The following is a 288,358-nucleotide window of genomic DNA, read 5'->3' as shown; positions in this document are numbered from 1 at the left end:
TATACATTTGGGCAGCAGATTAAAAATTCTGAAAGTATTTCCCCAGGATCCTCCTTATTTCTGCCTTTTAGAGGAAATCTCGAGGGCTTGCATTTTCATTCTTATGGTCTATCATGATCGTATGAGTATACTGTTCTAGTGTAAAAGAAGATTATTATAAAAAGAAAAGTAATGGGAAATCTCACCAAAATATTTGAAGTTTCATCCTCAGGAAATGTCCAGATTAAATCTGATTACCCAAGACAAGCAGTGTTCACCTTGAGCTGTATCTCTAAGTATTCCTTCCGTCTTTTATCTCTCTAAAGAAGTAATTTAAAGGGTTGAGTAATGAAAAGATTTGCTATCTGAACCTCTTTTCCTAGCCTGTTATCTGATTTGGTTTTCAAATCTTTTTATAATGTCTCCACCAAGAAATAATTTTGTTTATAAGTAAATAACTATTTATACTTGTTATTCAGGAAGAGAATATAGGTGTTTATTTTGCTAGACAAATATCTATTTCTGCACTATTCAAGTGTCTTCTTTCTCACTCACCTAACAACCCAGCTCTCGCTTAAGTGAGTTTCAGATAACTTTTGGTTGCTGGTAAGGTAGTCAACCCAAAACTTGTTTGTTTTATTGATTAATAATTTGCATGCTTTCAACAAATATAGGACACTTCTTTATTCTATATTAAGCCCCATCTTGGATATTTGGAGATAAAATGGTAAAAGGAAAAAAAAGCATCCATGATCCATGATGTCAAAGAACAGAAGAATGGCAACATTAAAGGGATAATCACACAAATACACAGATGATTACATGCTGTCATGACAGTTGTTCATGAAGAAAAATCCAAGATGTTCTAATAGTGAGATTTGGGTGTGAAGAAAAAGGGAATTGGCAGGGAGAAAGATAAAGGAAGTGGTGATTTCAAGAACAATATTTTTTAAATCTTCATTTTTAAATTTCACATAGTAATTGTACATATTTGTGGAACAAAGTGTGTCATTTCAGTACAGGAATACAATGTATAGTGTCAAATCAGGATAACTGGCATGTCTATCACTTCAGATATTTATCATTTCTTTGTGTTGGGAACATTCAAAATCCTCTCTGCTAGCTATTTGAAATATTCAGTCAATTATTGTCAACTATAATTATTCTACAACACTACAGACCCTTAGAAGTTATTCTTCCTATCCAACTGCACCCTTGTGTCAAGAGAAATTTTTAAAAAAAGATTTACTTACTTATTTATTCAGTCAAAAAGGCAGAGTGATGGAGAGGGCAGGAAGGAGGGGAATGAAAGAGAGAGACAGAAATATTGATTGATAGATCTTCTATCTGTGTTTTACTCTCGAAATACCTGCAACAGCCAGGGCTGCACAAGGCTGAAGCTAGGCACTCTATCCAGATCTCCCATGTGGATGGCAGGCACGCAAGAATTTGGTCCATCATCCTGTGTTTCCCAGGTGCATTAGCAGGAAAATGGATCAGAAGTGAAGCAGTCAGGACTCCAACTGGCAATAAAGGCAGCCACTTACCCTACTATGCCACAATGCCAGCCCCAAGGGCAATTTTTAAGGACAGGAAATAATAAAACCCTAAAGAAGAGTCATTGAAAAAGATCTAGAGTGTGTTCTGAGAAGAAACAAAAACCATGTCCATGATGGGGGTTCAAACACATCTGGATCCATCTGGCAAACCAATGGCAAAGTTCCATCAAACTATTGAACTCTACTATCTCATAAGTCAGGTGGGTCTAGAAAACAAAACAAAGTCTCAATCACTACAGATAAGCATAATCCTTAGTGTAGCGGTGCTTATCCAACGCACACTAGATTTAGGGGACCTTGCTGTCACACAGAGATGAGGAGGGATTGACTGAAAATAAAAACTAAGTCTGGAAACATGGAGGTAGAAGGCAGACCCTTTCAACAGAATGCAACGTAGGAGAATTCATTTTAACTCCACCTATCTCCTCAAATGACTGCCACATATCACTGGAACTTTGAACCCCAGAGGGCTCAGAGCCTTTCTGGGGCAATTGTGCAACAGTAGCAGCTGATGCCATAGCCAGCATACAGGTGCCCAGCAGAGGAATTTTGACTACTGGCTGGGAGTTGCTCTGCCTCATGTACATAAAAATACTGGGAAGAGAAGCCAAGGCAAATTTGACTATGAACTTGAAAAGACCCCAAGGCACTTCTAAAATATCTGAGGACAGAGGTAGCTGGGGAGAAGGAAGGTTTTGACAGCAAGCTGGAGAGCCTGAGGAATAAACCATTAAAATCCGAGTTGTTAATATTAACAATTCAAATTTCAATATATATGTGTCTGTATGTTTATATATATATATATATATATATACACACATGTCTAAGAATTATATAGGGCTGGCACTGTGGTGTAGTGGGTTAAGCCACCACCTGCAGTGCCGGCATCCCATGTGGGTGCCAGTTCGAGACCCGCTTGCTTCATTTCTGATCCAGCTCTCTGCTATGGCCTGGGAAAGCAGTAGAAGATGGCCCAGTTCCTTGGGCCCCTGCACCCGCATGGGAGACCTGGAGGAAGCTCCTGACTCCTGGCTTAGGATCAGCTCAGCTCTGGCTGTTGCGGCCAACTGGGGAGTGAACTGGCAGATGGAAGACCTCTCTCTTTCTGCCTCTCCTTCTCTCTGTGTGTGATTCTGACTTTCAAATAAATAAATCTTAAAAAAATTATGCTAAATATATATTGTATAATAAATGGGTTGAAAAGCCCCCTAAAATTCAGACAACTGTTTTTCTTGATCAGAGTTTCTCCTATCTGTGGAATAGAAAATTATACAATTTCCCATAAAAGCACCTTCCAGGAACCCACAATGGAAAGTCAGGAATTTTTCCTAATATTCAACTCAAATATATACTCTGTAACTAAGAACTCATTTCTTCTAATCTCTGAAATATAGGAGATGACAGCTCTGTGGCTCAGACTTTAGAATTCCCTCTGTGCTTTCCTTTTCTCAACTCCTTTTTAACCTTCGGCCTCATTCATCAAGCTGCCCAAAATGTCCACAGCACATTACAGGTCTCAGATGTCTTTAGGTACATTCATCTTCCTTTTGGATTCCTCAACTATATTTTCCTCTATATGCTCATAAAAACGTGTCATCTTCGATTGCCTGGGACACAGTAGTTCCTCAAGAAACACTGGCTCAATTAAACCAATTATTGTTTTTCAAGCTTAGCTCTGCCAAATTCAATATTTGGCATGCCCTAACTGGAAAAATGGCTTAAGTGATCACTTGCTTACTCCAGTGAATTTCCAATTCCCTTGATTCTTCATCATTTGGACTATTATTGCTGGCTGGATAACCACAGTGTGAGTGTCCTGATTAGCTAACAACAGATCTTTCAAGAATCTAGGTAGCTAATAGGGTCTACTCCAGTCGGGTTCATTGGGTTTACAATTCCTGAAGGGGCTTAAAAAGGGGGAACAGTGATTTTGGAAAAGGTAATACAAGTACATGGAAAGCAGTTCAAACAGCACACTGAAAATGCCCATCAATCTTTCCAGTTCAGTTCCCCATTTCTCTTACCAAAAAAATCAAGATAAAGAATATCCAGTTTTTCATTATCTTCCCATGTACTATGTCCACTCTTTAGCATAAAGGCCTTTCACAACAACAAGTGGTCTTTAAAAAGTTCATCATGTGACAGGACATTCAGCTTAGCACATCCTAAGATGCTACTTGGGATACCCTCCATCCCATGTTGGAGTGCCTGGGTTCAAGTTTCAGCTCCACTCCTGATTCCAGCTTCCTGCTAATGTGTACTCTTGAAGGTAGCAGGTGATGGCTCAAGTAGTTGTGTCCCTGCCACCCTAACAGGAGCCCTGAGCTGAGTTTCCAGATAACAACGGCCACCAGCTATGGCAGGTATTTGGGGAGTGACCTGCATATGAGATCTCTCTTTCTCTCTCTCTTATTTACATAAATACAAATAAATAATTTTAAAAGTTCATGGGAAGTGCACATTATAAAAACAAAACACATGGATTTCAAACATTTTATATCAGAATAGACTTATGTTTTACTTCAATTTATCCATGATTTTTTTAAGTCCCCTCCTACACTTAAACTAGAGTTCAGCAAACTATTGCCCACAAGTCAAAGTTGGCCCGCTTCCTGTTTTGTGCAGACTACTAGCTTAGAATAGTCTTACATTTTTAAATGGTTGAAAAAAGTCAAAAGAAGAATATTTCATGACACATGAAAATTATATGAAATTTAAATTTCAAAGTCCTTAACTGAAGTTTTCTTGGCACACAGTCTCGCCCATTTGTCTGTGGAATGTTTACAGGTGCTTTCTCCCTGTAACTTCATAGTTAAGCAGTTAAAACACAGGACTGGATGGCCCACTGAGCCAAAATATTCACTATTTAGCCCTTTATATAAAAGTATGTTAATATCTTCCTTAAATGAACAATAGAAGGGATTCAATTGAAGGCAAGTAAATTTAAGCTGTGATTTAATGTAATAATTACTTTGGAAATATAAACCCACTAGATTGTGTTTTCCTTTTTAAAAAGTATTTATTTATTTGAAGAGAAAGAGAGATAGCGACATAGTCAGAGGCAGAGACAGAGAGCTCTCATCCACTGGTTACTCCCCATATGGCCACAATGACCAGAGCTAGGCTAGGCTGCAGCTGAGAGTTGGGAATTCAGTACAGGTCTCCCACATGGGTAGAGGGAGCCCAATTACTCTGGCCATCACTGCTGCCTCCCAAGGTCTGAATCAGCCACAAACTGGATCCAAAACAGAGAAGCTAGGATTTGAACAAGGTACTCTTATGTCCTAAGTGGGCATCTTACCAACTGTGTCAAATGTCTACTCTAAACAGTTTTGCTTATTGACCCCCTAACAGGAGTTTGAAAACAAATATGCTGGGGCCGGCACTGTGGCATAGCAGGTAAAGCCACCACCTGCAGTGCCAGCATCCCATATGGGCGTCGGTTGAGTCCCGGCTGCTCCACTTCCAATCCATCTCTCTGCTATGGCCTGAGAAAGCAGTAGAAAATGGCCAAAGTGGGAGATCTGGAAGAAGCTCCTAGCTCCTGGCTTCAGATTGGCACAGCTCCAGCCGTTATGGCCAGTTGAGGAGTGAACCAGTGGATGGAAGACCTCTCTCTCTTTGCCTCTCTTTCTCTCTCTATGTAACTCTGCCTTTCAAATAAATAAATACTTTAAAAAAGAAAATAAATACGCCCATATGTTCCTTCAACATATTCTTTCGGTTGATGCTGAAAGTTTTTTGGTTTTTTGTTTGTTTGTTTTTACTAAGAAATAAAATTGGGGCAGACATTTGGACTAGAAGTTAAGATGTTCACATCTTATATGGGAATGCCTGGGTTGGATGCCTGCCTTCTCTCTTGACTTCAGATTCCTGCCATAGGAGTCAGCAATGATGGCTCGAATAATTGGGTTCCTGAAACCCACAGGGAGACCTGAATTGAGTTCCTGGCCCCCAGCTCTGGGTCCCACTGAGAGCTGTTGTGGGTTTTGGAGACAATCAGCAGATAGGTGTTCTCATTCTCTCTCTCTCTCAAACTTCACTCTCAAGTAGATGAAAACATTTAAAAAAAAATTTTTTTTTGACAGGCAGAGTGGACAGTGAGAGAGAGAGACAGAGAGAAAGGTCTTCCTTTACTGTTGGTTCACCCTCCAATGGCCGCCGCAGCCGGCGCGCTGCGGTCCGCACCGCACTGATCCGATGGCAGGAGCCAGGTGCTTATCCTGGTCTCCCATGCGGGTGCAGGGCCCAAGCACTTGGGCCATCCTCCACTGCACTCCCTGGCCACAGCAGAGAGCTGGCCTGGAAGAGGGGCAACCGGGACAGAATCCGGCGCCCCGACCGGGACTAGAACCCGGTGTGCCGGCGCCACAAGGCGGAGGATTAGCCTAGTGAGCCGCGGCACCGGCCAAAAATTATTTTAAAAATAAATAAAATTGTTGTAATAAATGTATTTTGAAATAATGTGAAAAATGAAATTTTAACATGCTGCTTCATTCTTCTTAAACCTATTCAGTTAAATTTAAATACCACAACAACTTAGTATCCTCTCTCACCATTTTAAGACATATATGTGGGTGAGCATTTGACCTAATAGTTCACATGCCTATTGGGCTGCCCACAACCCATTTGGAATTCCTTGGTTCAGGTTCCAGCTCCATTCCCCATTCCAGCTTCCTGCTAATGTATACCCTAGAACGCAGCAGGTGATGGCTTAAATAGGTGGGCTCCTGCCACTCATGTGGGAGACCTGGATTGAATACCTTGCTCCTGGTTTCAGTCCCAGCCCAGCTCTGGCCACTGTGGGTATTTGAGGAGTGAGTGAACCAGCAGAAGGGAGATAACTTTCTCTCTGACTTCAGATAAAGAAAATAAGAATAATTTTTAAAAATCAATATGTAATAAATATATTTTTAAAAAAGAAATATATAAAGATATTTTGTAATAGTTGGAAACTTTACCATTCTTGCTCTTCCCATAGAATTTTATCGAAATGTAGCATATCTATATTTGCGAGTCTACTGTTGAGCATTCAATGATTATTTTTCTACCCCTGAATTGTGTATATAAATTTGAATTTACTTTTTAAAATTTTCTAGTCAATTTAAGATTGCAAATATTTTAAAAATTTAGATTGAGTTTATTTCTAGTTATTCATGTTGATTTGATCAAATCTACATCATGTCCCTTAGACTGTCACTACAATTAGAATTGCTCATTCTCCTCTGTGGCACAAAGCACAAAGAGAGAGAGCTGTCTGCTGTGCAAGAGGCACAGGCACATGAGAAAGAAGACACCAGTGTTAGACACCAGCCACAGCCTGCAGTGGGCAGAGCAGTGGTAGAGGAAGCAAATCTCCTTAAAGGTGTACACATATTACATGTTAATCAAAAATGTAAAAATATAAAATTTAAAGGTTTAAATATAAAATTTAAAGGCATGACTTAAAGGTTCTGTTTAAATAGTGAACTTTGAGCAACTGTAGACAGAGCCTAAAAATTCTGTGGAGTTAATAATGAAAGCCCAGAAAATAGGAAGGTGCCATTTCCATTCAGATGAATTCCACATATGTATTAATACAGGAAGGATTAAGCATAAGATCAGAGGAGATAAAAAAGACTATCTGAACTTGCACCACCCACCTCACTACCTCCTCCTCACTCCTCCACCCTCCACCTTTACCCTAGAGATGGGGATAGGGTGGGTATGGGATGGGTTGACCAGCTGCCCCTTTGGTGTTACCTACATCACTTTCAATAAATAATTGTTAACTCCTTAAAGCCTCAACTTTAAGAATTCCTCCACATACTGTTTTCCTGAAGAGTTACTAAAATTTATCTTCTAATATGTTTATTAGAGAGAGAGAGAGAGAGAGAGAGAGAGAAAACAAACAAGCTACTAGTCTAGTCTCCAAATGCCCAGATAGCTGGGGCTGGGCCAGGCCAAAGCCCTGAGCTGGAACATAACCCAGGTCTCTCACAGGAATCCAACTGCCTGTGCTATCATCTGCTGCCTCCCAGAAGGAAGCTGGAGTCTGGAGCGGAGTCGGGACTCAAACCCAGGTACTCTGATGTAGGACATAGACATCTTAATTGCTAGGCCAAATGCTGGCCCCACTAAACGTATTTTTAGGATGAAAGAATCATTTCAAAAAATGTTTTTCCTGATCAGGGATAATTAATAGAGTGCCTAAAATGTGATGTAATGGAATGAAATGGACATTTTGTGATTCAATTGTTGTTTACAGCCCTGGTCTCTTCTGTTAAGAAACAGTGTTTTTTTCCCTTCATACTAATTGTTGAACTCTTTTACTTAGTATAGGGTTAACCCTATGATCATTAAGTAAACTGAAAGTAGATCTTTGGAAAAATTAAGAGTGGGAATGGGAGAGGGAAGAGGAAGAAGGATTAGCACATGGCCGGGAGGGAGGGAAGTATCATTGTGTTCCTAAATCTGTATATATGAAATACATGAAACTTGTATAACAAACAAAATTTTTTTAAAAACTTTAGGAAATAAAGGGGTTTGTATGTAGATTCATGATATTCTGGTTTATAAATAAATACTAATAATGACTTTATGGAAATCTAGTATAGATTTGAGAAATAGAAATAATTAAAATAAAAGTTTATCACTCAGCAAAGTAAGGAGGCAACTGACAGAATGGGAGAAATTATTTGCAAACTATGCAACTGATAAAGGATTAATAACCAGAATATATAAAGACATCAAGAAACGCCACAACAACAAAACAAACAGTCCAGTTAAGACATAGGCAAAGGACTTAAACTGGCATTTTTCAAAAGAGGAAGTCCAAATAGCCAACAGACACATGAAAAAATGCTCAGGATCACTAGTCATCAGGGAAATGCAAATCAAAACCACGATGAGGTTTTATCTTCCCTCCATTAGAATGGCTTTCATACAGTAAAGCCACTATGGAAGACAGTATGGAGATACTTCAGAAATCTGAATATAGACCTCCCATATGACCCAGCCATGCCACCTCTGAGAATTTACCCAAGGGAAATGAAAATAGCATATGAAAGAGTTACCTGTACCCCCATGTTTACCGCAGCTCAATTCACAAGAGCTAAGATATGGAATTGATCTCAATGCCCAAGAACTGAAGACTATACTACACAGCAGTGAAAAAAATGAAATCCAGTCACTTGCAACAAAATTGATGAAACTGAAAAATATCATACTTAGTGAAATTAGCCAGTCTCAAAAGGACAAATACCATATATTCTCCCTGACCTGGGATAACTAATAGCACACCTAAAAGGCAATCCATAGAAGTAAAATTGACGCTTTGAGAGCAATGACTTCGAACAGTACTTGCTTGACTGTTGAGGAACAGTTTTTCTTCTTCATACTATTTATTGAAAAATAATAATGGCAGTAGGAGAAGGAGGAGGAAGACAGGTGGGAGGGCAGGTATGATGGAAAGAATCACCATGATCCTTAAGTTGCAATTATGAAATGTATGAAGTCTGTATTCCTTAAATAAAAGGTTTCTGGGGAATAATTAATTAATTAGTCAAATGTTTATAATTCCCCAAGTGCTTGTAACTAATTAATAATCAGGAATATGGAGGAGAGTTTCTGCAAAATTTGATCATTGTGATGCTAATAAAATTTATTGAATTAAATATATTGAATTCTAAAAAATTTAAAGCAATACAAAAAAACATATAAAAATTCCAAAATACAAAAAAACATATAAAAATTCCAAACTTCATTCTAAATTTTTTTAATTTGCATTCCCACCCACAGGGAATGAGTGTCCTTCTCATCACACCTTTATCGTCACTACCAGCTCTTATTTTTGAACAACCTTCTCTAATGTCCCATTTCTTTGATTAGTAGCTACGTCAAATGTTTTTTGGCATCATAATGGCTATAGGTGGTAGTTTATTTCTATTTTCTGATTGCATTCTTTGCTATTTTTCTAATGAAGTGTTTATCTTTTTATTGACTTGGGAGAATTCTTTGTATATGGACTGCATCAGCACTGTGATATATTTATTAAATGCAGAATACCTGCAGTAGAGGAAGAAAACCTCTACTAAATCATCTTCACCTGAAGAGTTTTGAAATGTGTGTAGTTGGAATCCATGTATATGAGGAGTCATCAAAAGTTCATGAAGATGTGTATTATGTAAAAACCCTGTGGGGCCAGCGTTGTGGCTCACTTGGTTAATCCTCCGCCTGTGGCACTGGCATCTCATATGAGTGCCAGGTTCTAGTCCCGGTTGCTCCTCTTCCAGTCCAGCTCTCTGCTGTGGCCCGGGAGTGCAGTGGAGGATGGCCCAGGTGCTTGGACCCCTGCACCCGCATGGGAGACCAGGAAGAAGCACCTGGTTCATGGCTTCGGATTGGTGTAGCTCCACCTGTAGCGGCCATTTGAGGGGTGAACCAATGGAAGGAAGACCTTTCTCTCTGTCTCTCTCTCTCTCACTGTCTAACTCTATCTGTCAAATAAATAAATAAATACCCTGCATGGATTTCAAAATGATTGCACCAAAATGAGTTTATGTATTTTAATTCCATTTTCTATAAACATTTTGGAGTACTCTCAGATTAGATTTTTAGAAGCTTACTTTTTTCTTGCTTTTTATTTTTAGTTTATGGTACAAGGTGAATTTTCTCAGAATCGCATATTGGAATCTTTCATTTTCCATTGATTTATGATGCTTCTAGTGTTAAGGCTCAGCTTAGTTTTGCATTGATCATAGTTACATTTTGAACCAACATCAGCCTTTCTTATTACTGTTTATTGTTCTTCAGCCTTTCCTATGATTGTCTCATTATTCATCTTCTGTGCTAAATTATCACATCTTGCATCACAGACTTAAAGAGTTTTTCTTCAAAGGATTGAGATGATTCCAAACTTAAATATTTAAGGAGAAAGATTTATACCTTTCTAATATTCAGTGCTGCCTTTCAGGGGCATGATGCATATCCATTTACTCAAATGTACTCCAGTAACTCTTAGTTTAATAGAATTTTTCCCATGTGTTCCCTAGTGTTCTGACAGATGCTTCCTTTGTTATCTATTTTCCCTCCTTCCATAAATCTGGAATCAGTTTATATTTCTGCTATATTTTCCTATCACAGCCAGTAGTGTTATACATATGCAGAAATAATCATGGTGGTCCAGTGGAAATACAAGGGATGAGATAGGAAAAGATTTGGGGTAGGGAACTAGTTCTGACCTTTCAGAACTTCATGAATGACCTGAAACTATTCAATCAATTTCTCATCCCCACACTAACATGCTGAGCCTCACTTGAATAGGGGTTTACAATCCAAATAATAAGGCTGCTATAAAGATTAAAAGGTGAACCTTTTGTAGGTTTTCATAGATATACATAGTGACATATATGAAAATATTTTCTGCACTTCTGATAGTAAAAATAAGTGTAAACGACATAAATATCCAACAAGAGATGGATATAGAATCCTATACAGCAGTTAAAATGACTATAAAATCAATTCGTAATAGAATAGTGATATCCAAATGCTTTGAATGGAGAAAGGGAGGGAAGGATAGAAGACGGTTAACAGGTGCAGAAGAGCAACTGGATAAGAGAAGTAATTTCTAATGTTCTACTGCACACTAGGATAACTATTGTTGGCAATAATTAATCAATCATTTCAAAAATAGCTAGTAAAGAGGATTTTTTAATGTCCCCAACACAAAGAAATGATAAATGTTTGAGGTGATAGATATGTCATACCACGATCTAATCATTATACATTGTACACATGCATTAAAATGACACATGGTATCTCATAAATATATATACTACATATCACTTCAAAATAAAATATATTTAATAAAAGTGAACTAGGATTATATGCATTCATGTAGATAAATTGAAAAACATCATATTGAGCAAAACAATCAGGGAGTAGAATAATACATGTACTTTGATACAATTTACATTGTTTAAAGATATATAAAACAGTGTTATCTGTTATCACAGTTAATCTACTGCATGGGTCAGCAAACTATGACTCATAGGTCAAACCCAGCCTGCCAAGGACCAAATTTGCCCTTTTGTTTATTTCTTGTCTGTGCTGCTTGTCTATGGCTGCTTTTGAGTTATGATGGCAGAATTAAGCAGTCTCAACACAGCCCACATGATCTGCAAGCCTAAAATATTCACTCCCTGTCCTTTGTAAACAAAGCCTATGATTCCTGCTGTCACTATAAAGACATGAATGAAAGTGATGAATGCCATGTTCAGAACGTTGGTATAGAATGTGAGTGGGTACATAGGGAGTTTTCATAAAATCAGTAACACTCGTCTTCTTACAGTGGGTAATAAATAAAAGGGAATTATTGATATCTCTGTATTTGATTTTGCATGATGGAAATATTTCATAAAAGATCAAATGAAACTATATATGTGGAAAATTTCCTTATATATAAAGGTGTGAAAGTTCTTTTTCTCACACATACTCCTTAAAACATGGAGGAGAATAATTCCTTCCCAAAAATAGTTTGGGAAATCTAATTGTGGTCAATAGGAACATGTTGGAAATTTTGAGTGCTGCAATGATACCTGTATTGATGAGGTTCATTTTGATGAAAAGGTATGATGAGAAGGAGAAGCATAACAGGAAAAAATTTAGGAACTCTTGCTGAGGTGTGATGCTTAGGGTGTATCCAAGGGAGGCATCTGTAGAAATAGAAAGGAAGGGAACCAGAGTGCAGTACAAAAAAGGAGGAAGGAGCTGTTGATACAAAGTTTATGCCTTGGATACCCGAGGAAAGAGGGACAAAATGTTTATTTTACTTTGTGTTTAGTTGAATGACGCTGTAACCTAAGTCCTTAATTGGAGGATGTAGGGATAACTTCAGAAATGGTATGTACTGTTTGTTTTTATTGTGATAAGGCGTATGGTTACTGGTAGCTTGGGTTGTCACTTCCTGGTTATCAATATTTACTTGTTCAGATACTGTGTGTCACAGGAAGGTCATGTTGTATGGAGCAGAATTTGTCAATGAGACCTTAGAATGATACTGTTCCAATTAAATGGCCTTGACTGTGATTTAGAGGATTCAGCTCTTAGAAGATGAGATAAAAACCAATTACATGTGCTGACTCATGAATTCTTCATACATGAAGATTTCATTGTTCGTGACATTGTCTATGAAGAACAGACTGTTGATGGCTAAGAACATATTTTGTTGTATATCTACATAATCTAATTCTAAAGGACAGAGAAAATGTGAAGCTTTTCTACCCATCACCATTTCATGCTCAGCAGGAGTCCTGGATTCAGCCTAAAGACTGGAAATATGTTCTTCAGGAAAAAAAGAGAAAAGAACACTAGAAAAAGAAATAAAAGCTCTAGGAGACCTTACATTGGATTTCTGATGCCTAGCACACTTCAGGTATATATTATATGCACAAAAAACCCTTAATTGATTTAATGAATATATGAATGGATGAATAAGTAACTAAGTCACCTAACTAAATAACTAAATAATTAATGAATAATAGGTCGCCACTTTTAAAATCAGTCTTGTTTAAGCCATAGATGGAGATTAGTGGAGAGGTATACAAGAACAATACACTTAAGAACTGAAGTGTTTTTTAGTAACATAAAAAAAAAAAAAAAAAAAAAACTTGCCACCTCACTATGTTTCCTCCCCACAACCTAGCCTAGTTAGTGAACTGCAGCTACTTTTATTGTAAATCTCTTAAGCAGTGAACTTCCATGTCTCTCCATAGGAACCATTTCACACATGAACTGACCACCCCAGAAAATGGTCTCAATAACCCTCCCAAATCTTCTTTCATTGATTTCTCATCCATTAGAACTACTAGGAAAAGTGTTGTTTCCTTAATTTTCACTCTTTACAGTCAGGAAAGTTATTTATTTTTTTCTTTTTCCCCATTATCTGTTTCAGTCAAAATGTCCAAGAAGCCATTTTCTTATGCTCTCTCCATGACTGACCTGTCATCTTTTTTCAAATACTTCATTAGATCATCTGAAAAGTTATGCCCATCATTTGCACAAATTGTTGCAAAGGTGACTACAACAATTCCTTCCTTTCCACACACTATTTTGCAATGTTAGTCTGCCATACCTCATCAATATGTGACATCTGCATACTTCCTTGAACCTGAGCTGGTTGAGTGGACATGAGGCTGCGGAACTTCTGAGCCAGGCCTTAAGAGGTCTTGCAGCTTTTGTTTTCCTACCTAAGAATCCTGCCCCAAGAATAATGCATTATTTGTAGATGACTCATATTCAACAGTCTCAGGGAGAGGAAGTATGACTGTCCCAATTTTCCCAGTTAAAAGCTACACCAAGACCCCAGACAGGTATGAGTCCATCTTGGTCCTGCCACTCCAGTTGGCCTAATATCTAAATGATCCACATGAGTGAATCAAGTACAGGAATACTAAGTTGATACAAAGAAATATGAGTTAATGAATCATTACTATTTTAAATCATCATGCTTTGAAGTGGTTAATACAAATAATAATTGATATAGAAATCAGTACCAAAAAGGGAGATGATTTTTCAAAAATATTGCTAAAACATATGGCCTTTGCTTTGGGACTGGAAGACAGACAAAGTCTAGAAAGGCAGCAAGGAGGCCATTACTAGAAATTGGAAGCGCAGAAAAAAATTACTATGAGAAACAAAAATGGAGTTGCTCATGTTGGTAAAATTATCATCTGTGGTAACTTGGAAGACAGAAATGAAAGTGTATATCTAAAATTTCAAGAGAGTATGGGGAATGTCAGTTGACCTTTTAGCTGTCCATGATAAGGTACACAAACTCTTTGTGAAATGAACTAAAGAAAGAACTATAAGCAGAATTCTGTGAGAACTCAGGGTAAGCATGAAGGATCCAGGTTGTGCTGGGTTGGAAAATAACACTGTTTGGCATTTTTGGTCTCTCCATCCAGCAGAAGTCCTCAAAGTAAAAATGACCCAGCATAAACATCAAATCATGGATGTGGCAATAAGATCCTTTGCTAAGAGGTCAAAAAATTAAAAAGGGTGCCTGGTAGACATTTGAATCTAGTAACAGGGATTCTAAAAATGTGGAGGCACTATCATACAGCTTTGTACTACATTGATATCTTGATGTATAAAGGAATAAAGGAATTTGATGTATAAAATATAAAGCAATTTTCTTTTAAAAATTATGGATGTGAGCTTTTAGGCATAAAATAAACCCTAAAAAGATTCATAATAAATCTACAGTGTTTAAGTAAATTGCATTAGTGAAAGCAATGTCATCTTGTACCAGAAGCTAACTTCGAACTCCTTCCCATAAATAAGTGAAATCTATTTCCCCACCCATTGAGTGACTTACTTTGATGAATATAATTGCTAGAATTGTACTGCTAAAGTCAGGCCCCAATATGTCTTGGACTTCTGGTTTGGCCCTTTTGAGTAAGACCACCATGCTAAGAAGAAACTAGGGATGAAACACTATTGGAGAAAGAAATCTAGCTATTCCAAGTGTCCCAGCTAGCAGCCAGCATCAAGATCCCAGATATGAGTGAAGCCTAGCTGACCCTCCAGTTGAAATAAGTTATATGATTAAGACTAGGAAAAACCAGCAGAAGAAATTCCTCACAGGCCCAGAAATAATACAACAATTGTTGTCTTAAGCCATATTGTGTTGAGGTGGCTTGTTACATAGTGTTAGATTGCCAGTTGAACAATATGTCACATTGGCTATTGTTTTATGGTTGTCTAAAGTGAACATTTCCTTAAAAGTAATATAAAAATAGTATCTCAATGTCATTTTTCTATTTGTTCTTTGTTTATTCAGTCAATATACACTCACTGACTATGTCAGGCCCTGAACATATAAAGACAATAAAAACAAAAAAAAATCGTGGTCCTTCAAGGAGCATTGTGTAAAAGTTATGCAAGGAAATCTCAGTCTAAATAGTGTGAGGATTGCCACAACGAAAGTAAGCAGAGCTCCCTTCAAGAGCACAAGACGGGACATTCGTTCATCCAACATTAGCTAATGCACTACTATAGCCCAGGCTACTGGTCTCGGAAATCTGATAGTGGATAAGACAGACCTATTACATTCTGGTAGAAGATATGGATAATATACACGTAAATGTAGGACTTCTAATGGTGATAACTAGGAAGCAAAGGGGATAATGCATTGAGTGCTATAGTTGGACATTATTTTGGAGAAGGCTATCAGGAAAGTACTCGCTGTAAAGCAGACATTTGAACTCAGATATGAGGCACAAAAAAGGGGTAAACCAAGTCCAACATGTGACAAAACAGGTTAAGCCACTGACTGCAATGCCAGCATCCCATATGAATGCCATTTCAAATCCTGGCTACTCCTCTTCTGATCCTTGTACCCACATGGGAGACAAGGATGGAGCTCCTGGATCCTGGCTTCACCCTGACCCAGCCCCAGCTGTTGTGGCCATTTGGGGAGTGAACCAGCAGATGGAAGATCTCTCTCTCCTTGTGCCCCTCTCCATCTCTTTCCCTCTCCCTATAACTCTGCCTTTCAAATAAATAAAATAAATCTAAAAAAAAAAAAAAATGAGTAAGCCATGAAAGTGGAAATAAGTCTAGGCAGAGAGGTCAACAAGCACTCAAGGCCTGAGCTTGGAGCCATGTGAGAGCAGCACAAGCCCAGTGAGGCTGGAGATGAATACGCAAGAGCAAGTGTAGGTGATGATCATGGTCCCAGAATGGACGGCTTTCCCATAGCCTGGTTGGTCATGATCTAGAGTTTGGATTTTACTCTAGATGGAAATCAATGGTGGGTTTGTTTGTTTGTTTGTTTTGTTTTGTTTTTTTGACAGGCAGAGTTAGACAGTGAGAGAGAGAGAGAGAGAGAGAGAGAGAGAGAGAGAAAGGTCTTCCTTCCTTTGGTTCACCCCCCAGATGGCCACCAGGCGCTTCCTCCTGGTCTCCCATGCGGGTGCAGGGCCCAAGCACCTGGGCCATCCTCCCATGCCTTCCCAGGCCACAGCAGAGAGCTGGACTGGAAGAGGAGCAATCGGGACAGAATCTGGCACCTTGACCGGGACTAGAACCTGGGGTGCCGGCGCTGCAGGCGGTGGATTAGCCTAGTGAGCCACAGCGCTGGCCAAGGAAATCATTGGTGGGTTTTAAGCAAGGTCATGACTGGGAAAATGAGGGAAGTCTTTCTGAGGCTGGAGGGTAGATTCTTGACCCTAGTCTGGGGGAGTAGACATTAGACTGGGGAAATGGCATGTAGTGGGCATGAGTTATAGGAAGGGGGAACAACTGTATCCCGAGCAACCTGTGCTCTAGCTGGTGGAATCAGCTCCAACTGGTGAGAGGAGGATGGGCCTGTCCACGAAATCATGTGAGGAAAACTGGCAGTTCCTTTGCACGTAAAAGTGGAGATTTCTATGTTGCATCATTCTTGAAAGTAAGTCTCAGATGGATTAAAGAGTTTTTTTTTTTTTTTTTTTTTTTTTTTTTTGACAGGCAGAGTGGACAGTGAGAGAGAGACAGAGAGAGAAAGGTCTTCCTTTTGCCGTTGGTTCACCCTCCAATGGCCGCCGCTGCAGCCGGCGCACCGCGCTGATCCTGGCAGGAGCCAGGAGCCAGGTGCTTTTCCTGGTCTCCCATGGGGTGCAGGGCCCAAGCACCTGGGCCATCCTCCACTGCACTCCCTGGCCATAGCAGAGAGCTGGCCTGGAAGAGGGGCTACCGGGACAGAATCCGGTGCCCCGACCGGGACTAGAACCCGGTGTGCCGGCGCCGCAAGGTGGAGGATTAGCCTATTGAGCCACGGCGCCGGCTAAGAGTTTTAAATTATGCAGTTATTGTATGAAAATTTAGCCAAATATATTTGTGATGTTAATATTGAAAAGATTTAAGGACCTGATAAACAAGAAATAATTAGGAAAAGAATGTGATAACATTAAAATGTAAGACAAATCAAGGCATCATAAACAAAGCTAAAAATGTGAAACAGAAAGAAAATATTTACAATGTAAATAAGAGCCAACATATTAGCACAAACAAGACATAAATAATTCCTAAAAATAAAGACAGAAAAGGCTAAACAATTCAAAGGAAAAATTGGTGAAGGATGTATAAAGAAAATTCACCAAGGTGGAAATACAAGTGGCCGATAAACAACTGAAACATCTGAAACTAATAATTACAAAAAAGCAAAGTAATGTAACTAGATGCAATTTCCGCCTATCAGAGTATGAAAAATTAAGTTTGAAAATATTCAAAGTTGGGAAAGCATATGGGAATCTATATTATTGTACAATGCTGGTGGGGATATGGTGTTTAGACATTCTAGAGGGCTCTTTGATAGAATATATTAAAATGAAATGAAATTCTTATTCCCAGAGGTTTTTTTTTTCCTTAAAGAAAACATTGCTCCGCTGCATAAGGACCTTTGTTGCAGGCTTGTTTCTACTGGTGAAAACATAGAAAACACCTAACTGACCACAAGCAATGGAATGGATAAATAACCTGCTCAGTGCAGGAGTAGTGGTTTTATTTGTATTAACAGACAGGCCTAGTGGCTTAGCTGCCGTTTGGGTTCCTACATCCCTTACGAGGGTGCATAGGTTCAAGCCAGCTCCAGTCCCAATTCTTGCTTACTGCTAATGCACACGCTGGGAGGCAGCATTGATGACTCATGTTGTTGAACCCCTGCCACCCATGTGGGGCACCTGGATCAAGTTTATGGCTTCTGGCTGTGGCTTGTTTAGTCCCAGCAGCTGTGGACATTTAGGGAGTGAATCCGTGGATGGGAGATCTCTTTCCGTATGACTGGCTTTCTCTCTCTCTTTCTGACTCTCAAATAAATAAGAAAAAGATGTGTATTAACACTTAAAGATGGAAGTAGAGAATAAAAGGGTTAAGGAAATGTCAAATGAGATTTTTGACTTTGTTACAACATTATAACTTTTTATAAGATGAGCGTTTTGATGTATATCAATTTCCTAAAATATTTTCTTTCCTCTATGCTGCTAATTCTATAGTTGGACGCTTTAAGCAGGCATATTTAAATTATTTGAGAGGGTGTTAAAATATATATATATATATATATATTTAGGATTATGCAGCACTTTTTGAGCATCAGTGAAAATTATATACCTTTCTATAGGAAAATACATTTAAAATGCACTTTTAAATGAACTTTTTAAAGAGAAGTAGAAGTTTTAGCTCCACAGAAAAACTGAACAAGTATAGAGCTTCTATATATTCCACCCTCACACATTCACAGGCTCCTCTCAACTTTCAGTGTTTGGCACCACAGTGGTACATTTTGTACAATCCGTGAACTTACGTTGGCACATTATCACCTGCAGACGACAATTTACATTAGGATTCACTCTTGATGTTGTATATTCTGTGGGTTTTAACAAACATATGATAAAATGTATCCACCATTATAGCACCATAAAGAATACTATAAATGCAAACCGTATAAAATGCAAACATTTTGAAACATAATCTCAAAGGATCCCTGCCTCCCTGAAATCCAGTCATGGCCTCAGATTCAGTCTTGATTCCAGGAGAACAGGAATCTTCCACACAATCACTTGGGAAAGACACTACTGCACTCTGTCCCTGTCTTCCCATGCTGGACCAGGGTCTATATGTTCTTTAAGCCCCACGCGGTGTAGACTCAGCATCCATCCTGAGAGCTTCCCCAGCTTTTCTGGAGGAAACGGCAGCATGTAGGTCCGGGACAATCTCAGCTCCACAGTGACATGTTTTTTTTTTTTTTTAATTAGCAACATACCTCAGCAGGAGAACTATCTCCCCCATGGACAAGTGAATTACTTACCACACCTTCTAAATACCCATGGTAAATGAATCTGCAGACTTAAAAATGCAAAATCATGCTGTTTCTCTTTTTCTTTGATTTAATGACATTAATTAAAATATAAGGGAACCAAGTCATCCCAGGCTTATTGCAGGAAAACATCATCTTAATTTTTGTAAAATAGAAATCAAAATCTCTAAGTTGGATTAGGGTTTTATCTTGAAGATGAAAATTAATAAAATTGATTTTATATTCAGACATATAATTTTTTTCATTTTCAATTACCTTTATATACAGAAGATTGATTTAGTATATATTAAGTAAAGATTTCATCAGTTTGCACCCACACAGAAACACAAAGTGTAAAATACTGTTTGAGTACTAGTTATAGTATTACTTCACATTGGACAACACATTAAGGACAGATCCCATGTGAGAAGTAAGTACACAGTGACTCCTGTTGTTGACTTAACAATTTGACACTCTTGTTTATGGCGTCAGTAATCTCCCTAGGCTTAGTCATGAGTTGCCAAGGCTATGGAAGCCTTTTGAGTTCACCAACTTCGATCTTATTCTGATAGGGTCATAGTCAAAGTGGAAGTTCTCTCCTCCCTTCAGAGAAAGGTACCTCCTTCTTTGATGGCCCTGTTCTTTCTACTGGGATCTCACTCGCAGAGATCTTTCATTTAGGTCTTCTTCTTCTTCTTTTTTTTTTTTTCCAGAGTGTCTTGGCTTTCCATGCCTGAAATACTCTCATGGGCTCTTCAGCCATATCCGAATGCCTTAAGGACTGATTCTGAGGCCAGAGTGCTATTTAGGACATCTGCCATTCTATGAGTCTGCTGTGTATCCCACTCCCCATGATGGATCATTCTCTCCCTTTTTGATTCTATCAGTTAGTATTAGCAGACACTAGTCTTGTTTGTGTGATCCCTTTGACTCTTAGACCTATCAGTGTGATCAATTGTGAACTGAAATTGATCACTTGGACTAGTGAGATGGCATTGGTACATGCCACCTTGAGACATATAATTTTAATCACCAGGACCCCATTATATGTCTTTGCTCTGGCAAAGAAAAACCATGTCTTCTTTTTCTGTGCAATATTTGCAATTTAACTTTGTAATCAAATTGAATTGCATTAACATTGCATTGGTACTTATTTACAAAGAGGAGGAAGAAAGGAAGAATAACATATATTCCTTTATGAGCAAAATCAGCAAGGAGAAAAATGAGGAAGAAAATAACTTCCTTTGCATTCTCAGAGCTAAGGAATTCCACAGTGAGGGGAGAGAAGTGGGAAAGAAGAGAGGAGGATGCATATTTTTATGTAATGATGACTTTTGCCTTTTCCTGTAGCTTGGTAACTAAGGACACAGTCATGCCTCTTAGCTACAGCTATAATGGTAGAAACTAAAAGAGCTCTTGAAAGAAAGTTCATGGAAACTGAAATTAAAGATAGCTTATTTTGGTAAAAAAATTTGAAATCCATGGATTTTTATAATATACATTTTATGAATTTTTAATGAAAATGTTATACATGGATTTTTAAATTTGGGGATATCAAAATAAATTTCTTTTTAACTCTGTTTTCCATGACTTTTTTGATGTACCCTTACACAGGGGTAACTTCAGCCCCTTCATGATCTATGTTGCTAGGATTTAAGAGAAAAATGAGACTGGGAGAGAATTAAAGGAAAAATTCTCCTTAGCAGGAAAAGAAACATCTTTCTTTTCTTTATGCACCCACCTAGTAAAATTGTAAGCCTTTGAAAATTCTATCATGTTGTGATTTTCATTCTCAAGACATTCACAATCCACAGCATCAGTGACCCACAGTTTTGAGTCCTCCAGGACATCCTTAACCATACCACCATAGCAGATTTCTTCCAGTCTTTAATCACAATGCTAATAACTGTAGTGTCCAATCAGCTCTTCAAAGTTGGCCTTTGGGTTAAAACAAACAGTGCTGCAAACTTTCCACTGCCCCTGCCAATGGCACAGTCATCAGACAATGCCCCACACACAAGCTTTTAGGAATCTTCAAAGCAGTTCCACAGCTTCACAAATCAGGCAAGCTGGAGTGCTAGCTGACTGCTCCTCCTACTTGTCTGTCATTCCAGATTTCATGTCTGCCCAACCTCCAACAACATTGGTGCAGAGAGGTAATTGAAGGGGCTTTAGAGTCACAAAGACCTATGCTCAAATGCAGGTCCTACTACCCCTGTCTGCCTGTGGACACTCTACTCATCCTCTTTGAGCTTCAGTTTCCTCAACTGCAGAACACATGTAAAACAGTCTTTCACACAGAGCTGTTGTTACAAGGAAACACGCGACTTAGGCAAAGCCTGGGACATGTGAGTGGACATTGAATGCAAGTTAGCTCCACCATATTCACACGCCCACACGCAGTCATTTCTTTCCTTTTCCTTACAAGATGCTCAAGGCCTCATGACCATGGGATATTCCGTTTCCATGTAGCCTGAGCTTGGAGGTGAGGAAGTCAGAAGAAAGACAAGGACTGTGTTACTCTCCTTCTCCAGGATCAGGGAAAGTGCAGAGGTACACAATACAAACAGTGCTGCACACACTGAGGAAGGGTCTCAGGACAAGAGAGCTTTGTCCCTGACCAGTACTTTATTAGTTAACTAGGAGTTGCATCAGTCATGTTGCAACATCTCAGCAAAACAGGAAAGTCCATGGTACAAATGGCACAGGTTCATATCTCAAGTATTGGGAGGTGGAAGAGTGACACAAAGTTGAAAATGTACATCATTTTATAAAATCAGAGCCAGAAACAGTATGATGGCTCCCCAGGCGTCTTTCCCTACCCCTACCCTTTATAGGGTCAGGAAATACATATATTTATTTAAATCAATTTATTGAGATTTGATTTACATTTTTTAAAAAGCTGTGCATACAAGTATGAGAGTAAAAGTTCATGGGAAAATGGAATTAAAAGGTAAGTTTATTTGGTACAAAAAAGTTAACATCCATGAATACTTTTTCAGAATATATATTTCCATAGGTTTTTTTTAACTCTCTCATATTTAATGTAAATACCTTGACGAGTTATAGCAAAGTATACACCCCCCCAATCATGACTACAACTATACCATAAACCAACCCATAATCTCCAAAAGTTTTCTCCTACTTTCTTATTAATCATCAATATTATTTTAAGTGTCCCTATGCCTTTTGTCAATACTGCTGAACCAAGTGGTCCTAAGGCAACACCAGATTTCTTTTAAGCCCAAAGTTTGGGTGTAAGTCTTTCAGAGAAAGAATCCAAGGTGAGTCATTTGTCATTCCCCTCCTGCCCCTCCCTTCTAAATAAAAATCCAATTAAGAGAAGTGATCCAAATTCCACAGTTGCCTAATCTACTATGTCAGTAAACAGAGAGGAAGATGCCTTATCTATATATTGAATCCTTGGACAACTTTAATAATAAAGTCCTTCCTTACATTTTCCATATTTTTAATATTTCCATGTGATACTTCCATCTGATATTAATATTAGAAATAGAAAGCAGTAGAAGAACTTACACCTGAAGTCAAAGAGAAAACTTTTTAAACCTATTCTTGTCCCAGGGAAAATTTTCATTTCAATAAAGCACAGCTTAAAGGTCCTACTCTTTCTTCTCAAGTCATCTGATATTAGCAATATTGCCAAACTCACATCAAGATTAAACAAATCACCAGAAAATAGGACACCACACAGGTCAAATTATGTTAACAGAGCAGAGATATTTCTGAAAGCTACTGTGTCCCATAGTTCTTCTTGGGGTACCACCATGTTAAAAGGACATTCCTAAATAACTTTTCAATAGTCTAAAAAACTGTTAGACCCATTAAGTTCCACTTATTTTTGTTTTCAGAATTTTTTTCTTTAATCTTCAGGATTTTACATCAAATCCTAGTAACTTAGAACTCACTCATCAACAAAAATCGCTGATACCAAAGAGAAACCTTTAAGTGACTATTTGTCCTCTGTGGTCTTGAGACACACACTCCCACTGCCAGAGGAGTTAGGTACTTACTTGTATTATTTTAGGTCAGAGATGAACGTCCAAGGCCTGGGAGAATTCTGAGTCCAACCCTGCTCTCCAAACCCCAGCAAGTTTGCTACAAATGCCTGGAATCGGATTTCACATTGGGGTGAGTCAGGGAGACAGTGAGGTGAGGAGGAGGAGGAGAGAATTCTAGTAGAAGCTGTGGATGATCACAGGCGGCCTTCCGGCCCCACAGCAGCATCTCCTCCTTGGCCCTGTGCCTCATGGACACAGATTAGTCATTAACAATCCTTCCCTGCTAAATGATATAAACACAGAAAGGAAATTTGGGAGGGCCTCGAGACTCCCAGGACAAACCCCCAGGGCGCCACGATAGGGCATGAGATGAAACCAAGAAGCCCCACAGCCTTTTAAACACTTCTCTGGCTCTTTGTAGGCTCCTGGGTACCTGGAATTCTATACACGTCATCTAAAACTGCCATCTTCCCTCCCTAGCTTTCCAATTTCTTTGAATAGTTCTAGATCTTCCCAGGACCAAAGCTAGAAACTTGGCCTTCTCGACCTTTCCTCTCCCCAGCCTCCCATAGCAGTAATAACAGATTTGTGTTGATTCTATCTTTGGAATGTCTCTAATTTTCAACCCATCCCATTGCTCAGCTAATTTGGGCCTCCATAGCTTCCTTCTGAAGAAAAACATTGGTCTCATGACTCCTTTCTCTTCTCTGCTCTTCCTTTTTTGTTTTCCAAATTGCAGAGCAATATAAAGCATGGGCTCTGGTCAGAAGCCCTCTCATTAGTCTCAACCCTAAGCAAGGATCTATGAGTCTTCATTTTCTTATCTATAGAATGTATATAGATGGGGCTGGCACTGTGGTGTAGCTGGTAAAGCTGCCGACTGCAGTACTGGCAATCCATATGGTCACTGGTTCGAGTCCAGGCGGCTCCACTTTCAGTCCAGCTCTCTGCTGTGGCCTGGGAAAGCAGTAGATGGCCCAAGTCCCTGGGACCCTGTATCCACATGGGAGACCAAGAAGAATTTCCTGGCTCCTGGCTTTGGACACACTCTCTCTCTCTCTCTCTCTCCCCTTCTGTCTCTGTATAACTCTGGATTTCAAATAAATAAATAAATCTTTAAAAAAAAAAAGAATGTATTATAGGAAAGCTGTCCCATGGGCTGTGGTGAGTATAACATGAGTAGTTAAAATGTTTAGAAAAGTTCCTGTCATATAGCAAGAATTCAATACAATTTAGCTATTATTATTTCTTTCCTCTTTTAGTAGAACCAGCATTGATTGATTGTCTGCTTACTATACCCAACAAATCACTAGTGCTCTCCTAATCAAAAATCACCAAAAGAATCTCATTGCCTTAAAATGAACATGGAATGCCTGACATTTAGAACTCTACCTCCACCCTGACACCTAGCCCCAATATATTTTTCTAGAATTTTCTCAATTCCTGTCTCTCCATAGACCCCCAGACTCTGCCCACATGTAACAAGTTATCTAGCCTCCATGCCTTCACACAATATCTTTTTCCAGGTCATTCTATATGAATTACCTTTCTTTAAAACCCACATGTCTTCCAGGATGGAACAGAGGTCAAAGTCTCCCTGAAACCAGCCTGATGTCTCATCTGCCCCCTACTCTGCTCAACAAACTCCCCTGTTCCCTGTAGTTCCCTTAACTCTTCTGACCTTATATACTGTAGTCTTCTACTTACATCCTTTTATGAGAACACCATTTCCTACAGACAGTACAGTAGCAAATTTGCCTTGGTGTCCATCCCTTGGCTTACCACAGTGCCTCTCATAGAAAAAGTATTGCATAACTATTTGTTAACTCAGTCAATGAAGTTGCTAAGAAATGAACGACTTTCCAAAATAGTATGCTGCGTGTGTGTGTGTGTGTGTGTGTGTGTGTTTTCCTTCATAAAATCAGTTAGTGGAAGGCCTACATTCAAATATGTTGGGAATGTAAATTTTGCTTCCCGTGTTAAGCAGCATATGTAGAGCCTACGGTCCCACTCCCTACTACGGAGCATCTCCTGGCCCCTTTTGCATAAGGAAGAGGGGGAATCCTGCTTTGCACATCTAAAGAGACTTCATGCTGACAGTTGCTGTGCTCTGCTGCACTGGGTTACCCCCCAAAGACTCCTATGTAACCCTGAACCCAGTTAGAAAATCCATTAGAAAATCCTTGAATTTCCCCTTCAAAACATATGAATTGACTCTTATACCTGCTCACCACCTCCACTACCATCTCTCTGGTCTAAGCCAGGTCGATCTTACTGGATTCATGCCATAGGCTCCTAACCAGCCTCCCTAATTCTATGGTAGCACCCTGTAGTTCACTCCTGGCACTTCAGTCAGGGATCCTATTAAAACAAAAGGATGGTGCCCCCACTGAAAGACTGAAGGATTCTCCCATTCGGTCCTTACAATTAGGAGCTAGGCAGTAGCATCCCATTTTTACAATGGAGGAAATCAAGCCTGAGAGATTCGGTGGCTCATCAAAGTACAAAGCAAGTCTTAAAATTCAGACTTGTTTTCTTTAAAGCTGAGACGCTTTCTGTTATACTTCACTCTGCTACCAATCCAAGAAAGTGAGATCAAAATATTTATTCTGTGACATGCTTATCGGCACTAGGATATTTTAATTAATGGCTGACTAGAATAGAGATGAAAGAAGTCATTAACATATTGTTGGTGATTAACTCTGGTACAATATTAGAAAGCCATCTTGCCAAAAAAGATCTCCACCCAAAGAAATTATTTTTTTAATTAATGCTTTGACTTCTTTACCTTCTCCAAGATTCTTTCTTTTTAACTGAAAATTCCCCACCTACCCTCATGAATTAGTTCACAGCAGGTTTCTCTGAGCATCAGTGTATCGAGGGTGCTCAGCTTCACCTGGGAGGGAGGTAACTGCAAGGGGGACACTGAGGTGGACAAAGAGGCAAGGGGACAGACCATGGAGAACTGAGCTGGCCTCTTTCCTCACTGGCTCAGGCCTGGCTGTGAGTGTGAGTCTGTCTGAACACTGCATGTGTGTACTGTAAAGTATTTGGTATCTGCAGCCTTGATTAACTTCTCTCTCCTTGTTAGATGCCACAGCCCTCAAGAGCTGTGTTCTTAGAACAAGACAAAATTCCCAAGACCCTGAGGAAATGTGATAGGGGCCGTGCTGGAAGCCCAGGTGTTAAGAGAGGCTGGGTTTGAGTCCAGACCTTGGTCTTATCATGTGACCTTGTGCAAGTAAATCTCTGGATCTTAGCTTCCTCATCCAAAAAAATAACATAATGAGAAAGATATGCACACGTCATAGGGTTACTGTGAAGATAAACAGGAAACAGCACATGAAAATGTGTGTTTAAAAACAATCAAAATGAAGCAACTGGCAGGCTCCACCAGATGAAGTCTTTTCTTTTACTATTTTATGATTATCATCTTTCACTTTATGTATTTTGGGGGTAAAAATGGAATTTTCCAGAAAGTAGTGTCTGTATTGAAGTCCACCCACCTCTGCAATCAGCTCTGGTAAGGGAGTTTTTGAAGTCTCTAGTGCACACTGTGATCACAACCTTTTAAAAAGAAAATATTCACAAACTGCTTTATGGGACATATAATCATGAGAGAAAACACTGCTCTCTGGTACTTACGAAGGCCCAAGTGAGAAAGACTCATCCTATGTCAAATACACACTGCTTACTCTATCTTCCTGTACCCTCTTCTTTTTGGAGGAACCCTTTGTTTACTTATACAAGTTAAATTAATCAGTAGTCATTATAGAAAAATTACAAAATTCAGATAATCAAGGGCTGGCATTGTGGCACAGCAGATGAAGTCGCTCCCTGCAACACTGGCATCCCATATGGGAACCAGTTCATGTCCCAGCTGCTCTACTTCCAATCCAGCTCCCTCCTAATGACCTGGGAAAAGCAGACGGCCCAGGTGCTTAAGCCCCTGCCACCTACATGGGAGACCTGTATGAAGCTCCTGGCTTCCTCTTGGCCCAACCCTGGCCATTACAGCCATCTAGGGAGTGAATCAGTAGGTAGAAGAGCTCTCTTCCTCTCTCTGTAACTCTAATTTTCAAATAAATAAATCTTTTCAAAAATTCAGATAATCAAAGAGGGAAACAAAATCCACCTATAATCCTATAAATCATAGGCTGTAGATTCAATCATGTCTCCTCAAAATTCAAAAGTTGAAGCCCTAACCCTAAAGATGACTATGTGAAGATAGGACTTTTAATAAGATGATTAAGGTTAAATGAGGTCACAGGGTAGGACCCTCATGTGATAGGACTGGTGTCCTCATAATAAGAAAAAGATAAAAAAGAGGAAGAGCCATCAGGAGTGTGTGAGCACAGACATGGCCAGGTGAGGAAGCAGGCAGAAGAAGGCCTCCTGCAAGCTAAGGAGAGAAGCCTCAGGGGAAAATAAACCTGCTAATACCTTGATCTTGGACTTCCAGCCTCCAGAACTGTGAGAAATAAATTTCTGTTGTTTAAGCCACCCAATTTATGCTAAAAGCCACTTTTTAATGGTTGCTATGTTTTTTACTAAACATGTAAAAGCAACATGATATATCCATGTTTTTCTCTTATAAAAAATGGCATCATAGGCCGGTGCCGTGGCTCAATAGGTTAATCCTCCACCTGCGGTGCCGGCACACCAGGTTCTAGTCCTGGTCGGGGCGCCAGATTCTGTCCCGGTTGCCCCTCTTCCAGGTCAGCTCTCTGCTGTGGCCCGGGAGTGCAGTGGAGGATGGCCCAAGTGCTTGGGCCCTGCACCCCACGAGAGACCAGGATAAGAACCTGGCTCCTGCCTTCAGATCAGCGCGGTGCGCCGGCCACAGCGCACTGGCCGTGGCGGTCATTGGAGGGTGAACCAACTGCAAAGGAAGACCTTTCTCTCTGTCTCTCTCACTGTCCACTCTGCCTGTCAAAAAAAAAAATGGCATCATAAAGTACATACTGTACTGTATCTGAACATTACAGAAATATTTTAGTATGTAACACTAAGTATTACTAATCATGTTTAAAAATAGAGGATCTTTAAATGTCCTGTTGACAAAATTTAATGGCAGTATATCCAATTCATTGGTACATGCCTTCACTTGGCCAGTTCCCTACTATTGAACATTTAGCTTGTCTCCAATTTCCCTCCATTATAAATGATATTGCATTGATCATCCTTTGTGGCTAAGTCTTTGCCTAATAATCAATGGTTATTTCCCATATCTGATTTTCAGAGATAGAACTGCTGAGTCAGAGTGGACAAACATTTTTAAGACACTACAGTTAAGTTAGTAAACTGCTTTCAGAAAAGTTGTGCCAACTTATAAATGCCCCAGTGGGGTCCAAGTGTGTCTATTTCCTACCTTTAAATCAGTACATCAGGGAATTGGCTCTTTTTTCCAGAAGAATTTTCCTGAGAGATAGTCCTAGTCATTATCAACCCACCCAACAAAGATGTTCCATGGACATTCAAGAAGTATTTTTTTAACCAAGTGATATGACCCATTAGTGGGTCATAAAATCTATTTATGGGTTCATGATTGATGTCCACTGGTATTTCATGAATAGCATTGCAAATACTTACATTGTGGTAACAAGGACAAATATCAATTACTGGAGCTTTTGATTCATTGGTATATATGTGTGTGTTTGTGTATGTTGATATGACCCAGATTTAAATGTAACACAGTTATAAAGTTTAGAAAAGATTGACAGGTTCTGAAAATTCACTGAATTAAGGCCCAGAAGACTTGGATTCTGGGCATAATTTGGAGGGGAAGGAGACCAAGGGAACAAAGAAAGGATATGCTGCCCATTTTCCTTCCTTATCCAAAAAATCATGTTGATTGAAATATGAGAGAGCTCTTCAAAAGTATAGAAAATTAACTACTAAAAAATTATAGCATTTGTCATGGTTTTATATAAAAGAAGAAGTTATAAATTTCAGGGTGTGGAAATAACTTGTTTCACCACTTATTTTAGTCAAATTATTTTTGTCTAGTTTTCCTTCTCACTACCAATATTTAATATTCTGTGGTCATTGCTTTGAAATTCCTATAACTTTTTCATCAACTGGCCCATATTTTTATTTTGAATTGAAATCCATAAATTATGTCTCATCCATTAACTCCTACAGAATACAGTCTTCCTGATCAAAAAGTGGATTTTTTTTTTTTTTTTTTTGCACTACTGAGAGCTAAAGCAAGAACTTTCAGCCTTGGTGGACAAGGTATGAGCTGCTTTGAAGGTTTACCGCATAGACGGACCATTTCAAAGAATCAGCTGTGCACTAGAACCACCATAAGAGAATCTCTAGCTGTTTAGAACTTTTGTTTTGCCCAAGTCATGTGCCAAATTGTTCCAGCCCCAGCTGGAGTAGATTGTTCAAACTGTATTCAACTCTTGTGAAAAAATAGTCTTAAAACAGGCTGACCCACTTAATGCCATGCACTATTACATGGGTTAATTGGATGTGAAACATTCATAGCAGGTTTTCAATAAAAGATATAGTGGAAAGATGAGGGTCATTGTTGGGTATAAGTGCTATATTACATCTCACTTGCATTTAAAACCCACACATGATTAAAAGATAATTAATAAGTGGAACAAATGACCAAATTTGAGAATACAGCCAGTTTTATGTTAGTAGAGATTTTCATCTATTTGGAAAATGTAGCTGAAAACAGAGATAAAGCTATTGTAATCAGAAAGGCCAAGGTTTAGAACTTTGCAGTGGTGGTAATGATGTGTTTACACTATATCTTTTGTGTTTCAGGGCCTGGGAATAGGCCATGACCATGGAGCTGAATCAGATATGATGAAAATCATGATATTGGTCACCTTAATAATGAGTCCGAAACAGAAGAGCCAACCAGGCACCAGAGAAATCAATCTGTTTTCACACAGAGAACAAGCATTTATGAAGCATGTACTACTCAAAGGTTTTGAATACCCCTTAGAGAATCTCCTGATTAGACATGGTACACATGATTGTTATCTCTCTTGCATGCTCTCAAAGTACCCTTGCTCATTCTGTGGGTAAGTACTGTGTGGTTTTTGTTTTTAATTTCTGTATCCCTAATCTCAGAATTGCACCAAGCCTCTATAGTTCTGTGAAAGAATTAATGGTGGGGCTGGCATTGTGACATAGTAGGTAAAGACATTGTCTTCAATGCCAACATCACATATGGGTGCCAGTTCCTGTCCCAGCTGCTCCACTTCTGATTCAGCTCCTCGCTAATAGCTTGGGGAAAAGCAGCAGCAGATGGCCCAATGACCTGGAAGAAGCTCCTGGCTCTGGCCTGGTCCACTGCTGGCCATTGCAGCCATCTGGGGAGTGAACCAGTAAATGAAAGATCAATTGACTGATCTCTGTCTCTCCCCAACCCTACCCCACAATTCTGACTTTCAAATAAATTAATAAATATTTTTTAAAAAGAATGAATGGCATGATAAATGAGATGCTCACATGAATCAATAAGAAGACCAACAACACAAAAGAAAAGAGGGTAAAGTATATGAAAAGACAGTATGCCATTAGGGAAGTATAAATGACTATGAAACACACATAATGACATTCAAACTCAATCATAATAAGAACCATAATAAAAGACAAAAAGAGAAGCCTACCCCAGAGCCCTTATCCACTGCTTCATGATTTTCTGCAGTCTCTTGGCAAAAATGCACTGATAATGCTGTTCTGAAGAGACTGGAAAAGAAGGTGGGTGCAAAGACAGATCAAATCATGGAACACTGAGTCCCGTAAGTTAGGTAGATGGTCCTGTCCATTAATTCCTACAAATGCAGTCTTCTGACAGAAAGCAGCCAGTTGTTCTTCTCAAGAGGAAAACAATTTTGCAGGCAACTTTGAGAGTAAAGAAGAAATTTTGAGTGGAAAATGCAAAACTGAAGAACTGAAAAAAGAGACAATTGACACAGAAATTGCAAGTGGAGTAGAGCAAACACCATTCCCATCTGGAACTGCTCTGAAAACCAATTCTACAGTTTCTGAAAATGTGATGCTGTCAACTCCAATAACAACTGCATCTTCTGATGCCAAAGAACAGATAAAGGAAGAAGAAAAAAAGATTAAAGAAAAAAATTGAAAGGAGAGAAGAAGAAAACCAGCAATCAATAGCAGGCACTGTGAACTCCTAGCCTACAGATGTTTCCATTTAGGTCTTCAAATGGGTTGTGTCATTACTGCCAGAAAACACTGATTCAGATTCTTTGTATGTGGAAAAAGATTTGGTGAAACAGTCCCAGTAACAGTTGTCAGTGGCCTGGTCAATCCTGTTCCTTTTGAACAGATGCAAAATCAGATTTACTTGGAAGCATGAAATCTGTATAGATGAGGGGAACACAATCTCAGGCAATGGTGATATTTTCTAGTTCAACAGAGAAAGTTGAAATCTTGGCTTCTCCTCATGTGTCTGTATCTGGAGACAGAATGACTTTTGATGCCTTCCTGGGAAAACGTGGTAAGGAGCAAAATGCTAAGAATACTTGGGAGCAGATCTGGTTTGATTTTACACCAATGATGCATGTATAGCCACATGCAAAGGAGCTCCCTTGGAGGTGAAATATAGGGGAATGTGTAGGGCTCACACTGTGACCAACAGTGGAACACAAAAAAATCTTCTGCTATTGAAATACATTGAAGAAAACAATAAAAAGAAAAATGTTTTTCACTTATACCTTAAAAAGATAAAAAAGAGGAAGTATAAAGGGGTATTAAACACATTAAAGAAAACATTGAAACTCAATCATAAGAGAAATGGACATTAAAATTGCACTAAAATATTTTTCACCTATCAAGGGGCAAGGATAAAAAGAAGTTTACTAATGTTTCTTGCTGGGAAAACTGAAGAAATGGGTACTCTAGATATTGCTGGTGGGGGTGCAAACTGGCACAATCTCAAAGGACAAATTGCAAGTGTGCAAACTTAACCTAGCAATTCCACTTCCAGGCATTTATCCTAAAATATATATGCTAAATGATGTTTGAACACAGAGCTGACTTCACCTGGTATTCTCCAGAACTCCTTGTTGAAATATTGAATGCTTACTTATTAGTAAATAGTACTATCCTAAGCCTACTCAGTAGACCACAGCTGCTCAGCCCTTTAGCCCCTCCCCTAGATTCTCAAGACTAGCTGCAACCAGCAACTCAAGAGGTAAACATCTGCCCTGACAGTACAGGGGGCTTCTGGGACCACATTTCAGCACTATGGCCAGCGTCATCCTGATAATGACTAAGCTGTAATGGTTGTTAAATATTTGAGTATCATTCCTATGTTCAAAGTCATTCACTACAACACAGAACCCAACAGCAAAACTTGGAAAATCACTTTATCAATAGCCACATTTAAGTGGAACTTACTATGTGCTTTACACTAGCTTAAATAGATGAAATGGATTAGCTTATTTAATCCTCAGAACAACCCTAAGAATAAATCCTATTATAACTCCCATTTTATAGATGAGAAAACTGAGGCACAGAAAAGTTAATTTGCACAAGTCTTATAGCTAATAAGTGATAGAGTCAGAATTCTATCAAGGTAATCTTATTCCAAAGTCTATGCTTTTAAAATCAAATATCTTTTCATGGTTATTAATGAAATAAATCAGGGTATATCATTGGAATTAAATACTATGCAGCCATAAAGAAGCTCTATAACAAATCAGAATGAGGGCCCGGTGCTGTGGCATAGCAGGTAAAGTCACTGCCTGCAGTGCTGGCATCCCATATGGGCACCAGTTCTAGTCCCTGCTGCTCTACTTCCAATCCAGCTCTCTGCTATGACATGGGAAAGCGGTAGGAGATGGCTCAAGTCCTTGGGTCCCTGCACCCATGTGGGAAAACCTGGAGGAAGCTTCTGGCTCCTGGCTTTGGATCAGCACAGCTCCGGCTGTTGTGGTCAATTGGGGAGTGAAGCACAGATGAAAGACCTCTCTCTCTCCCTGTCTCTCCTTCTCCTTCTGTGTAACTCTGACTTTCAAATAATTAAATCTTTTTTTATTTAGTAAATATAAATTTCCAAAGTACAGTTTATGGATTACAATGGCTTTCCCCCCCCCCATAATTTCCCTCCCACTCGCACCCCTCCCATCTCCCACTCCCTCTCCCATTCCATTCACATCAAGATTCATTTTCAATTATCTTTATATACAGAAGATCGATTTAGTATATATTAAGTAAAGATTTCATCAGTTTGCACCCACACAGAAATAAATAAATCTTTAAAAAATAAGTAAAATCAGAATGAAATACTACCTGAGGGATATCACTAATTGAACAGAAAGTACAGAAAAATGTGTGTTATAGTTATCCAGTCTGTGGATAACACATATATATACATGAAAATACTTCAAAAATTTCATGGAAAATAGAATTAAAAGATAAGTCTATTTTCGAGCAAACAAAATTGTTGAAATCCATGCATAGTTTTTTTCATAATATGCACTTTCCATTGACTTTTTTGAAGAACCCTGGTGTAAGAAACTGGTAGCACTAGCCAGATGCTTCTGGGAGGCAAGTATTAGGAAAAACATTTATGCATGTGCTTTTTTGTACCTTCTGAATTTTATGCCATGTACGTGTATTGCCATTTTAAAAATTAAACTACAAATTAATAATTTAAAAATGTGACATATATATAAAAATATGAGGCAGAAAGCAAACAATTTAAAAATAGAAAAGGAACGCAGCTGGTCAGATGCAGGTATGAGTCCAAACTTCTGGTCATCACAAATAACTGAGCATTCAAGCAGGACCCTTAAAGTTGGGGAAGTTGTAAGAATATTTGGAGAGTGGGGGAGGGGCTTCCCAAAGGAAGAAGCAGAGTCAAGGAGGCTCTGACAATGTTAACAATAGCAAGCCACAAATGTGATGATGGCCACTGGAGGCACATGTGCCCTGTGCGGCGTGAGTGGATGTGTGGCCGCTGAGATCTGTCCCTGGAAAGATCCAGGAGAGGCTCTCAGGGCACCTTCTGAAGGCTGAGTGCAGACTGGAAGTCAGCCCAATGGCACCCATCATAGGCAAATTCAGAGGAATATAAACTAGAAGTGCCCAAATCTCTTCCTGGCCCCCACACCCTGTGCTGATAAGGAGTTAAGCTGTGTATCCTCAAGAGACTGCGCAAGGAACAAAAGACTAATTGAAGGGTTGGGAGAAAATAGGGCCGAGGAAAACTGGTTCAAGGAGCTGAGATTGTTGATTCTGAAGGAGGACAATTACTGTCCCCTACTCGACAGCACATCATTGTCAATAGGATGGTGACCAGCTGTTCTTTGCTGCCACAAAAGAGACAAAGAGGAAAAGGGCCTGGACTGCAGCACAAGCAATTTAAACTGGATTCAGAGAAAAGCTTTGCCAGGGGGAAAAAACTTAAACATCAAGGGAACAGATTCCAATGGCAGATACAGTATCACTATACCTGCCTAGGGATCAGATTTAATGATGCAGAAATCTACTTGGGTTTAAATTCCCCTTCTGCTAGGCAATTCAGTCACCTTTTCTGTATGCCAGTGTCTTTATCTTAAACTGAGGGGGAATAATACCAACTTTATAAAGTTGCCATAAGGATTACAAGAGATTCTGTGAATGAAGCATTTAGAAGAATGCTTAACATGCAGAAAATCCTCAACAAATAGCCGAGCTATTTGCCCTTTAGGATAAAAGAGACAGTGTCCATTAACCACAAAAAGCCTTAAGTGATTTAGACTCCCTAATTGGCCACAACGGCCAGAGCTGCACCAATCCAAAGCCAGGAGCCAGGAGCTTCCTCCGGGTCTCCCATGCAGGTATAGGGGCCCAAGGACTTGGGCCATCTTCTACTGCTTTCCCAGGCCACAGCAGAGAGCTGGATTGAAAGTGGAGCAGCCGGGACCTGAACCAGCACCCATATGGGATGCTGGCATCGCAGGCAGCAGCTTTACCCACTATGCCACAGCTCTGGACACAGGAGTTTGTTTATTAATGAAGTTTCAACTTCTCTGGAATAAAAGTTAGACCATTGATCTCATCTGCTTTGGTTCAAGGAGTTTTGCTGTCAATCATTTTTCCCAAAATCATACTTTTTACAACCTCACTCTGGACAAGTGTGTAAAGAGCAGCATTTTTCAAAATTCTTGGACTGTGATCCATGGTTACAAGTAAATTTCATAGTACCACACATCACATATACACATTCATACACATGTAACCAAAACAAAAGCTTGCAAGAAAGACTTTCTAGTTGACATCATCAGTTTCATATTTTCTGTTTCATTTTACTCTACTCCAGTAAAAAAAAAAAAAAAAAAAAAAAAAAAAACACACACACACACACACTTACCCTGACCCACTAAGGTTGATTTTCTGACACACCAATAGATTGTGACCCATAGTTTGAAAAATGTGTGTGAAGTTTAAAAACTGTGATTCTTACAGTATTGGTCAGGTTTCTTAACTGCTCTGAGGCTTCACATGCTCATATTAGAAAGACGATTAAATTATCTCTATCTTAATGTCTTGTGAAATATAGTTTAGGATACCAAGTGCACTGTGCCCAACATTTATCTAATAGACTCTCCTCAATTAAAGGTGATTATGGGGTCAGTGCTGTGGCATAGCAGGTAAAGCTGCTGCCTGCAGTGCTGGCATCCCATATGGATGCCAGTTTGAGTCCTGGCTGCTCCACTTCTGATCCAGTTCCTTGCTAATGTGCCTGGGAAAGCAGCAGGAGATGTTCCAAGCCCTTGAGCCCCTGCATCCATGTGGGAGACCTGAAAGAAGCTCCTGGCTCCTGGCTTCTAGCTATGAATCGGCCCAGCTCTGGCCATTGTGACTATCTGGGGAGTGAACCAACAGATAGAAGACCTCTCTGCCTCTGTCTCTGCCTCTCAAATAATTAATATTCAAAAAAAAATAAAAGTTGATTATGTCAATCAATGGCTGCCACAAAACTCTGACACTAATGGTGACCTTAGGTTCCAGCCCAGAGCCTTATTAACTGATGTTTGGAAGGTATCCTTACCAGTGCTGGTGCTTAGGTTCTGCATCAATAACATATGCTCCTTAGCAAACCAAGGGAAGAGACCAAAGCACCCCAAAACCACTCAGGGACTGTACTTAGTATTAAAGCCAGGAGAGAATAAGGGTTCAAGAGCTGCAGTGAAAAAAAGGGAATGATGTCCCGGATCTTCCATTTTAAAGGCAGAGTAGAACAGGATGTGTTTAGAAGAAAAAAGAAACTCCATTCCAAGCAGAAAAATCTCAAAAAAATGGTTAGATATTTTGTTTCTTAAAGAATTACAGCTTGGATGTACTGAAAAAATTAATGTGAAAGAGCTCTTTCTCCAACAAGGACAAATGAAAGAATTATCACTGGAGTTTGAAATATACTTCCATAGCAAATTGCAATGTTTGGGGAATTTTAGCCATAAATATGCATCCTATGCCCCTTTAAGCTGATCTCAGATGAACTAAATAAAAACAATTTTCAAATTTTGCTCCTAGTCATGTCCATAACTCAGCCAAGACCAGCTGATATGGGTAAGGAGGCAGCTAGCAAGGACAAGCTAAGGTCACCAGATTCTCCCTGAAGCCCCACCTGCACTGCTGCCCCACATGTATTGCCCAACCCCTCCTTTTTTTGTGCAGTAGAAAACCCCAGCTTCTGAGGTTTCACCACTTAGAAACAGTGCCAGCCAAAATAACCAACTTGGCTGCCAGCTGTGTCTCCTCAATGATCTTTTGATCATTATAAGCTCGTTATGATAAAATTACCATGGTTGACACACCTTCTGCCATCATGCAACTGACACAATAACACTCTCAGGTTTTCAAACAAAGGCAAGAAATGGGTGGTACTCAAGCCCTACCACGAACTCTGCCCCTTATGAGTACTCAATTAAACCCCACTGCAGACACCCTATGTCTCTAGTTCATATAAAGGGATGGCTCCAGACCTACGGAGTATAGCTCTCCCTTAAGCATGCCTACACTGCTTCTTGAGTGTGTACTTTTGTTTCGCATGTAAATAAATCTTACTTCTCTGCTGACCTTTACCTTCATCTCATCCTTGAATTCTTTTTTGTGTTGGAGACAAGAAACTGAACCCAGACACCTCAGGACACAGTAAAGAAGGATATTAACGGAACAATCATTGTGCTTACTCCTTCGTCCCCCTCCAAAAAGCCTAAGATACATCTTGTATATTTCCTTTTCTCACATGCATATACACACCAACTGGGAAGAAAGCAGAAGCTACCATAAGACAGTATTTTTTAACAAGATTGTGCTTTGGCGGGGATTGGGGGTTGGTGGTGTGGTGAGGCAGGTTAAGCTGTCTGCAATGCCAGTATCCCATATGGGTACCAGCTCTGTTCTGCTTCCAATTCAGCTCCATGCTAATGCACCTGGGAAAGCAGTGGAAGATGGTCCAAGTGTTTGGGCCCCTGCACTGATGTGAGAGACTTGGAAGAAGCTCCTGGCTCTGGCTCCTGACTTCAGCCCGTCCCAGTCCTGGTCATTGTAGCCATCTGGGAAGTGAACCAGGGGATGGAAGAGAGCTCTCTCTTGCTCTCTCTCTCTTGTTCTCTCTCTTTATATCTTCTTCTCTCTCCCCCTCTTTCTCTCTTTGTCTCTCCCTCTCTCTCTCTAAGTCTGCCTTTCAAATAAATACATTTTTTTCTTCAGGACCCTGTGGTTTCTGGTGAGAAATCAACAGTGATTCAAACATATTCCTATATGCAGTTTGTTGGTTTTTCCTATCTGCTTTCAAGATGTTTTTTCTTTATCCTGGTTTTCAGAAGTTCAATGGTAATCTGTCTAAATATGGTGACCTCTAGTTCCTTCCAATTTCACTGTACTTCTTTAATCTGTAATTTTATGTCTCTCATCAAATCTGGGACTTTTTAAAATTTCATTTTCTGATTTTTATTTCTTGTCTCTATTTACTGTGGATTTAATTTGTTCTTCTTTCTTTTAAGATTTATTTATTTATTTGAGAAGTAGAGTTATAGACAGAGAGTGAGAAAGACAGAGAGAAAGTCCTTCCATCTGCTGCTTCACTCTCCAAATGGCCACAGTGGCCAGACTGAGCTGATCCGAAGCCAGGAGCCAGGAGCTTCTTTCAGGTCTCCCAAGTGGGTACAGGGGCCCAAGCCATTGGGCCATCTTCTGCTGCTTTCCCAGGCCATAAGTAGAGAACTGGATGGGAAGAGGAGCAGCTGGGGACACGAACCCATAAGGGATGATGGCGCCGCAGGCAGAGGCTTAGCCTATTATGTCACAGTGCTGGCCTCTTGCTCTTCTTTTTCTAGCTTCCTGTGGTGAAAATTTTGATGACTGATTTTAATTCTTCTTTTTTTTTTTTCCTTTTAAGGTTTATTTTTTCCAAAGTCAGAGTTACAGACAGAGGGGAAGAGACAGAGAGAGATCTTCTGACTCATTACCCAAATGACCACAATGGTCTCCCACGTGGGTGCAGGATCTCAAGCATTTGGGCCATCTTCCTCTCCCTTCCTAGGTGAATTAATAGGGAGCTGGACAGGAAGCAGAGCAGCCAGGTCTCGAACTGACAGCCATATGGGATGCATATGCTGCAGACGGTGGCCTTACCTGCTAGGCCACAACCCCAGCCCAGTAAAATAATTTTTAAATGCTGATTTAAAAATAGACTGTTGTGGGAATCTGAGTGTGGAGCGAGAAGTGCCTTCTGGATGAGATCAAGCCCTCTGAGAGATGGTACTGAGAGAAATGTGGTGCCATCACCATCATCCTATAGACATAACTGAAAACAGAAACAATGCTAACATCAATAGAAGGAAATCCAATGAAATTTAGACTTCTCTTTTCGGTAGATAAAATGATTTTTGTAGTGGGCCAGTGCTGTGGCACAGTGGGTTAACGCCGTGGCCTGAAGCGCCGGCACCCCATATGGACTCCGGTTCGAGACCTGGCTGCTCTACTTCCAATCCAGCTCTCTACTATGGCCTGGGAAAGCAGTAGAGGATGGCCCAAGTCCTTGGGTCCCTGAACCCGCATGGGAGACCCAGAAGAAGCTCCTGGCTCTTGGCTTCTGATTGGCGCAGCTCCAACCGTTGTGGCCGATTGGGGAGTGAACCAGCAGATGGAAGACCTCTCTCTCTCTCTCTCTCTCTCTCTCTCCTCTCTCCATGTAACTCTTTCAAATAAATAAATAAATCTAAAAAAATGATTTTTGTAGAAAAGTTGTAAGATTTTCTGTGTGAGTTTATGTCATGTGTGTGCCCCAGCATTCCTAGTGTCCTGAGTTTTTATTCTGCCTTTGTGTTCCTCCAGCACTTAATATTGAGAGGGAAAACATTCCTAAAACTGAAAAGTAGAAAAAAGCCAGTGAGCATGTATGGCCCACCCTGCCTTGGGTAATGGGGGAACTTCTTAGGGCATAGCTAAAAGAAGGTTGTAGAAAGTTTGGGCTCTAGGACCAGGGACTCCAAGATTTGCCAAAGAATTGAGGACCTTAAGTGTGGCAGAGAAACCGCGGAGCTGCAGGGCTCCAGATGGGCTGGCACAACAGCTTGTCTAATGGCAAACACTATGGGTGGTGTGCCATGGTGGGCAAAGCTTCCACTATGGGTAAGATCTTGAAGCAACACTGGAGCAGATCCTAATAACGACCAAGATTTATGTTCTTGGCAGTTTGATGGAATTGAAAATAGGATTATTTTTCACAGACTTGAGCTTCTGGACTGAAATTTAAATCTTCTCACTTCTAGACCTGACATCCTGGTGGTGCTTCTGCAGTTGTCACTGAGGTCTTCCCTTCCTGGACCATGCAGGTGTGGCCTTGGAGAGCATTGCTTCTGCCATGTCAGGCAAATGTCCCTTCCAGCACAGCCCAGCCAACCAGACTCTACCCGTTGGGTATATGCTCTCTGGCTGAGGTCTTAACAATCAAGACTGGGACAATAGGCAAATTATTAGCTGAATATCCACAGCAATCTTCTGGATTTTATGTTTCAGAAACATAGTCATATTCCTATAACAATGATTCATCATCAACATCATTTATGGAGGATAGAAGACACGATGACACTTTGGGGAAACACAGCACACTGTAGAATTATTCATTATTTCAGACATAAAACATTATCAATCCTGCCCTCTCTTTCTTGTCTCTAGGCACAGGAAGTGAGCATGTCTGTATCAGGTTTGGGGATCAGATATGATAGATGAAGCTGAAAAAAGTGAATTCTTCATTATTTCATCAAATCCCAATTCCCTGTCACTGTAGTTATCAGAAAGAATTGGATCATCATCAGAACAAGGCCCAGTATTATTTTATAAAAAAATTTAGAAGATTTCTCATTGGGTTTTTTTTTTTTTTTTTTTTTTTTGACATGCAGAGTAGACAGTGAGAGAGAGAGACAGAGAGAAAGGTCTTCCTTTGCCGTTGGTTCACCCTCCAATGGCCGCTGCGGCCGGCACACCGCGCTGATCTGATGACAGGAGCCAGGTACTTATCGTGATCTCCCATGGGGTACAGGGCCCAAGCACTTGGGCCATCCTCCACTGCACTCCCGGGCCACAGCAGAGAGCTGGCCTGGAAGAGGGGCAACTGGGACAGAATCCGGCGCCCCAACCAGGACTAGAACCCGGTGTGCCAGCGCCGCAAGGTGGAGGATTAGCCTAGTGAGCTGCGGCGCCGGCCTTCTCATTGGGTTTTAATTACTAGGTTGAATTTTGTTGATGCCTCCTCTAATTTTCTTCCTCTGAAGAAAAGTCTTGGATTTTTTCCCATCCTTTCTGATTTTGTTGTTACCTATCAATGGTATTAAACACTTGACTTAACAACATTTTTTCATAATTGATTTTTAAATTTCAGTTCTAAACATCATTCTTTACTGATCATTTTGGTAATATTTTCTCTATGAATCCATAGTCAATGATGAAATATAATTAATCAAGGACTTTTTAAATTAGTAGCCAATTAAGGGGCTGGTGTTGTGACACAGCAGGTTAAAACTCTGGCCTGAAGCGCCAGCATCCCATATGGGTGCTCATTATGGCCTGGGAAAGCAGTAGAAGATGGCCCAAGGCCTTGGGCCCCTGCAGCCACGTGGGAGACCTGAAAGAAGCTCCTGGCTCCTGGTTTCGGATGGGCTCAGCTCCAGCCATTGTGGCCATCTAGGGAGTGAACCAGCAGGTGGAAGACCTCTCTCTCTGTTTCTCTCTGTCATTCAAATAATAAAATAATAAATAAATCTTTTAAAAATAATATCTAATTAAAATACTGTTCTTATTGCATGATATTAAATCATCTATCAGCAAATGTGGGCTTCCTTGGATTTAATTGCTGACTGCACTACAATGAGAAAACAATGCTGCTATCTACATGATAAAATAAGCAAATGTATCAATAATACCCCCATACAAAGTTTAAGTTATAATCAGAGCCAGAGTCCATCCTAAAGTGTAAAAGAAAGTAGGATGAAGAATGGAATCACAAAATTCAAACAAATCTTCAGCAATAGCAAAAAAGGTGGAGTGGGGAAGGCTCAGGCTCCTTAGTCCATTCAAAAATAAAAGATATCTTCAGGTACAGTGTAACATTAGAAGGACCAGACTTTCCAAATCGAAACTTGAACACCTGGTGTGATCAGGATGAGTGTAGCTATGAGTACAAACCCTCCTCACTTCACACTACTTCATTCAATGCATGCATTCATTCATTCAGTATGTATTTACCAAGCCCTGCTCTGAGTCAGCCACTGGTTGTTCCATGGTGTACAAGATGACGCATTTCTAATCTTTCTGAAGCATATAAGCCCTAAACCTATGTCACGTAAGCAAAAATAAAGAAATCTGTCGCTCCCCCTCTTCACGGAGGAACGACACTAAACCCTGCGCTGTTCTTTTGTCTGCTCGGCCCTTCCCGGGTTTGCTGCTGGTCCTTCCCGGGTTGGCTGGCAACCCCTCCACCTCCGTGGAAGGGCGGTTCCCCCTGCCACTTTCCCCACTTCCGCGGGGGAGCGGCACACCGCTGGCCGGCTCTCTCAGGGGCTGCTCAGATGTTATCTGGATGTTCCTGGTGCATGTTGTCTCTCTCCTCCTTTATAGTCCTCTTCCACCAATCCCAACTCTGCTACCCACATGCCGAGCATGCTGCTCTCCTCCAATCAGGAGCAAGATCAGCTCCTGCAGCTCATCAGTCAAACTGGCGAGAGGCAGCTGTGTAGAAGTTGTTTACTCCTCTCCCAGCGCCATATTGTGGGAGAGCAGATGCATAGAATAAGTCTTAATTCCAGTAACTTAGTCTAGTCCGAGTTGCTCCCCACAAAACCAACCACAAAAGTTAAAGGCAACTGAAGAGAATTTAGTTAAATCTTAATTTAAAACCTTCATGTCTGAAAAAAAGAGAAATCAAAGAAAACTAGATAATCACCACATTGCCATGTATTGGTCTGCCATTTTTCGTATAATTACTGTAATACTTTAATAAGCTTTCCAAAGCACATCCTGTTCACTTCTTAGGAGACAAAAGCCAACTAAGGGGCTCACCTAAAACCAAGGGCTATCAAGTCCAAATAGTGGGGTTTGAACCAAAGCCTACCATTTCCAACATTACACTCCTTCTCTATACAGAGAAATGTCTAAGCAGAGGATTTTTCCTCCACTGAGAATCAGAGGAACCTGGGGTTGTTTGCTGGACAAGGGAGCATGACTATTCTTCTAGCAAAACCCACAACAAATACATATGAGACAATGCCCCTCACCATGCACTGATCCCACTATCTATGATAGTCCTATTTATCTACCCAAAGTCATCCATGAGCTGCATACCTAAGTGGGGCCCATCTCATTCTCTCTGCTTATACTTCTAGAAGTAGTAGCTGGGTTGTGGGAATTTAGGGATATTTCTTTCCCTATTGGGAAGCAGTAAAGAATTTAAGTGCAAAAGGCCATCCTTACTGATTTTGGTTTGTGTCCTGGGTTTACCATCAGGTTTTGCACACAGCCCAGTTGCTCAATAAATGAGTGTGGTAGAATGAGAAGGCCATGCCAACTTGGCCACTGGCAATGGAGCCTGCCTGGTAACAGGCTGTGATTGGATGGCTTTGGAAACCACATGGCAAAGGAGCCTGCCTGGCAACAGGCTGTGATTGGTTCAGGCATAAACTGCCCCTTGACCAGATTGGCTGCCTCAGCTATATAAGCTGCTGTACCAACTGAAATAAATGAGTCTGCAGGCTGCTCGCCTCTGGCCTGCTTTCACCTGACTCCCAGTGTCTGTGTGGTGACTGCGCACCTCTTGCCCCTACTGCGCTCCTCCTCTCAGAACGAATCCACAGCAACAAACAAAAAGGTGAAAGAAGGAAAGAGCAGAGGCAAATGGCAGTGGGGATGGGTCTGGACCGTGGTCACCCAGCCCTGGTTCACCAAGTCTATCACAGCTGGCCCCATCACAGTATGCCTGGTCTCTGAGAGTCCTTGTATTCTATCAAATCCCATCTTACAATTCTACAGTCTCTGGGCTCAATTATTTCAGCAATTAACACAACAAACAGAGACATACCTAAAATAAGTTGGCTTAGCTTCTAATAGAAATGTTGCATAAGGATTTGCCACTTGTTTTTCAAAGACAACTAGAAAAATTTAATTTAAAACTGTTTCCTGGCCAGCACCGCGGCTCAGTAGGCTAATCCTCCACCTGCGGCACCGGCACACCGGGTTCTAGACCCGGTCTGGACACCGGATTCTGTCCCGGTCACTCCTCTTCCTGTCCAGCTCTCTGCTGTGGCCAGGGAGTGCAGTGGAGGATGGCCCAGGTGCTTGGGCCATGCACCCTCATGGGAAACCAGGAGAAGCACCTGGCTCCTGGCTTCAGATCAGCACGGTGCACCGGCCGCAGAGCGCCAGCCTTGGCGGCCATTGGAGGGTGAACCAACGGCAAAGGAAGACCTTTCTCTCTGTCTCTCTCACTGTCCACTCTGCCTGTCAAAAATAAATAAATAAATAAAACTGTTTCCTGGGGCCAGTGCTGTGGCACAGTACATTAAAGCCCTGGCCTGAAGTGCCAGCATCCCATATAGGCACCAGTTCTAGTCCGGCTGCTCCTCTTCCAACCCAGCTCTCTGCTATGGCCTGGGAAAGCAGTGGAAGACGGCCCAAGTCCTTGGGCCCCTGCACTCATGTAGAAGACCCAGAAGAAGCTCCTGGCTCCTGGCTTTGGATTGGTGCAGCTCTAGCTATTGCAGCCATCTGGGGAGTGAACCAGTGGATGGAAGACCTCTCTGTCTGCCTCTACCTCTCTCTATAACTTTGTCTTTCAAATAAATAAAAAATAAATCTTTAAAAAAAAACTGTTTCCTTTTGGTTCCCTCCAAAATTTTTGGTCATATTCCATCACCCCTTCTGGTTGAGCCCTCTCATCTAACTATAAACTACATCCTGGCTTGTTAACAGGAAAGATTTTTCTCAGGCCCCATTCTGTAAACATTCCAAGAGAAATCACAGATGCTTGGAGACTGGGAGGGCTCTCCCATTTTGCAGTGTTTTTCCTTTTTCTTTTTTTTTTTATCTTAAAGACCCTGCAAACAGCTCTGATTTTAAAATAAGCACAGTACATTATCCATTTCTGTTCTATAATTGTCTTATTTTATCTGCTTCCATCTTTGCCTTATCTTCTGTAAACTCCTTGAGAATTAAGAGTATTTCTCATTCCCCATCCAACCCCTTCCTTAGCTCAGATTCAGGCACAAAGTAGGTGCCCAGTAAATACTTGTTATGTCAATAAATGAACCAGTGAAATAATAAAAAGCTACATGAAGGTAAGGACCATGTCAATGCACTGTGTATCTCTCATAGCATTTGTCATGATGAATGAACGAATGAATGGACAAAGGAATATAAAGCTGAGCCTGCTTGAAGTGCAAAGAACTTTTAAAATAATAAATGTAATCTTTTTACCTTAAGCCACAAAACAGTAATATTTTAAAATCTCAAAGTCAATTTTCAGAGGCAATCTAAAGCTACGCCCAGCAGTTGAGAGATTGACTTTTCTTCTTGCCTGTTTTCCTGATTATATTTGCCAGAATTTTCAAGCATTACTATTCATACACACAGCATTCTAGTGTGGTGTCTTGATGTTACATTTTATTTAAAAAATATTTATTTATTTTATATGAAAGTTGAGGTTAGATAGAACTTCCATCTGCTGATTCACTCCTCAAATGTCCACAAAAGCCAGGACTGGTCAAAGACAGGAGCCTGGAACCTCATCAGAGTCTCCCACATGGGTGGCAGGGACCTACGCACTTGGGTCATCTGCTGCTGTTTTCCCTGCCACATTATTAGGGAGCAGCCAGAACTTGAACCAGTGCTCATACAGGATGCTGGTACCACAGGCAGTGGCTTAACCCACGGTGCCCCAACACAGGCCCTTTCCCATTAGTGTAGGGGAAGCTTGGGCATTGAGAAGTGAATTGAGTTTACAAGGCCTACAGCTGGATTCTGGGTTGTGTTCTTTCTAGGACTGAAGCACAGCTGGAAGACTGACGAAGCAGAGTACTCAACAGGAAAATCACTAAGATTCGTGGGGAATAACTTCCAAAATTGGGTTCAAATGCAGTAAGCCAGTGTCAAGCTGAAGACTGGTTCTGAGTAAAGTTGCCATCTTTATCTGCAGAGAATTGGTTCTAGGATCCCCCATGGATTCCAGAATCTAAGGATGCTCAAGTTCCTTATAGAAAAATGGCACAACAGTCAGATGCAATCTTCAATCTTCTTTAAGTACATCCTCCCATGTACTTTGAACCACCTCTAGATTACTTATAATACCTGATGCAATATAAACACTTACTGTGCTGTTGTTTTCTGGTCAAGGGGCTTGTCCACCACTTTCTCTTTACTTCCTTCCTAGAGAATAAAACATTCACCTGGTGGTGAAAGCTGCAGCTGCCATCTTGGACCATGAATCACATGGTGAATTGAGAACAACAGAGCAAGCAAATAGAAGGAACCTGGGTCCCTGGCACTGGAAATCTGGCGTTTCAGTCTACTTAGACTATTGCATGAGAGAAAAATGAGTTTTCCCTTGTTTATTTTGGTTCCTGATGACAGCAAGTAAAACCATACCCTTCTGACACACTCTTCCTACAAATACTGGCAAACATCAGCAGCATCAATAGAGGTGTGTGGCAGGCGTTCTAATCACATTATCCATTAGAATAAACTCTGCTCATTTCCTTTTTCTATTTCTTTTCTTCTTCCATGTGGAATCATTCTGCAGACTCTTATTAAGTCAACCAGCCTCTATTTTTTAAGTTACAAATTGAAATTTTACCATTTAAGTGTAATAGGATGCTTTTAACCAATTCTAATTTATACAGCATGCTTCTGAATTTAACTGTAGTTTGCATTTAAATTCAATTTAAATTCTCTATTTCAACTTCATTAAGCTTATTATTTTTACCTATCCACATTTTCTTTTACAAAAAAATGTTATTAGTTCGATGTCTTTAAATTTAAAAAATTATAGAGTATTTTTCAAGAATGGCTGTCTTTTTTTTTTTTCTCTAACTTTTGAGAAGAAGAAGGAGATAGGGATTTTGTGCACCACTCCTGAGCTGCTCATCCTCACATTCACCCCAGCCTTGGCCACCTGCCTTTCTTCTCAGGCTGGAGCAATCCCAGAGATGGCTCACATCCCAGCCACTGCTACCGTTGCCTCATATCCTAATGTCTCCAATTTTCTTAGCCTCATCAGTAACAAGGACCGAGCCTAGGCACGGAGTTGAGGTGGATCCAGCATGCAGGCCCAACCTGACTGAGCCCCAGGGAACCTCTGCTTTTCCTAGCAAATGGTTGTTGCCCAAAGGCACTGCTAATAGGAGTATATTCAGTAATTGAATAAGACAACACCCTGAAGGATCAGCTTTCACCAATGAAGCAAAAAACTGGAATGAGCTTGCAGATCAATTTCATGACCCTTCGTCCACAGTGGACTGCTGTGAGAAGCAGAGATTCCACAGGACCACTCTGGAGGTGTCCCACGATAGCTAGCAATGTTTTCTTGAGGTGTGCCTAAGCTTGGTAACACAACAGCCGGTTATACTTTTTCTCCTTTTCTGTTTTATTCCCCCTCTTCCCTCCATCTTCATTGTGCAGAACTGAATTCCCCTCCCCAGTAAGCCCTGGCAAATAAGTTTTGCTTCATACACTCTCTTCTAGGGATTCCAGACTAAGAGAATTTGCTTAATTTAAAAAAAAAAAAAAATGTTATCCATCAGTAACTAAAGTTCAAAATTCTTATTAAAAGTAGAAAGCATAGGCCGGCACCGTGGCTCACTAGGCTAATCCTCCATCTTGCGGCGCCGGCACACCGGGTTCTAGTCCCGGTAGGGGCGCCGGATTCTGTCACAGTTGCCCCTCTTCCAGGCCAGCTCTCTGCTGTGGCCCGGGAGTGCAGTGGTGGATGGCCCAAGTGCTTGGGCCCTGCACCCCATGGGAGACCAGGAGAAGCACCTGGCTCCTGCCATCGGATCAGCGCGGTGCGCCGGCCATGGCAGCCATTGGCAATGGCAAAAGGAAGGCCTTTCTCTCTGTCTCTCTCACTGTCCACTCTGCCTGTCAAAAAAAAAAAAAAAAAAAAAAGGAGAAAGCAGTTCTATTAAAGATATTAAAGCTATAATCAGTAAATTTTGCAAATATTATACAAATGAGTTAGTTCATCAGCAAATCAGTCATTTGGCACATCAGTTTGCTTCTGAGAAAGGGAAGATAGAGAAGTAGAAAGACCTGAGTTATATTTAGAAGATACTTTGGGTAAGATTTATTTGTATTGACTAAATGTGAAGACTCACGGAGAGAGGAGGTTAGGATTACACTTAGGTTTCTGTTTGGGGCAACTGGATGGATGCAATGCCATTTATCTCATCAAAGCAGGAGGAAGTTTGTGTTTGTGACAGACCCAGGATTTCAGCAGGATTCTCAGAAAACATGAGTTCATGAAATCTGAAGAGTCTGAGGTATTTCATGAGTATTTGCATAAGTGGGTCCAAATTTCACATGGTAGATCTGAGTTGAAGGCATTGATATTTCTGAGTGTTGTGATTGACACCATAGATTGACCACCCAACAACCATTCTTCCCATCTCCCTTGCTAACAGAACCACAATTTTATTCAGGCAGTGATACACTCGGTTCATGTTATGAATAAAAGTTGGTTAAGTCAACCATGGTAAACCCATTTCTCTTTGCCAGGGATTAGTTGAGGATGAATACTAATATTTGATCCATTTCTAAAATGAGGGAAGCCCACTGGGGAACTTCTAAGAAATATTTTTCTCCCTGATAAAACAGAGTAGCTTTAAAGAAATGCTCTTCTTCCTTCAAAATGACCTTCTTTCCCATTTTAAATACATGATGTGAGAATCTGAGGCTTGGAGCTTCAGCCACCATTTTGAAACTGAGAGATGGTGGATCTGCAAGGCAGAGTGTGGGTGCCTAATTACAACTCTGAACCCCTGATCTACCCTGGGAATAGACTATCTCCAGACTTCGGGTTCTCTGCAATACTTATATATCATTGTAATGCCAGTACTGGGGCCATTTATAACCAAATTCTCCTTAGATAAGACAGACATCTTTGCAATCCCTTGGTCTCTATAGTCATATGAGTAAATGACATCAGTAGAGCTCAGAAAAAATATCAATGTTAAAAAGCCAAACAAGGGTCCAGCATTGTGGTGCACTGGATTAACCCAACACTTGTGATGCCAGCATCCCATATGGGCACTGAATCATGCCCTAGCTGCTCCATTTCCCATACACCTTCCTGCTTATGTGCCTCGGAAAGCAGCAGAAAATGGATCAAGTACTTGGATCCTTGCCACCCAGGATGAAGTTCCTGGTTCCTGGCTTCTGCCTGGCCCAGCCCTGGATACTGCAGGCATTTGGGGAGTGAACCAGTGAAGAGTTTTTTGTGTCTCTCCTTCTCTGTAACTCTCCATTTTAAGTAAATAAATGAGATTTTAAAAAAAATAGCAATCTGCTAAGGAGTCTGAGAGGGACTAGCCCAAGAGATGTTAAATCACGAAAATGACAGTAGTCATAATTTACTAGAAGGAAATAAAATAAACACAGCTCTGAAAATACTGTATGAGAATGCAATGGCAGATACAGATAAATTTCATCCTCCAGGTATCCAAACTTAGAGTGTACATGTCAAGTATGAACTACAGGTAAACCATGAACTTTTTATGATAATGACTTGTTTGTGCATGTCCATCAACTGTAAAACATCTGGAAGGAGAGGTGGATAATGGGGCAACTGTGCCAATGAGAGAAAATAGGACATATGGGAAACCTCTCTACTTTCCTCTCAATATTGCCATGAATCTAAAACTGCCCTAAAACGTTTTATTAAAAAAAAAAAGAATGTACCTCAAAACTGTCAATTTAGTTCTTCAATTGCAAATATATTCAAATATTTAGCCAAAGACAATATGAAAAACAAGATTTATGGGTCATTTTCTAAATATTTTTAAATTGCTGAGACTCAATTCTTTTTTTGTTGTTGTTGTTCCATTATCCTAATCAAGAATTAGATTGAAGTCATCCATTGACAGATAAAGTGAATATCTTCAAATTCCATGTTTGAGAGTTTCCATGCTTCTGTGGGTTTGGGTCATGAAATTCACTTGGCCCCAGAGAAATAATTGCTTGTCAGCTTGAAGCTAAGCCTGATGAATAATTTTGACAACACCATGCACCAAATTAATGAACTAGCCAACTTCAAATTTCCCTACTAGGTACTAGTTTTGCCAAGTGTTTAATTGTGACTGGATGTGATAAGTTATCCCTTTCCCTTCACTTAGAATAAATATTTATGACTGACTGACATTACATTATCCATATAATATATTTACTCTTTCATTGTGGTCCTGGTGAATTAAGGGCACAATATTACTCTGGACCATAACAGAGAAGACAGGGTCAGGGGACACTCTGTCAGATAGCAATGTAATTTCAGAAATGCTCAAGGTAAACCAACTGAGCACAAGGAAGAGGAAAGGGCATGGGAAAGAGCTCTAAAGTCCAGCAGAACTGGTATTGAATTTTGGCCCCACCATTCAGAAACAGCAAAATTAAGCAAGTTTCTCACAGTTTCTCAGTCTCTGTTTTCCATGTGCCAAACGGGGATATCATCATCAACTCCATAGAGTTGTGAGAACTAAATCATGTCTACAAAGAACTGTCATAGCACCTGGTTCATAATACATTGTTGATAAAAGCTAAAAGTTCTAAATTGATACATGTATAGGTTTTTTTTCATACTTTTTAAAGATTTATTTATTTATTCAAAAGTCAGAGTTACACAGAGAGGAGAGGGATGGTTCAGTCCCCATTTAGCCACAACGGCCGGAGCCACACCGATCTGAAGCCGGGAGCCAGGTGTTTCTTCCGGGTCTCCCATGCAGGTGGAGGGGTCCAAGGACTTGGGCCATCTTCTACTGTTTTCCCAGGCTACAGCAGAGAACTGGATCAGAAGTGGAGCAACTAGGTTATGAACTGGCGCTCATGTGGGATGCCGGCGCTTCAGACCAGGGCGTTAACCCATTGTACCACAGCGCCGGCCCCAGTGTTTTTCAATATTGGAAAGGGGTATTGAGGTTAAATATCTGTTAACTATGTTGCAAAAACATTCTCTCCAATCAATCACACTTTTCTTAAGTTTGGATATAGTTTCTTTCTTTGAGAAAAATGTTATTTTATGCTGTTCATGGGATTTTTTTCAGTCATTTATTGAAATTATAGCAAAATTATGGGGACAAACCTACATTTTCCTTGGTGTGTGTGCTCTCTGCCAGTTATTAACTTATTGGGCCCCTTTTATATTTTCATTTGTGATTTCAGGGTTGGAACTCTACATAGTGCATTTCAGACTTGTCAGGTAGCTTGTCAGTCTGGCTAACACAGGAGACTACAAAGCCAGAAAGAACTGCTCCTCCCTGACATCTTGCTATCATCTTTCTACCTGCTCCTGTTTCCTGTGTGGGATAACCCCGCAGTGCTTCACCATTCATGCAGTAGCATTTTCCCAGAGCAACAATGGAAGGCGGTTTGTAGTTTTCCCATCACTTGTGGCACAAGCTTTATCGTGCTCCTTCCCCCTCTGAGACACCAGTCCGGGGGAGCAGCAGTCCTCCTCAAACACTTGAGTTTCGTCCCATGGGCCTCCTCCTCAAAACATCAATATTTTAATAAATCCAACTTCCCTTTATTTCTGCCACCCTAGGGCGGAAGTTGCTTTCTGAAGCTGCTATAATCGTAATCACCTTTTCTTTCTTGTTTTTAAATTCTTTTTAAGGTTTATTTATTTAGTTGAAAGGCAGAGTGGGAGAGAAAGAGAGAGAATCAGATCAATCAATCCTCCATCTTCTGGTTTACTCCCCAGATGACCACAAAAACCACTGGGACTGGTCCAGGCCAAAGCCAGGAGCCTGGAATTCCAGCTATGTCTGGACCACTAACTGCTGCCTCCCCAGATGCATTAGCAGAAAGCCGGATCGAGAGTGGAGTAGTTGGGACTCAAATCAGCACTCCTATATGGGATACTGGTATTTCAAGACACAGCTTAATAATGGGCTGCACAATGCCGGCCCCTACAGTTCTCTGTCAATACTCTCAGTTATGTGGGTAACAACTATATATCTCATTATCTGTCTTTTCCATTATTTTGTCATTTCTTTAAACTGGCAAGGTTTCTTCCCTGGTCCCCTATCCTTATCTGGCTCTGGTAGCACAGTCAAGAAGCCTCTTTGAATGAGTTAGAAACTTTCTGTATTTTTTCATCTGCTCTTTCAGTAAAAACCTTCTATTGAAACTTCTGGGCCTGATGCCCTCTTAACAGGTAAATATTGGTAATAAATTTTAATTTATTTAATAAGTACAAGTCTATTAAATTTTTCTGTTATCTTCAAGTCAATTTTGATATATCAATTTTCTGAGAAAATAATTTTATTTTCAAATTTGTTGCTATTAAGTTGTTTCATTATCCTGATTTGCCTGGATATAGAACCTTAGGTTCCAAATCAAATTCTTGCAGGCCTTTGAAAATTTGGCCTGTTAGCATTCCACCAGAGGGAAGTCTGTTATTACTCAGCTTCTTTTTCTTTTTTAGAGAAAACTCCCATTTCTCTTTCCTTTCTTCTCCCTCTATAGAAGTTCCCTGGCTGTTTTCTTTTTTCTCCTTAGAATTAAGAATTTGTATCACATGGATTTTGTTATATTCACTCTGCCTGGAATTCTCTGAGCACTTTCAATCTAAGCACATATATCAGGTATTCAACCTAGTGGTTAAGACACCCAAGTCCCATGTGAGAGCGCCTGGGTTTGACATCCAGCTCCAGCACCTGACTCCAGCTTCCTGCTAATGCAGACTTGGGGAGGCAGAGGTGCTGGCCCAGGTAACTTGATTCCTGCCACTCCTGTGGGAAACCTGGATTGTATTCCTGGCTCTTACAGGCATTTAAGGAATGAACCAGTAGAAGGGAGCACTTTTTCTCCCTCTATGCCTCTTGAATGAATGAATAAATAAATAAAAGCTTTTTAAAAAGTTTATAGAACTAAAATTAAAAGGTAAATTTATTTTAGTATAAAAAATTTTGAAATTTATGGTTTTTTCATAATATACATTTTCTTTTTTCTGTTCAAAACAAATGTTTGCTATTCTAATTGTCTTACAAGAAAGAAATTTAAATAATATATAATGACTTGTACTGTTGACTTATTTTACAAAAGTGACAAAAATACTGAAATAAATGAAAAGTATAACATTGGAAATTGTCTTCAGTTTTCCACTTTAATGGCAGATGATACCACGCACACTTGTGCAATGTCATCATATTCATATGTTCTCTTTAAGAATGTATCTGTTAGTCTTAAGCCAGACACACTTTGTATTCCCTGTTCTGAAGACAACAGAGTAAGGGCAAGGCAGAGAGAGGAACTTGGGTGTAGCTTCCCAAGCTGTCTTCCTGAAATACCACACCAGTGGATGGAATTGGTATTGCACATTTCCAAAATCAGATCCACAGTCCTTTCACTGCTGCAGTTTGTTATTTTACAGGTAATGTGAAAAGGTTCATCAAGGTTCACAGTATCTGGGATCGCCTCCAAAGACAACCGAACATCTCCGTAACCGGGAGCCATTCTCTGAAGTTGGCTGGTCTGTAACCCTCCCTGCTCACCTTGATTTGATTTCCATACTATATCCAATTTTCCAATTTCTCTTACTCCCTTAATGATGCCTATTTTTTCTGCAAACTCCTTTTTGGGCGTTAGGCAGTATAAGTAGTGGCATGTATCCATTGGCTGCAAATACGCTCTTGATCCAAATGTAGATACACATTCTCCAGCTTCGCAGATTGAATTCGGTTCTGTTACACTGTACATCATAGATGGCTCCAATGAAACTTTCTCCATAAACACGGGTGAGGTTGTAATATTCTGAACCTGAGCTTCCAGAAATACTTCATCAGTCTCTGTGTCATAAAATTTGGTTTTCACATCCAATGGTTTCAGAACCTGAAATTTGAAGAATTTCCTAAAATACATTTTTTCTCTGCCCTGAGTTCCATAATTCACAGCACATACCAAGAGAGGTGTTCCAATTTCTTTTACTTCATGGTGTATGACATCATCAATCCAACAATCAAGTTTAAGTTCACTTACTGCCACATTCAAGGTTGACAGACTTGAACACTGAGAACTTGTTTGAAGATCAGCTTTTACCAATCTTTCTTTTACGCTTTGACTGCTATCAGTATGAATGCTGATATAACCGGAAAAAGGTCTCTCCCAGGAATATATTCTGGAAATTTTGTGGTATAGTCAACATTTCTCGCAACATTAAAATTTCCATACCATTTACAGTGCAAGGATCATCTCATCATTTGGTTAAAGAGATCTCCAGGTAAGCTTTCTCTTCACATGTTACTGGACTATATTGGTGAATAAAGTAGGCTTAGTCAGTGTTGTCACTTTTAGCACCAGCAGGTGTTCCTATTTGGGAGAATTCACTTCCATCTTGATGGGCACTTCTGACTCACAGCCTGTGGAAGCTGAAGAGGTTCAGCTTGGCCCAGGACAAAGCAAAATGAGCACGTTTGGAAAGAACAGGAGTCAAACGTCCTCAAACTGCTTGTCTTCTTTTTGCTGGTACCTTAAATTTTCCTTTTACCATGTTCTCTATGGGCCCAACGGATTCTTTTCACCAGAGCCATCCTTTGTCTCTTGGCAATCTATACCTAAAATACTCTAGCCATCTACAATCACACATCCCTACTTGAAGCAACTGGTCATGGTAACAATACCCATAATATGCATCTTCTACTACCTTTGTGAAGAGTCCTCATATGCACAGATTTCTAAAGAGAAATTTTATAACAAGAGAAACTTATTTTTTAATTCTATTTTCAATGAACTCTTTGAAGTATCCTTGATCAATTTAGCTCTACATTTTCCCCTATTGCTTTGTTCATCTTTGATTATTTCTTCTATCTTATTGGAAATCTTATCAGATGAATGCTGAATAAAATTCCACTTCTAACCATAATTAACAGGGATTAGATTTATGCTCTTGCCTTAAATAATTGGAAGACTATACAAATTTATGATCATTAGGCATAGGGTAATAGGACCAGGTAATAGGACCCAATTAGACATAGGGTATCATCCCCAAGAAGAGTGAAAGAAATGAGGTAAATCTTATGATTGCTCTGGGAGTTTCTAGACTACCGTGCAGGCAAGAGGGATTGTTCAAACAGAACTCACTGGGCCATCTTGCTGAACTGAAGTCACAATTTGGGGAGCTGCTGTTTCTCAGTTACCAGATTGACAAAAATTAAAATATAATCATATTTTCTTTTGACAAGACTGTGGAAACAGGCATTCTCACACATTACTGGTCTGGATGGATACTGGTAAAACTCTTTTGGAAAGAAATTTGTCTACATACAAGACTAGTTTGCACTTATCTTTATGATCCCACTGAAGATATACCACCACCAATAATGTATACATACACACACACACACACACAAACACAGAGGACTTCAAAAAGTTCATGGGAAAATGGAATTAATAGATAATCTTATTTTGACGCTAAAAATTAAAATATATGCATACTTAAATATACGCATTATTCACTGCATCATCTGTAACTGCAAAATATTGAACAACCTAACACCTATGTGTGGGAGATTGAATGGACAAACCACAACTGACAATGGTTGGACTCAGGAATTTTTGATTTTAAGGTGATGTGAGAAAGTGATATGCATTCTATAATACTTCTGGGGCCAGTGTCTTGGCACAGCAGGTTAAGCCTCTGACTGCAATGCCAGCATCCCATATGGGCATCTGCTTAAATCCCAGCTGCTCCACTTGTAATCCAGTTCCCTGCTAATGCACCTGAGAAAGCAATGGAAAATGGCTCAAGCACTTGGGCTCTTCCATCCATGTGGGAGATCCAGAAAAAGTTCCAGGCTCCTGGCTTCAGCCTGACCCAGCCTTCGCTGTTGCTGCCATTTGGAGAGTGAACCAGCAAATGGAAGATACTCTCCTCTCTCTCCCCACTCCCCACCGTCTCTCCTCCTCTCTCTGTAACTCTGCCTTTCAAATAAATTAAAAAAGAAACCATACTTCAAATTCTGAGTTTTGATCTGTTCACAGGCCAGCAATGCTCCCTGAGATAGTCTTTCACCATGCTGGGCATCTCCCAACCAGTCTTGCAGTCAGCAGGGTAAATAACCCAGATTCTACAGTGTGCTGTGCTGCTAGTAGGTTAGGGGCAGTAAATGCATTTTTAACTTACTGTGGGTTTATCAGGATCAGAGCATCTGTGTCTACATAATGAGTACTATATTGCTGAAAAAAAATTAAAAGAATGAGATTTCTATGAGTTGGCAGGCAGTCCTTTCCAGCAAATATGGCCAACTGGCCAACTGCAAAGTGCAAAAGGGTGTATATAATATTCCATCCTTCAGGGAAAAGTGAAAGAAAGAAAGCTATGTATGAAAATATACCTGGGGCCAGCGCTGTAGCATAGCTGGTAAGGCCACCATCTACAGTGCCAGCATCGCATATAGGCGCCGGTTTGAGTCCTGGCTGCTCCACTTTCAATTCAGCTCTCTGCTATGGCCTGGGAAAGCAGTAGAAGATGGCCCAAGTCCTTGGGCCCCTGCACCCACATGGGAGAACCAAAAGATCTTGGCTCCTGGCTCTGGCTTCCAATTGACCCAGCTCTGGCTGTTGTGGCCAATTGGGGAATGAACCAGCAGATGGAAGACCTCTCTGTCTCTGCCTCTCCTTCTCTCTCTATGTAACTCTGACTTTCAAATAGATAAATAAATAAATCTTTTTAAAATATATATATATATACAGCCAGCGTCGCGGCTCACTAGGCTAATCCTCCGCCTAGTGGCGCCGGCACACCAGGTTCTAGTCCCGGTCGGGGTGCCGGATTCTGTCCCGGTTGCCCCTCTTCCAGGCCAGCTCTCTGCTGTGGCCAGGGAGTGCAGTGGAGGATGGCCCAGGTGCTTGGGCCCTGCACCCCATGGGAGACCAGGAAAAGCACCTGGCTCCTGGCTCCTGCCATCGGATCAGCGCGGTGCACCGGCCGCAGCGCGCTGGCCACGGCGGCCATTGGAGGGTGAACCAACGGCAAAGAAAGACCTTCCTCTCTGTCTCTCTCTCTCACTGTCCACTCTGCCTGTCAAAAAATAAAAATATGAGCCATTCTAATCGGGGTGAGGTGAAACCTCATTGTGGTTTTGATTTGCATTTCCCTGATTTCTAATGACCTTGAACATTTTTTCATGTGCCTGTTGGCCATTTGGATTTCCTCTTTTGAGAAATGTCTATTGAGGTCCTTGGCCCATCTCTTAATTGGGTTGTTTGTTTTGTTTTTGTGGAGTTTCTTGATCTCTTTGTAGATTCTGGTTATTAACCCTTTATCTGTTGCATAGTTTGCAAATATTTTTTCCCATTCTGTCGGTTGTCTCTTCACTCTCCTGACTGTTCCTTTTGCAGTACAGAAACTTCTCAATTTGATGCAATCCCAATAGTTAATTTTGTAAATAGCCCATAATTTTACTGCTGAGGAACAGTATCTTTTTTCCATACTATTTTTGAATGCTTACTTAACAGAGTTAACCATATGTGTCTAAAGTTAACTGAAAACAGATCTTAGTAAAAAAAAAAAAATAAGAATGGAAATAGGAGAGGGAGGAAGAAGAGGGATGAGAAAGAGTGGGAGTGCAGGTGCTATGGGAAGAATCACTATGTTCCTAAAGTTGTAATTATGAAATGTAAGAAGTCTGTATTCCTTAAATAACAGTTTTCTGGGGAAAAAAAGAAAATAGGTCAGTTCCCCCAGATTGTTCTATAGATTCAACACAATTTCCATCAAAATTTACACATTTTGTGGAAGTGAACAAAAGTATTATAATATTAACATATAAAAGAATCAAGAGAATATTGAAGAGATGGGAAGAGACACACCATCAGATAACTGTGGCAATTAAGATAGTGTGGTATTGGCACAAAGGTAAATGCACAAACCAATGGCAACTAAAATATAAAATAGACCTACACACACACACACACACACACACAGATGCTCTACTGAGCAGTAGAGAAACAAAGGACTTTTTAATAAGTTGTGCAGGTTCAAATGAATATCAATGCTGGCGAGGATGTGGGGAAAAAGGGACACTAACCCACTGTTGGTGGGAATGCAAACTGGTCAAGCCACTATGGAAGTCAGTCTGGAGATTCCTCAGAAACCTGAAGATAACCCTACCGTTCGACCCAGCCATCCCACTCCTTGGAATTTACCCAAAGGAATTTAAATTGGCAAACAAAAAAGAGGTCTGCACCCTAATGTTTATTGCAGCTCAATTCACAATAGCTAAGACCTGGAACCAACCTAAATGCCCATCAACGATAGACTGGATAAAGAAATCATGGGATATGTACTCTTTAGAATACTATACCGCAGTAAGAAACAACGAAATCCAGTCATTTGCAACAAAATGGAGGAATCTGGAACACATCATGCTGAGTGAAATAAGCCAGTCCCAAAGGGACAAATACCATATGTTCTCCCTGATCGGTGACGACTGACTGAACACCAAGAGGGAAACCTGTTGGAGTGAGGTGGACACTATGGGAAATGGTGGCTTGATCAGCATAGCCCTGGACTGTTAATGAACAACTTAATACATTATCCCTCTTAGTAGCTTTTTTATCTGTTCTACTTAATATGACTGGTTTAGATCTGTAATTGATGCACAGTTATTCTTAAGTGTTGAAAATTAACTGAAATGTGATCCCTGTTGAACATGGTGGTGGGAATGGAAGAGGGAAGAGATGTATAATTTGGGACATGCTCAGGCTGACTTGCCCCAAGTGGTGGAGTTGGAAGCATACCAGGGGATTCCAATTCAATCCCATCGAGGTGGCATGTACCAATGCCATCTCACTGTTCCAGGTGATCAGTTTCAGTTCACAGTTGGTCATGGTGAAGGGACTGGGAGTCAAAGGGAGCACATAGACAAGTCTAGTACCTGCTAACACTAACTGATGGAGTAAATAAAGGGGAGAGTGATCCAACATGGGAAGTGAGATACTCAGCAGACTCATAGAATGGCAGATGTCCTAAATAGCACTCTGGCCTCAGAATCAGCCCTAAAGGCATTCGGAGCTGGCTGAAAAGCTCATGAGAGTATTTCAGGCATGGAAAGCCAAGACACTGGCAAAAGATCTCTGCGAGTGAGATCCCAGTGGAAAGAACAGGTCTTCAAAGAAGGAGGTACCTTTCTCTGAAGGGAGGAGAGAACCTCCACTTTGACTATGACCTTGTCTAAACAAGATAAGAATCGGAGAACTCAGAGGGCTTCCATGGCCTTGGAAACTCATGACTGGAGCATAGGGAGATTGCTGATGCCATAGACAGGAGTGTCAATTGGTAAAGTCAACAACACGAGTCACTGTGCACTTACTCCTCATGTAGGATCTCTATCCTTAATGTGCTGTACATTGAGATTTAATGCTATGACGAGTACTCAAACAATATATTTCACTTTGTGTTTCTATGGGGGTGCAAACTGTTGAAATCCTTACTTAATGCATACTAAACTGATCCTCTGTAAAAAAAAAAAAAAAAAAAAAAAGAAAGAAATTATCAACTCCCAACTTGACTCTCACTGGGATTAAACATGACAATAGGTCTGATCTGATTTCATCATCATTTTAAAAAAATCATCTATTATTTTTCACTTTATGTTTCTGTGTGGGAGCAAACTGTTGAAATCCATACTTAATGTATACTAAGCTGATCTTCTGTATATTAAGATAATCGAAAATGAATCTTGATGTGAATGGAAGGGGAGAGGGAGTGGGAAAGGGGAGGGTTGTGGGTGGGAGGGACGGTATGGGGGGGAAGCCATTGTAATCCATAAGTCGTACTTTGGAAATTTATATGCATTAAATAAAAGTTTAAAAAAAATAAAATAAAATAAAAATAAAAATAAAAAAATAAAAAGAAAAGCACAATCTTTCAAAAATATATATATATATACCCATTTTTCCTCATTTGTGCAAAAGAAATGCAGGAAGGTTAACCCAGAAGTAATGAGATTGTTACCACAAGAGTGGCCAGGGAAAGGGAACTGGGGTCCAAGGGATGAGATGGGTTGTGGCACTTTGGATAGACCTTTTAGATAATCTTGGCTCTTCAAATTGATATGATGCTTCACATGCCAAAAAATAAACAGTTAACACCAACTAAGATGAATGTGTGCCTGGGGATAGGAAGGAAGCAAGACCCAAAAAGGAACAAAACAGTAACAAATGAACCTAACTCTACTACATGTGAATAATATATTACTCTTTGTGCACCCCTGCAAAGCCAAATCAGAGACTAAACAAAACAGCAGGAGCCTTACAAGCCTAAGACTTCCTCCTGGCTGGAGATTTATCCCTGTTCTCCTGTGTTTCCATGACTGCACTGCTGGGTTCCCCCTCCCCAAGATGTTTTATGGGTTTCAGTTATTTATCGTCCTAAGTGATATCCTTACTTGGCAGTTCTGGGAAGCTGTAACTTTAGAAAAATGTTCATGATTTTTAGATACGGCTTTTACTTTTGGAAATTGTTTAACACTGGACTCAGAACCATGCCCTGCCAATAAAGGACACAGAGGAAAAGAGATTGGCACAGAGTAGGAAGAAAAAGAAATGCTCAATGAAGTAAGGGGCCCTGTGTTGAGTGAGATACAGTAATCAGCAGTTCTGCATGACTTTCAAATGTTCTTCATGCTCATTAACACAGATTAATAATAGTTAGCTTTTTCAGTTAAATCAAAGTTGGAAGAGAAATTGAGAGAGGTTTTAAAACCTTGATGAGAAACTGAGTGAGTGATGCTTAAATGATCACTGTTAGGGACATTAAACTCTTAGCTTCTCTCGGCATCATGTGGTAGTATGATGCTGAGAAATAATCAATAATCAAGAAGTCATCTTTTTTAAAATAGTGACCTGTTGGCTTCAAATTGAACAATTTCTTAGGAGGAAACCACCAGAGACATACGCAAATATTTATGTGCAAGGATACAAGTATTATCTTTAATAGCACAAAAATGGGAAGTACCTAAATGTCCAACAACATAGAAATAGCTCCAGGCATGATGTTATCACTAGACTCTGGTATATAATGCATCTATTAAAATTATCTTCTCTTGGCACTGCGGCTCACTAGGCTAATCCTCCACCTGTGGCACCTAAACTCCGGGTTCTAGTCCCGGTAGGGCCGCTGGATTCTGTCCCAGTTGCTCCTCTTCCAGTCCAGCTCTCTGCTGTGGCCCCCCAGGAAGGCAGTGGAGGATGGTCCAAGTGCTTGGGCCCCTGAACCCACGTAGGAGACCAGGAGGAAGCGCCTGGCTCCTGGCTTCGGATCGGCGCAGCACGCCAGCCATGGCAACCATTTGGGGGGTGAACCAACGGAAGGAAGACCTTTCTCTCTGTCTCTCTCTCTCACTGTCCAACTCTGCCTGTCAAAAAAAATTATCTTTTCTATAACCTTTTAATGATATGAGAAAAAAAGTCAGAATATTAGAAAATAATATTACGGGGAAGTTCGTCAGTTTTATGCTGCCTGCTAACAGAAAAAATGGGTGACAACAGCTCAGAGCTATTTTCATTATGTTAAGTTTCTTTTTAAAGCAATGTAAGTATGTATGTTTTACATACAAAATATACAAATTTCATATACATAAAAAATCATTGAACAATTAACAAGGAAGAGAAAAATGATCAGACTGAAACACACCAAAATGTTAACATTGATTATCTTTAGTTTATAGGAATTGTGGGCAATTACTGTTTTCTAACTCATATTTTAGGTATTTTCCAGATGTTCTGCATTAAGCATGAGCTGCTTTTACTAATTCTATCCTTCCTGCTGCTCAGGCCAGAAACCTTAGAGATATCCTTGACCTTCTTTCTTTATGTAAACCCACATCCAATGCATCAGCAAACCTGTCAATTCTACCTCCAAAGAGATTCTGGGGTCGGGCACTTGGCATAGCAGTTTAGATACCACTCGGGATGGCTGCATTCCATATTAGAGTATCTAGGTTTGAGTCCTGCCTCAAATTTCAATTCCAGTTTCCTTCTAATGCCCAATCTGGGAGGCAGCAGATTATGGTTCAAGTTATTGGGTCCCTGCTATCCATGAGGGAGACCCAGATAGAGTTCCAGGGTCCTGGATTTGGTCTGCCCAGTCCTGGCTGATTCAGACATTTAGGGAATGAACCAGCAGATGCAAAATCAATTTCTTTCTCTCTCTCTCTCTCTCTCTCTCTCTCTCTCTCTCTCTCTCTCTCTTCATTTCAAATAAGTAACAATAAAATTTTAATTTAAAAGGGTAGAAGACAAATGAAGAGCAGGAAAGAAGCTGGAGGATGAAATGACCAACAGGAGTCCTCGGAAAACTCAAGGTATGGCACTGGGTTCCTCACAGTAAGTATAACAGAGCTTGAGACACTATTTCAAGATGAAGAGAAAAGGGGAACTTAAGGACACCACTAAAGCACTTATGTTACATAAATACAATGTCGGGAAAAAGAAGGGTTGGACAGATGCCATTTCCACATTGTTTTCTAATCAGTTTCACGTGACTGTCTCATCCACCTCTATATCCCCTACATATACCACAGTGCCTGTACAAAGCAGGTGTCAGGTAGGGCACTGGCCTATTGGTTAAGATGCTGCTTAAGACACCCACATCCCACACCAGTAGATCTGTATTTGAAACTCAGCGGCAGCAACTGGCTCCAGCTTCCTGCTAACACAGAGCCTGAGACACAGCAGTGATACTCAGATGATTGGGTTTCTCCCACATAGGAGACCTAGACTGAGTTCCTGGCTCCCAGCTTTGGCCCAGCCTGGTCCTGGCTATTGTAGTTGTGAGTATTTAACGAGTGAACCAATAAGTAGGTTCTCTCTCTCTCTCTCTCTCTCTCTATATATATATATATATATCTTTCTCTTTCTCTCTCTCTCTCTCTCTCTCCCCTTACCTCCCTTCTGTCTCCCCTCCCCTAATAAATAAAGGTAATTTTTTTACAACTAAAAAATATCAAACATAAGTAAATATTTACAACACGAATGGATTGTGAAGGAAGGAAGGAAGGTTAGAAGGGAAGGAAGGAATTACAGTAATAAGAATGGCAGGTGCTTCTTGAACATTCGCTATAGTCAAGCAGTGTTCTCTGTGCTTTTGTAGATTACGTCATGGGCTGGCTGGAATGCACCTCCGCCTGGCTGTGTATGTTCACTGCTGGCTTCCCCAGTGATCATGTTCAGGGTGCAAAGAAACTCTCTAATGAGATGGATAAAAACAGCAGATGTTCTTAATTTTTAAAAGGGTGCTTATTCTTATATAAGCTGCCCAGGTGCTGTTGGCATATGAAAATGTGTGTGCACACCAGAGGCTAGAAACTGAGGGGTTTTCCTCATTATTCCATTATATGAGCAGCTAGAAATGACAGACTAAGTCAAAGCAAAGTAATTATCCTGAGAATTCAGGCCTCCCTTAAAGCTGCTTGTCTCAGAGGTTGTCTAAGTTTGCTAATAATTAACCTAACATAGATTTATGAGTTTTTCCCATAGGCCTTTGAGTACAGTCTCTTTGATTTGTCATTCAATGACCATTTATAGAGAAATTGCTATGGGCCAGGCACTTTTCAAAGTACCTGGGTACAGGGGCCTGCGCTGTGGCATAGCAGGTAAAGCCGCCACTTGCAGTGACGGCATCCCGTATAGGTGCTGGTTCGAGTCCTGGCTGCTTCACCTCCAATCCAGCTCTCTGCTATGGCCTGGGAAAGCAGTAGAAGATGGCTCCAGTCCTTGGGCCTCTGCACCCAAGTAGGAGACCCGAAAAAAGCCCCTGGCTCCCAGCTTTGGATCGGCTCAGCTCTTGCTGTTGCGGCCCTTCGGGGAGTGAACCAGCGGATGGAAACCACCACCCCCGCCCCGTCTCTACTTCTCTGTAACTCTGCCTTCCTATTAAATAAATAAATAGATAGATAGATAAATCATTTTTAAAAAAAAAGTACCTGGCTACAACAGTAATCAAAACAAATTAACTGCTCAAATAGAGATCACATTACCTCACATTTGAGGAATAATAATAATAATGCCATTTTACAGAAAAAGAAAGTGAGATTGGGGCCGGCATTGTGGCATAGCGGGTGAAGCCTCCGTCTGTGGCAACAGCATCCCATATGGGTGCCGGTTCGTGTCCAGCTGCTCTTCTTCTGATCCAGCTCCCTGCTAATGACCTGGGAAAGCAGTGCAAGATGGATCAAGTCCTTGGGCCCCTGCACGCATGTGGAAGACCCAGAAGAAGCTCCGGGCTCCTGGCTTCTGACTGGCCCAGCTCTGGCCGTTGCAGCCATTTGAGAGTGAACCAGCAGATGGAAGACCTCTCCACCCTCTCCCTCTTTCACTCTCTCTCTCTCTCTGTCTCCCCCTCTCTGTCTGTAGCTCTGCCTTTCAAATAAATAAATATATCTTAAAAAAAAAAAAAAAAAGGAAGGAAGGAAGGAAGTGTGGCCTAGAGAAGCGGTCTGCAGAGAGAGAACAGTACTGGAGTCTGACTCTGGCTACTCAGAATTTGAAACACTGTGACTTATATAGACTGACTGGTAAAATGTCCCAGAGGATTGGGCTTTCTTCTCAGACGAAAGCACTTTGCCACGTGTCACACACATTGTGAAGGTTCTTGAACTGACCTCATAGCACTGTTTCTTTCTTTTTTTTTTTTTTTTAAGATTCATTTACTTGAAAGTCAGAGTTACACAGAGAGAGAAGGAGAGGCAGAGAGAGAGAGAGAGAGAGAGAGAGAGGTCTTCCATCTGCTGGTTCACTCCCCAGATGGCCACAATTGCTGGAGATGCGCCGATCCGTAGCCGGGAGCCAAGAGCTTCTTCCAGGTCTCTCACGCAGGTGCAGGGCCCCAAGGACTTGGGCCATCTTCCACTGCTTTCTCAGGCCATAGCAGAGAGCTGGATCAGAAGCAGAGCAGCTGGGACTCAAAACGGCACCCATATGGGATGCGGCACTGCAGGCAGCAGCTTTACCTGCACTACACCACAGCGCCAGCCCCAGCATTGTTTCTTGGAGAAACAATGGGGAGAGAAAGGTAGATTCCTGATGGAAAAGTGGTAGATATCCATAATTCCTCTCCTTACTTCAAATCTCTCAAAAAACCTTATCTGGATCGGAGTCGGCGAACTCAAAAGGCTTCCATAGCCTTGGCAACTCATGACAAGAGCCTAGGGTGATCACTGACGCCATAAACAAGAATGTCAATTTGTTAAGTCAACAACAGGAGTCACTGTGTACTTACTCCTCATGTAGGATCTCTGTCCTTAATGTGTTCTTCAATGTGAATTAATGCTATAACTAGTACTCAAACAGTATTTTACACTTTGTGTTTCTGTGTGTGTGCAAACTGTTGAAATCTTTACTTAACATATGCTAAATTGATCTTCTGTATATAAAGATAATTGAAAATGAATCTCGATGTGAATGGAATAGGAAAGGGAGCGGGAGAGGGGAGGGGTGCGGGTGGGAGGGAAGTTATGGGGGGGAAAAGCCATTGTAATCCATAAGCTGTACTTTGAAAATTTATATTTACTAAATAAAAGTTAAAAAAGAAAAACCTTATCTGGAACTGAGTCACTACTTCCATTGCCTCTGGCCTGGTCTCAGCCATCATCATCCCTGATCTAGATTACTAAAATAGCTTTCTATATGGTCTTGCCCTTCTTGTCGTCCTGAACATCCCTCAGCACAGCCAAAAAGTTCCTTTCAACGTGTAAGCCGGGTGCTGTCTCCTGTGCCCAATGCCTCACAAAGACTCCCTCACTTCATTGAGGGTAAGAGCTCACAGCTCCACAGTGGCCTACAAGACCCCACACAAGCCAGCCCCCTTTCACCTCACTTCATCTTCCACCACTCTGCTTTTCCTATCAGCCCTCGAGCCATATTAGTCTTCTCCACGCTCCCCAAACCCACAGTGCGTGCTTCTACTTCGGGGCTTTTGCACTAACTCTTCTTTGTCCCAAGTGTTTCACCCCAGAGAGCTGCACTTTCACCTCGAGTCTTTGCTCCAATATTACCTTCTTGGTGATGGCTTCCCTGACTGCCCACTGAACTCCCCACACTCTAGGAGACTCCCAGTCTTCTTTTCCCTGCTGTTTTCATTTTCCTTATTGCACTTTTCACCTTCAGAAAAAAAAACATAAACTGCTTATGTATTAGGTTCATTATCTTTATTCCCTACAAGGACAGTAATTTTTCTTTCTGCTATTCACTTATATATTCCCAGAACTAGACTTATGCCTACTAATATATGGGTATCCAGGAAATGTATGTTATTATTATTATTACTATCATCATCATTATTGTGTGTAGATGTCAAAGGACAGAACTTATGAGACATTTAGAGAAAGTGGTTTTCCCACTTGGAGACACTGTAAGTCATAGAAAGAGATCATAGATTTTCAAAGTCAAAGATAATCAGATTTGAATCCCAACTTTCACATTTACTTGGGGCCTTGGAAAAGTTACTTAGTCTCTGTGAATCTCAGGTCTCTTGAATATAAAATGGGACAAATAGCACCTATCTCACAAAGTTGTGTGGTTGATGAGGGATATAATGTATGGAAAGTGCTGATTGAATCAGAGTGCAATTAATAGGAGGTCTTTCGCATTAGTTTTGTTTTACTTTGGCGAGATTCTTATTTAATGATGTTGATTGAGCACATCCTTTCTCCTCTGTGGCCATCAGTTCACACAGTTTAAAGGAACCCTTGTTCCTTGAGATGTTCTCTTCAATAGGAGCCCATGACCCTGACCGACTTGAAAGTTTCCAAAGGGGCCTCCCAAGACATTGCTTCACTCTTACCAATGGGTTAGCTAATCCGCTGCTGTTCATTGCTGAGCCCTTTAAAAGTCAACAGATAATAACATGAGATAAATAAAACCTTTGTCACTGCTACCTCAATTTTACACAAGTGCTGCCAAAACAGATTGCAACAGGAACCTTTGAACAGACTGCTCAAATGATATGTGCTGATAAACATTTATTCAACACGCAGCTTCCCCCTCACCCACGAAATTTCTCTGTAATTAATCTGCTGTTTCCACTAAGCCCATCTTCAACAGTGCTTTAGAGAAGCTGTCCCCAAAGTCCTTGCTGCCAGGGGCCAATTTTCCCCATGTGAATCGCAGGCTTCCAAAGTTTTTTCAACCAAGTAAATTGCATGTATCAAATGATTATTCCCATATTTTAAACATTCGTCAGATGACTGGGCATAGTCAAAGACACATGCTTGTTAGAACTTCTGATCTGCATGAGTTACATTTTCAAGTTGTATGGCTATACTTCCAGCCAAAAGCAAAGAACTGTAATGTTTGACATCCCCTGAGCAGCCTGATTTGAGGCATGTTCATTCATTCTTTGATGTATTTTTGACATGTATTTAATAAAATCTAGTATCCACCAGGCACTAGGTGCTGAGAATATAACAGTGAACAAAACACAGAAAAATTTCTGCCTCTGCCAAAATACAATTAGATAGGAAGAGTAAGTTCCAATGTTCTACAGCATAATTCAAAGGTTCCTAACACAAAGAAATGCTAAATGTTTAAGGAGATGGCTATACTAATTAGTCTGATTTGATCATGACACATTGTGTACGTGTATAGAATGATCACATCATATGATACATGTTAAAAATGATAAACATTTTGAATGAAAAAAAAAATCAAAAATTGAGAAATTCCTACCCTCCTGGAGTTTGCATTCCAGTGGAGAAGACGTTAGAAAGATAAGTAAACTATGTGAATAGAATATGTTCTAAAAGAAACGTAAAGCAGGAAGAGAGATGGAAGATGCAAAGCACAGTGGGATGCGAGGGCAGAAACTGAGACTGAGAAGGTGACAGTTGAGCAAGACCTAAAGGTGGTAACAAATCATCCATTGAGATCCCTTGGGGAAGAGGAAGAAAGCAAGGAGAGCAAAACCCTGAGGAGGGAACATGCACAGGTGCTTGAGGACCAAGGGGAAGCCCAGAACAGCCAAGACATAAGACAAGACCAGGACACAGGAAAACCAATTGAATAGAGTCTTGGAGTTTGTGTCTGGGGTCCCAACTCTGAAAAGGGAGTCAAGGAGAGACTTCAGGAAAAGGGACTGCATGGTCGGAATTCCACTTAATAGCATCACTCTGACAATTTTGTGAGCCAGTGAGATGCTTCTTTAGTGTTCTTAAAATATTGAAAATTGGGATCAACACTGTGGTGTAGTGCGTAAAGCTAGTTCTACCTGCTCCGCTTCCAATCCAGCTCTCTTCTATGGCCTGGGAAAGCAGTAGAAGATGGCCCAAATGCTTGGGCCCCTGCACCCACGTGGGAGACCCAGAAGAAGAAGCTCCTGGCTCCTGGCTTCAGATAGGCCCAACTCTGGCCATTGCAGCCATTTGGGGAGTGAACCAGCAGATGAAAGACCTCTCTCTCTCTCTCTCTCTCTCTCTGTGTGTAATTCTACCTTTCAAATAAATAAATAATGCTTTTAAAAACATTGAAAATGGCTCGTATATTAATTGTAAAGGCCATCTCAAAGATGCAAGGCTTAAGCATTATTCCTAACAGCCAAATACTGGACACCTCTCAAAGGTCTGTCAACTGACAAATAGATAAACAATTCAGGTGCTGGCTTGTAGTGCAGTGGGTTCAGCTGCCCCTGCAATTCAAGCATCTCGTGTGAGCACAGGTTGGAGCCCTGGCTGCTCTGCTCCTGGTCCAGCTCGCTGCTAAGGCACCTGGGAAAGCAGCAACAGATGAGCCAAGTACCTGGGACCCCGTCACCCATGTGGGAGACCCAGGTGGAGTGCCAGGCTCCTGGCTTCAGCCTGGCCCAGTTCTAGCTGTTGCAGCCATTTGAGGAGTAAACTAGCAGATGGGAGATTCTCTGTCTTTCCCCCTCTCTGTCAAGCTGCCTGTCAAACAAATAAATAAATCTTTTTAAAAAATTATGGTGTATCCACACAACGGAATACCATCTAGCCATAAACCAGAATAAAGTAGCATACATACTAAAACATGGATGAACCTTGAAAAGATTATGCTAACTATAGGATTTATAGATGACTCCATTTATATTAAATTTTCACAATAGGCAAATCCATAAAGACAGAAAGATCAGTGGTTGCCAAGAGATGGGGCTAAGGAGACTGGGGAGTGACTATGGGTACTGGATTTGTTTTTAGAGTGATAAAAATGTTCTGACTGGACAGTGATGGTGTCTGAACAACCTTGTGAATATACTTAAAACTACTTTTTGTGAAAATACTGAAAGCTATACTTTTTGAAAAAGAATTATTTAAAAGTAAACTTTTGGTATGTGAATTATCTCTCTTTTTTTTTTAAAGACGTATTTAGATTTTTGGAGATTGGTGCCGGGATAATGGCCCTCTCCATCTACTCTTTGTCCTGTCCTTCTTTCTCCCTTCAGGTAACACCAGCAGGGGAAATGTTAAACTGACCACTGTTAACGCTCCCTCATAGCAATCTAACCCAGAAGAGTCAGGCCAGCCTTCTTAAATAGGTGTGTCACTACCTCATCATCACCACGGATGGTGACTTGATTCTTTCTTCCAAATGCCTCTCGCACCTACCCTTGACTTTAAGATCCCATCTACATGACCCTTATCTACTTTCTCTAGATAAATACCCAATCCTGTCTGGGATGCCTATCTCCCTTTCCTGTCTCCAATCTCCAATCGAGTCTAATGGATCAATAACCTTCATTATATCTATACTACAGTAAGAATCTAGTGTAACTTCCCTGAGGCATGTCCCATATTGGAGAATACATAATTTTTAAAAGATTTAATTTATTTGAGAGGTAGAGTCACAGACAAAGAGAGGGAGAGACAGAGAGAAAGGTCTTCCATCTGTTGGTTCACTCCCAATTGGCCCCAACGGCTGGGGCTGCACCAATCTGAAGCCAGTAGCCAGGAGCTTCTTCCCAGTCTCCCACCATAGGGGCAGGGGCCCAAGCATTTGGGCCATCTTCTGCTGCTCTCCCAGGCCATTAGCAGGGAGCTGGATCAGAAGAGGAGCAGCTGGGACATGAACTGGTGCCCCATGGGATGCCAGTGCCACAGGTGGAAGCTTAGCCTACTATACAACATAGCCGGCCCTTGGAGAATACACTTTAAAGAAAAAAATTCATTATGTAATTATAGTTTTTGTGCTGCTTTTGCCTTAGAAATGGAGTCTGGGGAGCCAGCACTGTGGCATAGTAGGTTAAACCTCCACCTGTGGCACCATCATCCCATATGGGCATCAGTTCAAGTCCTGGCTGGTCTACTTCCCACCCAGCTCCCTGCTGATGGTCTGGGAGAGCAGCAGAAGACAGCCCAAGTGCATGGGCCCCTGAACCCATGTTGGGGACCCAAAGGAAGTCCCTTGCTCCTGGCTTGGGTTTGGCCCAGCTCTGGCCATTGCAGCCATTTGGGGAATGAACCAGTGGATGGAAGACCCCTCTCTCTGCCTCTCTAAATAAATAAATATTTTTACAAAAAGAAATATAGTTTGGTTGCTGAAATGTCAAAAGATATTTTGTTGGGTTTAAGTGGAAAATGGAATCAAATATTTCAAATCAGAGCTAGCTTTGGAAATTAAGGAAGTAATAACAGTCAATGTACCAGCTGCTTACTGAGTCAAGTTTATAGGCCTGTTCTTGGCATTGCTCATCCTGCAACATCCACGTCCTTCCCTCCTTGCTCATCTTACGTCTGCACTGATAGGGAGGCCTTCTCTCCCCTACCTCTTCAAATCTTACCCTTTCTAAGACTCAGCACTGGTTCCATCTCCTCTGCGAAGTTTCTAGGCTAGGTCAGTTGATTTTAACCTTGGATGTTCTTAGGATCACACAGCACCACATTGTCTGGAGCACAGCCCAGCACAGGGATCACTCCACTTTCCATTATTATACTATTAACAAGGCCGGCACCGTGGCTCACTTGGCTAATCCTCCGCCTGCGGCACCAGCTCTCTGGGTTCTAGTCCCGGTTGGGGCGCCAGTTCTGTCCCGGTTGCTCCTCTTCTAGTCCAACTCTCTGCTGTGGTCTGGGAAGGCAGTGGAGGATGGCCCAGGTGCTTGGGCCCTGCACCCACATGGGAGACCAGGAGAAAGCACCTGGCTCCTGTCTTCGGATCCACGCAGGGCGCCAGCCATGGCAACCATTTGTGGGGTGAACCAACGGAAGGAAGACCTTTCTCTCTGTCTCTCTCTGTCTAACTCTGCCTGTCAAAAAAAAATCTATAATATTAAGAATAATTATTGCAGGACTTTTTTAATCCTTGTGTGTATTTAAGAAGCAAAACAAATCCCTAACACTCATAGAACTTTTATCCCAATGGGAAATCAAGCCATGAGCATAGTTTTAAACATAAGGTAATGTCAGAGAGTGACAAGTAGATAAAGGTATATACCATAATAGAGTAGTTAAGAAAGCAGAGGAGACAATGTTGAACATTCTGAGGATGTGATATTTAAAGCTGAGACCTGAATAGGGAGAAAGCGCACATCAGAGAGAGGAAGCATCAAGAAAGATACGTTTGAGCAATAGAAAGGAGGCCAGTGAACAGAAGTGAAGGTGGAACAGCACCAGACCGAAAAGGAAGGAAAGCAGTATCAGACGGTGGAGGGCTTTGGAGGCCACGGTAAAATCTTGGTTTTGTTCTCATTATGATGAGATGCTATGATAGATTGTTTTTTAAGACTGATCATACTTATTAGAGAGAGAGAGAGAGAGAGAGAATTTTGCCCTGTCTGCTGGCTCACTCCCCAAATGTTGCAATAGATGGTGCTGGGCCAAGCGGCAGCCAGGAGCCAGAAATTCCATCCACCTCTCCAAGTTGGTGGCATGGAACCAACTTTTTACCCAGGATGTATTATTATAGAGAGGACTCTATTCAAGACACTCTGATGTGGTATGTGGGCAATCAAAACAGTAGCTTAACCCACTGCACCACAACACCTACCTCCCTATTGTAGAGTGTTTGCAAAGATGAGCACCACAATCCTTGTGCTCCTTTGTAATATAACTTCATACCCCTGTCATCAAGAGAGGAAATCTATTTTACCTCTCCTCTAACTGGGCCCAGCCCTGTGACCAAGAGCATGTAGAAGTAGTGACATTGTGGGATAGCTGAGATTCAACCCCTAGAGATTTGGGAGCTCCCATTCTCTCCTTCTGATAATGCTTCTCTGAGTCTACCATGTAAAGAAGTCCAGTCTAGCCAACTGGAGTATAAGAAATCACATGGGGTAGGACCACAGTCACAGCTAGCATCAACAGCCAGTGAGGCCGCCTCGGCCCTCCAAACGCAGCTAAGCCCAAGATAGCAATAGATACAGGACTGGCACCAGGGATACAAACAGAAGAACCAACTGGCTGATCAAAAGGCTAACTGTCAACCCAAAGAACGGTGAACAAATAAGTACTGTGTTCTAGAAACATAAAAACTTACTGGCTGCTTGTAATGCAGGGATAGATAAATAACACGGAAGTCATTAAAGTTTTAAATAAGAGACAAACATCATTATTGTGTTTAAAAACCAATTTTGTCCCAAACATATTGAGCCATCCATAAGAACCGTGGTCTTCAATATTTCTTACAAAGATAAAAATATTACGGCTTTTGAGGGAAAGAGAGAAGCTCAAAAGGCTGTGTTGAATGATTGGAGCCTTAAGCCCTTCTCTTGGAAATGAAATATTGTCCTCAAGAATATTGAAACCATGTGAAATCATAAACACCAGACCAAAGAGAGCCAAAAGTCATTTGACTCTTTACCCCATTTCAGTTAAGAATAGAATTTTTAAAATTCTGATGAAAACCAGGATCACATCTCAGGCCAGAACTCATTATAAAATGTATCCTGAAAGAAGATTAAAAAGGAAGTGTCTGTGAACTCTAAACTGTGGTGTTTCAATTCTATGTTATGTTGAAATAATCAAGGAAGTATTACATCACTCTCAAAAATGCAAAAGCTTGAAAGATGATCTTTGAACATGCAACTTGGGAAGAAATTTAAAACGGCCAAGGCTCCAAACATAGAAAGCTTTTTTTTTGTAATAAATAAATATCTGTAATTAGTAAAATCCAAGATCCTTGCTCTTGCTTGTGTAATTATTTGATCTGCAGAGAAATGGAACTTCCTCACATTTTTCAATGGCTCTTCACGTAATAATATTTAACCAGACTTTATGACTGTATGTTCAGAGAGTCTCATGGTATTTTCCATTAATTTCTCAAGGATGTTAACATTATCTTCATCATCCTGGTTTATTACATATTATAGTCAGATCATATATGGCTTAATAGGAAACTATGCAAGTACTTTCAAAATGAGTTTATCTGGTTAACTGCAATATTTTATAGCTATTACTTGAAATGGTGGGAAAAAAGGTGAAGAAATATGTCAGAGTTGTTCTCACCTACCTGAATACCCCACCTCAATAAGCCACACTCCCCTATTATATTAGAGAAAGAAGAAGTGAGGTGTGGAGAAAGGTGAGAAAGAGAAGAACCAGATGAAGGAAGGAGGCAGAGGAAATATGAAAGAGAATGAGGGGCTGGCACGATGGCATAGCGGGTTAAAGTCCTAGCCTGAAGTGCTGGCATCCCATATGGTCACCAGTTCTAGTCCTGCCTGCTCCTCTTCCGATCCAGCTCTCTGCTATGGCCTGGGAGAGCAATGGGAGATGGCCCAAGTCTTTGGGCCCCTGCACCCATGTAGAAGACCTGGAAGAAGCTCCTGGCTCCTGGCTTCAGATGGGCTCAGCTTCAGCCATTGTGGCCATCTGGGGAATGAACCGGAGGATGGAAGACCTCTCTCTCTCTGGCTTGACCTCTCTCTGTAACTCTTTCAAATAAATAAAGGAAGGAAGGAAGGAAGGAAGGAAGGAAGGAAGGAAGGAAGGAAGGAAAGAAAGAAAGAAAGAAAGAAAGAAAGAAAGAAAGAAAGAAAGAAAGAAAGAAAGAAAGAAAGAAAGAAAGAAAGAAAGAAAGAAAGAAAATGAACAAAGGGAGCTGGGTGAGGAAGAAGGTAAGGAGAAAAAGGCAATCAGGTTCCACAAAAGATATTTTAGGCAGAGACTGCAAAGCAGCCACAAAATTTTTGGGTTTCCTTCCACTTAGCAACCTATCTGTAGCCCATTTTGAGAAGATCTTAGCCTCTTTTAGCCCATGGACAGATTGGAGAATGAGAATGTGATAACAACTAGAAATGAGATAGACTGTCTTCCCAAGAAGGACTGAGCAGATACCTGACATGTTGTCCACGTTTTTGGAGGAGTTCTGTTGCCTCCCCCACCTGCGTGCCCTGCCACAGACTCCACATGGAGGTCTCACCTCAAGGCACTCGGGTGGCCACTCCCACACCAACACTACCAAGAACAAGCGGCTCAGCCAGCTTCACGCTCTAGTGGCTCCTTCTTGCTCATGGCGTTCTCCCCACGTGAAATGCAAGGTGAAGTGGGCACTTCACCAGAAAGCTCTGCCTCCTCTCCCAGCTTTGACAACGGAGGTTGGTTATGCTCTAAGGAGCCCCAGCTGGAAGCTGCTGCCATCCATCCCTATTAGGGAAAGCGGAGGAGGAAAGGGAAGTGGATTCAACTGGCAGCTGCTGCCACAGTTTCACACAATGGTTGAAGGGGGTGCAGTTTTTTCTAGTTAGTGGTATGCCCTAATTATTTGGCTTAACTCTTCAATTCAGAATCCATACAGTATGAGTAGACAAATGTATGTGGAAGGAATAAAAGAGGAAGTGAGGGAAGGAAGAGGGAAGTGAGGGAAGAAAGAGAGAGGGAAGGAGAGGGAGGGAAGCACTGTATCCCTGATGTCCCTGTGTTTGAAGTGCCTTCTAGCCCTGGAGTTCCCATCACCAATACACTTCCAATGTAACTCTGAAAGCAAAGCATTTCAAAGCCACCTGAAGTTTGTATTCAGACAGCTGCATTCTGCACTATCTGTTCTGTTACTACTGCTAATGAATGCAATCAGCTACTTACTGAATGATAATATAGAAATGGAAAGTCTCTTGAAAATAGCTCTTACAAATGAGTCAAGGATTTGTAGTCAAAGATTTGATCACTATTACTATAATAGTGAAAATTTAGAAACTGCCTAAAATGTCTAACATCTGACAACATGTAACAGCCTCTCTAGGGGTGTAATATGAACTATACCCTTCAGCCATTAAAAATCACGTCCTCACTGGTGACTTTGAAATGCTTTTTTTTATATCCTGAACTTACATTCGTAAATGGTAAGAAAGTAAAATTGTACAACCACAATGGAAAATTGTCTGGCAGTTTCTTACAAAGTTAAAGATATACCTACTGTATGACCCAGAAATTCTGTTCCTCAAGAAATAAAAGCATATATCTACAAAATAGACAAGAATATGCATAGCAGCTTTGTTCATAATAACTCCCCTAAACAAAACTAGAAGCAACCCAAATGGCTATCAATTAGAAGAATGGATAAACACATTTTGGTATATCCATAAAAAGTAACATGCATATCAATAAAAGTTATCTACTGATAAATACAATAACACAAATTGATTTTTTAAATATACTGAGGGAGGGGCCAGCACTGTAGCATAGTGGGTAAAGCCACCACCTGCAGTGCTGGCATCCCATATGGGCACTGCTTCAAGTCCAGGCTGCTCCACTCCTGATTCAACTCTTTGCTATGGCTTAGGAAGGCAATAAAAGATGGCCCAAGTCCTTGGTCTCCTGCACCTGCGTGGAAGACCTGGAAGAAGCTCCTGGCTCCCAGCTTCAGTTGGGTGTAGCTCAGGCCATTGCAGCCATTTGGGGAGTTAACCAGCGGTGGAAGACCTCTCTCTTTCTCAGTCTCTGCCTCTGTCTCTCTATAACTCTGACTTTCAAATAAATAAATAAATCTTAAAAAAAAATACTGAGGGAAAGAATTGGGATTCAAAATGGTTGCTTTTGTATTATTCAATTTATATGAAGCTCAAGAACAGGCAAAACTAATCCACAATGATGCAAATCAGAATAGTGGGTACCACAGGTGTACATATATATAAGGGAAAACCAATTAAGCTGTAAACCTAAGATCTGTAAATTTTACTGGTTGTAAATTATCTCAGTGAATTTTTAAAATTATAATTCTGGAGAATATTTAAAAACATAGAAATTTATTGTATTATTGTATATTAGAAAGTGCAAAAGGATATAAAAAACTGCATATACATATTATCCAAAATTTATTAAAAATACATATATGTAAAGACTGGAGGCATATATGCTTGAATGTTAAGAGTAATTAAATCTGCTGCAATAATAGGGGAGTTTTCATTCTCTTCATTGAATTTTTTGTATTTTGAAATTTTTCTACAAGGAGAATTTATTATTTTTCTAGAAAAAGATTGTTTTAAAGATTTCTGTAACTGATTTCCGGCAAGATGGCGGAATAGGAAGGGAGCACAATGATAGTCTGGGGAGAGATAGTTTAATAAAAGTGGAGATACTGCAGGTTCAAGGAAGAGTAGGGGAGGAAACAGCAGAAGAAACTCTTCCGGAACGCGTGACTCACAGCGGACCTGCGTGGAGAGCGTGGGAGCCCACAGTTCGGGACATCAGCGGCAGACTCAACACACCAGCGCTGGAACGCGAGGTGAGCCGAACCTCAATAGCCCGAGACACCGGCAGGCAAGCGGAAAGAGGAGACTAGAGGGAACGACCCCCGGGGCGGGGAAGTTCACAAGGCTAACTGGAAGAGAGAGAGAGAGAGAAAAAAGGGTGACTAGTACGGACACGGGTTTCTCTCTCTCCGCTCACCTCTCAAGGGCGAGCAAGACAAAGAGCAGGCGCCATCTTGGACATACGTCATAAGCAGAGCGACCTCAGGTCTGCACCGGCCCTGAGCCTAGCAGAAAAACCTGACTCTGGGCGGGGCGAATTAACAGGAGATTAGGAGCTAGTAAATTTGTGGTGCTACTGAACTGAGACTGTGAAAAAAGAGATGGTGGGGGAGAGAACTCACGGAATTCACGTGAGCACTCTCCAGAGACGCTACAATTCCGTAACTTTGGCAACCCAGTGGGAGGCTGAAGGAGAATTTGAGCCCACTCTGAGGGCCGAACAGATTCCCTGTGGGGATCTTGGGAAAGAGCTTCCGATCTCTGGCTCCTGTGGGTATATCATTTGCCTGCTAACTACCTCCAACTTCGTTCAGCTGTGCGGAATTACTTCCCTTTTGAATCAAAAAAAAAAAAAGAGAGAGAGAGAGATTTACCACGCCTAACCTTGGAGTGTCACCTTTGGCACACCAAACAGAGCTCTCAGGCCACACCCATCTCAAGCCCTAAGGCTCCATCAAAAACAGATAGTCCACTTAATCTAGAGTCATAGTATAACAAGAAAAAGCACCACAGTGAAGAAACCAAATATCTCCAATATGCCAAATAACAAACGCAAAAACCGAGGTAATAAAAACAAGGAAGTCACTATGACGCCCTCAAATGAAAAAGACACCCCAATTCAAGATTATGAAGATGATGACATAGAAGAAATGCAAGAAGCAGATCTCAAAAAATTGATAAGAACATTAAGAAGTTCTCAAAAACAAATTCTGGAACTACACAAATCCTTAATGGACAAGATAGAAAATCTCTCTCGTGAAAATGAAATATTAAGGAGGAATCAAAATGAAACGAAACAACTAGTACAACAGGAAACTGTGATAGTGACTGAAGTGAAGAATTCAATAGATCAAATGAAAAACACAATAGAGAGCCTTAAAAACAGAATGGGTGAAGCAGAAGAGAGAATATCGGACTTAGAAGACAGAGAACAGGAAAGGATACAGTCAGACCAAAGAAAAGAAGAGGAAATTAGAAATCTAAAGCATATTGTCGGGAATCTTCAGGATACTATTAAAAAACCCAACATTCGGGTTCTAGGAGTTCCTGAAGGCATGGAGAGGGAGAAAGGATTAGAAGGCCTTTTTAGTGAGATATTAGCAGAAAATTTCCCAGGTTTGGAGAAGGACAGAGAAATCCTAGTACAGGAAGCCCACAGAACCCCTAATAAACACGACCAAAAGAGATCCTCACCACGACACGTTGTAATTAAACTCTCCACAGTGAAACATAAAGAAAAGATCCTAAAATGTGCAAGAGAGAAACGTCAGATTACTCTCAGAGGATCTCCAATCAGACTCACAGCTGACTTCTCATCAGAAACTCTAAAAGCTAGGAGGGAATGGCGAGATATAGCCCAGGTACTAAGAGAGAACAACTGCCAGCCCAGAATATTATATCCTGCAAAGCTATCATTTGTGAATGAAGGTGAAATAAAGACTTTTCATTGCAAACAGAAATTGAAAGAATTTGTTGCCACTCGTCCAGCCCTGCAAAAGATGCTTAAAGATGTGTTACACACAGAAACACAGAAACACGGTCATCAATATGAAAGAAGGTAAAGGAAGGAAACCAAGGAGGGAAACCTCACAGCAAAAGATCACAGGGAATTCAAAGCATATATTAGAACTTATCTTTGGCAAATGGCAGGGCAAAGTTACCACTTATCATTAGTCACTTTGAACGTGAATGGCCTGAACTGTCCAGTTAAAAGACACCGATTGGCTGATTGGGTTAAGGAACAAAACCCATCTATTTGCTGCTTACAAGAAACACATCTTTCCAACAAAGATCCATACAGACTGAAAGTGAAAGGCTGGAAAAAGATATACCATGCCAACAGAAATGAAAAAAGAGCAGGCGTAGCCATCTTAATATCGGACAACATAAACTTTACCACAAAAACTGTTAAGAGAGACAAAGAGGGACACTATATCATGATTAAGGGATCACTTCAACAGGAAGATATAACAATTATCAATGTATATGCACCTAACTACAGGGCACCAGTTTATCTAAAAGATTTATTAACGGACTTAAAGGGAGACTTAGACCCCAATACAGTAGTACTGGGGGACTTCAATACTCCACTCTCAGAAATAGACAGATCATCCGGTCAGAAGATCAACAAGGATACAGATTTAAACGACACTATAGCCCAAATGGATCTAACAGATATATACAGAACTTTCAATCCTACAGCTAAAGATTTTACATTCTTCTCAGCAGTACATGGAAGCTTCTCTAGGATTGACCACATACTAGGCCATAAAGCGAGTCTCAGCAAATTCAAAAGAATTAGAATCATACCATGCAGCTTCTCAGACCATAAAGGAATGAAGTTGGAAATTACCAACTCAGGAATCCCTAGAGCATACGCAAACACATGGAGATTGAACAACATGCTCCTGAATCAACAATGGGTCATAGAAGAAATCAAAAGAGAAATCAAAAACTTTCTGGAAGTAAATGAGGATAACAGCACAACATACCAAAACTTATGGGACACAGCAAAAGCAGTGTTAAGAGGAAAGTTTATATCAATAGGTGCCTACATCAAGAAATTGGAAAGACACCAAATAGATGAGCTTTCAATTCACCTCAAGGATCTAGAAAACCTACAGCAAATCAGACCCAAATCTAGTAGGAGAAGAGAAATAATTAAAATCAGAGAAGAAATCAACAGGATTGAATCAAGAAAAACATTACAAAAAATCAGCCAAACGAAGAGCTGGTTTTTTGAAAAAATAAACAAAATTGACACCCCATTGGCCCAACTAACTAAAAAAAGAAGAGAAAAGACCCAAATCAATAAAATCAGAGATGAAAAAGGAAATGTAACAACAGACACCACAGAAATAAAAAGAATCATCAGAAATTACTACAAGGACTTGTATGCCAGCAAACAGGGAAACCTATCAGAAATGGATAGATTCCTGGACACATGCAACCTGCCTAAATTGAACCAGGAAGACATCGAAAACCTAAACAGACCCATAACTGAGACAGAAATTGAAACAGTAATAAAGGCCCTCCCAACAAAGAAAAGCCCAGGACCAGATGGATTCACTGCTGAATTCTACCAGACGTTTAAAGAAGAACTAACTCCAATTCTTCTCAAACTATTCAGAACAATCGAAGAAGAGGGAGTCCTCCCAAATTCTTTCTATGAAGCCAGCATCACCTTAATTCCTAAGCCGGAAAAAGATGCAGCACTGAAAGAGAATTACAGACCAATATCCCTGATGAACATAGATGCAAAAATCCTCAATAAAATTCTCGCCAATAGAATGCAACAACACATCAGAAAGATCATCCACCCAGACCAAGTGGGATTCATCCCTGGTATGCAGGGATGGTTTAATGTGCGCAAGACAATCAATGTGATACACCACATTAATAGACTGCAGAAGAAAAACCATATGATTATCTCAATAGATGCCGAGAAAGCATTTGATAAAATACAACACCCGTTCATGATGAAAACTCTAAGCAAACTGGGTTTGGAAGGAACATTCCTCAATACAATCAAAGCAATCTATGAAAAACCCACAGCTAACATCCTATTGAATGGGGAAAAGTTGGAAGCATTTCCACTGAGATCTGGAACCAGACAGGGATGCCCACTCTCACCACTGCTATTCAATATAGTTCTGGAGGTTCTAGCCAGAGCTATTAGGCAAGAAAAAGAAATCAAAGGGATACAAATTGGGAAGGAAGAGCTCAAACTATCCCTCTTTGCAGATGACATGATTCTTTATTTAGAGGACCCAAAGAACTCTACTAAGAGACTATTGGAACTCATAGAAGAGTTTGGCAAAGTAGCAGGGTATAAAATCAATGCACAAAAATCAACAGCCTTTGTATACACAGACAATGCCATGGCTGAGGAAGAACTTCTAAGATCAATCCCATTCACAATAGCTACAAAAACAATCAAATACTTTGGAATAAACTTAACCAAAGACGTTAAAGATCTCTACGATGAAAATTACAAAACCTTAAAGAAAGAAATAGAAGAGGATACCAAGAAATGGAAAAATCTTCCATGCTCATGGATTGGAAGAATCAATATCATCAAAATGTCCATTCTCCCAAAAGCAATTTACAGATTCAATGCAATACCAATCAAGATACCGAAGACCTTCTTCTCAGATCTGGAAAAAATGATGCTGAAATTTATATGGAGGCACAAGAGACCTCGAATAGCTAAAGCAATCTTGTACAACAAAAACAAAGCCGGAGGCATCACAATACCAGATTTCAGGACATACTACAGGGCAGTTGTAATTAAAACAGCATGGTACTGGTACAGAAACAGATGGATAGACCAATGGAACAGAATTGAAACACCAGAAATCAACCCAAACATCTACAGCCAACTTATATTTGATCAAGGATCTAAAACTAATTCCTGGAGCAAGGACAGTCTATTTAATAAATGGTGCTGGGAAAATTGGATTTCCACGTGCAGAATCATGAAGCAAGACCCCTACCTTACACCTTACACAAAAATCCACTCCACATGGATTAAAGACCTAAATCTACGACCTGACACCATCAAGTTACTAGAGAACATTGGAGAAACCCTTCAAGATATTGGCACAGGCAAAGAATTTCTGGAAAAGACCCGGGAGGCACAGGCAGTCAAAGCCAAAATCAACTATTGGGATTGCATCAAATTGAGAAGTTTCTGTACTGCAAAAGAAACAGTGAGGAGAGTGAAAAGACAACCGACAGAATGGGAAAAAATATTTGCAAACTATGCAACAGACAAAGGGTTAATAACCAGAATCTACAAAGAGATCAAGAAACTCCACAAAAACAAAACCAACAACCCACTTAAGAGATGGGCCAAGGACCTCAATAGACATTTCTCAAAAGAGGAAATCCAAATGGCCAACAGGCACATGAAAAAATGTTCAAGGTCATTAGCAATCAGGGAAATGCAAATCAAAACCACAATGAGGTTTCACCTCACCCCGGTTAGAATGGCTCACATGCAGAAATCTACCAACAACAGATGCTGGAGAGGATGTGGGGAAAAAGGGACACTAACCCACTGTTGGTGGGAATGCAAACTGGTCAAGCCACTATGGAAGTCAGTCTGGAGATTCCTCAGAAACCTGAAGATAACCCTACCGTTCGACCCAGCCATCCCACTCCTTGGAATTTACCCAAAGGAATTTAAATTGGCAAACAAAAAAGAGGTCTGCACCCTAATGTTTATTGCAGCTCAATTCACAATAGCTAAGACCTGGAACCAACCTAAATGCCCATCAACGATAGACTGGATAAAGAAATTATGGGATATGTACTCTTTAGAATACTATACCGCAGTAAGAAACAACGAAATCCAGTCATTTGCAACAAAATGGAGGAATCTGGAACACATCATGCTGAGTGAAATAAGCCAGTCCCAAAGGGACAAATACCATATGTTCTCCCTGATCGGTGACGACTGACTGAACACCAAGAGGGAAACCTGTTGGAGTGAGGTGGACACTATGGGAAATGGTGGCTTGATCAGCATAGCCCTGACTGTTAATGAACAACTAAATACATTATCCCTCTTAGTAGTTTTTTTATCTGTTCTACTTAATATGACTGGTTTAGATCTGTAATTGATGCACAGTTATTCTTAAGTGTTGAAAATTAACTGAAATGTGATCCCTGTTGAACATGGTGGTGGGAATGGGAGAGGGAAGAGATGTATAATTTGGGACATGCTCAGGCTGACTTGCCCCAAGTGGTGGAGTTGGAAGCATACCAGGGGATTCCAATTCAATCCCATCGAGGTGGCATGTACCAATGCCATCTCACTGTTCCAGGTGATCAGTTTCAGTTCACAGTTGGTCATGGTGAAGGGACTGGGAGTCAAAGGGAGCACATAGACAAGTCTAGTACCTGCTAACGCTAACTGATGGAGTAAATAAAGGGGAGAGTGATCCAACATGGGAAGTGAGAATCTCAGCAGACTCATAGAATGGCAGATGTCCTAAATAGCACTCTGGCCTCAGAATCAGCCCTAAAGGCATTCGGAGCTGGCTGAAAAGCTCATGAGAGTATTTCAGGCATGGAAAGCCAAGACACTCTGGCAAAAGATCTCTGCGAGTGAGATCCCAGTGGAAAGAACAGGCCATCAAAGAAGGAGGTACCTTTCTCTGAAGGGAGGAGAGAACCTCCACTTTGACTATGAGCTTGTCTAAACAAGATAAGAATCGGAGAACTCAGAGGGCTTCCATAGCCTTGGAAACTCATGACTGGAGCATAGGGAGATTACTGATGCCATAGACAGGAGTGTCAATTGGTAAAGTCAACAACAGGAGTCACTGTGCACTTACTCCTCATGTAGGATCTCTATCCTTAATGTGCTGTACATTGAGATTTAATGCTATAACGAGTACTCAAACAATATATTTCACTTTGTGTTTCTATGGGGGTGCAAACTGTTGAAATCCTTACTTAATGCATACTAAACTGATCCTCTGTTAAAAAAAAAAAAAAAAAAAGAAATTATCAATTCCCAACTTGACTCTCACTGGGATTAAACATGACAATAGGTCTGCTCTGATTTCATCATCATTTTAAAAAATCATCTATTATTTTTCACTTTATGTTTCTGTGTGGGAGCAAACTGTTGAAATCCATACTTAATGTATACTAAGCTGATCTTCTGTATATTAAGATAATCGAAAATGAATCTTGATGTGAATGGAAGGGGAGAGGGAGTGGGAAAGGGGAGGGTTGTGGGTGGGAGGGACGGTATGGGGGGAAAGCCATTGTAATCCATAAGTCGTACTTTGGAAATTTATATGCATTAAATAAAAGTTTAAAAAAAAAAAAAAAGGCTTCCATAGCCTTGGCAACTCATGACAAGAGCCTAGGGTGATTACTGATGCCATAAACAAGAGTGTCAATTTGTAAAGTCAACAACAGGAGTCACTGTGCACTAACCCTTAATGTAGGATCTCTGTCCTTAATGTGCTGTACATTGAGATTTAATGCTATAACTAGTGCTCGAACAGTATTTTTCACTTTGTGTTTCTATGTGGGTGCAAACTGTTGAAATCTTTACTTAATATATGCTAAACTGATCTTCTGTATATAAAGAGAATTGAAAATGAATCTTGATGTGAATGGAAGGGGAGAGGGAGAGGGAAAGGGGAGGGTTGCGGGTGGGAGGGACGTTATGGGGGGGAAGCCATTGTAATCTATAAGCTGTACTTTGGAAATTTATATTCATTAAATAAAAGTTAAAAAAAAGAATAAAAAAAAAAAAAAGAACAGAAAAAAAAAAAAAAAGATTTCTGTAACTATGGCTTCTTTCCCTTTCCATTGCCCCTGAATCCTGGTCCAGGCCCTCATTTGTACATTATCATGAAGACTCCTAACTGACCTCTCAGATTTAAAAATCTCTCCATCTAGCCCCATTTTCTCCTGGGGACAATTCTTCCCTTTACCAAAGGAGAACTCTATTGTTATAGTGTATGCACTATCTCCTCTTCTAAATTAAAGTTCATTCTCTTCCCTGTGGTGCCTGGCCTCCTGCAAATACCTTTCTTCCTGTTTGTGTGGGGCTCTGCCTTTTGTGATGGAAATTTTGCTGAACTGTCTGGAGATCCCTGCAATTTGTGCCTAGGTGAGAAGACACTCCCATCCCTGAGCACAGTCCATTCAGGGTTCTGTGGTTATAGTTACATTGACACTACTCCGACCAAGGTCGACAAGATCTCCCTGTTGCTGAATCCAATGGTCCACTCTCCGTCCTCGTCATATTTAAACCAGCGGAAGCTTGGACACAGGCGATCATGTCCCCTCTGTGCCATGCTGGCTGCACTTAGCCACAGGACGCCTCTCTCTCTGGGTCCCCCCACCCATCCTCCACCTCCCTCTTCCTGAGGGCCCTCAGAGAGCAGTCCTTTTCTCCACACTGAAATCTTGATGATCTCATCTGGTCTCATGGCTTTAAATACCAACTATGTGATGTGTGCATGGCTCGCAAATCGGCAACTCCAGCTGACTAAAAACCACTGCCCAGCAACACCATCACTTAGATATCAACAGGCAAGTAGAATACCCAAACAAATCCAAAATTCCTGATTCCATCCCCCACCTGCACACTTCAGCCTCTCCACGGATCTTTCTTCTTTCAAACCATGTCCAGAACCTGACCACTTTATGGGAGCTGGTGTTCTTTCAATATGACAAGCATGTCCCTACTTTGTTCTTGTTTTTTCCTCTACCTGAAATGAAACCTTCCCATATAGATATTTGCTCCCTACAACAAACCTCAGCTCTCCCAGATGCCACATACCTGGGTCACATCATTTATGACACTGAGCTTAGGAGACTATCTTAGCATGCTAAGTGAGAGTTCTTAAGACCCTACATGAAGGAGAGAGCTGGCTGGCGGGTATCATCAGTGCTTAGCTGGTGATACACAAACTCCCCTTTATTCTCTAGCCACCCTTGAGGTTTTGTTGGGGCTATGTGGTTAGTGTAGATCCAGGGCCTGAGACTACAAACAATTAAGTGAGGCAATGAAAACACAGAGACTTCCTTCTCTGTTACCCTTTCATGGTGCTGTCAGAGTTTATATATTCTAAATAGCAAACTTCAAGATAGTGAGTGGATGGCCAGCACCGCAGCTCACTAGGCTAATCCTCTGCCTTGCGGCGCTGGCACCCTCGGTTCTAGTCCCGGTTGGGGCACTGGATTCTGTCCCGGTTGCTCCTCTTCCAGTCCAGCTCTCTGCTGTGGCCCGGGAGTGCAGTGGAGGATGGCCCAAGTGCTTGGGCCCTGCACCCACATGGGAGACCAGGAGGAAGCACCTGGCTCCTGGCTTCGAATTGGTATAGCGGCCATTTGGGGGGTGGACCAATGGATGGAAGACCTTTCTCTCTGTCTCTCTCTCTCTCACTGTCTAACTCTGCCTGTCAAAAAAAAAAAAAAAAAAAAAAGATAGTGAGTGGAGAAAAATAAATCCTGACACTTGAGTGACTATCCGAAACAAGCCTGCATGCCACTTCGACCTAATCCACACTGAATTTTTAACAGAAGATGAATTAGGCAGATGTACCCTAGTAGGCCAGACCTTTGAGATGAGCCCCTGGAAAATCCAGATGCTGAATGGTTTACTGATGGCAGCAGCTATCTGAAGGAAGGAGTTAAAAAGGCAGACGATAGAAGCCCAAGCATTACCACACAATACTTTAGCCCAAAAGACAGAGCTTATTGCATTGACTAGGGCTTTACAACTGGGAAAAGGCCAGTGAGTTTATATATATATAGATAGATAGATAGATAGATAGATAGATAGATAGATATTATATGCAGATAGATAGATAGATAGATAGATAGATAGATAGATAGATAGATTCCAGATATGCTTTCCTTGTGTTGCATGCACACACAGCAATCTGGAAAGAGAGGGGCTTAGTGACTGTAAAGAGTTACCCTGTTAAATATGGAAAAGAGATACTGCCTCTACTTCAGGCAGTACTGGAGCCTTTAGAAGTGGCCGTCATCCACTGCAAGGGATATCAGAAGGGAGATAATTATATTAACCAGGGAAATGCGTTAGCAGATAGAGCAGCTACACAGGAAAGTTTGGAAATGGCCCTTATACATCAATCTGTGGAAGTAGCTAAGGAATCTCACTATATGGAGCCTGAAAATGAATGGGCTCAACAGCGAGGCTATACTAAAAAGCAAATGGATAGTGGATGCTAAATCACAGAATTATGCTACCAATGGCCACTTAATGGAAAATTACACAGCACTACCCACTTGGGAAGACATGCCTTAGTACAGCTGGTCTCCCGAGCTTTTGGAGGAAAGGGACCAAATATGGTCATAAAGGAAATGACTCGCTCTTGGCCTCTATGTTTACAGAATAACCCTCACCATGTAAGGCCACCTCCCCTGTTGACTCCTGTGCAATGGAGGGGAACATAAATAGCTGAAGATTGGCAGGTTGATTTTACCAATATGCTCCCTACAAGCAATTGTAGGTACCTTCTAGTCTTTGTTACTTTTACAGGATGGATAGAGGCCTTTTTGACCCGAACGGAGAAAGCACACGAGGTGTTTAAAGCCTTGTTGAAAGACATCGTGCCACGCTTTGGACTCCCACGGTCACTCCAGAGTGACAATGGACCTTCATTTATATCTAAAAGAACCCAGTAGAACCCAGCAGCTTCTGAGAATAATGATGACCATGCAGGAGACACTGAGAATGCCGGAGACTGAAAGAGATCCAGCTCATGAAGTGAACTCATTAGATGAGATAGGCAGAGACTTCCAGACCGAGAACAGGCAGGGTCTGCGCCCGCATTCAGCAGGAAGTAGCTACAGAAGATGGTGACTCGACGCCCATCAACATCCCCTTAAGATTAAGGTCTGGAGTCTCTGAGGGGGGAATGAAGTAGGCAGGCATACAGGTTAAAATTGGTCAGATTTGTGAACTGGAAGACCACGCCCCTGTGTGACCTCATGCTCCTACCTGATGCTTTTGCCACGCCCCTGTGTGGCCTCACTCCCCTACCTGGCCACACCAGGGTGCCCACCAGCCAATCAGGTTAATTAACCACTCCCCTTTGGAGTGGGTTAAAAGCCTGGGGCACAGTGTGCTCGGGGCTTTTGCGCTGCTCTTCTTCCCTGGCCTCTTGTCAGGACAGGGCTTGCAGTAGCCCTGCCCCTCCTGAAGGCCATGTGCTCTAGGCTTCCTGGCCTAGATACTCATCCATGTGGCTGGTTCCTGGTGCTTGGTATGAACCCCTATTCACCTCTCTCCCCTAAATAAAGCTCTCACTCTCTTATGCACTTTTTTTACTAAATAAAAGCTTAAAACGTACCATGCTGCCTCGTTTATCTGTGCTGGTATTTAGAATTCTTCTCTAAATATTAGGCAAGAACCCTCTCAGGCTTACTAATATTAGGGATTTAGTAATAAGCCCGTGGTGAAATCGTAAGCCACCCCAAATTCCGGTAGCGCATGTGGCACCCCGGATAGCATTTCTAGGGAACTTTAAGGGGCCACATTTCAGGGTAAATTTTAGGGGGTCTTTTCCGATTTCAAAGAGATAACTAAACATTTGCTGTACTTAACCAAATTTATAAGGATTTGGCATTTAGGTGTTAGCACGTTATGAAATAGATAAGTTTAGGAGAAATTGTAAAGATGGAATAAAAATATTTCAGTATCCATTAAGGTAGACTAGGTAATTCAGACCAAACTTCCCACTAAGAAAGTTGAACAAGACATTTTTAAAGAAAATTCCGCTCAAAAGCATTGGAAAGCCAATATGGTAGTGAAAAATTGCAGGCTACCTGCTGACCATCCGAGAGAAGATGAAAACCTAGAGACATGAGCTTGACAACTGGGGTCACTTTTCTCCTGGGAGCATCTGTTAACCCTGACAAATTCAGTGTTTAGTGGGTGAGCAGTATGTCTTATGGCCTGGTACAGGGAAAAAATCTGTAGTAAAATCGTAGTCGTGTGGGTTGGGATCCTGAAGTGCTGCACTCTAGCAGTAAGGGGAACCTGGAAGTAAAAGGATCTTCATACAGCCTGGAGCCCAGCCTCAAGCCATCTGGTGGTCCAGAATACCCTGGCCCTGCACCTGGGCTCAGATAATCCCAGATTGCTCTTGTCCTTTGGTTCCTGGAGAGGCACACAAAAACCTCCCTGGAGAAATAAAGAAAAGAGCATTATTTTGATCCTAGAATTATTTCTAGAGACAATAAAGGAAACCTACCACAGACCCAAATAAGAGAATATGAATAAGAACCAACAAAACCAACAGAAGATAGAAATAGAATCACATGATCTACAGCTACTGGCACTGATCAAACTTTGAAACAACTAACTTACTATGTTCCAGGAAATAAAACACAGGATTGAAATGTCATGGGAGAACTGTAAATATTTTTAAGGATATAGCAGGAATAAAAAAGAACCATTAAAACATATAGAACTGGAAAAACAGTAATTGAAATTGAGAGTACAGTGGTTGGATTTCCATCATAGAAATAAATAAAAAAAGTCAGATGACAGTAACTATAATTATACATAAAATGTTAAGAGTTGAAAAATGCAAAAGACATGGTCAGAGATCTTCATACGCGAATGTATCATTCATTTAACTGGACCCCTAGAAACAGAGTAGAGAGAGAATGCAGTAAAATATCTTAGGAAGTAAGGCTGAGAATTTTTCCAAAGTTGATGTGAGTCATGGATCTACATATTTGAAACTAAATTAAATTAATTTGGCCTGGAAAAAAAAGAAGGAAATTTTAAGCCAAAGATATCCACAAGTTATAGCTTGAGCAAAAGGGTGATGTGAGTAACTGAGGTAAGAAACAGAAAGGGAAGACCAGATTTGTTGGGGTTGCAAGGAGGGAGTGTGAAATAGAAGCAGTACATTCCACTTTTAACCTCATAAATTTAACATTCATGCAGGGGCAAAAAATGAATCATTATTTCTTGAATAATAATTAATATTGTTGTCCTATTCAGGAGTCTCTCCAAAATTTTCATTGTTTACCATCAGATCTTTCTTAAGAATCCAGCATCCTCAGGCCTCTTTCCCTTCCTACCAGAAACCGTGCTTTGCCTCCAACAGTTGCTCTTCACACGGACATTTGCAGCAAAATGTACAATGACTTGTGCACTGCATCTGTCTTATGTTCAGCTGTAATTATCTGTCTAATGCAACCTATAGAGAGAACAATCCATCACAAGAAATAAATGTCTTCTAGCTCTCAGCACCATGATCCTGGGCTCTATTTGTAAAAAATACAATAAGGAAAAGTAACAGGCAAAATTTCTACAAATCATATCAACATTAAATGTGTAATAAATACAACTTTGTGTAACAAAATAAAATTACCTTAAAGATTATCATGGAGTTTTTAAATACTGTTATTTGACTTTATTAACACAACAAAAATAAAATACAGCCAGCCAACGTGAACTTCTTTTTTTTTTTTTTTACTTAGAAAACAGCACGACTTTCACAGTAAATTCTGTAGCTAATGGATGGAAAAGGCATAGCATGCTTTCTTTTAAACTGAAAAATGCCCCCAAATTGTTCAAATATATTGATTATGAGCTATTAATGAACACTTTCTACATGCCAGAAACTATTCTAAGGGACTTACATGGATTCATTCATTAAAGAGACCTAAAGATGTCTTATGATATAAATTATATGCTAAATATTGTTTCATAGTCAAGAAATTCTTTTTTCTTAAGATTATCCTTTTTATAAAATATGCCACAACTTCACTGTCACAACAGGTACCAGAAACATATAAATGGAAGAAATTAGAAAAAGCACTTTACAATGATAAAACTATAAGTTTATAATTTTTCTACAATATTTAATTTTTCTTTTAAATGTAGAAATAAAAATTTTAAAACAAATTAACAAGAAAATAACTTTATTTTCAAATAATATTTTACATGCCAACATTATATTTTGAAATATTTCTAGAGAGTATCCATATTATTGCCTTTACAAAGATGAATTTTCCAGTGCAATGGATCTAGTTGTCCCAGATATTTCCTTTCTAATATTTCTCTACAAAACTATTGCTGTATTATTGCAACTTCCCTGAATATCATCCCAAATAGAGTCATTAAGAATACCTCAGTCATAGTTTTGAATAATTTGATCATAATTTCTAGTATAATCATCAGCAGAAAGAGCAGACATGTTTTAACAGAAAACTTGAAAATTTTACCTAATGAAACACAGGAACCTACTTCTTAAATTATTAAATGTCATTGCTATGAGTAATTATGAGTAATTTGGGATGATAATTAACCTTAACATTGTTGACTAACTATAGAGAGTTGAAATTTAGTAGCTAATTCCTTGTTTACTTCTTTTCTGCCATTCTGATCATCAGATTTCAAGAAATTTGGCTATCTTGTTTCACATTTTTAAACCAATTCGAATAAGATAATGACTCTTATTATCTAAAAAAAACTATGAACTCATGAAATCATGTGACTTTTCAGATAATGCTTAAGACCCTAGAGGTCTTTGAGTCCAGCCCTCTAGACAATGTTTAAATAATAATCTTCTCCATATCAATCTCATTTTTTTCATCCTCTATACCTGACAAAAATAGAAGATTATCCACAAGACAACTCATTTCAGTTTCAATTTTCTTTATTAAAATTATCTTTCCTACTGAGCTGAAATCTTCATCTCTAAAACTACTTTTTTTCTGGGGCTACAGCATTGGCCCTGGTGCAATAACCCTAGACAAGTTAATCTCTTATTGGTTTAGTTCCCTTAGTTGTAAAATAGGGATAAGAAATAGATGTCATAGGGTAATGGAGATCAAATAATAATGTTTATAAAGCACCTGGCACAACACAGGGCCTCCAAGAGCAGCAGAGTTTTTAGGAATAGGGAGCCCCCTCTATACCTCTACAGTTACGATGGGATAGCAAATATTGTTTACTCTCCTGCAGGACAAATATTCCCACTTCCTTCAGTGTCTCTTTGATCAACATAGTATTTTCTTCCTTACTCTTTCTGAACAAGTTTTCTTCTTTGGGAGATGAATCAATTACAAGTCCAAAAAAAATGTAATCAGCTATTTTACCAACTGAACACAAGCTCCACCCCCATGAGTATCATTACAAGATGACATTCTGCTCTATTGTTGATTCGACCTCGTCCCCTCACCCTCCTACCTCCAGTGTGCCCATACTCTGGCAAGAGCAGCTAAGGGGAAGGCAATAGGCATGGATACTTTCTGGTCCTAAGGTGAGCACAAGGTGGAAGTGTCCCTCCGACATTAGGATGTATCTGAGAAGTCTCGTCCTTCGTTCTGGTAGGAGGTCAACTCTTCTTCATCAAGGGTCACTCCTCTCTGACCCCTCCATTCCTTCCTCTGAATTTCACAATTCTGGGTGGTGGCTCCATAGGATGTCTTCTTTCCAGGACTCACAAAAGTCTCGTGGTTGAGTTCTGTCTCCTCAGCTAATTCATCTTGGTCGATGATCCCACATTTCTCCTCAGAGAGATTCTCAGGGTCAGCCCACTCCTGTTTCTCCCCAGAAGCAAAGACTCCGTAGAAGATGACACCACTGTAGTGCACCAGGGCAGCTATGAGGAACACGTTCTGCCATTCCTCACGAGTCTAAACAAGAAAACAAAGTGTCAGGTAACGTTTTCACAAAAACCAGTGAATAACAATATGTTCTGGAGGCTTCCACTAGGACAAAGGCACATGCCCACCCCAAAGGTAAGGCTGGATTTAATAGGCGTGTTACCAGCCGTATTATCTCATGAACAAAATGAAAAAAAATGAGTCTCCTTTCTGTAGAATCCCTAAATCCCATCTTCCTTTTCTGTCAGAAAGTAAGAAATATTACTTAGTGCTTTCTTTCCTAAGAAGCCAGAATAATTTCTAAAGCTATATTTATAAAAGAAAATTCATCTAAGAAAATGGTTGGGGGAAAAAAATCTATGGTGTTCAAAAACTTTTATTTGCAGAAACCAACATCCTGAAATTTTGTCAGTGACAGTGATAAAGGAAGCTTGTGGCCTGTACTTGAACTCGATGGATCACGGGATCCTCCTCTTCCACCCACCCTAGTCTAAATACACAAAGGTGCAGTGAAGATTGAGCGCCACTCCCTTGTGGGTTCTTAGACAGGGTCATTAATGCTTTGCTTTCTTCTTAACAAGGAAGTATAACAGCAGTAATATTTTTATGCTAGTATATACTAAGCAATAGATGAAATAGGCTATAAAATTAATCACTTGAAATTATAAAACAATCTTTAGTAATTCATTGATCCTGAGTTGACTGCCTCAGCTTCTTCTTTGTGTCTCAACACAGAGCCTTCACCTCTCTCCCCTGAACTTTCATGTCTCAGTTGAGAAAATGTGGAACAACCAACCAATTAGCTCCGGTTCCATCAATAAGCAATGACTTAAAAAACAGAAGGAAGAGAAGAAAGGGAGGAAGAAAAAAGGAAGGGAGAGAGGGAAGAAGGGGAGGAAAATAGTTCATGTGACCTAGTCAAGGTCAAGGACACACACATTTAAGGGCTGGGGTAGGGTCTCAAGATCTCAAGTTTGTGTAATGCTTCAATCTCCTGAAAATGTACCCATAGCCACACAGGAAATCATTACCTTGTGCTTGGTCATCGCACCAACAATGAGGGGACAGACCATTCCAGACAGGGTCCCTACTCCATTTGAGATACCCATAAGAATGCTGGCATAGCGGGGGGCAATGTCCAGGTGGTTGACATTAAAACCTACAGGGAAGCCAAAACCTCAACATCAGAGCAAAGAATAGAATTTCAAACACACTTTGGAAAATATTTAGCTCTCATTAATTTATTTGGTTTCTTCTAGTATATGACTAATGGTAACTCTACCAAGATGACTGGGTTGAAGATCAATGCTTTATATCTGCACAAGTAGGAAAAGGTCTTAAGATTATCTAGCAATATCCACTATGGGTTCTTTATGGGGAGAATTATGGCACCTGTGCCTTGTAAATTTGGCACTCCAAATGATGGTGTTTGGGAATACTGAAAAGCCAAAAGCCTGGTCATATTTATTCAGAGTAAACAATCACACAAAACTGTAATCACAACCAAACCCTGCCTCATAATATCCCCCCTCCAAGCCCTCAATTCCTTAAAGAAGGGCTGTCATAAACAGACCTGCTTTGGTGGTCACACAACATGATGGAAAGGGTGTTTTAATAATGAACATTTCACAAACACTGGCAGATCCTCTATAATTTACAACCACTTTCATTCATATACCTGGTTGATTTGAAGATTATAAATTTGGACCTGAATCTCACCTCCACTAGATAGACAAGTCAATGTTTTGGTCTTTGTTGTCTCTCACTCTCTAAAGTGGGAATAATATTACTGCTTAACTCATAAATGTACTGTGATTTGAGACTCTGGGAAAATAGGTGTGTGGGATACCTTGGCAAATAGCTAAGCTCTAGTAACTACCACCACTACTAATCACTATCACTACTAACTACCACCACTCCTACCATTTATTCTACTCTTACTATCTCTTGCCACTTTCAAAAGTGGCAAATTGACAAAGACAATAAGTCACAAAGAGCTCACTGAATCCATTCATCAGGAGAAGGACATGTGGAACATGGGAGAGGAGTGAAGGTCAGGCATGGACGAGGCTGTGAAAGAGAAAGATGAAGGCCCTGGAGAGCAATTTTGCCAATGTTACCCATGGGTGCATTTTAGTGTCAGAGCGACCTCAGCTCTGGCAGCTTAATTGAGATGCAAATCTGGACTCTGATCTAAACTTTCTGAACCTCAGTTTCTTATCTATAAACTGGGGTAATTCTTGGAAAACTGTTATAAAAATCAAGTTAAATAATTGTGTGGAACATGGAGATGAAAGTCAATGTATAAACTCTTTACAGGTAGCTATCATCTTATCTTGCTTACCACTGTCTTAACCAGCAAAGTGTCTGGCATATAGTAGTTGCTCAATAGTTAAGGGGCTGGGGCTGTGGTTTAGCAGGTAAAACTGTCTCCTGCAGTGCCGGCATCCCATATGGGCGCTGGTTCAAGTCCCAGCTGCTCCACTTCCAATCCAGCTCTTTCCTATGGCCTGGGAAAGTGGTAGAGAATGCCCCGAGTCCTTGGACCCCTGCACCTGCATGGGAGACCTGGAAGAAGCTCCTGGCTCCTGGCTTCGGAACAATGCAGCTCCTGCCATTGCTGCCAATTGGAGAGTGAACCAGAGGGTGGAAGACCTCTCACTCTCTCTCTCTGCCTCTCCTTCTCTCTCTGTGTAACTCTTGATTTTCAAGTAAGTAAATAAATCTTTAAAAAATAGTTGTTTAATTATAGCACAGGGTTATAAATTCTGTTCACTCATATTATGCTTCCCTTTGTTCTATGCAAGGACATGAAAATAGGATTTAATTTTTTTTTCTAATCTGGCATACTAGATGGTTATATTTCTTACTTCCATTCAGGGAGAAAAAAAATTTTCTAATAAACATACCTTCTCTTTCAAATCAAAGTGCCAGACAATCAGAACATAAAGCAGCTGCAAGATAAATTAATTTTACTGTTGATTTGAATGAGATAAACACTTTATTAGAAAAGAACCCAGAGATAAGAAGAAATTAATATGATTGTCAAGTATTATATCCTTGTACAAAGCCTAGGCATCTGCTTCAGCTAAAGATAATGTGAGAATTGCCATTTTGTTTCTAACTTCATAATTCTGGCATTCCAGGGGTGGGGGGAATTTCAAAAAAACTGATAGATTTTTGTAACAGATGAGAAATCGTTGTACACAGACTGGGAGGGTCTGCCTTCTGTACACAGGACATTTTCCAAAGCAGACACCTCTCATCCCTTGCATCTTTCTAACCTCACCTGTGCTAAGCCTCTTATCTACAGTCAGCTTCTACCTTGCATCAGTCTTCTCTAGTATTCTTACATATTCCTGAGAATGCTGACAGACAGGAAGTCCTGAGGAATTATCACTCCCATGGCCACAGTCCCACCCATAGTGTCATTAATGGGTCAGACAGACTTTTAGTCCAATCCAATCCATTTGATTTACTTGGCCAAGTCATCTTTCTCTATTTCTACACAGTAAAACTCATATAGCAGCGCCCTTCTCCTAAGCTTCTGACAAGGAATAAATGATACCGCATCTTAAAAATGACAAGCATGGAATAAGTGCCTTTAATTAAAAAAAAAAAAAAAAAACAGCTGCTGCAATTGGGGTACTGGGCATCTCTCCCAGTGATGGTGACTCAATTGGCAATCTAGGGGAAAGGAAGACATCTGACCCTGAGCATTTCATTATCTCTGGAGGCAGGATATGAATCGCTTTTGCATCACACAGTTATCAAGGGAAAGTATCCTTCTGGAAGCAAGTCATAATTGCTCTCTCCTTGCTACTCAAAGTGTGGGTAGCCAATAAGCATCACCTCAGAGCTAAAGCAAACTGTATTCTGCAAGACTGCAGGGTGATTTCCAAGCACATTAAAGCTTGAGAGGCACTGGGCCAAAGCGCATCACAGAGCAATAATATCAGTAAATGCGTAACAACTTTGTTATGCATCTGATACTGTGCTGAAGGCTTTAAGTGCTTTATTTCCACCAGAATGTAAACTTTATCTGAATCTTTGATTTGTTCATTGTAGTAGTATCAGTCAAGAACAGTGCCTACCTCACAAGAAGTATGAGTAAAGGCATAATGATCGCAGCGTGTCCTCAACCACCCTATGAGGTTACTCTTACAGCTGTTCAATATCTGAATGAGATAACTGAGATGTGAGAATTTAAATAATTAAGCAATTTTGCTTTCATAGTAATAAAGAGCAGCCTTTAACCAGGTCTACACACCTCCAAATCCAAATTCTTATCTGTAACCTACTTTGAAAGTAGATTCTTTTTTCTAGTTTAACTATGCACCAGCACTATTTATTTTGATAGACATATCATGCCCCTACTTTAGGGTGATCTAGAAAAGAATTTCCACACTCTCTGTTCTGGGACATTACTACTCTGTTGGATATTTAAGGTAGTCTAAACCAATGGAAAGAACATAAGCTTGGAGCCAGGCTGAACTGTGCTTTGTCTTTGCTTTGCCACCAACTACTAAGTAACATCTACTACTTGCTTCGCAATGCTGTCAGATACATGTGCTTTATGTAAGCTCTTCTGTAAGTGACAATTTTGGTTTTTACAATGTTCTAGAGATAGAAGCACAACTGGATTTTTCTTTTTCATCCAGTTGTGCCCAGGGAGTCACTGGGGTCTGTGTGATATGACTTCCCTCTGTCCTCTCCCATAAAGTAGGCCAGTTCCTGCTCTGTAAAATGAGGATTTTGATAGCAGTGATACTCCCTAGGAGAGCTGTCAAGGAGACGGAGCTCAGTACACACACAGGGCTTTGAAAAGTGCCCAGCACTGAGTCTGGGCTTGGTCCATGTGGCTTACATCACTACTGTTTTTATTTCTACCTGATCTGTCCTGTTCAGAAAGGCATGGTGCCTCTCTGAACCTTCATTTTCTTGTCTGGAAAATGAGGCCGACACAGTAGACAAAATCTGAAGATTTCTACTCTGAGCAACTTCTGATCCTATGACTCTGTGTCAAATGACATGGTCATGTGAGCTAGCAGTAGCAGTTTGCTGGCAGGGGTGAGGACTGAAAAGGTCACAAGAGCCTCTGCTAGGTAGGGTGACCTGGTGCAGCCACATGCCCGGATCCCTGCTGGTGCCTCAGGGGCTCACCTGCCTTTGTGTCTTTTCCCATGACAGAGAAAGTAGGGACAACCCAATTCCAGATTGAATGGACTCCTAAACCCAGTCCTGGGTGATCCTACAAAGTTACCCTCACCAGATGGAATTCTCTGAGCAGTGGCCCTGCAGCTCAGGACTGACTGGGCTCCTGAAGAAAGGTGCCACACATCCCTGTCCTGACTTCCTTGCAAGACTCGCTCAATCAACAGACAAGACCTGGAAGCCCAAAGGCACTTTACCTGAAATAGCAAAGCCACTAAATCCTACAGCAAGCACCAGAAAGGAGATAGCCACCCCCTTGGTGTGGGAAAAGCCAACCACCAGGAGTAAGGTCGCCTCCATGCCAAAGCCTGCAAATGAAAACAGCAGGGGGAAATGTCACTTTCATGTCAGTCCAAGTTTGTGAATTTATTAAATAAGAATTAATCTGTATTCCCATGGAACTGAGTTTTTAGTATATACATTCTGACACAGGGCTTACAACATGACTTGGGTGTTTCAGTACTGTGACTATGCTAATATTATCTGGGTGTTATGTGAACGTTCTAACATTTTCCTGGTAAACCTTGAATACTAAATTGTCCGAGTAAGTTCCAATGCTTCAGGCCTAGTTGCCCCTGCCATTTCTAAATAAGAAAATTCTCCTATATACTGCCAATGGTACAGTGGCTTAAATCTCTGCTTAAAAGATTTGTATCCCATATTGGAATGCCTGGTTCAAGACTTGGCTACTCCACTTCCCATCCAGTTCCCTGCTAATAACCTGGGAGGCAGCAGATGATGGCTCATGTGCCTGGGCCCCTGCCACCCACATGGGAAACCTGATGGAATTTCTGGCTCCTAGCTGTAGCGTGCCTGAGGCTTGCATGTTGTATTTGGGGAGTAAACCAGGAAGTGGAAGATTTCTTTCTCTCCTTGTATGTGTGTGTGATTGCCTTTCAAATAAAATGGAAAAATAAGTAAATAAATGAAATTTTAAAAGAATATCTGAAACCAAATGTAAAGTCTCACTCCTTGTAAAGCATAAGGCAACATTCTTTCAGAAATTCATCAAAGCTCTCGGGCATCTTTAATAAAAATAAATAAATATTTTCATAGAAGATACTTGTCCAACAGTACAAAAGTACTTTCTGTCCCTTTCATTTACAATAAGTGAGTCTGCGGCCGGCGCCGCGGCTCACTAGGCTAATCCTCCGCCTTGCGGCGCTGGCACCCTCGGTTCTAGTCCCAGTCGGGGCACCGGATTCTGTCCCGGTTGCCCCTCTTCCAGGCCAGCTCTCTGCTGTGGCCAGGGAGTGCAGTGGAGGATGGCCCGGGTGCTTGGGCCCTGCACCCGATGGGAGACCAGGAAAAGCACCTGGCTCCTGGCTCCTGCCATCGGATCAGCACGGTGTGCCGGCCGCGGCGGCCATTGGAGGGTGAACCAACGGCAAGGGAAGAACTTTCTCTCTCTCTCTCTCTCTCACTGTCCACTCTGCCTGTCAAAAAATTAAAAATAAATAAATAAAATAAATTAGAAAAAAAAAAAAAAAGAAGAAACGAAATGTGGCACATGAGCGCAGCTCAGCAAGTGGTGGCCCCAAGTCCAGGGCACGGACCTCAGAATTGTCTCGATGGCTCTTTCTCCCTCAGCTTTCACATAAAAATTTGAGGGTTTGGCTTCAGAAATTTCATCAAATCTGACCCATGTCACCCTCCTCTGCCTGTGCCTTATTTCGGGGGCCCACCACTGCTCACCTGAACAACAGGAGGCTCCTGAGTGGTCTTCCCACCCTCCCCTGATCCACACACCACTCCGCTGCCTTTCTGAACCACGTGCCTGCTCAGCCACGCCTTTGCTTAGCAGTTCTGTAAGGCTTCCACAGCAGGGGTCTTGCATTACACAGTAAATCCCTCTTCCTGTTCCCACTTTATCTCTGGCCAGCCCTCACTTCTCTTTCCCCCATCCCCATCCCATATTCAGCCCTCTCTTTGTGCAGGACAGACGGGGAGAGGGAGGTCTTCAAAAAGTTCATGGAAAATGTATATTATGAACAAATATGCATGGATTTCAAAAAAAACTTTGCATCAAAATAAGCTTATATTTTACTGCCATTTTTCCACATGGGTTTTCAAGCTTCCTCTTACAGCTCCAGTAGTTGTTTCCTAGTCATACAACATTGTCTAGTGCCTGTGTGGATTTTCATCAAAGATATACTTCTCTCCATCTTCCCTTTTCCTAGAGAAATTGTACTTTGTCTTTTCGTCTTTTTTAAAGGTTTATTCTATTTATTTGAAAGGTAGAGTGACAGAGGGAGAAGGAAAAACAGGGAGAGAGAGGTATTCTGACTGTTGGTTCACTCCCCAAATGGCCCCTATGGGCAAAGCTGTGCCAGCCAAACCTGGAACTCCATCTGGGTTTCCCGCATGGGTGGCAGGGGCCCAAATATTTGGGCTACCTTCTGCTGCCTTCCCAGGTGCATTAGCAGGGAGCTAGATCGGAAGCAGAGCATCTGGGAATCAAACTGGCACTGATATGGGGCACCAGCATTGCAGGCGCTGGCTTAACCCACTGCACCACTATGCCAGCCTTACTTCCTTTAAATTCCAGTCAAATACAGCTCCCTCTGTGAAGTTTCCCTGCCAACTCTCCCCCACCCCCACTCAGTGATGCTGACATCTCCTTCTTATTTTATGAAGCTTTTCCGTATGGCTTTGTAATTTTTCATTTGTGCCTCTGCCTCACACACACACAAAAGATGTATCTTTGACCGAGTGTGGCTACCATGTAATGGGCATTCCACTAACTAATATTTAATGAATGAGTATCATGAAAAGAACATGTGATCAAGATTGATTGAGACTAAAATACAAACTAACGCACTACTCTAGACCTTGGTTATGTTACCACCTTTCTGAGCCCATTTCTTCAAAACTGCCACAGAGAAGAGCAAGCATTAATAGCTGTTTTAGAGGGACACCTAAAGAGGGTCATAAGACATTAAGAGAGCAACAATGGCTTCCGTGTTGTGCACAGTTGCTATATGTTTGTATTTTTTAACAACATTTTAAATCATACATAGGGCAAAACTGCTAGGTGTTTTGTGTCCTAACTACATGTGTTTTTTTTGAAGTGGCCTATCTTAAACAACAAATCATCTGGGTGAACCTCTTTCATTTTGCCACTTTCAACAAAGGTTGTGCCAGAAAGTTAACTCTTGTGAAGAATTAGAATGTGGACAATGTGTGAAGAATGAAACTTACAAATGTTACATTGGTTCACTGATAAGGAAAAAAATGTGATCTTAGCCAAATTTCCAAAAGAAGGAAAAGCAGTAAGAGGGGTTGATGCTGTGGCATAGTAGGCTAAGCCTCCGCCTGCAGCACCAGCATCCCTTATGGGCACCATTTCAAGTCCTGGCTGCTCTTCTTCTGATCCAGCCCTCTGCTTATGGCCTGGCACAGCAGTGGAAAATGGCCCAAGTGCTCATGCCCCTGCATTCACATGGGAGACATAGAAGAAGCTCCTGGCTCCTGGCTTCGGACTGGTAAAGCTCCAGCCATTGTGACCATTTGGGCAATGAACCAGTGGATGGAAGTCCTCTCTCTCTCTCTCCCCCTCTCTAGCTCTGCCTCTCAAATAAATAAAAAAATCTTAAAAAAAAAAAAAAGCATATAAGAGTCTAAATGGCTCATGCTATTGGTTAAAACACTACAGATAGGACTTTATGTTTCAGAGGCTTAAGGTTAAAATTCAAACTTCGGAAGTAATCCAGAGATCCGTGAACACGAAGCTATTCGGAATTCACAAGAGAAATGGCACTAGAACTTTAAAGCCTAAGAAAAGTTTCATTTCCTATTGAGACAGACTGAAGTTCACACAGGCAACTGAGGCAGGCTGGATTTTTTTACTTCAATCACATTTTACATGGTCTGTAGAGGGAAGTATGAGAATTTGACACTTGTCTGAGAACCTTGGAAATGTGCCAGGATTCAGAATGGCCTAGAACAGAACATTATGCCTACAGGTGATGTTTGTTTTAAATGATTGTAACATATTCCTTGTCTATGAGACAAAGAGAAAGATGTGACAGGCTGCAAGGGATATGATCCTTCTCAGTTGAAAAATGGTCTCTTATTTCTTTTTTAGGAAACATGAAAGCAGCTAAAATTTTTTAGAAGACTGTTCCAAGTGCTTCATCATAGCAAAAAAAAATCTATATTATTCAGTGATGGCACAAGCCTCTGTTTTCATGTAGTGACCTCCTGTCTTACATCTCTACACTAAGTTTTAATGTTTTTACTTTTAATGGACACATAGCAATTGTACCTAGTAAGGGGGTGGAGTGTGACACTTCAATACATGCATATAGTATGTAGTGACCAGATCAGGGTGATGGCATATCTAATACCTCAGATATTTATCATTTCTTTGAGTTAGGAACATTCAAATGCCTCTTCACTAGCTATTATGCAGTGTTCAATGAATTGTTGCCAACCATAGTAACCCTAGTGTGCTATATATCATTAGAAGTTGTTCCTCCCATCCAACTGCACCCCTGGACTTAACCATCTGCTCTCCATCCCTCCTTTCCCCACACCTTTCCCAGCCTCTGATAACCCCTCTGCTATTCTCTATGTCATCTGAGATCAACTTCTTAGCTTCTGTATATAAATGAGAACGTATGACATTTATCTTCCTGTGTCTGACTTCTTTCGCTAGTACTGCCTTCCAGTCCCATTCATGATACTGCAGATGACAGAACTGCATTATTTCATGACTCAATGGTATTCCATTGTGTATAGATATTACGTTTTTCTTTATCCATCCATTTGTCGAGGGGCACCTAGATAGATGCTGTGTCTTGGTTATTCTGAATGCATCTCTGTACCTAAGCAAAATGGGCCAACTGTGGCCTTTGTTTCTTAGTTTTCAGTGTAGAACTCACTGGTGGCACTATGTCAAAATATAAAACAGCATGAACACACACGTGAAGTGTATTTTTAAAAGATGGCAGAGGGGCCAGGAAAATTTCACACATGTATTCTAGTTGATACAGAAAAACAAAATTTTCTTCACAGTCACTTTATTAAGCACTTTAAAATCTGCGAATTCTCTTCACCACCACCCAACACTATCTCCACCAATTATAGAGAAACAACAGCAGTGGTATTGGGGCCCAAATAAATATAAATAGAACTTTCCCACAAAATATATTCAAGAATCTTTATGGCATCTGGGTTTACAAGAGATTGGGTACATTGTTCTGAAATCCAAAATTTTCTTTCAAGTTTCTAGCTTAGAAGTGTATGTTTTTGGCCAAGAGAAATACAGCACAATAGCAGATATTTGCTGGATAGCTTCTTTGGAAAACCTATTTTTCTGTTGTCATGAACACAGAAGAACATTTACTAAGGACTTGCTATAGATTGGACACTATGCTAGGTGTATTTACATATTGCTCTGAACTGAATATTATTATTCAGACTTTAAAGAAGAGGAAAATTGGCCCAGAGAATTTAGAACTCTGTCCATTGCACTCCAACTACATTGCTACCACTTCCATTCAAGCCATCAGCTCCTCTTGACAAGTCAACTGGACTTATTTCGCCTGTCCCAGCTACCTTGGAGAGGTCCCAGAATGCAATGCCCCAGTACATTCCCTCTTGCCTACATCTGCCAATCTTCAGACTCCTACTCAAAAGTTGAAGCTGAGAACAGGTTCTAATATCTTTGCCTGGGACAGCAGTCAGGCTGCTGGGAGACTGGGTGTTGATATGCCTCACTGATCAGACCTTATTCCTAAGATGCTGTAGGATCAGTTCAGGCCTGCTCCCATGTGTCTCCATATGCTCTTTGCTTTGGAATGGCCCTAACCAATCTATTCAGCAGTCAGAGCCCAGCTAGTCTCTGTTTCAATTTAATATCCCAGTTGTGACCTGTTGCCCCTAGATGCACAATCCTCTCCCTCCGACCAGCTCAAGCTGACCCCAGTTCCCTGTAGAGACAGCCCCAGAGTGACTCAGGGTATTGGCAATGGGCTCAGACCTGATATCCTGCCCAGGATCTGCCACTCAAGCAAGTCACTTTATTTTACCTCTGTTTTCTCCCAGGAAATTTCCTAGTGTCTGAAATAGAAAGAATTCCATAAATGCTCATTTAAAAATAAAATTAAAAAGGGTGAGAAAATAGAGGGTTCAAAAAGGTGAGCAACCATGAATATTGTACGGATCAAGATGACTTTCACCTACCTGTTGTGGGAAATCACCTAACTTTGTTGTCTTTGCAAAATCAAAACATAAAGCAGGGAATAAATCAACCAGGAAAGAGGATGGTGTATGTGTACCCATGTACATGTGTGTACCCATGCACACAAATACACATAAGCCAGGCATAAGGCTAAGTTGGGAGGAAAGATGATTATCCAGAGAAAATACTTCTCTCCTGTTTGTTACCAAAACATATGTACATGCAGAAAGGGAATAAAGTAGATAAGCAAAGAATAAGTGTGGAAGGATATGTGGAAAAGATAGACCTTAAACAGAAACATAAAGAGAAACCACATTGCTTTGGCACTGCAGTAGGTGAAAGCAGTGTTTCTGCAAGTTGTGTGTCCGCATTTATTGTCCATCAACTAAGACGTCCTATCTCAGGTTGCACAAGCCTGGGCTGGAGGACCACATGGTAGCAGTGGGATGAGCAACACAGGGGATGGGCTTTCATATCCATTCCAAGAACTCTACAGCCCTCTAAAATACGCTCTGACATTCTGTTTACTCCAGTTCCACAAACGCTGCTATGAAAGCTACAGTACCTCCGCAGTTCATGATTTTTCTGACAGCTGTTGTGGTCAAAATTTTTCTGCTTCTTAAATAATCAGCCAATTGTCCTCCGATAGGTACAACAATCGTCATCACCATGTGTGGGACTGCTGACAAGAGACCCACCTGGGAAGAAAAGAAAGAGTGAGCTATTTTTCACTGATGCTGAAAGATGGACCCTTAATTGCCTGCCCAGCCCCAGTGCTAGGATCCAGCCATGCTCGGATTTCTCAATAAATACACAGTGAAGGCGTAAGTGATTTTGAGTATAGACCTGTCTCTTCCACCAAACAGGACGATTCTGAAAGGTAGAGATGCCTTTTATCCCTCACCGAGACCCCAGCAGCCAGCACTGGAAAAGCGCTTGGCATGGACCGAGTGCTCACTAATGGCAGCCACCATCCGTGACTCTGCTGGTTTTTCCAGTCTCCTCTGACAACGCCTGTAGCTGTGTAGACATCTACCTCTGCTGGGCTGCTATTCTTTCCCTTGTAAGAATGAGGCTTAATTATTTTATGATGATGGCTTATGTTTCACCATACAAACCCTTCCTCCCTGAAACACAGACAACCTAATGACAGTGGCTTGAAGCCACTGAACGAAATTATTGCTAAACTATCACAAGCAGTAGTTGCTACATGGATAACCACTGTTAGGAAGAGAGGAGCCACCTGCAAAACAAGCTTTAAGGTTCTCTCTGCTGCTGAGTAGTTTATAGAAAAAAGAAACCCCGTACCCTCAAATCTTCTTATCCTTGCCTAATATGCAGTGCTTGAGAAAGCTTCAAACACACTTTGATATTGAACAGAACATAAATATTTAAAAGCAGCTTAATACAGCTCTGATCCTTACTAAGGAGAAATTAAACAGCTGTGTACACTCTGCACAGAATGTACAACTTGTCTGACCTGCAGGCTACTAGATGTTACAGATCTGTTCCAAACCATGATCGGCAAATTTAATTATTTTATCATCTAAGGATATGCTCAGTAGAATCAAGAAATTCAAAGTTCAAGAACACCTGAAGCATGTATGTGTTTACCTTACTTATTGCAAATCCAAAGACCTCTTCAAAATAAGCAGGCTGACTTATTAAAAGCAAATAAAAGGTCCAGCTTCTGCAAAAATTTGCCACAATGATTGCATAAACCGGCAATGACGTGAAAAATCTTTTCCATGGTGTATTAAATTTCTAAAGAGTAAAAATATCATGAGATTATTAGTGAAAATATTGACATCTTATTTTTTAAGAAGACAACACAATGACTAAGAGAAATACTTATATAAAAGAGGCAAATCTTCATCTGTCCATTTGTACTTACACTTAGACTAACCAAGTTGGCTCCTTCTCCTATACTTGTCTCTATATACGTCCTCTCCTCACTGGATATTGTTGGGTGAGCTGCTGGGCACTCATAGGCCTGCAGCAGCCAGAACATGTACCAAATGATCCCAAACATCCCTGCAGTCAAAACACAAAAGGCTTGAGGATATGGTCTCATTTTTTCCTGCCTCTAATTTTTTTAATTTTTAAAATCCTCCCAGATAGCAATATGTTCAACTAGGAGGAAGGACTTTGTTGATTTTCCTGTTATTGTTTACTGGTGTATAAAGAAAGCTGATGCTTTGCCTGTTTAAAAAAAAATCCACTTTACCATAGATAATCTTAGGTAGACAAGTATCCCATTTACCCAATAACTATGAATCACCCTGTGAAGTCACAAAGTCAAATCACTCACCATAAATATAAAAGACGGAGGACCATCCAATGTACTGCACTAGCACCCCTGCCAGGGGCATAGCAACCACTGCCCCTGCGTAGGAACCTGAAACAAGAAAAGATAGAGGGAGATCGACCCATTTTCATGCAAGCCTTGTCAGCCCATTGTCCATGTGGTAAAGTTGAGAATGAATCAAACAAACAGGAGTCAGACTGCCTTCCTGCAGAGACTGGCAGCCTCCCAGTATGCCTAACAACAGAGCTTTTAGGAAGGGAAGGTCATCAGCATGCCCTTTCACTATCCAGAGACCATCCAGGAATTAGACAGAGATTGCTCAGGGACCATAATTTAAAACAACATGAGAGAAGAGAATCACAAAATGGGGGAAATATAAGAGAAGTTAAATTCAACCAGACACATTACTGCATGCTAAAGAAAGCAAACAAAGGAACATATGGAATCTGCCCTTCAGAGCTCACAGTTCAAGGTGCTCACTTGAAGTCTTTAAACAGAAAACATCAGTGGCCCGGCGCTGTGGCGCAGTAGGTTAATCCTCCACCTGCAGTACCAGCATACCATGTGAGTCCCGGTTCTAGTCCCAGCTGCTCCTCTTTCCATCCAGCTCTCTGCTATGGCCTGGGAAGCCAGAAGATGGCCCAAGTCCTTGGGCCCCTGCACCCAAGTGGGAGGCCCGGAGGAGTCTCCTAGCTCCTGGCTTCAGATCAGCAAGCTCCGGCCGTTGCAGCCATTTGGGGAGTGAACCAGCAGACGGAAGACCTTTCTCTCTTTCTCTCCCTCTCACAGTCTGTAACTCTACCTCTCAAATAACTAAATAAAATAAATAAAATCTAAAAAAAAAAAAAAAAAAAAAAAAAAACAGAAAACATCAAAGTAGGAAAAAGATCGTGCTTTTATAGTTTCAATTTTTAAAAAATCAGAATATAATTGAATTCCAGGATGGCAAAACTGCCATCTCCATCTGTCTCTCTCATGGTACGTTTTCAAGTTTATTTCTGTTAATAAAAATTACAGAAGGCCATTGTTTTGAACTAGGTGCTGCACTAGGCAACACAGACCAGACTAAAAATCAAGATGGAGTCCCCTGTGCTAACGTTCCACATAACCAAATTGAAACTAATCCACTTATCTGACCTTCCAAGAAACCGGATAATTGCAAGATAACAGCCTAATTTCCCAGAAAGTTGAGTTTCAACTGACAATAATAAGGTTCCCCCTGCCTTACCCCTTTCACAGAAAAGGCAACTGATGTTAACCAGTTAGTAATTTTTATATTTTTGTCTTCCTATCCATTTTTTAAAAGTAAAGTAACATCAAAATGTACTTTTTGTTCTTTATTTCTGCTTTCCTCAGCCCTTCTCTGTCTATAAAAACAACCTCTGCTGCTCAGCCCATCAGAACACTAATTTCATTTTGTTAATGAAGAATTGGTTGATTCTAGAATGGAAAATAAAGACAAGTGAAATTAGTAGGGCCAGAGCTGTGCTGCAGTGGTTAAAAGCCCTGGCCTACAGCACTGGCATCCCACATGGGCACTGGTTTGAGTCCAGGCTGCTCCACTTCCAATCCAGTTCCCAGCTAATACACCTGGGAAAGCAGTGGAGGATGGCCCAAGTTCTTGGCCACTGTACCCACATGGGAGACCCAGAAGAAGCTCCTGGCTCCTGGCTTCAGTTTGGCTCAGCTGCAGCCATTGCACTCCCAGCTGGGGAGTGACCAGCAGATGGAAGACTTTCTCTGTCTCTAGCTCTCTCTGTAACTCTGCCTTTCAAAAATAATAAAATAAAATAAAATAAAATAAAAAGGTCTCAATAGAGACACTGTCCCCTCCTCCCCTCCTCAGATCGGGGTGAATTCTAAAAAAAAAAAAAAAAAAAAAAAAAAAAAAGAAAGAAAGAAAAGAAAAGAAAAAATTAGTATAGGGATTCTAGAGACTGGGAGGGGTTAAGGAAGAGGGGTAGAGAGAAACTAGATAAAGGGCACCAAAACATAGTTCAAAGTAATATGTTCTAGGGTTCCATAGCACCATAGGGTGATTATAGATCACAATCATGTTTTATATCCTTTATAGAGAACTGGAATAGAGGAGCTGATAGGCTCTAAACATGGAGGAAGGGGGTAATGGGAGAGATGGGGATACTGGTTAGCTGATTTGATCAGTTTATACTGGATGCACCTGTTGACATATTGCCTTTTGTCCCATAAAGCTGGATAAATATTACATGATCTTTAAATTGTCATGATGTTGCTCTTTGACATTTCTTATTTTGTAAATACTTAATATTGCAAATACTTACTTAAGTGTGTATGTTTATCTTGTCTAGACAAGATAGCGAGGGCTAGAGGCAGTGATGGGCCTCCACTATCTCCCACAATTCCAGGATATCTGGTGAGAAAACATGAGCCTTGCAAACTCCCAATACATATTAACTGAATTGAAAAGTTACTATCTGAAATTGACCCCTGGGCTGGGAATCAAAAAAGTTACTGCAGAAAAACTAATGAACTCAAAGGGCAATCCTTTATTCCAGAAGTCAATGCTCAGGAAAAGAGAAATTGGGGAGCTTGCAGGGATACAGGTTACGACACATCTTTCCAAACTGGGTCTGACTCTCTATGAAAGGCTAAAAGACTGAACCTGGGACCTGAAGTCTGAACATCACAACACCTGCGAAAGTCTCTAGACTCATTCTCCCCCGAGATAAGATAGGAATGAAATGTCTAACTCCTGTGTCTGTTTGAGGGGCAACTACACAATGTCATTGAAGACACTTTGTAAGCTCTAAAGGATTACACAAATGCCAGCTATTATTGCTATTATCACAGAATGACAACCATTTTTATTTCTTTATACAAACTTTAAAATTTCTCAAACCAGTAAGGCAAGTTCACCAGGGCAAACATTCAAAGAAGGCTGCAGGTCTGACTCTGCCTTGGTGTGGAGCAGGTGATCTTCCCTAGGCCAAATACGTCAGGAATGCAGATGAGGGTGGGGTCTCATAGATATGATGCCTATTGAATTGCAATATGAGAATCAACTGCAAATTCTCTCCCCAAACTGTACTCTATATATTGTGTGTGGGCGTGGAGGCAAATTGTTGAATTCTATGATTAGTATAGAGATGGTCCTCTATATATAAAGTCATACTAAAAATGATCCATAAGAAGAAGGAGATGGGAGAGGGAATGGAAGGTGGGAAGGGAGCGGGGTGGGGGGCATGAGGGAAAGAACCACTGTATTCCTAAAGTTGTATCTATGTAAAAATGCATTCATTAAATTAAAAAAAATTATGCAAAGAGACATGGAGACATGGAGAGTCCAGGAATAAACAACAACAACCAAGATTCATTGTGTGTGCTTTTGTTGTGGGGATAGGGACCCTAAATTATGCTGTGGAGATCCAGAGCCCTTGCTAGGTTGGAAAGACCTCCCAGCTAGACTTAGTCCAGGTTCTTGTCTTCCTGCAAATAAATACAACCAGGAGACGTAGAGAGAGGTGAGAGAAAAAAAAAAAAAAAAAAAAAGGCGGGATTTATTGAAAGGCAAAAAAAAAAAAAAAAGCAGGATTTATTGAAAGGCAAAGGGATAGCACACACTCAAAGGTGAGTGTGGGCAACCTCAAGAGAATTAGTGGAACTCAGACTGGGGTCCTGCTTTTATAGGATACAGGGTGGGGCTGTGGCACATGTGGTGAACTCCAAGGTGTTGTGGTACATAGTGGATAGTGAGGCTCAGCTGCAGGATGAGGAGTGGGTGTGCTAAGTCTTCAAGTGTGTTGAATCAGCACAAAAGAGTGATGGGATTTGAGTGGAGCACATGACCGTCCTGCTGGCAGTCCTTAGCTCTGGGTCCTCTGACTCCCTGCCTGGCCCATGTCACTTTCTGTGTGCTAAGCATTCTATTCCTGTGATGTTATTCTACCCTCTGCAACTTAATGAAGTCAGTCTCAATATTATCTCCATTTTACAAGGAAGCAAACAGTCCTGGGGGAGGGGAAGTAAATTGCCTGAGGTCACACAGGTGTGACAGAGTTCAGAATGCAGGTTCTTGGGACCTGTATTTAATAACTCAGCTCTGCCTCCTTCACACAAAAACATCCAATAATTCTCCATAGTAAGGAGCATTCTTTATGGGGCTGGCATTGTGGTGTAACAGGTTAAGTCACTGCCTGCAATGCTGACATCCCATATGGGCACACCACTTCCGATCCAGGTTCCTGCTAAGACATCTGAGAAGGCAGCAGAAAATGGTTCAAGTCCTTGGGCCCCAGCATTCAAATGAGAGACCTGAAGAAGCTCCTGGCTCCTGGCTTCAGCTTGGCCCAGCCCTGGCTGTTGCTGCCATCTAGGGAGTGAACCAGCAGATGGAAGACCTTTTTCTCTCTCTTTCCCTCTCCTTCCTTCTTCCTCTCTCATTGTAACTCTGCCCTTCAAATAAGTTTATATATATATATATATATATATATATATATATATATATATATATGAAAAAACAACATTCTTTGGGAAAATGCTACGACTTGACCTCAATGGCCTTCTTCTCTATCTGAAAAAACTCTTCCTCATCCTTCCAAATGGGCTTCAATGTCATCTCCCTTCACCCACAACCTTCGGGCATATACAACAAAGTGCTCTGCCCTGGGAGAAGGCTGCCCCTCTGGCCCTCGTGTGCTCACCATGACCATGAAGGAAACACGTAGCCCTTGAGTGATCACTGGATAGCACAGGGAGGGGCAGCAGCAGAATCAGGCGTAGGAAAGAGTCCCCAGATCTGCCTTTATGAGCCATGAGAATGTAAATCCTTTTTTCCTCCCTGAACCTAAGTTTCCTCAAGTACTAGACATGGGGGTGTAACGGGATGTTTTCTAGAATCTCTTCTCACTCTGAAATCTTTTGAGATCAAGAATCAATCAACCTCCTGGTCTGGGTTTCCTTGTAAGGACATTTTCCCTTGACTGTTTATTGAAATCAAGGCCACACCTTCACTGGGGAATGTAATAGGACCTGTGACCTTGACCAGGTAACTTTCCTTGGGAGTCAAACTACCTCTTAAATCAGCCCTTTTAGGGCTGTAAAGACGCACTAAGACTGGGGGGGGAGTGGCTGCGAGTCACTCTCATTTTGCTGGCAAATCAAAATGAAAAGCCTTACAAATAAGCCATCCAAAGAAGTCAAGACCAAGGATCCAGTAAACCACAAGATGAGTTGGGCAGAAGCTTATAAGCTCAGTAGTAGGGTCAGAGGTGCTCTTGAAATGCAAATGAGAAGCCAGATATGGTTTCTAAAGACATTTCAGCTGCACACGCATATCCAAACAAGGCAGAAAACAAATACATTGGCGGATGTTTCACACCAAATTCCCAGAAATATTTGATCACTATTACTAATGTAAGAATTGTTATTTGGCAGGTAAGTGGAAAATCAAGAGAAAAAAATAAAAACATTCACAAAAATGAAAAGGAAGTTTTATTTCTCTTCTTAGCAAAGAAGTACAGGTTAGCTTATCTTAGGAAATTCAGGCTAGCTTGAAAAATCAGACCTAAATTCTAACGCTAACTCTTTGGGTCCCATCATGACTTTTGTGGTCCAAGGTACTTTTGCCTACATGGGCACCTTCCCCCATAAACAATACTTTAAAATACATTTATAACTTTGTTGCTGCAGTTTTTCTATTGTGGATTGGTATCTAAGTAAACCCTTCAGAACCCTGCATCCTTCCAGCAATACATAGAGGGACCAGTCCCAAAAGGATGCTTATGGTGAGGAGCCTTAGCAAGACTGGGGGTCCTGTACTACTTGAGGATGCCTAAATCTACTTTCTGGTGAGATGGATGGTCTCTACTTCACTTTTATCTGGAATATAATGGCAAAAATAATTGAAATGTCTCTGATAAAATACACATTTGCTATGGTTTGAATGCAGTTTAAGTGTGTCCCTCACAGGTTTTTGTATTGAAAACATTGTCCTCACTGTGGCAGTGGGAGTTGGTGGGCCTTTAAGAGATGGGGCCTAGTAAAGGTTTTCAGGTCATTGAGGGTGTGTCTCTCTTGCTTCCTGCGCAATCTGTGGCTCTTGCCTGTGTTCACTCCTTCCATCATGATGCCATTCGCCATGAGGTCCTCATCAGAGCTGAGCCATGCTAGCACCACATTGCCATCTATCTTTAGAACTGTGAGCTCAATAAACCTCTTTTCTTTATAAAGTTAATCTGTCATTACAATAAGCAAAAATGGTCTAATGCAGTGTTAGCAGTGTGTAGTACGGAAAGTTCCAGAGCAAGAATCGGGTGGTTCTGCTCTGGCTCCATGACTTTGTATATGTGTGACCTTGAGTAATGGCCGTGTGACCTTGGGCAAATCATTGGACTTCAGTTTCAATGTAAAAAGAGAAGTGGGAGGTTTGATTATCCCATTTCTTCCACATTTACCCTTGGCAAATGTCATTTGTTGGCTATCCAACAGCCACTTCCAACCCTTTCTCCCTTCTTTTTTCCTGGAGAGGCTGTAGAAGGTAGGCAACTGCTTTCCTATCCTCCCCTGAGTAAGTAAAGTGTGTGACATAGTTACAGGAGTTGGAAGTCCGGTAGGGACTTTGGGAAAGTATTTGCTTTCCCTGCATGGATTGTTGAGCAGCACAAATAACAGCAACAGTCACTCACCTTTGTGATTCTGTTAGGTAGCAAGACTCTGCTTAAGACCCTTAATGGGGCTTTCAGTTACTTAAAGCCAAAATTCTAATACACCTACCACAAAAAGAGGTTGTGGCCAACCGGCTTCTCTCCAATGGTGGTGCCCACTTACTCCACATCCCGTGGCAGGCGGGGTAGGTCACACCCTGGCAGAAGGATTGGAAATAGATTAATTTCCTGCAGTTTCTATATGTTTAAAACATGGATGCTGCTTCTTTACACCAGCTACAGTTTAAAAGGCCAATTCATAGACACTGCTAGAGACTGAATGCCTGTTTCCCCCACCAGATTCTTATGTTGAAACCTAATCCTCCATATGATGGTGTTTGGAGATGGACCTCTGGGTGACTATGTTATGAGGATGGCAACCCCAGGAAGGGCCCTTGCCCCTTCAGCCATATGAAGACCCAGAGAAGATAATGGTGTGTGAGTCAGGAAGAAGCCCACACCAGATACCAAGTCTGCTGGTACCTTGATCTCACCGTTCCCAGCCTCCAGAACTGGGAGAAATGAATTTTTGTTGCTTATTAACCACTGGTTTATGGTATTCTGTTACAGTAGCCCCAAAAGCTAAGACACCATGATTCAGATTTTTGACTCACAGCACATATGCTAAAATTCAAATAAAGTGCAAATGTGAATATGATAGGGAAAGGGGAAGGAAGTTTTTACATTTCCTGTATTGCAGAATATCAGTATAAGAAGGGAATTCCATGATCTCTCGGTCCATTCTCTCATTTCAAGATACAGGAGCTGAGTGAGGCTCAGACTCGTAAGGTGACTAGAACTTAATCTTCATGACTGCTAATATCACATTCTTCCCACCACACCAGTGTTTCCCAAAGTGTGCTAGTAGGACTAGAGTTGGATTTGAGGGGCTACAACAACTTACCCTCTTAATTATAAATGCTACATAAACATTCTAATCCATTTTAGGAAAAAATGTAATTAGCACATTACTTTGGGTTGAGTAGGATTTGTCTCTCCAAAACTCATGTAAGGGGTTTAAACTTTGATGCTGTAATGTTAATGATTGATGGATTGGAGTGGGGTGGGGGGGCTTGATCTAATTATGGCATTTGTAAAGTATGTCTGGTGGGATGTCTTTGGGTCAGTGAGGCTGTGTCCTCAGAGATTGGTTCTTACAACAGGATAGATTATTATTTGAGTTCAAGTTCTACCTAGGCTCGCTCACTCGTGTTCTCTCTCTCTCTGTTTCCTGACTCACTGTGTGATTGTTACTCCACAAATGCATGACAAGCCTCCACCAGTTATGGGCCACTAATCCTAAACCATAACCTCCAAACTGTAAGCTAACATAAACCTTTTCCATCCCAAGAAACTCCTTGAGAGTTCTAATTAAGGTCAGGAAAGCAGACTAATATATACATCAAAGCTATGATTTCAAAGATATTGTTATCTGGAACAAGGGATTTTGGGGTTTCTTTTTTATTTTAAGTGAGTTGATCTAGGTGAAAACAACAGTCAAGTAACTGTACAAGTTGTACATGGTTATAACAAAGTGAGGACAACTAGCACTGAGTGACTGAGTTTGAATAATGTTGCTGTACTTAAGAAGTTGGCAAGGTAGAGCCCAGTTTGGCCCACCACCTGTTTTTGTACAGCCCACAAGCTGATAATGATTTTTAAAAAAGAGTTATTTTATTTATTTGAAAAGCAGAGTTAGAGAAAGAGAGAGAGAGACAGACAGAAAGAGATTGTCCATCTGCTGGTTCACACCCAAAATGTCCACAACAGCCAGGACTGGGCCAGGCTGAAGTCAAGAACCAGGAGCTTCTTCTAGGTCTCATACATGGGTGGCAGGGGCCCAATCACTTGGGCCATTTTCTGCTGCTTTCCCCAGGCCATTAGAAGGGAGCTAGATTGGAAGTGGAGCAGCTAAGACACAAACCAGTGCCCAGATGGGCTTAACCAACTATGCTGCAACACCAGCCCCTAAAAATGATTTTTATGTTTTTAAGTGGTAAGGAAAAAAATCAAAGGGAGAATTATATTTTATGGCAACCTATATGCCACATTGGCTTCACATTTTAGGGTCTAAAAAGCTTTACTGGAATACAGCCATGTCCATGTGTCTCCATATTGTCTGTGATTGTTTTTGTACTATAAGAGCAGAGTTCAGTAGTTGCAACAAAGTTGGCATGGCCATTAGAGCCCTAAATATTTACCCTTGGCACTGCATCAAGTTGCCATTTTCGTGGAGTTAAATTTTGGCATCAGACTACACCCTTGGAAACTTGCACATTATTAATACATTGACTTAAATTGCTGTGGTTGAAAGAGCCCTTGCTATGTCAGCTCTAAGTTTTAGTTTCATCTTCTATTAACATAAAGTAGTTTATTAGATTATCTCTAAAGTCATTATGGAAATCTATTAGATATAAATGTGGAATAAGACAAGCCATTTTAAGTAAAATATTTGTAATTGTAGCCATCATCAGAGAGCTGAGATAGCAGGACAAGGTAGAAAATTGGAAAACTAAGAAAAGGGGATTTTGGGCGCAGTGTTGTGGCGCAACAGGTTGAACCACAACCCACAATGCTGGTATCCCATATGAATGCCAGTTCAAGTTCCAACTGCTCCACTTCTAATCTTTGCTAGTGCACCTGGGAAAGCAGTGGAAGATGACCAAAGTACTTGGGCCGCTGCTACTCAAACAGGAGGCCCGGATGCAGTTTCTGGCTCCTGGCTCTGGCCCAGTCCAGCCCCAGTCATTGTGGCCATTTGGGAAGTAGATCATAGATGGATGATCTCTTACTTGCTCTGTAACTCTGTCTTTCAGACAAATAAGTAAGTCTTTTTTAATTTATTTTGTTTGTTTTTAATAAATCTTCAAAATGTAATGCAGCTTTAAAAAGGAAGACAGGAAGGAATGGGGATGGTTTTCTTGAGCTGAATTTTCTAAAAGATTACATTGTCTCTGGCAATATAAAAAACCATGAGGAAAGCCTTTCCTACCTCCACTAGACCTTGCAAAATTCTGACACACATGACGCATCCATAATGCACTCTGGCCGCAGAAGGAATGAACATGTTCAAAGTTGATGTTAAGAAGATGGCAGCTCCAAAGACCCTGAGGGACCAAAGCACTATGTTACTGGAAGACCAGGTGATAGTTGATGCACTTCAGTTAAACATCTAAAAAGAACCTAACAGTTTATATAAGATCCCTGTGAAAATGAAGACAAATTAATTCAGAGAAATAAGTGTATTAGGGTCTCCTGTGCCCCCAAGCTAGACTGTGGCTGCTTTGATTCCCAAGGTCCAGTCTCGACCAAATATAGACACATTTTTGGAAGCACAGGTGTCTTCTTGGATGGTGTCCTAGAAAGCTGCAGAATGAGCAGCTTGAAGGGAGCTTGCTGGAGACCCACCCATATGAGAAATACAATTGGAAAGGAACTGGAAATATTTTCTATTCTTTTTCTCGTGCATGTTATACTCTGCCCGGGGCCACCAAACTGAACCTTCTTGACTATTCCTTTCTAACGCTCCCATGTTTGAGGCTGTGTCTCCTGCTTCCCAGGGCTGTACTCTAGTTTCCCAGTTTTCTTTTGCCTTGGAACCAACCAAGCACAAGAGAGGTGGCCCTTCAATCACAACTCAGTGTCCCTGCCCTCTCCACCCTGCTCAGCTCACAAGAAAAAAAGCACCATTTTTTCTCTTCCCCCTCAGGTTAATGATGCTTCAACCTTTTTTCCCATACAATACAATCATATTATTGTGATTTCTTTATAGGACAGAGGTGTAGGCAGTAACCTAGGAAATCAAAACTGCCAATATTAGTATTTGTATCACTTTATAAGAAGAATAGATTCTCTACATTTCCACTAAACTAGGGTCTTTTTGCTTTTTACTTGATGAACTCTTTAATACTGGCATGTTAAGCACTTGATACAATGGAAATTAAAGATATGTTATCTCAAAAGAGAAGGGGAAAGGGAGAGGGAGGGAGGGGGAGAGAGAGAAAGGGAGAGAGTATGGGAGAAAGGGACTATCATTATATCCTCAGAACTGTATCTATTAACTATATTGAACCTGTTAAAGACTAAAAAAATGAAAATTAAAAAATAAAGTTAGAAAATAAGATATAAACAAGAAGATGAGTAAAAACAATCATGTTTGCACGTTTTTGGATCTCACAGTAAAGGTTTTTTTAAGTTTTACCCATAAAGAAAATATATTTTATATTACAACACCATCTATGCTCATACACACAAATGTAACTGAAATAAGTTTCAAAAACCAATCATTGTTCTTATGCGCAATGCACTTAGTATTTACTATTCTGCTTTATTCAATTTATTCTGTTTCTCTCTCATCTCTCTCAAATATTTGTTAAATTGCTATAGCAGTATCACAACCATTTAATAAGTTGTTTTAGAGTCTGAAAAACACAGCTTTATAAAATGCAATATACTTCATAAAATCCATTGATATAGTCATATGAGAAATACAATTGGAAAGGAACTGGAAATATTTTCTATTCTTTTTCTCATGCACGTTATACTCTCTATCTCCCCCAAGTGGTCATCCTCTTCTGCTTGACTACCTCTAGTGACAGAGAACTCATTGCAAATTGACATAGCTCCTTCTGTTCTGAGACACTTTTAATTGCTCAAGCACCCACTATAAAGTCTCAAGGGCATCAAAGGCACATTGTGCAGTCTAAAGGCAAGCCCTTACTACTGACATGACAAAACCTTATGAGTGCCTAGGATGGCAGAATGTCAGTGGTGAAAGAGAACTGAAATGCAATGTGGTTGAATGGTTTCACTTTACAGATGAGAAAACTGAGGCCCAGTGAGAGAGGGAAAGTAACTCAGTAGAGGTTACCAGTGAGCCATTAAGGAGCCAGGATCTATTCCTCCTGACTCATAGTTAAATGTTCTCTTTTATCACGTAATCGCTTAAACAGTTACAAGGTAAATTATATTGGTCAAAAATGTAAGTATAGGGGCCTGCGTCGTGGCGCTGTAGGTTAATCCTCTGCCTGCGGCGCTGGCATCCCATATGGGCACTGGTTCTAATCCTGGCTGTTCCATTTCCAGTCCAGCTCTCTGCTATGGCCTGGGAAAGCAGTAGAAGATAGTCTAAGTGCTTGGGCCCCTGCACCCACGTGGGAGACCAGGAAGAAATGCCTGGCCCCTGGCTTCAGATAGGCGCAGCTCTGGCTGTGTGGCCATCTGGGGAGTGAACCAGCAGTTGGAAGACCCTTCTCTCTGTCTCTCACTCTCACTGTCTGTAACTCTAACTCTCAAATAGAAATAAATAAAATCTTTAAAAAAAATCTTTACACACAAACACAATTGAAAAAAAAAAGTATGTATATAGACTCTGAAGAACAGGACTGGGGTGAGCATTTAGCCTAGCGGTTAAGACATAAATTAAAATGCCCACTTCTCACATCAAGATTTGATATTCAGCTCTAGCTCCTGACTCTGGTTCCTGCTAATGCAGACCCACAAGGCAGCAGTGATGGCTCATGTAATTACTGGGTTCCTGCTTCCCATATGGGAGACTTGGATTGAGTTCCCAACTTCCAGCTTCAGCCCGCACAGTTCTAACCTTTATGGGCATTTGGGAAATGAACCAGTGAAAGGGAGCACACATATTCTCTCTCTCTCTCCTCCCCGCATTCTTTCATTTTCTTTCTCCCATAATAATTTACTACAGAATAGACTATTTGAGATCAAGATCTGCAAATTGTATGTATGAGGATGGCTCTCATTTTTCATTTTGCACCCTCAAAATGAGCATTGACCCTGCAGATTTTACAAAGGTAGAAAGCCACTTTATAACCTGTACAGCACTGCCGTTGGATCCATTTATCTTACCTGTTAGCAGCAAACTTGTTTGAAATGAAACCGCCTGGAATTTGTGTCACAATATAGCCCCAGAAGAAAGATCCGTGGATCAGGCCCACTGTCTCTGGATCCCAGTTAAACTGTGCCGTCTGGAGATGAGGAATCAGATACAGTTAGGGTTGTAAGGAAACACTTCACCAGCATTGCATTTCTCACCAAGAATCCTGCCTAATAACACCATGAGGCTTCTCTTTCCTTCCTTTATTGAACGAGTGTTTCTGGAGGTTGCCTCGCGTCCTTGAGATACGGCAGTGAGCAAAACAAAGTCCCTCCTCTCTTGGAGCTCACCTTCAAAGGAGAAAGAGGCACATATTTAAACATCTGTATGTTGAGAAAATAGTGATGAGGGCTAGGAGTAAAAAAAGAAAACAGCTTATGAAGAAAACAACAGTGTTTAGTGTTACCAGGTTATTTACTAGTTGATTCAGATACCAGCTTAGAGCACAAAGAGAGTCCATCTTGGGTCTCTCATTTCTTAAAGAAGATAATAAGAACTATTCTAGGTGCCCATAGAAAGTGTGGGGCTAAATGGCATGACTGTTTGCAGTAGATTATGAAAGAGTCTTCCTGCATCAGATGAGGATAGTGCCTCAAGCACAGTGAAGTCTCAGTTAGCAGTCACTATTGTTACTCTAATGGGACAGAGGCCACCGCCTGCCCTCCCCCAACTCTCAGGCCACTGAGAATGTCCTTTGCCAGGGCTAGAGTCCCTCTTCTCACTTCCTTCTCCATGCTGAACAGTTCCTTGCTTTCAGACTCATGGCACGTGTCTTTTCCTCTACGGAAGCTTCCTGACCATCTCACTCCACATTGACTTGGTCTCTGCTTCCTGGGTTTGTCCCACAGAGCTGTGATCCTGCAGCCCTGGTGTTCCCTTGTGCTGCCCTCAGAGTAGCTGTGCACATGTCCATGTCCCACCCTGGGGGATGAGAAGCTCTAGGAAGGCACCCCCGTCCTGTTCAGAAGGTGCAAGGAAACATTTGCTGAGTGGGTGAATACATGAGTGGCTCTGGGAATCATTGACACAAAAATGCCAGAATGGAGTGAGGGCTCCTCATTATCAATAAACTATGTTTTGTAAACTTTCATCACAGTTTATTTTCTTCTCACAAGTTATTACACATTTATTTGATAATTTATTCAACGTTCACCTACTGTTTCCGTATACTAGGTCAGGTGCTGGACAATACAAATACAAATTCAAACAGGAACTGCCTTGGCCTTCAAACCACAGCCTAAGTGACATCATTCTGTATTTTCTCTATTATACTGAACACTGTGCCAATTAGGAAGATGAAACTCAAGAGTAAAAAGGAACTAATAACCATTCATTCGGATCAGATCACCAAATTTTCATTTGGTGCCTATTTTTGTGTCACATATCATTTTAAGCATTCGGGTTACACCAGTGAATAACAGTAATGCCTGCCTTTATAAAGAAGCAAATGTGAGCCGGCGCCGCGGCTCACTAGGCTAATCCTCCACCTAGCGGCACCGGCACATCGGGTTCTAGTCCCGGTCAGGCGGGACGCCGGATTCTGTCCGGTTGCCCCTCTTCCAGGCCAGCTCTCTGCTGTGGCCCGGGAGTGCAGTGGAGGATGGCCCAAGTCCTTGGGCCCTGCACCCCATGGGAGACCAGGATAAGTACCTGGCTCCGCCATCGGGTCAGCACGGTGTGCCGGCCGCAGCGCGCTGGCCGCGGCGGCCATTGGAGGGTGAACCAACGGCAAAGGAAGACCTTTCTCTCTGTCTCTCTCTCTCACTGTCCACTCTGCCTGTCAAAAAATAAAAAATAAATAAACTAAAAAAAATAAAGAAAGAAAGAAGCAAATGTGGATAGCAGGTAATAAACAACTATATAGTGAGTTAGATGGTAACCAACAATGAGAAGTGGAAAAAATTCAAGGAATTGGGATATGAAGTGTTGGGTGGGGTGAGAGGGACTGAACTTTTAGATACAAGGACCAGGACAGACGTCACTGAGATGATTTTTGAGTAAAGACCTAAAGGAAAGAACAGAGCCAGTCATGCTGTCATCTGAAAGGCGAGTTTCCAAGCAGAAAACAGCAAGGTGAGTGAGGGTCCCGAGGTGCAGGTCCATGTAGCTTGAGGGTCATGACGAGGAGGGGAAGAAGAGCGGGTATTGGAGTAAGAGAGGCTGAAATGGTGAAGAGCTCTTAAGGACCTTGGCCTTGACACAGAGATAAAGACCATTGCAAGATTTAAGCAGGGGAGGGATGTGATCTTGCTGAGGCACTTTCCATTATTTCCTCCTTTAATCCTTGGAACACTGAGGGGTAATTATTATTACGCATTCTTCGAAAGTGAGGAAACAGAGGCCTAATGAAATGAATTCACTTGCCCAGGGTCACACAGCTAGTTGTAGGAGAGAGGTCACAACCTCTCATCTGCCTGATCATCATCCCCGCCCCCTGGCAAAAGCTACCTTCTCTCCAGCGTTGTTTTTTTTTTGTTTGTTTGTTTTTTGTTTTTTGTTTGTTTTTTTTTTTTTGACAGGCAAAGTGGACAGTGAGAGAGAGAGACAGAGAGAAAGGTCTTCCTTTTGCCCTTGGTTCACCTCCAATGGCCGCCGCACAGCGCTGATCCGATGGCAGGAGCCAGGTAGTGCAGGGCCCAAGGACTTGGGCCATCCTCCACTGCACTCCCTGGCCACAGCAGAGAGCTGGCCTGGAAGAGGGGCAACCGGGACAGAATCCAGCGCCCCGACTGGGACTAGAACCCGGTGTGCCGGCGCCGCAAGGTGGAGGATTAGTCTAGTGAGCCACTGCACCTGCCCCTCTCCAGCTTTTATACAGACTTGATTTTCTCACTCTGGAGAGATGAGACTTCTTTGTCCTGAGGTGCTGAATGACCCAAAGATCCAAGGCAGAGGAATAACTGAAGCCTTTTTCAGTCTCACTTCATCCTGCTGCTAATTACCAGTCCCATCATCCTTTTGTCTTGCCTTCCTCCCTGAGGAAATGGGGTTTCTATTGTCCTCTGAAAGAAATGACACAAAACACTTAGGCCTGCTGAGAACTGACCTGCATCATCTTCTGAGCCCTAGGTAAACCATCACAGTGGACAAAGGATTTATACATTTCTCCAAGAAAGTCACAGAAATGGTCAATTGCTGTAAGAAAATATAGTCAGTGTCACTAACTGTTAAAGAAATGCAAATCAACACCTCAGTGAGATATCACTTTCTTATCAAAAAATGAGAACAGAGATATAAGGATATGGAGAAATTGGAAGCATTACGTACTGTTGGTTGGAAGGTAGAACAGTAAAGCCACTTTGGAAAACAGCATGGGGGACACTCAAAAAATTAAAAGTAGAACTATTATTATATAATTCACCAATTCCAAATATTTAGCAAAATATTTACAGTCATTTTTGAGGGGCTTCAAAAATTTGTGGAAAATTTGAATTAAAAATTTTATTTTAGTCCAAATTTTTTAAAATTCTTGCATAGTTTTCATGATATGCATTTTCCATGAACTTTTTGAAGACCCCACATATTGTACACTTAAAAATTTATTTAAGAAGATAGCTGTCAGGTTAAGCATTGTTAACACAATGAAATATTTTAAAATAAAAAATAAAGCAGGGTAGACATTGTAGCACAGTGAGTAAAGCTGCTGCTTGCAGTGCCCACATCACTTACTGGAATGCCAGTTCAAGTCTCAGATAGTCCACTTCCAGTCCAGCTCCCAGATAATACACTTGGGAAGTAGCAGACAATGGCCCAAGTACTTGAGTCCCTGCTACTGACATGGGAGACCCGGAGGGAATTCGTAGCTCTTGGCTTCAGCCTGGCCCAGCTCAGCTGTTGTAGTCATTTGGGAAGTGAACCAGTAGATGGAAGTTCTCTCTCTCTCTCTGTCTCTCTTTCTCTCTCAGTGTGTATGTGTGCCACTCTGCTTTTCAAACAAGTAAATGAACAAATCTTTTTGTAAAAATAAAATAAAGTGGGGGCTGGCACTGGTGGGTTAAGCCACTGCCTGTAGCATTGGCAGCCCATATGGGCAACAGTTCAATTTCCAACTGCTCCACTTTTGATCCAGCTCCCTGCTAATGTGCCTGGCTGGGAAAGCATCAGAAAATAGCCCAAGTGCTTGGGCCCCTAAACTCATATAAGGGACCCAGAAGCAGCTCTTGGCTCCTGGCTTTGGTCTGACCCCACTCCAGCCATTGTGGCCATTTGCGGAGTGAACCAGCAGATGAAAGATCTCTCTCTCTCTCTCTCTCTCTCTCTCTCTCTCTTTCTCTCTATAACTCTGCCTTTCAAATAAAAAATAAATCTTTTAAAATTAAAAATTAAATAAAGCAAAGAAAATCATAACAGCCCATGAACGAACGATTACTAATATCCCCCCAAAAGACATCCTTATCAAATCCCTGGAAACAGGTTTTTGTGGATGTGAACAAGTCACAAATCTTGAGGTGGCATATTCTAGATTATATAGCAGGGCCATAAGTACAACAGCAAGTGCCCTTGTAAGAGAAAGGCAGAGGGAGATTTGAGACACACAGAAAGCAGAAGGCTATGTGAGGAGTGGGCAGAGATTGGAGCTATGTAGGCACAATCCAAGGAACTCCTGGAAGAATCAGGCAAGGATTTTCCCCGAGAGCCTTCACAGGGAGGGAGGCTCTGCTCACACCTTAACTTCAGACTTCTGGTTTCCACAACTGTTAGAGAATAAATTTCTGTTGTTTTAAGCCACCACGTTCGTGGTCATTTGTTACGGCAATCTTAGAAAAATAATATAGGTACTTCATACAAGCTATTTCGTTTGTTCTCAAAGTGCCTTTTCATTCCCATTTTACAATAATAGCAGTGAGAGTTAACAAAGAATTACCAGAGGGGCCGGTGCTGTGGTGTAGCGAGTAAAGCCGCCACCTGCAGTGCCGGCATCCCATATGGGTGCTGGTTCGAGTCCTAGCTGCTCCACTTCCCATCCAGCTCTCTGTTATGGCCTGGGAAAGCAGTAGAAAACGGCTCAAGCCCTTGGGCCCCTGTACCCATGTGGGAGACCCGGAAGCAACTCCTGGCTCCTGGCTTCAGATTGACACAGCTCTGGCCATTGCAGCCAGTTGGGGAGTGGATCAGCAGATGGAAGACCTCTTTCTCTCTCTCTCTCTGCCTCTCCTTCTCTCTGTGTAACTCTGACTTTCAAGTAAATAAGTAAATCTCAAAAAAAAAAAAAAAAAAAAAAAAAAAAAAAAAAAAAGAAAGAAAGAATTACCAGAAATGCCAGTTCCTGTATCCCTGTTCACACTTCCTTCCAAAAGGGTCCTGCCTCTCTCTCCATGAGATTCTTTCATATTCTTGGGACACCCAGTAGAGAGGGTCAAGCTGTGGACTTGATTCAGCCAATGGCTCGCTCTCTCTCGCTCTCTCTCTTTCACACACACACACACACTCTCACACACACACTCTCATACACACACACAGCAACCTGAACCCAGAGATTCTAGTTAGACAACAGTGGACACTTGAAGTGAGATGTCGCCATTTAGTCAGGGTCAAGGAAATCATCCCAAGGTAGTTGTGCTTTGGAGAGCAGTGAAAAGCATGGAACGGGCCTTCCATGGAAAGACCTGGGAAAGTGAAGTTGACTCAGAAGCAGACAGGAGACCCTGAGGGGTGAGCAAAAGACCTTAGCAAAGTATTTTCCAGCTCCCACGAGAAAGAATTTTCCAGCTCCCACCTGAAAAAGAATTACAGAAAGACTCCTTCTCCTCCATAGTGGAGCACAGCCTGGATTTCAGGGCCATCTCAGGCAGGGTCCCCTTGCCAGGGCCTAGAATACACAAACATCCACCTGCTTGGTGTATTTTACCTTTACTGGAACCCCTACAGCCCTACAATAATCCCCTTCTTAACCTGGGCTGATTTCCCTGCCCTTCTATTCTTTGCAACCAGCAACCCTGACCAGGACACAAGGAACTTGGTCAAGGTCCTAGAGGGAATACACGGAGATGCAAGTTTAAAACCAGGTCTAGCCAGTTCCAAAGCTTGTCCTTACCCTACAGGGCTTGTGATCCATGGGAAGGACTTTGAACTTCTCCTGAGGGTAATGAGAAACAATCATTAGATTTCTTAACCTTCAGTCGTTTTTTGCTATTGTGTGCCCTACAGTGTTCTAGGTGCCTCACACTTTTCAACTCATAATGATTAAAGAAAAAAATGATTATTCACACATTAGCTAAAATCACCCATTATAGCACTTACAGAATATATGCCACATATTTCAAAGATCTATCTGTTCATACTGCTTACTTCCCTCCCTCTTTTGAAAATGAAGACTTACAAATATCTCAGTGCAAACACCTAGTTTTTTCCCATACAACAACAACCAAAAAAAAAAAAAAAAAAAAAAAAAAAAAACCAAAAACCCAAATCCCAGGCATTCAGAGCCCTTTGTCACACAGTTGAACATGCTTAGCTGATATATAAGTTTCCTCGGTTTGGACAAAAGAAAAATGACCTGCTACAAATTGGAGTTGTGCTAGATCTTCTAAAATACTACTAAACTGCTACTCTTGATATCAGATAAAATGTGTATTTTTTAAAAATATATTTTAGGTCTTAATCAGTTTCTCTAAGACTCCAGAGGGCAAAACCATAGAAACTAGAATGCACACACTAGAAATGTTCCTTGGGTATATCAAACTGTCTTTTCCATACGCCTCAAAGCAGGCTCTATTGACCTAAGCCTGTCTTTTCAAGCAACAAATAAATGCAAAGCAACATCTCATTTTGATCTGGGGCAGAGCAGACAAGTTTTAATTAGCTGGCCATGTTCACAAAAGGCTGAGAGAATGCATGTGATACATATCTGAACCTTGCTAATAATATATATCATTCTCTATTTAAATAACGCATGATATGCCCCTCCAGGTCTATCCCACCCCTCACCTCTCAATAAAGGCAGAATGTCCTTTCAGGACACATGTAGCTGGGCCTCAGAGACAGATTTGTTGGAAGAATCTCCACGGTGTTATTTTCCTCTGGCAGAATAATCTTAGTTTTAAAAAAAAAAAAAAACTGCCTGCAGGCCAGCTAAAGGCTTCTTTTTCATGTATTGAAATCAAATTTTCCCAAACCAGTGCTTGGCAGCAGACTGTTCCAGGTGATGCCAATGGAAGTGGCATGAAAGAGAGCAGTCGCCATCAAGTCAGTCCAGGAAATATTATGGCCCTCTCTTGAAAGTCTCATAGCACACCGTACACACAGGCTCCGCACCATACACGTTCTCCACAGCACAACCTACAGAGCAATAATTTCCAAACACCATTTGGGAAACTCGATCTTCCTAAACAGGTGGGGACCAGAGAACTATCAGATACCTCTCTGCAAATGGGCAGGTTTCCGCGGGAGTCATTCCAGCGCATATGCTCAAGTCGGTGAAATACTTATTCATTTGGCTGTCCCGGGCAGGTATTTTCATTTGTTTTCTCCTCCCATGACCTCAGTATTTCTCTGGGCCTACCACTTATCAAACAAAGCTAATTTTATGTTTTCGGTGACTCACTAAACATCCTATTTGAATCACAAAAGAGTGTGCTTCCCTAAGACAACAGTCGCTGATGGGGTCTCAGCCTCCCCTCTCATCTCACTGAAGCCAGCCTCTTCCCCTTGGGCAGTTAGCATTCTGGACTTGGTCGCCTCTCTGCTGAGAGCACACCCATGCCTCCCCTCGTGGTTTATGAGAACTGGCCTATTTACTTGGTTGTCTCCATCTCGCGATGCTCAGCCTTCTTAGTAGGGAGTTCTTAACCTGAAGGCTGTGGATCTGTGAACTTGGCTGGGTAGAAGTGAACTTTATTTTCACTAACTGCTGAGATTCATTTCTGCAATTACAGATAAAGACAACAAACCGCAGCGCTATTACCAATACCCTGTGACTCTGTCACTAGAAATCCTAAACGTACTTGATCCTGTCACAGTTGCTGCCACTGTCACAAACTATCACGTATGCGTCCACTGCAAAATCCCATGAATTCATTTTGCCTTCTGATACGTTAACAAAGAAGCCCATATGTGTGGGGAGCAACTCGGACTAGACTAAGTTACTGGAATTAAGACTTATTCTATGCATCTGCTCTCCCACAAAATGGCGCTGGGAGAGGAGGAAACAGTTTCTACGCAGCTGTCTCTTGCCAACTTGAGTGATGACGTGCAGGAGCTGATCCTGCTCCTGATTGGAGGAGAGCAGCGTACTCGGCGTGTGGGTAGCAGAGTTGGGATTGGTGGAAGAGGACTATAAAGGAGGAGAGAGACAACATGCACCAGGAACATCTAAGGGGAACACCTGAGCAGCCCTCGAGAGAGCCGGCCGGCGGTGTGCCGCTCCCCCGCGGAAGTGGGGAAAGTGGCCAGGGGGAACCGCCCTTCCACGGAGGTGGAAGGGTCGGTAGCCAACCCGGGAAGAACCAGCAGCAAACCCAGGAAGGGCCGAGCAGACAAAAGAACAGCGCAGGGTCCTGTGTCGTTCCTCTGCGAAGAGGGGGAGCGACATAATGGTGCCGTGATTCGGATAGGAAACCTAGGCAGGGTTTAGTGTCGTTCCTCCACGAAGAGGGGGAGCGACACATATGTTCTGTCACAGATTTGATTTTTAAACATTTTGATATGTGCATTTAATTGACTTCTGGGGCCCGCACTGTGGTGCAGCAGGTAAAGCTGCCACCTGCAGTGCCAGCATCCCATATGGGCGCCAGTTCTAGTCGTGGATGCTCCACTTCTGATCCAGCTCTCTGCTATGGCCTGGGAAATCAGTGGAAGATGGCCCAAGTGCTTGGGCCCCTGCACCCACATGGGAGACCCAAAGGAAGCTCCTGGCTCCTGGCTTCAGATCGGCGCAGCTCTGGCTGTTGCGGCCAATTGAGGAGTGAACCAACTGATGGAGGATCTCAACCTCTCTCTCACTCTCTGCCTCTGCCTCTCTGTAACTCTGCCTTTCAAATAAATAAATAAATCTTTAAAATATATATATATAATTGACTTCTATTATAATCCTATATATTTTATTCCAAGAGTTTAGAACACTATTTTAACTAAAGGCTCCTAAGTTTTCACCAGATTGCCAAAGATTGCATGGCACAAAGGAGCCCTTGGTCCCTCTCTTCTCCCTCTCTTCTCTCTTTCACATGCAAAGGGCCTTCCTCTTCAAGCAGTTTTCTTCCCTCCTCACCAAAACCTTCCTCGTCCTTCAGGGCAATCTATCACTTTCTCTGGGAATTCTTCCATAACCTCAAAGTCTGGATAGGACCTCTTATCTATGATCCCAAGCATCTCCCACACTCCAGCATACCCCAAAGTCCCATCACTCACTTGTTTCCATGTGGGCAGAGGCCCACCATTCTGTCTGCATCACCTTGCACAGTGCCCAGCTTCCATGGTCATCTTTCTCTGTTTTCGTCATTTCAATGAATGACTGCAGTGCTTTCTTTTAGGCGGCAATGTGTTTATAAGCTGCAGCCATAAAAACTCCTACCGTGGAATGATACTGACCTGAATTTCTGGTTTTCCGTTGACATATACAGTGCTGTTGTTGACCATTTCCACAATGGCTACTCCAAGATTGCACCGAATCCCAAAGGAAATGCAGAAGCCCAGCCCACTCATGATGGCAATGATGTAACGCTTGGGGATGCCACAGCAGCGGCAGTCACAGAATGGGGGACTTGGCCTTGATGCCTGCACAGGCCGTCCGTCTTCATTCAGCTCAATGTTGTCTTCTTCCTCATTAGTCCCATCAAGTTTTCTACATAGGAAAAAGAACAGGCAGAGGGGGAAAAAAAAAAAAACAGTATTAGGGGGAAGCGTATGGAACAAAAAAGGAAAAATATGCCAAGAAAATTAAAAGGAAAACACAACGTAAGATATAATAGGATGGGGCCGGCGCTGTGGCTCAGCAGGTTAATGCCCTGGCCTGAAGTGCCAGCATCCCATATGGGCGCTGGTTCTAGTCCCCGTTGCTCCTCTTCTGATCCAGCTCTCTGCTATGGCCTGGGAAAGCAGTACAAGATGGCCCAAGTCCTTGGGCCCCTGCCCCCATGTGGGAGACCCAGAAGAAGATCCTGCCTTCAGATCAGCTCAGCTCTGGTCATTTCGGCCATCTGGGGAGTGAACCAGCAGATGGAAGATATCTGTTTCCCTCCCCCTCTTCCTCTCCCTTGCTCCTTCTCTCCCATTTTCCCTCTCTCCCTCTCTTTCCTCTCTCTCTGCCTCTCGGTAACTCTGCCTTTCAAATAAAAATAAATTTAAAAAATTAAAAAAAAAAGACCTGGCTGCCACTTCTGATCCAGCTCCCTGCTAATGTTCCTGGGCAGGTAACAGAAGATGGCTCTAGTGCTTGGAGCTTGGACTCCTGTACCCATGTGGGAGACCTGGCTCCTGACTTCAGCCTTGACCTGCCTGAGCCATAGTGTGTTAGTAAAATGGTACAGTCTTATCTATGGCACAATCTACACCCCGGACACCATCCTAGGCTCTAGCCCCCATTGCTATGGCTGGAAGCCAGGTGATGCCATGGCCCAACCACCAGTGTCAGCTCCACCCCCACCCTAATGGGATTCACTGCTCCTACTTCCCTGCCTGCCCCCCAGCAAAGGTTTAAGAGGAACTGTTCCTGAACATGTGGCTCGCTCTCTCTCTCTCTCTCTCGATCTCTCTCTCTCTCTCTCTTTTACGCTCTCCTTCTCTCTCTTTTCCTTCTTTGCCCCTTCCCTCCAGTCTGTCGGGTTTCCCCCAATAAACCTTTTCCCTGACCCCGGTGTTTGGTGTGTTTTGTGGCAGCCTTACCTCGTGGCCATTTGAGGAGAGAACTAACAGATGAAGATTCTCTCTCTCTAACTCTGCCTTTCAAATAAGTAAAAGACATTTTTATTTTTTTTAAAGATTAACTGCTAACCTGGATTTAATCACCAGTTCTGTCACTTATATGCTAGCTATGTGACTTTGAACAAATAACTTAGCCTTTCTGGGTCTCATGCTTGCTCCTCTGTACAATAAATATATGTATTTCACAGTAGTTAAGTTAAATGAGCCTACACTAAAGACAAAAATGTTACCCCCAATAAACGAATAGGCATTGACTGAACGTTCAGATCTACACCATCCCTGGTGTTGCCTTAGCATTTTATACATTGCTCTGTTAGTGTTGAGTCACTGTGTGCTGATTCACACACATGAATGAATGAAGGCCTCCCTGGTCAGTTGTGAGAAAGCTAAGGGCAGAAGCTGCTTCTTAGTCATCTCTACCAAGGTGCTGAGCATGGAGCCTGGACTCAGTGATCCTTGTTCCACTGAATGGAATTGGTGAATCATTTGCAGATACCACTCCTGCCTTGAAGCACTTAGAAAAGGTGGGGGTGGGGTGGGGGGAGGATTGTTTTAAGGATCTGTTCACTCTGGCCCAGAAACGAATTTTTTAAAAAGAGTGGGGGAGGGAAAAGTTCTTGATGGATAAATAAGGAAACAAACAAATACCCTGCTTTCTTAGGAAGTGGAGATTTTAATTACTTGTAATAGCCACTGAACCTGTTTGGTTTTCTTCCCGTGTTGGCTACAATTGGTCTTGTAGATCAGGGTGACATCTGTCTTTGTTGTTTCCCAAAAATGGATACTACAATCTGGGGCTGCTGGGGCTTTACATCCTGGGGAAGTGTGTGCCACTGTCCACCTTCACAGCTGCCCAGGAAACTTCCAAACCCCAGGGTGCTGACTGCTTTTGAGATATGCTAAGTAGCCTTTAGGCACTTGTAGAACTATTTACTTACAGAGCAGATGTTCCCACTAATTGTGGAGAAGGCAGAAGGTGTGGCTCTGTTCTGTAGGTAACCAGGTCAACATCTGGAGCACAAAGTGGGCATAACCTGCAGCTCATTTTCTGAGTTTTTAAAATCTACTCCCTTGCATATCACGGTGAGTACGAGCGTACTTCAAACAGTTTGTAGAAAATGGAATTAAAAGATAAGTTTATTTTGGTGCAAAATGTATTTGAAATTTTTGAATTATTCATATTTTATTATGGGCTCCAGAGCTGTAAAATGGGGATAAATCGTACTTCTCAAGACTGCTTTGAGGATTAAGGAAAATTATCTATGTAGCTAAAGCCCACCCCGTGGAGTGTGCAGAGTGTAGGAGGTAGTCAGTAATCTCTATTTCCTTACTCCTTCCATCAGGATAGCAAATCAATGTGTAAATTGGCTCTCAAGTTATTATGGTACCCATCACTCCCTATTGTTACCCCTACAAGATCTCAGTCACATGTAACATTACACTTACGCTGCTGTTTTTCTTATGGTTAAAACTGAACAGAAAGAAAAATGTTTTGCACTCATGTCTCTATCAAAAGTGGAAAAATAAAAAGACTAAGAGCAAGCATGTAGTAGACAACCATCATTTATGGCTATCTAATGTCTTCAACTTCTCTTGATTTTTCAAGTCTCACCCGTAGAGCAGAGAAAGATACTTTTCCTTGACTCTCTTGCAGCTACAGTGCAGTATGAGAGGTGGACTCTACTAAATCAGGGGCACCTGGGTGAGAGGTTAATGCTGCAAGAAGGGACAAGAAGAGGATGCAGTCTGCAGGGAAAATGGCAATGCAAAAAGTAGCAGAAGTAAAAGTAATGGCAGAGGCAACTGGTGCCTCTGTGACTACTGGGGCAAATTTCTGAAACAAATCATAAGATTGTCAGAACACCGCAGTCATGGCAGTGGTGTTTTGTCCTAAACAGTCTAATCATATGATACAATACGTTCTCTGATGCATTTTTCAAAGATGTTGAACACCCAGACCAAACATGCTATTCTAAATTTCATTCCATTTTAGCTAAAGTACATTTTTTTATTGTGACCAAGAATTTTGATTGTAGCATATTTCTTTGTGGAAATGGAGACTATTTCTGTGTATTAATATGTAAAGTGTGTCTACATCCAAAAATAAAATATGGACTGCTTCATCTTGTATTTATTGGGCATATGGCCCATGCCTAAGCTTTAAAGAGCACTTAGGAAATTCGGGAAGCCAGGAAAGACAGAAAATAAAAACTCAGCTATGAAAATATAAAGTATCCTTCAAATAGCTTGTAGAAAAATGGAATTTAAATATACTTTATTTTAGTGCAAAGAGTGCTTGAAATCTGTACAAATTCTTTCATAATACATATTTTCCATGAACTTTTTGAAGGTCTCCCATACACATGGATCTCAATTTTTTTTGAATCAAAATAAACTAATCTTTTAAGCCCATCTTCAATTAACCTGTTGGAATACCCCCTTGTACTTCCAGGCTAGGAAAAGGCAAGAAATGGTTAGAAGAGATCAGTTGACATTCTAAAAATCTCAGGGATCCTGAAACTCATTTCTTTGGCAGAACTCTGAGGTAGGAGAGCCATAGGAGATAGTTTTTAAAAGTAGACCCTAAAGATTAGATCCTGGTGTTTGATTACTTACTAGTTGGCTAGCAAGGAGGACCCCTTCAATGCGGGGCAGATGGAGTCTTCAGAGTGTTGAACCCTTATCAGGAGCTGCTCTCATTTTCCCTTTTGGCCATGAGATCAATAACTAGAATTGAATCTCAGCATGCATCAGGTTGGGAAAGTGCTGAGCCTGCCAGTGGAGAGTAGGGTTGTACACCAAGGGAGCAGGACCTGGATAACCTGGGAATGGATTCTGAGTGTTCTGGATTCACAGGAGGGTGGGACAATAGGGTGGGCTAAGAAGAGTTTGTCAGTATGGAATGACTTGATTTGTACCCTCCAAAAAGATAGGCTGAAGTCCCAATCCCCAACACCTATAAATGTGACCTTAATTGGAAATGGGGTCTATTTAAATGTAATCAAGTTAAAAAAAGATCATATTGGATTGGGATGAGCCTAATCTAATGCCTTCCTTTTAGGAAGAAGGGAACGTAGACTTGTAGACACAGAGATAGGGAGGACAGGGGAGAAGGCTATGTGGCAACATGCGGAGAAATTAGAGTGCATCAACAAAGAAAAGAATGCTAAGAATTACCACAACCACCACCAGAGCCAGAAGAGACAGAAGGAATCTTCCTTCAGAGACTTCTAAGAGAGCAAGACCCTGCCAACACCTTGACTTTGAACTTCTAGTTTCATTAATTGTGACTGGATACATTCCCATTGTTTTAAGCCACCAGGATGATCATGTTTCATTATAGCAATCCTGGGGAAGTAATAAAAAGGGCATTGTCTCATGACGCAGATTTTAACATCTAGCAAAGGTGTAGGGAAAGTGGTTCTAATAAGCTGCTAACTTGGCTGTTGCAAGCTTAAATAAAAGAGTTGTCAAGAAGAGCTTGATGATACCTTTTAATGTAATTGTGTATTGATTTTTAGTCATTTTTCATTGTGCTCAGAGATATGATTATAACTTTTTTAAAAAAACAAAAACTGACTTCAGCATTCACCAGATGAGAAGAAGACATCTTTCAAGCAGATCTGACTATCAGTAACATCTGCCTTTCAAATTGACCATAAATGATTTCCCTCTTTGAATAAACACCTGAAGTAGGGGCACAGTTAAGTCAGGGCATGTTGCAATAATCATATTCAACATGGTTCTAATTGCTCCTGTTCATCCCAAGAGAGAACACCCAAGGCCACAGGAACATCTTTTCTTGGTACAAGTCCATGTCCTCTCTTTTCCATTATTGTTTAGTGAACCTTATTTATAGATCTATTTCATTTTTAATGCCTAGTTTAAAGAATTCTCAATCTGATCTAAGTATAGAAATAAATTAGTAAGAATTAAATTGGATTGCTTCTATTCCTTTAACTGAAGTTTGATCTCTGTCACTAGGAATTTAAAAATTCATGATTGTTTTATCTTCAATGTTAATCATACTCTTGATCAATTAAAAGTTTTCTCTTTAATTGAGCTTTTATAAAGAGCATTGGTGGAGCCAGCGCTGTGGTGTAGTGGGCTAAGCATCCACCTGCTGCACCGGTTCATGTCCTGGCTGCTCTTCTTCTGATCCAGCTCTGTACTATGGCCTGGAAAAGCAGTGTAAGATGACCCAAGTGCCTGGGCCCCTGCACCCACATGAAAGACCCAGAAGAAGCTCTTGGCTCCTGACTTCAGCCTGACCCAGCTCCAGGTGTTGCAGCCATTTGGAGAGTGAACCAGCAAATGGAAGACATCTCTCTCTCTCTCTCTCTCTCTCTCTCTCTCTCTCTCTCTAACTCTGCCTCTCAAACAAATACAATCTTTTAAAAAAGAGCATTGCTAAAACAATTATAACAGATTATAGAGAAAGGGATCAGAAGGCTCAAAGGGATGGACATGCAGTAATTGATTTACTATATAAAACTAGAAAAATCCAAAAACTAACTGTATTTCTCAGGAGGCCAAGGGAATACTCCCTCTAGTAAGCCAATAAGGAAGTCAGTGATGATGGCGTCACTAGCACTGTTGAGAAACTCAGAAGCCGCAGGCTGGGTCTCACAACAGGAAGTGCTATCCCAGAACTAAGACAATTGGGATGATAGAATTATGGAATAGTAGGGACCAGAGGCAGCACTTAACCTTGATTAATTAGTTTAATGACAGTGTGTGATCTTGCTATCAGAGATGAGTGATAGAACATGGTGCCACTAGGTCAAAATAAAAAGGTACCCTAGGGGCGGTGCTGTGGCATAGTGGGTAAAGCTGCCACCTGCAGTGCCAGCATCCCAGCTGCTCCACTTCTGATCCAACTCTCTGCTATGGCCTGGGAAGGCGGTAGAAAATGGCCCCCAAGTCCTTGGGCCCCTGCACCCACGTGGGAGACCCTGAAGAAGCTCCTGACTCCTGGCTTTGTATCAGCCCAGCTCTGGCCGTCGTGGCCAACTGGGAAATGAACCAGTGGATGAAGCCCTGTCTCTCTCTCTTCCTCTCCTTCTCTCTCTGTGTAACTCTAACTTTCAAATAAATAAATAAATAAATCTTTTTTTAAAAAAAGTTATCCCAATTTAATATTACATAATATTCATAATCAGAAAAGATGAAGAATATGAGCCATAAGCTAAGTTGGCCATCCCAATAAAGAAACATATTCTCTTGCTCAGTTTCTAGACCAGAATTCAGTGACTGAAAGAGATGTTGGGTCTCCATGGCAAAGGAATCTGGAATACATGAGGGGAATGTTGTCTTGATTCCTCCAGTCCTTTTCCAAAGAAATCGACAGCCATTTATTTGAGGAAATACACACTAAATAAAGAAGAATACCCTGACATTTTGAAGACTGTTGGATAAAGGGGCAAGTTGATGTTTATATTTACAGAAGTATCATATGTTTCATGTTACAGTAGAACTTAGGATGGTTAGGCAATCATTGAAGTCTTGGCACAAGTCCATTGTATGGTGGCTTCACTTTATCCATAGATCAACTCATTGGTCATTTCCCCATGTCTAATCCCCACATGCATAGTTGGAATGGAGACATCTAGCATTTAATAAAATCATTACACTGGTTCCTTGATTTGTAGAACAAGAACTACTCTAGTAGAAAAGACCAAATAAAGGTCCTTGAAACTGCCATCCCTAGGTAAGATAATAAATCAATACCCTTGAAACTACCATTCCTGAGTAGGATGATAAATCAAAAATAGTATTACATCATACAGAATGATAGAGATTAGTTTCACCTTCAGAGATTTGAAGGATGCAGGAATGGTAATCCCCTTTATATCACCATTTAATTCAACAGCCTGGCCCCTCCCAAAAAAAAAAACAAAAACAAAAAAAGAATGGATAATTGTGGGTAATAGTAAACTACCACAAGATTAACCCAGGTCCCTGGTTTGCCTCTCTTGATCTGATGCATTCTTTCCATGTCCGTTAGGAAAGGTGATCAGAAGAAGTTTTCACTGACAGAAGATGAGATGGATGACAGTGTATATTCATGGTTAGGTCTTCCGGACCTTCTGCCGAACATCACATTGATCTGTTAGGACCCATAGATAACATGATGTCAACTGCAGCTCCTGAGCAAGAAGTGACAAGTATTTTGGATGTTTCAGTGAAACGCATATGCTCAAGAGTAAGAGATAATTACTAACAAATTTCATAGGCCCATATTATAGTGAATTTCATACAAATCTAGTAGTTTGAGATTACAGAAAATTCCTTATGGAGTATAGGGAGAGTAGAAAAAACTTTGTACCACTAAGAAATACAATGCTTGGTAGATCTCTTAGGATTGGAGAGAAGTATATTCCAAACCTAAGAACCTGTTCTAACCCACTTATTCCATAATATAAAAAGCTGTTGGGGCCAGCATTGTGGTGCAGTAGGCTAATCCTCTGCCTGCCATGCCAGCATCCCATATGGGCGCTTGTTCTAGTCCCAGCTACTCCTCTTCTGATCCAGCTCTCTGCTATGGCCTGGGAGAGCAGCAGAAAATGGTCCAAGTGATTGGGCCTCAGCAACCATGTGGGAGACCTGGAAGAAGCTCTTGGCTCCTGACTTCAGATTGGCCCAGATTCAGCCATTGTGACCATTTGGGGAATAAACCAACAGATGGAAGACATTTCTCTGTGTGTCTCCTTCTCGCTGTCTGTAACTCTACCTCTCAAATAAATAAATAAAATCTTTTCTTAAAAAAAGTGTTGGCTTTAAAAAGATCCAAAATCTAAAAGATGTTCAGCAGCAAATCTGAGCCACAATAAGAACAATCTTGCCATTAGAGTCATGTTATCCTGCATATCCCTGGTACTAAGGGAATTTGGGTTTGGAAAATATGCCATAAGGGGTTTCTATCAAAACCCAAGGTGGGGTCGGGGGCAGTGCCATGGCGCAGTAGGTTAATTCTCCACCTGTGGCGCTGGTTCTAGTCCTGGCTGCTCCTCTTCCAATCCAGCTCTCTGCTGTGCCCCAGGAGGACAGTGGAGGATGGCCCAAGTACTTGGGCCCCTGCACCCGTATGGGAGACCGGGAAGAAGAACCTAGCTCCTGGCTGTGGATCAGCAGGGTTCCTGCTGTTGTGGCCATTTGGGGAGTGAACTAACAGAGAGAGGACCTTTCTCTCTGTCTCTCTCTCTCTCTCTCATGGTCTGTAACTCTACCTCTCAAATAAATAAATAAAATCTTTTAAAAAATTAAAAAAAAAAACCAATGGGGAAATAAAGTTAAGACTCTCATGATACTGGAACAATGTCTCATTTTCTATAGCAAAAAATATATATACAACATATGTTAGGCCATCACAAAACACACCAAACACTGAAGTAAGGGAAAGGGTTTATTGGGGAAACCAGCAGACCGGAGGAAAGGGGTGAGGAAGGAGAAAAGGGGGGCCGCGTGTCTGGGAAGCAGATCTAATATCCCTTTTCCAGGGGGTGGGAAGGGAAGTAGGAATAGCCAATCCCATTAGGTCGGGGGTGGAGCTTGACACCGGTGGTTGGGCCATGTGGCTACCTAGCTTTCAGCAATGGCAGCAGGGGCCAGGGCCTAGGATGTAAATCAGGGTGTAGATCACATCATAGATAAAACTGTGCCATTTTCCTAATAACATACATAAAACTACTACTAACATGTTACTCAGGGATAATGGAGAATCTGACCACGGACTATCAAGCAATCATGTATCCAAGATCCCTCCATCATGAGCTGAGTACTGTCAGACCTACCAAGTCATGATGTCCATCAGAAGATGGAAGTGGTATACCTGGGAACAAATACCAGCAGGACCAAGGGGCACAAGTAAACCCATATCAGAGATCCAGACTCCCATGTCATCTTTAACTGCTTCACCAATGCCTCACTTATGAGCAAATTATAGGAGGAAGAAAAAAACTGAGCTTTGTTCACAGGTAGTCAGTCTGGCAAGTTAGGACAAGTGAAAAATGGCCTCTTGCTGCCCAACGGCACTATCAGGGTGGCCCTGAAGAGCAGTGATGAAGAGAAATCTTCCTGATAGTGCTTTGAGCATTACCTGGTCATTCATTTTGTACATAAAGAGGAACATTGCAAGGTAAGGTGTGTGTGTGTGTGTGTGTGTATACACTCACAGGCAGTGAAGAATGAGTTTGTCAGAGCAATATTGGAAGATTCGGAAGAACAAAGTTTTGGGGAGAGATATTTGGATTCACTTATGAGAGTGGACACAAAGTGAGATTTTTAGTTTGCAAGGAACATATGGTGGAGAGCTTCTACTTGGAAGACATGCTAAACAGCCAATAGACAGGCTGACTTGGCCAGCTGATGTAAACCAGCTTTTGTCTTTAGCCACCCAGTGCCAGGACAGTAGATTTGTGTAGAAAGAAGCCATGGTATCAGTGATGGAGGCTATACATAGGCTCCCATTCATCAAGACTGATTTAGTGACTGCTAAGTCCTTGATATGGCATACTCCCTCAGAAGACAACCAGCAAGATGCTGGAAAGTGGTCTATCTCAGACCCCTTCCATCCCGAAAAGAGTAGCAACTCAGTGTGGTTGGGGATGACACATATTCCACATGTAAGTTTGCCTAGTTAGCCTGTAAGTCTCAGCCAGCATCATACTCTAAGGACCTGTGGAAGGTCTGGTTTGGACTCAAACCAACATGCTCGCTTGATGGCAAAAGTAATACAGAAATGGGCACAGGACAGGAGGACCGCACTTCCAGAAGCTGGAATCCTGGCAGAGCTGAGGAAGCCTCTTAAAAATGTAACTGGAGGGGGCCAGCACTGTGGCTCAATAGATTAAGCCTCTGCCTGCAGCACCAACATCCCATATGGGCACCGGTTGTGTCCCAGCTGCTCCTCTTCCAATCCAGCTCTCTGCTATGGCCTGGGAAAGCAGTAGAAGATGGCCCAAGCACTTGGGCCCCTGCACCCATGTGGGAGACCTGGAAGAAACTCCTGGTTCCTGGCTTCAGACCAGCACAGCTCTGGCCATTGCAACCATTTGGGGAGTGAGCCAGCAAATGGAACATCTTTCTGTTTCTCCCTCTCTCTGTATGTAACTGTATCTCTCAAATAAATAAATAAAATCTTTTTAAAAAATGCAACTGAAGCATCAGCTTGGAGACAAAGCCCTGTAAGGTAGCTATGCTGGGGCCAGAGCTGTGGCGTAGTGGGTAAGGCCGCCGCCTGCAGTGCTGGCATCCCATATGGGTGCCAGTTCAAGTCCCGGCTGCTCCTCTTCCGATCCAGCTCTCTGCTTTGGCCTGGGAAAGCAGTGGGAAGTGGCCCAAGTCCTTGAAACCCTGCACCCACAAGGGAGACCCAGAAGACGCTCCTGGCTCCTGGCTTCAAATCAGTGCAGTTCCGCCCATTGCAGCCAATTGGGGAGTGAACCAGCAGATGGAAAAACTCTCTCTGCCTCTCCATCTCTCTCCATGTAACTCTTTCAAATAAATAAATAAATCTTAAAAAAAAGGATGCTGTGCTGCAGGATACAGTATGTTCCATAAGCCAACAATTAGCACAGATGCTGTCTTCCATGGACAGAAGGCATAGGTCTGCGAAACAAAGGGTGAAAAGAGTGCTCCCACTCAACATTATTCCCAGTTACCCACTTGACAAACGTCTCATCTCTTCATCTTCAGGCTCTGTGAGTCTAGAAGTGGTGATCCACAAGAAAAAACCTCTTCTGGTTGGAAACACAATGGAAACCTCATTAAATACGAAGAATGAGAACAGATATTTAACACAGTGGTTAAGACACTCACGAGTCCCAGCTGCTTCACTTCAACCCCGCTCCCTGCTAATGGCCTGAGAAAAACAGCAGAAGATGGCTCAAGGGTTTGTGCCCCTGCCATCATGTGGGAGACCTGGAAGAAGCTCCTGGCCCTGGCTTTGGACCAGCCCAATACTGGCCATTGAGGGCACCTGGAGAGTGAACCAGCAGATGGAAGAGCTCTCTCTGTCTCTCCCTCTCTCTCTGTAATTCTACCTCTCAATCAATAAATTTTTACATAAATTTCAAAAAGATACTCAAAACCCACATCAGAGTACCTGGATTTGATTGCTGGTTCCTGACTCCAGCTTCCTGCTTCCCCAGAGAGGCAGCAGTGTTGGCCAATCACATGGGAGACCTGGATTAAGTTCCCATCTGCCAGTTGCAGCCTACCCAAGCCCAATCCTTGCCATTGCAGGCACTTAATGAATCAGCAAGTAAGAGCATATCTCTCTTTCTTTCTCTCTCTGCCTCTCAAAATTAAGATTAAATAGATAAAGAGCACTTCAAAACGTTCATAGAACAAGTGAATTAAAAAATAAGTATGAGGTGGGCATTTAGTCCAGTAAAGACGTCCATTTCCCATACTGGAGTGCCAGGGTTCAATATCTAGCTCTAGCTTCTAACTTTAGCTTCCTGCCAGTGTAGACCCTGGAGGTGGTACTGATGACTCAAGTAATTGAGCTCCTGCCACCCATCTGGTACACCTGGATTAGAGTTCCTGGTTCCTGGCTTCAGCCTGCTCAGTCCTAATCATTGAAGGCATTTGGGGAATGAACTTCTCTAGCTCTGGTTCTAGCTCTATCTGTTGATCGAATAAATTTCAAAAATATTTAAAGATAAGTTTATTTTGGTACAAAGATGTGAAGTCCATATTAACAAGGACTGTGACTGCTATTCAATCTCTTTGAGATTTTCATGCCAAGACTGGAGGACAACGCCAGGAGTCATCATGGGAGCTGGGAGAAATATGTTTAGGACCCAAGAGATCCACTAAAACACTTCCTTGTCTAGCTTTAACTGTAAATGCATAAATACAGCCAACGTGACCTGATAAGGGTCAGGCCCTCAGCAACAAAGGCCTGGGTCAACACAACAAGCAAACCAGCAGAAGCAAGGGGGATTGAGAAGGAGTAGAAAGCTTTTTGAGGAATTATGACCCTGAACAGAGTCCTGGAAAAGTTGTACCTGGATGGAGTGAACTGCCTATGAGGAGCAAGTGGATCCAAATGGTGTGATGGGTGGACTGAAATAGACACTGTGCACACCTGCAGATCCCTTTATCAGGCCAGCCACACACCTGGAGCTGCTGTACACTCTAACAGCTTACAACTGCTTCCTTTTCAGAACTGCACACTGCTCACTGGCCTATAGATAAATTCCCCATCCCTGCTGGGATAGCCCATGGCCAAGGACTGACCAGTGCAGAGATACTAAAGCCTGACCCCACTTGCCTCAAAGGACCACTGTAAGTTAGTTTCACTTATATTGCAGAGCCTCCCCTATGGATATGGCCCTTGTGCCATTGTATGCTGGGCTTCTGGAAGGGTGCTTTGCTCATAAAGGATGCAAGCTCAATTCTTGCCTGATTCTTTCTCCTCTCCTATCATGCTTGAATCCCTCCAACTGTATTTTTTTCAGAAAGAGCTCTTCTTTATAAATCACATTCCAGGCTCACCCAAATCCTTCTCTCGGGCTCTGCTTTTCAGATAACCCTACCTAAAACAGAGATGCAGCAAAACAAAACTATAAAGTAAAATAAAGCAGTGAGGAGGGTCAGGGAAATGGGTGGGAGGAGGGAAGGTGAGCTTTGTCTTTAAACAAGACAGCCAAGAAACTCCTCATGGCAGGTGAACTTGGAGCAGAGACTGAAAGGAACTGAAGGAATGAGCCATCAGACTCTTCAGGAGAAAAACGTTTAGGCAAAGGGACCAGATGGTGCAAAAGCCAGGACAGGAGTGGATATGGGGGTTCCTGTGAGAGTGAGGAGGGCCCTAAGTCCTGAGGAGAATGGAGCGAGAAAAGAATGTCTGAGATGTACTCAGAGACTTCTCGAAGTCCTACAGACCATAAGTGCCTTGAAGCGCCTTCAAAGGAGACTGACTTTATTTCTGGGGGAGGTGGGATACCATGGGAAGGTTCTGAGCATGGGTCTGTGCCCACGGGCCCTATAAGGTTCACAAAATCATTTGGTCTGGCAACCAGAGGTGGGATGCAAAATTCAATAAATCTATATAGTAGGTTGACTTTTAAGTTGATAATTTTGCACAGCCTGTGGATGATGTTAGAAGTATTCAAATAGCCCATAGCAGAAAAAAGGTTCTCCCCTACCCTGGAGAGATTCACCCCTTGCAGCCAAGTGGCCTGAAGACATGTAGGTAGGGCAACTGAAATCCAGGGTTGCTTGGTCTTGGAGCATGCCATAAACATGCCTGCCTTTGTCAATGGAGCAGGAAGTGCTCATCTGGTACATATGTTTAACACACAACCATTGGCACTTTCTAAAGTGCCCTCAAAGAATTAAATGAGTTTAAAGAACCTAGAACATACTAAGTGTTTGCCATTTTTTATTCCTAAGCCATTGGAGTAACACCACACCATTTAAGATGAACAAATTGACATGTCAATTTCTGGACATTCATTTCTAAGTCTAATGTTCTCTATGTCATCTATATAGTCCAGTGCTGGACTATAAATAAATGCATCTTTATTTCTACACTTCCAAAATATTGTTGTACAGTGCTCACTTTGGCAGCACATATACTAAAATTGGAACAAAATATTGTTGTACATTTAGCTGATTAATTGCTCAGCTGCTTCTTATCAATGACTGTTTTCCAGGAAGGCTAATAATGCCTGACTGTAATCAACCCCATGTGTGAACTCTCAAATGCTTCTCTGTGCATTTGGCACTCCCTGGAGCAGGAGGAACACTGATTAAAAAGCATCTCAAGAATCCCATTTAGATGATGATCTCAGCCTCAAACATTATTAGACATCTATGATTTACACTGCCTGCTAAGTAGAAAGTAGGGGTTTCTAAGTTCCAAATGCCCTTTATAAAAAAAATGTCCTTTGAGTTTTTTTTTTTTTTTTACATTGGATTCTGTCAACTGATTTTATGTGAAAATCAATGGGGCAATAAGTAATTGCACATTATATGCCAAGCTCTGGGCAAGATGCTTTACATATAATTATCTTACAGACTTATGGCTAATACCAAATACATGGCAGAGCTGGACTTAATTATTCTGCAGCTCTGCTTAGACCATGGGAACTGAGGATCAACTTGGGTGTCTGGTTAACTAATGTTTATTTTTCCTTCCTCTGCCAATAGTTTATCTCTGGAGATAACTGAAAGAAGGAGTTAGAGTTTGGCTTCATTTTTCTAAGGCCATCTATAAGTAAGACAGCCATAATAATATCAAGCATTCAGTTAGAGCACTCTCTATCTCAAGTATTGTGCTAGCCATTTTTCTATTGTCCTGTGATGCCATTTTGAGGAAACTGTTCAAAGAGTCCTAGACATATGGCTCAATTTTTGGTTGAGGTTGCCCAACTTGGAAATTACTAATTTTTTAAGATTCCTAAGCAAACCAATTTTTGTAAACAAAATGATCTTAATGTGATCATCCAATCAAACATGGCAAAGCCAGCTCTTAAGGTAAGTCTTCTACTGAAAAAAAAGTAATTAAATTTCAAAAAATCAATTAAATTGAAAAAAGAATTCCAAAGTCGTTTTTCAAGTATTTTATAAACTAAGGTAAAGTTGGTGATTATAATGGTGACCATTACCCTAAGTCATGAATTTTGTTCCTAACTTTGCCAAATTCCTGTCATCACTTGAATAAGCCAATTAAGCCATTGTGCCATTTTTTTTTTGTAATTCTAATCAAATGAACACTACCACAATAAGATGCTCCCTGGGGAGCGTGCAACAAAAGGATTAAACACTCTGCTTTAAATATTATTATAACCATTTCCCATATTTGGTTGGTTTATGCTGCTGTCACTGGGCTAGGTTTTCATCTAAACATGAAAATTTAGCAGAGGTCTGATTGAAGCCTTTTTTAATTTTAATTACTAAATTAATAAGGTCTCCAACCTGTTCTTTTATTACAAAAACTCATCAAGAGTGGCACAGTGGAAATTTTAACACTGATGGGAGCACATATGCTATTAAAACACAAGGAATGGGAAAAAATCCCAGAAATAGTCTCAGATTGCCTAGAAAGGGTACTTTAAATACAAAAGATTTTAAATTTAAGGGATAACATAGAGAAGTTACAAAGGCGATGCTAGGTGACATTTTCACTCACCAGGATTAAAAATAATTATTCAAACACATAAAAAGCTTATCAGGAGTATTTTCACATTTATTTATGTCAAGGAGATAAAGGAGTCCTACCTTGCACATAAGGACCACGGATTAATTCATATATCAAAACTGATATATATCAAAGGGGGCATATAAAAATTTACAAATTAAAATGTCACATAAATTCATCTATTTTTGGCACACTCTCCTTCCCATGATAATGTGTTTTACTTTAAAAAGGTTTTTTGGTTTGGACTAAAATCTCATTCAATTCAGTGATGGTACTTAATGTTTTCCCCTTCATAATCATGTGAGATTTTGTGCTTTAAAGAATACTAATTTTTTAACTCTTCCAACTATTACGCCATTATCTGTGCTTTTGGGGAAAACTATTCAATCAGGGACCACTTTAGGTATATCATATAACAAACAAAAAATTTTCAAATATTTAATTTTCAGCTCAAAACACAACTACATTTGTCACTGAGTTAGCATGAAATATTATCTCCTCACTCTTTGCTAATTTAATGCCAAACACATCATATGCATTACCCCAAGTCCAATAAGTGCTCATCCTGCTGCATAAACAGCACACTTGTCTTGATGTTTCCTTAATTAAACCCAACACTTTTTGATGCATATTTTTTCCCTCCCAACAGAGACTGTTAGTGCTGCAAGAGGCTCCAGAAACCATGTAATCTGACCCACCCCTCCTTGTTAAAATGTGTTTTATAAACATGACACAAAGTCGTTCATACATTGCCAACATGAGGCTACTCAAGAAATAAACCTCAAATTTGCCTCCCAACTTTACCTTTGTAAAATCCCCAACGAATCTCCCACGGCGTTCTTCACTCCTTCCTTCCCAGGTTTCAGAAATTTTTCCTTGAAGGTCTCAAAGGCTTTAAAAGGCATTTTGAATGAGGGGCACCTGAGAGCCGTTACCACCCAGTCTCAGCAACTGTCATCTTTTCTCCTGTCCAGCGTGGGGACCGCTCTGTTTTCTGGGAACACCTGGAAGTCAGTTCTCATAGAGGTAACTGCTTAGAATCAGAAAGGAGAGGAAACTCAGCCCAGATCTTCCAAGATGAGACCACTCTCTCCTCTCTCAAAACCCCTCCCTAACAAAAATGCCAAGAGTTGTCTGGCTGGGAATTCAGCCCCTTGAAAAAGCTACAAGTCAGCAGCAGCCGCCCGTGGCTGTTGCCTCGGACAGCCACTCTCAGACTGAGCGCTGCCTCTCTCCCTCCCTGGCTGCAGCTGGAGAAGCTAAAGTGGGTTCCAGCCCATGAGGATCCCCGAGACCTGCAGCAGCATCTGCGGCCTAGCCCAGCCCCTCCCACCTCCCCACAGGCAGCCTGTGGCTCTCCCTGAGTGCTCTTTTCCATGGAGTGCTATAGTAACCTGCAGGATACCTGCCCCTTAGCCGCTGGGGCTCAGTCATGGGCGCTGGGCCAGAGCAGGCGTCCAGAGGGAAGGTTGTGTTTATGAAACATTTACGAGTCCTCTGCTTTCTGAGGCCTGGGCCTGCTGAGCGGCTCTCAGCCACCACTTCATGCCCTTTGTGTCCCCTGTGGGAGCCATGAAGCAGTTTTTTGTTTGGATGCTAGCATGGATGTGATCCCTGGAGGAACATTTGCACTTGAGTGGGCTAAATGCAAAACCCAGGCCTTGAACATGCAGGATGGCATCTATTTGTTTCTCGTCGACAGAGCAGGTTCTCTGAAGGTATGGGATGCAGACACCATTAGGGCAATTAACTGAAGATATCTGAGCCAGTCCTAGCACCTGCTTACAATCTTCACAGGCTCCTCATTGTCTCCAGGAAAAAAATACCTTATCCTGGCGCCCAAAGTGCCTCCATGGGACCCTGAGCCCTGTTGCTTGTCCCTCTGCTTTCCATAACACTGAGGCCACTGAACTGTGGCCTCTGGAGTTCACTCAAGTCGTACCCCTGCCTGGGCAATGAACCTGACCCTTCACCGTGGTCACTTCTGGGGTCCTGAAGTCTCACCCAGACATCAGATCCACTAGAAAGCCTTGCAGATGAGGCGGAGGGTCCCTCCAAATCCTCTGTACTTAGGTGTAACCTAAGTACTAGTTCCGCTGGGGATGAAATATTGCATTGCACCTGCATTCCAGGCTGCAGGATGCTGCCTCCTGGTGGTGAAGACACAGCCTTCATCTGTGATGCTTCAGGGCTCCCTACCCCCCCGAGGGACGGCCAGGGACTGACCAATGTGCTGTGGGCGATGCTCTGATTTCCCCGGAGTCATTGTCACAGAACCAGTCATTGCCCTCTGCAGCTGTAGTCCAAATCTTTCTGAATTTGAATGAAATTAAACCAAATCAGAATTGGATCTTGGGTAGGTTAAATATTGCTAATATTTACTGAGCTTTTCCTATGGTCCAAGCTCTGTGTTAGGCACTCTATTTATATAGTATCACAATCTTCCCAACACTGCTCTGTAGTTAATAACTTATTTTCTCCAATTTTACTGATGGGAAACAGGCAAAGACAGGTTAGACTTTCCTGAGATCATTTAACTAGTTAGTAGCAGAGCCCAATTTCAGATCCAAATGGCCTGACTCTGGCCCTTGTTTCTCTCTCTCTCTCTCTCTCTCTCTCTCTCTCTCTCTCTCTCTCTCTCTCTCCCTCTGTTCTACCCTCCCTCTCTTAAGCTTTACATTTCATATAATTCATTCATTTCAAGTGGACAATCCAATGATTCTTAGTAAATTTGCCTAGTTGTGCAATTATCACCATAAAACAACTTGAGAATATTTCCATCATCCCAGTAATGTCCCTCGTACTCACTGATAATCCCTATCTCCCAACCCCAACCATGTTCTATTCAACCACCAGTCTACTTCCTACTGACACAGATTTATACACCTGTTCTGGACACTTTATGTAGATAAATCATAGGGTAACTTGTGGTTGGCTTCTTTAGCTTTGTATAAATTTGAGGTCTATACAGCTCACACAGAAGCTTATTCTTCTTGTTCTTTATTAATGAACAGTATTTCATTATATAGATTTACTACATACTGCCTGTCCACTGACCTTCTAATTTCCAATTCCCAGATATTATGAATAAGACTGTTAGGAGTATTTGCATACAAGTCCCTGTGTGGACATATATTTTCATTTTTCTTGGATAAAAACCCAGGAGTGAAATTGTTGGATCATATGGTGTGTTTTTAAGAAACTCTTCAATTATTTTCATAAGTGGATGCACTATTTTACAATTCTACCAGCATGTATGAGGGTTCCAGTTTTTTTCACATCCTTGCCAAACTGTTGTTTGCTTTTTTAGAATAAACCATTCTAGTGAGTGTAAAATGGTGTCTTATTGTGGTTTTAATTTGCATTTCCCTGATGACTAAGGACATTAACCATCTTTCCATGTGCTTATTGACATTCATATATCTTTTTTTGGTGAAATTTATTTTCAAATATTTTACATAGGTTTTTGTCTGCTTATGACTAAAGCATATGGGTATATATTTTGGGTACATGTTCTTTATCAGCTATGTGTTCTGCAAATATTTTCTTGCAGTCTGCTGTTTATTTTTCATTTTCTTCCTTCTATATTTTTAAGTCTAAAAATTTTGAATTTTGTTGAGATCTGATTTATTCACTTTTTTTTTTCTGAACTGTGTTTTTGCTGTTTAGGTTAAGAAATTTTTGCCTAACCTGAGGTCTCAAAGATTTTCTCCTCACCTGGATTGAGTTCCATTTTCCATGAACCTTTTCAGGTGTCCTCATGTAATTCAGTTGTTGTAGAACAGCATTCAAATATCTGCTTCCCATCCCCAAATATCAAATATAGCAAAAATAGAAGAAAGTATGTATAGTGAAGAATTCCCTGAGGGCTGTGAAACAAAATGCTGGGCATATGTAGAGTGCATAAATATTAGAAAAAGTTCTAGTTTATGGCTGGTGCCGTGGCTCAACAGGCTAACCCTCTGCCTGTAGCGCTGGCACAGTGGGTTCTAGTCCCGGTCGGGGTGCCGGATTCTGTCCTGGTTGCCCCTCTTCCAGGCCAGCTCTCTGCTGTGGCCCAGGAGTGCAGTGGAGGATGGCCCAAGTGCTTGGGCCCTGCACCCCATGGGAGACCAGGAGAAGCACCTGGCTCCTGGCTCCTGCCATCAGATCAGCGCGTTGTGCCGGCTGCAGCGCGCTGGCCACGGCGGCCATTGGAGTGAACCAACGGCAAAAGGAAGCCCTTTCTCTCTGTCACTCTCTCTCACTGTCCACTATGCCTGTCAAAAAGAAAAGAAAAGAAAAGAAAAGAAAAGAAAAGAAAAGAAAAGAAAAGAAAAGAAAAGAAAAGAAAAGAAAAGAAAAGAAAAGAAAAAGAAAAAGAAAAAGTTCTAGTTTATATTTGATGCCTTCCCATCATCTTATACCAAAAAAGTCTCCTCATAGTCAGTTAAGCCACCACATAGGACACCCACATCCCATATTGGAGTCCCTGGTTCGAGTGCTGTCTACTTCATGATTTCAATTCAGCTTTTTGCTAATGTGCCCTGGGAGGCAGCAAATGATGGCCCAAATTTTGGGGTTTCTGTAGCTCAGATAGGAGACTCAGATTGAGTTCCTGGTTCCTGGCTTCAGCCTGGGTCAGCCCTTACTGTTGCAGGCATTTGGGAAGTAACCCAAAATATGGAAGATCTCTCTCTCTCCCCCTCTCTCTCCTCCTCTCTCTTTCTCTCCCTTTTTTTTTCTTTCTCCCTCCCTCCCTCTCTCTCTTTCAAATAAATAAATCTGTAAAAAAGTTAAAAAGCTCTTTCATTTAGAGAAAAAAATATTAACTAAGACATCTTTAGGGGTCCTTGCCCAGATTACAACAAATCTTCATTTTCAGGAAACTTGCCGTGTCCTGAAGCCCTCCTCTTTTATGATGACAAGCTTCCAAAAGTCCTATGTATACTGTAACGTTCCCCATTCCTCTGGCTACTGTTGAACAGATCAGGAGTAGACATCTGCACTACGCTCAGCTGATCTGGTGCCAGATTCTCCTAATATTTTAACTTTGGAGAAGAAAGACTGTTACTGCATATTGAAGGATCCAGGAACAACAACTACATGTCCTCTATGGGGTAGAGAGGTGAAGAACACCTGACAAAGAGAGGAAATGCAGAGGGGCATGTATTCCTAATGCTCTTCCAGTCCCTGTCCATCTAGACTCAGATGCCTTTTCACCCTGGGCTTTCAAGTAATACCCGCATCCTTATGACGAATTGCCCTGTTTTGGATTAGCTAAGATGGTTTCTGTTCCTCTCAAAGAATCTTGGCTACTGTAATTATTTAAATCCCAAGCCCTGTACTATCAAGTAAGTCTCCACTGAGTACTGTGTGGGTGAGCCTGACTGTCCAGTTCAGTGACAGAAGAAGACTCATGAGCAAAAATGTAACAAGCAGGGCTCATAGGTTCATCACCAGCCAAGTCCACCCAGTCTGCCAAGACCGAAAAAGCAAACCGACTAAGTCCCAAATAAACAATCCAAAGGCATTAATCTTATCAAATCCAACCAAAGAGTTGGATGGAGAATTTTAACTAGGTCAGGACTAAAGATAAAATTATTTACTTTTTTATATAAGAGATTTTACAAGGAAACAAAAGTGATGAAGAGAAGTTATGGTCTTGGGATTCCTTCTCCCCAAATTCTGTGCCAGTTTTTCCAGAAAATCCCTTACCCTTCCCCAACTCCAGATTCCTTCAACTCACCCCATAACATCCTGAGATCAACATAAAATTTTTTTCAACATAAAATCAACATAAGATCAACATAAAATCTTTTTTCCAAAACTTTTCTCATTCCTTTAATATTTGTAGGTTGTTGATAACTATCATTAGTACTAGTCAAAATGTATGAGAATAAAACTAGATTTTTTTGCACTGAACTCCTCCTATTTGACATTAGGTATTCTATAATAGTCAAATTTATTATACAAAGCACTTTCAAGTATCTCATTTGATTCTCACAACAACCCTATGAAACAAACAGATAAGGAAATCAAGACTCAAATTTCCTCAATATAACCTGACCAGCAGACTTCACATATCTGACTGGGTCCTAAAGCACATTTTCTAAGCTCGTACCACCAGGGTACACAGCACATTATGAGCCCCAAATTTTACTATGGGAGGTAAAGCATCCATGCAACATACTTCAGAAAAGATGGACTCCGAATCCTTGGGCCTTTAAACATTTTATTGAGGAGGTGAGTAATTGGCATAGCTGTTAGAACACTGCTTGAGATGCCACTCCCATAACAGAAAGCTTTGGTTTGAGTCCACGCTCCATTCCCAATCCTACCTTTCTGCTAATGCACACCTTGGGAGATAGCAGATGAAGACCCAAGAGCTTGGGTTCCTGCTATCCTCATGGGAGACCCAGATAGAGTTCCTGGCTTCTGTCTGGTCCAGTGTAGACCTTTGCAGACATTTTAAGTGTGAATCAGTGGATGGAGTATTTCTCTCCCTCTCTGTCATTCTAAAAAAAATAAATAAATAAACCAAAATACAGAAAGGTAGGCTGTCTTAAACCAGCATGGATGGAATCCCTCCTGTTACATATTTCACACTTATCACAGAAGTCAAGCATTTACTTAGAACACGACCTTCTTTCATTTATGAAGAACCTTTCACTTCATTCTCCACTGCCTCTTTGAGCCTTATAACCACATACAGAACTCTACTTTACTGTTGAAGCCAAGGGCATGGAGAAGACATAACAAGAAATCATACCCACGTACTCATCTGCTTGCTGCCTTTGGTTGCATGTAACAAATTATGTATCATTTCAACTTGGAGGATACAGCCGCCCACAGCCTCAACATAAGATACTCAAGTAATAATGTTTGAGTCTGTTTTCTTTTTTCTAGATCTTTATCTATTTTCATTTTATTTGAAAGGCAGCAAGAGAGGGAGAGACAGAGAGACAGACAGAGATCTATCACTGGTTCACTCTCTACATGCCCACAACAGCCAGGGTTAGGCCAGGTTGAAACCAGGAGACTGGAACTCAATCCGGGTCTCTATGTGGGATTGAGGGACCTATGTACTTGTGCCACGTGCTGCCTTCCGGGATGTACTTTAGCAGGAAACTGGATCAGAAGCCAAGGAGCCAGGATTCGAACCAGGCACACTGATTCGGGATGGGAGTGTCCCAAGCAGCATCTTAACCACTGTGCCAAATGCCTGCCCCATGAATATTTCTTTACCATATGTTACTACTTGTGCACTCTAAGAGGATACTCCAAGAAGTTCATGGAAATGTGTAACATGAAAAATCCTGCATGGATTTCAAAAGTATTTTGCACCCTCCCCCAAATTTATGTTTTATTTTTATTTTTCCATGCACTATATATTTTATGTCCCCATATTGGTTCCGATTTAGTCTGAAGTTCCCCTCTTAAACTATTTACTCCTTTCGTCCACCCTATTGACTGTATAGAAACATTTTAGTTTTGCTTTGCATATCATGCATTGTGACTTGACAAAAAGGGGCCGGCATTGTGGTGTAGTGGGTAAAACCACAGCCTGCAGTGCCAGCATCCCAAATGGGCTCTGGTTCGAGTCCTAGCTGCTCCACCTCCAATCCAGCTCCTCTGCTGTGGCCTGGGAAAGCAGTGGAAGATGTCTCAAGTCCCTGGGCCCCTGCACTCGTGTGGGAGACCAGGAGGAGGCTCCTGGCTCCTGGCTTTGCATCGGCCCAGCTCCAGTCATTGCAGCCAACTGGGGAGTAAACCAGGGGATGGAAGTTCTCCCTCTCTCTGTCTCTCCTTCTCTCTGTGTAACTCTTTCAAATAAATAAATAAATAAATCTTTATATATAAAAAAAGGACTCCATAATACTTAGCTTGTGTCGAAAACCAAAATATTCTAGCAAATATGGTAATTTAGTACATGCAGTTATATCATAGTAATGCCAACTGAAACTGTAGAGGACTCCACAGCAAAGAGAATACTTGGGGGGATTTTTTTAACACCATTTTTCTTGAAGGTGCAGAAGGAACCCTGAGGTATCAAGATAATTTCAACTTATAGAGCAGTGAACAGGGTTAGTATTTAGTGTTGAGAATCAAGATTGGAACAAACTCACATACCTTCCACAAGTATGTCTCTTGAAGTCCTTCTTTGAAATTAAATAGCACAAGGCAGGTCATTTTATCAATATTTTCCCCAACCTATTCATGTTAAATAATGCAATGGTAAAAGGATTAATGTAATGGATGATTACTTGGAAGACAGTGACATCTTCTGGTAGTTTTTAAGTCTAAGTATGTGTATACCAGACATTCTACCCTTAGAACCAATGATTGTGTTAAAAGATTTTTTTATTCTGTTTATTACTGAGCCTGGAAGTGTGAATTCTTAAAGTTTGAAAATACTAAATAATATGTAAATTATTAGTTAAAAAATCACTTTATTTTGCCCTTCCCTTGTTGTCATCCATGGTACTAATAGAAAGTATTTTTTAAAAAATCAGGTAAAGCCAGAAGGAACACACTGAAAACTGTATATTAACATCCTATACCTTTATTATAGATGGGCTGAAAATTTGGCTGAACCTCATATCAGTCAACAATAGATATGTCAAATTATGATACTTTAAAAGATAAGGGAAATTCAGTTATTTTGAAGCATCTACTCATTAACTGAAACTTGAAATTTCTCCTGGGTCCTCAAGGAAGCTGTTGTATGTCAGAGCGACTTCATATCAACCCTGGTATGAGGATAAGTTCATGACATATTCCAAAGCTAAGTGTGGTAAAGGAAACAAGGCAATGCAGGCTTCAACAGTGGGCTTCATTCAGAATTTCTAGAGAAATGAATGAGTTGCTCAATTTTTGAATGAATTGCCTCCTCCATAAACATTTCTCAAACATGAAATTTTGAATTTTGGGCAATAGAGGTAAATGTTCTCTCTGCCAAGAGCCAGCAGTACACGTATTATTGCTAAAGAAGGCAGATGCACACAATCACTGAAGCTGTGGACAGAAACGATGTCTTCTTAGGAAATTCGAGCAATCTAATGAGGATAGCTGCATAGATGAAAGACCTTTCCATCTCTCCACAAAATAACTTTTAGAAAGAAAAATTTTAAAACAAGTGGGTACTTCAAAACATTCAGGGAAAAATAGAATGAAAAGGTGTTTATTTTGATGCAAATTTTAAATAATTTTTATTTACTTATTTACTTGAAAGGCAGAGACAGAAAGCTAGAGATCTCCCATTTGCTTGTTCCCTTCCATTTTTTGCTTTTAATTATTATTTGAAATACTTATTTATTTAAATATTTATTTATCATATAGGCAGCTCTTTCATCCATTGGCTCACTGCCCAAATGGCTCCAACAGCCAGGTCTGGGCCAGGCTAAAGCCAGGAGCCAGGAAATCCATCTTGGTCTCTCACATGGGTGGCAGGCCCCCAAGCATCTGCACTATCATCTGCTGCCTTCCCAGGCACATTAGCAGGGAGATGGATGGGAAACTGAGCAGCTGGGACTTGAACGGACACTTCAATATGGGATGCTGGCATCCCAAAAAGTAGATTAATCTGCTACAACACAACGACAGCCCCTGGTTAGTGAACCTAAATGCCTCCAACAGCCAGGGCTGGTCTGGGCCAGGCTGAAGTCAGTAACTGGGCACTCAACCTGGGTCTTCTTATGTAAGTGGCAGGGGCCCAATTACTTGAGCCATCCTCTGTTTTCTCCCAGGGTGTGCATAAGCAGGAAGCTGGAATTGGGAGCAGGGGTGGGACTTCAACCCACCGTCTCCCACTCTGGCCCAGGCCCTCTGACAAATGTCACCACCAGCTGTTCTGTGGATACTGCTTCCCCTCCAAAGATGTCAGACTCAGCTGAGGAGGGCCGGGGGGTAGGACAGCCTCTTCTGCTCTTCCATTTCTTTATTTTTCCACCTTCCCTCAGAGGCAATAGTTCATTTTTGCCACTTTTTCATTCTTTCAAGTTCTCTTTGACCCTGTTAAATACTTCCCTAGCTTCTAGTGGTTAACACTTGTATTAAATGTTCCCCATTCAAATATCTGGTGTGGTTCTGTCTCATGAGTGCCTTCACTGCTGCCAGCAGCCATAAGGAATGGTGTATATCTAGCCTAGGAAGGCACTTCAGAAATCCACAGAAAAATACGTATCATGAAAAGCAGTGCACGTGGCAGGTGTACTAAGATGTCACCGGAGGTGCCCACATCCCATAATTGGAGTGCCTGGTTTGAGTCCTGGCTGCCGTTTTGATCCAGCTACTTGGTAATATGTACCTTGGGAATGCAGGGCATGATGCCTATACTAGTTGGGTCCTTGTTACCACGTTGGAGATTTGGATTGGGTTCTGGGCTCCTGGCTTCAGCCTGGCCTAGCCCTGGCAGGTGGAGGCATCTAGGAGGTGAACCAGTGGATGGAAGATCTCTGTGTGTCATTCTGCCTTTCAAGTAGGTGAAAATACATTTTTAAAAAACACGGTGAGGGGCTGGGTCTGTGGCACAGTGGTTAAGCCTCCGCCTGCAGCACCAGCATCACATATGGGCACCGGTTTGATTCCTGGCTGCTCTACTCCCAATCCAGCTCCCTGCTAATGGCTTGGAAAAGCAGTGGAGAATGGCCCAAGTGCTTGGGCCCCTGCATCCATGTGGGAGACTTGGAGGAAGCTCCTGGCGCTGGGCTTCAGATTGGCCCAGCTCCAACTGTTGAAGCCATCTGGGGAGTGAACCAGCGAACGGAAGATCTCTCCCTTTGCTTCTCAAATAAATAAATCTTTAAGCACACACACACACACACACACAAATGGGGGCCAGCCTTGTGGTGCAGTGGGCTGTCTCTGCTTGTAAAGCCAACATCCTGTTTCAGAATGCCAGTTCAAGTCCCAGCTGCTCTGCTTCTGATTCAGTTCCCTGCCATTATACCTGGAAAGGCAGCAGACGATGTTCAAGTGCTTGGGCCCTGCCACCCACACATGAGACCCAGGTGGAGTTCCTGGATTTGGATTTCAGCTTGGGTCCACCTGGAGAGTGGACCAGCAAGTGGAAGATCTCTCCGCTGCTTTCGCAGGTACATTAGCAGTGAGAAGGATCAGAAGTCTAACAGCCGGGAATGGGCGCCCAGGTGGCAGCCTCAACCTGCTATGCCACAGCACCAGCTCCAAATAAATCTTTTAAAAATAAAAATACAGTGAAGACCTAGTACCAAAAAAATGTAAAATATCTCATTTTTACATCAATTCCATGAAGAAATGGAATGTTTGGTATATTAAGTTCAAATATATTAAAATCAATCTTACCTAATTTTAACAGGATTACTAGAAAATTTACGTATTTGTGGCTTGTACCCTAGTTAGCTAAATCCTCCCTGCAAGGCTGGAACAACTTGGCTGCTTTGCGTAGACAAGTTTTCTAATATCCAACAAGCTCCACCACTTTGGTGAAATGGCTCTTCAACTGTGCTTCCTCAAATTTATTAGCTTTTTATTTATTTGAAAGTCAGAATTATGGAGAGGAAGGGAGAGAGAGAGAGAGACATGTTCCATCTGCTGGCTCATCCTCAAGATGGCAATAGCCAGGACTAGGCCAGGCCGAAGCCAGAATTTCCTCCAGGTCTCCCACATGGGTGGCAGGGGCTCAAAGACTTGGACCATCTTCTGCTTTTCTCTGACCATTAGCAGCAGAGCAGGCAGGACACAACCTGCACCTATGTGGGAAGCCAGCGTTGCAGGCCGCAGCTTAACCCACTAAGCCACAATGCCAGCCCAAGTTTATCAGCTATAATTCTGGTATGTATTCAGGGATTGCAAACACTGTTAATCCGCATTCCCCAACCCTCCTCAGCCACAGTGCAAGGCAGCAGCTCGGAGGCTGATTTTGGCTATATAAATTTCTCTTCTGTCATTTCCCTCACTTCCCCCTCTTTAACACATTTTTTTCTCAGTATAAATTACATTTATGAACACATACACTACATAAATCAATCTCGGAAAGTACCTCCAGAAGAATTCATAAAGTAAGGGATGCAGTACAGCAAGGAGCACTGGACTGCACATTAGGAAAAAATCCAGCTTATACTCCCAGCTCTGATCTCTTTGGGTCATCTAAGTCTCAGGCCCTTTGTTTCTACATTTGCTCAGAGAGAGGTAGGGCTGAGATCAGTTTCATTCAAACTGTCATGAAATCCTTCATGGATTAAAAATCAACTTTCTTTCTTAAAATACTAGAATGGAAAATGGAACAATACACTCATTAAATACATTTTCTAAAACTTTTGCTTCAAGTACATTATTTATATGGTGGTTGCAATGCCAAATATTTCTTACTTCAATAGTTAGTTTGAAAGCCACTGATGTAGATAATTTCCACAAAATCCTATATAGTTTGGATTCTAACAGATTCTAAAATTATTCCAATACCAGTAAATCGTAAGATATAAAATCACAACTTAATATGGAAAGTTTTAGCAAAGCTAAAATTTATTTTGGTTCAATACTCTGCTTGCTATCAGGCATTTTCACATTTACTTTTGCCTTTAAAATATAAAAGCAAACATGTGAGGTATTTTACAGTGTTTTTAAAAAATTACTTCCTTAATTTATTCGGTGAAAAGGAGGGGTATAAGTATTCCAAGAGAAAAATCAAAAACCATACTTACACTATTTCCAATTGCTTGTATACATCCTCTACATGTATCACATACTTTAGCATAAAGAGAACAGAAAACCAATTCAAATGACAGGGAACCTTTTTTGTAATTTTTGTCTACAGGTGCTCTTTAACCTATCAATTGTCCACTCTACGCACAAGGTTTAATTGCTTTCAAAATCTGAAATAATTTTAAGGTGATCTAGTACTCTGGAAATTGTCCTCACATAGGCACACTGAAGTCTACTAATAGCACAAATTTTCAGAGACAATTTCACAACAGAAAAAGGCAATGACAACAGTTCAGTTGCCCTTGAGGAAGTAGAAAAAAAGGTATAGGAACAGTTTTGTGAAAATGTAGCACCACTACCTCAATTAAGAGTTAATTTTAACATGTCAAAATTATCTCTGAATTACATGTATTTTTTCAAATAATCCGATCTCATATTTAGAAGTTCAAGTTATATAAACTGTTATATTGTTTTCCTTTTAATTAGTTCAACACTGACATCAAGTTATTTTTTTACAAAACAAAAAACATTTCTTGATAAACAGTGAATACTGACCACATTGTGAAAAAGGAAAGTATTTTTCAACATTAAGCGAATTTATTCCATATGTAAACTTTCCTCAAAAGAAATATTACAATTGTGCTAAAAACAATCTTGTCAAGTTGTGAGTGTATTTGATAAAAACATTTTGATCTTCCCAGTGTTTTTCACTTGAGTAAATTTCTTTAGCAATCCTATCAGTTCTCTAAAGCTGTGCAACAAATCTACAGAACACAGCTTACAGACACCAGATAGAAAGCACCCTTCTACCTGTATGCTAGCAATAATCATATCATCAAATTATTTTTTATAATCAAGTACTGAATTTTAAATATATATTGAGTGTATGTATGTATGTATTTTCAATGAATATTCATATTCAATGAATAAGCTTAGGACCAGCACATTGAATTTCATACGGTTTATTTAAATGATTGCTGGTTCCAGATAATTAAAAACCACAAATTATATGGCAGCAACTGTAAGACACATTTAGTTCTTTAAAAGATAGTTTTAAAGTTATCACATAATGGTGGAATATAACTTTAAAAAATACAAATGACATTTATAGCGTAAGGCTATGTGGTTGAATAATCAGCAAATTAAAGAAAAAAGCATCAGAGAAAGATTTGAAAAGCGAAGCATGTTTCCTGTTAAGAGAATGTATTCTTTCCTTTCTAAAAATAGGTAATTAAAATACATTAAAATGCCTGAACAAAATGTTCCTGAAATTCCTAGAAAAGAAAGAATTAAATTTCCATAGCAGTAATTGATTTCAGACTATCACAGCAAGCCAAAAATTAATTTGTTGGTAGCCAGAAGATGTAACTGCTCATTTTTAGAGAAATTTATTACATTTGAAACAATACAGTAGAATTCTCAAAAGTTTACTCATTAAATATAGTTTACTTCTTACAAATCTCCTTTTGAAAATGTAATTTGTATATGGCGCAACCTCAGAAGTTTGAATTCAAAATGAAATCTGAAGGCAATAGCCAGGGAAATTACATCAGAGTGCTTTGTCAAATATCTGTACAAATAAGTACATACTTCTGTGATACAGTAGGAAAAAGGTGATTCTAAATATATCCAAGTAAATGCAGAAAAATACATTACAATTTGAGGCAGATCATGCTAAAATATAATTTACAATGATTAGTTTGCATTTAAGATGGTTAATGATGCTTCTTAAACCAATGAAATCAAGGAAGCTAAGTTTTGCAGTACTTGCTCAGTCTTTCATACTTAACATTAGTTCATCTGATGAAAAGCAAATAAAATTGGAAAAAGTCAAAGACCTGATCCTTCTCTTTATGCTTATTATTTTCTTACTCGGTCATACTAAATGCAAACAAATAAGTACAGCATCAAGATTTTTCACATGTTAAAATGAAGACCAATGACTTGTGAAGGCAGACTGTGTACCATGTAGTACATACATAACAGATACGCTTGCAGTTACAATCAACTCAATTTTTTAAATAACATCAAGATTTACAAGCCAAAATAAACATTTGATTTAAAAATTCTGCTATTCAAGATAACTTAGTTGATCTTTTTTTCTCTTTGAGATTGGTAGGAGTTGAGTCTTTAAAAACCTGAAGAGGAACTGGTAAGAGGAAATAAATCCTCAATGCTTTAAAAAACTCAACTAGGTAGGAGTCCATACAGTTACTATGCTGGCTGGCATGGAAAAAGGTGTTCTCTGCCACAGAACCATTCACTTTCCCTCAGATGTACTTCCTTCAAGCCATCTATACAATGATGTAAATCAGCTCACCCATGATTAAAACTGAAGTAACCCTTCAAAAATAGAAGCAAGACACCTCACCCAAAAAGATCTTTTAAATCATTGCTACCTGAACTGCTATTAGTCATAGTAGTTGGTGGCTGTGCAAAGTTCTGTGGATTAAAAAAAGGATTACCCTGCACACCAAAGGCAGATTGTCCTAGCATGTTCATCTGCGTCCCCATTACTGAGCTGCCCATACCTGCAGAAACTTGAGAAGGAACAAACTGATTAAGCCACTGATTTGGTTTCTGTTGTGATAGTTGGTTCATGCTAACTTTGGGTTGCTGAGGACCAAAGAGATTATTAAGGGCAGACATATCTGTAGGTCTTTGTTGGATTTGTTGGGTCTGCTTCACACCAGCAGCAAGAGGAACACTCAAATCACTGAGGCTTGGAAAAGTGGGAGCCATCTTGGTCACGCCACATGTGCTTGGATTGCTGAAGAAGTTCTGGTTTGTATTGACCGGCATGCTGAATCCTGAAGTCTGAAAGCCCATGTTGGCATTTAGGCCATTTGTCAAATTTCTTTTTGTATTATCAATTGGTGTAGAAAACTTCATCCTTCCCGTGTAAGGAACAGAAGTGAAAGTACTTGAAGCAGACACTTTAGGGGTACCAATAGAAAGGCTGGTCAAAGATGACATATTATCCATCAAAGTATCTGTCAAGTCCTTAGTCTGAAAAATATGAGAGAATTACTTTATCTCTAAGAAATCCAAATTATTTTAAAAAACATTTGACAGATTATATTATAAAGGAAAAATTTAAAATTGAGCTAAACAGTCTACCCCAAATCAACCATCTAGTCTACAGGGCAAATAAAGCTTGCAACCTATTTTTGTATAGCTTTTACAAATGAACATTTCCAACTAATTTCATGATAGGGAACACTAACTTCAAATTCCAGTCAAACAAAATGTTATTTCCTCCAAAACAGAATTGCTTTCTTCTCATTAGTATTTTTATTATAAAAGATGATTTTAGAATTTTATCAGAATTTTATGGGAATTTTTTTCTCTATTCTTTCATGAGGGTTCTTCAGAAAGTTCAAGGAATACATGCATTATGAATAAACTGCATGGTTTTCAAAACTTTTTGCACCAAAATAAACATCTTTCAACTCTATTTTCTCTCACTTTTTTTTTTTTTTTTGGCAGTTAGACAGTGAGAGAGACAGAGAGAAAGGTCTTCCTTTTTCCGTTGGTTCACCCCACAATGGCCGCTACAGCCGGCGTGTTGCAGCCGGTGCGCTGCGCTGATCCGAAGCCAGGAGCCAGGTGCTTCCTCCTGGTCTCCCATGTGGGTGCAGGGCCCAAGCACTTGGGCCATCCTCCACTGCACTCCCGGGCCACAGTAGAGAGCTGGACTGGAAGAGGAGCAACTGGGACAGGACCAGCGCCCCAACCAGCACTAGAACCCGGGGTGCAAGCCGCAGGCGGAGGATTAGCCTAGTGAGCTGCAGCGCCGGCCTCTCACAAACATTTTAAGGTTCCTTCATATTAAGTACTTATAAAATATTCTTGATTTTGCCTCTTGGCCTGCAAAGACTGCACACCCCGCACCCCCACCCAGAGGATGAGTTTATTAAATGGTAACAAAAAATAATTTAAAAATTTTAAGATAAAAATATTTCTGAAATCAATAAGAATGTAAACTTTCTGAAGGAGGGCCTTAACCTACTGTAATAACATCAGGGCCTAAACTAGGACTTGGAACACAATAGGAAATAAATTCATGTACATACACCTTCCTAAATCAAGGTCATGCATATACCCCTTCCTAAAACAAGCTACAAATCTATCTGTAATTGGAAAAACAAAAATAGAAAATTATTTCTAGATCAAAACCACTTAAGAGCATGAATATAATATTCCTTATCCCTTCTAAGTGAACAAAGTTTAATTAGTGCCCAATCTTTAAAAAAAAAAAAGCCCTCTTATGCATCCAGCTTCCTCTTCATTGGTAACAAGCACTATTATGAAACATTATATACGTTAGGCAGGTTATGGAGGAGCTGTTAAAAAAATCCTTCATGCCCATGCTTCTTAGAAATTATAAATTATTTATTTATTTTTAAAACTGAAATGATGGCCGGAGCCGTGGCTCACTTGGTTGGTCCTCCACCTGCGGCGCCAGCATCCCATATGGGCACCAGGTTCTAGTCCCAGTTGCTCCTCTTCCAGACCAGCTCTCTGCTATGGCCTGGGAGGGCAGTGGAGGATGGCCCAAGTGCTTGGGCCCTGCACCCACATGAAAGACCAGGAGGAAGCACCTGGCTCCTGGCTTCAGATTGGCACAGCACCGGCCGTATCAGCCATTTGGGGAGTGAACCAACGGAGGGAAGACCTTTCTCTCTGTCTCTCTCTCTCACTGTCTATAACTCTACCTGTCAAATAAATTAAAAAAAAAAAAAAAAACTGAAATGACATTAACATTCTTTTTTTTTTTTTTTTTAATTTATTTGAAAGTCAGAGTTACTCAGAGAGAGGAGAGGCAGAGAGAGAACCAGAGTGAGAGCGAGAGCGAGAGTCTTCCATCCGCTGGATCACTCCCCAATTGGCCGCAACGGACGGAGCTGCGCCGATCGGAAGCCAGGAGCCAGGAGCTTCTTCCAGGTCTCCCACGTGGGTGCAGGGACCCAAGGACTTGGGCCATCTTCTGCTGCTTTCCCAGGCCACAGCAGAGAGCTGGATTGGAAGTGGAGTACCCGGGTCCCGAACCGGCGCCCATATGGGATGTGGGCTCCCCAGGCCAGGGCATTAACACACTGTGCCACAGCACCAGCCCCACAAATGATTTTTTGAAATATATTTTTATGTAAACTAGTAGTAGACTAAGTTCCACACTACCTAATCGCTTAACAGTTCTATACGTGAAATTATGCAAAAGAAATCAACTCTGACCTGTTTAACTGGAGCAATAGGTGTGTGCACTTGGGGTTTAAGAGGCTGCTGGCTTTTCAACTTCTGTGCTTGCTCTTGTTCTTTTGCTAATTTTTGTTTTTCTTCAAGCGTAAGTGATACCTTTAAACAAAAAAAGCAAAATAATCAATTTTATAATTCCACTGTAAAACAAAAATATGTTCTTGGGTAAAATATATCTTGCTATTTTAGTGATACTACTTCAATGTAAAACAAACTATGCCTGCCATAAATCAAGTTACATCACAAATTACTATAAGGTTTAACTTAAGGTAAAAACTCACAGGAACTGTGCTAAAACATTTCCAGTATGAAAACTATTATTATTTTAAAATCATTCATTAGAATAATTTTTCCAGATAATATGATTAAGTGATTTCATTCTATTAAATTGGAAAATCTAATTCAACTTTAATTTCACTCAAAAATTATATTAAAAATTCATATACATCTAAAAATAATTAAACATTGTTTCATACCTTAATGTCTGCATCAAATTCACTATTTGTCTTTAGTTTTATCAGTTTTGCTAAACTATAAACTCACAATATATTCTCTTAGAATTCTGGAAAATATTATGTCCAGTAGTCCCTTGGCCTCATATTTCTAAATGAGTAGGAGAATGTCCTCAGCAGATGCTGAAAATTGACTTAAATACTTTTTATATTAAATGTTAACCAAGGTTAAGCCACTGCCTGCAACACAAGCATCCCATATGGGTGCTGGTTCAACTCTCGGCTACTACATTTCTGGTCCACCTCCCTGCTAGTGTGAATTGGAAAGCCGCAGAAGATGGCCCAAGTACTTGGTACCTGTATCCATGTGGGAGACCTGGATGAGGCTCTTGGGTTTGGCCTGGCCCAGCCCTGGCTGTTGTGACTATTTGGGGAATGAACCAGGGGATAGAAGATCCCTCTCTTTCTCTCTTTCCTTTCTCCCTCTCTCTGTAACTGCCTTTCAAAAAACAAAATAAATCTTTAAATGCTAACCAAAAGTCCAACAGGAAAATATCATTGTATAGTTTATTATTCAAAATCAGAGGGAGAGCAAAATATTAACAAGAAATAAAGAAAAAAATGTGTTCAGATTTTTCATCTTCCAGTGAGATGAAATCAAATGTATTTTGAAAATCCTCTTTAAAGCATTGTTGGGTCTATCAGTAGTTAGTGATCAATATCACATATCTCACATAAACCAAGCAGGGTACATCATTAGTTCTATAGTATTCCCCCTCAAGACACAGAAACTTAATCTGATTATGTGAAAACCTCAGACAAATTCAATTTGAAGGACATGCTGCCAAATTCTTTGGAAATAGGCCGGCGCCGCGGCTCACTAGGCTAATCCTCCGCCTAGCGGCGCCGGCACACCGGGTTCTAGTCCCGGTCGGGGCGCCGGATTCTGTCCCGGCTGCCCCTCTTCCAGGCCAGCTCTCTGCTGTGGCCAGGGAGTGCAGTGGAGGATGGCCCAGGTGCTTAGGCCCTGCACCCCATGGGAGACCAGGAAAAGCACCTGGCTCCTGGCTCCTGCCATCGGATCAGTGCGGTGTGCCGGCCGCAGCGCGCCAGCCGCGGCGGCCATTGGAGGGTGAACCAACAGCAAAAGGAAGACGTTTCTCTCTGTCTCTCTCTCTCACTGTCCACTCTGCCTGTCAAAAAAAAAAAAAAAAAATTCTTTGGAAATAAAGAGGTTAAAATTTATGGCTGACCATAAAATTTAAAATTGCTGACCATGGAAACGAAAGGAAAGAGACATGAGGTTGTTAGTCTCAAAAACAATAGAAAAAGTTTGGAACTCAAACCATTGGGAATATAGTTGAGTAAGTAGGACAGAAATCAAAATACTGAAGAGCCAGCAATAACTGGGGAGTACCCAAGGTAGATGGACTGCATAAACCTACATTGGAAACCATCCATACAGGAACTGAGGCAGAGATGGACACAGAAGAATTTTTCATGGGGTGTGACAAATACAAGAGAAAAGACGAGAGAGTCAGACAATCTAGAAGTATTATGCCATGGAAGGATACGTAATAAGGAAGCTAAAATTCTTAAAAATGCTTATTCTCAATATGAGATATGTTTCATGGATAAGAATTTCATAATTTTAGAATGTTTCTTAAGACACTAAATAGTACTTACCAACAAAAAATGTGGATTATAAGTAATCCTACAATATAAATGAAGAGTACTAAAAGAAGAATAAACAAACTCACTTTTTTATGTTTATTCTGTAGTGCATCCTCTTTATTTTCTGATTCACCACCAGTCAGAAAGTCTGCTCCAATGTTGTTAAAAACCTTGTCGATCTGCTGAAATAGAAAAAAAATCAATTGTTTCAATAGATTTCATGAAATTGTGATTTTATTGCTTAAAATGAAAATATCTCCAAATAAAATACATTCTCACTTTCTACAAAAATTAAATATCTTACCTGATTCCCAATATTTGTAATATTTGTTACTTTTGATTCCTCAGAAGCATTCATTTGATTTCCTATGTCCAAAGATCTGCAAGAAAATTGAATTATGACAAAAATAAATGTATTTTTTTTTAATTTGTTTTAAAAATTGTTTATCTACATAGAAATTACTCGAACCCAAATAAACTGAGACCTCCTTCTTTAAGGACAGTCATCCTTTCCATTATTTTCTATTATTAATGTGCTCGCTCAAAAGATAACATTTTTTTTTTTTTTTTTTTTTTTTTTTTTTTTTTTTGACAGGCAGAGTGGACAGTGAGAGAGAGAGACAGAGAGAAAGGTCTTCCTTTTGCCGCTGGTTCACCCTCCAATGGCCGCCGCTGCAGCCGGCGCACCGCGCTGATCCTGGCAGGAGCCAGGAGCCAGGTGCTTTTCCTGGTCTCCCATGGGGTGCAGGGCCCAAGCACCTGGGCCATCCTCCACTGCACTCCCTGGCCATAGCAGAGAGCTGGCCTGGAAGAGGGGCAACCGGGACAGAATCCGGCGCCCCAACCGGGACTAGAACCCGGTGTGCCGGCGCCGCAAGGTGGAGGATTAGCCTATTGAGCCACGGCGCCGGCTCAACATTTTTAAGACCATTTTATAATTCTGTATTTGAGATTCACTGGAGAATTTTCTCAGGGTATCATAAAACCAAGCAGACATGGCTCTTGTTGTCAAATAGCTTACTATCTCACTGAGAGTGAGATTTTATATGAGGAAGCTAAGTGATTAGGTTCAGAATCTTTGATATTAACAATAAATGCTAAAATCACTGTGAAGTATGCCAGATCTGCCTTGAAAAATAGGTAGGATTTAGATAAAGCAAAAGGTAAGTTCCATTTCCCCCATCAAAATTTTGTTTCAGCCTTTAATAGACATTTAAAACTATTTTTTCTGGGCTCTTATGTTAAGACAGTCAAACTATTAAGCATCACATTCATATATACCACAGAATAACTTAGAGCATACAAAGGACTATTTCACCTGCTTCTTCAGTATGTGTTTTTATTTCCATAAAGTCTTCATGTTACCCTGGGTATAAGCATAAGCTTGTATTGAGGACTTTGCTCACGATCGATAGCAATTTACTGATTTTAGACATCTCTGGTTCAAGATTAAATGTCAGCTGGTAACCTAAATTCATGTGTCTGCTCTGGGGCAAAAACTAAAACGGAGTTCAGATTCCAATAAACTAGCACTATCCAGTGCATAATTTCTACATTTTCTGGTGTTTTGTTCTGGTGTTTTGCAAATAATTAAATTCTCCCTAAAAATAAAGAGGTGACTTCTGTGGCAGTGTATATGAAATTAATGCTCTGACAGTGTTTCTGGAGTTAGACAAAGGAAAAGGGAAAAAAAATCAAAACACAATGGGTTCATAGATTTGAAAATATTTACAAGTGGTACTTTTGGTGTTCAGCAACTACAGTGGCAGTGGCTAAGGTTGATGAGGAATTTTTCTCAGAAACTGAATTTTCCTTAGCAGAGAAAATGTGAAGATTCTATCATATTTTACTTTTATACTCAGAAGTTAAATTAGATTTTCATTAATAATCTATTTTTACTTAAAATTATTCACATGTTTTACAGATGGAAAAATTAAAGCCCGGTGATTTTTTATTCCATTTTCTAGAAAATCAGTTATGATAGAATTTTAATCTCACTCTGACATTGTGCAACTCATTTATAATCGACTTACTTCTGCTGTTCTTGCATTATATGAAGTTGCTCCAGTTTAGTCTTATGTTCAGATTCCAATCTATTAAGCATTTCTTTTATGACAGAAATGAAAGAATTGAACTGTAGAATAAGAAATTAATATGATTATGACATTTCATGTTATCAGTAAATGTAACCAAGTAAGAGACTTCAGTGAGTTATCATAATAATCTTTACCAACAGAACAGGATTCTCTCAGAGTCAATGTCTCAAAAAAGACCGTATAAACTCAGCATATCATAGCAAGCTTTCACAATGCCTTTGTATAGTGGTGATGGAATAATTACGGTTTTTAAGTTCCAGAAAACAGGTCTCCATGAGGTTTATACCCTGAGTTGTGTAACAGTTTTATTCAGGAGTTCTATATAAGCTTACCCTCAGAAGGTACATACTGATTTTTCTAGGATAATCCAAAACTGAACACCTGAATTTATGCCCACCTAGAAACAATCCATTTAATAATGCATAAGAAATTCCTTTTTATTTGTTATAAAAATTACATGTTCAGCTAAAGTAAATCTTGTTTCCTGAAAAGTTGGTAGAAATATTAGATGTACAAAATCTATTTTTTAAATAATTAAATTTTAGAAGTATATATAACTTTACATTGCAACATAATTTAAAGTCTGGTTAAACTTTGGTTAAATGCTGATGATTCTTATAGTATTTCAGGATCATTGTAAACAATTTATTTCAATAACACCAGATAGTATAGTGAAGACTCTAGAAAACCGCTTTCCTCCTTTCCTCAAATCTTCTAACTACATCTTTATGCCACCTACCCATACACACATACTATTTTACTAATCCTTACAACTCTTCAAAGTAGGCTTATTACTTTTATTTTTCAAATGAGGAAACTTGGGCTCAGCAAGAGGCAAAGCAAGATCCTCGGGGATACTAACTAGTACAGAAGCACTAACAGCCACAGAAGTTAAGTGTGTCCCTACATCCTGTGCTCTCTTTGGCTACATTACACTGAAGCTTCTTCATCTTATCATGAGAATGACAAATGATAGAGTTCCTTAGTCATTTACCATGATCTTCTGTTAAGTAGGCTTTTAAATTTTTTTATTAGTGTGTAACATAGTAACAGGAAAGTAAACATACAAGGGCATAGCTCAAAAAATTCACACACTGAATATACCCAATGTAACTAGCAACGAGATGGAGAAACAGAACTTTATCTGTACCCCAAAAGCTTCCTTCTGTCCCCTCATCCAGTTGTTATTTCACAGCCTCATACCCTATAGATAAACACTATTTTACTAGGCAGCATGGATTAGTTTAGACTGTTTTTGTACTTTATATAAGTAGAATCATTTAGTAGATCCTCTTCTATGCCTGGCTTCATGTGCTCAACATTTTGACTGCGAGATTCACCTATATGTTGCATGTAGTTTATACAGAAAAGTTAACATGATAGGCTTGAACTGCTATCCTTGGAAAAAACTGTTTACCAAGGTTGGCCTTTGGCTGGTGTCTGGGAACCTGGATTTCAGGGAAGTTCCCATTATTAACTGGTAACACTAGCTCACTGTGCCTAAACTGTACAAAGAGTGCATTCTATGCTGAACACCTGCTTTCCTTCTGTGAGTCTGGAATTTGAGCACATGCCAGACAGAAAGTGCTACTTGATCAGCCTTCAATAAAAACTTCGAGTACTGAGTCTCTAATGAGTTTCCCTGGTTAGCAATACTTCACACTTACTGTCATAACTCACTGCTGGGGAAAGTAAGCACAACCTGTGTGATTCCACTGCAAGTCCTCTCCGGAAGCCTGTTTTTAGCTTCCCCTAGATTTTGTCCTATGAACCTTTTCCCTTTCCCAATTTTGTTTTTTCTAAGATTTGTCTATTTGATTTTTTAAAAAAGATTTATTTATCTGAAACAGTTACAGAAAGAGAGGGTTACACATACATGGCCAGGTCTGGGCCATGCTGAAGCCAGGAGCTGGGAACTCCATCCTGCTTTCTCATATGGATGGCAGTGGCCCAAGTCCTTGGGTCATCTTCTGCTGCATTTTCCAGGCACAGCAGCAGGAAGCTCTATGGGAAACCCAGTAGCTGGGACTCACACCAGCACTCCGATATGGGATGCACTGTAAGTGGCAGCTTAACATACTGCACCACAATGCCGGCCGCAAGATTCTTTCACCTAAGAAATCAACGCCATGGGTATGACTATATGCTGAGTCCTGTGAGTCCTTCTACAGAATCATTCTATCTGGGAGTGATCTTAGGAAGCCCACAAACACAAGTTATAGATAATTCAGTGTGATCGCTACATAGTATTGGCTAGTTTTTTAATCAAATGCTAAAATCACATTTCCCTAAGTTATTTTATCTTTTTATCTAATGCATACTACACTTAATTTATTTTAAATGAGAGCTGACAGAAGAGGAAATTCTTGAATTAGGAACTTTGACCATGAAATAAACAGGAAAGCAGAACATACCCATGCTAAACTACCGTCAAATAGAAGACAGGAATTAAAGTATTTCTGTTGACAGAAATAGGTCCTAAAAAACAAATCATAGGGGCCGGTGCTGTGGCGTACTGGGTAAAGCCACCATCTGCAAGTGCCAGCATCCCATATGGGCACCGGTTTGAGTCCTGGCTGCTCCATTTCTGATCCAGCTCTCTGCTATGGCCTGGGAAAGCAATAGAAGATGGCCCAACTCCTTGGGCCCCTGCACCCATGTGGGAGACCTGGAAGACGCTCCAGGCTCCTGGCTTCGGATTAGCGCAGCTCCAGCCATTGCAGCCATTTGGGGAGTGAACCAGCAGATGGAAGACCTCTCTCTCTCTCTGCCTCTTCTTCTCTCTCTGTGTAACTCTGACTTTCAAATAAAAAAATAAATCTTTTTAAAAAACAAATCATAAAGCTGGAGGAAAAAACCCACAAGATTGTAAGTGGCCTTATGTATCCTAAAGTATACATTTGGGAATATTAAAAAACATCTTAAATCAGAAATAGGAGAACTAAGAACAGAAATAACAAAAAGTTCAAGGGTGCTCTAGACCTATTATCCTATTCCTTTCTAATATTCACTCTCTGTCATCCCATCCTTGCCATCCAAGAAACTTTTCCAGAGACTTACCCTCCAACTTCAAATGAAATGTTGGATCTGATCAATTTTACCAATTTCTCTACCTCCAAAACTTCACTCACTTAGCACTCTCCCCAATGCCAAAAGCTCTCCTTCTAAACTTCAAGTTTGTGAACAAAAACAGCTTGCTATTAATCTGTTATTAAGCACTGCCTAAAATAGTCCCTAACAACATGGCACCTGGCGGATGTTCGGGGGGGCATGTCTGCGGCCGCTGCAGTTAAGCCACGTGAAATCGGATCACCTGCAGGGATAGGTCCGCTTTAGTTCCAGACACGTGGACAGTGCATGATCCCTATATGCCCCCTGTGCGTGGTCCACCCATGGCTGCATGAACTTTTCGCTGATTGGCTCCTCTACTGAGCATGTCTTTTGTAAGCTTTTTTTTTTTTTTTTTTTTTTTGACAGAGTGGACAGTGAGAGAGAGAGAGACAGAGAGAAAGGTCTTCCTTTGCCGTTGGTTCACCCTCCAACGGCCGCTGCGGCCGGTGCACCGGCTGATCCGAAGGCAGGAGCCAGGTGCTTCCTCCTGGTCTCCCATGCGGGTGCAGGGCCCAAGCACTTGGGCCATCCTCCACTGCATTCCCGGGCCACAGCAGAGAGCTGGCCTGGAAGAGGGGCAACCGGGACAGAATCCGGTGCCCCGATCGGGACTAGAACCCGGTGTGCCAGCGCCGCAAGGCAGAGGATTAGCCTATTGAGCCGCGGCGCCGGCCTTTTGTAAGCTTTATAAGCCTGTATACTTCCTCAATGAAGTAGTTCCTGCTTCGATAGAACTCACGGGTGCTTGCTGCGGTGTGCTTGACCCGTCGACCTTACCTCTCCCGTTTGCCTTGTCAGGGAGTGCTTGTATTGTCCCTTGCTGGACAGGGGCCAGGCTAAGGCTTAAGACCCCAACACTCTGTGACTCAAATTTTCTCTCAATTCAGTGAATATTTTTGTTTCTGGCACTACATTAAAGACTGAAGTTATAATGAAAATAAACTATAATAACCTGCCCTTCAGAAGTTTATAACCTTCAGGACATTACGTTCATAGCTACTACAACTACAACAAAAGGGTATACAAAGAGAGAATGCTGTAACAATTATTGAACATATAAACCTTTTGCTCAAACATTTAGCGTATCTTGAAAGTTCAAATAACTAAAGCAGACAAAGCACTTAAAGTCTACCTGTTCTAGTCTCAATTTATCCTTCTCCCATTATTCCTCTATTGTGTTATATATTTATCTCCCAAACTAAATTATCCCTTGCTTATGGCAGGTAAACTTAAAATGGTCCCCAATTATTTTCTCCTTCTTCTTGTCATCCTATGAAAGATAAGAATTAACTATCTTTAAGGGTGGGTGGGACCTGTCACTTAGTTCTAACATAAGCAATAGAAAATGGCAAAGAAAATATAGTATCATTTCCTTGATTATATTACAATGTTGGCATTCAGTTAACAGACAGCTAAGAAACTAGGCCCTCAGTCCAACAGCCCAAAAAGAAGAACTAAGGCCCTGAAATCCAGTAGGCCAAAAGGAACTGAATCCTGCTGACAACTAGGTAAGTGAGCTCAGAAGCAATCATTCCTCTACTGAGCCTTCAGATGAGTCCACAGGTCCTGGTGCAGCATTGCAGGAAGACCTAAGCAGAGAATACAACTAAACTGTGTCCTGGCTTGCCTAACCTACAGATAGCACATGATAATAAACACATATTGCTTTAAAACACTAAATTTGTGTAGTAATAAATAATGAATATACTCCCAAAACACATTCTGTAACTTTGTTGTCTGTTCCCAGCCACAAATTTAAAGTGATCCCAAATACTATACATATTTGAACCTCCTGCTCATTATTGTGTCTCCATTAGGTCTTTAATAATCTACCCTTCTACACCACACACTTTCTTCATTTAACTCTGTGGCATATATTTCTTTGTTTTAATACTCTTTATATGTAATATATTTGTATATTTAATGCCAAGAAAACAGCAAGCTAAATAAATTGAATAAATATAAAAAAATATTCTTACCTGATTAAGATTAAGATTATTTTCAATGCTTAGGGGAATCAGATGAGGCAATACTTTTCCAGCAAGCTGCTCTTTGGTGATTCCCAGCTTCTTATGAGTAAAAGTACATTTGTAAATCCCTGATAGGAAAGAATGTGACAAATTTTAAAAGTTGATAGAAATCATGAAAACAGGGTATCTATATGAAATCTGTGAATAATCAATGTAGTACAATTTTTTCTGAGTGCCTAGAATAAGGATGTTCTTATTTACAGATCAGAATGATGTCAGCGTTATAGTCTAGTTTTACATACTATGACATATATTCTATATTGGGTTTATGGTACATTAACTGATAAATACAACATTAAAAAACTTACTAGAACCAGATTCAGTTCTTAAGAGTGACAACATAGGTTATGGAAATGTTCCTCTATCCTAAATACATCAAAATATGTATTTCAGATCTCATAGTCAAACTTGATGAATCTATTCCCAAGTGTGTAAGTACAAGTACATGGAAAGCATAGGCCCCACACCTATATTCACTTCTTCAGTATATCAAACTTGACATTGTAACTTAATTTAATATCCATCTTTTCCTAAGTCTATTTACTTGCATGTTACATATATTTCCCAAGGCCTTCATTTGCTAAATTAAGCACATTTGCTCCCATTCTCTGAATATATTTGTGTTTTGTATATATTTTTTGTATATAAGTTTTAGAACACACTAACACCTATTATTCTGATAATGTAGATAAGGATTATTTACCCAGAGAGTAACTTTATTGAGCATCTACTAAATGGCTATTTTCTGGGCATTCTGCTCAATACTTTCCCTTCATTTGTTTCACTGAATTCTCAAAATAATCTCATAATGATGTTACTTTCACCCTCATTTAATAAATTAAGAAACTTTGAAAAGTTACCCCAGGAACTGAGAGAGTCAAAAGTTGAGCCAGGGCTGTTTCTACACCAAACTTTTACTTCCCTGAGCACAAAAGAGTCATATCATACCCTAAAAGTTCTATGTCTACAGAGGTCCACAATAAGTACTTGCTAACCATTTCTACAAATATTTACGGAGAGCTTTCAATATAGGCTGTGCACTAGAGATGTCATAAATATATGGATGAGGGCCGGCACTGTGGCGCAGTGGGTTAATCTTCTGCCTACAGTGCTGGCATCCCTTATGGGTGCCAGTTCTAGTCCCAGCTGCTTCTCTTCCAATCCAGCTCTCTGCCATGGCCTGGAAAGCAGTGGAAGATGGTCTAAGTACTTGGGCCATGCACCCACATGGGAGACACAGAGGAGGCTCCTGGCTTCAGATCAGCTCAGCTCCGGCAGCTGCGGTCATTTTGAGAGTGAACCAGCAGATGGAGGACCTTTCTCTCTCTTCCTCTCACTGTCTGTGACTCTACCTCTCAAATAAATAAATAAAACAAAACAAAATAAAATAAAGAATACATGGATGAGTAATATAGTTTCTCTTAAAAATTAACAAAGAATTTCAAATTTAATAAAAATGAACTTGCTAATGCTTTTGTAATTCTACAGATGTCTGTTTCAACACTGTGACAGAAGCCTGACATTTCTAGATCAGATTCCAATAAGATTAAGAATATAGAACAATTGCGAAGTTTTTTGACAGGGTAATTTATAATTACAGTAACAAAACAGAGTATGCCGCAAGGATATAAGCACATCACTTAGCAGTGGCACATACTGGTTAAGATTTATACATATCTAAAATTAAAAACTGGCTCTTCCTATTATCAGTTGTATGATTGTAAATAACTTCTCTGACTCTCAGCTTCCTTGTTATAAACAGAAATAATAGTATCTACACCTCATTGAATTTGGAGGACAAAGTAAGATACAGAAAAAATACTTTGCTTTTTATACATAGAATACCAAACCAAACCAAACCAAACCTAAAAAAAAAAAGGGTTTACTACCAGACTAGAATCAGCATTTCAAATAGCTCTGTCTGCTTCTCTTGCTTTGTACCATTTTAGGGGGAAAACTATTGCAATATTTGTGAAACTAAGATTCCCAAATATCTATTGCTTTGGAAATGTCAAGACTCCACTGCTTTTGCTAAAACTAACACAAAGAGAAAAGCTGTATTTATAGCACTTATCCCATCAATCTTCAATTACTGAACGCTACATACATGAAAGGAGAGTACAAAGGTTCTATAGTTTGGAAAATTCATTTGCATGACTGTAAAATGATAGAGTAGCATCAAATGACATTAAGTTTTCAGCTACCTAAAATTCCCATGAGGACCGCAGGTTCCTTGGATGGAATTTGTTGTAAGAAGGGTAGAATATCATCAAGTACAAACCACTTATCCAAGTATTCCAAAATCTTTCCTAAGCACACTAATGAATTTACACGAACCTATTAAAAGAGGTAAATTGTATTAGTCATTAAGTCTTTGTAATCTAGAACAAAATATTTAAATGTAAACCTAATCTTCATATAGTTTTGAAGCTCTCATCTTTTATTAATATAGGAAATGCATTTATTTACTAACTTCCCTTACTTGTTTCAGAAAGAATTTATGATTGCTTCCCCAGGACATACACAGTTAGGTAAACATAAGGAATGGCTTCAGTTTTGAAGCATTTTAGATAAAGTAATTAGAATCTGAAAAGCTTTTACTATATATATGTGTGTGTTTAGTAAGAACACTTTTAGGGGAACACTTGAACAATAAAGAGGACACTATTACCCCCATCAAGTAATCAGTTTCACTGGGATTCCTATTTTACTCTAACTTGTGTTCAATTCATTCTTAAACTAAATATTTTAACAAGTAGAATACATTTATATTTGTCTTTATACAGTTTCTATTTCTAAATATATATTTAACAGTTATTGAGACCTAACATTTAGAAGCTATTATCAAAATTATTCATTCAACTGTTTTGATAAATATGTCACACCTTAGTTTTATAGATGAATTTTGCTAAAACAGAGTATCTTTAAGTCAGAATCATAACAACAATAAAACTAACTTCAGTATTCAAAAAAATAAGAAAAGCAGAAATAATTTTTTTGGTTAAAAGTGCCATCTTTCTATAGGAAGAATTTTTCCATTTCCGAAAAATAAAGTACAACTGTTTCTGAAATTCAACAGAAGTGATTTTATAAATTTTAAAAGGTATCTGAATGTCTAACTTATTCTCAGAATCAGTTATATAAAAGGAACTACTGTGTTCTACTGAAATATATAAAGGAAACTGAAAATACCAGTATCATTTTATTTTATGATACATAAAGTACTATTCATAGAAGTCATGAATAAATATAGTTCTTGGAAAATTTTACCTCTTTGTAGAATTTATTTTTCTTTATGTTCAAGGAATAGTATTAAGATGCAATTCTAACTCAGGATTCATGTTTCAGGAATTTCCTAGTTAGAATTTTTAACCTTAGAGATATAGGTCTATATATGTAATTCAGGAATTCACATTGGCCACTCTCAAAGTAGGTAGGAGCACAGAAACACTATAAAAAATATACCTACAAAGTGATACATAAAACACAAATTCATTCTGAGTTACTACCCTACACACTTTTAGTACAACTCCTTGTAAACATAAATTTAAGTGCCAGTTAGCATCTTAAAAAGAGACATAAACATCACCAGGCATTAATTCAGATCATTTGGGTATTTATGCTTCTCAACTCTACATACCCCTGCAATTAGAACATGTACTTTGAGAACATATGCTAAAATGTTTATGCTTCTAAAAAATAAAGTATGATTATAAGATTTTATACAGGGCATTGTGAAACCTGAATTTTCAGCTGTATGTTAACTACTACCATTTCCATCAAAAATTACACAGAATTTTAGAGAAAATGACTGCATTTCAGATCTTTTTAACAATGATGAGGACAGAGACTAGGGGAGGTACAGTGCCCAAGACCACAGCACATCTAAGTAACAAAGTCAGAGTAAGAATTCAAGGTGAGGCCAGCATTGTGGCATAGTCAGTAAGCTGCCTGCCGCCGGCGATAACGATACCACATGGGGCACCAGTTTGTTTCCCGGCTGTTCCACTTTTTTTTTTACTCATTTTCCATGAACATTTTTCTTTATTATTTATTTGAAAGGCAGAGTTACAGAGAGGCAGAGGCAGAGAGGGAGTGAGAGGTCTTCCATCTGCTGGTTCACTCCCCAGATGGCTACAACAGCTGAGGCTGTGTGGATCCGAAGCCAGGAGCCAGAAGCTTCTTCTAGGTCTCCCACGCGGGTGCAGGGGCCCACAGACTTGGGTATCCTCTACTGCTTTCCCAGGACATAGCAAGAGTGCTGGATAGGAAGTGGAGCTGCCAGGATTCAAACTGGTGCCCAAATAGGATGCTGGCACTGTAGGCAGCAGCTTTTCCCACCAACCATAGCGCTGGCCCTACAAGTGCTCCAGTTCTGATACAGCACCCTCTTAATGGCCTGGGAAAAGCAGCAGAAGATGGCTCAAGGGCTTAGGCCACTGCCAACCATGTGGGAGACCCGGATGGAGTTCCAGGCTCCTGACTGTAGCTTGGCCCAGCCCCAGCTGTTGTGGCCATCTGGGGAGTGAACCAGCAGATGGAAGATCTCTCTCTGTCTCTCCTTCTCTCTTTGTAATTCTGACTTAAAAAAATTAGTAAGTCTTTAACAAAAAAGAATTCAAGGTTCTTGACTTCATTTCATGCTTCATATCATTTCAATAATACTTTTTTTCTATTTTAGAGTTATGTTTTCCATCTCAGAGTCTGTCTACCAATAAACATGAATTAAAATAGATTAGATGGCTATAAGGTAAAACTGTACCGTTTAGGTTAATTCCATTAAATTATTAATATTAATTTTTATTTAAGTTCACATTCTACCATATAAAGACAGATGGGATCTCCAAAAGAACCAGAATCATAAAATGCAACTTTAATGACAATTTTTCAAACATCAATATAAAGAACTGAATAGCAAGGGAAAACATTTCTCTCTCTTTTCTAAAGCTGCATTTGATGGGAATAGTCAATGTTACTTCCATATGTAACATTCACATGTTACTTCAATATGATATATCCTTAATGATAGAGAAAAGGCTGGTGCATAATTATTGCTCTTAATGTCAGAAAATAAAAACTATGTCATTTATATATTTTACCTTTCTTGACTAACAAGTAATTTAGTGTAAAAATCTTATATTCAAAGAAGGCAACTATCCTTTGTCTATTTTTTTTTTTTTAGTACAACTGTTTCCTTCCACTTGTATTCACATTACTTTATGTTTTACTGTATTCTTTACTTCTTTTAAGAGTGAGCAAGGAGGTAGGGGATAAGAAATTTAGAAACAGATGGCCAAAAATAATAGCAGTTTATAAAAGGAAGCCATTCCTTTTACACCATGTTAAACTCTCATAATTTTTTAAAACAACAAAATAAATTCTGAGTTAACACAAAAAGGATTAGGACAAAAAAATACTCATCTTTTCTATTAAAACAATCAAAGGATAGGAAAACTATAGCTCATTTTTATATTCAGGTTACCTACAGCCAAGACAAAATACATAAACAAACTATAAAAGGGTTATTAAATAGTAAGAACATGACTTACTGAGATGTAAAAAAGCACAGAAATCAACATGTAATTACTTACAGCAAGGGAAGATGTTTGCAGACAGGCATTTTTAATTCTTGGTATCAAAGCATTTTTCATGGAGGGGTAGTCTATGAGATTTGCAAAGGTCGGAATGATGTTTAGACAGAGCTCCTATTAAGAAAATAGATCAATTATTAGAGAAAGATCATCTCATCTTTTTCCTTACATATTAAAAAACATTTCACATTTGCATGACTAATTTGTCATACAGTTTGAAATACTTTCACATATATTATTTGATCCTTTAAACAACTTGTTGAAGAAAGAATAGTTATGATTACTTTCCAATTTTATAGATGAGAAAATGGCTCAGAAGATCTTACTCAAGGTTTTACTAGGTTGTTATAACTAGCATATGGTATTCAAAACTCTGGTCACATTCCTCATTTCTTTGCCTGCTAACACAAATCCTCATTTAGTTTAAAAAATAGGAACACATAAATTCTGTTATCTTTCACATGAGAGAAAAGTTAAGTATGAAATCAAGTAAAAACAGACCTCTTAAAGAAAGGATTTCTTAGCTGGTTACTACCCATACCATGGAATACAAACTTTTTTTTTTTTTTAAAGTACTTTAAAAGAGTAAAAAATGTAAAAAGTAGCATTATATAATCTCAGTTTTTAAAATGTGTGTACACATCTGTCTACATGCTTCAGAAAAAAGTCTAGGCTATATCTGGAAATGCTAACTATGGCTATCTCTGAGAAAGGTTTCTCATTTTCTCTGCATTTTTAAGTATAGTCAGTCCTCTATATCCATTTTCATATCCATGGATTCAACTAACAATACATGTACACGTTTATCTGTAATTACTCCTAGTATGTAAGAGGATATGATACACATAGAATATATACAAATACAATGCTTTTCTATAAGGCATAAGAGTTTTATTCATGCTTACATGGGGTCTTCAAAAAGTTCACAGAAAATGAGCATTACAAAATCAATGCACAGATTTCAAAAAAATTTCTGTACCAAAACAAACTTCTTTATTCTTTGAAAATTTTAAAGTTTTACTCAAAAGGCTTAGAAAGAAAGAAACAGACAGACTGAGATTCTCCCATCTGCTGGTTCATTCCCCAAATGCCCACAACAGCCAGGACCAGGCCAGGTCAAAGCCGGAGCCAGGAACTCTATCCAGGTCTCCCACGTGGATAGCAGAGACCTGCTACAGAAGCTATCACCTCTTGCCTCTTAGGGTCCATATTAGCAGGAAGCTGGAAACAGGAGCAGAAATAGGACTTGAACCCAGGCACTCTGGTGTCCTAATTGCTAGGCCAAATACCCAGCACAAGTTAGCTTTCAATTCCATTTGTCATAAACTGTTTGAAGTACCCTCTTATAAGGGACTTGAGCATCCACAGATGTTGTTATCTATGTAGGTTCTGGAACCAATCCCTAATGGATACAGAGGGAGAATCATATTTCTACATTTTGAAATTAAAGTAAATTAACTCATAGAAAACATGTATTTAAAACATTTTTGTTAATTAATGGTGACACACTACAAATGATTTTAACTGGGGACTCTGAATGGGAACAATATAAGGAAAGGGGGGGATGACTACAGAATGGAGAATCAAATAAGATAAAGAAAAGAAATGGCAGGGCTGGTGTTGCAGCATAGTGGGTAAAGCTGCCACCTGCAACATCAGCATCACATATGGGCTATATTCATCTGCTCTCCCAGGTGCATTAGCAGGGAGCTGGATCACATTTAAAGGACAGACTTTCCAAAGATGGGGGAGGAGAACTGGCAAGGGTTAACAGTCAGTGAGACACTGTGCTCCTGTTAACCAGAGGGTGACTATTTAAGGGAAATCAGCCTCTGAGAAGATATGGGAAGAGGAGAGAAAGGGAGGAAGAGAATTAGGCTTCCAGCAAAGTACCCTAAAACCTGTTTATTAAAAGGCAACTGGCCAGCGCTGCGGCTCAATAGGCTAATCCTCCGCCTGCGGCACCGGCACATTGGGTTCTAGTCCCGGTTGGGGCACCGGATTCTATCCTGGTCTCTCCTCTTCCTGTCCATCTCTCTGCTGTGGCCCAGGAGTGCAGTGGAGGATGGCCCAAGTCCTTGGGCCCTGCACCCCATGGGAGACCAGGAGAAGCACCTGGCTCCTGGCTTTGGATCAGCGTGGTGCGCCGGCCGCAGCGGTCATTGGAGGGTGAACCAATGGAAAAAAAGGAAGACCTTTCTCTCTGTCTCTACCTCTCTCACTGTCCACTCTGCCTGTCAAAAAAAAAAAAAAAAAAAAGGCAACTGATCATGTCTCTGTGGTGCAATTGTTTTGGTGCGTTCGGTTGTTAACTGAAAAGGCAACTGGAAAGTGCTATGCTGTATAATAAAATACGTAATGTTTTCCTATGAAAAAGGTACATATACTTTTGAAATTTTTGTTCATAATTATCCATTTAGAAAGAAGTAGAAAGAAGGTATACAGTAATCCAAACTACAGTAAATAAAGTATTTTGCCATAACAGTACATTTCTGATAAATAAAAGCAACAAATCGATTTAATAATGAAGGTATTAACTGATTCTTTAAATTAGCAGTAGATACATTTTATAACAGTATACCAATAAGGTAATTCAATAGATTTACTACAGAATTTATATAAAGTATTTTATGATGTGAACTCAAATGTAGTTTACTTCTTTCTTCAGCCACAAGAAAAAACAATGTGTAACTCATACTCAAAATGTGCTGTACTTCTTCTGCTTTAAGAGTCAAAATCCAGCCAGTGCTGTGGTGCACTGGGTTAAACTGCTGCATGTATCGGCATCCTCTACCAGAGCACCAGTTCTACCTGCTTCCTGCTAATGCACCTGGGAAGGCAGTGGAAGATGTTCCAGTATCTGGGACCCTGCCACCCATGTGGGAGAACAGGATGAGTTCCCAGATCCCAGCTTCCACCTCTCCCAGACTTGGCTGTGTGGCTCTTTGGAGAGTGAACCAGCAGACAGAAGGTTGCTCACGCATTCTCTCTCTCTCTCTCTCTCTCTCTCTCTCTCTCTCTCTCTCTCTCCTCCCTCCCTCTCTTACTTCACCCCACCCCACCTCCCCACCCCACCCCGCCCATCTCTTTCTTTCTGGTACTTACCTTTCAAATAAAAAAACCTTACAATAAAAAAAACAATCAAAATCACCATGAAAGAAAAACAAATCAAATACAGTACCTGGATCTGAATAGAAGGAGCTTCTAGTGCTCTGTAAACCATTGGCAGGACACTGTTCTTTATCTCATCAGGAGGGGTTTTGGTCAATAGCAAGTCCATTTTTTGCAAGAAAATTAACAAAATCTGTTAGAAAAAAGAAAACAATGTATAAAAGTCTAGAATGTAAGGAGAATCAATACACATCAAAATTTAAAGTTTCTTCAAAAGTGTAAGATACGTATTTTGACACTCACCATGTTGCTAGCCTGAAGGCATGGAAGACAAAAACATACAAATCAAGTCTCTTACATTTCTGGAAGTGTATTACTACTTAATATCTGCTCTCAGTTTAAACATGTAAATAAGGACTAATTTCCTAAATCACATATATTTATGGTAATGCACCACTTACCCACAAGTACCAACTATCTGGAAAATTACTGGGTTTAAAAAAAAATCCTGAGGGCAGTAAAGTCGTATGTCCTGAAAAGTAAATTCCCTCACTCAACTTCCATACAGTTCCAGAGAAGAAGAGCAGGTACAGAAATGAAAAGGACTAATTATCCCTGATCACTCTTTCAGCCAGCTACCTCCATATACCTAAATTATAAAGAACAAATTGCCTCTTCTATTCATGCAGAATACTTTGTTTTGCCAAGGCTCGGCTAAAAATTCCTTCTGAAAAAACTTAACTGAAAAACTAAGAATAAAATAAATGCCAAAGAACTGAGGCAAGTAAGAATTCAGACTACAAACTCCTAAGGACACTATCTTGACTGACACATAGCTTAGGGAACATGTGGCTCCACCAACTTTCTTTCCTGACAACTTGACCACTTGGAGGCACCCAACTTCAAAGCCTATAGCTCCCTCAATTGCTCTTTTCCTAGTCTACCCAACTCTTTCCTAACCACTACAGACTGTGTTCTGCTTCCTTCCTTTGAAGGGGAAGAATATCAAGGGTCATAAAACCATTCTATCAGAAAGCTGATAGTTTACTAATAAGCTGTTGCCATATATGGGGCCAGGATTATGGCACATTGGGTTAAACTGCAGTGTGCAATGCCAGCATCCCATATCAGAGTGCCAGTCTGAGTCTCAGCTGCTCCACTTCTGATCTTTAATATGCCTGGGAAAGCAGGAGAAGATGCTCCAAATACATGGGCCCCTGCCACCCACATGGCAGACACCAAGATGGTGTTCAATGCGTCTAGCTTTGGCCTGACCCGGTCCTGGCTGTTTTGGCCATTTGAGGAATGAACCAGTGGACAGAACATCTTTCTTTTTATTTTATGTTTTTATTTTTTGACAGGCAGAGTGGACAGTGAGCGAGAGAGACAGAGAGAAAGGGCTTCCTTTTGCCGTTGGTTCACCCTCCAATGGCCGCCCCGGCCGGCGCGCTGCAGCTGGCGCACCGTGCTGATCCCATGGCAGGAGCCAGGTGCTTCTCCTGGTCTCCCATGGGGTGCAGGACCCAAGCACTTGGGCCATCCTCCACTGCACTCCCTGGCCAAAGCAGAGAGCTGGCCTGGAAGAGGGGCAACTGGGACAGAAACCGGCGCCCCAACCGGGACTACAACCCAGTGTGCCGGTGCCGCAAGGCGGAGGATTAGCCTAGTGAGCCGAGGCGCCGGCCAGAACATCTTTCTTTCTCCCACTCTCTTTCTCTGTCACTCTGTCTTTCAAATTAATAAGTAAATAAATAAAATCTTGGGGAAGTGCCATATAGAAAAAAATATAACAATATTTATGATGTATCAGAAAATTTCACTTAATCTCAACACCTTTCAATTTAGAAATGAGGAAATGAAAGCTTTAATATGAGGATGACTTATCCAAGTTATACTTCCAGCAAAAAGATAAGGAAGCTCAAATTCAAATCTAAGTGTATGAACTAATTGTTCTTAAATCCAACACTACCCTGAATCTAGCAAATAAATATTCTAAGTCTACATCAGAGACTGATAATTTTTTCATGTACAATACACATATACATTATTTCCATGATGCTGTACACCACTTTCTTCTTCTAATGAGAGTATTTATTAGCAATAAAATAAAGATAAATAGTTGATATAGTCATCTAAAAATTGAAACATGTATGCACTGAATATATATAAATTATCACACTGTATATAGCCCATATAAGTACAATTAAAATAATATAAATACACAAATAATAAGCAAAAATACTTAAAAGTACAAGAAGAAAATAAATATTTCCTCTCTGAAATCTATAACTTTTAATAACGTCAATGTGGAATAGTGCAACACATGCAAAATTTCACTGCAACTTATTTTCTGAGATAGCAACTTGTGGAGAGCCATAGCCATCTATCTCCCTATGAAGTTTTAATCATAATTTTAGAAGTGGTTTATTTCAAACATATATGCAAAACTGCTTTCTGAATAATGAAAAGTCTCGCACACTTACCTCATTTTTTTTTTTTTTTTTTTTTTTGACAGGCAGAGTGGACAGTGAGAGAGAGAGACAGAGAGAGAAAGGTCTTTCTTTGCCGTTGGTTCACCCTCCAATGGCCGCCGCTGCAGCCGGCGCACCGCGCTGATCCTGGCAGGAGCCAGGAGCCAGGTGCTTTTCCTGGTCTCCCATGGGGTGCAGGGCCCAAGCACCTGGGCCATCCTCCACTGCACTCCCTGGCCATAGCAGAGAGCTGGCCTGGAAGAGGGGCAACCGGGACAGAATCCGGCGCCCCAACCGGGACTAGAACCCGGTGTGCCGGCGCCGCAAGGTGGAGGATTAGCCTATTGAGCCACGGCGCCGGCTCACTTACCTCATTTTTTAAAATGTCACATATTCATACCTTTTGCTTCCAGATACTAGTCATCATTAGTAACAACAGTAAATAAATGTATGAAAATATCTACGACATACCTGGATTGGCTCCTGTTGTTTAAATACAGGGCCAAGTTCAGGTAAAATTAACTTCACATATTCTTCTTTGGTACATTCCTCAGCAATTAGTAGAACATTGGGCAAAACAAAAGGTACCATGTCAGGGTTTACAAATTCTGAAGTCAAACAAGGCAAAATTCTCTGCACGATGACACGCTGAAAGGCAAAAATGTTTTTATAAAGCTAAAGTTTAGTTCAAGCTTTTAGTATTAACACTGAAGTCTAAAACCTTCAATATCTTTAGGTAAGGTGATCCTGTAACTTATGGTTGATAGTAGTATAAGCTTGAGAGTAAAACGGGATGAGACTATTGCTAGTTATGTCAGGCCCAACAGTAAACTTGGGAATTTAACAGGAAAAGGGTGACAGGAAAAGGTTACCTTTAGGAAACCTTTCCTAATTAATCTTCACTGATGTGTTTCTCCTCTTAATTTCTTCACTACTTACGAATCATGCCACACAATTTAAATACTGTCTTGAATGGTTAATTGTTTTATTATTCATGCCAATCCTATCTACACTTACTGTAATGGTCTTGAGAGTAGGAATTCTTTGTTTATGCTTCCTCTTTACTTTTCATAGCATTTAAGTAAAGTGCTAGACAGTGAGTTACTGATAAACACAGGAAATATTTTTGTGAATAAGAATTACTGGTTTTCCAACCAGTGCCTTCTTTAGTATCCATCACTACCTTATAGACTACATTTCCCTCATGATTTAGTAAGTCAGAAGGGGAGAGTAAAAAGAACTGGAAAAGCCAGCATCTGTTAGTATTCCTTTAACTGCTGGTGAGTCAGTGATCCTCACAATGACACCTTATGGACTTCTCTGATAATGTCCAACTGCTGTCTTTGCAAACATTGTATCCTATTTCTTTTTGGAATACACACAAAAAGATACACTCAGGGCTGGCATTGTGGTAGAGTAGGGTAAAGCTGCAGGCTGCGACACTGGTATCCCACACGGGTGCTGGTTTGTGTACTGGCTGCTCCACTTCTGATCCAGCTCCCTGCTAATGGCTGTGGAAAAGCAGTGGTAGACAGCCCAAGCGTTTGGACCTCTGCCACCCACATGGGAGACCTGGATTGTTCCTGGCTTTAGCCTGACTCAGTCTAGGCCATTGAAGCCATCTGTGGAGTGAACAGCAGATGGAAGATCTCTTTGTCTCTCCCTTCTTCCACCTCTCTCTCTCTCTGTAACTCTTTCAAATAAATAAAGCTTAAAAAAAAAAAAAAAAGGTCCTCTAAACTAACTTTTGGCTTCAGTCTGCAGTCTTTCATAGTCATTTGTATACCTAAGGCAAAAGTTACATTATTGCGTTAAGAGAATTATTATGGTAAATCAAAATAAACTTTGAATTTTAAAATGCTGTCTATAATAATAAAAAAACTAATAAACAAACCTTGGGAAGTTTTGGTAGAACTTTTGGCAGTCCTTTGAAAAACTGTGATTTCTGAAGATTATCTCTTTGGAATAAAGTATCAAAATATTGCAGTGTTACTGCACCAACATCATCAAAGAAAGGAATCTAAAATATGGAAATAAGTTATTCTGATAAATATTCAGAAATTTTTAGCATAATACTAAAGAATACTTTAACAAAAATTTATAAAATAATAAGAAAATAATAAATTATTTTTCTCTTCAAGTTCAAATCTGTGATTTGGAAACTGGCTGGGCAATTTCTTTTGCACAGCCTTAAAATAATGAAAGATTAAGTAAAATATCTTGAAGGCATTAACTTCTATAATAAATAACTAGTACTCTTAATGTACTAGTTATTTATTAAATTTCACACTCATATAAGTAAAACAGAGGGCATTATGAGTCCAGAATTTCTGCATACCTGACAGAAATATTTATTTGAACTTTTAATTTCCTATCACAGCACTATACATAAATTATTTAGCTGTTTAAGAATAAAAGTTGTTGAATATTTAATACAATCAAGAATACAGATGTTATATAGAGAATACGCATATGATTACATCTTGCTTTAGAAGAACTTAATCTACTTCCAACTTTTTGCTGACCCTCTAAGATAGAAATCCATGTGTACTCACCTTTGTCATTTGATCTGCATCTGGTCTTACAGTTGGAGTAACATTTAACAGTAGTTTAACATGTTCACGGACTTCCTCAGGTATATTAGTAAGTGAACTAGATCCTAAACGACTCAACTATTCAAAAGAGTGATAACATCAAATATGAATAGAAAACATTAAAAAAGAAACACATTTACTTAAGTCTATTTAAGAAATCTTTTAAAAATGTCTTTGGTATATTTAAAGACTGAAAAAATTGCTAATTCTACTGCTGCAAGACAATTAAAACATTTATATTTAATATGCACATTATTTCTATTCTTAAAATGTCCAATACTATAGACCACAGTTCAATATTCACTCATGTAAACAGCATGTTAAATTTGTAGTAACAAATTTTGGTTCTCATATTTATAGAATTTTATTAAAGTGATTTTATGTAAATTTAAAATGAGACACTCAGAGAATTTTCTGAACACATTTTAGACAAAAAACAAAGAAATGTTTAATACATTTTTAATGCAAGCAAATATTTACAGGCAAATACCTGATCCAACTGCCTACTGAAGCTCTTGTAAATATCTTGCTTGTTGACTTCAAATATAGGTTTTCCTTTATTAAATACAGCATATATAACAGTTCCTAAAGAATACATATCGCTGGCTGTTTCACAGCTCACAGAAAGAATGTATTCAGGAGCCAAATATTCAGGATTTGGAAGACACAATGACGGTAAATTTGGGTCCCATTCTTTACAAGGAAACTTTGGCTGTTACAAGATATAAAAGGAATTACATACATTAAATATTTCAAATTAAAGCAAACCACTAAATTTATACTCAAGGTGGGTGTTTGGTGTAGTGGTTAAAAATGCTGCTTGGGATGACCATGTTCCACCTCAGAGTGCCTGGCATTAAATCCCTGTTCCACTCCTGACTTTAACTTCCTGCACTCCCAGGGAGGTAGCAGGTGATGGCTCAAGTAGTTGGTAGCCTGCAACCCACATGGGAGACCCACACTTTGTTGCCAGTTCCTGGCTCTGGCTCAGCCCTGCCCTAGCTGTTGTGGACATTTGGGAATGAACCAGTGGATGGGAGAATCAATCAATCTCTCTCCCTCCCCTTCACTCCCATTGCTCTGCCTTTTAAATAAATAAGATTTAAAAAATCAATATGCAATCATGCAAGTCAAAAATTCTATCAGCATCTTTAATCCTAAAATTTCCAAAATACTGAAATCAGGAAAATGTATGCAACAAGTTAAGAGACAAAGAACTCTAATAATTTTGAGACTACTGGAGAAGACAAATTAGCACTTTAAGATGCAATATGAACATACAAAGGTCTTGCTTCTGTTTTGTGACACACAAGCTTCAAGTTTTATGCACCAAAGTAAAGACAGTTGTTTAAAACTTTGCTGTTTGTGGCCGGTGCTGTGGTATAGCAGGTAAAGCTTCCACCTGCAGTGCCAGCATCCCATATGGGTGCTGGTTTGAGTTCCAGCTGCTCACTTCCGATCCAGCTCTCTGCTATGGCCTGGGAAAGCAGTAGAAGATAGCTCAAGTCCTTGGGCCTCTGCATCCACGTGGGAGACCTGGAAGAAGCTCCTGGTTCCTGGCTTTGGATCAGCCCAGCTCTAGCTGTTGCAGGCATTTGGGGAGTGAACCAGCGGATGGAAGATCCCTCTCTCTGCCTCTGCAACTCTGACTTTCAAATAAACAAATAAATCTTTTAAAAAAATTGTTGCTTAGCTAACTAGCTCTGTGATTTAGTTAATAGATTAAAAAGATTGTAATAAGAATTAAATAAATGTGGAAGCTGCACCTACCATAGTACCTGATTCATATTTGTACTCAACCAGTATTAATTCTTATTTCCTTAAAAATGACTTCTTAATTTATCAATGTATCTTGGGTCAAAACTTGATCTCTTTTGACAATATACACTAAAAACCTGAAATATAAGGTGCTGTATCTCAAAGAATCAATCAACACAAAACAGGATTGATTGCAGGCAGCGTGAACAGGCCGGCATCCTAATCACTAAGAAACAGGCGCTTTGGAAGCAGAAAGACTGGGTTCAAATCTTGGCTCTATTACTTACTGCCCATATAAACTTAGGCAAGGTTATGTTATTCCATGAGCTAACTTACTTGACTGTACTATCCCTATACCCATTGAGTCGTGATGAAGATTTTTTTTTTTTTTTTTTTTTTTTTTTTTTTGACAGGCAGAGTGGACAGTGAGAGAGAGAGACAGGTGAGAAAGGTCTTCCTTTGCCGTTGGTTCACCCTCCAATGGCCGCCGCGGCCGGCGCGCTGCGGCCGGCGCACCGCGCTGATCCGATGGCAGGAGCCAGGAGCCAGGTGCTTTTCCTGGTCTCCCATGGGGTGCAGGGCCCAAGCACCTGGGCCACCCTCCACTGCACTCCCTGGCCACAGCAGAGGGCTGGCCTCGAAGAGGGGCAACCGGGACAGAATCCGGCGCCCCGACCGGGACTAGAACCCGGTGTGCCGGCGCCGCTAGGCGGAGGATTAGCCTAGTGAGCCGTGGCGCAGGCCTCGTGATGAAGATTAAATACGTAAATACACGAAAAATGTTAGAAGAGCACATCAATATGTTAGCTATTATTATCACTGTTGTTACTGTTATTATGCTCCATATAGAGAATTCCATGGTCCAATAAGTTAGGGAAACATTGTTAGAGATTCACTATATTTCTTAGTGTTTTTTATATTCTACGGGAGAAAAGACAAGGAAAATCTTATAAACCCAACAAATTCTCAAATTTATTTAACTCTGTGGGGAGCAACTCGGACTAGACTAAGTTACTGGAATTAAGACTTATTCTATGCATCTGCTCTCCCACAATATGGCGCTGAGAAGGGAGAAACAGCTTCTACACAGCTGCCTCTAGTTCAACCAACAAACTGTAGGATCTGCTCCTGACTGGAGGAGAGCAGCGTACTCGGCGTGTGGGTAGCAGAGTTGGGATTGGCAGAAGAGGACTATAAAGGAGGAGAGAGACAATATGCACCAGGAACATCTAAGGGGAACATCTATCTGAAGGAACACCTGTGCAGCCCCCGAGAGAGCCGGCCGGCGGTGTGCCACTCCCCCGTGGAAGTGGGGAAAGTGGCTAGGGGGAACCGCCCTTCCACGGAGGTGGAAGGGTCGGTAGCCAACCCGGGAAGAACCAGCAGCAAACCCGGGAAGGGCCGAGCAGACAAAAGAACAGCGCAGGGTCCTGTGTCGTTCCTCCACGAAGACGGGGAGCGACATAATGGTGCCGTGACTCGGATGTGAAGCCTAGGCAGGGTTTTGTGTCGTTCCTCCATGAAGAGGGGGAGCGACATAATGGTGCCGAAACCCGGGAAGAACCAGCAGCAAACCCGGGAAGGGCCGAGCAGACAAAAGAACAGCGCAGGGTCCTGTGTCGTTCCTCCACGAAGACGGGGAGCGACAAACTCCAGCATCTTTTTCTCAAATAACATTACCACAGAGTTAATGAGGTGAAGAATACTCTTAGGTACAATGAACACTAGAGACTGCCTATAAAGCAGTACTGTATAGTCTATTTTTTTATTTAAAAATTTTTTTATAATTTACTTATTTCACTTGAAATGCAGGGTTGCAGAGAGAGACACAGAGAGAGAGATCATCCATCCTCTGGTTCACTCCCCAAATTCCCACAATGGTCAGAGCTGGGCCAGGCTGAGCCAGGAGCCAGGGAGCTTCTTCTGAGTCTCCCACATGGCTGGCAGGGGCCAAAGTACTTGAGCTATCTTCTGCTGCTTTCCCAGGAGCATTAGCAGGTAGCAGGAAAGTAGAGCAGCTGGGACTTGAACTAGGGTCCACACAGGATACTGACATTGCAGGTGGCGGCCTATCTTGCTACACCACAATGCTGACATCCACATAACCTATTTCTACACCCTATCAGATTTGTAAATTCCTGGTCCATTCTAGATGCAATCACACATTTCCATGGCCTTAAAAAATTATAAGACTAAAATCTTCATTACCTCTTGTTCAGAAGGATTGGTTGATGATAAACAAAAATCAAAACCCATTATTTTCCAGGCTCCACTTTTATTCAAAATTATATTTTCAGGAGTAATATTTCCATGAACCATCTTCACACTGCTATGTAAAAATGACAAACCTTCAGAAACCTGCAGACAGGAAAAAAAACCAGGTATTTTTACATTAAACAAAACTTTTTTGATTAAAATAATAAAATGTCTCATAAAAATCAATATTATTGCTACTTCTTCCAAGAACTTTGTATATCAGCTAGTAAGCAAATTTAATCATAAATTCAAGAGTGTAGATCTTCTCAGTTGCTATGATAACCTAAACATTAGTGGAGAAAATTCAGTTATAAAAACCAGAGTACAATTATTAAGTTCCTCCCTATACATACATGAACAAAAGAAAAATGACAAAAGCATCCATTGCTGCCAAATTTATTTAGAGTTTGAAAAGTAAAACAATCTCTGATTCTTGAATTACACATTAGTGGAATATTCAGATTTTATATATTTACATTCTATATTAATATTCAGTTTTTCTGAACAGTATTGTGTTCAGTTTTCATATATTCAAGTGACCAATGTTCACTTAATTTCACATCAGGCTAATATTTGGTCCTTTTTTATTTGTGTTTGAGATTATAAGAAAATTTGTAAAATTAAACTGAAGGTTGGATTTTTGTTCCAAGAAACGAGCAGATTTTGGAAAACTAATACTCCCTAATTTCCAGGACACTGTTTCACTTGGCTTTTTCCCCAACTCTACTGGTCCCTACTTTCCGTCTCACTTCTGTACTCAATGTCTGGGCCTCTGCAATTTTCCATCTCCCCTCACTTTCTCAGGGTTTTCACAACTTTAGCTATAGCTACATGCTGATTATCCCAAAGTCTCCAGTCTGGGTTTCGGTTCTAAAGTCCAGACTTGATCATTTCCCTTCCTGAGTCCCCTCCCCTTGAAGGTTTTCTAAGAATCTGCAACTGAGCTTCCCTCAGAATTCAAGTCTCTTCTCCCACATCTTTCACTTCATTTGGTCCAGTTGCTTAAAACAAAATCCTTTGACTTATCCAATACTCTGTTTTTTATACAGTGAGTCTTTGATACATCTACTGTCAACATACACTCAGAATTTCATCCTATCCTACTACATGGACTGGATGACTGCAGTAGTCACCTACTTCATCTTTGTTTCTGCTCTAAATTCTCATGACAGCAGCTACAGTCATTCAGTTAAAAACAAACAAAAACAAAAAACAAATATAAACAAAGCAAAATGTAACCCAGATCAGGCTGCTTTCCTAAAACATGCCAAAGGCCTCTTTTTTTTTTCTCTTGAGTAAAATCTATTTCCTGGCTTTCAGGGCCTAACAGGATCTAGCCACCCATTACCTCTCTAGTCTTATTTCCTACTATGCTTCTTCTTGATACTTTGAAATAGCCAAAAACAATTTTAAAGAAAAAAAAAACTCTTTTATACATGTTGAATAAAAATGCATACCTGAAGCAAACCATATTTGGTTTCGACATCATAAAGTTTATAATCCTTGATTTCTGGAGATATAGAGGAAGGAAGGTTTTCCCAGTTACCAAGAACATTGGCTAAACTGGCAAAAACTGGTTCTGTACAAAATGCCAAGCAATCTCTGTTTTAAAAAAGAAAGAGTTACCTTTTATTTCTTTACACATTGTCCAAATAAAATATACAGAAAATATTAACTGTCCTATTAAACTATCAACCAGAAGGAAGACCGTTTTAGATTCGTTAGTGTCAGCCTAAATATAATACCCTTAAATCAACAAGTCAGAAGGCTTTTTTTTTTAATGAATTATACAAGATGGATCACTTTCTTTTAAACTGTTGCAAATTGTGATATATTCTCTAAAACTTAAACAGCACAGTATTTCAAGGGTGCTTTTTCAAATGATTGATATCCTTTAGGAAAACCAATGGGGAACAATTTAAAGTACTGTTATATTACACGTATGACACTTATTTCTAAGTCTGTAATTTTCAGAATGTACTCAAAGAAGCCTGTGGATTTCTCATAGACATGACTAGAGCAAAAGTAAGGAAGAGGGGCAGGGCATAGCTCCAGGTGCCCCATCCCCACTCCAATCAAAGCAGCTATGCTTTTATATAGTTTAAAAATCACGTTGAAAGGTGTCAACAGTTTTTAAATTCTTAAATTTATTGCTCTCTGTTGTACAACAAGATCTACAAATTCACAAAATGTTAGGTGCTAACATTCAGTAGCCTTACAGAATAATTTTTTCTCAAGGACTACCACCCCCAACCATAGCTACTTACCAGTTATTCACTCTTGAACTTTTACTTATTTTTAATCTTATTTATTTTCACTTACTTGAAAGGCAGAGCAATAGACAGACAAATACAGTGACAGAGAGAGATCTTCCATCTACTGGTTCACTTCCTAAATGTAACAACAGCCATAGCTAGTTCACTTCCTAAATGCCCACAATCACTAGGGCCAGGCTAGGCCAAAGCAAAGAGTCTAGAACACAATCTGAATCTCACAAGTAGGCAGCAAGAACCGAAGTACTTGAGCCGTTATCTGTCATCTCCCAGAGTGCACATGAGTAGGAAGCTAGAATTGGAAGTAGAGCCAGGACTGAAACCCAGGCACTCCCACATGGGATGTGCCATCTCAAGTAGCATCTTATGTCCTTATGTCCTGCACCAAATGTCCACCTCCATGTTTAAATCACCATAAAAGAAGCTAACATACTGGTGATTCCCCCCTTAAGGTAATTAAGATATAATTACTAGATATAAGACATACAAATACAAGGTAAAATAAGTATGGGTAAGATTCTCACAGGTGACACTATAGCCACTGATAAAACACTCCAAAGGAAATAGCTTAAACACAGAGTCAGCAGTGTGCAAGACAAGTGTGGCAAATTAGTCCCCTCAGATTTAGAAAGCACAATGGGGGCAGGAATTTGGCATAGCAGTTAAGACACTGGGACACCTAAATCCTGCATCACAGTTCCTAGGTTAGAGTCCCAGATCTGTTCCTAATTCCAGCTTCTCTGGAAGGCAGCAGATGATGGCTCAAGTACTTGGGTCTGTGTAACCCATGTAGGAGACCCAGATTCAGTTCCTGGTTCCTGGTTTTGGCCTAACCCAATCCTCATGTCCTGGCTGCTCCTCTTCCAATTCAGCTGTCTGCTATGGTTTAGGAAGGCAGTGGAAGATGGTCCAAGTGCTTGGGCCCCTGCACCCACGTGGAGAACTGGAAGAAGCTCCTGGTTCCTGGCTTCTGATTGACCCAGCTCCAGCCATTGCGGCCATTTGGAGAGTGAACCGGTGGCTGAAAGACCTTTCTCTCTGTCTCTCCCTCTGTCTGTAACTCTACCTCTCAAATAAATAAAATTAAAAAAAATTTTTTTAAAAAAAGAGATAGCAAATATGTCTTCTGGGTTTACTTATAAAAAGAAGAAATAAAAAAATGTTTCATGATAAAAGACATAAGAGCATAATTCTGGGTAGGCAAAGAATGGTACAGTATACGAAAAAAAAAAAAGCCCCAGGAATTGCGACGAAGAATCTCAGTTGACACACACAGCCATCCAGTTTAAGTAACATCTCTGATGCTATTCTCTTACATAATTATGAGATTTAAATAAGTTAAACAGGTTAAAGCACTTTAGCATAATTTTTGACATGGTAGATGTTTTTCCTTTTTTTTTTTCTTTGAAAGAATCCCTTGCCTTTAAGAGGCTATGGGCCAAGGGGCCAAGAGACATTTGGGAGAGTAAAGAATGGTTATGAAGATTCCAAATTATTAATTTCACAGAAATTAAATTTATAAAATCTGAGGGGTCTTTAAAGAGTTCACAAACGTGTATTATGAAAAAACTATGGATTTTAAATTTTTTGCACTAAAATATTTTTTTAAAATCCAGTCTCTCAAGAACTTTCTAAAGTACCCTCATAGATAAAACTTGGTCTGTTTTGATTACAGAGAGATGGGGCATAGGAATCATGCTATCTCTGCATGTTCCACCTGCCTGTTTCTCTCCCATCCTTAGAGTCCTAAGGACCAGAAAACACAATCAGCAAACCTCTTGATTAAGATCCTTTGAATTAACAGCTGGGAATATAATCTGCTAGAGATGAGGAAGGAAGAAATTTGAGGTTATGATGTGGAGAAAGTTTACAAAGCAAGGGTATCTAGAGAAGTCTGAGGCAAATGTGAATAAAGTGTTAATATTTCAAAAGGAGACACAAACATAGATAATTCAAATACATTTTAGGAAAATAATCCATAAGAATTCAACATTTGGCTAATAAAAATTTTTCATTGACAATATTTCAAATAGATTTCAAACAGTTATTTTGAACTATTTTTTTCAGGAAATTTTCTATATAAATTTCTTCTAAAAAAATTTACCTTGATTCCTCTAAAGGATGCTGAACAGTAAGAAGCCGAGGGTGTCGTAGCCGAGTCAACTGCTGGACTCCTCGTTTTAGAGAATCGATGATTTGATCCTTTTCAAATTTTTGGTATTTGTCAATCAGCTTTTTATCAAAGACAAAAACAGCCACTTCCTAATAAAATAATTTTAATCAAGTTAAACATATAAAAGTAATAAAATTATAGTTGAGTTTCACAACAGTCTACATAGGAATAACTAAAAACTAATGCCATGGAAATTGCAGAACCACTGTAACGTTCTTCTGAAATAAAAAAGTTGGTGTCTTAGTGATTAGTAATTCTAAATATTTTTAAAAGTATGAGATCCAGAATCCTCATCTAAAGAGAACACAACAAACTCCCACCTTTGAATTCAGGTATCAGAAGCATGTATAACTGTATGTAATGTGTTGCTCCCCCTATGTAGAAATCTCTTATTTAACCAGAACTTACACTGAAGTTCAAATGTTTAAAAATCCATAATGGTATTCACTAAAGCCCTGGAGTTTATTATAAAATCTTGGAGAGTTTTTTGAAAGGAAAGTTTTAAGTCAGGAAGCGCTTACTTATAAAAATGCTAATTCACAAGCAATTTTTGACACATAAATAAACTATATTCTCTATATTGCCCTTCCCCCAATTTGTTATGGGTAGTAAAGGAATGGTTACTAGTACAAGAAGTTCTTCCCCTATCACCACTCTTTGAATTAATTCACAGCTTACTCATAATATTAATATTATGATATTAATATTAAAAGTACATACTCTGTCTACAATTTCTTTTCTTTCTCCCTCAGTTACCAAAGGAACTATATCTGATCCGTTTCCTCCTTTTTAATAAATCAACCAATAGCCTTGACACGAGGTGAAAAACAGCTGCTGATGGGTGACAGCCTATGAAGTAGTCTTAATATTATCTAGTATTGGGGCTGGCGGTGAGGCGCAGCAGGTTAACGCCCTGGCCTGAAGCGCCAGAATCCCATAGGGCTCTCGTTCTAGTCCCCGCTGTTCCTCTTCCGATCCAGCTCTCTGCTATGGCCTGGGATAGCAATAGAAGATGGCCCAAGTCCTTGGGCCCCTGCACCCACGTGGGAGACCTGGAAGAAGCTCCTGGCTCCTGGCATCGGATTGGCTCAGCTCCTGCCGTTGCGGCCATCTGGGGAGTGATCCAGCGGATGGAAGACCTCTCCCTCTCTGTCTCTACTTCTCTCTGTAATTAACGCTGTCTTTCAAATAAATAAAATAAATCTTTAAGAAAATATATTATCTAGCATTATCATGTTGTTATATTTTATGTTGTTATATTATTAGGAATACTTCATAGAATTATTGGAGAATAAATGACAAAGTAATATGAAAGTTATCACAATACCTGATATATTATAAACATTCAATAAATGTTAGCTAACAGTGTTATACCACTGATTAACAACATGATCTATACTTTGTTATTTTTCTATTACCGGTAACAGCTTTCTGTGAACATAAATTGGACAAATAACACCGTTCTGAGCAATGATATGCACATTTAAGACCAACAGTCAGGAAGTATCTTTGAAAGACAAGAGACTCATCAGACTGTCAACTTCGTAAAAAACATGAACACATTAGGCTAAACAAAGTGATGTAATATATACCTGATTCCACACCTATATTACACAGACACAAATAATCAGCATCACATTAGAGTATATCAGAGGTTAAAAGCCCAGTTTCCAGAGCTACATAAACCTAAATTGAAATCCCACTTCTGCCACCTATTTTTGTTGACCTTGTCTCAAACCCTGGTATTATTTTCATACCAGAGTCATAAAAGGAATAAGATAAAGAATGAACATACTATAATATACTCTATAGGTGAAGTTTCAGGTATTAGTCTACTAGAGAATTTTACAAATTTTGTAGACATTCCCAAGTTAACTACTTACAGAAATAACAATAGCTAATATTTGTATAGTTAAATCCAAGCACTGTTCTAATGTTGATCAAGGGTTGTTTCTTCATAGCAATCCTATAAACAAGTTATTATTACCTTTACAGATAAGGACACTGTTTCATTTAAGATAATGTAAATGTTTCATTTAAGGGGTAATGTTTCAATTAAGGGGTAATGTTCATTAAGGGGTAATGTTTCAATTAAGGGGTAATGTTCATTTAAGAGTAAATGTTTCATTTAAGATCTCACAATGAGTGAGATGAAAAATCAAGATTCAAAATAAGTACTTTAATTCTAGAAGAATAATCTTAGTCAATATATCATTCTATTTACCCAAAAACAGCACAAGGCAAACATGGCACACAAAAGGAAAACGTGTGCCTCCAGGCAAGGAATCATTTGAGTGACAGCTTTAAATAGCTGTCATATATAAACACATAATCATAGTTCTTTTGACCGTTACAACACACAGGACAACTAGGAAATAAGAGTTTTATGTAATATTAATTTGAATGAAAACTAATGACCTAGAAGTTCAAGTTCTCAGCTCACCAATAATGTGCACAATCCTATTTTAGTGTTTTGCTATAACACATTTTATAAATGCACTTAATTTAAACGCGTTTATTTCTTCAAGATGTTGTAAGTCTTGAGAAAAAAATATCACCTGAAATGGCTCTTGAGTTCTCAGCTTGAGTACTCTATAAAGAACACAATAGTTCAAAAAGAAAAGAAACAATATAAAACTCTTTCTTTCAAACACTCATTTATTGTTTTAGGTCAAAGATGATTGATTCCTACATAGGTTAGAACAAGTTTTCAACTCTCTTAAAAATTTTTTTCTCTGTTTCAATCATGTAAAATTAATTAATTACATAAAAGTGGTATTATTAATCCCTCAGGTTTCATATTGACTTCCTTAAATAAAATTTGCACTTTTTACTTCAAAATCTTTCGTCAGAATTTAGCATCATCTTCAATTTATGTTTTTCTTTCAGTACTGTGCTACACTCCCCACTCTGCTGACACATATCACTTCTTGTAAGTCTTGTCATGTTGAAGGACTTTCAAGAAACAATGAAGAAACAGTCCCTTATGTGTCTCTGTATGCCCCACTGGATCTAGTAGTTTCTTACAGCTAGAAGACATTCAGATGTTCATCAGCTACTGACAATAAAGATAAGCAATTAATAGGTTTTTTTTTTCTCATTTTATTTGAAAGGGAGGGAGGGAGAGAGAGAGAAGAGAGGAGAGAGGAGAGAGGAAAGGGGAGGGGAGGGGAAGGGAGGAAGAGAGAGATTTTTCCATCCACTGGTTCACTCCCCAAGGAGAGGGGAGAGGGGAGAGGAGGGGGGAGGAAAGGAGCAGGGGAGGAGAGGAGAGCGGAGGGGAGAAGAGGGGAGAAGAGGGGAGAAGAGGGGAGAGGGAAGGGGAGGGGAGGGGAGGGGAGGGGAGGGGAGGGGGGTGGGGAAGGGAGGGGACGGGAGGTTCACTCCCCAAATGCCCATAACAGCCAGACCAAAACCGGGAGCCCAGATTCCATCCAGGTCTCCCACATGGGTGGCAGGGATTCAAGTACTTAAACTGTCATCTGCAACCTCCCAAAATGCATATCAGCAGGAAGTTGGATCTGAAGTAGAGGGTAGCCAGGACACCAACCAGACACTCTGAGATGTGGACATTCCAAGAGGCAGCTTACCCTGTGCACCATGCCCACTCCATTATCAGATTAAAATATTTTCAACTTTTTATTATGACAAATTTCAAATGTATAAAAAAGATGAATTAGTACAACAGCCAGCATATCTTCTACTTAACAGTCAGTAACCTCCAACTCTAATTAAAATCTGAGATCTTTTTTTATAAACACACTATTGACAAAATATAAACAATAATTGACATTCTACTACTTACTCAAAGCATATTCCTTAAAACACATTGGTAAAGAAGGTTACCTACTAAAAAAGCATTTTTTCTTCAGCAGCCTACCTCTAAAGAAAACAGGCTCTAAAATTATTCTAAAAACTGTAGTAGTTGTCACAACAGGATGTTCCATTTGGTTTAGACTTAATTCATAATTTTTAAAAATTTGCTTACTGCATAGCTGAAAACAAGATAGTTCAATTAATAAAATCCATTGCATAATGTAAAGTCCTCCACTAACCTAGCCACTAGAAATGCTCTCTGAAATACAGATGGTTCTGTGATTTCTACTTTATGGACCCCTACTAACTGGCCACAGGTGACTGCCAAGCATCATACTTTTCATTTTTAACCTAATTTTTGATAATATTCTTTGTTCAAAACAATTAAATGAAACTTTCATTTACATTAATTTATAAATAGGTTTATTTTTTAAAAGACTGAAATGTAACAATAGGTACCCCTTAAAATTATTAGATATTCAGTGATCATTTTTTATCTAAGCCAACTTGACTGGCAGATTCAGCTCTGCACAATGTCAATGTTTAAAACTTTTAATTACCAAAATTATTTATTAAAATTTAATTGCACATTTGTCCACATAATAATAGCAAGCCTAACCGAAGAATACTGACATTGGAAAATATAATGTAGATTTTATAATAAGTAAGGAACTATGTTGAAGCCTACATGGACTTCATGAACAATTAAATTTCTACCATATAACCATTTTTAAATCAATCAATTTTCTCTATCTTCAAAGGTGGAAACAATCATTTATTTGAAGGTGTTATAAAGTTCCTTAAGAAGTCAGGAAAAAAAACCAGGCCAATAAATACAACTTTTAAGGCAAATTATCACCAAAGCTTCCTATTTAAAGAAGTTTACTATAAAAGTGGATATAAAAGTCATAATAAGTAAATGTGGGACATTAGAAGACAACTAATAAATGTTAAGTCAAATCAGTTTTGAAGAGTAGTTACCTGGCAATGTTGAATTTGTGTCAAGATAAATAGAAATATTTAATAATAAATGCTTAAATCACCAGAGACCAGGCAATTATATATATAAACATATACACATATACATGTTATTTTCTTTAAATTTTTAAATGTATTCATGAGAGGAATAGCTCCCGTCTGCTAGTTCACTCCCCTCAAATGCGTGCAATGGCCAGGGTTGGGCCAGGGTCAGACCTGAATCCAAGAACCAGGAACTCAATCCAGGTCTCCCTTGTGGGTCGCAGGGATCCAACTACTTGAGCCATAACACTTGCTGCTTCTGGGGGTCTACACAGCCAAGGAGATGCAATCAGGAGCCATACGTGGGAATGACCCAGATATTCTGATATGGGACATAGGCAACTTAACCACTAGGCCAAACACCTGCCTCTAAAAACATATTTTTTTAGACTGGCTGCTCTGAAAAGCCACCTTTGCACTGTTCCTGGACTGGCTCCCTGCAGCCACCTCCGCTGCTGCACACTGTGGCAGCTTTGTCTCCAGAGTGCCTGAACTCTCGCTTCCTCTTAAGTCGGCTACATGGGATCAAGGGTGCCCCACCACGTCAGACATGGCCGTGGACACCAGCTCCAAGATCACCACCAAGGACTTGAAGGAGAAGAAGGAAGTTGTGGAGGAGGCAGAGAATGGGAGACACGCTCCTGCCAATGGCAATGCTAATGAGGAAAATGGGGGGAGCAGGAGGGGAATAAGGAGGTAGATGAAGAGGAGGAAGGTGGAGAGGAGGTGGAGGAAGAGGGCGATGGTGAGGAAGAGGATGGAGATGAAGATGAGGAGGCCGAGGCAACTGCAGGCAAACGGGCAGCTGATGATGATGAGGAGGACGATGCTGACACCAAGAAGCAGAGGACTGAGGAAGATGACTAGACGGCAAAAAAGGAAAAGTTAGGCCGGCGCTGCGGTTCAATAGGTTACTCCTCCGCCTGCAGCGCCGGCACACCGGGTCCTAGTCCCAGTCGGGGCGCCGGATTCTGTCCTGTTTGCCCCTCTTCCAGGCCAGCTCTCTGCTGTGGCCCGGCAGTGCAGTGGAAGATGGCCCAAGTGCTTGGGTCCTGCACCCGCATGGGAGACCAGGAGGAAGCACCTGGCTCCTGGCTTCGGATCAGCGCAGCACGCCAGCCATAAGGGCCATTGGAGGGTGAACCAACGGAAAAGGAAGACCTTTCTCTCTGTCTCTCTCACTGTCCACTCTGCCTATCAAAAAATAATAAAATAAAATAAGGAAAAGTTAAACTTTAAAAAAAAAATCAAGGCCGCCTTCTCAGAATCTAAACGTGGTCACCCCCGCAGCAGCGCCACCTCGTGGCGGCAGGCGCCCTCACCACCCAATCAAATCAAGTGAATTCTAACAGGGCAGGAAAGAAACAAAACTTTCAGGCCCGGCTTTTTTTCTTAAAAGTAGTTTTAAAAGGAAAAGTTGTTTGTATTTTTATCATTTGCATTTTACATTTTTGTATATATTTTTAGGGGTCAGCTATTTTTAATGATCTCGGGATGACTAACCAGCCTTCAGAGCGTTCTCTGTCCTACTTCTGACTCTACTTGTGCTGTGACCATGTTCATTATAATCTCAAAGGAGAAAAAAAAACCTTGTAAAAAAGCCAAAAAGACAACAAAAAAAAATCTTATTCCAAGCATTCCAGTAACTTTTTTTGTGTGTGTACTTAGCAGTACTATAAGTAGATGGTTTGTATGAGATTGTTAAAAAGGCCAAAGATAAAAGGTTTCCTTTTTTCCTTTGTTTGTCTATGAAGTTGCTATTTGTTTTTTTTTTTTTTTTTTTTTGGCTTGTTTGATGTATGTGTGAAACAATGCTGTCCAACAATAAACCAGAATTTTATTTTTCTAACAATAAATAAATAAATAAATACATATATTTTTTAAAAACCTCCAAAAATAAATTCCTTAGCTTGCTATAGGACAGCTTAAAGAAATGTGGAATTATTTTTCTACTTGGACTTAAGTAAACAGAAACTATTTATGTAGAGAAACTGTGAGACAGAAACTATTTATGTAGAGTTTTTATTACAAACTATTGTAACAAATTAGCAGCCTTGATAGTCATAATATTCCTTCTAACAGGTAAGGTGACAGTACTCTAATTTTTATTTAAAAAACATATTCATAAACATCTATATGTTTATGTATGTATATACATAAATAAGCATTTCTCATTTATTAATTTGGCTAAAAAAATTCCATCCTTAATGATTTGTTTAAACAAAATATAATTTAAAAATTAGAAAAGTAGGAACTGGCCATTTGGCACAGTGGGTTAACACATGGCTTGCATACCAGCATTCCATATTGGAATGCCAGTTCAAGCCCCAGCAGCTGTGCTTCTGATAAGGCTTCCAGCTAATGCACCTGGAAAGGCAGTTGAAGACAGTACAAACACACACTTGGGCCCCTGTCACCCATGTGTGAGACCAAGATGGGGTTCGAAGCTCCTAGCTTCCGTTTGGCCCAGACTTGACTATTGCAGTCATTTGGAGAATGAACTAGTGGGCTGGAAGGAATCTCTATATCTCTCCAGGACCACCTATATTTCCCTCTCTGTTGTTCTGCCTTTAAAATAAATAAATCTTTAAAAAAAATCAGAAAAGCCAATGAGATTCAATCAAGGACATTTTTCTCAAATACTTTTTTTTTAAGATTTATTTATTTATTTGAAAGGCAGAGTTACACAGAGAGAGGAGAGGCAGAGAGAGAGGTCTTCCATTCACTGGTTCACACCCCAATTGGCAGTCCACAGCTGGAGCTGTACCAATCCGAAGCCAGGAGCCAGAAGCCTCTTCTGGTCTCCTACATGGGTGCAGGGGCCCAAGGACTTAGGCCATCTTCTACTTCTTTCCCAGGCCACAGTAGAGAGCTAGATTGGAAGCAGAGGAGCTGGGACTCGAACCAGTGTCCATATGGGATGCCAGCACCGCAGGTGGCAGCTTTACCCGCTACACCACAGTGTCAGCCCCGCATCAAATACACTTTAGAAAGATCTGCAGGGGTTGGCATTTGATTAAGTCATTGGTTAAGAAGTCCACATTGCTCTTGTACTATGCAAATTAACGGTGAAACTACTACTCAAACAGTACTTTATACTTTGTGTATCTGTGTGGGTGCAAACTGTTGAAATCTTAGTATATATCACGTTGACCTTCTGTATGCAAAGATAATTGAAAATGAATTTTGATGAAGAATGGGATGGGACAGGGAGTGGGAGATGGGATGGTTGCGGGTGGGAGGGAGGTTATGGGGGGAAAAGCCATTATAATCCAAAAGTTGTACATTCAAAAATAAGTAAGTCCACACTGCATTATTGGAAAGCCTGAATTGGAGTCATGGCTCTACTGTGCATTCCACTTTCCTGTTAATGTGAATCTTGGGAGGCAGCAGGTATTGGTTCAAGTAGGTTCCTGCCACTCACAGGGTGAACTGGAATTGAGTTTCAAGCTTCCAGCTTTGGCTTGGTCCAGTACTAGCTACTATAGGCATTTGGGGAATGAGCCAACATTTTTTTCTCTCTCTCTCTCACTCTCAAATAACAAATAATAAAAATTAAAAACAAAAAGAAAGAACAAGAGAATATGTTTGAAAGCAGTATCTATGTTCAGATAAATATTTTAAGCCTAAGCATAAAACTGTAGAATGGCTGTCAGTTACAAAGGTGTAACAGAAGCACAGTAGTATGAACACTATCTGCAATTAGACATTTTAAAAGTTCAGGTGGGAGGGGAGCATGGAATATTACTCTTAATTTTCATAACTTAAATAGAACTTCCACCCAGAATGCCTAAGATAAAAGACTGACTATGTAACAAGGTTGGTAGGGATGTAGACAAACCGTTACTGCTGGTAAAAGTAGACATTGGTACAACAGCTCCGGACAAACTGTTTAGCACAAACAAATCCATTAAAATTTAGCAATCCATATCTAAATGATCTGTCATATGATACATACTCCCACAAGAATGTTCATAGCAGTACTTTATTTATGAATAAAAAGAAAACTTGCTGTGCTCAACCACATAGATATTAAGGAGCCAAACACAAGAGTATACATCATATAATTCCATTTCAATACAGTTCATTAACAGGCCAAATAATTTTAAAGTGTTAAAGGACCAGAATAATGGTTACCACTGAAGAGAAGGGACGTAGGAGCCAGGAGCAGAAAAGTACATCAGTTATTATTGAGGTTTTATTTCTTGATCAGAGTGCTAGTCATATGAGTATGTTCACTGAGAACATTCATCAAGTTGTACTCATAATTGGTGCACATGCCATGTTGTACCTAAGCTCTTAAAAATAAGTTTACAATTTAAAATAGACAACATAACTTTTGCTCTTTGCTTATCACCTGGAAATGTTTAGCATCCCTACTGAGACTAAAAGAGATAAACATCATGATTGCTCCAATGGCACATATATAAAAACAAGAATAAAATTTAAGCGGACCAGCACTGTGGCACAGCAGTTCAAGCCACTGCTTGAGGCAACCACATCCCATTCAGGAGAGCTGGCTCACATCCCAGCTACTTCACTTTTGATATTGCTCTTTGCTAATGAGCCTGGGGTACTTGAGTCCCTGCCACCTTCATGAGAAACCAGGATGGAGTTCCTGGCTCTGGGCCTCGGTCTGGCCCAGTCCTAGATGTTGAGGCCATTTGGGATATGAATCAATGGATAGAAGATATTTCTCTCTGTCACTCTGCCTTTCAAATGAATAAATTTCAACAACAACAACAAAAATAGAGTAAAAGGACCAAGAAATGCTTCCAAATGATACTTATAAAGGAAACTGAACAAATCCACATGTACATTAGTGGTTTATACCATTAGTACATAAACCTAAACGGTAGCACCAAATACCAATAAGCTATAAGTATCAATTACGCATTGATAAATTATAAATACATCAATTTCAACATGTTTACAAACTTTATAGTTAATAATTTATCCAAATAATGTTTTTAAATCTTCATAGTATATACATGTATGTAAATATACAAAACTAGCCTGACAAAATAAATGCAAAAAAAATTACTTGTTTTGAGGAATCTCAGCAACTTTTTATTGCATTTTCATAAGTTACTCACTACAAAGAGGCTGGTGTGTGGCACAGTGAGCTAAGCTGCTGCCTGTACCGCTGGTGTCCTATTTGGGAGTGCCAGTTCTCCCAGCTGCTCCACTTCCAATCCAGCTCCCTGGTAATGTATGTGCCTGAGAAGACAGCAGAAGATGGTCCAAGTGCTTGGGCCCCTGTCACCCACATGCGAGACCTGGATGGGTTCTAGGTTCCTGACTTCAGCCTGGGTCGGCCCTGGCAGTTGCAGCCATTCGGGAAGTGAACCAGCAGATGGAAGTTATATCTCCTCTGTATCTCTCTGCCTTTCAAATAAACAAATAACTAACTAAACAAATAAGTCTCTTTAGGGAAAGTGGGTAAAAGAGGCTGGGAGGGTAGGAAAGATGCACTGAGTCATAATGCCCGTTTATGGGGAGAAAAAAGGTGACTAAGAATAATATCATTTTTCATTATTTTTCTTTTAGTTTCTCTAGATCAGCACTGCCTAAGAGAACTTTCTGTAATGATATAAAGTTCTAAATTTGCTTTGTCTATTATGATAGTACTAGCCACATGTGGGTTAGAAACACTTAAAATGTGACTAGTGCAACTAAGGAACTGAATTATATTTAGTTTTTTTTTTTTTAAAGATATATTTATTTGAAAGTCAGAGTTACATAGAGAGAGGAGAGGTAGAGAGAGAGAGAGGTCTTCCTTCCAATGGTTCACTCCCCAGGTGGCCGCAATGGCCGGAGTTGTGCTGATCCGAAGCCAGGAGACAGGAGCTTCTTCCGGGTCTCCCACACAGGTGCAGGGGCCCAAGTACTTGAGCCATCTTCCACTGCTTTCCCAGGCCATAGCAGAGAGCTGCATTGGAAAAGGAGCAGCCAAGACTAGAACCAGCGCCCATATGGGTTGTCGGTGCTTCAGGTCAAGGCGTTAATCCACTGCACCACAGCACCAGCCCCTGTAATTAGTTTTAATAATGGAAACAGATATGTCTAGTAGCTATCATAATGGATAGTATAGCTTTATATTATCTGTTTATATGATTCACTGTAAATAAAAATAAGGAAATGAAAAATAATATATTTTTGATTAAGGAAGAAATTAAAACCAGACTTCAATGTCAAGTTGGTTAGAGACAGCACATTCCTTAAGGTTTTAACCAGTGATAAAGACAGGATACTCAGTTATGACTACTTAGTTTGAAGGAGGCAAAAAAACATAAAATTTAAAAAATGTTCCTGAGAGCACTGGTATGTTCCAAAATTGTTTTCTTGCTTCAAATTAGTAAATTTGAGGGAAAAAATGGAATGGAGCAAAGTTTCCTAAGAGAACCCAGTCCTGGCAGTCAATAGTTGAGAATGGGGCTCTATCATTTGTGTTCTATGAAGAGCAACTGAAGCTCCAACATATAAATTAGTGACATTAGATGTACTGAGAATTCCTTAGGTAAAGCACAAGACACTATTATGTTACCACATTTTTTTTTTAACTTTTATTTAATGAATATAAATTTCCAAAGTACAGCTTATGGATTACAATGGCTCCCCCCCGCCATAACTTCCCTCCCACCCACAACCCTCCCCTTTCCCTCTCCCTCCTCCCCCCTTCCATTCACATCAAGATTCATTTTCAATTCTCTTTATATACAGAAGATCGTTTAGCATATATTAAGTAAAGATTTCAACAGTTTGCACCCACATAGAAACACAAAGTGAAAAATACTGTTTGAGTACTAGTTATAGCATTAAATCACAATGTACAGCACATTAAGGACAGAGATCCTACATGAGCAGTAAGTACACAGTGACTCCTGTTGTTGACTTAACAAATTGACACTGTTGTTTATGGCATCAGTAATCACCCTAGGCTCTTGTCATGAGTTGCCAAGGCTATGGAAGCCTTTTGAGTTCATCAACTCTGATCATATTTAGACAAGGTCATAGTCAAAGTGGAGGTTCTCTCCTCCCTTCAGAGAAAGGTACCTCCTTCTTTGATGACCTGTTCTTTCCACTGGGATCTCATTCGCGGAGATCTTTCATTTAGGTTTTTTTTTTTTTTTTTTTTTTTGGCCAGAGTGTTTTGGCTTTCCATGCCTGTAATACTCTCATGGGCTTTTCAGCCAGATCCACGTGCCTTAAGGGCTAGTTGTGAGGCCAGAGTGCTGTTTAGGACATCTGCCATTCTATGGGTCTGCTGTGTATCTCGCTTCCCATGTTGGATCGTTGTCTCCCTTTTTTATTCTATCAGCTAGTATTTGCAGACACTAGTCTTGTTTATGTGCTCCCTTTGGCTCTTAGTCCTATCATTATGATCAATTGTGAACTGAAAAGTGATCCCTGTTAGGAATTTGGAAAGCATTATGCTGAGTGAAATAAGCCAGTCCCAAAGGGACAAATACCATATGTTCTCCCTGATCGGTGACAACTAACTGAGCACCATAAAGGAAACCTGTTAAAGTGAAATGAACACTATGAGAAACAGTGACTTGATCAGCCCTTGCCCTGACTGTTGATGAACAACTTAATACGTTATCCCTTTTAGTATTTTTTATGTTTGTTCTACTTAATACTTTTGGTTGAATACTGTAATCAATACACAGTTATTCTCAAGTGTTGAAACTTAACTGAAAAGTGATCACTGTTAAATATAAGAGTGGGAATAAGAGAGGGAAGAGATGTGCAATTCAGGACATGCTCAAGCTGACTTACTCAAACGGTAGAGTTAGAAACATACCAGGGGATTCCAATTCAATTCCATCAAGGTGGCATGTACCAATGCCATCTCACTAGTCCCGGTGATCAATTTCTGTTACCACATTCTTAATAAAAATGCATGATTTTATTTATCTGGCATCCTTGTTTTCATCTTATATAATCAATTTTTTACCATTTTAAAAATATTTCTTTATATATTTTAACATTGAAGTTACAGAAAGACGGAGAGACAGAGAGAGAAAGAAAATCTTCCATCCACTGGTTCATTCCCCAGATGGCCACAATGTCCAGGGCTGAGCCAGGCTGAAGCCAAGAGTCAGAAGCCTTATCTGGGTTCCCACATGGTGACAGGGACCCAACACTTGGGCCATCCTCCACTGCTTTTCCCAGACCATTAGCAGCAAGCTGGATTGGAAGTGGAGAAGCTGGGACAAGAACTGCCCCCAAAATGAGAAGCCAGCATCACATTTTTTCTTTGTTTTCTGCTATGCCACAATGCTTGTCCTTATGATTAATTTTTAAAAGCATTATGCACTAGTATTAGAGTTCAGCCATTTCTGTAATGCCATTACAGTTTTTTAAGGAGTGGTTTTTCAAGAAACTACTTTATAGATGGGCAAGATCTTGGTGACTTGAAACAATCAAGAAAAAAGCTTGTATGAATCAGCACTCAAGATTCAGATCATCTTATCATCTCAATAAAGAATTCCAACCAAGTGGCAATAAAAACTAGATTTAACAGTTAGGTATAAACCATATACCAGCAATTTATCATAAAACCAAGACTCCTATTTCATAAAAGTATAACCAAAACCAATTTGATCTTCAGTATAGCTGTCTGAGAAACAAATTATTTGGAAATATCAAAAAATATATACTCACAATCGTATGACTGTGATTGGGAAGTCTGCATAATAAATTCCGTACATCTTACAATCATGTATTTCACTTGTAGGGAAGTAAAAGTAATTTTGGAAACAGTGATTTTTGAAAGAACATATTTCTACAAAGATTTTAAACCTGAACATGATTCTTTAACAATTACAAGAGAAGCTAATAGTAAAATTTAACACAAATGATCCTCCATATTTCTTTGAACCATCTGTTGGTGTCATAACCAAAGAATGAAAAAATTACAAATCATTCAAACCACTCTTTACTAAATGAAGTTAGCTTCAAAATCAGTATGAAATAAATAACCTAAAACACACTACTGATTATTTTCTGCAATATATATGTCCCAGTGTTAAAACCCATTAGGTTTAACACAAAACAGTATAGTAGTCTATTTTCTAAAGGCTATAGAGAAAGGAGAGAAAAAGAATGCAGTAAATAAGACATATTTAATGTTGAAAAAAAAATAACTAGTTATTTTGTCGATAATTTACTAATGAACCTGAAAGGAAATTTAAGGATCATGACAAATTTCATACATATACATTTTGTTAAATATTTCTATCTAATATAATAAAATATTTACATCTGGCATGTCTATTTTATTAAGTAAGTAAAATCAGATCGTCAAGATGTTACACTATGTCAGAGAGCACATCTATTACCGGGATATTCAGGATATATTTAAAAGCATTTGTCTTTGTATGATTTCAGAAGAGGAAATGAGAACTAAAGAGCCATTTAAGAATCCGTTTACCTGGCCGGCGCCGCAGCTCGCTAGGCTAGTCCTCCGCCTGCGGCACCGGCACCCCGGGTTCTAGTCCCAGTTGGGGCGCTGGATTCTGTCCCAGCTGCTCCTCTTTCAATCCAGCTCTCTGCTGTGGCCTGGGAGTGCAGTGGAAGATGGCCCAGGTCCTTGGGCCCTGCACCCGTATGGAGACCAGGAGGAAGCACCTGGCTCCTGGCTTCGGATCGGCACAGCACATCGGCCGCAAGCGGCCACTTGGGGAGTGAACCAATGGGAAAAGGAAGACCTTTCTCTCTGTCTCTCTCTCACTGTCTAACTCTGCCTGTCAAAAAAAATTAAAAAAAAAAAATTTACCAAAAAAAAAAAGAATCCATTTACCAACTTTTTGCATGTCTTAACATAAACATGCATTCATGCACTTCATGATACTTAGGATGTGCTTTTGCTAACTAGATTCTGAATAACTTACCTGCTTTGTTGATTTCTTTGTGCCATTAAAAATCTTCCAAGCTAGCCCATTACCACCACTGGCAATGTGACGACCAACATCAAACTCTCTAGTGACAGGATTTCCCATCACAGCGCTAGTGACATCAGCTGTGACTTTTGTAACAGTACTCTTCAATTTATTAAGCATTGACTCCATGGCTGCAATAGTAGGTGGTTCCAGCTACCTAGAAACACAGAAAAATAGGGAGAACTGATCATTTTTATTTGTATAAACATTTATTCTTAATTTAATTTAAAAAGCTTAATACCCCCAAACAATGATCAAAACAATGCTATATAAAAAAGTTGCATGTTGGTTATGTCTTCAGAGAACCCAACATACTAGAGCACAAAAGTCTAGTAATCCAACTGCTCCTTTTAACCTCAGTTCTTTCAGACCAGGAAGACATATTTGCACTTGACACTGACATGAACAAAGAGAATGAATGTCATTCAACTCCGTAACATTAATCCTTAAAGGTGATTTTAGGGTTTAGAACCTCTGAGTAACACTTCACATTAAAAATAACGACATAAAAATCTAAAAGGAAATAATGTTATATACTGAACAATAGATTTGTGTTTATAGAAAGTTTCATTTACTATTAAAATAATAATTATTACACTATGAAATTATTTAAGAATATTTCCTGAGAGAAAAAGATTCCTGGCAAAGGTACAATAAAAGACACACAAACAGAAGGTCACCTATTATTATTATTATTATTATTATTATTTTGACAGGCAGAGTGGATAGCGAGAGAGACAGAGAGAAAGGTCTTCCTTTGCCATTGGTTCACCCTCCAATGGCTGCCGCGGCTGTGCACTGCGCTGATCCGATGGCAGGAGCCAGGTGCTTCTCCTGGTCTCCCATGGGGTGCAGGGCCCAAGCACTTGGGCCACCCTCCACTGCACTCCCTGGCCACAGCAGAGAGCTGGCCTGGAAGAGGGGCAACTGGGACAGAATCCAGCACTCCGACCGGACTAGAACCCGGTGTGCCGGCGCGGCGCCGCAAGGCGGAGGATTAGCCTAGTGAGCCGCAGCGCCAGCCGGTCACCTATTATTTTTAATAATTTTACATGTAAATAAATCAATCTTTAATAAAAAATTTTTACATGGGCCAGCATTGTGGCATTAGGGGTTAAGCTACCATCTGCAACACCAGCATCCTATATGGATCCCGCTTAGAGTTCCGGCTGCACCACTTCTGATCCCCCTCCCTGCTAATGCGCCTGAGGAAGCAATGAAAGATGGCCCAAGTGCTTGGGCCCCTACACTCACATGGGAGACCTGGATGAAGCTCTTGGCTCCAGGCTTTGGCCTAGCCCAGCTCTGGTTGTTGTGGCCCTTTGGGGAGTGAATCAGCAAATGGAAGATCTCTCTCCCTCCCTCCCTCCCTAATTCTGACTTTCAAATAAATAAAATAAATCTTAAAAATAATATATACATATTTTGTTCTTAATAGTGTTATTAACAATAATTTATTGTTAATTAGTGATTGCTTAATAAACACAATGGTCAGTAACTATTAGTAATAATTAGTAATAGTTAGGTTTGACTTATTATTTGGTGAATTAAAACAGACTCTACTTGTGATGGTATCTGTTTTTTCAAGAAAGCTTTCTTTAAACTAGAGTTTCCTATCTACTGTTATGTGAAGACTTCTCAGGGAATATATAGGAGAGGACAGGAAAAAGAAAAGGAATGAGGGTAGAGTGGAGAGGAGAATTTAAGTTTAAAAGCAGTGGTTTCTAATCTGGAATCACAGAAAGAACTCAAAGAATTAGAATTAGGCTTTTCAGGCTCCACACTAGATTTGGTTATTTAATGTATTAAGCAAATATACTACTGTAACATATTTATAAAAGTATTTTTTAAATTATTTGAAAATAACTGGTTTCCTTTCAAATCATACATATTTTAATTAGGAATTCAAGAATGTTATTTTCTCTTTTGGCCATGATGGAGGAAAAAAAGTCTGAATTTATTTTTTGCCTTAGAAAAATAGAAAATTGAAGAAAATATATAAAACAAATGTTTTCACATGTTAAGTATGCAGCAAGATCCTGGGAGGCCAGCGAGAAAGAAAACAGGGTAAACCCTAGGCTTGCCCTAGCTTTCTGCCTAGAGGCCCATTCTAAGCCATGAGCAAAGAGCAGAATCCAAGGAGCCATCTAGCTGAGTTGAGAGGCTGAGAACATAAACTGGAATTCAAGGATGCCGAGGTTGCTAGACACCCAAAGACAGAATTTTGAAGTGAAGGAGGCCACACTGAAAAAGAGCCTAGGAGTATCCTTCACATTTGGTTAAGTGCTAAGATGTACATAGCAGGCATGGACCCACTAGAGAGCTATGCACTGAACAGTTTCAGACTTCAGGTCTGTAAAACCACTCACTTTCTCATCAGCCAGAGTCTTCACTGATCACTAAGGCATTCAGCAGAAACTCTAGAAGGAGCGTGACTTAGTAGTAAACCATCCTTAGAGTAAGCTCATCTAAACCTGCTCTAACAAGGTGAAAACAATCCTCAAATGACCTAATTTATTGTAAACTGTTAACCTGCCTCCCAGAACAAAACTCAACATTCATGAAAGGAACACATACACAGGTACACATGCACACACATTAAATACCAAGCAATGTAACATCCAATGTTCAGCATGTAATCAATAATCATCAAAAATGCCAAGGAGAAAATGTGACTTATAATAAAATACAAAAATCAGTCAATAAAAACAGACTTTAAATGACAGATTACAGGAGCAGGCATTGGATACAGCAGTTAGGTATACCTCTTGGGATACCCACATCCCAGCAGGAACATCTGGTTTGAGTCCCAGCTCCTTAACTTCCAATCCAGTTTCCTGCTCAAGCACACCCTAGCAGACAGATGATGGTTCAAGTACTTCTCTCTCTGCTACCACGTGGCAGACCAGAATAGAGTTCCAGGCTCCTGGCTTCAAAGCCTGGCCCAGCCCTAGCTGATGCAGACAGAAGAGCTTTCTCTGTTTCTCTGTCTCTGTATTTCAAATAAAGTTAGACACAAATTTAAAACAATAGATTACAGAATTAGCACAGAACAACATTAAAATGCTAACAAAGGCCCAAGTTTTTAGAGGAAACTATGAACACTATGAAAGAAAATGGAACACAATAAAAGATCCAAATAAAAATTTGAGAAATTAAAAATAATATATACGTAATAAACTTAGCAAATATGAACAGAATACAGTGTAGGGTGACAAAAGATTAGTGAAACCTGAAGACAGAGTAAGAGGTTGAAAAGATGAATACAGACTTAGTAATATGTAGGGCAATATTACAAGAGTAACAATATATACAGATCCCCAGAATGAGCCCAGACCTGGTCACTGTGGCCCTTGGGGAGTGAACCAGTGGATGAAAGATGCTTCTCTGTCTCGCCCTCTCTGTAACTCTGCCTTTCAAATAAATCTTCCCCTCCCTGCAAATTTTCTTTTTTAATTTCCCCAGACTTCACATCAGAGACTATGTATGGCAGAGAACAAATGAATGATTTCTTTAAAGTGTTAACAGAAACTGTCAGAATTTGGTAGGTGGGGAGAAAAAAATCTTTCAAAAATCAAAGTGAAATAAAGGTTTTTTCAGAAAAACAAAATCTGAGAGAATGTGTTACCAACAGACAATCACTTCAAGAAATATTAAAGACAGTTCTTTTTTTTAAAAAAAAGACTTACTTATTTATTTGAAAGGCAGACTTACAAAGAGAGGAAAGACAAGAGTTCTTTCATCCACTGGTTCACTCCCCAAATGGCTGCAATGGCCACGGTTGGGCCAGGCTGAAGCCAGGAGCCTGGAACTCCAATCAGATCTCCCATAGGAGTGGCAGGGATCCAAGCACTTGGGCCATCTTCTGCTGCTTTCTCAGGGGCATTAGCATAGAGCTGGATTGGAAATGGAGCAGCCAGGACTTGAACCAGCACCCATATGGGATGCTGGCATTGCAGGCAGTGGATTAATCCACCGCACCACAACATTGGTCCCAAAGTTCTTCAAGCAGAAAAAAAAGGGTGGAAACTTGGATCTAGAAAAGAAACGAAGGCTCTTGGAAAGAAAACTTACACGGATATATAAGAGGATTTCTCATAATATTTTTAAGATAGCTGGCAGGGTTGGCATTGTGGCACAGAGGGTTAACTGCCACTTGCAATGTTGGCACTTGATATCGGAGTGCCAGTTGCAGCTGATCTGCTTCCAATCCAGCTCCCTGCTAAGGGGCCAGGGAAGGCAGTGAAAGATGGCCCAAATGCTTGGGTCCCTGCACCCCAAGTGGAAGAATGGGATGGAGTTTCAGGCTCCTGGCTTCTGCTTGGCCCAGACCTGGCTGATGTAAACATATGGGGAGTGAACCAGTGGATGGAATATGTCTCTCTTCCTGTCTGGCACTCTGTGTTTTAAATAAATAAATAAACATTTTTAAATATTAAAAGACAGCTGATCGGGGCCGGCGCTGTAGCACAGCAGGTTAATGCCCTGGCCTGAAGCACCAGCATCCCACATGGGCGCTGGTTCTAGTCCCGGCTGCTCCTCTTCCGATCCAGCTCTCTGCTATGGCCTGGGATAGCAGTAGAATATGGCCCAAGTCCTTGGGCCCCTGCACCTGTGTGGGAGACCTGGAGGAAGCTCCTGGCTCCTGGCTTCGGATCGGCACAGCTCCAGCCATTGCGGCCATCTGGGTAGTGAACCAGTGGATCGAAGACCTCTCTCTCTGCCTCTGCCTCTCTGTAACTCTGCCTTTCAAATAAATAAACAAACCTTAAAAAAAATAAAATATAGCTGATCATTTAAAGAAAAAGTATAGAAAAATATCTGTTTACAATACAGAAAAAACATGACAAAACAAAGGATAGTGGGAAATGGAAGTATATTTCTTAAAGATTCTGACATTATATGTGATGTAGTATAACAATAGTTGAAGGCACACTGTGGTAAGTTAAAGATACAATAATTTGTCCAGAACAATAATTAAAATAATAAAAAGCTATCACTAATAAGCCAATAGTAGGGATAAAATAAGAATCATAAAATAAACTGATAAATACAAAAAGAAACAGAAACAAATACAAATATGGTAAATAGAAAATCAATAGTAAGATGGCTGACATATCCATTCATATCAATAATTACATCACGTTTAAGCAGAGATTTTCAAACTGGATAAAAAAGCAAGACCTAACTATATGCTGCTTACAAAAAACCTCACTTAAAAAAATACGAAGACACAAGTATAAGAATATGAAAATATTCCTAAATGAAAGATCTCCGTGAGTGAGATCCCAGTGGAAAGAATGGGTCATCAAAGAAGGAGGTACCTTTCTCTGAAGGGAGGAGAGAACTTCCACTTTGACCATGGCCTTGTCTAAAAATGATCAGAGTCAGTGAACTCAGGGGGCTTCCATAGCCTTGGCAGCTCATGACAAGAGCCTAGGGTGATTACTGATGCCATAAACAACAGTGTCAATTTGTTAAGTCAACAACAGGAGTCACTGTGCACTTACTCCTCATGTAGGATCTTTGTCCTTAGTGTGCTGTACATTGAGATCTAATGCTATAACTAGTACTCAAACAGTATTTTTCACTTTATGTTTCTGTGTGGGAACAAACTGTTGAAATCTTTACTTAATGTATGCTAAACTGATCTTCTGTATATAAAGAGAATCGAAAATGAATCTTGATGTGAATGGAAGGGGAGAGGGAGTGGTTAAGGGGAGGGTTGTGGGTTGGAGGGACGTTATGGGGGGGAAGCCATTGTAATCAATATTCTGTACTTTGGAAATTTATATTCATTAAATAAAAGTTAAAAAAAAGAATATGAAAATATTCCAAGATGGAATAACTGTATTAATAACAAGAAACTGTCAACCTGATAAGTGGTTTCTTCAAATATTTACATCTAATCCCACATTTAAAGATGTTGATCACTTTTCTCCCTAAATTTGGAAAAGAATATCCATTTTTACCACTTCTGTTCAATATTCCATTAGACTTCCAGATCAAAGAAATAAAGCGGGAAAACAAAACAAAACAAAAGTTTTAGAGATTGGGTCCAGTGTTGTGGTGCAATGGGTTAAGCCTCTGCCTGCAATGCCAGCATCCCATATGGGCACCAGTTTGAGTTCTGGTGCTGTACTTCCAATCCAGTTCCCTGCTAATGTGCCTGGGAAGGCAGCAGAAGATGGCCCAAGTGCTTGGGTCCCTGCCCAAGACACAGAAAAAGCTCCTGGCTCCTGGCTTCAATCAGGCACAGCCCCTGCCATTGCAAGCCAGATGGGGAGTGAACAATAGATGGAAGATCTCTCTCTTTCTCTATCTCTCCTTCTCTTTCTATAAATCTTTTTTTTCTAAGTTTACTCAGATTAAGAAAGAAGTAACATCCTTTTCTCCCAATTAACATGATTATATATATATATAGAACATCAGAAGGAATCTACAAAAAAGTAGCAAGAGTTTAGCAAGATGGCAGAATAAAAGAGCAATTAATTTTCTTTTAAAAGATTTTATTTTTATATTTATTTGAAAGGCAGAGTTACAGAGAGGCAGTGGCAGAGAGAGAGAGAAAAGGAGAGGGGGAGGAAGAGGTCTTCCATTCACTGGTTCACTCCCTAAATGGCTGCAATGGTTGGAGTTGGGCCAATCTGACTCCAGGAGTTCTTCTGGGTCTCCCACGCAGGTGCAAGGGCCCTTCTGGCTATAGCAGAAAGCTGGATTGGAAGTGAAGCAGACAGGATGCAAACTGCCACCCATATAGGATGTCAGCATTACAGGTGGCGGCTTTACCCTCTACACCACAGTGCCGGCCCAATAGCAATTTATTTCTTAAAAGACTGCATTTCTATATACTATATACACACGCAACTGAAGATTGAAATTTTAAAAATCCTCAAGGAAACAACAGGTATCTGGCATAGTGGTTAAGCCCACATCCCATTTTGGAGTGCCTGGGCCTGAGTCCCAGCTCCATTTAAAATTCCAGCTTCCTGGCCGGTGTCGCGGCTCACTTGGCTAATCCTCCGCCTGCGGCACTGGTATCCTGGGTTCTAGTCCTGATTGGGGCACCGGATTCTGTCCCAGTTGCTCTTCTTCCAGTCCAGCTCTCTGCTGTGGCCCGCCCAGGAAGACACTGGAGGATGGCCCAAGTGCTTGGGGCCTGCACCCACATGGGAGACCAGGAGGAAGCACCTGGCTCCTGGCTTCAGATTGGCGCAGCATGCCAGCTGTAGCAGCCATTTGGGGGGTGAAACAACGGAAGGAAGACCTTTCTCTCTGTCTCTCTCTCTCACTGTCTAACTCTGCCTGTCAAAAAAAAAAAAAAAAAAAAAAAAAAAGAAAAGAAAAAAGAAAAAAGAAAAAAAATCCAGCTTTGTGCTAAGCACTCTGGGAGGCAGAGAGTGATGGCTCAAATAGTTAGGTCTCTGCAACCCATGCAGGAGACCCAGACTGAGCTCTAGAATCCTGGCTTCAGCTTGGCCCACCCTGGCTGCTGGCTGTTGAAGGCATTTAGGAAGTCAATCAGAGACTGGAAGATCTCTCTCTTTCTTCTTTTTTTCTCTCTCTCCCTCTCAAACAAATAAAAATGAAATTAAAAAAAAATTTTTTTAAGTCCATAGACATTTTGACATGAAATGGCTATGGATAAATTTAACAAGATATGTAAGACCAATATAATGAAAAAAAAATTGCTGAAAGTGAAAAAAAAAAAACCTAAATAGATGGAAAGAAAAACTGTGATCATAATTAGAAAACTTAGTGTTGTTAAGACATGAATTCTCCCCATCAACCTACAGATTCAATGCAATTCAATCAAATCCCATCAGGCATCTGTGGAAACTGACAAATGCATTCTTAAAATACTACCCTGAGAACACTTCCATAGGCTTCATTAGATTGTTAAAGGGATCCTTGGCACAAAATAGGTTGAAAAACCCTTTCACACTACAAATCTTCCACTTCCATGTGTACTCTTTCCTAAAACTGATTTGCTTGAGAACAAGTCTATACTCTGAAGATTCCCCTTAATCATCTCTTCCTTCACAATTTTTCCCCAAGTTACTAAAAACAGCATTTCTTTCAGTCATCTCAGACTTCCATAGAGCATTTCCCCGAGTCTAAAAAGCCTTGCAGGGAAAAGGGCATGCAATTTGCCAACACATTAATTCTGAGAGAACACACCTTAAGAATAAAGCAAGATATTGGTAAGAAGAACAAAGGTGACTGTGCTTTATTTCTTCCAAGAAGATGTTAACAAATGTATCAGAACATGTTTATTTTAATTGATAAACATGAACTCCAAGGTTTTGATGAAGAACAATGACAATATACAACAACCTAGAAACTTGCAACAATATTTAAAAAAAAAAAAAGATTTATTTATTTATTTGAGAGGCAGAGTTCAGAGAGAGAGAAGGAGAGACAGAGAGAGATGTCTTCCATCCACTGGTTCACTCCCCAAATGGCCACAAATGGCTGGGGCTGGGCCAATCTGAAGCAAGGAACCAGAAGCCTCTCCTGGATTTCCCATGTTGGTGAAGGGGCCCAAGCACATGGACCATCTTCTGCTGCTACCCCAGGCCATTAGCAGAAAGCTGGATTGGAAAAGGAGCAGCCCAAACACACACTGGCGCCCATAAGGGATGCTGGCACCGCAGGTGGAGGCTTAACCCACTACACCCCAGCACCAGCCACAATATTTAAACTCTTAACAACAACAAAAAACTTAAAGATGCCCTTAACTTGAAAACACACAAAGGGGTACACAGTTCTTCAAAAATATTTGAAAATCACTGGACTAAGGCAGCACTTATTTGTATCCAGTTTTCTGTTAACTGTATTTATTTAAATATAATCTATTTTTTTCTATTAAAGATTTGAACTGTCTATAAACAGGAATGCTCACTTTCCCTTTTAAATTTAATGTGGCATTTTTATAAGCAGTTACAAAATGTTGCTACAGGAATTATGAAAACATTTATTTGCTATGCCAAGTTCTTCATGAACATCTGCTGCTGATATTGATGGGAAGGTAAAGTGATATAGAATCTTCTTTGAAACTTATTTATCCATTTCTTTAACTTTGCCTGCATAGCTACATATTACATGCTTTGCACCATGTTACATCCTGGGAATGTAGGTGTAAAGGGAAATACTTCTTGTTTTTAAGGACTGAGTCCAGCAGCAACAGATCCAGACCTGCAGAGCTGTAACAATTAACAAGAGGCATAAATGTTCCATGCTACAGGAACATAAAAATGCGCTCAAAAATAAAGTGATTTTCAGGCAGGAACAAAAGGGAAGGAATATTCAAAAAGAGGGAATATCAAGTACCAAGATATGAGGGGAGGAAGATTATGGTAAGATCTGAAAATAAGAATACAGAATGAAAACAAAGAACTGATATTCAAACCTGAGATACCTATCCATCATGTAAACAGAGTCAACACTGGTGTACACCATGTACCTGATACCATATTGGTATAAGAAACTGAGGAGGAGGTAAAGGAAAAACTGACTATGAAGAATTTTACCAGAAATGGAGAAGAAAGAAAAGTAAATCAATCACAACAACTGCTCAATATACATGTACAGTGTTAGAACTGCAAAAAGAACAGAAGAATGTTTTCTAACAGTAACACAGTGATGTTTTTAATGGTGAGTAGGAGTGAACGAGGGAGAGAATGGGAAAACTGTAGCAGTGAAAACACAGCAGTTCAGATAAAAGCTGGAAAAAAACAAAGGATGGAAAAGGAGACTGGAAGTATAAGAGCAAGCTAAGATAAGCCACAGAAAAGTTTTAGACTTAAGTAAGATGATCAACTATTCATTGTATCAAGCAGAATGAAAGATATACTAGGGACAGAGGCAGGTATGGCAAGACTGAAGAGAACTTTAATATGCAGTCAGGGATGATATTCATAATCAGAATATAAACACAGGAAGAAATAAAGGAAAGGGCATTTGGAAATACAGACATGGAAAATTGGGAAGAAATGGTGAGAAGAGGGTGTCAAAGGTACTAGTTACAAGGCTGTTTGTTTTATATTTATATATTAAAAGTAAACTATGTCCTGCATTTTCATATTACAGTTCACATTTTAAACAAATTTTAAAAGTTGAGGAGACTGCTGGATTATGGAAATAGCAGCAAGAAAGAAAAAAAATTAAGAAACAAGTAGGAGTTAGAACTAAAAGAATGTACTGATAAATTAGATAAAAGAAAGGGACAAAATAGCAATGTCATGCCCCTACTTCCAAGTCCAATTTCAGAATCTAAGTGGAGGGTGAAACCATTTGCAAAGACAGGAGTTACAGGAGAAAGCTGTTTGTTTGTGGGAGGAACAACTCAATTTTGGAGATGCAGAAATTTTGTTGTCTGAATGATGTTCATATGGAGCTACCTATTAAGTTTTTAGATATGAAGGCCGAAAACTTAGGGAAAAAAAATAAAGTCTAGGGGCCAGCACTGTGGCATGGCGGGTAAAGCTGCCGCCTGCAGTGCTGGCATCCGATATGGGCACCAGTTTGAGTCCTGGCTGCTCAACTTCCAATCCAGTTCTCTGCTATTGGCTTGGGAAAGCAGTAGAGGATGGCCCAGGTCCTTGGGCCCCTGTACCCTTGTGGGAGACCCAGAAGAAGCTCCTGGCTCCTGGCTTTGGATTGGCCCAGCTCCAACCATTGCAGCTATCTGGGGAGTGAACCAGCAGATGGAAGACCTCTCTCACTCTGCCTCTGACTCTCTGTAACTCTGCCTTTCAAATAAATAAATAAATCTTAAAAAAAAAAAAGTCTACATTGAAGTTAAAAATTGAGCACTATGAGCCCAAATTAAGAATGTGGCCTTGGAAAAGGTCTCCCAAGGAGATCGAAGAAGAATATCATGAGAGTAACAGACAGCTAAGGACAGAATTATCTCAATAAGCCAATAAGACCTAAACTTAAATGAGATATTGAATTATTGGCAACTGCCAGTTGACATGTGTGAAATGTACAATCCAAATATCTTTTCTTATAATCATAGTTCTTTCTAAATTTTCATTTTGTTAATTAGTACAGAAATAAGCCCATTTTTCAAAAGACAAAAATTATAAATGAGAAAAATATTTAGCCATTTCTCCCTGCACAGTACTTAGTGGAATTCACTTGAAATTCAGCCCTTTTCCCCTTCCAAATCTCAGCAAAAATAAGATTCGGGGAAACTTCAGTATTATCTGAAGACTGTGTACCAACTGACTCAGTTATGACTTGGCTTTCAGCAGAGTGAGTATGCAAATTTCTTGTAACACAGATTTTATGTGCACCTGGCAGAAAGTGGGTTGAATGGTACAACACCTAATGGCAGGTAGATGAAAAGAACTGAAAATTTTTTCAGTTCCGTCTGTTCATGAATCTAGATGTAACAGGAAAATAATGGGTAAAATCAGGCTAAAGACACTTCCTCAATTTTCAAATAATACAATTACGAAGTGTCCCTTACTTCCCCAGGAACAAAATATTAAAAAGCAGAATTACCTTGTATTTTTTGTTGAAAATACTGCAACACAAATAGAAAGGTTACTGAAAAATGACATCTAACAATGAAATTATACTTTGCAACTTTGTTTCAAGGCACCTAGCGGAGGCCAGGTTGACAATAAGCACAAAATAATACATACTGACTACAAAGAACTGTAATATAAGTAATACATATGAACTGAAATATTCTCTTTAATCCCTTAAAGAGGCATAAGGGTATAAGATTTCTATGTAAATACCTAAAAATAAAAGAATATAATCATTTATTTATACAGTTAAGTATTCATAAAATTTTTTAATTCTAAATAAGAATTACATTTACATGACATTAAATACTTTCAGTAAAATATTTCATAAAATTTGAGAAAAAACTTTGTGACCACATTCCTATATGCAGTGCTCATCTGTTTATACCTATAGATAGAAAATCGTGAGATACAGTCTTGAAAAATTTATTTCTTCTTCTTGAGGCACTCAGAGAAAGGTTAAAAAAAAGGGGGGGGGGGCATGGATTATTCTTTAGCCTAAACAAAAGTCATGTTTAATCTTACTCAAAACAACATAGATTGTACCAGCTGAGTATTCTCATTCTTTTAAAAAGTATCTCATTATTATCAGTTGAGCCAGAACAGATTAGTTACAAAGGTAAGCCTAATTTTTTATAGAAAACTTTTTAAATAAATACAAATTTCAAAAGTACAACTTTTGGATTACAGCAGTTTTTTCCCTAATAACCTCCCTCCCACCCACAAACCATCCCATCTCCTACTCCCTCTCCCATCCCATTCTTCATTAATTATCTTTATATACAGAAGATCAACTTAGTATATACTAAGTAAAGATTTCAACAGACTGCACCCACAAAAACACACAAAGTATAGACTACTGTCTGAAGACAAGTTTTACCATTAATTCTCATAGTACAACACATTAAGGACAGAGGTCCTATATGAGGAGCAAGTGCATAGTGACTCCTGTTGTTGATTTAACAGCTGACACTCTTATTTATGACGTCAGTAATCACCCAGGCTCTTGTCATGAACTGCCAAGGCTATGGAAGCCTCTTGAGTTCACAAACTCCGACCTTATTTAGATAAGGCCATAATCAAAGTGGAAGTTTTCTCCTCCCTTCAGAGAAAGTTACCTCCTTCTTTGATGGCTCCTTCTTTCCACTGGCCTCTCACTCACAAAGATTTTTCATTTAGGCAATTTTTTGCCATAGTGTCTTGGCTTTCCATACTTGAAACACTCTCATGGGCTTTTTAGCCAGATCTGAATGCCTTCAGGCTGATTCGGAGGCCAGAGTGTTGTTTAGGGCATTTGCCACTCTATGAGTCTGCTGTGTATCCTGCTTCCCATGTAAGATCATTCTCTCCTTTTTAATTCTATCAATTATTATTAGCAGACACTGGTCTTATTTATGTGATCCCTTTGACACTTAATCTTATCTTTATGATCAGTTATGAACTTAAACAGATCACTTTAACTAGTAAGATGGCATTGGTACCTGCCAACTAAGCCTAATTTTAAAAGCACACATAAAAAACTGAAGACACAGGGTCGTAACTATGGCATAATAGGTTAAGCCTCTACCTGCGACTCCAGCATCCCATATGGGTGCTGGTTCCAGACCTGGCTGCTACACTTCCAATGCAGCTCCCTGTTAATGCACCTTGTTAAGCAGTGGATGATGGCCCAACTACTTGGGACTCTGAACCCACATGGGAGACCTAGAATAAGCTCCTGGCTCTTGGGTTCGGCCTGCTCCAGCCCTGGCCGTTGTGGCCATTTGGGAAGTGAACCAGCAAATGGAAGATCTCTGTCTGTCTGTACCTCTCTTTCTAACTCTGCCTTTTGAATAAATAAGAAATAAATTTTAAAAAACCTGAAGAGACTTTTAGCAATGTACAGGGAAATACATATCGATTCAATTATTACTGGGCACCTATTAGGTGAAAAGTACCATGCAAAGTGCAATGGTAGAACTAAGAAGTAAAGCATTCAGTCTCCAGCATTAGTTACAAACCTAAGACCACTGTGCAATAAGATTCAAAAAGCAACATATGCTTACATAGCAAATTAGTAACTTAATAAAATCTGAGAAAAGATTACATTCAAGTAAGTTATTTTGAAGAAAATTAGGGTAGTTTTTACCATGTTACTCAGATTTTTGAAATTATTTTTAGAAAGAAGTAGTAGTAGTAGGGCTACAACTTCTCATTATTCAGCTCCTCCAACTTAAGAGGAGGGAAAAGGAAAAACTGGGTAAGAATTTAGACTAAATGATCACTAGGGTCACTTCTATAGCTGTATACTTCTCTTTTTTAGATTGTTTTATTTGCTGAAAAAGGAATATATATAGAGAGAGACAGAAATATCACCCATTTACTAGTTCACTCCCCAAATGCCTGCACAGTCAGGGCTCGGGCCAGGCAGAAGCTGGAAGCTGTGAATTCAATTTGGGTCTCACATGTGGGTGGTAAGAACACAATTACTTGAGCCATCAACTGCTACTTCTCAGGGTACACATTAGCAAGAGGCTGGAACCCGGAGAAGAGCCAGGACTTGAACTCAGGCACCCTGATATAGGATGTGAGTGTCACAGCAGCATCATAACTGCAAGCCAAATGCCCAGTCCCTACAGTTTTTCTTATGGAAAGAATGAAATCTGTAATACAATGTGTGAAAACAAGCTCATAAAATACCAAATTACTGTCGAAGACAATGATTTTCAGACTCTCATGAACATCTAACTAAACTTGCTAATTTGTTAAACTGTACAGATTCCTGTACACTATGTCAAACATTTGGAATCAGAATTTTTGAAGGTGTAGTTAGGGCATTTGCACATTGAGTAAACACCTACAGGTGACTTTGATGCAGAGCCAAGTGTGAGAAGTGTTAGAGGGTTAAGCACATAATCTTCAGTGGCAAGGAAACCAAATTTCAAATGTCAATTCTGATACTTAATAGGGCTGGGACCAACAATGAGGCTCCCTAACACTATTTTCTAATTTATAAAAAGGGAGAAAAGCCACCTATACCTCAAGTAATTGTTGTGAGGATTGACAATGATGATGCATGTAAAATGCTTAGTACAATTCCTGGCATATTTAGTAAGTGTTCAGTGAATTCATTCATTGAATATTCAGTAATCACTTAGATGGTATAGACGAGGAACATCTTATTAATTTATTAAGAATTAATAAATATTACAACTCTGCAATGGTGTCATGAGAATCAAGGGAACCTATTCTAATCAGGAAAGTCTCCCCTGAGATGCACTGAATGATGAATTGGTATTGGATAAAAAAGGAAAGGAAGAGGATTTCCATGCTCTTGGAGATATTCAGGAAGTATCATAACCAAAAGAAATCATACACCTGAAGCTGAGAACACAAAAGAGGACAGGGCAGCAAGAGAAAGGAAGTGTAAGGAATCACCTCGGCCCAGAGGTTAGAAAGGCAATCAGGAGCCAACCTTACAGGAGCCACCTTGTAAGGCACATTAAGGATTTAGGTTTGTCGTAAAAAGAAGCCACTGAAGGATTTTAAACACAAAAACGACGTGTTTAGATTTGCATTGTGAAAAGGCTACTCAGCCTGGTGTGGAACAAACACTGTAGAAACCACAGAAGATGCAGTAGACTATCATCAGGAGGCTACTAGAGGAGTACACATGAGACACGGTGGTAACTGGAACTAGAGAACCAGTGCTGAAGAAGAGTACACAGACCTAACAGGCAAAATCAACAGGACCTCATGAGAGACTGAGAATGACCATGAGAAAGGAACTACCAAACTCCAACTCCTAGAGAGATGGGGATGCTACTCAATGAGTAACAACACAATAAAAGGACCTGTTTCTTCCCATGGTGTGGAGGATGTTAGATCATGAATTTCAAATACATTAGTATGAGTAGTTATTCACAATTATAGGATTAATTTGTCCAGAAAAATTCCATTGTACGGAAGCACACTGTGCCTGTATTTATTTTGCTGTGGTGTTTACGGATGTTAGAGACAAAACAATAGGTTTTTGCATTTGGGTAAAGAAGGTCTTAACAGAATGAAGGTGCTTATCTTCCATTAGGTTCCTTTCCTTTACAAAGTCCCCCAAAAGCATCTCTAGGGTACTATAATGTTGACTCAAGAAATAATTTTTATATAAGCCATTACATTTTTGAAAAATATTTATACGAAAAAATGACAGGAAGCCAAACCAAAAAGCAAACAATGCCTGCAAGGCCCCTCACTAGACAGGCTCACGTTTTACAATGGCAGACTGGTTTATAGCATTTTCATTTCAAACCATTGGCTTCCCAGAACTAACACATGCTACTTAGAAAACTTCTTACTCATGGAATCCATTTTTTTTTTAAAGCATCACCGTACAAATAATTCCTGAATTTGACCTACATAATACTAGTTGGCAACTTACAATTAAATCACTACTTGGCATAACACTTTTAAGTCGCTTGAGTCTGGAGTCTCACCAAGTCTGTTACAGGGGTAGCACTGACAATATTGGTCCCCCGGATCACTGACCACAGGTATACGTTCAGCTGGATCCCCAGAAGTTCTTCCAAGCTCCTACGCTCTAAACCTTCCTCCATCCGTTCTCTCTCGCTTAGCAAACACAGGAGTGCAGGAGCCACCGACGGGGTTTCCAGTCTTAGCAAAACATCTGCCCCACCCACCTCACACACAATAACCTTCCCTTCCAGAACTACAGCTGCTGTCAGGGAAGGAGGCTGGAGGGAGGGCCCGGCTGGAGACCCAGGTTACCGGAGCCAGATCTCAGAACTGAGGGGAGCTGTCTCACCCAGCCCCAGGGCAGTGTCCAGTTTCCCAAAAGGGTACCGAGATCTCCACTACGGAAACCCGAGCTCCGGAACCCGCGTCGGGGATTCTCCCTCGGACAGACGACTCCAGTCCCAGGTCTCCCTACTCCTCCAGGCCTCTTTCAGGGGCACTCGGTCCTCTCGGATCCGCTCCCCTAGGATCGCCGTTTCCCCCGCCCGGCTTCGCGCGGCCCGCCCGGCCCGCAGCCTGCACACCGTCACCAGGCAACAGTGGCCAGCCCGGGCGGCCCCCTGAGGCCTACGCCAGGCGCGGGTCCTTCCCCGTTCCCTCCTCGCCAGTGTTGAGAGCCAGGGGAGAGCGCGGCCTCGAGACAGACCGCTCGGAGCTAGTGGCCACTCACCTCTTTCCTCTCTCCTGGGAGGGGCGGTGCTGGGGCTCGGTCCCCCCGCCCCCCTAAAAGCCACCTGCCTGTCCCCGCTCAGCCTCCGCGACTGGCCGCTGTCGCCGGCTTACTCCATAGCCTCTGCTACCCCCGCGGCCGCAAAGGCTGGAGCTGGAGGAGGAAAGGGGGAGGGGAGGGGAGGGACTGGGGAGGAAGAGTAAGGGAGGGGGAAGAAGACAGAAAGACCTGCCGGCCAGGGCATGACGTCACTTCCGGCTGTTTCGGAAGGGGCGGGACCCGAGCTTTTCTCCGCCCCTTTAGTCAGGTGGAGGCGGGACTAGGGGCTTGGACAGCCTCCGGCGCCTACGCTTAATGGCGGTTCTTTTGACTCCTCGGTTCCGCCACCTTGGCAGCCAGAATGAGCTTGCGGGTACAGGCCGGAGCGGTCGGAGTTCCGTTGTCCCTAGAGGTGGCTCCTGCCGGAAAAGGAAGACAGGTAGCCTAGATCCTAGCCCAGTGGACAGTGAAGGCCCGGGGTGGGGGGCGGCTAAGGGGAGCGGGCGGTGTGGACTCTGCTCCGCGCTCCGGGACCACGCCCCTTTCCTGCCCGTGCCACCTGCCCGCCCGGGCTCCGGACATCGGACGCTGGGCTCCGGGTTTTCGGGGGTTACTCTCGTGATGAAGTGCCCTTGGAAAGTCCGGGCTAGCGTGTTTTTCAAACGAACTTGCATGCGAAGCACCTGGGGACCTTATTAAAAATGCAGGTTCTGATTCAGGAGGAGTGTTTGCCTTTCTGCGTTTCTAGATGACGTCCGTGCCGTTGTTCCCCAGGCTACGCTTAGCGACAAGGGCATCTAGCTTCCTTGTTTGATGTAAGTGGCGAGGGAGTTTGTTCGCAGAACATACATACCTGTCTCCACCTCTCAGCCTCCCGCCCCCATCGAAATCTCCCCACTTCTGCTGCACTCCCACCACCCAACCCACCCCTCTGTGTCCTCACTGTCCGCTGTGTCTGGGGCTAAGATTTCTAAGATGGACAGTTTCAGTTACAAAAGGATTTTTTGAGGTTGATAGACTTTTATTTCTGTCACTTTGTTATAAATAGCAGGCTATTATGTAAAATCACGCATCGAAGTTATGTCCAGTTATCCATTGCCAAGGGAGGGGAAAACTTAAATTCTTTGATTATATGGACCAAAATATTTAGAAGCAACATTCTAGATAATTCAGTTTTTCCCCTTGTAATTCCTAAAAATTAAAAATTTACTGGGATGAGGGAATGGGAGTGACTGCTAATTTAGGGGGGCTTTCTGAAGTGGAATGTTCTAGAATTACATAACAATAATTGCACAACTTTGTGAATGTACTAAAAATACTGAATTTAATGGTGAAGTTTATGGTGCGTGAATTATAGCTCAATGAAAACGCTTTACTGTCTGCAATTAAATTTTTAAAAAGAGAACATTCGTATATGCACATTATACAGGTCCAAAATCATGGAATAAAGAGTGAGCATCCTCTTTTACCATCACCATTGCAAACCTACTTCAGAAAAGTTACTGAAGTTTATCCTCCCAGATCTCTCTATTTATTTATATATAGGTTGCCAATTAATTTCTATCTAAATAGGATTATAGTATTGAATTGTTATTTTCAGCATGTTGGTTGTTTTAATTTTTATTTTTCAGAAGTTCTTTTCCCTTCTCAATGTGAGTCTTCCATGCTATAAGCATCACTTGATTTCATTCATTTTAATACCATAGTAAGACTATACCATTATTTATTTAACTATTCCATATGGAATAGGCATTTTGATTGTTTCTATTTTTCCTTATTTTTCATTAAAGTTTTTGTCTTATCAAGAACAGCTGACATGTGATTGGTTTTATTCAGTGTGTACCCAGATCTCTTTGATCAGGCAGGCAAAAAGAAAACAGAAAAAGAGCGCATTGAAGCCACAGCTCTGTAGTGATCAATTGAAATGTATTTGTGTTCCTTTTAAACGTGTTCTGAATACTCTTCAAAATTAAGTATAGCTAGTAGTTAATCATGTAATGTTACAGGTATATATATTCACATACTAATATATTTTGCATCAATTAAGCAAGTTCCTAGAAATATATGCAAATTTTATAAACATAATGAATTACATAAATTGGGAAATAAAACTTAAGAAATATGTTAGCAGCAGATATACCATCAAAAAAGCATAAGGTTGTCTAATCTGAAAAGTTTACATAGCTTTGTGTAATCTAAATTTGTTAGAAGCATATATTTATTACATATATTTTTTCAGGTTGCTCTGGTCCTTTTCAAGCTACTCAGCTGTGGGATGGTATTGTTCACTCCCTTCAGACCCAAGTGGAAATAAAAAGGAGGAGACATCATTTACGAACATACAAAGACTGTTTTACTGGTTCTGATGCTGTTGATGTAGTATTAAGTCATCTTATGCAAAATGTGTGCCGAAGTAGCAATGACCTCTCTCGTCTTAAAGGAGTTCATCTTTGCCAACTTCTAATGAATCATAAAGTGTTTGAACCGGTAGGAATGAAGCTATTCAAAACTGAAAAGGAACTGGAATTTGAAGATTCCAACAATAGTCTCTACAGGTTTCTAGGCAATAAATCATCTAATGTTTTTTGCAAAAGAAAAAAGGATGCTGAGAATGAGCTGATTGGTGAAATAAAAGCAAAAAATCCTTTAAGGTTAGTATTAATGAAAATGTTGTAATATATTGTGTTTAGACTGTGGAAAAACTATATTCATTGAACCAAATGTGAATATTATTCTACCAGTTTTTTCAAAGTCAGCTTTTTAAAAGCTGTGTATAAATTAATCCACTTTTTCATTTGCTCTAAATCTGTTACAGAGAACATTGTCACAAAATTTTTCAAAATTTATACCAGGAAAAACTTTATATCCTCTGAAGAATTGATAGGCTTTCAAATTTTGAAAGTTGACTTAGCCAGTATAGTAAAAGGCCCGTGTCATGGCACAGTGGGTTAAGTTGCAGCCTACAATACTGGCATCCCTCGTCAGAATGCTGGTTCAAGTTCTGGCTTCTCTACTTCCCATCTAGCTCCCTGCATTATAATATGCCTGGGAAAGTAGCAAAAAATGGCACAAGTACCTGGGCTCCTGCTACTTACTTGGGAGACCTGGATGGAGTTCCTGGCTTCTGGCTACAGGCTAGCCCAGACCTGGCTATTGCAGCCATTTTGGGAGTGAAGCAAATGATAGAAGATCTCTTTCTCTGCATCTTACCTCTCTCTTTGTCACTCTGCCTTTCAAATAAATGAAATACACCTTTTTTTTTTTTTTTTTTTTGACAGGCAGAGTGGACAGTGAGAGAGAGACAGAGAGAAAGGTCTTCCTTTTGCTGTTGGTTCACCTTCCAATGGCCGCCACAGCCGGCGCATCGTGCTGCTCCGAAGCCAGGAGCCAGGTGCTTCTCCTGGCCTCCCATGCGGGTGCAGGGCCCAAGCACTTGGGCCATCCTCTAATGCACTCCCTGGCCACAGCAGAGAGCTGGCCTGGAAGAGGGGCAACCGGGACAGAATCCGGCGCCCGACCGGGACTAGAACCCGGTGTGCCAGTGCTGCAAGGTGGAGGATTAGCCTAGTGAGCCGCGGCGCCGGCCCAATACACCTTTTTAAAAAGGTAAAGGAATCTGTGGAAACTCAGAGGAAAATTTTTCTACTGGATCACAGTAATTATGTTAACCTTAGAATTAGCATGTATTTAGAATCCTAGTTTATCCTCTTTCGGTTATAGTCTATTCATTTGTTACTTATATCTCCTATTGTAAGGTGTCAGAAATCCTTTTTGGAGAGAAGAAATGTATGAATAAATTTTAGGCCGGCGCCGCGGCTCACTAGGCTAATCCTCCGCCTAGCGGCGCCGGCACACCGGGTTCTAGTCCCGGTCGGGGCGCCGGATTCTGTCCCGGTTGCCCCTCTTCCAGGCCAGCCCTCTGCTGTGGCCAGGGAGTGCAGTGGAGGATGGCCCAGGTGCTTGGGCCCTGCACCCCATGGGAGACCAGGAAAAGCACCTGGCTCCTGGCTCCTGCCATCGGATCAGCGTGGTGCGCCGGCCGCAGCGCGCCGGCCGCGGCGGCCATTGGAGGGTGAACCAACGGCAAAGGAAGACCTTTCTCTCTGTCTCTCTCTCTCACTGTCCACTCTGCCTGTCAAAAAAAAAAAAAAAAAAAAAAAAAAAATTTTAATGGATTTGTTATAATGCATATTTGAAATTTTGGACTTGTGCATAATGAAAAAGCTTACATATTATTTTTTAGCAGATCAGAAGATGAAATGATTTCTAATCCTCTAGCACATGGGCTCTGTGGAGAAAGAACTGAGGAACTTATTCATACAATGAGTGGGAATCTGCATTTACCTCCAAATATCATTATTAATGAACCCATTCTCCAGCTTTCGAAAGAAGGTAATCTCAGTTCGCATTATTATTTTGAGAACTTTGTAATGAAGAGCTGACTTTTTTTTTTTTTAAAGTAAACATGTTCAGAGCAATTTCAGGTTCATAGCAAAATGTAGCAGAAAGTAGAGTTCTCATACCCCTGCCCACTAGTACAAAGCCTCTCTAATTATCAACATCATGCACCAGAGTGATATCTACAAGGGCACTTCAAAAAGTTTGTAGAAAATGAAATTAAATGATAAGTTTGTTTTGGTACAAAAAAGTTTGAAATCCATGCATATGAGGTATCTTCAAGAATTCTGTTCAGGAGAAATACATATGAAAACACTATGGATGGACTGCATATTTTTTGCACCAAAGTAAACTTGTCTTTTAATTCTGTTGTTTCCAAACTTTTTGAAGTACTTCCTTCTGTTAATTAATTAATGAACCTACACTGACACATCCTTAGTAACCAAAGCCCATAGTTTGCACTAGGACCCACTTTTCGTGTTGTATATTCTGAGTTTGGAAAAATGCATGATGACATGTATCTTACAGAATACTTTCGCAGCCCTAAAAATCCTTTAAACTTCATCCATTCATTCCTCCCTTCCTTCTACCTTGGCAACCACTAATATTTTTACTGGTTGCAAGAACTGTTTAGCTGTGATAAACACATGTGTATGTTGTGTTGACTCTCAGCTTCTCGTCCCTGTGAGAGCTTCCTTCTAGATAGCGGTTACACCAGTCAAGACAGGTGAAGCAACATAGATCCAATAATAGTTGTAATGACCATGACCAAATTAATTGGAGGTGTTATAATCTATACTGTCAGAGAAAACACGCAGACTCAGTGCCAGTCTCTATAATTTGTAATCCAAGAAATCTTATGAATATCTCTTGTCAGTTGTATAAATTCATCCCAAACATCTCCCTGCTCTTTCTCTTTCTCAAACATATTAGCTAGACTACCTATTGTTTCACTCCTCTTTATTGTTCAATTCGTCTACTTGATGACAGTCCCATAGTCAGTTCTATTAGGATGCATATACATACAGTTCATCAGTGGTTCCATGGTTTACTGCCATTGGTTAATGTTTTGCACACTGGAGGGTCATGGTTTATCAGCAATAGTTAAGATAGGTGTGAGAGGGGAAATAAAAGTTAGCCAAAGAAAGGGTGTAGAATGAGAAGGGAACTAGAAGACAACTCTGAGGAAAACTAGAATTTGGAGCACAAGCAGAAAATGAGCCAACAAAAGTATGTTATTCATCTATTACAAGGAAAAAATAACTTTTCCCATTATTTCTCCTTGGAAACACAGAAATTCCTAAGTATAGATGAATGCAATTCATCAGAAATGTACTAATGAGAATAATTTTCACTTATTGGCTTTTCTCTATGTTAAACAATTTGTTAGGCATTTTATATTTGTTATCTATAATCTCACAGTGGGCCTATAAAGTGAGGGATTAAACTCATATTTTGCAGTTGGAGAAACTGAGAATTAGAAGGCTCACATTTTAAAAGAATAAAAAGATACAGGATGGAAAGAATGTTGGCACTTTTATGTAATTTTTTGGTTTTTAACTTATTTGTGAGACAGGGTGAGGGAGAAAGCGAGCTCCCATTCATTGGTTAATTCTCCAAATGTCTAGAACAGCTAAGGCTGAGTTGGAGCCATATCCAGAAGCCAAGAATATAATCCAGATCTCTCCCACATGGGTGGCAGGTAGCAGTAACCTAACTACTTGAGCATCACTGTTGCCGCCTCCCACAGTCTGTATTGCTATGAATCTATTGTCAGGAGCCAGAGGCAGGCTATCATCTTCTTCTTCTTTTTTTTTTTTTTTTTTTTTTTTTTTTTTTTTTTTTTTTTAAGATTGATTTGTTAGGCAGAGTGACACAGGGAGGGAGAGACAGAGAGAAAGAGGAGAGAGATCAGTCTCCCAATCCTGGTTGGCCACAATGGCTGGGGCTGAGCCAGGTGGAAACCAGGGACCAGGAGCTGCATCTCGGTCTCCCACAAGGGCTGCAGGGTCCTTACCACTCGGGCCATTAGCACGGAGCTGGATCAGAAGTGGAGCAGCTGGGCCAGGAACAAGTGACCATATGAGATGCTGGCATCACAAGCGGCTTAACCCATCGCACAACGATGCCAGCACCAAGGGATGTGGGTATCTTAACTTCTGTAAAACCTTCAAATAGCTCCGTAAGTTTTGTTTTAAAAAAGAATGGCAGCTCCCTACTCTTGTCCTCTCACCCATTTCCTCTTCCTCAGAGATAGCCATTTACAACTCACATCTCGAAATAGCATGTTTACATTACTACTTCATGATTTTGCAATTTTAGGCACATCTACTTTCCACAAATGAAGATGGGGTTTGAGCTTCTTTCCTTCCTTTTTTCGATCTCAGAAACACTTTTCCATCCCCTTCATTTTCCAAGTATAATTAGAAGATTAATGAGAGGAATAAGCTATGTTTATGCAATTTTGGCCAAAAATTATATTCAAAGATAATATATGTGTGAACACTATATACTGACAATTTCAACATAAAATTGTTAAATAGAATTACTGCAATTGATGTTTTAAAGTGCTGTGTGACTATAGTAAATGCAAAATGAGTTAAAGATGATTAAAAATGATGATTATGTGAATGCCCAGTTGAAAATTTTTTTTAAAGATTTATTTTATTTATTTGAAAGGCAGTTGCAGAGAGAGAGAGAGAGAGAGAGAGACAGAGAAAGAGAGAAAGAGAAAGTCTTCCATCTACTGGTTCACTCCCCAAATGGCCACAACAGCTGGAGCAGGGCTGGTCCAAAGCTAGAAACCGGGAGCTTCTTCTAGGTCTCCCACATGGGTGCAGGGGCCCAAACACTTGGGCCATCCTCTGCTGTATTCCCAGGCACATTAGCAAGAAGCTGGATTGGAAGTGAAGCAGGCAGGACTTGAACTGGCGCCCATGTGGGATGCCAGTGATGCAGGCAGCGGCTTAACTTGTTATGCCACAACAGCAGCCCCTAAAATTATTTTTTAACTTGGTTAAAATTTCTTTTTTTTTTAAGATCTATTTATTTGAAATTCAGAGTTACACAGAAAGAGAAGCAGAGGCAAAGAGAGAGAGAGGTCTTCCATCCGCTGGTTCACTCCCTAGTTGGCCACAAGGGCTGGAGCTGCACCATTCCAAAGCCAGGAGCCAGGAGCTTCTTCTGGGTCTCCCATGCAGGTGCAGGGGCCCAAGGACTTGGGCCATCCTGTACTGCTTTCCCAGGCCACAGCAGAGAGCTGGATCGGAAGTGGAGCAGTTTGGACTTGAACTGGTGCCCACATGGGATGCTGGCACTGCAGGTGGCAGCTTTACCTGCTACATCATGGGAGATAATTTTTTTGTTTATGTCTCTAAAAATTTTTTTATGCTAGCCTCTTATTTTATTGACAGTTGGAATCCTAGGTTGCAAATTTCCCAAGAATTTTTAAGGTATTTCACGACTGTCTTTTGGCTTCTCGTGTTGATGTTTCTAAAGCCATCTCTCTTTTTTAAAAGATTTGTTTATTTGAAAGACAGAGTTACATATAGAGGGAGAGAGACAGAGATACAGATCTTCTATCTACTGGTTCACTTCCCAAATAGCTGCAATGACCAGGGTTTGTTCAGGCTGAAGTCAGGAGCTCTATTCGGATTTCCCATATGGGTGGCAGAGGCCCAAGCACTTGGGCCATCTTTCACTGCTTTCCTGGGGAACGCTAGCAGGAAACAGGATTGGAAGTAGAGCAGTTAATATGTACAGGCAGTGCTTAACTTGCTGCCTTGAAAGCCATTCTGATTAATCATTCTTCATATCCGATTGTTCCATCTCTACCCCTGACATTTACAGGATTTTTTTTTTCTCCCAAGCTTTCAGAAATTCTAAACTACTGTACTTGAAGTGAATTTGTTTTCATTCACTGGGCTTATTTCAATCTAGAAATTTTCTTGGATTATTTCCTTGATAATCTTACTGATTTCCTTCCAACTTTATTTTCTTCTTTCTAATTTTAATCTCTTATTCGGATACTGTACCTTCTTAACTAGTCTCTAATTTTCATATATTTTTTCTCTTATTATCCATCCTTTTGTTACTTTGGTTTTACTACAAGGAGGTTTCTTCAAATTTATCCTCCAGCCTTCCTATTAATAACTAAAAGCTCATTTTATGTTCTTAGAATTTCCTTTTTCATGGCATTCTGTTCTTGTTTCATGGTTGCTGTTTTGGTTACCTCTATAACCCTGGTACCTAGACCAGTGACCAACACAAAATAATCCTCAAAAAATATTTATCAAATGAATGAATGAATATTCTGTCTTGGTGCTCTTGCAGATGAGTGTTTTCCCCCCTGCTTTTTGATTAACTCATATCTATTTATATTAATTGGTAACTTGATAAAATTTTTCTTCAGTATTTTCATAAGTGGCTATCCTTGCCTTCTTAGTGTGTAACTGCTTGTGGCTCACTATTTGTTGTGTTGTTTTTGTAGTACCTAGTTCAATGCCCTTCCCAAAGAAGGGTATAGAACAAATGTAGGCCATTTGTTTGACTAGAGACTATTTGTGATCTTAAGTCTTTACCAAAATATGTTAATTCTTTAGGAAGCAGGCAGATCAGAAAGTCATTAAGTATTCAATTATCAGACACAGAGGAAAAAACTATATATAATGAAATTTTTTCTTGAAATATGTTGCCCATTGAGGTTTTATTTTTCTTTTATCACTTAACATAGAAATATAAGTGGGAAGTCAATTTTTACTGTAGCAAAAACAACAGGACAATTGCAGCTGACACTAAGTTTCACTGTATGCAATAGAGTTGGTAGTGATGGGGTTTATGGTGAACTGTAACTGACTTGCCAATATAGAGGGAGTTGCCTTAATTTTACTTCAGCTGATTTGGGCCAGGTATTAATTTAGGCCCAGTGCTGAGAGATTTTATGATTTTTAATAGACAATTGAAACCCAGAATTTTATGTGAAATCTCCAATTTTTAGTTTTTTTTTAAAAAGATGTTTTATTTATTTGAAAGTCGGAGTTACACACAGAGAGAAGGAGAGGTAGAGGCAGAGAGAGAGAGAGGTCTTCCATCTGCTGGTTCACTCCCCAATTGGCCACAACAGCTGTGCTGATCCAAAACCAGGAGCCAGGAACCAGGAGTTTCTTCCGGGTCTCCCACACAGGTACAGGGACCCAAGGAATTGGGCCATCTTTTACTGCTTTCCCAGACCACAACAGAGAGCGGGATTGGAAGTGGAGTAGCCAGGACTTGAACCCGTGCTCATATGCGATGCCAGCACTGCAGGCAGTGGCTTTACCTGCTACGTCACAGTGCTGGCCCCACAAGTTAGTTTTTTAAAAGTACTTTATAACTGGGGTGGGTGTTTGGCTTTATGGTTAAAATACCAGTTGCATTGTCACATCCCATATCAAAGGGCCTGGTTTAAGCCCTGGCTCCTCTGCTTCTTGCTAATGCATATCCTAGGAGGTAGCAGATGATAGCTCAAGTATTTGTGTCCCTGCCACCCCCACATGGGAGACCTGGATTGAGTTCTGGGCTCCTGGATTCAGTCTGACCCAGTCATAGCTGTTATGGGCATTTGGAGAATTAATTAACAGATGAAATATGTCTCTGTTTCTCTCCCTTTCAAATAATAAGTAAAGATAAATAAACAAAAACAATCCAAGTACTTTATAACCAAACAAATTCTGACAATGGATCAAGTTTAGTCCATAGGGCACTTATTTGAGAGCTCTGCAATAGATTTACCATAGCTTTTGCTTTTGTAATTTTTTGAATTAAAAGAGAAAATAACTTAGTATATACTAAATTGATCTTCTGTATATAAAGATAATTGAAAATGAATCGATGTGAATGGAATGGGAGAGGGAGTGGGAGATGGGATGGTTGTGGGTGGGAGGGAGGTTATGGAGGGGAAAAACCGCTATAATCCAAAAGTTGTACTTTGGAAATTTATATTTATTAAATAAAAGTTTTAAAAAAGAGAAAGTAAAACATTGACCATGATCTGATTGTTAGTGTGATTCAGAATTTAATTAATAACAGAAATGATCAGAAAACCAAGTTAAAATTAACTTAATACTATATTTTAATTTTAAAACAATACTAGTTATCTGCATTTTCTTAAATAGAAAGTAATTAGTATTTTCTTACTCTCTCAGCTATGTAAAATAACTTGTGTGACTAGTAGTATTTTGTATTTGGAAATAACCTAAGGGTAGCTTTAAAGTCTAGATGATAACACTATTTAATCAAGATACCCAAAAAATAAAGTCAATATTGCTCATGGAGTTAACTGTAAAACTAGTTCTCAAACAGTTTTTTTGTATGTGTGTGCAAATTGTTAAAATTTTTAAACAAGATAAGAGTCGGAGAACTCAGAGGGCTTCCATAGCCTTGGAAACTCATGACTGGAGCATAGGGAGATTACTGATGCCATAGACAGGAGTGTCAATTGGTAAAGTCAACAACAGGAGTCACTGTGCACTTACTCCTCATGTAGGATCTCTATCCTTAATGTGCTGTACATTGAGATTTAATGCTATAACGAGTACTCAAACAATATATTTCACTTTGTGTTTCTATGGGGGTGCAAACTGTTGAAATCCTTACTTAATGCATACTAAACTGATCCTCTGTAAAAAAAAAAAAAAGAAAAAAAAGAAAAAAAAAAAAAAAGAAATTATCAATTCCCAACTTGACTCTCACTGGGATTAAACATGACAATAGGTCTGCTCTGATTTCATCATCATCTAAAAAAATCATCTATTATTTTTCACTTTATGTTTCTGTGTGGGAGCAAACTGTTGAAATCCATACTTAATGTATACTAAGCTGATCTTCTGTATATTAAGATAATCGAAAATGAATCATGATGTGAAGGGAAGGGGAGAGGGAGTGGGAAAGGGGAGGGTTGTGGGTGGGAGGGACGGTATGGGGGGGAAGCCATTGTAATCCATAAGTCGTACTTTGGAAAATTATATGCATTAAATAAAAGTTTAAAAAAAAATTTTTTATTTAGTATAGAGTTGGCCTTCTGTGTACAAAATTAATTGAAAATGAATCTTAATGGAGACTGGGACTGGCAAAGGGAGAGGGAGGAGGAGGAGGGGTGGGAGTGTGGGTGGAAGGGCTGATATGCTGGGAAGAGTAACTATATTCCTAATAATACAAACTATACAAAATACAAAAAAAAATATAGTTACAAAAGTAACTATATTCCTAATAATACAAACTTAATTACTTAAAAAATAAATAATAAAGTTAATTGCAGACAAAAAAAAAGGTTTTAAAAATATTGCTCATAACCCTGAAAAATTGCAATAGAGAAAATTTAAATTATCTTATCATTAAATTAATCTATTATATTACTATTAAATAGGTTTAGTTTTGTGTTTAGAAATGGAAAAATTTTGGAGCCGGCGCAGTGGCGCACTAGGTTAATCCTCCGCCTGCGGCACCGGCATCCCATATGGGCGCCGGGTTCTAGTCCCAGTTGCTCCTCTTCCAGTCCAGCTCTCTGCTGTGGCCCAGGAAGGCAGGGGAGGATGGCCCAGGTGCTTGGGCCCCTGCACCCACATGGGAGACCAGGAAGAAGCACCTGGCTCCTGGGTTCGGATGGGCATAGTTCTGGCCGTGGTGGCCATTTGGGGGGTGAACCAACGGAAGGAAGACCTTTCTCTCTGCCTCTCTCCCTCACTGTCTAACTCTCTCTGTCAAATAAATAAAAAAAATAAAAATAAAAGAAATGGAAAAATTGTATAATATTGTTGAATATGTATATGTGTTATCAATCTTGACTGTTTTTCTTTCTAAGCTGTGGAAGATATTTGGAAACAACAAACATTGTTATGTATTCTCCAACTGATTCATCTTCCATTCTTGGAAAATATTTTAGAACCTCCAATTAAAGCACAAAATCTTCAATTAAGTAAGGAGGAAGATCTGGTTATCTCTAACACTTGCCTGGACAGAGAGCTTATTCCAAGCTTATGTCTAACTGAGTAAGTGACCATTTTAATTGTCAAATAATTTATAACTAAAGAAGTCTTTCATTTTTTTGTCCTGGATATGAGAACATGAGAACATGCTCATATTATAAGCTGACACCATCTCTGTTTTACAGATTAATCACTGTGAATTTGATCTAACAAAGAAACTCATTGGTTATAGTCTACAAGAAGATCATTGGAAATTAGAGTGATTTTATTTATGTGAATTCATTTATATGTCAATTGTCCTTTTCCTGTATGATACAATTATATCATTTCCATTTTATGACTGTAAAATAATATAACAATTACAGTTTCTACATGTTTATTTATTCCTGCTATAAAAGAATCCATTGTCTAGTAAGGGAGACATACATGAGAGAAACCCTCTCATAAAAACAGCCTCATTTGTGGATGGGAGATTCAAGGAATCCCTGATCTATGACTTGAATGAGCTTTCCTTTGCTTTGAATCCAAATGCGAAGGTATTTGTCATCTTGAACAAAGCAGCTGCTTGGAAGTATAGGCATAAGACTGAGTAGTGTTATGTTCCAGCAGAGAGAACTGGTATAATGCTTTCAACCCATTTGGACCAAAAAAGAGAAGAACGTCAGACTCCAAGGCTGAGGACCAAAAAGCTTCAGATCCTGAAAGAGTTGAGTGATCAGTGAGACCTCTGGACCCACTTAGATTGTCCAGTGTGGTCCTGTTTGCACAGGGCAGGTTCCCCTTATTCACATTTGGCCCAAAAAGCTCAAAGGTCTGAGTTTTCCCTGCACTTGAGTCAGAGCTATTATTGGGACCTCAGAAAAGGAACAGGATTTTTTTCAGGCGCTGCTAAACTGACAGCAGCCAGTCTGCCTTTATAAGCCTCCAGGCAGAAAGGGCGGATTGGGAGAGAAAAGCAGTCTGTCATGTGTCTCTTCACTATCGTACCAGGATCTAGAAGATATGAATCACACGTGTTAGCCAAAAATATACTGTTCATCTGTCTCAGGAAAAAATAGAAGGAAGGGAAGAAGGGAAGGAAAGAAATAGGGAGAAAGGGAGGGAGGGAAAAATTTGAGGATTAAAAGGAAGGGAAGGAGGAAGGGAATTTGAGGATTAAAGGGAGAGGAGGGAGGGAGGGAGGAAGAAAGGAAATTTAGGATTAAATGAAAGAAGAGGGAGAGAGTAAGAGAGGGAGGGAGGAAAGGGGATATCAGAAAAGGAAACGAAGCATGGTGGGGTAAATAGAGCATCTGGGTTGGGCAAATATTTGTATCTGTTTTCAAGTATTTAGTATCTTATTTTGCATCTCATTACTGGAGCAGGGAAAGTGAAGAGTTTTTGATGGTTATTAATGGAATGGAACCATTCAAATGAACTTCTTAGAACAAAGACTAGCAAAGTTATAAATAAATTACAAGGTAGCCAAAAGTGTTCTAACTCCTTGCAAGTAAAGGACATAAGAATGTGATGGTGTTTGGCAAGGGAGTCATTCCTTTTTATTTCCTTCATTCGTCCAGCAAACTGTGTTGATGTTATCTCTCCAAAAATAATTTCTTCTTTAAATTTGGTTAAAGATAAGCCACATATTATTACACAGAATGCTTTAGATAAATGGAAGTATTAACTATGATTTATTTTATTTTGTATTTTCCTCCCAGGATTGATAACTGGCTTAATGCAGCAGTTGAATGCTTGGAATATTTCCCTGACCAGTTAATAGTTAGAGTTAGTCAGCAGTTAGTACAAAACCAAAGTGAAGCGACAAAATTGGATATTCAGAAGAAATTACTCTTCGATGTCATAGTAAAATATTATAATCAAGAGAGATCTTGCCTGTTAACTGATGACTATTTTGATATTCATTCAGGAATTATTGAACTTTTAGGTAAGAAAACATTATTGAACTTTTTAATATTCAGAAATTAGTAAACTTTTAAGTCCAAACTTTTTGCATGATGAAACATTTTAAAACACACAACTTGAAGTAGAAAATTATCTATTCTCTGAGTATTACATTTGAATATTTTTCTTCTATGTATAAGGTACTGAATTCATGAAATCTTTTTTTCACTTCTTTATTATGCTGCTGCCATGTAAATTGTACTAACAAATGTAACTAACATGAAGGTACTTCAAATGGTTTGAGGAAAAATGAAATTAAAAAGTAAGTATTTTAGTGCATAAAGTTTTTGAAATCCATATATAGTTTGTTCATAATATACATTTTCCATAAATTTTTTGAAGACTCCTCATATAGTATAGGATATAAATCTAAGATACAACATATCACAGGACATTCTGAGAAATACATATTGGTATGGTACAATGCCAGTTTCTGATATATTAATTTGGTCATCTTTTAGCAAAATAAAAATTGAGCAACATAATATCATGTCATTTTTTCAGCATATAACTGGCCATATATTTTATGTTATTTTCATGACACTATTTGATAATGTGGATATGATCACAAATAATATTATATAGACATATAATTTCCTATGTATTTGATGTGTTTCCTATTAAAAATTATAAGTACAAAAAATTGCAAATCAAATGCAGCAGTCTAGCATTTTAACTATTAGGTAGTACACTCTCTGTTGTCTCTTATCTTCTTTGCAATTCCTATACAGAAAAAGAGAGAAGAGTAGAAGCTCTTGAAGCAATACAGCTCTATCTAAGATTGTTGTTGCCCCATGTGAGAGAAGAGTTACGACGGCTGCTTACTTTTATGGCTATTGCATCAGAGCCTAATGCCTACAGGTTGCAAAAACAGGTGAAAAATTTATAAGCACAGTTTTTGAATTTTTTGACATTTTTTCTGTTAGAAATCATTCATGTTTATAAATCTTTCTGTTTTCAGTATGATAACAAAACAGTGGTCATGAAAACTCTTGCCAAAGCAGTCCTGCAAACCAAATCTTTATTAAAAATACAGGCAGAACAACTGGTCTGGTTTCTACTGGAGTATCACTCTGAGCTCTTCAAGGTAACTGGCATTTTGCCTGGGTACATTTATTACTAAGCTATTTGTGTCAAGCAAAAAGGCAAATCATTCATTTAATAAATAATTTACTGAGTATAATGAGCAAAGTTTAAAGGAATGTTGTCTCCCTATACCCACTACAGAGAAGGAAATAGACTTTAAAATTTTTTGGTATTTACAATCCATTGATTTATTCAACTTGTTTCTTCTGCATTACTATGTGCCAGGGCCTGTTCTAGGTGCTTAGATTGTATCAGTGAACAGAGCACAAAGACCCAGGCCCTGAGGAGCTTATTTCCAAGTAAGGGAAGACAAACAATAAAAAGACAGCATATCTTCAAGTCATATAACAGAGTGAAGGTAATAAATGCTATAGGAAAAAAAGATTAGGTTACAGGGATTTATGGGTACTAGAATCAGGTGGTCAGGAACTTACAGTATTAGAGTGGCCCCAGTTGAGGTCACTGAGAAAGTAAGAACTTAGCAAAGACTGGAAGTGGAGAGAGTGAACCAAGTTGTGGGGAGCAACCGGACTAGACTGAGTTACTGGAATTAAGACTTATTCTATGCATCTGCTCTCCCACAATATGGCGCTGGGAGAGAAGTAAACAGCTTCCGCACAGCTGCCTCCAGTTCAACCAATTAACTGTAGGACTTGCTCCTGATTGGAGAGCAGCGTACTCGGCGTGTGGGCAGCCGAGTTGGGATTGGCGGAGGAGGACTATAAAGGAGGAGAGAGATGGCATGCACCAGGAACATCTATGGGGAACATCTAAGGGAACCCGTGCAGCCCCCGAGAGAACCGGCTGGCGGTGTGCCGCTCCCCTGCGGAAGTGGGGAATGCGGCCAGGGGGAACTGCCCTTCCACGGAGGTGGAAGGGATAGTAGCCAACCCGGGAAGAACCAGCAGCAAACCCGGGGAGGGCCGAGCAGACGAAAGAACAGCGCAGGGTCCTGTGTCGTTCCTCCACGAAGAGGGGGAGCGACATAATGGTGCCGTGACTCGGATAGGAAACCTAGCTCGGATAGGAAACTTAGGACGGATATGAAACTTAGGAGGGAAGAAACGGGAAGAGCTGGGAAAATACCAGAGAGAGAGACTAGCAAACAGCCTAGGGAAAAGCCGGACGAAAAAGGAGCCGGAAGAAGCTATTGAAAGCCTAGGCATAGATTCGGATACGGACTACGGGGGGAAGCTGGGAGAAATCTCTAAGGTCGAAAGCGAAAGTGAAAGCTAGAACAAACAGACTCGGATGCGGACTGTGGGGAGAGGCCAGGTGAAATGAGGGAGGAGTATTGTTGGAGGAAAGCTTGGGGAAACATACCGGGTAGAGAAAAATGTTAGGGAAATTGAAGCCGTGGGGGGCAGGCCAAGGCGGACACGAAAGCCACTTTGGGATTCTCAAGTTAGCCCGGGAATAGGGGGCGAAAAGTTGAAACCAGAAGCTGAAACATAAGCCAGATTGGGATCCGTCTGATTAGCCCGGGGAGCAAAGGACGGGAAGCCAAATCATGGGGCGGAGACGTATGCTGGGTTGAATTCGCCAGGCTAGCCCGGGGAACTTAGATTGAATGCTAGTGGCGGACACGTAAGCTACGCTGTGTTACTCGCGGAAGCCGCCGCGTGCAGAGAGAGCACGGGGCGTGAATAGATAGGGAACGGGGCTGGCGCGAGGCCGTGGTGCACACGCGAAGGGCGTGGAGACCGCGGAGTGCGCGAAGCCAAGCCGCGCAAAGCCGGGAAGCAGCGCAGATGAGAGAGGCGCGGGCTGAAGCGGCTCAGAGCCGGCAAGGCGCCGAGAAGCAGCCTCAGGGCGGAGCTGCCGGCAGGGCGAGGCGCCGGGAAGCTGCAGGGATAAGAGAAATAGAAGTTTAGAAATAAGAGAAATAAGAATGCTGGGAGATAGAAGTAAAATGGGAGAAATAGGAATGCCCGGAGATAGAGAAATAGAGAAATAGAAAGGCCTCCCCTCAACATGGCAACGAGAAAGTTTGGATTCGGTCTGCCTGATTAAGTGAGGCGATGAGCACGATGAGCACCTGCGGGCAGCTAGCAGCTTATGCGCCGCAGGTCACCGAAGACAGGCACGAATTAACATCAGTAAGGCTTCCCCACAATACAACAATGAGAAAGCTTGGATTCGGTCTGCCTAATTAAGGCGGTAAGCGCCAGCAAGCAGCTCGACCAGAGTATGAGCTGCAGGTCACCGAAGATAGGCACGAACCAACACTAATAAGTCTCCCCCACAATACGGCAATGAGAAGGCTTGGATTCTGTTTGCCTGATAGGGCTTGTAAGCCCCCTGCAGGCAGAGCAGAGCATGCGCTGCAGGGCACCAAACACAGGCACGCATCAGCGCCTAAAAACCTCCTCACAACATGGCGAAGAGAGGACCCGGATTCGGTTTGCCTGATTGATAGGACTTGTAAGAGCCTGTGGCAACTCTAGCAAGTAGAGCAGAGTGTGTGCCGCGGGACACCGAAGACAGGCGCGTATCAACGCCAAAAAATAAAAAGAAAGGGGGATCTGTGGGGAGCAACCGGACTAGACTGAGTTACTGGAATTAAGACTTATTCTATGCATCTGCTCTCCCACAATATGGCGCTGGGAGAGAAGTAAACAGCTTCCGCACAGCTGCCTCCAGTTCAACCAATTAACTGTAGGACTTGCTCCTGATTGGAGAGCAGCGTACTCGGCGTGTGGGCAGCCGAGTTGGGATTGGCGGAGGAGGACTATAAAGGAGGAGAGAGATGGCATGCACCAGGAACATCTATGGGGAACATCTAAGGGAACCCGTGCAGCCCCCGAGAGAACCGGCCGGCGGTGTGCCGCTCCCCTGCGGAAGTGGGGAATGCGGCCAGGGGGAACTGCCCTTCCACGGAGGTGGAAGGGATAGTAGCCAACCCGGGAAGAACCAGCAGCAAACCCGGGGAGGGCCGAGCAGACGAAAGAACAGCGCAGGGTCCTGTGTCGTTCCTCCACGAAGAGGGGGAGCGACACAAGTGTCCGGGGAAGGTGGGTAGTGGGTTTGGTTGGTGGTAGTGGTTCCCAGAGCTGAGGTTTTGCAGGCGATGCATGTCTAGATGTTGAGGAACGGAAAAGAAGTAGTGAACAGAAGGGAACAGTTGTGTGATATGAAATCAGTGTGGTGTGGCACACAAATCACAGTAAAGCCTTCATAGGCCAGTCAAGGTTGTTTCTCCTTGGAATAATTGCCGGGGTTGAGCATTGCACTGGGATGAGCTGAATGACATTTATAAAGATACCTCTCGCTTTGTGTTGAGTATAAATTATAAAGTGGCAAGTGTAGAAGCTAGAACATCTTCTCAGGCTGTCGTAATAATCTAGGCAAGAGAATAGAGGGGTAGCACTAGAGTTAATAAAACATGGTCAGATTGTTAATAAATTTTGAAACATTTTAGAAAAAATATTTTTAGTGTCTGATGTTTTTAGTACCAGACAGTACCTTTGGTGTTGTTATTTCTCTAACACCCCTGTAAAAAATTATTCCTTTGTAAAATTTTCATCTCATGTTATAAAGAAACATATTGTTTTACATTTGGTAGACATTCTGTCAAGCTTAGCTGAAGCTTTTCCTCAATTATTGAATTTTTTAGAAGATTTATTTGTTTGTTTGTTTGAAAGGCAAAATGTCAGGGAGAGAAGGAGAAAGAGAAAGACTTCTTCCATCCACTGGTTTACTTTCCCAAAGGCCACAACAGCAAGGTCTGAGTCAGGCCTAAGCCAGGAGCCAGGAGCTCTATCCTGGTCTTCTACACGGGTATCAGGGGCTCAACTACTTGAGCCATCCTCCTCTGCCTTCCCAGGAACATTAGCAGAGCTGTATTGGAAACAGAGCAGCCAGTACTCATAGGTGCTCCAGTATGGTGTGCTACTGTGGCAAGCTGTGGCTTAACTCACTGTGCCACATGCCAGCTCTCTCTCAGTTATTTAAGAGAATAAAATTGGGGGCCAATGCTGCAGTATAGTAGATAAAGCCTCTACCTGCGGCTCTGGCTTCTCAAGTGGGCATCATTCAAGTCCCAGCTGCTCCACTTCTGATCCAGCTCCCTGCTAATGTGCCTGGGAGAGCAGTGGAAGATGGCCCAAGTCCTTGGGCCCCTGTACCCATGTGGAAGACCAGGAGTAGGCTCCTGGCTCCTGACTTTGGATAGCACAGCTCCAGCTGTTACAGCCATTTGGGGAATGAACCTTCAGGTAGAAGATCTCTCTCTGTCTTTCTGCCTCTCTCTGTCTCTCTGTGTAACTCTGCCTTTCAAATAAATAAATACTTTTTAAAAAAGAAAAGAAAAATTGGTACTAAGTATATATAAAAGAGGTAGTCCCCCATTTATAAATTTTGAGTAAAACATATTTTCAAAGCTCACTTGTAAGTTAATCATTACATACTCTCCAACCTGGTCTTTCATCAAAAGAATAAGTGGAAGTTAGGGCATAGGTTACTTAAACGTTAAGTTCTACAGTCATTGAACCAAAATTCTCATATATAGTTTACCTACAAAAATATATCCAGGAGTTGGCACTGTGGAGTGATAGGTTAAGCCTCTGCCGGTGGCACTGGCATCCCACTTGGGCACTGGTTTGAGTCCTGGCTGCTCTACTTCCTATACAGCTCACTGCTAATGCACCTTGTTAAGCAGTGGAAGGTGGCCCAAGTGCTTGGGCCCCTGCATCCACATGAGAGGCCTGGAAGAAGCTCCTGGCTCCTGCCTTCGGATCAGCCCAGCTCTGGCTGTTATGGCTATTTTGGGGGTGAATCAGCAGATAGAAGGCCTCTCTCTCTGTCTGTAACTCTGCCTTTCAAATAAATCTTTTAAAAAATATATACCCAGATTCCAACCAGGACTTTATGAAAAACATTTACTCTCCTTTACTCTTCTTCACCACTAAACTCTGTCTGTTTTTTTCTTTCATACTCTTTATCATCTTCTGGGTAAATGATTTGCCTTTTTCCTACATGTGGTACAGAAATTAGATTTTTAAATTATTTTTCTATTTTCCCATTTATGGTATTGCAACTGGTAGTATCATAAAGAATCGTGTTGGTTAAAATTTTGTGGCAGGCCACCAAGGGTGAGGTAGGGTTCAGGAAGAAGGAGGAAGGGCCCTGTTCGGGATGTTTTTCTCCAAAATCTTCCTATGGCTCACTCCTTCACAGCTATTCAGACCTCTGTTCAAAATGCTACTCTCAGGGCCGCTGTCATGGCGCAGTGGGTTAAGCTCCTGCCTGTGATGCTGGCATCCCATGTGGGTACCTTTTTCAGTCCCAGCTGCTTCACTTCCAAGACAGCTCCCTGGGAAAGCAGCAGCAGATGGCCTAAGTCCTTGGCCCCTGCACTTATGTGAGGGACCCGGATGGAGTTCCAGGCTCCTGGCTTTGGTCTGGCAGAGCCCTAGCTGTTATAGCCATCTGGGGAGTGAACCAGCAGATGGGAGATCTCTTTCTCTCTGTCTCTGTAATTCTGCCTTTCAAATAAATAAATCTTTAAATTGCTACCTGATTATGTATTTGCTGATGTTTTTTAAAATTGGTTTTCTGTGAGAATATAGCTTCCTTGAATTAAGAAAACTTGACCTATTTTTTCATTACTTGTCCTAGAACATTACCTGACACATAGCAGTCCCTCCTTAAATTTTTATTGGATGACAGAATGAAGTAGTGGGGACAACTTCATGGCAGAATTGTGGCAGGACAAGTGGTAGCCTAGGAGCCAGGTTGAAGGAGCTGTCTGGACATGAGCTTCATCACTGGACAGACCAGGGAACATCCTCTGTACAATTTTAGACAATGAATTGTCTCTCCAGATATTTGGGGAGTCTTTAAGAAGTTCATGGAAAATGCATATTACAAAAAAACTAAGCATGAATTTCAATTTTTTATGAAAGTAAACTAATTTTTTAATTCCATTTTTTCATGAACTTTTTGAAGTGCCCTTGTATGTTGTAGTCTGAGAATCCCTACGATATAATCAAAATTGGAAGAGGAACATTTACCCATTTTAAGAGAACATGCTTTAGTGAATGAGAGGGCTCCAAAAAGTTCCTGGAAAAATAAAATTAAAACATAATGCATATTTTCCACAAAATTTTTGAAGTACCTTCATATTTTAGAACTTCTATTTACATATGAACCATGTAATTACAATATACTGTTATTTATGAGTACTACTATAAAACTTCAAATATGTTTTACTATTATAGGAGAACATTTTGGTAATGTTAACCTAATCTCAAATGTAGTACATACAATAGTACTTCAAAAAGTTTATGGAAATGGAATTAAAAGATTGGGGAGCATCTGTTTATCCTAACAGTTAAGACACCAGCATCCTATATTGGAGTTCGTAGGTTTGATTCCTGGCTCATCTTCTGACTCCAGCTTCTTGCCATTGCAGATCCTAGGAGGCAGTGGTAATGACCCAAGTAGTTGGGTTTGTGCCTCCTACATGGGAGACTCAGTCACATTGCAGGCTCCTGGCTGCAGCCCCTGTACAACACTGGCCATTGTGGGCATGAGGAGTGAACAGCAGATGGGATCTCTATCTCTCCCTCTCTCTCTTTCTCTCTGTATCTCAAATATTTTTTAAAAAAACAGATAAGTTGGTACAAAATAATTTTGAAACTCACATGTAGTTTTCTCATAATATGCATTTTCCATGAGCTTTTTGAAATACACTGATATATGAAAATAGAAAATTAGATTTTAATAATGCTAAAAGAATTTCAGGTGTTCATAACTTTTATAATTCACAGGCTTTTAGCCATCACAGCCCCTATCCCCTCATTTATAGTCCTTCTAGCTCATTGGTCAAAAATAGTCAGTTTTTTTTTTTTCTTGTGTTGAATTCCTAGCTAGAAAAAAAATCATATGAAGTATTTGAAACCACTTGTTTTTATGTAGACACCCGTTACTTTACTGGATCTCGTCAGTAAGAAACTTAAGAAGCTTCTGCATGGAGAAGATCCAGATGCCATCTCAGGTATTGATTCAGATTTTTTCCTCCTGTATCATTGACTGTTGTGGCAAAGGGAGTTGAAAAGGCACCAAAAATGAATATGCAATAAATATATAATGTTATAAAAGTGGCAACATTTAGGTTATCTTTTGCTGTTTCCAGAACAAATCCTTCTCTTGTTCTTTTTGAAAACCCTTTGTTGGATTCCTCTTGTACAAGGAAGGTGGAAACCCAGTTTCTCATTTTTGCTGCCAGTTCTCACCTCCCCTTCTATTATTAACTGGTTGCCTGTTTCTATGCTCCTTGGTTCTCTGTTATTTCTTTTTTTGACTCTATTAAATTCCCTTTCTTGTTTTGCATTCTCTCTGCTCTGCCCTCTACTTTTGTAGGAGAAGGATCAAATTTTATGGAGAAAGATATCAAGTTCCCAGTTGTTAGGCTCCATCAGATCTTGTCACTCAATATCTTGTGGCAATTGAGCTGATTCCATAATTTAGAATTTTTAAAACTATATAATATTTTTAATACAAATCTTCTGAGATTGTCATTTTGGAGACTAAGAAGCATCAAAGATGTAACTGTGAATGCCAAGGCCAAATGTCTGGGTAAATCATTAACTCCTTTGTGCTTCAGTTTCCTCATCTATAAAACAAGCATGATAATATCAATGTGTTTCATAGTATAGTTGTTAAACATTTAATGTTTATATAACATGTTTATATAACATTAAATGTTATATTGATAGGTAATATCAATTATAATTAACATACTTGAGTTTATTTCATATTTAATTTTAACTGACACTGAGTCACTTTCAGACACCACTGAACATTAATGTAGATTTCTGAAATTATTTAATATTCACAATAATCTACTGTACAAACATTATTATCCCACTTATATTTATCCCATTATTATTTTTCCCATTATTATCAGGTAACTGAAGTTAGAGAGGTTATGTGACATGGCCAACAGGAAAAGTAGGTAACAGGGCAGGCACTGAGCCTAACAGGTAAGATGCTGTGTCCCTTGGAGTACCTGGATTCGATTCCTAGCTCCAGTTCCTGGCTCCACTTCCTGCTAATGCAAACCCTGGGAGGGTAATGATGGTTCAAATAATTGAATTCTTGCCACTCATGTGGCAGACTTGGATAGCATTCCTGGCTACCAGCTTTAGCCCCACCCCAGCCCAGCTCCAGCTACTGTGGACACTGGGGCGTGAACAAGCAGTTGGGAGTTCATGCTCACTATCTGTCTCTGTTTTACTGTCTCTCTGCCTCTCAAATAAAAAAAAACTTTTAAAGGGGAAAAAGGTAGGTAACTTTTTTTTGAAAAAATAATAAAAATTCAAAGACATTACTAATCTTAAAAAAAATTCGGAGGGGACATAATTTATTTGCTTGAATTAGAATTTCTCAGCTAATAGGTGCTATTTTCTCTCATTTCCTTCTTTGAATATGGGGTATATGGCACAAGTATATTGTCACATACATCCTATTTGATGAATCAAACAGTGATACTAATGAAGTATTCTACAACTAATATCTTTTGGTATTAATTCTAGTGTATTTTACTAATTTCAAAACAAATTTCAGTTGACTGCTATTAACTGCACTAGCTTTTCACATTTTTTCCCCATAACTTTAGGTTTTAGAGGAACATGGGGAGATTGTAAGCATTTTAACATTTCCATTCAACAATATGCTTTGAATACGAGGCACTTCAAACAGTTCACAGATAAATGGCATTAAAAGTTAAGTTTGTTTTGTTACAAAAATTTTTGAAATCCATGAATAATTGTTTTGTTTTAAAGATTTATTTATTTATTTGAAAGGCAGAGTTTACAGAGAAAGAGAAAGTGAGTGAGAAAGAGAGAAATCTTCCATCTGCTGGTTCACTACCCAAATGGCTGCAGTGGCCACAGTGGGGCCTGTCCTAAGTCAAGAACCTGGAACTTCTTCCCAGTCTCCCACATGGTGCAGGGGCCTAAAGACTTGGGCCATCTTCTGCTGCTTTCCCAGACACACTTGCAGGGAGCTTGATCAGAAGTAGAACAGCAGGGACTCAAACCAGTGCCCATATGGGATGCTGTTGTTGCAGGCAGCAGCCTTACCGGCTAGACCACAATAGTGGCCCCAATATTTTTTTATGATGTTCATTTTCCATGAACTTTTTGAAGTCCCCTCATATAAATGCTTTATGCAGTGCTGTGAACTATAAACATTTGGAAAGTGAAGCTATCTTATTTCATTTTTTCTAGAAGTTTATCTTTTAGTGAAATAATATTTAATATTCAGATTAAATCAACATATTAATTTAATTTTTAAAAGATTTATTTATTTTTTTGAAAAGCAGAATTACAGAGAAATAGAGAGGGAAAGACAGAAAGAGAGAGAGATCTTCCATCTGCTGGTTAACCGCACAAATGGCTGCAACATCTGGAGCTGAGCTGGTCCAAAGCCAGGAGCCAGGAGCTTCTTCTGGGTCTCCTAAGCACTTGGGCCATTCTCTGCTGCTTTCCCAGGCACATTAGCAGGGAGCTGGATGGGAAGTGGAGCAGCTGGGACGTGAACTGGTGCCAATACGGGATGCCGGTGCTGCAGATGGCAGCTTAAACTGCTGCACCAGAGTGCCAGCTCCTTAATTGAATTTTTTAATTCTTTATGTTGTATATTGTATATTGTATGTGCTTTCTGTTGTATGTTCCTTTTCCTATACTTGAAATGATTCCTTAAAATGCATGAGAGTTGATTTAAAATGCTCCTGAGATGGGGCCGGCGCTATGGCATAGCGCAGGTAAAGCTGCCACCTGCAGTGCTGGCATCCCATATGCCATATGGGCATCCGTTCGAGTCCTGGCCGTTCTGCTTCCAATACAGCTCTCTGCTATGACCTGGGAGAGCAGTGGAGGATGGCCCAGGTCTTTGGGCCCATGTACCTGCATGGGAGACCCGGAGGAAGCTCCTGGCTCTTGGCTTCAGATCAGCGCACCTCCGGCCCTTGCGGCCAATTGGGGAGTGATCCAGAGGATGGAAGATTTCTCTCTCTCTGCCTTCCTTCTCTCTCTGTGTAACTCTGACTTTCAAATAACTAAATAAATAAATCTTTAAAAAAATGCTCCTGAGAGCTGGAATTCATCCATCCATTCAACTATTCACTAGATTTTTTTTGAACATTTACTATGTGCAAGACTTTGTATAAGCATCACAAATATAAAGATATATAAGATAATGCCCTTGCTTACAATAAACTCATGCTTTACTATTCAAAGGGACTAGCACATTTTATATTTTAATAAATATTTATTGGATAAATTCAGAGAAAGAATTGATGATGGAGAAATAGCCATGGAAACCAGTCATAAAATATTAGAGGTTTTCTAAAAGTTAGTGGAAAATGTGAATTTTGTAAAAATTATGCAGGGATTTCAAATCATTTTTGTACCAAAATTTTTTTTTTTTTTACTAAATTTTTCCATGAACTTTTTGAAGTTCCTCACATGATCGGTGTGTGTCCTGCCAGAGTAGGTTATGAAAGTCTGAAAAAAGGGGCCGGCGCCGTGGCTCACTTGGTTAATCCTCCACCTAAGGTGCCAGCATCCCATATGGGTGCTGGGTTCTGGTCCCGGTTGCTCCTCTTCCTGTCTAGCTCTCTGCTGTGGCCCAGGAATGCAGTGGAGGATGCCCCAGGTGCTTGGACCCCTGCACCCACATGGGAGACCAGGAGGAAGCACCTGGCTCCTGGCTCCGGAATGGCGCAGTGCCGGCCATAGTGGCCATTTGGGGCGTGAACCAACAGAAGAAAGACCTTTCTCTCTGTCTATCTCTCTGACTATAACTCTACCTGTCAAAAAAAAAAAAAGAAAAAAGAAAAGTCTGGATAAGGATTACCTGACCTAGTTTGAGGGTATCAGACTTGATGTGAAGAGATAATTCCCAGCAGGAATCTTAAAAATGAGTGAGGAGGGTTAAAACCAAGGAGTAGAGGTGAATATATTTAGATAGAGGATAGTGTGAGTGAAAGAGGTAAGCCCTAGAGATATGGATAGGTATCAGCTCATGCAGGGCCTCCTTTAGCAGTCAGCAAACTCACCAGGCAGTTGTGGAAGCATTAAAAGTTATTTTTATGAAAGTGGTAAAGCCAGATAGGATTCTAGGAGCAGCATGCTAGCAGCAGTGCAGAGAACATGTTGGCTGGGGGAGCTGCAGGCAGTCTTATTTAGGAGACTGCTAATAACAGAGTGTAAGTGAGAAATGCTGTAGCCCGTACTGTGGCAGAGGCGAGGGCAATGAAGAGGAGGGGACAGGTTGGAGAAATTTCTAAGAGATAAAATTGGTAACATTTGATTTCATCTGGGGTTTAGGGAGAAATGCAACTTTAAAAAAAATGACCCAAGCTTCCAGGTGAGGTGACTGCTACCAGTTTAGATAGAAAAACAGATAAAGAGGAACAGGTTTAGGGAAATGATGGAGTCTGGGGATTTTAAGTTCTGTATGGGCCATCTGATCAAGATTTTCAGCAAGTCAACTGGATATGCAGTTTTGAACCTTAGAGGAGAGAGAGGAGCTAAAAATAAGTATGTGGGTTCATCAGCGTGTGGTAGAAATTGAAGTCATTCGTGGTGTGTTAAGTAAAAGAAGAGACCCAAGGATAAAACTGTAAGGGATGCCAATAATCAGGAGTAGGTAAAGAGAAGCCCATGAATGAGACATAGAAGAGGATTTAGGAACAAGATGATCTGAAGCTGTGTCCATAAAGTCAAAGAAAAGTAACCTATTAGGCAGGAGGGTTCCATGTGGCAGAAGATCAGCACTGCTGCTAACTATCTGGACGGAGTTGGTGGGAACTGTTTTTGTGCTTGAGAAGCAAAAGCCAGGTTGCAGTGGCATTAAGAAGAGTGAACAGGTAAAGAAATGCAGAGCCGTGAGACAGAGAAGAGGGGAACTGGGCAATACCCATCAACTTTAGCAACCTGGTCTGCTGAGAGGAAGGCTTCAGAAGGAAGGGGATATTGAAGGAACAAAGATGGCTGATGAAGTCAGGCAAGGAGGAAATTAGTTCAAGGGCATAGGATCAAGGGTTTTCCTGGAACGGGAGAAAGGATATTGGAGCAAAGGTGACAGTATTTGTGGATGTAAATAAATCTGTAGGTGTTAAGAGTAGGCAGTTTATGGAGATTGTTAATTGATGAATCTTTCCCTTGGCAAAGTAGTAGGGGGAGACTGTATTGTCTGAGGATGACATGAGAAGGGAATAGTTTGAAACACATGGTTAGGGGAATGAGAAAAGAGATTAAGAAAGGACAAGTACATGGACTGATGAGTCAGATGAAGCAGGAGATTACATATCTTAGTGGTGCCAGTTGGACAGTTTGTTTCTTAGGAGCACCTGTGCACTTGAATTCTGGATGAGAGCATTGATTTAAGAGCTGGAGCTTTGTCAGCTATTGCAGAAGGATAGAAGTGCAAGAGGATTTAGGACACACACTGATGAGACAGTGGTTAAAACGTATGTATATGTGTCTGATCCAACATGGGAAAGAAGAGACAGTGGGATGGAGGCTGATAAAGAAAATGTCACATCAAGGTTTTATGTTCAAAGATTGAAGGGAGTTGACAAAGATAAAAACAGTATTATATAGTGGTAGAGACCAGGCCCTGGGAGGGGAAAACCCTGTATGCAGATCCTAGCTTGACCACTTGCTAGCCATGTGTTTCAAGCTTTTATTTCTTTATCAATAAGGAATCACTGATAAAAATACCTACAAACCTAAACCTTAGAATACTGCAGATTTAGGCCGGTGCCACGGCTCAATAGACTGATCCTCCACCTGTGGCGCCGGCAACCCGGGTTCTAGTCCCAGTTGGGGCGCTGGATTCTGTCCCCGTTGCTCCTTTTCCAGGCCAGCTCTCTGCTGTGGCCCGGGAGTGCAGTGGAGGATGGCCCAAGTGCTTGGGCCCTGCACCTGCATGGGAGACCAGGAGAAGCACCTGGCTCCTGGCTTCGGATCAGCACGGTGCGCCGGCCATAGCACGCTGGCCACAGCAGCCATTGTGGGGTGAACCAATGGTAAAGGAAGACCTTTCTCTCTGTCTCTCTCACTGTCCACTCTACCTGTTAAAAAAAAAAAAAAAAAAAAAAAAGGAATACTGCAGATTTAATGAGAAAAAGCACCAAAAGCTTGGCACATGGTAAGCACTAAGTGTAAGGTGTTATTTGAAGCTACCAATTCTGAGTAAAGAGTACAGGAGTTTAAGTTTTTAGAAGCAGTATAATTGGAGGGCATCACCACAGGTGTATTTAATTGAAGCCTATTTTAGTGAAGATAAAGGGAAAAAATACCCAACATTTATGGGCTTCAGGAATTCAAATGTTAACTCTGGTTGTGAATTGATGTAGTGTTTGTGGAGGCAAGGTGTGAGCTAAGGTGTCTTCATCCTCCAATGAGCATGGGGAAACAGCTGACTACATGCCAAGTCAGTTCATGCAGTGGTAGGCAGTCCTGCCATAGCATCCCAAGTCCTTTGTTCCTGTTTTGAACATGCCTCTAATTTATTAGCCATGCCAACTAATTCTTTGTGTATTCCTCTTGAACTGGGATAGTAGTTCCTTGCTTTTCTTCCTTCTTGGAATTAGAGATTAAATAAAATAATACATGTAAAATAAAATAATGTATGTTTTGCTAAAGTATAAAGCACTTTTTAAGGAAACAGGATTGGGGCCAGCGCTGTGGCATAGCAGGTGGAGCCGCCACCTGCAGTGCCAGCATCCCATATGGGCGCTGGTTTGAGTCCTGGCTGTTCCACTTCCAATACAGCTCTCTGCCATAGCCTGGGAGGGCAGTGGAGAACAGCACAAGTCTTTGGCCCCCTGCACCCACATGGGAGACCTGGAATAGGCCCCAGGCTCCTAGTTTTGGATTGGTGCAGCTCCGGGAATCTGGCCATCTGGGGAGTGAACTAGCGAATGGAAGATCTCTCTCTTTCTTTCTCTGCCTCTGCCTCTCTGTAACTCTGCCTTCCAAACAAATAAATAAATAAATAAAATAAAAGAAGAAACAGAATTATTACTTTGGAAAAAGGAAAATATGGGCATACGTAACATTATTTACCATGTTTGGAAAAATAATAAGCCCAACATAAGGCAAGTCTGTATAAGTACATTTTAGTTATTTTTTTAACTCACTTTAATAATTTGTTTTTGTTTTGTTTGTTTTTTTTTTAGGCTTCACATTTTGCCAACCCTTGACACATAAGGAGTTTGAAAAACAAAAGGGAAGGACAATTGAATGTCTTCACCAGTTGGCTCTTGAGATTAATAGTGACCCCAACATTTCTTTGAAACAAAAAAAGAAATTAATTAAGGAATTTCAAAAATACCATCCAGAAGCTTTCAATTGACATTTCTGGTGCAAGTAACTACAGTTTGTGAATATGTACAGTTCTCTGGTGGTTTTCTCCAGCTGCCATACTTACACTGCAAAGAAAAGCATTTTAAGTATAATCATGTTTGAAATATGGTAAAGATGATTTTAAAAAGGTATACAAGTCAATCTTCATGTATGCTGATTCACTTAATTATTATGCTACTAAAATCACTTACTAAATGCACTGCTATTATTAGTAACTAATATTAAGTTAATTTCCTTAGAATTTCTTACCCACAGGAAGGGCCTATTTCATACATGAGCTCTCTGAAGAAAGTACACACTTCCTTAGTATAATATAATTTTTAAGTTATTCCCTTAGACTGCTGTAATTTAAAAGACTGTGAATTATCAAAATGGGAAAAGATGTATAAAGAAGAAGAGTTAAAATGCTACAAATTTAAAATTCATAAATGCAAAGCTAAAACTATGATTTTCCTTCTCTAACTCTTCTTTAGTCAATAGAGTATTTGTGCTTTTTCCTTGCTGCTCATCCTTTCCTTTTTGTCCCCCTTCCTGTCTCTATCTTGCCCTCAGTCTTTTGTTTCTTTCTGTTAGTTTATGCTATGGCATCATTCTCTTACTGTGACTTAGGCTACAGATTCAAACATTCCTATTGAAAGTAACACAAAAAAAAGTTGTCATTTTAGTTTATGTCACTGATCTTAGGGAAACAAAAGCATAAATCATAGGTACCTAAAAATAAAATCTATTGAACTGATGTAATCAGTTTTATCTTTTTATATAAAAACTGTATCAGTTGTCTTGAACTTGACTACCTAGAATCAGAATTCTTTGAAAAGGTTAACAAAGGGTCTATGAAAAGGTTTCAGAGAGCAAAAGTACACTGTGCTTTCTGAAATTATGACAGGATTTTGTATATTTGGGTTTATGGCATTTTTCTAGGAATAGGTTCCATAGCTGTCACCAGATTTTCAAAGGGGATTGTGACCAAGAACGTTAAGAACACAGTGTTGATTTTCTCTTCACAAAATGTACTAAAGGCCTCTATGGATGTAAATTTATAAATTTTTCCAAATTTTGCTTTTATTTTGTTAACAAACTATTAGTTTAAGTATTCAGATATTAAAATAAGAGCATTAAACTAGATGACTTCTAAGCTTCTTCCCATTTTAAAAAAATAAACAAAAAACAAAGCACAATTCTATGACACAAGAAGATATAACTGCTCTAACCTGTGGATGGCTGTTTTTAGAGTTGGGGAGGAAATTAATAGAAGACCTGAGAAGGTGGCCCCAGAGAGACTAGGAAAGTATTGGAAACCTGCAGCCAAACCCTCTTCAATGGAAGAGGGAAAAGTCTCCTTCTTAGGAAAGGCACTACTAATGTTTAGCCTGACTTAGGTGGGGAATTGCTAGTCATCAGTCACTATATATGACACATACCCTGGCAAATGCTTTAAAGATATTACCATGTCCTTTTATCTGCTTCTCAGCTTATAACCTTAGGCAAATGTCTTCCCTTTGTGTTTCCATTTTTTGAAAAATTTCTAAACTAAAAATATATAAGCATAGATTTATAAGATTGGATCAGATGATATTGAAGGTACCTTCTTTGATGCATAGACATTTTACCTTCCCATGAACAGTGTATTAAATAAGGGAGAGTGTATATGGTATATTAACAAGAGTATAACCTCTGGAGTCAGAAACCTGGATTTATGACTTGATCTGTTTGGGTTTAAAGGGAAATATTAGCAAGTGAGCACCCTGGATTCAGGTTAAATACAGTTTAGTTTACTAGATTATTGGAAGATACTGTTGTTCCACATGCTTTTAATGTTTTATTATTTAAATTGAATGATATGTCATAATGTAGCTTATTTTGATCAATAATTATATATGCTACTATTCAATTTAACTTTTTCTTTTAAAGAAAAATTGACCTGTACTGAATGGTTTTTGAAGGCTCCAAATCATTAATTTCTAAAGAGAAATTTCAAACCTAGCAGTGCCACGCCACCTAATGACAGCTCCATAAATTACAGTTAATAGGCTTAAAAAATTAAATTTCTCAAGGTATAGTCTCAACTTTAAGCCAAACATTTTGGAGAGACTTTATATGCAAAGCATTTTTCCCCCTTGTAAATAAATAAAATCCAGTTCCAATGCCTGAAAAGCATATGTGCTGTTAGAATATTCATGAAAAGTTGTCATGAGAATTAAGACTGATTCATGATATGTGAGATATTGTTTATACTTCTTAGATTATTCACAGTCTCAAATATTACAAAGATTCTTTGCTGGACCAAACTTCAGTGAGGCTCTTGAACTTTTCTTGGGCCCATCTATGCATTTCCTTGTAAAATATAATTTTAGCAAGAACCTCAACCTCAATTCCTGATCATCCTCTACATTTGTTCAAGTTTCTCATCCTTGTCCATTTCCTAGGTGATGTCTGATTACCTGGGCTTTTTTTCTGTTGGTAATTTTCCATAAATTGTCCCTATGCTGCTATAGCAGAATACTTGAGACTTGGTAATTTGATAAAAAAAAAAAAATAGATTTGTTTTTTGCAGTTCTAGAAGCTAGGAGGTCCAAGATCAAGGAGCCAGCATTTGGCAAAGAACTTTGCATCATCTGATGACGGAAGATAGAAGAGAAGAGAGCACAAAGGGTAGAGCAAAGGAGCTAAATTTATTCTTTTTTTTTTTTTTTTTTTTTTTGACAGGCAGAGTTAGACAGTGAGAGAGAGAGACAGAGAGAAAGGTCTTCCTTCTGTTGGTTCACCCCCCAAATGGCAGCTATGGCCGGCATGCTGCGCCGATCCAATCTGAAGCCAGGAGCCAGCTGTTTCCTCCTGGTCTCCCATGCGGGTGCAGGGGCCCAAGCACCTGGGGCATCCTCCACTGCCTTCCCAGCAGAGAGCTGGACTGGAAGAGGAGCAACGGGGACAGAATATGGCACTCCAACCGGGACTAGAACCCAGGATATCAGCGCCACAGGTGGAGGATTAGCCAAGTGAGCCATGCCACCGGCCCTTAATTTATTCTTTTATCAGGCACCCAATCATTGTATAAGTAACTCACTCCTGTGATAATGGCATTCCTCACCAGGAAGGTGAGGATTAAGTTTTTAACACATGAAATTTCGGGAAACATCCAAACCATCGCAGACTCTCATCCCACTTCCCAATTCTTGGCTATCAATTCCCACTTGCTCATGCTGTACTTGAAGTTGAGCCTGATATCTGAGAGAAGCAGAAAAGAGAGATTTTCCACCTGCTGATGGCAACTTTATCCACTGTGCCACAACGCTGGTCCAGGTCTTTTCCTTTCATTTCCCCAAATGGTCACAACAGCCAAGACTGGGCCAGGCTTAAGTGAGGAGCCAGTAACTCCATCTGAGTCTTCTACATGGGTAGAAGGAATTCAAGTACTTGAGTCATCATCTGCTGCTTCCCAGATGCATTAGCAGGAAGCTGGATTGGAAGCAGAGCAGCTGGGACTTGAACCGACACTCTGTTATGGAATGTGGGCATCAACACCTGCCAACAGAGAGGAATTTTTGAGAGCATTCCTAGAAATGGAACTGGGATGCAGGAAGAGATGGGTTTGATAAAAGGCACTTTATACATATTCATCTCAGGATGTGTGTTTATGCATACATGAAAAGTTGTATATTGCAATGTGTGGGTATATATTTATTATTGTTCTATATGACAGTCAGTATCCCTGATTAGTAAGGGTACGTGTGCTGGAGTGTAGTTTGACATGTGTGTAGAAAGGTAGAACCTGGAGTGATAATAAATCTAAGAAAGAAGGATAAGTATTCAAAAAACAGTAGGCAATAAAAAAACAAGGAAAACTTAAATTTAAATAATTATAGAAGCATTAAGTAGTAACCAAAATGCTGAACTATAGAATTTTATAAATTGTCCATCTCAATATTTTTCAAGTTGTGTTCATTCACATTTTCAATATATGTAAATAGATATTTATTCAATTTTTATAAACAGAATTACTAGTTACACAGATACTTTGTTCCAAAATATTAGTCCTAAACTAAATTTAAAATGATTTCTAGTGACAATCTTAATAGTTCTTATTTTGGAAATAAAGCACAACAAATAAAAGAATAGCTATATAAAATCTTTCTAGATGTATCAATTTTAGTGATTCGCTAATGGTGAGTTTTTAGCATCCTTGGCCTATTTAAAAAAACAAACAAACAAACATTTATTTGAAAGGCAGAGAGAGAGAGATCTCCTATCAATTGGTTCACTATCCAAATGCCCCCAACATCCAGGGTTTGGCCAGGAGCCCAGAATTCAGTTGAGGTCTCCCACGTGAGTGGCAGGAACCCAAGTATTTGAACATCACCTTCTGACTCCCAGTGCATGCATTAGCAAGAAGTTTGAAAAGAAGGACCTGGTCCAGCGTTGTGGCACAGTGGATTCAGCTGCCATCTACGACTCAGGAATCCCATATTGGAGCACTGATTTGAGTCTTGGCTGCTCTGCTTCCAATCCAACTTCCTGTTAATGTGACTGAGGAGGCAGCAGAAGATGGCCCAAGTACTTAGGCAGTTCTTTTAGAAAGGTTTTTAGGGTGCTGCTGTGATCTGTTTTCTTACCAAGTTTTTATTTTGTCCCCAGTCGTAAAATACTGACTTGACTAGATACTGTGGTTACTGTTGCTTAAGATCTATTCTAATTTCCTTGTAATGTCTCTTCCTAAACTTTCAGAGACTAGGAAGCCAAAAATCCTCATTTTCCACCTTATAGCCTGGGTTCTGGATGTGATTTACCTAAAACTGCTCATATGCATTTGTATAAAACTTAAAATTGGGGACTGGCACCATGGCATACAAGGTTAAGCCACTGCTTGCAGTGCCAGCATCCCATATGTGTGCTGGTTCAAGACTCAGCTGCTCTACTTCCAGTCCAGCTCCCTGCAAGTGCACCTGGGAAAGCAGCAGAGTATGTTCCAAATGCTTGGGCCCCTGCATTTGTGTGAGACCTGGAAGAAACTCCTGGCTCCTAGCTTCAGTCTGGCCCAGCCCATTTGGGAAGAGAACCAGCAGATGGAAGCTCACTCGCTCGCTCACTCGCTCTCATCTCTTTTCAATTCAATAAATGAGTATTTAAAAAGAAAGAAAAAGAACAGAAAACAAACTTGGAGGTGAATTAAGTGGAGAGACAGGTACAAGACATCCATTATACAGATGTGAATTATAGTGGTAGCATCTTGCTTTATTCAGTGGCTACATGGTAGCAGCAGCTTGGTGTTTTGTTCAGTGACTCTTATTAGCAGAGGTAGATTAGTTCTGAAGCTAACAGTTACACAAGTAGCTTCCAAATTCACCACGCACCAGAGAGGGCCTAGAGTTTAGATGATCAATTGTCCTTGCCTAGAATGAAGTCTTCTGAAGGCCAAATATATAACTGGCAAAAGGGAAAAATTCAAAAAGACTATATAGTAACCAGTGTGCAAGATCGTCCCCAGGGATCTTGGCCTCCTAGTATTTAAATCCTTTTGTAATCATTTCTCCTCCCCACCCTCGTGCTTGTGCCAATTTTCTTTTGGAACCAACAGAGCTGGCCCCCCAATTCATCCTTTTTAATGGTTCTCCCGTGACCTTCTATATCATGGGAATATTCTTTCATATGATGTACTTTATTTGTGTACTTGAAAAGTAGAGTTACAGTGAGGTGGGGCACAGAGAGACAGAATCTCTTTAAAAAATTTTTTTATTTTATTTATTTGAAAGACAGAGTTAGAGAGTTAGAGCCAGAGAGGTCTTCCATTCCACTGTTTCGCTCCCCAAATGACTGCAATGGTCAGAGCTGAGCTGATCCAAAGCCAGGAGCCAAGAGCTTCCTCTGGGTCTCCCATGCGGGAGCAGGGGCCTAAGGACTAGGGCCATTTTCCACTGTTTTCCCACGCCATAGCAAAGAGCTGGATCGGAAGATGGAAGCCGAGACTCGAACTGGTGCCCATGTGGGATGCCAGCACTGCAAACTGGGGCTTTCATCTGCTGTGCCACAGTGCCAGCCCCCAGAATCTCCAGTCTGCCCAAATGGCTGCAATGACTGGGGATGGGCCAGACCAAAGCCAGGAACCAGCAGCTTTACCCAGATTTCCCACATGTGTGCAGGGGCCCAAGCATTTGAGCCATCTTTTGCTGTTTTCCCAGGCAATTAGCAGGGAGCTGGATCAGAAGGGGAGCAGCCAGGACTCAAACCGCATGTAGATTGAGTAGGTAGAACACCAGCCAAGGAATTTTCTTAATTTACTCTGATTGGGCTGTTTCTTCTTCTTATTTCTCTAACAATTTCATTTTTTTCCCTACCTTTTAGAAATTTCCATTTGTTCCATGATCAGCACCCTTTTTGTTTCCTAGAATCACTTAATTTTCTAACAAAATATTAACTACTTTGTGCACACAATACAGAATTTGATGGAATGAACATCCGTGTAATCATAACCCAACTTAAGAAATAATACAAATACTTCAAAAAGTTCATAGAAAAATAGAATTAAAATATTTATTTTGGTGCAAAAATCTTTAAAACCCATGCATATTAAGGGTCTCTCAACTGTTTATGGAAAATGCATACTATGAAATTATGAATTTTGATATTTTTGTACCAAAATACATTATCTATTTCCATGAACTTTTTAAAATTCCCTTGCAACACTGAAGTGCTCCCTGTGTATTCCTTCCTCATCTCATTTTAGCTCCCACCCCTCCCCATGGGTAGAGTTCAACGCAACATGGGACAGGTAGAGGAGGGAGGAAGATCTGTTGAGCCAATAACCACTGAATTCAAACACTGTTAAGATATTTTCCCAAAATAATAGAGATCTTCAGTGTATCTCCTCAGATATTGTTAAATGTTCTCTTTGAAATAAAGTATACTAAAACAATCTCAATTGTTAGCAATAGTTTTCAAATTTAGGTAGGTGTTGAAGTGGACGGAAGCTTTAATACCAGTGATAACATTTTAGAGTTTATGTTCAATAACTTTAGAAATGATTTTAGGGGTCTCAAAAAATCAGGACTACAATATATAAACTGTCCAGAAACTAGTTTACTGTAGTAAACACTACCATTCTCTGTGGTACAGAACAGGAGACATTATATTGGATCAAGTTTAGGGAATGCAGCTTTGAGGGATGATCCAGTTCCTCACAGGAAAAACACCTACGTGGAAGTGACAGCATTCTGCCTGTTAAGAATGAAATCAAGGAAAGTCTCTTAAATAAGCACTTCCCTTCTTACCTCCATCCACATCATCTTGAAGTTCTAGCACACCTACACTATTTAGCTGCCAAAACTTTTTAGGCCACCAGCTGCTTCTGCTACACTGCCTATAGATTAGGTAATCAGTTTGACAAGCAGACTAGGTCTAGAAATGACTGACCAGATCCTAAACCAACATAATCCAACTTTGATTGGAATGGACAGCTCTTTCACCCTGCCCAACCTTCATCTGTTCTATTTTCATTTGGGAAATTCCCTTCTTTCACTCTAGGCCATGTCAGTTAAGACTGACCCATCAAAGCCCCTCAATCCATGGGGGTGGTCTGTGACCCTAGCAAGGATAAACAGACTGCTAGGAATTTGGTCCCGAGCACAATGACATAAAATGTAAAATATAGGCGCTATTTTGAGGGCAAAACTCTAGAAGGAGCCTCAGTTCCTATAACCAAGATTCCTGCATTTTCCTGGCTTGTATCCTTCATAAAGCTGTTAGGTTAGCTTTTCCTTAGATTTTATTTTTTCTGTCCTGATGATGCCTTTTATTTTGAGGAAAATAGTCAAATGAGTATCTACTCCACTAATGTCACTGTCAGGTGTTTCCTTACATCACAAAGCTGTTCTTTAATAACTTAAAAATTTGTTTACCTAAGAGTTTGTAAAATAATTGCTAACATTTGTATTGAATTTTTGAACTGAGTTACTTCAAATAAAGCAGTATAGTACTTTTATGAGTGAAATAATACATTTCTGCCAACATAGCAGTGATCAAAAAGTCTTTAGTAGTGGGGCTGCTGTTGTGGCGTGGCAGATAAACCTGTTGCCTGTGATGCTGGTTCGTGTCCTGGCTGCTCCAGTTCTAATCCAGCTCCCTAATAATGGCTTGGGATAAGCAGTGGAAGATGGCCCAAGTGTTTGGGCCCCTGCCACTCACATGAGACCCAGATGAAGCTCCTGGCTGTAGCCTGGCTCAGCCTTGGCAATTGCAGCCATCTAGGGAATAAACCAGTAGATGGAAGCTCGCTCTCTCTCTCTCTCTCTCTCTCTCTCTCTCTCTCTATATATATATATATATATCAGTCTTCTTCTCTTTCTGTAACTCTGACCTTCAAATAAATAAATAAAAAATTTTTAAAAGTCTTTAGTAAATAGGCTTTGGTCTCCACTCATTCATTCTAAGTGAAAAATAAACATTACACATAGTCTTTCCAACTTTATTATGTATAAATACAAATAATGATTTTTAAATAAAATACTTGGATCTATGAGAGAGAAATCATATTATCCCGTAAACACTTTGGCCAACTCCTAGTAAAGTAATGAAAAATTACCTACTAAGTAAAACAGACCAATGAAAAAGTTTAGTGTATGCTCCTGGCAATGAAGAATTAGACTTAAAAAACATGCCCTCTTTCATATAACATATTCTCATAAGTATTGCATGGCAGTCCAATTTCTAAATAAAATTATGAACTAAGTTACAGATTATTGTAATAATGTAGCTAAGAAGACTGTGAAAATTAGCCATGGGTCAAAGGATTTAGTTAAGACTTTATCTTAGGGTGAAAGATAACACAGGTCCTTAACCAATTCTAAAGGAAAGTTGATAGTAAACCTTTCAGTCACAACTAGTCACGATTTTCATTCAGAAATGTTTGTTATATATCAAATTTCTCTTCACAGATACTATGTCCATTTTCTTCATAGTCTTCTCTTGTTACCACCATATCTTCAAAATCATCGTTCTCTGATATCAATTTTCCACCTTCCCAGGCATAAGTAATAGGACTGAAAGTAAACATAAAATAAATGAATCCAGATGATCTTATAGAAATCAACTGATGATTTATAGAAATTAACAAGTAAAATGATTGAAACATTAGTAATTAAAATGTGGCAAGCTCTACCCAACTTCACGGAAAATCATTTAAGGTTTAGAAATAAGTGTAAGTTTCACATGAGCAGAGAAAACTCAAAAAGAAAGATCTTGTTCACTACCACAAAATACTGTTGTTTTCCCCCTTCTGGGCCCTCTACTTCTATTACAAGAACAGGAAACAAGCAAATTATCTGAAGGTGCCTAAAAGGAAAAAGAATATTGTAACTGATACTAAAGTCTGTTTGTGGCAGAGAAACATCATCTTAATTCTCACAGTAACCCATGAAACATCTATCAGAATTCCCATTTTAGAAATTTGGAAAATGAGGTTCAGACCAGAACTGATTCGGTATGGACCAAGGGTTTAATCCAGAATTGTTTTCCAGGCTGTGCTTCTGCTGATACACTTTGTTGCTTCTAATAAGTCAAACATTTGGAAAATACAGTAAATAATAAACATTTTTTGTTGACAGGCAGAGTGGACAGAGAGAAAGGTCTTCCTTTGCCATTGGTTCACCCTCCAATGGCCGCCGCGCTGCAACCGGTACACCGCGCTGATCTGAAGGCAGGAGCCAGGTGCTTCTCCTGGTCTCCCATGGGGTGCAGGGCCCAAGCACTTGGGCCATCCTCCACTGCACTCCCGGACCATAGCAGAGAGCTGGCCTGGAAGAGGGGCAACCAGGACAGAATCCGGTGCCCCAACCGGGACTAGAACCCGGTGTGCTGGCGCCGCTAGGCGGAGGATTAGCCTATTGAGCCGTGGCGCCGGCCAATAATAAACATTTATATTGTAGGAGAAACAATAAAAAAATTAGAGTGGATAAAATATTTAGTTTGATTTTGCTATCTACAATCAAGGTTATACTTTGTATTCCTACGTATTTTTTTTTTTTTTATTTGACAGATAGTTAGACAGTGAGAGAGAAGAGACAGAGAGAAAGGTCTCTCTTGCATTGGTTCACCCCCGAAACGGCTGCTACGGCCGGAGCTACGCCAATCCGAAGCCAGGAGCCAGGGGCTTCCTCCTGGTCTCCCACGCAGGTGCAGGCGCCCAAGCACTTGGGCCATCCTCCACTACCTTCCCGGACCACAGAAGAGAGCTGGACTGGAAGAGGAGCAACTGGGACCAGAACCCGGCACCCATATGGGGTGCCGGCGCCTCAGGCAGAAGATTAACCAAGTGAGCCATGGCACCAACCCCTATACTTTGTATTTCTATGTTTCTACCATTATACTCCCCCAATTCAGAGCTTCAAATATGAAAAAGGTACAGAAAAAAAGTTAATCCACACATATTCCTTATCATGAGTAGTGCATTTCCTCATCTTTTATAAAAATACATTTATTTATATGAGGGGGCTTTATAAAATTCCTGAAAAAAAGAACTAAAAGTTAATATGCATTTTCCATGAACTGTCTGTAGACCTCTCATACATAAATATATATATTTAAAAAATATATAAGCAGTTGCACAATAAGGATTTACCGAGTGAAAGAATAAAATCTAGTTCTGTGGGTCCCTTGGCTGTAATATATGCCTGTAGAATAAACATCCAATATGCTTCTTACTCTAATTATGAGAGCTGGCATTGTGGTACAGTGATTTCAGCCACCACTTACAATGCCGGCATCCCATGAGTGCCAGTTCAAGTCCTGGCTGCTCAACTTCTGATCCAGCTCCCTGCTAATGTGCCTAGGAAAGCAGCAGAAGATGGACAAAGTATTTAGGTTCCTGCCACAATGTGAGAGACCCTTATGGAGTTCCAGGCTCCTGGCTTCAGCCTGACCTAACTGGCCATTGTGGCCATTTGGGGAGTGAACCAATGGATAGAAGACCTGCCTCTTCCCTCTCTCTCTCTGTAAGTCTGCCTTTCAAATAAATAAAATACATCTACTAAAAAAAAAAAAAAAAGTACATGAACATTAATGCTGATAAAAATCATTCTAAAAATCTAACAACTTTTTATTTCTTTATCTGATAGCAGTAAAAGTGATACAGATAGGACCTTCTATTAACTGCTGTTGATTTGGGGAAATTCTACTTTAATTTTAAAACAAAACTCTACATTAATTCCAGTCAAGTATGTAGGGTGTTGTTTGCAAACTCTGCCTCTAAAATTAGGGATGGGTTACTTAAACACATATTTTGGTAAGCACTCCGAATTAAACTAAGAGAACTGGAGCCAGCATTGTGGCATAGCAGGTTAAGCTAACATGCCTGGGAAAGCAGCAGAGGATGGCTCAGGTGCTTGGGCCCCTATACCCATATGGGAGATTTGGAAGAAGCATCTGGCTCCTTGCTTTGGCCTGCAGCCATTTAGGGAATGAACCAGTGGATGGAAGACCTCTCTCTCCTCTTTCCCTCTCTCTGCAGCTTGGCCTTTCAAAAAAATAAAGTAAGTGAACTGAGTTTTTTTTTTTTTTTTTTAATATTTATTTATTTGAAAGTCAGAGTTACAGAGAGACATAGGCAGAGAGAGAGAGAGAGAGGTCTTCCATCCACTGGTTCATTCCCCAAGTGAACACACAGCCAGAGATGAGCCGATTGGAAGCCAGGAGCCAGGAGCTTCCTCTAAGTCTCCCACGTGGGTGCAGGGGCCCAGGGACTTGAACCATCTTCTACTCTTTCCCAGGCCATAGCAGAGAGCTGGATTGGAAGTGGAGCAGCCAGGACTTGCACTGGCACCCATATGGGATGTCAGCACTGCAGGAGCCAGCTTTGCTTGCCACACCACAGCACCGGCCAATGAACTAAGTTTTAATTTGATCACTGCTCATAACTCAATGTTAAGGCACTTGCCAAGTCATGAGCCCATGTTTCTTTATTTACAAATATATTTACCAATAAAGAAATAAGGACTGAATAGGATGATCTACAAGCACTTCTTCCAGCTCTAAAGTACCACCTTAATTTTTTTTATAGCTTAAGTAAAAGTGATGCTGCTTTCGCTCATAAATAAGGTAGGTGGTAGACATAAAAAGTTTTGACCAGGGGCCAGCAGTGTGGCATATACATAACGCCACTTCCTGCTGTGCTGGCACCCCTATATGGGCACCAGTTTGAGTCCTGGCTGCTCCTCTTCCAATCCAGCTCTCTGCAATGGTCTGGGAAAGCAGAAGATGCCCCAAGTCCTTGGGCCCCTGCACCGGTGTGGGAGACCCAGAAAAAACTCCTGGCTCCTGGCTTCAGATCAGTGCAGTTCCAGCCATTGCGACCACTTGGGTAGTGAACCAGCAAATGGAAGACCTCTCTCTCTCTCTCTCTCTCTCTCTCTATTTCTCTCTCTCCCCCCCCCCTTTGTCTCTGTAACTCCTTCAAATAAATAATTTAAAAAAATTTTGACCTATAAGTTAAAATGTCAGATGAATATATTCATTTAAAACATTTAAAATTTTTTTAGAAATCCAAAATAACTTACGAATTGAAGTAATTCATCTCTATTTACTTTTTCATTCAGGAGACAGACAAATAGGCAAAGAGAGCTCTTGTCCACTAGGTTCATCCCCTAAATGTGTGCAATGGCTGGGCTGGACTGGGGTGGAAGTAGGAGCTAGGCACTAGCAGGTCTCCACCACAATGGAAGGAGCCCCATTACTTAAGCCAACACCACTGCTTCCCAGGGTCTGAATTGAAACTGGAGACAGGAAACAAACTCAAGTACCCCAATACAGGACAAAGTCATCTCAAAAACCAGGCCAAACACCTACCCTGACATACTTATCTTGATGGCTCAATTCTTAAATTTCTATTCTTAATAGAAGCTTTCAACAAATGATACATCTCTGATAAATCAAACAGATAATAATCTTATTTTCTGTCTATAAAAATAAGGACTTGTTTACTATATATAAGTGATCTTACATTAACTGAGCACTCATTCTATAGCAAATGTTATGGTTGACACTCTATACTTAATCCTATCTAATTCACTGAAATATTAAGTTTATAATTCTGATGAGACAAATAAAATGATGATCTAATAGATGAAATAAACTTGCTAACGTGATAGGACCAGGCTTTCAACTGAAGTCTGCCTGTAGACCACTTAGTTACAAGATTTCCTGTTCTGTTTCTATGTAAATGAACACTTACTTTTCAGGTAGCACAACAGAAACATCATAATCAGTTGGAGTGAGACATCGAACTTCTGAGTAAACCCGATCCCTAAATCCAGGGAAAAGGGAATTTCCTCCTGTCAAAACAATGTTCCTAAAAAAATGCGGCTGCATTTCTTTAAAAAAGAAAAAGGGGTAGGGGTGGAGAAAGGGAAGACAAAAAGCATTAGACAATCTGTTTATTTATCTTTCTGGAAAGATCTGGATGAGGGATTAGGTAAAAAGCAATTAGGGATTACAGTTACCAGTTGAGAGACCATATAATCTTTGAGGTCCATTTTAAGATTTGTAATGCAGTTGCTTTATTCAGAGACATTAAATGCAGTGAAATATGACCCCATGGACTTCAAAAGGAAAAGCTAAGGGACTTGAACTGCAGCTTCCTATCATGTATGTGCAAGCTATGCATAAATGAGTACTTGTGAGCCCACATTTCCATGTTATCTCACTAAGACAGTGGTTTATTTTGCAATACCTACCTTTGACAGTGAAAAACACTCCTAATCTGTAATAATATTTAAAGAAAGGATCTAAGTATGAACAACTTAATATATTACATGATGGTAAACATTAGGTGCCATAAAGTTAGCCAGTATTAAAAGCCTAGAAAACACTATGTGGAAATGCACCAGGAACTGATAAGTGCCAGCCATCCCACCTAATACTAAGGTGAGGACAAGGTTCCCCTGAATTGAGTCTCATGATATAACATTAAAGCACGGTAGCACAAAATGTTGTAAACATCGTAGTTGCAACTTTATATCAAATGTGAAATTAAGATAAAAATACTTGTGAAATAATTATGTTAAGGTAATAGCATAATTTTTTTAATGAGAGGAAAACACACTGTATGTGTTAAATTTTCTGATACCTGCTGTTCCCTATGAACTAAGAAGATAAAATATAAAAGTACTCTGAAACTTGAATAAATCAGTCCCATCAATAGCTGAAAACCATTAAACTGTTATGAATTTTTATTCAGTGCAGATCCGTGTTAAATTGAAACTTTTCTGAAATAGATGAGGCAATTTAACACTTCTTGGGGAAATACATTTCTTCAAGTTTAAATACACTATAACAACTTCTCCTATATCAAGTTTATAATATAGGACAGTCAAGCAGGAATTATTAAAGCGCAATATGGGATCTGGAAATCTCCACAAATAAAACAGATTTGCTACTTTCTTGAAGTTACTCAAATGAAAGAGTTCATTGAATTTATGATTGTCAGAAATACCCTTATTCTTCAATAATTCACTATACTAGTTATGTACCTTCAGGTAAGTTCTGAATTGAATAGACAATAGCTTCTGGAATTCCCATTTCTTGAATGCCTATATCGGAAGGATTAAAAAGTATTTCTGGAACAGCAAATCTCTCATTGGCCAAACGAAGAATTTGTTCTCCAGATTTATATTTTCCACTCAATACCATCTCTTCCCTTGGCTAAAAGAAAAAATAAAATAAAATGTTAAAGCTACATTACCAACTCACATAACTAATGATTAGTAATATGTAACAATAATATATTAATCATGTTCTTAGAAGTTTCAGCTTTCTCAAAAATTAGAAAAATGTGGCCTTCCTTCCTGTTGCTAAATTGAAACAAATAATTCTGGACTTCTATTGATTATTTCCCTGAAAATAATCTGGCATCTTTATTCTATACATTTTAAAACAGAAAGAAGGAAAACAGAGGAGAACTTCATAATCCATCTATCATGATATGCTGATTTCAGTTTGCAAAGAATATACTCTGGTAGAGAACGTTTACCGTGTCTTGAATCCTACCCCTATCTACTTTCACTCCCCAACTTCACATGCTTATTAGACACTGTGCCTCAGTTCTGTTACAAGTTCCCTTTTCCCCTACAAAAAAGCTACATCTTTAAATTTTGTTGGCAAGAGGTTGGAGGAAGAAAGGTAGGAGCATGGGTAGGAGGGAGGTAGTGGGGGAAGAAGCACCATGTTCCCAAATCCGTATATATTAAATGCATTGAGTTGTATTTCTTCAACAAAATAGATAAATAAGACCAAATAAAGCCCCAACTAATAGTCAAATGAAAAAAAAATTTTTGTTACTACAAATTTTTCAAAAATCAGTTTCCATATCTTTGAAATTACCTTATGACACTAATTTTATATGAGGCTTATGCACAACAAACACAAACTTTAAACAACCATGACTCAATTTTCTCCCAACCTACCTATTCTGTGAGCTTTGTCCTAAAGTGACCAGAAAAAAATAATCTCCTTCCACAGCAATTTACATCATGAAAATAATTGTCCCTTCTCAATTTTAGAAAGAATCATAGTAACTCTCCTTGATTCAGTTTTAGACATGCATTTAATTTAATTTATATATGTGCAGATTTCTTCTCATAACAGAGTATATCCCAACCCTTTATACAGATATAAAAGTACTCAAATATATGAAAAGAAAGATTAATAATTTATTAAGAGTAATATAGGGGCTGCTGTTGTGGTACAGCAGGTTAAGCCACCTCTTGAGACAATGGCATTCCATATTAGAGTGCCAATTGAGTCCCACCTGCTCTGCTTCTGATCTACTTCCCTGCTAATGCACCTGGGAAAGCAACAGATGATCGTCTAAGTACCAGAGCCCCTACTACGCATGTGGGAGACCTGGCTCCTAGCTTCAGCATGGTCCAGCCCCAACCATGACAGCCATTTAGGGAGTTTACCTGCAGATTGAAGATCTCTCTCTTGTTTCTCTCTCTCCCTCTTTCACTCTGTCTTTCAAATAAATTATTATTTAAAAGAGTAATATGTGTGTGTGTATATATATATATATAACAACTTGGTACATGGCAAGTATTCAATACATTTTTGGATAATGCATGTAAGCCAACAACATGTCATTCATTGTACTGGATATTTTACATATCTCACTGAACTATCACATAACCCTGTAGACATATTGTCCTTTTATTAATGATACAGTGAGCTCAGCAAAGTTATGTAATATACTCAAGGACATTCATATAGTCACCCAAAACACAACAAAATACTCTTTCTACTTCAATGCCACTGATAACCTGGATGTGAATGATTCATATTTCTATCATTTGGGAATTCCAGGCTCAAAACATTCTTTTGGAATAAAATATCTTGAAAATCACACAATATTCACAATACTCTAGGGAGAACAAAGAAAACTAGAAATCCTCTTTAAACTAATTAAATTATTGCTATGATAACAAAAAAGATTATTCCTTGCCCAAGAAATATTCTTTCTTACATGGAATGGAAAACATTTCCTACGAATTTACAAAATAATTTAAAACTGGTACTGCCTTTAGTTAAAGGGTGTAACTCATACTGCCAACATTCAAAATAACTTGGGACAGATGCAGACAGGCAAATTTCAGTTGACAAAACATGAGAGGCTATCTAGTTTATTTATAGCACTGATTTGCAGAACAGCACCACATGACTTACCAGGATCAAAGAGATAATCAGCAGAAACCCAGAACCAGATATTCTTGTTAAATGTTAGCACCAAAGTCATTAATCATTGATATGTACTCTGGTACTCTGGGTAGGTTTTATTTTTAAGGGTACAATTCCAAAGGATTTTTGTTTTAGACACAGAAAAATGAAGGAACTTAGAAGGGCGCCTGGGAGTTGCTCTTTTATTCAATGTAGCCCATGATTACTACACACCCCTCACAGTTTTAGTCCTGGTACCATTAAAGAAATGATCAGTTCATGTTACAATAAACAGCTCTGCACAAAGTGGTAATCATTAACAACAAGGGCAGTTTTCTCAATTTACATAAGCCAAGTAAACACCTTACACTGCACTGTGCATCCTCCTTCTGATCAGAGCTAAAACTGAAATTCTTCATTTGTAATCAGTAATGATATTGTAAACTTTATTTTTATTACTATTACTAGCAGTAGAAAATCAAGGCTGCCCCTTCCCCCTAAGCATTTTAAAATATTGGCTAATAAACTAACAAAATATCTGAGTTTAACAGTATAAAAGTTCTAAGTATAAAAGTTTTCAACTACAGCGGCCAGCACTATGGTGTAATGCAGGTACAACGCCACCTGCATTGCCGGCGTCCCATATAGGCACCAGTTACAGTTGCAGCTGTTCTACTTCTCATCCAGCTCTCTGCTGCGTCTCTCTGTGTAACTCTGCCTTCAAATAGATAAAATGAAGCTTTAAAAAAAAGTTCTCAAATATATTTCTTAATTTTACATAGTATTGCTTTTCAAATTTCATAAATATTTATTAGTCCTTATCAAAGCTGTTCTGGGCCGGCGCTGTGGCGCAGCGGGTTAACACCCTGGCCTGAAGCGCCAGCATCCCGTAGGAGCGCCAGTTCTAGTCCCAGCTGCTCCACTTCCCATCCAGCTCTCTGCTATGGCCTGGGATAGCAGCAGAAGATGCCCCAAGTCCTTGGGCCCCTGCACCTGCAGGGGAGACCGGGAAGAAGCTCCTGGCTCCTGGCTTCAGATCGGCACAGCCCCAGCTATTATGGCCATCTAGGGAGTTAACCAGCAGATGGAAGACCTCTCTCTCTGTCTCTACCTCTCTCTGTAACTCTTTCAAATAAATAAAAATAAATCTTTAAAAAAACAAAGCTGTTCCACATCAGCCAACAATGAAAAAAGTATTAAAGAAAGTCAATAAAACTTAGGGTTAACCCTAATATAGAAATTATTCATAAAATATATGTGATTCTAATCCAAATACTAATGACATTCTTCTCAGATCTAGAACAAATGATGCTAAAATGAATACATTTTTAAAAAGAAGAGAATATTCCATAAACTAATGCATTATCATTGGTAAGGCAGATAAGAAATTTTTAAAAGAGGAAATATTTCCTAGTTGACTGTCCTATCATCTGGAAGAGATTTTCTTTTCTTTTTAAGATGTACACACTAAACATTTCTTGGAAAAGGAACTGAGAACATGGTTAAAGATTTTAAGTACCCCCTTGTGATTCCAATGATGTTAGGTTTGGGGAGATTGGAAATCTGTCCCAATCCCTCTACTGAAGTAGTCTTAAGTCTGATTTGTATTTCACCCCAATAATCTGTCATATATATATATATATATATATATATATTATATTTTAATTTCAGACATCCTAACTATTACATAAAATCCATGCATCTACCAATCAGCTTAATCCAACCTTACAAATAAGTTAACACACCCCCTTCCAATTTAACTTTTATATATATATTTAAGTATTCCTAAATAGCATAATTATTCTGCATACACTGAAAGTGTACCTCGAGTTCTAAATTGTGCTTTCTATTCAACATCATGCTTTCAAGATTTACCTATGCTGATCATGTAGTTCTACTTCATTTTATTACTGCATATTTTATAGTATGAATACATGAAAATTTATTTATTCTTATTCCACTGGTAGATATTTAGGCTGTTCTCAATTTTTCACTATTTTAAAATGTACTACAATGAATATTATAACTGTCTCTTTGTGCAATTGTGCTTACATTTTTAACCACAGATTTCTAACTTCCCAGTCATCGCCATCAAGCCTGTAACTGGAAGGGCAAATTTCACATTTAGCCAAACACAGAACTGTCTTAACTGAGCTGATCAAAGGTAAGAAGAAATTAGTTTATTTTTCCATCAAAAATAAACTGCTTCTTAACACTTTCAAAATGCACTGGATTTTGCCCTTCTCAACTAAAATCGAATTCTATCAGATCAAACATAAGTAAATTCCAGCACTAGGTTAGCTATGTCAATATGTTAACAAGAAAATAACCAATTTCTAAGTGGATTTAAATTAATTCTTAAGGAAGCAGTAAAGGGTTACAAAACTGTAATACAAGTAAGGAAACTGTTTATCTCCAGATTTGTCCCATGTTCTATTATTAGGTTCAAAGTACTTTTTCTAAAAAAATATTATGAGAAATTTGTTAGTCAAATTTACAGACTGCGCTTGGAGAAATGCCCACCAGGAAAATCAACAGCTCCCTATGACCCTGCCACTCCTCACTGGAGATGAACTGCTTTTCAAATCTGGCCGAGGTGATCATTAGAATAAATACTGAGGATTTCAAAAAGTACCTTACAAAAGCCCTTTTTAATTGTACTGAAGTCAGGCAAAACATAATCGATCATTACTGTATTTTCTTCTCCTTTCAATCTAGAAAACAAAATAGAGATTTATGAAATGTTTTCATTATGGGTAACATCACTCAGGAACCAACTTTCCAATTTTCAGATGATCAGTATACATACTTTGCAATGTCCATGTCTTTGTAAAAATCCTGAGAGACATAGCATACATCTTCTTTCACTTGGTTAATCACATGTGTTTCATCCATAACATGAAGCTGCCTAACAAAATATAAAATTGAAAAAATGTAAATATTACCCATATTTATCATTTCAAATATTTTCTCTGGAATTAAATTTTCAAGTAACTGATTTTTCAACATATTCAGCTCTTGAATGTATAAAATATATTTAACTTGATGAAATACTATTTCTCCAAGAACAGATTATTAGTCCAGTTTTTAGGTAGGAAAATTGAAAACATGTGTTAATGTGCCAAGGTTTGACTAACCAGCAAACTTCCCCCTACCCCAAACACCCTGAACAGAATCTTGCTACAATGCTTAACTCTAAACTTTCTTTTCTGATTACAAAAGCATTGTGAGTCAGCACACAGTACCAAGCACATAGAAGATGTTGAATAAATATTTGATGAGTGATTTCAATAAAACGCAGGCTCAATTTAAACAGAAAAAAAAAGTGAGTTTATTTCCGTCAAAAAAATTTTTTTAAGATTTATTTGTTTCAAAGGCAGAGTTAGAGACAGAGATCTTCCATCCACTGTTAACTTCCCAAATGGTCACAAGGACCCTGGGCCAGGTGGAAGTCAGAAGCTTGGAACTATATCTGGGTATGCTAAGTGGGTGCAGGGGCCCAAGCACTTGGGACATCTTTTGCTGTTTTCCCAGGTGCATTAGCAGGGAGCTGGATCAAAAGCAGAGCACCCACGACTCTAATCTGTAACCATATAGCATCCCAGCATTGCAGGTGGCAGTTTAACCTACTATGCCACAATGCCAGCCCCTCAAGTATTTTTTCTGTGGAGACATTTTTATACTACAGGTTTACATTTTGTTTTCAATTAAATATCATCTAATTATCTTAGGCTATTATATTATTTTTTAAAAGATTTATTTATTTATTTGAGAGGCAGAGTTACAGAGAGAGACAGAGACAGAGATCTTCCAACCGCTGGTTCACTCCCAAAATGGCCAAAATGGCCAGAGCTGGGCCAATTCAAACCCAGAAGCCAAGAGATTCTTCCAGGTCTCCCACATGGGTGCAGGGGCCCAAGCTCTTGGGCCATCTTCCACTGCTTTCCTAGGCCATCATCAGGGAGCTGGACTGGAAGTGGAGGAACCAGGACTTGAACTGGCACCCACATGGGATGTCAGTGTTGCAGACAGAGGCTTAACCCACTATGCCACAGTGCCAGCCCCCTGCTATTATATTCTTTAAAAATATTTTTTACTGGTTTACAATAGTCAGTCAAAATTTATTTATCCATGTTTCAATGGTGGAACTTTAGGTCAGGAAGAGAAGATATTTGTGTGTTTATTGGCACAGACTCTGCGTTACAGACATAGGTTTGAGTCACAACTTAGCAGATAAGATACTTTGTCTGTTTGGGACTCAATTGCTTCAACTCTACAAGGGCAGTAAGAAGACCAGCATTGTGGAGTAGTGGAAAAAGCCGCTGCCTTCAACACTGGCATTCCACATGGGTGCCAGTTCTAATCCAGCTCCATGCTAATGGCCTGGGAAAAGTAGTGGAAGTTGAAAGAAGCTCCTGTTCTTGGCTTTGGCCTATCCAAACCCTGGCTGATGTGGCCATTTGGGGAGGGAAACAGCAGGTGAAGATCTCTCTCTCTCTCTCTCTGTCTCTCCCTCTCTCTTTCCAACTCTTTCAAATAAATAAATAAATATTTTTAAAATTTTAAAATAAAAAGAGGCCAGTAAGAGCTCCTATTTAACAGAGTTGTAAAAAGTAATTCTCCTAGCCGGCGCCGTGGCTCACTAGGCTAATCCTCCGCCTTGCGGCGCCGGCACACCGGGTTCTAGTCCCGGTCGGGGCTCCGGATTCTGTCCCGGTTGCCCCTCTTCCAGGCCAGCTCTCTGCTGTGACCAGGGAGTGCAGTGGAGGATGGCCCAAGTGCTTGGGCCCTGCACACCATGGGAGACCAGGATAAGTACCTGGCTCCTGCCATCGGATCAGCATGGTGTGCCGGCTGCAGCGTGCCGGCCGCGGCGGCCATTGCAGGGTGAACCAACAGCAAAGGAAGACCTTTCTCTCTGTCTCTCTCTCACTGTCCACTCTGCCTGTCAAAAAATAAAAAATAAAACAAAAAAATAAATAAAGTAATTCCCCTAATGCTTATCATGTGTGTAGCTCAGTCCTTATACTCAATAAAGTAAAACACTGATTGTATGTTTTTTCTGTATCATTACATATCATATTATATCTTCTGTAAGATGTACCACTGTACCAATCAGAAGAAAAAATGCTCATTAAACTGTAACAATTCTAAGGTATTAAAGATTGCAAAATTCACAACAATTTCAGAGTAAAATGTGAACAAAATACAACTCAAAATAAATGAAATGGGGGCCAGTGCTACGGCATAGTGGGCTAAGCCTCCACCTGCAGCACCAGCATCCATATGGGCGCCAGTTCTAGTCCCAGCTGCTCCTCTTCTGATCCAGCTCTCTGCAGTGGCCTGGGAAAGCAGTAGAAGATGGCCCAACTCCTTGAGCCCCTGCACCCCCATAGGAGACCCGGAGGAAGTTCCTGGCTTTGGCCCTCTGGCCGTTGCAATGATTTGGGGAGTGAACAAGCAGGTGGAAGACCTCTCTGCCTTTCAAATAAATAAATAAAATCTCTAAAAAAAATCAATGAAATATATTTTAATCTGTATCTCTGACTACCTCATTACTTATTCATACTCTGGAGGCAGAATATCAAGTAATGTTAGTTTTTTTGGTATATTGCCAAATTGTTTATCAGAACAATTCAAGTTATGCTCTGATCAGCAGTCAACAAGACTGTCAAACAAATATGCAACATCATCTTCTGAAAATAATTCTCTTAATTTGAATTGAAATATTGGGATTTTAAGAAATTTATTTATTTATTTAAGAGAGAGGGATAGAAAGCACTAAGAGCTCCCATCATTCCCCAAATGCCTGCAAAAGTAGAGTGGGCCAGGATTGAAGTTAGCAGCTAGGATCACAATCCAGATCTCTCATGTGAGTCACAGGAACCCAATTATCTGAGCCATTACTGCCGCATCAAGGGTCTACAGTAACAGGAAACAAATCTCGGTCTCTTTCTCTGCCTTTAAAATAAATAAAAACAAATAAAATTTAAAATTTAACATATCAATGGATATTATGGCACAGTGGGTTAAACTGTTGCTTTGGATGCCCACAACCCATATTGGAGTGCTAGTTTAAGTTCTGGCTATTCCGTTTCTGATCCTGCAACTAGCAAGTGTTTGGCGTCGTCACCCATGTGGGACATGCAGATGGAGCTCCTACTTCCAGGTTTTGGCCTGACTCAGCTGTGGTTGAACCAGTGGATAGAATATCCTCTCTGTCTCTCCACATCTCTCTGTTATACTGCCTTCCAAATAATTTCTTTTAAAAAAAAAAAAAAGTTTGATTCAGGATTAACCGTTCAGTCTCTCTCTCTTTCTCCTTTTAAACCCACTGAAACATTTTATTCTCATATAGTATTCCACCTCTAGAAGTAGCATCCTAGGCCTTTCCTTCCTGTGTGTTTTCATCTTACTTCACCATCATTACAGCAGCTGAGTTTGTCAGTACAATGAAACCAAACTGACAGGATGGAAGCAAATCATTCCATTTTCCTGGATCTTTGAGCTGCCCATCAAATCTGGGGATGAGCATGCCACGCTTGTTTAGTTTGCCTGTTCACAATGATTTTTTTCATCAATGATTTCATCAGTGATCATCAATGACTTCAAATTTGCTAATATAACCATGCTTCATCCTCACTGCCGAACCCAGATGATGACTTTGGAACGCTGCCTAGTGAGAACCTGGCATCCTACTCTCTTCTCAGTATTGCCGATGCCCTGCAAGCATCAGCCAGGACAATCATTAGAACCATCACAGAAAGATGGTAGCGAACTGTTAGTATCACTTTATTTAATTATTACAGTTTTGGTACTGGCACGGTGGTACAGCGAGTTAGTTGCCTGCAGCTTCAGCATCTCATATGGGTGCCAGTGTGAGTCCCAGCTGGCAACTAACTAACAGAAATATTATTATTAAGGCTTATCAAGGTTAAAAATTTAAAAATAGGTACAATGCAAATATACTTCGTGTGGAGTAATCTGACAGAGAGATGGAGATAAGAGATCTCAGATTTATTTTCCTTTTTTGATCCTTTTTCTTTTTCTTTCTTTTTTTTTAAATATTTATTTATCTATTTGAAAGTCAGTTACACACAGAGAGAAGGAGAGGCAGAGAGAGAGCGGTATTCCATCGGCTGGTTCATTCCCAAATTGGCCACAACGGCTGGAGCTGCACCAATCCGAAGCCAGGAGCTTCTTCTGGGTCTCCCACATGGGTACAGGGGCCCAAGGAGTTGGGCCATCTTCTACCGCTTTCCCAGGCCATAGCAGAGAGCTGGATCGGAAGTGGAGCAGCCGGGACTGAACCAGCACCCATATGGGATGCTGGCGCTTCAGGCCAGGGCGTTAACCCGCTGTGCAACAGCGCCAGCCCTTGATCCTTTTTCTTTATATGCATTTTTTTGTTTTACCATGTTCATGTACAACATTTTAATTTACCATGTTAAATTTAACATTTAATTTTACCATGTTCATGTATAACAATTTTAAATTATTAAACATTAAAATTTCGCAAAATGTGGAAATATCTTCTAGGTAGACACAACTATTGTATATACTGGAAACCTTCCTGATATGAATATCATTAGTATTTACATACATGATTCAATTTTTTAAGCAATAATATAGAACACCTTTCTATACATAAAATTAAGGTAAGGATTAATCTTAACTAACTTCAAAAAGTCCATCCCTAGAAACTTATCCTTTCAAACAACCGAAGCTAAGTCATACCTGTAAGATATGATCTCCTTTAGATGATTGGTTAAGAGTTTTCCTCCCACATTTATCCTAAAAAGGGAGAATTCAAATTTGGCTCAGTTATCACACATTTCATCCTAAGAAATAATATGAAATAAGAAATAATGAAAAATTAAATGCACTCACCGAATAATTGCTTCTTTTTTCTTTTTACTTCTACAATAAGGAACTATGTGAGTAAAGGAGTATCCACTATCTACAATGATGCAGCATAATTCAGAAGGATTGTCTCGGAAATACCTGTGTGCACTGAGAGCCCCAGCTATTCACAAAAAGATTGAAAAAAGAAAAAGAACTCATTAAACAAAAGGGAAACAGAAATTTAAAGCAATAGATGGAACAAACTAAAAATGTTAATTTATGGTATTCATAATTGATACATGGTATTTCTAATGCTGAAACTTCAAAACATCACAGATAATGCATGGAATACAAAAAGAAACACTGGTTGGTCATGTTTTAAGAGTAAATATTCATATCTTTTTAAAAATTTTTATTTATTTGAAAGATATACAAAGAAAGGTAGAGACGGTGGGGGGGAGGGTGGAGAAGGAGAGAGAGAGGCAGCAATGGCTGAAGCTGAGCCGATCCAAACAGGAGCCACGAACTTCTTCCAAATCTCCCATGTTGGGTACAGGGGCCCAAGGACTTGGGCCATCCTCTGCTGCTTTCCCAGGTGCATTAGCAGGGAGCTGGATCAGAAGTAGAGTAGCCAGGACTCAAACTGGCACCCATATGGGATATATGGGATGCCGGCACTACAGGCTGGGGCTTTAACCTACTGTGCCATAGCACCGGCCCCTCATTTCTAAACTTATGATAATTATTACAAAAAAAGCTATTTTTTAATTAGCAATTTATATCTCAGGCTCTATTCTAAACTCTACATAACTTGTTTCTTCTAATACTCACGAAAAGTCCTGTTTACAGACGAAGAGGAACCCAAGGCACAGAGAAGTTCAGTAATATGCCCAAAATCATGTCATGGGAAAGTAGCAGAGCCAAGATTCAGACCTAGGCAGTATGGCTTTCCAGCAGGTTTTCCCAACCTCAGAACCATTGACAGTTTGAATCAGATCGTTAACCCTTTGTTGTTGGGGACTGTCCTGGTGTATTATAGGACATTTAGCAGCATCTGTGACCTTTACTAGAAGCTTACAGCACAATTACAGCTGTGACAACCAAAAATGTCTCCAGACATTGCCAAACGTCCCCTGGAAACAAAATCATCCTTGCTTCAGAACATTTCTTGAGGTTATGCTCTTAACTAGCACAAGTCACTTTTGTAAACAGCATAGAGAACTTGAAATACTTAAAAATCTGTAAGCTAAATATCAGGCAGTTTTTTTTCTGTAACATACATTTTTTCACTAACTCTTTGAAGACCCTTCATATGCATGGTCTTTTAAAAGTTTTGTACCAAAAGAGCCTTATCTTTTAATTCCATTTTCCAGGATCACTTTGAAGTCTCCTTGTATTGGAATGTTTTAACTGTATACAATCATGTAATTCTGTAATAAAACTTGCTATTAAATGACATTTACAGATTGTTTTCCCTCATATTGGCAGACTGAGCTCTTAAAATTATTTTAACCAATAATAATAACAAGCACATCAATGATAAAAAGGATAACTACCTCAGAAAAGTCTTTCAGAAATTAGAAACATGGCCAGTAATTTCACTGGAGAGAAATATCATGAGAGCACTTTAAAAAGTTCATGGAAAATGGAATTAAAAGGTAAGTTTATTTTGGTACACACACACACAAAAAAAAGAAATCCATGTGTAGTTTTTCCATAGAAGGCATTCTCCAAGTAATTAGAGAGAGAGATCTTCTATCTGCTGGTTCACTCCCCAAATGGCCACAATGGTCGGAGTTAGGCCAATTTGAAGCCAGGAGCCACGATCTTCCTCCAGGTCTCCCACATGGGTGCAGGGACCCAAGCTCTTGGGCCATCTTCTACTGCTATCCCAGGCCATAGCAGAGAGCTGGATTGGAAGAGGAATAGCAGGACTAGAACCAGTGCCCATATGGGATGCTGGTGCCACAGGTAGAGGATTAATCTACTACACCACAGCACTGGCCCCATGAGTACATCAAGTTTTAAAATTCTGTTTTATTGCCTTTGTATTATGGGATTTTAAGAGTTTCTTTACGCTATTCATACTCATATCCATGTTAATTCAATTTCAATGTAAACTTTAACTCACCATTTACTCTCAATACTGCTTGAAACTGGTATTCTTCAAATAGAATTTCATTCATTGATTCTTGAATTGAAGTGAAGTTAAAATATGGTTCTGTGATAATAATGTTAGTATCTAAAAAATCAACCTATGAGACAGAAAAATAAAAAAACTTTTATAATTTCTAGTGATTATCATCAACACTTGCTTCATAGAAATAAAATTACTTAGGCCTAACAATAACCCTAATGTCTTATTACTATGACAGTTTTATTAAGTGGGCATACATTTATAATTTATATATATACATTATTTATTCAAATAAATATATTTATTAAATTAAACAACCCAAGACACAGAAAAGCCACCAAAGTTCATGTAGCTACTTAGTGATCTTAGCTTAAAGAATCTATGTAGTTAATGAGTATTATGCAACTTTACCTTTCTTATTAGTAGCAATAATTAAATGGTAGTGTCAAACTGTTTAAAGATACATATATAAAAGTAATTAATACCGCTGCAAGTATTGAGGCTGTAATTTTGTTTAAAAAGAAAAAGGCAAGATTCAATATATTTAAAGTTTACATAATTCTCTCCCATATATTCTTGAAGAATTTAAACATGAACATTCTTAGTATAGCTATAATCACACTATTGACTCTAAAAGTAAGAAGTTGTCTTATAATATTTACCCACTCAATGTAAGCAAAAACATTTGCTTGATAAAATGAAAATTACGTAGTGAGATTATCTAATGAAATGTCAAGTAAAATTTAACCTTGAGTTTCATATGGACTATCTCCACTCAACCTCCATCCACTTCAAAATAAATTCTATTAATTTGCATGTATTAAATGTTTAGAAAATCAAAGCTGGGCAAAGCTATATTTAAGTAACTCAAATATGTACTGAAAATGTATTTGCAAGTTTATAAATATTAAAATAAATGCTCTAACTTTTCATTCAAGTAACACATGAAAATAGAATTTGAATACATACTCTAATTTGTTACCTGATACATTTCTTTCCCAAAAAGGTAATCCCAAACTTGTCTTTGAACATCCCAATTCACCAAGTAGCCCTAAAAAATGTTTTAATCAAGTTGATTATTTAAGAATATTTGAACAATTTTTTAAAGTCAGATTAATAGCTCCAAGTCACTGATTCCTATCTATTTATAGTAACCATTTCCAGCCTAATGCTGTATGAATTCTAAACCAATTACTTGGCAAATTTTTCTCCCTTTAGAAGTCAAAAAAATTACAAAATAACATTAACTAAAATATCAAGAATTCAAAAGACACCCTAATACATAGAGATGCTTCTCTTTACTTTTTAAAAATTCATGTGTCGGGGAAAGAAGGGAAGTATGGTTGTCTTCTTGGAACTGAACCTGTGAAATATATAAAATCTGTTCTCTATATTAATAAACATAAAAAAATTAAAAGAAAGGTTAAACAGGTCCAACTTGATAATAAAGCCATACTCTTAACTTCTAATTTCTTTTTTCTTTAATTTCTTAATTTCTTTAAGATTTATTTATTTATTTGAAAGTCAAGAGTACAGAGAGAAAGGGAGAGAGAGACAGAGAGAGAGAGAGATCTTCCATCCACTGGTTCACTCCCCAGATGGCTGCAATGGTCAGAGCTGGGCCAAGTTAAAGCCAGGAGACAGGAGCTTTATCCACTCTCCCATGTGGGTAGCAAGGGTCCAAACATTTGGGCCATCTTCTGCTACTTTTCCCAGGATATTAGCAGGCTGAGAATCAAACCCGAGCCCATATGGGATGCTGACATCACAGGCAGAGGCTTTACCTGGTATGCCACAAGGCTGGCTCCACTCTAATTTATCAAAAAAGAGGTGTAGGGTTTTGGTCCAATAAAAGGTACTAAAATTATCCTTAAAAATGCATGTATGTATACCATTTAGATCTAACATAAAATTCAGTACACACAATCAATCACTAAATCAGGGTTATTTATTTTTATCAAGATAACTTAATTTCAATTCTTGGTTTCAGTTACATCTTGGTTAAAATTTGTCACCTTTTTTCAGAGTTCTAAAAGTATTTTCACACACACATACACACACACATACATACCGAGTCTTATACAATTAAAAATTATCTTTAAACTTACGTCTGTAATGCTAGAGAAGGCATGCTGAGATTACCTTTTGAAAAGGAAGGATGTAAAACAGTCCAGAAGGGTCCTTTATTTCATCTATCTGGTTCGCAGTAAAAGTTTTTAGACGTGCTGTTTTTGACCTGAACTGACAGTTAGGAATAACTCTAAAAATAAAAGAAACAAATAACATAATTACTTCCTAAATATTTAGTTCCTAAAAATTCCCTTACTTAGCTACCACTCTCAAAAGCAAAAGATTAGTTTATCTGAACTGTTTTCTCATTCTTTTTAAAGATTTGTTTATTTATTTCAAAGGTAGAGTGGCAGACAGGGAGAGACAGGGATCTACCATTCCCCAAATGCCAACAATGGCCAGGGCTGAGCCAGGCTGCAGTAAGGAGCCAGGAACTCCATCAGGGTCTCCTAAGTACTTGAGCCACCATCGGCTGCCTCCAACGCACATTAACAGGTAGCTAAATGGAAAGGCAGGCAAGTCTCAATCTGAGGCACTCTGATACAGGATGTGGTCATTCCAAGCAGTGCCTTAATCAGCTATGCCACAACTCTGGCCCCAAAATAATTTCTAAAATGCCTTTTTTTAAGTCCTAGTTTGTAACATATTCTATACTGGATCCTTTATTTTTCTCAGTCTTCAAGAAATCCATGTGGGTGGGCATTTGTTCTGCCACTGCAGAGACGAGAGCCAAAGCTTTGGTAAAAGTCCCAGTCTTCTGACTCCAATATGGAAATTATTAATACTACTCAGTTAAAAGTATTCATAAGTTCAAAATTTTGTCAATAAAACTAAGTTCCCAGGCAGCCAAAGTTTTTCAATCAGCAAGATGTTAAGAAAGTAAGAACTAGTTTTAAATTTGGTTTATGTCTACCAGGAACTTACAATCTGTTTAGGAAGATAAATCAGATCCATTATCAATCATACAAATTATACACACACACACACACACATATATACATATAATCATGACACTGGGACAATCCCGTAAAATATAATGTGTACCTGCTTATTTACTTACCATATTATCAGCATTTTGTCTACATGTTAAAATATTCTTTGAGGACATGATTTTTAAAAGATGCATTGTTGTCAATCTCATGGTTATAAAGTACACAAGTGTTATATTGACCCAACTTGCTATTCATGGTTATTTAGCTTGCTTCTCATTTCCTCATACCATAAACAGTATAAATGGATAAAACAGAGAATCTTTGTTCTTAAGTTATCAAGTACCTCTAATTAATTCCTCAGGTACGTGGTAATAGAATTGCTGTGTTACAGGATATTAACAACGATACACGTGCCAAAAGGCTTTCTTTTCCAGGAAGACTAACAATTTACAGTCCTACTCTAGTAGACGTGGTTTGTGTTCCCTTTTTAAAAAGAAAAGGAGACAAGGGGAAAGGAAAATAAAATTCTGTGGATTTGACAGAAGAAAAACCATGTCTTAGGTCTGCTTATTTATCCAATCATACATTTTACGAGTATGTATTTTATGAATGCCACGGTAATACCTGTTTAATTCAGCTAATCTACCAGGTCAGCCAGTGAGCCAAAAAAACAGTCCAAGTCTCTAGACCCTAAGACAATGGCTTTGGGGCTTTTGCTTCACGGAGCCTAGAGAGGTTCCGACGAAACCTAAAATCTCCTCCCCCAGGGAAATGCACACACACCCCCGCCACAAACACTGAAGATTCGCTCATGAACTGCATCCACAGACCTCTCTGTAGGCAACGCACCTCAGAAAACCTATTTCCCCGGGCTACTTCCTGTTACAAAACGAAACATCCATCCTACTTCCGGTGCCGCGCATCCCTAAACCCAAACCCCAATCAACTCCAGTTCCAAGCATCACAGCCACCCACCCGCCTCCCACCGAAGCATCACTCTGGCTCCGGGGCGAGCCGCGGTTCCCTCAAGTCCAGAGAGGGGGCGGAGCCTGCGAAACTCCCAGGCGTACACGCTCACCCTTTACTTACGAGACATTTTCATGGCTGTAACCGATTTTGGCGTTGTAAGCTCCGTTGTCAAGCACTAACGTGGTCATTTTAGCTCGAGCCACACCAGTACCTCCGTGCTTTCCCTGGGCGAGTCTTCCGCTCAGGCTTTTTCCGGAACTCTACGGTTTGGTGGGCGGGGCGTCAAGGCACGCTTCCGGTCACCTTAGCAACGGAGGACGCCGGAAGTCAGCCAGCTGAGCCGGCAGGCCAGTCAGCTGGCGTCCACTGTTTCCAAACCTGATCCGTTTTACCTGGTGGCGAGATTCAACGACGAGAAACTGCCATGTGTTCTTTATTTCCCAGACTGACTCACGCCTGCAGGTGTGTGTGTGTGTGTGTGTGTGTGTGTGTGTGCGTGTGTCTTCGAATAGTTCATATAGTGAGATTTCTTGGCGAGCGTGGAACTGGAAATGAGGTCTCTCGGACATCACGCCCTGACACTCCTCATTTAGCTATAGACACTGGGCTGGGTGGGTAATTTTTCTTAACCACTTTGTTTGCTTTTGTTTTTTAAACTCACGTTCATACTCTCCTCTTCTGCCTACTTATTCTTCGGGACCAAGTTTGCCTGTCTTCCTCATCTAAAAAAAAAAAAGGCTTTCAGGCATCTGACATACTCCCTGTCCATCCCACTTCTCTGTCCATTCTCCTTCTTAGAATTAGATACCCCTCCTATATGTTGCTGGAATATCTCAGGCCCACATTCCCTAATCATTAATTGAGTAAATTTTGTATTGGAACCCAGATTATCCCACAAAATGGTTGTGTGGTCTTGGATGCAGAAGACAATAAACCTTACTAGCTACACAATACTTAGTGCACCTGAATAAGCTATTCCAAGGGTTTTACATAATCATGTATTGCCTGCTTCAGTGTTCTCAACTGTATGAGGCAGCTACTTTATTATTGAAATAAAAAAATGGTTAAGAGTGCAGCCTCTGAATTCAAACTGCTGGGTCAAAGCCTGGCTTTGCTACTAGACAACTCAGACAAGTTAGTTAATCACTCAATGCCTTATTTACCTCATCTAGAATAATATTAATCATTATAATAATTATATAATATATTAATAATTATATATTATAATGATAATGTTAACAATCCCTTGCAGAACTGTTTTATGAAGAGTAAATGATAAGACAAGTCCTCAACAGTAGTTATTATTTTTAATGTTTATTTTGATCTACTTGAAAGGCAGAGTGACAGAGTGGGGAGAAAATCTTCCATTTGTTGGTTCACTCCCCAAATACCCACAAGAGCCAGTGGGAAGCGTAGATCCCAGAATTCCATCTTGGACAACCACGTGGTAGCAGGGGCCCATATATTTGAGTCATCATGCCCTGCTCACCAGGGTGCATTAGCAGGAAGCTGGATTGAAGCGAGTAACTAGGACTCAAATTCTCATTCCTAAATGGGATACAGTTGTCCTGGGTGGCAGCTTAACTCACTAGGCCAGAGAAGCAGACCTGGCAGTAGTTATTATAATCACCATCCCCTTTTATCATATTATCATCCTCGGTTAACTTACCTAGATGGCAAACTCTTTGAAGTTGGGCACTCTCTGTATCCCTTTGTAGTAAGTCATTCTGTTTTCTCTAACTTCTTCTTTAAACAAATTATTTATTTGAAAAGCAGAGCCAGAGAGGAGAGAGAGAGAGAGAGAGAGAGAGAGAGAGAGAGAGAAATCTTCCATTCGTTAGTTCACTCTCCAAATGGTAGCAACAGCCAGGGTTTGGCCAACAGAAGCCTGGAACTTGGAACTTCATCCCAATACAACACTGAATCGTATCTCTAAAATTGCTTCTTCTACCTGGAATATTTATCTCAATTAGTGGTATATCCTAAGATCCACCCAGTGCTCCAAGTTAGATACCTCAATTAAGTAACTTCAACTCCTTTCCTTGACTTAATCTCTAGAATCTGTTTTTGACCTTCCTCCATCTCTACTTATACTGCCTTATCTCTCACCTAACATAACTTTTCCAATGCCCTCCCTGCCTTCTTTCTCAATTCTCTATTCTTACAGCATAATTACCAGTATATGTTATTCTAAGTCACTAATCTGATTGTTCTAGGGCCAGCATTGTGGTGCAATGATCCAGCTTCCTGCTGTTGTTCCTGGGAAGGCAGCAGAATATGGCCCAAATAACTAGACCCCTGCTGCCACCCACATAGGAGAGCAGGATGGAGTTCCTGGCTCCTGGCTCCTGGCTCTGGCCTGATCCAGACCTGGTTGTTGTGGTCTAATATTTCAGGAGTGAACCAGCAGATGGAAGCGCGTGCTCTCTCTCTCTCGCTCTCTCTCTCTCTTGCTGTCGCCTTTGAAATAAGGCTCATATATTTACATTTATAATCTCATCCCCCTCCAGGCCACTTTTCAAAGGTGTGCTGGTGAATGTGTTGCAAACAGGTATCTTGGTGTGTGTTGGGAGAGAGCTGGCATGTTGTGTTGATCAGTTTTGTGGTGTAAATATTATCATCATGGCTGATTTCAAACTACTTCGCTATTACCAAACACTAAACCCAGAGTTGGAAAGAGATACAAACCAATGGTTCTCAGATGTCGGTGTCAAACAGCTCTGGCACAAACTATTCTCTCTTTACTTTCACACCATGTACTCTTCTCTCCCATATTTTAGCACAAATAATCTCAAGCATGTAACTACTACTTTTCATATGTGATGTATATTTTGGCTATGTATGATTTTATAAAAGTTAAGAACAATCCTCATATAGATGCATAATGTACACATGTAAAAGATTTATTTGAATCAAATTGAGTTAACTAGCTCAATATCTTGTTGATTTCTGCATTAATGAGTTAATAAGTCTTTATGTAGGTTCATTACATATTTCTATGTTCCTGTTTTTAATTTTTTTAAGAATTATACCTTGATAATTAAATAGCCATTAATAAACATGTAAGCTAATTTAAAAGCACCACTGAGTTTACTCTGATTTTGTCGTTTTATGTATTCTCTCAATCCAGGAAGAATAAAAATAAAATATTAGTTTATTTTCACAAGGGAAAGATATTATAATTACAATTGCTCATCTATTTTATTTTGAAATAAAATTCGCATGTTTTTCTAGCCACAACATTAGGCCATGAACTTCTCACACTTCTTTTTTAATAATTGTGTTCCACTGGCTTAAGACATCTCTTTCTGCCTAATGAATTAAGAATAACTATTATTCCATTGGTCAGGTACTCTTCTATTTTAGCTTTCTTAACCTAGTTAATCTTTGTAACAATCACATGAAGGCATAGTTCCACAGGCTTCAGAAAATTTTAAAACTATGTGTATGATCACACAGTTAAAGCATCCACACACTTGGGTTT

At 40.2% G+C, this 288,358-nt stretch overlaps 4 protein-coding genes and 2 pseudogenes across 15 annotated transcripts; 2 read left to right on the top strand and 4 right to left on the bottom strand.

Moving 5' to 3' along the window:
- Nucleotides 1–31,033: 31,033 nt before the first annotated feature.
- Nucleotides 31,034–32,167, top strand: LOC100352151 (aminoacyl tRNA synthase complex-interacting multifunctional protein 1 pseudogene; annotated as a pseudogene).
- Nucleotides 32,168–53,207: 21,040 nt separating this feature from the next.
- LOC100339059 (trafficking protein particle complex subunit 13 pseudogene) lies at nucleotides 53,208–54,446 on the bottom strand (annotated as a pseudogene).
- Nucleotides 54,447–89,965: 35,519 nt separating this feature from the next.
- SLC17A8 (solute carrier family 17 member 8) lies at nucleotides 89,966–144,622 on the bottom strand. 2 transcript variants are annotated; one of them, XM_002711219.6, is made up of 12 exons: nucleotides 144,208–144,622; nucleotides 127,917–128,169; nucleotides 118,364–118,482; nucleotides 115,485–115,599; nucleotides 112,563–112,650; nucleotides 105,816–105,902; nucleotides 105,399–105,538; nucleotides 105,119–105,268; nucleotides 104,070–104,202; nucleotides 97,515–97,625; nucleotides 93,135–93,262; nucleotides 89,966–92,133 (listed from the first exon to the last, which is right to left on the bottom strand). In XM_002711219.6, exons 1-12 carry the CDS (start codon nucleotides 144,306–144,308, stop codon nucleotides 91,789–91,791), a joined length of 1,770 nt encoding a protein of 589 aa, XP_002711265.4. In that variant the 5' UTR covers nucleotides 144,309–144,622; the 3' UTR covers nucleotides 89,966–91,788. The 2 variants fall into 2 exon arrangements, with proteins under 2 accessions (XP_002711265.4, XP_089164983.1); XM_089308857.1 differs by lacking the exon at nucleotides 97,515–97,625 and having other exon boundaries at nucleotides 91,643–92,133; nucleotides 144,208–144,462.
- Nucleotides 144,623–155,868: 11,246 nt separating this feature from the next.
- SCYL2 (SCY1 like pseudokinase 2) lies at nucleotides 155,869–224,682 on the bottom strand. 2 transcript variants are annotated; one of them, XM_051846573.3, is made up of 18 exons: nucleotides 224,418–224,682; nucleotides 207,648–207,852; nucleotides 192,844–193,001; nucleotides 189,924–190,068; nucleotides 188,419–188,568; nucleotides 184,943–185,164; nucleotides 184,414–184,530; nucleotides 183,753–183,878; nucleotides 182,330–182,506; nucleotides 179,458–179,580; nucleotides 176,277–176,390; nucleotides 172,890–173,022; nucleotides 170,635–170,753; nucleotides 165,482–165,582; nucleotides 163,753–163,828; nucleotides 163,535–163,630; nucleotides 161,302–161,421; nucleotides 155,869–159,075 (listed from the first exon to the last, which is right to left on the bottom strand). In XM_051846573.3, exons 2-18 carry the CDS (start codon nucleotides 207,822–207,824, stop codon nucleotides 158,434–158,436), a joined length of 2,796 nt encoding a protein of 931 aa, XP_051702533.1. In that variant the 5' UTR covers nucleotides 207,825–207,852; nucleotides 224,418–224,682; the 3' UTR covers nucleotides 155,869–158,433. The 2 variants fall into 2 exon arrangements, with proteins under 2 accessions (XP_051702533.1, XP_051702536.1); XM_051846576.3 differs by having other exon boundaries at nucleotides 163,535–163,627; nucleotides 224,418–224,679.
- Nucleotides 224,645–255,367, top strand: DEPDC4 (DEP domain containing 4). Of its 6 annotated transcripts, none has more exons than XM_008256941.5 (9): nucleotides 224,645–224,895; nucleotides 226,696–227,107; nucleotides 228,703–228,848; nucleotides 236,692–236,878; nucleotides 238,516–238,742; nucleotides 239,491–239,633; nucleotides 239,721–239,846; nucleotides 246,767–246,845; nucleotides 254,046–255,367. In XM_008256941.5, the coding sequence occupies exons 1-9, from the start codon at nucleotides 224,772–224,774 to the stop codon at nucleotides 254,219–254,221; spliced, it is 1,620 nt and encodes a 539-aa protein (XP_008255163.1). In that variant the 5' UTR covers nucleotides 224,645–224,771; the 3' UTR covers nucleotides 254,222–255,367. The 6 variants fall into 6 exon arrangements, with proteins under 6 accessions (XP_008255163.1, XP_008255162.1, XP_017197540.1 ...); XM_008256940.5 differs by having other exon boundaries at nucleotides 228,700–228,848; XM_017342051.4 differs by having other exon boundaries at nucleotides 228,700–228,848; nucleotides 236,773–236,878; nucleotides 254,046–254,973.
- A 7,306-nt stretch (nucleotides 255,368–262,673) lies between these two features.
- ACTR6 (actin related protein 6) lies at nucleotides 262,674–285,117 on the bottom strand. 5 transcript variants are annotated; one of them, XM_089308856.1, is made up of 11 exons: nucleotides 284,984–285,117; nucleotides 283,046–283,163; nucleotides 281,873–281,954; nucleotides 280,898–281,021; nucleotides 278,812–278,947; nucleotides 278,659–278,715; nucleotides 273,731–273,829; nucleotides 273,557–273,635; nucleotides 268,743–268,914; nucleotides 267,446–267,584; nucleotides 262,674–263,261 (listed from the first exon to the last, which is right to left on the bottom strand). In XM_089308856.1, exons 4-11 carry the CDS (start codon nucleotides 280,950–280,952, stop codon nucleotides 263,132–263,134), a joined length of 867 nt encoding a protein of 288 aa, XP_089164982.1. In that variant the 5' UTR covers nucleotides 280,953–281,021; nucleotides 281,873–281,954; nucleotides 283,046–283,163; nucleotides 284,984–285,117; the 3' UTR covers nucleotides 262,674–263,131. The 5 variants fall into 5 exon arrangements, with proteins under 5 accessions (XP_089164982.1, XP_089164979.1, XP_089164981.1 ...); XM_089308853.1 differs by having other exon boundaries at nucleotides 281,886–281,954; XM_089308855.1 differs by having other exon boundaries at nucleotides 284,995–285,117.
- Nucleotides 285,118–288,358: the final 3,241 nt, after the last annotated feature.

Source organism: Oryctolagus cuniculus, chromosome 11, assembly GCF_051225735.1.
Source record: "Oryctolagus cuniculus isolate XC-2025 breed Fujian yellow rabbit chromosome 11, ASM5122573v1, whole genome shotgun sequence".
Classification (NCBI taxonomy): domain Eukaryota; kingdom Metazoa; phylum Chordata; class Mammalia; order Lagomorpha; family Leporidae; genus Oryctolagus; species Oryctolagus cuniculus.
Note: the sequence above shows the minus strand (reverse complement) of the source record. Positions and strands in the feature narration are given on the sequence as shown.

Bases quoted from the DNA above. Each gene is read 5' to 3' on its own strand.
- SLC17A8 (XM_002711219.6), bottom strand. From the start codon at position 144,308: ATGCCTTTTAAAGCCTTTGAGACCTTCAAGGAAAAATTTCTGAAACCT. The intron at 128,170-144,207 runs GTAAAGTTGGGA...TTTCCTATGTAG, and splicing joins TCGTTGGGGATTTTACAAAG to AAAACTTGATGGGACTAATG. The intron at 118,483-127,916 runs GTCAGTATCATT...CCTCATCTCCAG, and splicing joins ACGGAAAACCAGAAATTCAG to ACGGCACAGTTTAACTGGGA.
- ACTR6 (XM_002711218.6), bottom strand. From the start codon at position 285,062: ATGACCACGTTAGTGCTTGACAACGGAGCTTACAACGCCAAAATCGGT. The intron at 283,164-284,994 runs GTAAGTAAAGGG...TTTTATTTTTAG, and splicing joins TACAGCCATGAAAATGTCTC to AGTTATTCCTAACTGTCAGT. The intron at 268,915-273,556 runs GTACTTTTTGAA...TTTTTCTTTTAG, and splicing joins TTAAAAAGGGCTTTTGTAAG to CCAAGGGAAGAGATGGTATT.
- DEPDC4 (XM_008256940.5), top strand. From the start codon at position 224,772: ATGGCGGTTCTTTTGACTCCTCGGTTCCGCCACCTTGGCAGCCAGAAT. The intron at 224,896-226,695 runs GTAGCCTAGATC...ATATTTTTTCAG, and splicing joins CTGCCGGAAAAGGAAGACAG to GTTGCTCTGGTCCTTTTCAA. The intron at 228,849-236,691 runs GTAATCTCAGTT...TTTCTTTCTAAG, and splicing joins TCTCCAGCTTTCGAAAGAAG to CTGTGGAAGATATTTGGAAA.
- SCYL2 (XM_051846573.3), bottom strand. From the start codon at position 207,824: ATGGAGTCAATGCTTAATAAATTGAAGAGTACTGTTACAAAAGTCACA. The intron at 183,879-184,413 runs GTGAGTACACAT...TCCATATTTTAG, and splicing joins ATGCAGATCAAATGACAAAG to ATTCCTTTCTTTGATGATGT. The intron at 163,829-165,481 runs GTAAGTCGATTA...ATTTTCTTGCAG, and splicing joins ATAATGCAAGAACAGCAGAA to ATCTTTGGACATAGGAAATC.